The sequence below is a fragment of the Calonectris borealis genome, chromosome 2, assembly GCF_964195595.1.
Source record: "Calonectris borealis chromosome 2, bCalBor7.hap1.2, whole genome shotgun sequence".
Lineage (NCBI taxonomy): Eukaryota > Metazoa > Chordata > Aves > Procellariiformes > Procellariidae > Calonectris > Calonectris borealis.
Window position 1 is genome coordinate 45,393,204 of NC_134313.1, and position 204,615 is coordinate 45,597,818.

At 37.6% G+C, this 204,615-nt stretch overlaps 1 protein-coding gene across 2 annotated transcripts; it reads left to right on the forward strand.

The window, feature by feature from the left end:
• Positions 1–28,101: 28,101 nt before the first annotated feature.
• On the forward strand, positions 28,102–195,480 carry ST18 (ST18 C2H2C-type zinc finger transcription factor). Of its 2 annotated transcripts, XM_075141873.1 has the most exons (23): positions 28,102–28,258; positions 28,416–28,551; positions 119,590–119,696; positions 126,352–126,406; positions 128,328–128,358; positions 144,456–144,646; positions 148,921–149,715; positions 152,482–152,616; positions 154,126–154,216; positions 155,708–155,812; positions 157,216–157,421; positions 160,573–160,784; positions 169,351–169,596; positions 175,645–175,760; positions 178,616–178,678; positions 179,387–179,455; positions 184,536–184,598; positions 184,694–184,774; positions 185,825–186,046; positions 188,109–188,197; positions 189,680–189,783; positions 192,009–192,152; positions 192,943–195,480. In XM_075141873.1, the coding sequence occupies exons 4-23, from the start codon at positions 126,352–126,354 to the stop codon at positions 193,081–193,083; spliced, it is 3,159 nt and encodes a 1,052-aa protein (XP_074997974.1). In that variant the 5' UTR covers positions 28,102–28,258; positions 28,416–28,551; positions 119,590–119,696; the 3' UTR covers positions 193,084–195,480. The 2 variants fall into 2 exon arrangements, with proteins under 2 accessions (XP_074997974.1, XP_074997975.1); XM_075141874.1 differs by lacking the exons at positions 28,102–28,258; positions 28,416–28,551 and having other exon boundaries at positions 119,564–119,696.
• Positions 195,481–204,615: the final 9,135 nt, after the last annotated feature.

Below are 204,615 nucleotides of genomic sequence, written 5' to 3' on the forward strand. Positions count from 1 at the left end.
ATTGTGCTCATTACACAGTGAAGCCTGTTACTCTTGTTCCTATTTATGACTTCAGGACAGTCTCTATTGCATGTGATATAGGGTAATCACAGTGATATATGCCAACACTAATACTCGAACTATAAATCTGCAGAGAGATGGGAATTTTCATTGGTGAAGGTTAGAAGAGATATTATCAGACTAGTTCCCTTCTGCCAATAATATGTATATGTCTTATTCTGCCAGTCATTCCCAGTAATGTTACTCAGAAGGTTGAGTTTTTCCCCCCACAATTATTTCCACTGAGTGTTATGTCAGTGAACATTTGGTCATAGCCGGCACTACACCAGGACTTTAATCATGCTACACAGCATGATTTTTGAACAAGCTTCGTGGAAGCAAACACTGAGCACATAATCACCATTAATGCAAAACTCTTCATGCAAATGTTCTAGAAAGCAGATGGATGCTTTGGCTGTTATATGAAGGAGTATTTCCTAATTCCTGATTGCCATTTATTTTAGTGTATTTCAAGTCTATTTTCCAAACTTCCCAAGCGCATGGCTCTCAGTAAATTCATTATACACTGGCCCACTCTGGTCCTGGTGTCCAGACTTCCAAAACGTTCCTCTCATTACCTTAGAGGTTCATCTTCCATTTAAAGAGCCTCAGTGCTGAAGACTGGGAAGTTTGTTTGACGAGTTTTCTCCTCCCAGTTGCCTTCAAGAGCGTGTGTTTGACAGGACAGAAATGTACAGCATAACTCTTCCTCAGACTAATTTGGCCCCCACATTTTTTACTAGCCCGCCATTACTGTAGACATTAAATCCCTTTTAATACTTTACTGTGCGGGAGGAAATTAGATGACTATAGATTAAAAGCCTTTTTTAGGCTTTGATATTTCGCAGTAGCTGAAACATTTGTTACATTTTTCTGTTAATTAATAGAGTGATTGTGGTACAATGGCACATATTTCTGCTAAGTTTTTCTTGTGGGATGGTCTGGTTTTGTCGAGAAAACTGTGAAAAGCCTCTAACCTGACCCTTAATTTATGACATCTTTTATTTGTGTTTGAGATAAGCAAACACATAGATGTTTGCCTGAGATAAGCACCAAACTCCAAGTTGCTGGCAGCCTAGAGCTTTTACCAAAACAGGGGGAGCTATAAGATGATTTTTTTTTCATGTGTATTGTTTACTTCACATTTCATTAAAAAATATGCTCAGAACACCTGATGGGGGGTATGTTTGGTCCCGCAGGTTCACCTAAATGTTTAGTTTTAGAGATTAAACATTACTTCCTATATTTTATCTGTAAGGAAACACTATAAATGAAAGCCTTTGAGGCTGGGGGACAAGGGAGGGTGCAAAACCTTTTAAATTTACTGTATTTGTTTGAGATTTGTTCCAACATTCCCCTCAATAAAAACTAGTAACTTTATTAGTTAGTATTGCTCTTTTTATGTGTAAAATACATTCAGAGTCTGTGTCCAATATGACTAATAAGACACTAAATATAATCAGAACGCTGGAGTGAGGAGGAAGTAATACAGAATTTCGTATGTTACTCTTCAAATCCTAGTCACTTTCAGGAAAACAAGTGTTATCATTTTAATTTTTCTATGACAATTTACATTATTTGTATAAGCAGGGTGCCTAAGATACACGAAGTCAAAGTGCTAAAACTTGTTCCTGTGCACTTTTCAACACAGAAGTGAATTTTTCTGGAAAGGGAAACTCTTCATATGGAGCCTATTCCAGTGTTGTCAATGGAGAAATTCCTACCTATATAGATTTTATATCAAACTATAACAGATAAGTAACTTTTAAATCATTCTCAGCATTTGTAGATATTGTAGAAAATTTTTTTCACTAAATTGTTAAATGTAATGTTGTGTTAGACTATGACTAGTTTTAGCCGTGGCTTAATAAGAAAATCTGATGGAGGCAGTTCTAGTTAGTCATATATAAATAAGGATGTATGAATGTATATATTTTTTCCCCTCTAGTTATGTTACTGTATACTCATATGATGTGCTCTGCTGATGTTCAAATTCTGGTGTAGACCAGCTTGGACATAAGAAGAATTTCCTGAAATAGGATACATCGTTACAGTCTATGTGTGAGACAGGAATTTTGTTCTAATTGCTGTAGAAAGACATGGACACTGAAACCAGCCAGGTGAAGTCAAACCTTCTACAATTTAAAAAAATGCACTCAACATATGCATAATAGCATTAGAAATTCACAGTTCATTAACCTTTTTCAGCCTCATGTTTGTCTGAAGAGTATAAAATAATCAAGATGGGTTTGACAAGAAAAAGATAGTGGGAGGAAGTTCTGAAGAACGTAAAAACAAGAGGATTTTTTGAGGGAAGATTTATATCTCGCATAAACCAACTATAAAATCAAGTATTCACTGAACTATTAAAATGATAATTTCTAAAACATATTCAATATTGAATCTAAGATAATATCAAGGAGACATTTACATTTGACTTTCAGATTTCAAAGTCCACTTTTAAGGCAGTTTACAAGGATATTATCCCAAAAAGATGTCATGGATTTTATCTTCTATTTTGCCTGGAATATTTTAATAAAATCATAGAATCATAAAATCATAGAATCATTTCGATTGGGAAAGACCTTTAAGATCATTGAGTCCAATGGAAAATAAATTTTTAATTAAGTAATAAATGTTTAATGGTGTTGCTTCTGCTTTCCTAAGATGTGATCCTCAAAAGGCTACAGTTATTTGGGAGAAAATTCTTAGGTAAGTAATGTACTGCATTCATGTATATAAGTATTGGCAGGGCTGGAGGACTAGAAGTAAACAATAAAAATCACAAGGAGGAAGTAAATGCAAAGTAACCTGCATGCAGTAAGTAAATCTGTGTACATTGGAGTGGAAGTTTTGAATATGAGTACACGAGAAAAGGAGAAGCTGCTGCTGAGGATAAACTTGGTCACATGAGTTCAAAGTTTGTGGAAACTTTTGTGTGTGTATGTGTGTGTGTGTCTGTCTGTGTCTGTGTAAGGGTCAGGTTTTAAGATCAGAGTTCTTCAAAAGTTTGTCACTATAAACTTCCCTTCCGCATAATATCACCGTGCCCTTGGAGCTGTTTTTCTAACTTCTAACAAGTAAGAGTTTTTTTTTCTTTATAAAGGAAAAGAAATTTCGCGTGAAATGGTGTTATTACAGGTGTTTAAAAGAAGAAGGTGGGGGCCAGGGGAAAATGCTAAAGAAAGAAGGGGAAAAGTTAATGCGAAACATAACAACATGGTGATTTTATAATTACAGAACAGAAACTTTAACACTGTTTTTGGTATTTGTAGGCAATTGTGTTAGGTAGATCCAGACAGGAAATTTTATGTATTCAAAATGAATGCGATCTGTTTTTTCTTAGGTAATAAAACATGAACATATGACCTGTGGTGCTGGAGTGGTAACTTCTCCCTTGGATATCAGAGAAGGAAAGTTGTACTTATTTTAATTTTTAAGTTTGATGGGTGACAGCAGAAACTTTTCTCTTGGAATTAAGGCAGTGGTTCAGACTGTGTGTGCAGCCTGTTGTCACAGAATTGAAATACAAAAGTAGGATTTTCAAAAGTGAAATGAATGGCCCTCCTTTTGTGAAGTTGCTTTTGTCACTATGCTGCAGTCCCACATAAAAACCTGTCAATATGTGAGGAGGGTGAGTTGTCCTCCACTCTCCATTTCTTTCAATTAGTTTGAGAAATTAAAAAGTCTTTTTCTCACACTTAGAGTGCAAGTTTTATTTGTGGATATCTTCAGAAAAACGTCCAGAATATCTGTCAGAGAAAACTATCCATTGTCAAATCCTTCATGATAAAGAGTATTTGCAGATTATGCTCCCCTAGAACTTTAATCAGCTTTCAGTGGAATTATCAACAATATTTTTTTTTTAATATATGATAAGAGATGAATGATTGGAGCTATTGTGGAGGTTCATTCGTATTATCACATGTACACACTATAAATGGTGAATTTTCTTAGGAATGACTAGATGGTTGTCTTAAAAATAATTCTTTTAAATTTTTCTTCTACAAGAATGTGTCCTAAACATTTGTAATTTCATGACTGGTTGGAGATGTCACTCCTAGCAATTCTTGGATCAAGTGACTATGAGGATGATAAAGAAGCAGGCATGGTTTTTATTCAGTTTTCTCCAATTTTGTGCAGAGGACAGTTTAGTTGCACAGGAGACTCCAAAACTTCAAGTCCAAATAAAATGAGATCAGAGATTATCTGGTCTGGGTTTTGCATGGCAGCAATATCTTGCAAAACAAAATAGCTCTCTTTTTTTTTTTTTTTTTTTTTTAATCAAGTCTGAGTTATTGACTCTCTTAGCTGCACAATAACCAGAGATGAAACAATGTTCACTGCTTTGGCAAGGACAGCTTTACAGATTTTACGTCATTATAAAAAATCCCAGCTGCAGCACTGTTAAATATGTGTTCACTATGCTTCCTTCTCTGTTGTTCAAGCTGCTTTTGCAGAAATAGGCTAAGTGCAAGTCTTTCAATCTACATTAGTAGTGCCCAGAGAGGTAGTATTGGGGCTGAATAAAGGGGCTAAGGAGAAACTACCAGTCCTATGAAGATGGAAACATTACCATGCTCCGTCACCTGCACCTATTAACATTTTGCCTTGGAAAATCTTCCTCATCATACCGTGCAGAATCTCAAAAATGTTAATTTTACTTGTGGATTGATAATTCTTTAGGACCCTTGAAGTGGAATGGTAGATGCTGTTTTATGATTTGTAAAATAATGATAATAATGATTTTAATGTGAAGCACGTCCTTCTGCCCCCTCCAGCTACATCCCTGATATACTCTTTTTATCACTTTACCTTTGGTAGAGAATAAAATGGGAAAGCGCCTGAAATAAAAGCACCTTCCCTATATGATCTGACTGTGTTTGAGAAGTGGGGGAGTTACCATCTTTGTAATTATACTCTTATAAAAAATTTTCAACTCTGTTATGATCTCTCTCATGACATGACCCCACTCACACACCAATCATTTATGTGCAGTCTTCTCTCTGCTTCACATTTTGTTATTGCTTGTGCTCTCTTGATGACTGTGCCAACAAAATGTTAATGGGCAGAATTTATGCTAAATACTAGCACACTTACTAATATCAGAGTTCAAAATCCACACTCTTAGAAAGTTTAGCTTTTCTAAATAATCCCATAAAACACCAAAATTAGCAGAAATAGTACATGCAGAATTTCATCCTATTTGCAGAGCTATTAATAAAGACTTTCTTGTAGATGGTCTCTTTCGGAACTCCCACTCTGCTGGGAGTACTGTCCTCTCCCATCTGTTAAGGGGGAGACGAGTCAGCTGGAATCAGTGTCTTCCTACAAGATTTCACCACGATGTTCTGGGATATAGGGTTTTGAGACAGCAACCTGCCACATTATGAGTGGATCCACCTCTTGCATCTAAGGCTGATTCCCAAAACAGCTTCATTAAAATCACTCATCTTTTGTCAGGGAGCAATCAGTATCTGTCCTGCCTCTATGTGAAATTGTAGGTTTCAACAACTTCCATCTGTTGGCGTGGGCAGCTAAGTGGTGATGTTAAGTGCCATTTTTCTTAGTGAGTTTTTGAAAGGAGCAGTCAGGAAATTCCGTTTCCTCTGACATCAGACAGCAGCAGGATGAAGTATTACAATTTGCGAGCCAGGTCAGAAATGTGAATGATTCAAATTTGTATTCCAGTAGTAGCTCCCTCAGCTCAAGGTCACCACAATGAGTAATATTTTGGCACCGCCTGCCTTCTAAGCCTGGGCCTTGCTTTTCTACTCACACATGTATTTGTATCCATAATGTCTGCTGTTGCGGTATTTAATTACTGAGGTTGTCTCTTTCCTTTCTGATTTGCCACCTGTCTTCACTGTAAGAACAAGCATTTCAAACACCTCCCAGTCCTAACATCAGCTTTTTTAAAATTCTCCCTCCAGAGTTTAGTTCCTCTAAACTACCCTATTCCTGTAAAATTCAAATTCTTTTTTTTTAGATATCTCACTGTGACTGTTGCAACTCTTTTGGCTTCTGCATATTTTTTTATATTACCTGACCTTCACCTTGTGTTACTGTCTTTTAGGCCTGGATGCTAAGTGTTCAAAAGGAAACACATAACTGCTTTTTAACCTGGCTTCACAGTGTTCGTTATATGGTATTTGACCTCTTCATTAGCAGTTCTGGTAGGCCTTGGTCCTGCTTAAAAAGCAAAACAAAAAAAACCTCTGCCTTTGACAGCTTCCCTTCTTGAGAACCCATATGAATTTGATTGAGATTCCATGTAGAAGCAAGCTCCTTGAGTGCATCGTTGTGCCTCATATCAAAACTCTGTTGGTCTCCTCAGAATCGCCCTTTCAGAGGTAATGCTGATTGTCTTGAGGAGTTCCTTTGAAAAAGGAGTCAAATGCTGAGATGGGGAAATAAATGTCAAGACCTGGTTGTCTATACTTTGCACAGACTAATGCACACTGCAGTACCAAATGTGTATTCACTTACTTCTGAATGCGTTGAAGTATATTCCAAATAACTCATTGCTACTACCTCCATCAGTTTTTTAAGCCAGTAAATCCTGACACAGCAGAGAATTGCTGTTTTACTTTGGTATTTGTATAGTAAATGTCCCTCGGTACCTTTGTCAGGTCCTAACTATTGGCACCCCTTGTACAATGCCTATGCATATGCATGGCTTTGGTGGCGTGAACTGCACCATTACGTGGGTTTCCATTCTTATCTCCCAGGTGTTACGTAGGAGACAATGCAATGAACTCGAATGATATAGACTTCTGCAGAGGTCAGAGGATGTAAAAGTTGAGTTCTGCCTCAGTGTTCAGTATTTTATTGTTCTGTATCCCTCAAAGGTAACAAGATAACAAGATTAATGACAGGATATGTAATGGACTGTTTTTGTTTTGACAAATGATTCATGTTCTTCCTGTAAAGCAACTTTCATGGTTAATTTTTCATCTTGCCATTGCTTATAGCTCTGCAACTTCCCCTTTATGGACAGAAGATAGTCAGTGCTTTATTTAGGATCAATATATTGCAAATAATTACTTTTACCTTATTCCTGGGAGAAACATTTGTCTTTATATGGCATCTAAATAAAGCTGAGGAACTGTTCACCTATTTAACTGCTGAGATAATAAAGGTGGTATAACTGACAAGGCAAACACAACAGATTATTTTTCATGGTGTGTAGAGGAATTCTGAATAGGTCCTGTCATCTAACAAAGAGGCTCTGAAGCCATGAAAGAGCGAGACAACCACAGCTTAGTGTTATAGAGAAGAGTAGGAACAGTGTTGGGCCACCTCTACCACTGGTTTTCTTCTGTGCCTTAGACATGCACGATGACTGCACAGAAGGCAAAGGTAAGCAAGGCCCATCCTTGCTGTCTTATTGAACCAAGAGACCCTATGCATTGTTCTAGAGAGCGGTCATGAATATATTGGTTCGTCTCCTCTAGGGATAAAAGCTTCTGTAGCTTCTGTTGGTGATGAATGATGTTATATATTTATTATTTTTATTTCACTGTTTCTTAGTCTTAGGTGTCCTGTTTAATCTGGGTTTTGATCTGTGTGCATTTAAAGAGCTGGATAGATTTTTGTCATAAATTCATTACGGAACCAGCAGAGTCCATTTGTAAACATTTCTTCCCCAAAAGCACACTACTGAGAAGTGTGATGGCTGTATATCCTGACTCGGGCAGGTATCTAACATGGTTTGACAAGGTGGAAGAGACACTGTGACGCCACTAGCTGCTTCAGTGGCTTCTCCCTGGGCTGTTGGATGCCAAAGTTGGAGACGTGGCACCGTGTGTTTGCCTGCTGCAAGTAGAGACATCCCTCCTTGTTTACAGCTAGGTTCTGTTGCATCTGGAAAATGTGGTGAATACAGAATTGCTTATGTCCTCTGTCCAGGGCAGATTTTGGAGGTGTTATCTCACTGTGATTGCTCGGTCTTCTGGGCCATCTTTTTGGTCAACACAATGGGCAATCATTGCTGTCTGATCCTGTGGGAAGGGGATACCTTATCTGTTGCCTCTTGCAGTATCACAGCTGAAGAGAAAAACCAGACTTTTGTAATCTGTGCCTTTGCTGAATTCCTTCATGACCTGTTTGAGTGACTGCAGTGTTTGTATCAGAGTGTGTTTGAGTTGCTGTAGCAGATGCTTGGAAGGGGAAGGGACCATTTCTTCCTGAGAGGCAAACAGGTGGGAGATGCAAACTTTACTTAGTTACAGCTGTGGTAATGGAGGTAAGCATGGCAGACACTCCATGTCTCTCAGCATTGAGAGGACCTGGCCATAAATACCTTAGAGCTGTCTGTCTGAGCCAGGTTTTCCTCTATTCCAATGTACCTTTCTGTAAGCAAGTTGGGCCAGTCTTATCCTCTCTCTTAAAAGACTTTTTATTTATTGTCTCAGTTAAGGTGGGCTGGAATCAAAAAACTTTTGGTTTACATCTTGCAGTGAAAATAACTTTCTCACAAATACATTCTTCTGTAAAAAAAAAAAATATTAAAAATTGTCCTCTATAGTTAAATTTCTCTGGAGACTCCCAGTGTGAAAGAGGTTACAGGGATCATTTGTTTTGGAGAAGTGCTTTTAAGGTTTCTTCTTTTTGCAAGATGGCGCAATAGCGGAGATTCTGGTTTTCATATCAGACAAACATGTACTTTGCTATTCACAGATATCGATGTCACCCCCACCTTCTGATTTGGAGCCATGCTTCCAGTTATCGCTTTCACTGTATAGTTTATTGGGGATGACTTGTATAAGACTGTAGCTCAGAATTTTGCTAAGACCTCTGAAGGTCATGTCTTTAATTCTGGCTTTGCAAATTGTTTTAAAAGTACTGATCTTAGAGAAGTTATGGCAAACTTAACTTGTCAAGACCAAATTCTGCTTGCTTAATAGATACCTTTTGTTCACAGCATAACTTTAATTAAAACTTAACTTTAAACCATATAATGAATTCTGATATGTGTAATGCTCCATAAATCTTCAGTGGTACAAAATGAATATTACTGAAGTTGTAGTGTAGTCAGGTGCAAACCTGATACACAAACCTTTAAACAACAGAAGTGTCATAAACCAGAGATATTCCTGCCCCCTTGTATTTCGAATTAGTTTTCTTTCCTTGAAATACACTTCATACAGTGTGGGGAAAAAAACCCACACACCAATGTATATTTGTTGATAGGAATTATTCTATACAAACTCATTATTACAATATACATTGAACCATTAGATTACTCAGATATCATTTAGGTAAATGTTTTATCATATTTGTTAAAGCAGTACTTGATCTTGGACAGAAAGAACACATTTTTTCTAATTGCTGCTGTGAACTGTGGTTGTGAACTATAATTAGTAAAATTTATACCCTTCAGGGTTTATCTCTTTTACTAATGTTTGGTGTCAGTAATTTTTTTAACGGTGGAAAAGAGTTGAGTGCCACAAAACTTTAAAAAAAAATCTTGTGACTTTTTAAAGTTAATGGTGGTGTATTTGCTTTTTATAGCAGGGTGGTATTTCTGGTTTTCTCAGTACTGGATCTTAAGCATTACAATGACAAAAGCCAAGGTAGCTTTTTCATGAAGACAGCTGCATTTTATGTTGCATCCATAAACAACTGAGAACAAAAAGCACACAATGTTTGGTTTTTATTCTTTCTTTTCTTCTGGCGTGTGATATTGCTAAACAGATTCTGGAATTCTTTATTTTATACTGGAAACTTTTATTTTCACAACCAACCCTCAAACCTAGTAAGAAATATTTTATATGAGTATTGTTTTTAAAAGCAGATGAAGTTTTATACAAATAGAGAGATTACATTGAAAAATGTTTTGCACTGAATTTTCTTCCAGATTTCTTAGGAATCTTGCAGGGAGCAATGGTATGAAAACCAGCATAATGAAGAAGTCCTTTTCTCTCATTAGAAACAAATGGCATAAGGTGATCACATCAGTTATTACATCCTGTAACATCAGGGATGAAACGAAAACACTTTTCAAGTTATAATGCATTCCAAAGTGCCAGATGTGATATTCCCAGGGAATATAATATTGTTAGATGCGGAAAGCAAATGTAGTGAGGTAATTGTAATCTCCTAGCTGTTAAGATACAATACCAAATAAATGTCCTTGCAAAACTCAGGAATGTTTAAAATGTGAACAAGTAAATTAGGGTGTCTGGGTTAAAATGGTTGTTCAGCATTAACTAGGTTGCATAACCTCTGGAAGGGAACATTCAACTGTGCCATTAAAAGAGAATCGTTTGCCACTTTCCTTGCTGCTCTCTTCCTGATCCTTCCAAATGCTCTATGTTCCTCTGCTGGTTCTCTGAGTAGTGTTAGCAAAGGCAAAGAAACAGCAAAGGATTTTCTGGGGAAAAAAAACCAAACCAAACCAAACCAAAACCAAACCCAACAAAAAAAAACAACAAAAAAGACTTTTATATTTACATTCCAAGACTTCTGTGCTTGTTGTTCTTCCTTCATGACAACTAAGAGAGATGATCCGAAGGACAGGAAGGAGTAAAGCAGAATCACATGAAATGTAAATCTCTAGCTTATCTTGGCAGAGCATAAGTATCTATATAGTCTTCTGAATATAACCAAGTTTTCTGTATTCTGTATGCCATCAGCTGAAATTTGGCAAAGTCCCTTTTTTTCTGGATCCTTACAGGATCTGCATTTTGTTCTCTAGAGACATTTCTTGTTCACTTAGTTGTAAATGCTGTCTGAGAACATGCAAGGTTGGTTTTGAGTGTTTTAGTGTGAGCATAAGTAATTACAGTCTTACTGCATTTTCCAGACAATATCTAGTATCACTACTCTTAGGTATGCCGTTAGCCTTATCATTACTTCTTGCTCAGTAAATTTAGTGAGATTTAAACAAAAACTTTTTTTTAATATTCCCTTGATACTTGGCTTTAATATATACCATGTATGTTTATATATAATACATCATTCTAGCAGGAACCATCTATAATAATAATTTTGAGATAGCTAGCTAAAGAACAGTAAAAGTCTAAAAGCTTGTGTATGTGAAGGGCGATACATATGCATATTTATACGTGCTTTTGGTACTAGACTGAACCAAAGCCTCTCATCACGGGAGTCAGTTGCTCAAGGTGATTGTGACACAAACCGTAAACTATGGCATAAAGTCAACGTTCTTTGGGGACTGAGCATTACTTTTAAAGGAAATCTGTTACCTCATGCACTGATTGTCCATGGTTTTGGATTATTTGACTGTGTGCTTTCAAAAATCATTTGCGCACACACAGAAGGTCTAACACATGACACAGTGAACTCAATACTGACCGGTCTCATGTACCTGCTGCCTTCAACAAACCTGCTTAGGTGTATAAGAAAGTACAAGATTTGTGATCTCAGCTGACAAAAAAAAAATATTCACTGGTATTTTGCTTTAAGCAATAGAACTTGACCTACAAAATAGTGACTAAAGTGCTGTCATGTAGAAATGCATATAAGGTTTCTGCCGAAGGCCCAGTCTCTTTACTCTTTAAGTAAGTGACAGGAGTAGTTCTGTTTGTGTGAGTAATCTATAATTTTCACAGAAAAATTAAAGTTCACAAAGGCAGGAAAAAATAAGAAAACTAGTACATGAGGACTTAGTGTTGTGTGGTCACTTGTGTATATACGTGTCTCTGTGTATAAATATGCCAAAGAAAAAATCCTACATATTTATGAAAGCACTGAACATGATTGTGTATTAAACTAACAATCTCCAGTGTGTTTTCCATATTTCTTAATGTATTCTCACTGGTAGAAGTGCCTGTATTACCTGCCCATATTAATGTAAAAGGTCTTTGTAGTGTCTCAACTTCAGAGAAGTTCATCATAAGAAGAGAAATTAATAACTACTGTCATGAAGCTCAGAAATCACTACAAGCTCCTTTGAAGGTGAAATTTAAAGTGGCCACATTTGGCACCAGGTGTTGTATTAAAGGGTGTCATTTGTCTTGGGTTGTAATTGGGGTCATGATTAAAAAGATGCTAATTCCCTGCCTCAGCTATTATTCTTAGGTTCATCCCTAACTCCTTTCATCAAAGTCTGGCTCTATTACTCTCACTGCCAGTAGTTTGTTTACTGGGACTGATTAGTAAGGCTCTAGTCACTGTCACAGCCTGTTAGCTCAAAATTACACTGACTCAGAGCTCCTGCATTAGCAGGGCTTGCAGCAGACACATGTGGTGGATCCACGAGTCAATTCTGAAATTGTGAGAATAGATTTATTAATACCTATTAATAGATTGGCTCACTGTGCTCGGTAATAAAGGGATAAGACCTCTCTTCTCCCTCTACCCCCAAAGGGCACTTGAATCTCGCACTTCTATTTTGCTGCTGACAGTGTAAGTCTGAAGTCTTTCACTTCTCTGCTGCAGAGTAGGGAGGTATATGAATTCAGTTGAGTCTTTGGAGTACTTCTTCAGACTTAAACGTACTGCTAGTCATCACATGGGAGGGAGGAGTACCCATAGCAGTTATGGGAGTCTGCTCCGCCCTACAGCCGCCTTCTACCTCAAGTGGATTTTCTATATATGTATATAGAGTATGTATTCATATTAGATTTTAAATGTGTATACAAATGCACTGGCCCCGAGTATCTGCAAGCTGATTTCTCAAGCATTTGCTGTATCTCATGGCTTTTATTAGTAGACAATAATTTTCTCTAGAAATAACTTTTTTTTCCTTCCCTCCCCACTCTGTTGTTCTGTCATTGGGTTTTGCTTTTGTTTTTGACACTCGTTTTCTTTGTTCAAACATTTTGGGGGCTACGAGAGCAAAGGCTTGAGAATTTTGCTGGGTGTCCTGAAGATGGCAAACTTCTGCTGAGTGAGTGTTCAGAGCTGACAGTCTTCTGGTAAGAAGTTAAAACAGAGAGAGAGATCTGCAGCCAAGGTCAAGTTTTATGTTTGATCTTTGCAAATAATGCAACTCTTTCTGTCTTCAGGTCACAAGGCCAGACTGTGCCACAGAGAACCAAGACAAAAGGTGGCCAAGGAGCCTGAAATTTCTAGGCAAGGCTGCTCAAGGTCTAACATTTTGCCCTAACCACAGAAATAAAGACAAATGTTGCAGCATTTCCTTTTCTAGTGTTTTGACTCAGCCTGGCATCATCCATCCCACAGTGCCAAGTCCTTTAACATTGTTATCTTTTAACTAAATCAGTTTAGATATGCACATGGAGCAGTTGAATCACCTGTGAATCATTTAATATATGGAGCTTGTCCAGCAATTCTGCTCAGGTTCTTCTCCTCATATGGGAAGTTATCACAGGAAAATTATCAATTCATGTGGTTTAAATCAAATCAGGAATGAAACATTTTCTGATTAATTAATGACATATAGTTAGCTGCAAATCAACACCAGGATCAATGCCAGCAGTACTGCAGATATGCCTCACTTGATACTTACAAAATGTTAACGAATGCTTACAAGGTTCTAAATACCCTTTTTAAAAGTATTGACAAAAATTTGTAACTTCCACACATTTCTTCCCCCCCTGTATCCACACCTTATACAAATGTTTACTTGCATGCCCACTCTCACTGGAAGTGTGGGTTTCCCTGCTTGCTTACCCTGCTGGAGATAGGTTTGCTCTTGCTTTGTGCAGCTCCCTACAATCTGCTAATCTGTGCGCCGGTGGGATGACACCCCATGAGTTCCGGGGTGCACCCTGAGCTGTGGGTCCTTCTGCCACTGCACCCCATACTGTCAGCCCACCAGCTGGAGCTCAGCCTGCTCTTTGCATGGGGCCAGGACGATGCTGTGTCAGGCCTAGACAGAGTCACAATGGCAGCAAGGTGACTTCTGCCAGTGTCAGACACAGTTTGACTTCTGCTCTGAGTGCTTTCCCTCTCCCAGGTCTCTCCCTGCAATCACAAATTTTCACGCCTCTTATACATCTTGTCAAGCTGACTCCTTTTCTTAAAAGCCCAGATGGCCTCCTGGTTACTGTTTCGTCCATCTGATAGTTGTCTTATGAAGCTTGATCATTGTTCATTTCCTCTTTAAAGTTACCAGGGTTTGGGCAAACACCCTCTCAGGCAGCTCTGTTTGGGTATTCCCTTTTGGATATTCCATTCACATGTGCCTCTCGCACTCACATCCCTACATATCGTCTGGTGCCACACAGGCTATGTTACCAAGGAGCAGCTGTGTGAATTCCCCCCAAAGGAAGAAATAATATTTCAGTATAATGCTAATTAATGTAATAAATCCTGGTTTTTTTTTTACTTTTTGTTATAAATATGATAATAGGCCACAATGTATGGGCAGGTAAGAGTGCCTAAGAAGCTATATGGGGTTTTGACATGTCAGTGAAGATGTGCGTTCCCCCAGTTATTAGATTTATCAAACTTTTGAGCAAAGTTTTACTCAAATAATTTGTTATCTTTAGATAGTTACTCAGTTAATATTATCTTTCAAAATAACATTTCAGGAACTCTTTCTAAATAGATTGGTCCAAAAGCTGTAAGGTCTGTCCTGCACAAGATTTTGTTGTGGATGCCAGCACAGCCTGGGAATCTACTATTAGTTGCCATACTGTATTTTCTGGGGTACCACTGCATTGCTATGCATTTGTATATTGAGAGAAGAGAAGATATATTCATGGACACATGGAATCCTACTGCAGATGTGCTATGATTTTGACTGCTGCATTTTTCTTAAGTGAGACAGTGATTGTGGTGGGTTGACCTTGGCTGGCTGCCAGATGCCCATCCAGCTGCTCTCTCACTCCCCCTCCTCAACAGGACTGGGGCCAGGGGGGAAATAAGGTGAAAAACTTTTGGGCTGAGATAAAGACAGGGAGACCCCTTACCAATTACTGTCATGGGCAAAACAGACACAACTTGGAAAAAAATAATTTAATTTATTTAATTCATCAGTCTGGGATGAAAACAAGCATTATAAATCTTTCATTCTGCTTTGTGTTTTCTTAGACCCAGATTTTGAAGAGACACTTTTTGAAGAGTTCCTGAAAAACTTTCTTCAAGCTCGATGGAAGAGGAAAGAAACAAATGGCCAGCAGAAGCCTGGAACCCTCGTTCTAAAATACAGGTAGAGTTGGGCACCAACTGGCTTTATAAAACTTGTGATAAACCTGCTAGCACAGCATTCAAACCTGAAGTAATTAAAAGCAAATATTTTCAGCATTCAATATGCTTCTACTTTTCTAATCCATTTCTTGTGTTCAGCTGCACACATACTAGGTAGCTTCTTCGCAATAACTTGATGTTCAGTTCCACTTATGCTGATGGTGTGATAACAAAACCTTATGGGTCATCAGCTCCTAATTATAGCTTGAAGGTTGCCTACCTTTGTGCCTCTTCAGATGGTGGGGAAAGGTTCAGAGATTTTGCTAGGTGAGACATAAACCTGACATAAGTTGGAAAGAAAGTAGAAAGGAATATGAAGTATTTCTTTCTGGTGAAATGATCCATTTCTATTTCTGGTGAAATGGATCTATTGAAGGGTGATCCATGGGTCTGGAAAAACATTATGGAAACCAAGAAAAAGCCACCGTGGAAAACACAGTCAAAGGAAAGTAATTTGGGTTCTTCATAAACAAATAAAGGGGATTTCTAGGGTCAGAAGGGGATTGATGTTATACATAGGGAATGTTCTCTCTTTTATGAGACTTCTCTTTCCAGAAAAATGCTGCCTTTTGGTCTATTCATGGTTCCTCACTTCTTTCTGTCACATCTTGGGGAGGTTGTGGTTAAGATTTGCAGTCAGTGTGAATGCTCCTTGGTAGTAAACTAGGAAAAAAAAAATGGAGGGAGCAGTCATTAGGGATTACAGATATAATTAGAGATTAGAGATATAATTAGAGACCTAGTTAGAGATCTCAAAACCACATCTAAATTCATGGCTTTTCTCAGATTATAATGATCTAAAATAAAAAAAAAATGTTTTTTTTTGCTTTTTTAGAGGCAGAGTATATTTATGAAACTGACACTCAAGTTTGGGTTGTGAAGACCTGGGGCTTTTGGTCATAATCCATCTATCCTCTCTCTTTCTTAGTCTAATATTCATTTTGGATTCTTTATAGTTGCCATTGAATTATATACCTTTGTAGTGTTTCTACTACACTAAACACTACTAGTAGTCTCTACTGTAGTGTTTAGAAAGGGAACTTTCATAAACATCATCTTATTGTTTGCGTCATAGGACACTACCTTATTTGTCAGGTTCTCTGAACACAGCAACATAATAAATGTATGCTTGAAAAAGCAGTGTACAGCTTGTCTGAAAAAAATTTTCTCATCACATCAGTATTTCAAGTTTGTAAAGAAAAAATCTTCATTACATATGAGATCTTGAAAACTTAAATTAACCAAAGCAATTTCCTCTGCACTGTTTTACCATCACTGGCTTCAATTCCAAAATTAAAAGTGTTTCAAGTGGTTTCAAAACCAACGATTTCCATTAACAAAAAGTTGGTCCTGATGGAGCTGCTTTGCTTGTCTTCTTTCTCCCCTTCCTCTTAACGTGTTTCTGTCAAGACAAAACATATATTTTCATTCAGTCCTCTGAGCAACTTAGTTTCAGCTTTCAATAGTTATTGGACTCTTTGAAATGCATTGCAGTAATACAACAAATCCCGATGTGGAAATATCTCAAAAATCTGCAAAGATTTCCTGCAAGAGGTTAATTTAATTCAGTTTTAACAAATGCTTTTGAAGGAATAGCAACTTATGTTAAGGACCTTTGAGAACAAGTTGAATAACACCAGAGTTTATGTCCCTTGTAAAAGAAACATGGGTCTATTGCATTCGACCTATAAAAGGAAGGGGGGTTTCTGTCTTGAAATTCTATACAAGACAAACTGCTTTTGTTATGTGTTCGAACACAAAATTGTTGAACATTGTCCAGTGTTAGCTCTGTACTGATTTTTATAGAGACCATCATTCTCTTGAAGAACAGGGGAATATAAAATAATTTTAAGATTGTTAAGCTCAATGGGACGACTGCAGGGAAAGGGCTGCCTCTGTTTCTCAATAACTCACATTAGCAGTGCTTCTTTTGCTTTCTACCTCTTCTGCTGTCTGTCTTACATTCTTGTTTCTTTCCTGTTTTGTTCTTTAATCAGTTTAGATTGTTAGAAATTACACAGATATGAGTTTCAACAGCTGCCAGATCAAGCATGTTCTCTAGTTCACCCTTGTCAGGTACCAGTGCTGAATTAAATGTTTGAATTCATGTGTTGCTGTCAACACAGCTGTCCAATACCCCAGTGTTTCCTTATCTCAGTTTATATCACTATCAATACTAGTTTGCAAATGCTTCAAGATATGTAGTGCATCTTATAATCTGTTTTGTTAAGTATTTAACAAAACTGAGATATAATGCAATGTTGGAGAATAAATAATGCTAAAATTCATTTGACTGGCAGCTTGGAGCAGCACAGCTACAAAAGTGATGGAGAAATGTATTTCAAGGCATTGTATTGAGGCAAAGCCGCCTTAGAGATATCCACATGCTGAGTGGTTTTGTATTCTTGAAGACTGTGAGCTGTTCCATTAAAAGAAGTTTATGTACAAATGACTAATTATGAAATTTGATACTTATATTAACAGCATCACACATCTAGCTGAACTTTTTTTCTCTTACATTTATAGAGGCATTCTTTCTTATCATGGCATTTTAAAATACTTTCCCTTATGGCTAAAATAAAATACTGGTCTCATAACTAATTTAGTTTATACAATAGCAAGATCAATTTAATGGGAATTAACTCATATTTTCTTCATCTAAATTCCTAGGACAAACTCTTCTTCTCAGAGAAAATCTTAGAAGTTCAGCTTTTGTATTATTTCCTTGGAATGTTACTTAGAATTTTCTTGCATATTTCCTTCCTTGTACTTCAGTAGAAGTCTAATACCACTGAATTTTAATTCTGTTTTCTATAATTTGCTGGTGTGGAGTAGAAACTCCTCTATGCCAGCCTCTTCTGTTCCAGAGCTGGTATTGTGTTCATGGGACAGCAAATGGGCGAGACAAATTTCCTGGTAAATGTCATTTACAGGATGTTAAGGCTTTTGCTTCATTTTTAATGAAGAAAGTATGTGCCTGTGCCTCCCTCTTGTGGCATGAAAATATTTTGACCAGAAGTTGTTAATCATAACAGAACCTTTGGAAAAAAACACAGCCTTTCCTGGTTTCAGATTTGCCCCTTGTTATTCATTTTTTAATGCTCAGTTTGTGTATTGTTTTAATTAACTATTAAGGATTCTCCTAGAGGTGCAGTGAAAGCTTCAAGTTAAAATTTTGGCCAAAATAAAACTCCATGGGTTTGTACTATACTGTTCCTCAAAAACAAATTTAGTGTTAACAAGGTCAACTTTGAACTTTTTGTTTTCTTGTAATGTATTCAGTCTCAGCTTTCAAGGTCCAGTTAATACTGGAGAAGATCTCCAGTAGAAGAGTTTATGGGCTCTGTGTCATACCTGACAAACCCTGCTGTCCTGTTTTTGAACCCAGGTGGTTTGATACAGCCTACTCAAATGTCCCTGCAACATCCCTCCCAGGACTTCTCTTTCCAAGATTGCTGTAACAAATACCAAGTCAGGTGTCTCTGATCTGCACCTGCAGCAGAGATGTGTTTAAGCTTCAAAAACCCAAGCCATCTCAGAAATCTAAGAAAAACCCTTCAAAATCTGCTTTTGTTTTGTTCTTAAACATTTTGTTTTGGTTTGGTTTAATTTTAGTTTCTGGTTTTGAAATCCTGGGGACTTAATGGTCTATTGACTCATCAAGACCCATCAGTTTTGGCTTGAATCTCTGTCAGTTTTTACACATTGAGTAGTCCAAAGTGCTTGCCTATGTAAGTGGAGGAGTATAATCTTTCTCAGGAATGGCAGGCATCACCTCAGAGCTTAAGAAGCCTTCAGGAAAACTGAGGACCCTACCTCAGGGTATAGTGGTATATAGTGGCAACTTTTAGTGAAGATCCAGGAATGTAAAAAGCTAAGAAAGTAATATATAGTTGTTTCTGTCATTAAAGCCCTTGTTATACAGAATGTTGAATGTCTTCAATCCTGTACACATTCATTGTCTTGCAAAAGTGACTGATAAGGGATACATCCTAGCAGTAGTTTGGTAGCCCACATTCTTGAACATGGTTACCTAAATGGATTGTTCCCCAGGCAAACAGGACTGAGAGTTACTAAGTATGTATCACATCTCCTGAGAGGCTGGAGATGAATACAAAGCACAGCAAAGACCAAAAGCAATATAGATGTCTCTGTTCAAAGTGGGCTTCTTTAAGCGTAACCTGCCTTTGGAAAAACAAACCAGTCTTAAGAAATCACTGCTATGTAGCTGAATACAAAGAGTGCCCAAAATGTTTGCAAGTGCCAAGTCTGTTGAAGCTGTTGTGCAACCAGGAAGTATAGTTCAGAAGGAAGTGAAGGCACAGACTTGTCCTTCAAACATGAGGTTGATCAGCATGCAGAATTCATCAGCAGCAAACTCTTAGACCCCTCAATAACATCTGTCCTTGCAGGTCAGTGATTAGGACAGAATAACCACACATCCAGAGTGGCCAGTGCAGTCACAAAGTTTTAGTCTCCCGTTTCAAAATAGCAAAGAAGGTCTTTAAGGTGCTATTTTGTTCCAGACTTTAGAAACAACACAGCGAACAAGGGAAAATGTCCTTTGACTTTGGGTCAAAGAGTTTTCTATCTCTGTTTCTCTAGCTGCAGTCCTAAGGACTCAACCTGTTTTCTTATAGCCTGAGAAAAGATATGTCCTTATATTCTGTAACGTGACCCAGAAGGGATGCTCCTGGGAATCTTTTCTGACTTTGTGGTGGTGTGGTTTTTTTAACTACATGAGATAAGAAGCATCCCCTGAAAGAATGAGAGATGGGCTTCAAAACACTGTCTTATTACAACAGAAACAAGAGCCTGAAGTTTCTGTGTCCCAGGTGAATGCTTTAACCATACAGTTACAAAGTAGACAAATGTCATCTTGTCTGGTGAATAATTATCATAAGTAGAATAGCTCTTAACAGAATAGGCTGCTAATGAGCAAGTGCAGGATTCCTAGTGTGGTAGTTAAGGACATTTCAGAAATCTAAGCATCACTTGCTCTAAGTCAGATAAAGTGCAGATCTGAAAACAGGAGTAATGCCTGCAAGGGAAATGAACTTCTTTGCAGCCAGATGTAAAGGATTTGCACACCTGTCAGACAAAGAAGGGAAAAAAAAAATCCCAAGATACCAGAAGCATTCTGTAAAATCTTACATATCTGGTCTGAGAATTGGGATTTCCAGGATTGGGCACTGCAGGTGAGAGAGGCAGGATAATATCTAAATTAGCACAAGACCATGGACTAGGTGTGAGTTAAGCTGTGAGCAGTTTAGGTGGTTTAGGATCAGAACTCTCCTTTTTTGAGGGTATTATAGTTATCTCAGTGTTTATGTAACCCTGAATACTCAGCAGCTATTATAAGCATTCCTATGATAACATATTTCCCTTTTTTCCTATAAAATATGTGAGAAAAAACGTTTTGATTATGAGAAGACAAAATCTAAATTGAAGTAAGCATTTTTAAAATGTTTTGTGTGAAAAACTTCTCAATATAATCAGTTTGTCCCCATGCACAACTTGGTAAAAGACTAGTTCCTTTTATTTTGTCCCTGATAAGTTCCACTTTCTGGGTCTTGTACACAAGAAGGATGTTTGAAATACTATTTGAAATGCAGTAAAAGATGCCTAAAAAGACGACCAGTCAGGAAGTGGGCTTCTGCTAGTTCTTGGTGCAGGGCAGTACGCCAGATGGGAGTTACTAGAGAGAAAAATGATGTCGCACCTATATAAGTCAGTCTAGATGTTGAACTGTGCCTAATTTTTGTTTAATTTTCAATACATGGGGATTAACATTTCTTTCTCATCTGTCCTGGCAGTACTTTAACTCTGATATAGATGTTTTATAGGAATGTCCTCTGTTCTTGCTGTATATTTCCATAAGACAGTGCATTTTTTGGTAGTAAAATTACATTTCAAGTGATGCCATCTGTGTAAAGCCATGTATTTGGTCATAAATAGCAATAAGACTGCCAAAGAAAATGTAGAAGAAAAGTTATATTATGGCTGAAACCATAATATAATAAGTACCTTGACCTTATTTGCTTAGGGAGTGTATTCAACAATCAGTCTGATTTTGTCCTACAGAAACTATTACTACAGATATGCAAGGCAAAATTTCAGTCTGACTCTAAGCTCCTAGGTTAGCATTTAGAAAAGCCATGTTTGAACTTCTGGATGGAATATGTTGATCCAGAATAACCGGTGTGCAAGAAGCAATAACCATTAAGGTGTTCCTTTTTCTGCTATTACTTGGAGAGCTAGAGAGCCAGCTCTCCTCCTGTGACCGGGAAGCTAAATCAGTACAAAACTGGTACCTGCCTCCACTGGGTGGCAGCCCAAACTCTTCTCAAACCCAAAAGCGATGCCTTTCTCTTTAGCTGAAAAAAACAGTGCTTTGTAAAACTCACGAGACTTTTCTGTACAACTAGTGAGTCAGGCGTTGGCCCCTCCACCCTCAGGGACTCTCTGGTTACCCATAGCAAGATGGTGTCTCTTCTGCTAATGGCACTTCAAAACATAGTTCCTTTATTGTGTTTTAATTAGATTACGATTAGTTCAAACAAACTGTGTTTTAAAATGAGGATTTCTGAAACAAACACCTTCACCTTCACCTTCTGAAACAAACACCTGAACAAACACTCGCTACCCACAGAGTTCATTAGAGACATCTAATGGGTTTAAGTAGCCTATCTGGAAATTAAGGGGAAAATCATGTACTGTGTGTTGCACATAGCCTTGTATTTTAAAGCATGCTGAAGCACCACTGAAGAAGGTGGATCTTTACAGCGGTGAGAGATAGCACTTTTGATCCTCTCTTCTAGGAGGCTCATGCCTGTGGCTGCAGTCATTACTGTTGCCTGTTCAGCTGCAGTCTTTCTAAGTCTCATAAGCAGGGTCAGTGCTTGGATGGGGAGCGCGCCCCATCGGAGCAGGAGAGGGACCGGTGTGCCTCTCCTGCTCTGCTTCGCGTGACACTGGTGAGGGATGCACTGCTAGGATTCCTTCCTTCCAGCCAGTCACAACTGCTTCAGGTGTCAAGGATCCCATGGCCTTTTCAGGATAGTAAAGAGAAATTGCAGTGTCCTGGCCGTGCTGCATAAATAGTAGATTTCCTTTTAGGTACCTGAAGTTTTTTTGTACTTTCTGCTGGACACAATTTCTCTTCTCTTTCTGGTAAGGATAACAGATTTTTCAAAGAGTTGCTTGGTCTTGCTGCATATACCACATTTTAGTCACTGTTTCACCACAGATTAATGTCATAACACAGGACAGAAAATTTTACGGGACTGGTGTACAATAGAAGTCTGTTAGTTTAATCTAAGATATGTAACCTTGGGTTATTTCAGGCCTTTTCATAGATTCCATTAGGAAAGATTACACTGTTTGGCTCCAGAGGCTAAATATGGATCCTTTTTCTATGGAGAGGCCCAGTAAACTGTGTATCACTGAAATAAGATGCTGGCTTTGGAGTTTGCCCTGGTTTGATCTCAGAACGGTGAGTCAGTGTGCTAGCAGCTTCAGAGCTGTGTCATGCAGAAGGAGGCATTGTACACCACTTTTTTCAAAGTCTTTTCAACCTCATATACTCAAACTCAACACCTGAGAGATTTACAAAATGAAACCCAGGCAACAATAACCTGGTAGGGAAAAGGATAATCTCCGAAGAACCTATCTGCACGTTAATCTAGAGCATTTGTGCTAAGGTTAGTGACTCAGCTTGTGCACCTAAGAGTCCCTGAGATGTTTTCAGTAGATTTTATTTGGAGATTTCCACTGAAACAGATGTTTCATATAAAAAACATATAAATGAAAATGAAAGTTACCTTTACTTTCACAGGATGAAATTTCAGTTCTGAAATAGATGTGTTTCTTATACAGCTGTCCTCAACAGGTTTGGTTTTTTTTGTTGCAGCGAAGCTACAATGAAAAAATCCTCTTGCACTAGTTTATTTCTTGCCCTGGGATGGGAAGTATCAAAGGTTTCTGCATCACTTGAGTGATGTAGGCTGCCTCAGAGCCCAATGGCTCTCATAGTGCAAGGTGATGTAGCTGACTGTAGCCCACCAGGAAAGGTAGAGCTCTTCGCGCTTACTCCTTAACTGCACAGCAGACTTCTCATACCCAAAAGAGGGATACGTCTTTCCTAATTTCTAGGAGTGGTGCCATGAGCTGTGAAAAACTCCAACCAGAGCAAACTACAGACCATCTCTCTAGCAACAGAAGTCACCATGGACATACCACCAGTGGTGACTGCACTGGCTCCCTGCTGCGAGTGCAGAACCTCATTTGGTGGCTTTTATTCAACTTTGCACAAGTTACCTGGGAGTTTGTGATCACATTTGTGATGATGATGTCAAACAATAGGAGGAATGTGGAGGAGTTTTCCTAAGAGTGAGACCTAGACTCTAATATTTGCTTCTAAGAGAAAGGAGAGTGAACACGGACCTCAGCTTTATCTCCAGATATTTCAACTGCACGTGACATGTCTTCCACCCAGACAAGTCACTTGATACCTGCAATGGAATAACACAGCACACCAAGGGGAAGAATAACTTTCCTGTGCCTGTTGCTTTGTAACGTGGTGTGCTGTGAAAGAGTTTTCTGGTCTTCCGTGGAAACCAGCTGTACAACCTGGGCTCTGCCTGTGTGCGAGTGGATCTCTGTCCCTCACCTACCTCATGAAAGAGGGCTGCCAGAGTTAATTTTTGTGAAGTGCTTCACAATTACTACCTGACAGATGCCTAAATATGGAGAATGGTTAGTATAATAGAGTAACTAAAAGGACCTTAACAGAACCATTTTTGCTTTAAAAAATGTCTTCTCTCTCTCAGCGCTCTCTGTTTTAATGTTCCCATCTTCTTTCCATCTAATCCTCATCTCATACCTTTTGTTTCTTTTCATTGGCCCTTCTGGACAACTGTTTTTGGAAAAGCCTTTTTATATTTCTCTCTTTCCCTCGCTCTCTAATAGATACCATCATCTTTTAAAGAGCAGCCACTCCCTCCCTCAGCTAAGTACTATCTTGGCAGGCAACTGGGGAGGAGGAGTCTTCTTTAAAAGGCTTTGAAATTGTGTTGTTAAAAAATATATAAATAAAGCAACAAACCTTTTAATAGGGCTTTGAACAATCATCCCTTTCATTCCCTTATGGCCTATTGTGCTTCTGGGTTTTTTATTATTTAGTGTGCATCAAAAAAAAAAATCCAAATGTTTTATGTTAAGCCATTAAGAGTTTATTTGGGTTGAAAATAAATAAATAAATGTGGTGCTAGCAGTTGGGACTGTGAGAACATGCACAGTTGCCTGGCAGAGGCACCTATAGGAGGCACATCAGAAGGCCAGAATAAGCTTCAGTGAAAGACCAGAACAAAAGCATCAGCAGCATTTGTTTCTGGTTAAGTACTTTTGCATGAGCCTGACTACTGGAGTGGTTTACCCAGCTTTTATCTGTTTCAAATTCACCTCACTCCCCCCACCCCAACTGTAACTCATGGTAATTACATGGGAAAGGAGGAAGCATGGGATTTTTAAAATCTTCTTTTGTTTTATTTTTTTAAACCACCTGATGGGAGCATGTGATGGGCTGGTATCCAACATTGCTCCTGGAGTTATTAGACACCTAACTAAATGTTTTTTGCATGGCCTGCCTGTTTTTTTTTGTGCATTTAGACTTGGTTTTTTAAGTTCTGGGTATATTTTGTAAATAGCCAGAAAATGCATTTTTTTTCTTTCTTTCTTTCTACCCCCTTCCACTTTTGTTTGCCAACTCTGCCTGTCATCTGCAGAGAATTCTGCAGCAGGCTGGCGATTGCAGCTAGGGCTCCTCTGTGTGCATAATTAGTATCAATCTTGCTTGGTCTCATTTCCCTGGTGGGGTTGTTGGGAGAGAGAGAAGAGTCAGTGCCATTAAATGCATTATTAGGTTCACATCTTAGCTCCCATGTGACCTACATTTGGCGAATAAACCTCAAAACTTAAACTTTATAACCCTCTTTCTCCATGAGACTGAAGTATATGGTAATTTTTGGAAAGCACACATACAGACCACTGTTGGTGTTGTTAAAGATAACAGATTGCAAGAGGTAGATCGGAGGAACTTCTGAGAATCTGAGCTTGACTTTGCTGTCTCAGTTTTGAGCCTCATAAATAAAACAATCTGATATTCCTCGTTAAGTTGAATGGAGCCACTGACAGTCCAGACCTCAGAAAATCAAGGGAGAGGTGTCCATCTCCAATCAGGCTCCAAAGGAAGGACAGTGCCTAATGGGTGCCCTTCAATGAGAGCTATTTTATGTGTGGGACATGGAACGTACCCACAGCACAAAAAAAGAGAACATGAAACTGTCTCCATAACACAGTGACATTTTCACTTTTTGCTCTTTTTCAATGGTATTGTTGATTTTAACTAAAAAAATAGGCTTGTCTCTTTCTCTTACAATAGTATGGAAAAGGAGTATGATCTGAACACAATTCTAAAATGCTGGACTCCTTTAACTCATGTAGTTTGGTAGATTTCCCTGTAAAAGCAAGGCGTACCTTTCAAAATCTAGTTACAGGATCAGTAATAGAGAAGAGAAAATCACTCAGATATTTGGACTTAGGAGGCTTAATGTTCTGTGGGCCTTGCTCTTGCTTACAGCCTTCTGCATGCTGGTTTTGACCTATTAAAAAAAAAGTACTAGAGCTCAGAAAAGGCTTAAGAGGAAGACCTAACTGAGGCCTTACCAGTCCATAAAAGAGGGATTATAAACTTTCTGACTTCATGGTGATACTGTGAAAGTAACTAACCTACTGTATACTGCAGTATTTTAGTAGGCAGGGTATGTGTTCCTAAGATACAAATAATTAAGTGGAACAGTGAGGTTATTGGGAAAGGGGAAGAATATACGTATGCTATTCTATAATATATTACTAATTTTAATGAGATAAGAAGAGCTCATAATGTAAACTTGGAATAAAAATAAAACAAGTATACAAAGATCAGTGGACAACATCCTATTGGCTCCAGTGCTTTTTAAAGTCTACGTTAAAAAGCAAGAGCAACTGTTGTAGTATTATGGAGAAGTGAAGGTTCACTTGATCTCTTTAAGTGACTACTTTTGGAGAACAGTACTGCTTGACAAGGCACAACTGCAGACTCTGACAAAAGACTGGATGTTTGTTGGATACTGAAAAACAACCACATTTGTTTTAAAAATCCTGAGGGATACTTAGACAATTCTACTTGCAAGATCATTCACCATTCATATTTTAAAGGCATTATTTTCAAATATTGATAGAAGAAATATAGCTAGGTTGTTCAAAGTTTTTTGTATTTCTAGAAAACTTTTACATTTTTAAAAGCTATACTTTTGTCATCCAATTATTGGTCATGAATCATTCAGTTGTTAAAGTATATCAGCAGTTGAATGTCCTTTATGTCATACCTGGAATGATCTTTATTCCTGGAATAAAGATTTGGAACAACCTACATCACAAACAAAGCTTATAAAGGTATTTCACTTGGGTTGATATCAGAATACACATTTATGCTGCAGAACCAGACCCCACAAAAGGAAAAGCAGACTAGTGTTTATTTTACAACATAATGTCACCATGTCTCATGTTGTCCTCTCACAAACATATATGACAGGTGTTTTATAACACCTGTCTTTTAGACCTTTGAAAGCATAAGAAAAAATATTTACTAGGAAGTTGTAAAAAAAATGCGAGCATGGCAAGGGCTGCCATGTAGATAAGAAAGAAGGATGGTTTGGATTGGGGGCAAGAAGAAGGCTCCAATGCTGGTCAGGCAGTTAAAGAATGAAATTACAAAGAGATCAATGAGAACAATTTTTCATCTTTCCACATCTGGAAATAGTTGTTGTCTGTGATTCATTGTGAGTATAAAGAAAAGCACTGGAGTGGTTTGGTGTGAGCAGAGGCCAGTGGCAGTACTGGAAGCGCTGGGTCTATATGGGACTTCTCTTCCCATAGCAAACTGAAGAAATTTCTGCTTCTCTGCCAAAGTGTGGCTTTGTGACTAGTGGAGTAAGAGTTTTCAAAGAATAGATGGGTTTAAAATAATGAAAGTGGGTGGAGAGTATTTATGATTTTAGGAATATTTGAAATTACTGAACTGAAATGCAAAATCTAAAGTTCCTCTGATTTCTAGAGCAATCCCAAATTGCTTTAAGAATTCAGTTGTATAATGAGGCAAAGCCATAAAGTTGGGTCAGAATCCCCACTTTGAGTTTTGGGAATACTGAATACTTGAAACTTGGGTATGGCTTTTATAACTGAGGCCTATTTCTTTAACGAACCAAAGCAAAAGACTTGCCACAGGTGTTTTGAATTTTGCTGGGTGTGAAGTTGGGTAAGCCACTGAGTTTCTTTGCTTGTTTCTGTGGTGGGTCTGGAAGACTCTGAATCAGCTTAACCTGTCTCCAGGGTTCCTGCACTAATTCCAGATGTTCCTTTCAGATCCCTTCTGGAAGAAAACAAAGGTTACAGTGGGGAAAGTACCATACAAGTACTAGAGCAAATGCACCCAGCAGATTGAAGTTCTGAGATGATAAAGCAAATATAGCTTAATGTTAAGATGGAGAAAAAGTAGCACCCGCCTCCTCCTCCTCCTCTGCACCCACACAACTTGTTTACAAAAGTGCCTTGTAGTGACTGCTGGTGGTGTCACTCCGTCCCATGCCCCAGAGCTATCACCGGGCCTCATGGGAGATGTGACTACAGCATCGGACATGGGACCGTTTGTTCACTCACTTTCTGTGAAGAGAGTTTTGAACTGTGTTTTGAATAGACAGCATTTTCTTTGTGTGGTTGGTAAATAACACAGAGCAAAGTTAGTCAGCAAGTTGCATAGCTTCTGCATTCTGATTCTTTGGAGCCCTTTTGTACCAAGCTTGACAGGATGTTTTTAACAGAATGTGACCTCACTGGGATACCAGAGGTAAGGAAAAAAGTTATTGGGGCTGTTGTGGAATATTTTGCACAGAGCTGACCAAAAGTGCTGCTTTAAAATGCCTCTTGGAAAGAAGATGGTTTCACTGTGATCCAGTCAACACCTTGTTCAGTGAAAATCAATGTCTTTCACCCCTTCGTAAGTTATAGGAAGTCTTAATAAGATTTTCTATTTCCCACTGACGGAAAAAGACGCCGATTTGCAAATCTCAGAACGATTATGTACTTGCTCTAATGTGTTGAGCAAAGGCCCGGTTCTAGTGACAAAACATCAAAATGTTTTCTTTCTAACACAGAACAGAATAAGCAGATCAGATCCAGTTGTTCATCCAAGTCCTAGAAGCAGCAGTGCGAGAATCGAAGCGGTGGCAAACCCAGCAAGACCAGGAGACAGTGACCTTCTGGACACCCGTACTCAATCACTAGGTAAAGGTAAGAAGGAAAAAAAAAAAACAAACGGTATTGGTATGTTTTCTGGGTAAGATCATGTGTGGGTTTTCATCGCAGGCATTAAAACTGGGGCTGCCGCTTGTAGTTTTGCTTGGACGTAGAGCAAAGGGGGCTGTGGTACCCTGGGGAACGCGGGGCTGCGCGGGCACCCCCTCTCCTCCCTCTGCTGGTCAGCGCCGGGGAGAGGCAGCCGCCGCCGGTGGGGAGACCCGGCTCCTTTCTGCCGCCGTGGGGGAGACCCCTGCTTGCTAGTGGCTCTTCAGGGTTTCTTTAGTGTGTTGCTCGTGGTTCTAAGCACTGACAGCGTTAGGAGGTAGTGATGTAAGGTTCAGCGGCGGTAAAGGAAGAGAGAGAAATCTGAGTGTTCAAAAAGTCAGGGGGAGGTGATTTAAAAAAAAAAACAGCACGCAGACATAGTTCAGATATTTATTTCTAGTATTAAAATATTATAGATTGACGCTGAATGATCTGAGTGATTTATTTATATTCACGATCTACAGAGGTTTTTATGAAAAATGAAAGAAAATGTATTATTGCACAAAATAGCTTCATGAATAATAGGCATCTTGCTGTTCTGAAATTGAATTAACAATATGTGACTTGCTTTAGTATGTATACCAACAGAAAAACAAAGCTTCATTGTTTTTGTGGTCAACAATTGTTATTTTCCAGCCAGTACAGGTGACTTATCAAAAAAAAAAAAATTGTTTGGAGTCACTGATAGAACCGTGAGAGGAAATGAAGTTCTCACAATATGTAAAACTGTTATTCATACTTAAAGACTTGCATCACAAAGAATTCTAAAAATAGGCCTTTAAAATTGGAAAGTTTTGAGTGCTGCTGACAATGAAAGTGTTCTTTGGTAAATGAGGATGGAAAAGTTTGCTCATCAGTAACTAGAGTTACTCTTAACTGTAAGGCACATAAAGAACTAGAGATTTGTTTTTTCTTGTGATCAGTCAGAAAAGTGGATGGGTTGAACTTCATTTAGTAGTGTAAAAGATGCAATGAGCACGTCGCTGCTCCCAGTAAGACAGGGTAATAACTTTAATTTGGCAAAACATTTACAGTGATTCTTTTATAATGTCAAACTTACTGCTGTACTTTGATCCACTGGCATGTGGTAGATAAGCTGCCAGTTCTGTCCTAATCAGAGCAAATATTTCTTCTGAAGAAGCTTCTAGAGACAATTGTGTTCTCTGAAGCAAAAGTCTGTCAAATGGGGATGATTTAAGATCATGAACTTATATTCACAACTTTGGAATTTGTGTTGCAGTAATACTTCTGGTCCTCATCATGGGTCAGATGCTGGGTATTGTACAATACAAAACCAGATTTTATATACCAAACAGCTAATGATGCAGACATGAGGCAGCAGTTGAATAAAACAAATCTGATAAATTATTCAGTTACAAAAAATACACCCAAAGTGTTAAGACGGAGTTTTCTGATTTTAATACCTTTCTACAGCTGTATATGTACTGTTAGGGTGTTTTTAACTGATGATTTTTCATAGCGTCTCACCCACTATAGGTAAAATGCCACCAGTAGTTGGAAGCTTGATCTCTTTTAGACCTTGAGTCAGGGAGATGTTGGCAGGGTGGGATACAGTTTACTTTATCCCTGAATTTGAACAAGAGAGGGCAAAAGTTCAATAAAAGTAAGCTGTTTAATATTTATGAAAGCTACGATGGGTAAACCAGTAGAGGTCAGTACAGAGTGCCGAAATGGAAGTGGAGTGCCAAAGCTTTGTGTATTTATGCTCTACATTCGATCTTTAACTTTTCCTTTAAAATGTGGTAAAGGCTTACAGTGGCTTACAGTCAATATTCCTGTCCTCTTCAAAAGATAGATTAAAAATACTTGGGATAATATGATAATGACAGACTGCTTAAACAGATTAATTTAAGTAACAAAATGCATTTTGTAGCATGTTATAGCTTGCAGAGAGATGCTGGAAACCTTATTTTGTGGAATCATTACTGAAACCAATGTGTAATACTTATTACATATATTGCAGTGACAAATGCATCTAGCTGATGGTTATGTTGCAAAAAATTAGGAGAAAGAGGATAACTTTTAGGAACCAAGTTTTCACATACTTGAAGGCAAAGCAACAAAAGAATTTTTCTCATTTTAGGTAACACGTTTGGATAATTATCATTAAGTGGTGTTTTAAAGGTCTTTTCTTTGTGTATATATACACATATACAGAGAGAGAGAGAGAGGGGGAGAGAGGCAGACAGACTCTGTATATAAAGTTGAATTATCTTTTGTTTCACTTTTTAAAGCCATTGTTTGCTCGTGGTTTCCTTTTGTGATTTAAAGCAAGGAAAAGAATCACCGCGTATAGTCCGTGCGTGAAAAGATCCTTCAATATATATTAGCTGCAAAAGCTCATCTCTGAAAAGCTTCTGTTCAAGCTGCTTTCTATGGATCTAGAAAGAGCAACCTGCCTGTCCCCATTCTGTTTCCTTGCACTTTAACTAAGTACTTTGAAAACTACCTTGCTATTAAATTGTAATTATTGAATATTAAAGAATTACAAAAAAAAATCCTCAGATAAAGATGGTATGTTATATTTTGATTTCAATACCAACTTACATCTGCTGTTTATGAGCTTAGGGAGAAATTTCCCAGTATATTCAAAGAGAATAGAACTATACAAATGGGGAAAATTTTTGAAAATCCTCTTCACTTGTTCTGCTTACCTTTCATGCTCTTCTTTAAATTGATTATGGAGGCATTGGAATGTATGGAAGCCATACTTTCTTTTTATGTGCTTTATCATGCACTCAAAAGTGACAAGTACTAGACAGAGACTCCGCAACTCTTTCTAACGGGCGCTTGTGTTGTGTGCCATTACAGTCAGATGGCATAAGTGTGAACGCAGTTCAGAGGGCTGTGGGAGAGGATTACTGGAGGGGAGGGATTCCCTGATAACTGTAACAGCTATCAACAGTATAAACTGAGGTAAAAAGGAGACAGAGGTGTCATAAACTGCCGTTGCACATCTGACCCGTGATGTGTTTTTTCCATACTTTTGTCACTGTGATGTCACATTACAGATCTTGCAAAAGATGTCCCTTTACAGGTGTAGTGTAAGTGGCGAAGACAATGAAGTCTTTATGTTTGAATCAGTGGTGAGACCAGGAGCTCTACAGGCTTGTTCCAACTTTTTTCCCCTGAGGAAAAGGAAACTTAGAAATAATCTCATTTCTGTCATAACACAGGGTCCAGTCTAACAGTGTGGCATACGAGTGATGGCATGTTAAACGACCATTTCCATTTTGAGTCCCAATTTCTTACCAAAGGCTTGGATTCAATTCCATCCAATTCAACTTCATTTAAAGGGAAATGGAGAAAGAACTTCTAGTAATGATTTCATTCCTGGCTTTGATTGTATTTTGAGAAAATAGGCTTGAATCTGAAAGTCAAACACACCTTGTTTCTCCAGGTAAACTTCTGATGTCCATACAATTTTGGCATACAATATTTTCCTATTGCCTTTTTCACATCTCTCTCATTTTTTGTTGGGTAAAAAGGGTGTGAGAAGTTGTATTTTGCTGAACCACAGCGGAAGTGCTTATTTACAGTAACTGATACTCTTCACTAGTTGTTGTTGGGAGGGAGCCCTCCTGCTCAAAAGCTTTTCCTGAAAAGTAGTGCAAAGGTTGAAATGAAGGTGGTTCTTATAATACTAAATGCTCTGGTTTTAGTCAGTCAATGTTGAAGTCCAAAAGTCCAAGTATTTCTATTGCTTCAATTAAGTTTGTTTACATGTTAAATTTCATGAACATCTGGTCAGCTTTTTTTCTGTAACATATGGGATACAAACCCCCAAAATTCAGGGACCAAAATAATGTTGCTGGAAATGTGTAGTTCAATCAAGTATAATGTTATACTAGAAGTTTGCTGTTCTTATCTGTATGCAGACCAAAGATAGAAAATTACAAGCGGAGCTGTTCATGCTTAAGGAACAGAAAGTCTATCTTATCACTGAAGTTCTCAGTGTCTTGGTATATTAATGTTTGATATTTTCTTGATTGTGGTATTACATTCATACATTCTTACAGGTATAGTAACATTATATTCTCATTTTGTCCCTCTTTTCTGATGTCTTTGATTTATTCGTTTGCTGGGTTTTAAAAATTTTTCCCTGCAAAGTAGCTATGCATAAGTAAATTATCCTACCCCTATATAGCTAGGTTTTACCTTTGTTTAAGTCAGGGATAAATTTCTCCATTCTTAGTGTATGTGTGTACAGGGGTGACTTCCAACATTTTTGCATTACCTGATACGGAGGTATCTGTCATTTAACTATAAAGCTGTGTGTTCTGTTTAAGCATGTATCAAAAAATTGTGGGCTTGTGTCCAGATGGGGATAGTACTAATTCAGTCAGTGGTGATCAGTAATCAAGATAGCAGCACTTGTGAAAATCTCTTCGTATAAACAAGGAATCTGAGGCATTTGCACCAGCAATTGAATAAATTAAGGTTCCTTACCTGTAATTATGTTATCAATCTGCAGATTGCAAAATAACCTAAAATACATTACAGCCAATAAATTAGAATGATAAATGTAGGCAAATAAATTGTAATTTCAAACATTCCACAGGGAGAAAAAAGATAGATTTTTCACCCATTTCAGGAATAAAAGGACAGGCTAAGGAATTGGTGTAATTCTGGGAAATGTACTCTATATTACAAGAAAACATCAATATAACAGTTTCATTTTGGCGGTTCTACCATTTTAGTGAAGCATATCTACGGAGGCAACTTTGCTTCTAAGGTGCTTAAGGGATCAGAAATGGTGCTTTTCCCTGACTATGTTAGATTGGATGGTATAACGGGGTTTGTTTTTTTTTTTTTTCATTTTATCCTGGAGTTCTGTTGGGAATTTGTTACCTGTCCTATTCACTGTGTAGCTCAAGTCAATACTAGGCTTTTCTTTTTCATTTCCTCACTTTCTCATATGTCAAGAATAAACTTTAGACTCCAGACTCCCCTTGATATTCTTTACCTCCCACTGAAATCAATAGGATGCTGAACCCAAGTCTTGAGTGTCTTACGTATCCCGGTAACAGAAAAAAAACCTGGTTGTATGGGTGGCCTGAAGCTGAGGACCTGTAGCCTTTATAATGTCAACATTAAACCTGAGGTATAGGTGGAGTTAAGGCTTTCTAGAAACTCTGAAAATCACTTCCTTTTCATAGAAAATTTCTCAATCATTTCTCTTATACCTATGTATTTCTAAGAGGTCAATATTCACACCTTAACTGTAAACCAAATAAATGTGAATTCCGTTTTTGTGGTACATACTCATTATATTTACAAGCAAAGTTGTTTCTGAAGACCTTTATGTGTTTAACAAGTCTCTCCTAAAAGCGAATCTTATGTTTGGGTCTCTTCTACAGAATAACTCTTTTATGAACAAATTGTAATACATCACAAAGATCTTCTGTAGTATATGTTTGTGATTACTAAATATACTGCAAGGGGATATTAAGAATAGGCTTCACAGAATAGAAAATATTTAACAAGTACATAGTCTTACTTTTTCCTTTTGTACTTTAAGGGCAGATCTCAATTTCAATTGTATGCACTAGTTTTTCCCAACACTGTAAAAATACAATGAATAGCAATGTTATTTGACGACTTTATTTGACTATTCTTTGGGGGTTCTATGTTGGTCCAGAAAAAGAAATGTGCCTTTCTGAAAACTTTTTATTTATGTTTATATATTTTTATCAATATGTATTTTTATCAATACACGCATATTTTATATCTGTATCTATATATGCATATGAATATATAGAGAACATTATGAAATTTCTGCAGGAAAATACTACTTGGGAGCTCATTAATATTTTTTATGACCTCAAGAAGTTCATATTGACATTAATTTTGTTCCAGAAATTAAGATGTTAAACTTAAGAAAATGTTTAATTAAAATTAGATGGAATATGGATAAAAGTCGTAAAAAATGCTAACTGCGGCTTTAAAAAGCACGAAGCAGAAACACATGTAATTTCCCATGAACCTGACTCACAGAAATATTTTATCTATTTTTCTCAGTAATAATTTTATTAGTAGTACTCCTATAGAAGTGTTAATCATGTGATTGCATGTGTCAAAAATATTCCATTTTGCTAGCAGATTTATATTACTTCAGAGAAAATGTATGAGTAAAGATTTTCTGGTAGCTTAATGGTGGTGGTAAAGATGACCACAGACAATGTGAGTGCTTATATCTGGTATGCTTATACCAAGCTCTCTTGCAAAAATGTGATTTGGAGTAACATGGATTTTAATTCCTGACCAACCTGATTGCATTCTATGATGAGATCACTGGATTGACTGGATTCGTGGTTAAGGGGAGCAGGGGATGTCATCTGCTTTGACTTTAGCAAGGTTTTCAGCACAATCTCCCACAACATCCTCATTTTCAAGCAGGGTTGTTATGAAGTAGATGGGTGGACTACTAGATGAGTAGAAAACTGGATGGATCATCTGACTCAAAGGCTAGTGGCTAACGGTTCATAAGAAATCTGGTGCATTTTTGTTTGGAAGTGGAAATAGTAGTTAGGGAGCGATTAGCAGATTTTTGTAAGCCTATCTTTTCCTTGTGCCAAATCAACATGACTAACAGTGAGGACAGGGGGCTAAAAGGAAAAGGAAAGGGTTAGTGAGCTCTCTTGGGTCACTGGTAGAAAATACTCTACTTGGGAATGTGGAATACATTGTAATCAATCTTGTACTGTATGGATTTATACTGCGGAAGATACTAGGAAGTGGTTGGGAAGATACCAATGTGATCAGCCCTGAAATGCACACCAACAGAGTGGTACCAGAATGTTCAATCTGTCTCATCCAGATGTTCTCCTGTTAGGCCAGGGAAAGCACTTCTCCCTGACTCGCTTCCTCCTGATTGCAGAAGCAAGTCTGGTATATGCATTGTATGTTTAGAAGTTTGGTTTGTTGTCCTGACTCAGGCTGTGCTGATCAAATGCAGTACTACCCAGCAGGCAGCACTGCTCACAGGACTTGCATAACTTTTAATTGCTTTTTCTATTCTTACCTTTTTCCTTTTCTACTTTTTGATGTTTCTTTTCACCTCTCTGGTTAAGTCTTTCCTCCTTCAGTCTCCTCCCAAAAAACAGCCTGCCCCAATTTCTTTCTCCCCGCTGGTCCCAGCTTTGCTATATCTCTTTGCCAGTTCAATATTTCTGATACCGTTGCTGATGTACTCGTGGCCTTGCATGGAATTTCTGCTACGGTTGCTTGGGCACTGTTGGCCTTGCATGACTGTACTCACCAAAAGGTCCCCAGGGCTCCCTTTCAACTATCTGTGAAGTTTGGCCATTGATCACATAACTCTCTCTCAACTGCCTGTGAAATCCAGCCATTCTTCACTGCACTATCTATAAAGTTTGTTAGCTTCTCACTTTGTTGTCTCTCAATAGTTTCTCATTTTCTGTTCATGTTTGCATGGGTAGTGTTAGCACGTCCTGTTCAGTTAGCTTTAACTCCAGGCAGGGCCCAGGCAGCAGCCTCGCTGCTTTCCTGAGCCCTAACGCCAATAGCATCATCCTTAGTTGATGCTACTGGTGTACAGTAGCAGAAAAGGTAGGTAGTAAACCAATGAATTTAACTATGTAGCATCTTCACTTTCAGAAAAATAGTAACACATTTATATGACTTTTCTGTTTTAAACAATGAATTTAAAAATTAACCATGCAGTGGCACAGCCACACTTCAGGACGCTACATATGTGATTTCCATGACTATGTGATCACCAGTCAGCATCCCATCTAGGACAGGATGCAACCTGGAAATGAATAGAAGTGAGTGCACTTCCCTCTGACGTGTTTAGTCATTCCTGATCCTCCCTGCTTCAGATTACAAGGCAGCAGTGATACCATGATGCGGATCTGCAGAGGGAATGAGGACCCAATACAACAGCTTTGGAGGAGTTCAGAGCAGTCAGGACAACGGGTGTTGTCACTATTATGGTGAAGGGAACAGGAGATAAGGGCATAGGTAATGACAGCTAGTGATGGATGGTTGAAACCTCTTTAGGTTCCTTCTGTACATCCTGGCACAGGAACCTGCCTGTCAGGGCTACTCGGGAGTTACAGTGCATGAATGGAAATGGGAGCAAACTCTGCCTAAGTTCCAAGCTAATAGGAAATGTGTACTCCAACATCATGTGAGCAGGTATCACCGCAGTGACCGTGATAAGTAAGCCTTGCTGCAAGGCCGGGTATGGTGTCACATTTATTTATTCCGCTGGTGATTGTATGAGAGTTGGGTGGCTTGATGTATGGCAGAGCAAAGTCTCATCTGCTCACAGTTGCACACGCAGGCTTAGTCAATGAGAGAGGAAGCTTTCTTCTCGTTGTTCCTGGTCACTGAGGACAGCGGGAAGCAGAGCAAGTAGGAGCAGCTGAAGTCACAGCTATTGATGCAGCATCAGGGTGGGAATAAACACTTGGAAACGGGATGCTGGAAAAGTCCCTTGTTCTAATCCATGGCTAACCCAGATGACTTCAGATAGTCATCTGTTAATTAATGGGAACATGCTCTGGTTACGAGAGACTGGACCCCACCACAGCTGGAAGGCAAAAATCACAACTGGAATACTATAATCCTCTGGTATTAGGTACAGAAATAGGTCTTTGAAATTACTGTTTACACTTTTTGATCTTTAAAAAAAAAAAAAACGAAACCACTTTCCTAAATGGTTTTAATTTGAGACTTTAGGAAAATGAGATTGATGCTGCCTATTTTTATCTCTTGTAGAGATCATGCTCAAACCCTTGCTTGGTGGGTATGTACCTCTTAAAAATTAAAAACTGTGGAACGTGGGGTTTTTGAATGATTCTTTAATATTTTGCAAATAACATTCAGTTGACTCATTTCTGTATTATTAAATCTTTACAGTACTTGGCTGCAAGTACAATAAAGAAATAGCGTGCATAATAATTTTTGTGATTATAGCGTCTGCTGTCCAGTTACAAAAAATCTGTCCAGAAGAAAAAGAAAATGCAGTATATCCTATTCACCTGTTTATATAATCTTATGGCTAGTGCTATCACAAAGGCATCAGGTTTATTCAGTGATTTCTGAAGGTCAGATTACATGAGTGAAGTGAATGCTGACTAAAGATGAAAAGATAATGCTTGTTCTTGTAGTGAAAAAAGTTCTAGAGATTTTTGTATGAATAAAACAACTTCTGTTTCTGAAACACTAGGATTGCCAAGATTTCCAATGGAATTATACAGTTGGAATATGATTATATTTGTTTCTTTGTTAATCCAGGGATCTAACACTATCCAACACTCTATCAAAGATGTTTTGCATTTGGTTATAGTTTTAAAACTCTCTTGTCAGTGCTGCTAAAGAATTGACATCCCTCATTTAATCAGCTGACAACTTGAGAAGTGCTTGTACAAGTTCTACAACTGCATCAAATAATGACTGAAAAAGGACAAAATTGAAATTCTGATTTCCACAGGTTTGAGATACAGCTGATTTGGTAACTAAAGATAAAATCTTGGAGTGCCAGTGTTTTATCTGGGGACTCATTTCACTTGGATGGACAGTTCTTAGAGCCCTTTTTTGGTGGTCTGCTCCTATTCAGCCCTGGATATTTGGTTACTAGCCTGTGGTGATTGTGAAAGAAGAAAACTATGGCAGATTAAACCCTTCTATAAGGTGTTTCCTGTGGTGCGTAGCCATCATTATGTACATAATCTACAGAGATATAGTAAACATGTTAAAGATACTTCAGTATGAAAATTCAGTGTCATGTACAAGTATTATGTAAAATTACTAAAGAGCAGAAATTCTTTGCTTCTTTTTGGAACTTAACAGGATGCAACTTTCCTTTCTGTGTACCTGGACTATGACAGAGAGAAGCACATTCTCCTCCTTTTTATTAAGCTTTTTAGTATGGGAACATTCCTCAAACAAGATATACCTGGAGCCTAATAGATTCCATCTCTAAAGGGAAAACACACCCTATTCTCAACACACTAGAATGAAGGACTGAATCTTACTTTAAATTATTTGTCTTTTTGCCCAAATATCAAGTAGATTTATTTAACTGAATAAAAAATGGTCCTGAATGCTCCAAGTACTTTTGTGAAATAAAATGTATGTTACGCTTGTACAATGACAGAGGGAAAGGAAGAAGCAGAGATTGCCAAGGACATTCTGAGAACATTTATTGATTGGAAACAAATCACTGGATTTTTTTTGTTTTGTTTTGTTTTGCTTGGGTTTTTTTTCTTCTCCATATTACATGAAGTGGTCTCTGTCTGGGTGTAATTTTTACTTTTTAGTGCCATCTGCACCTGTGGCCTTTGGACTTAATGTTTATGACAGATGGACTGGACTGTGTTTGCACCATTTAGTGTATAATCCTTCTGTATGTATCTATGCCATGCTAGGCAGTGGCACTGGCCCAATGGGCATATTTATTAGTGCAGACTTCCTGTCTGCTTCCATTGTTCTGTTGCAGTGTCCTTTGAGCCTAATGGACCTTGCTTTGTGCTGGGCCCACCTACAAAATATTGTTCTTGATTCATGCCAGATTATCTGTTGCAGACTCTAATTTTTTTTTTCTTTTTTCTCTAATGCGTTTGCCAACTAGAACGCTTAAAATGGATCAATTCCATATTGTAAATGCTCTTCCTTTCCTCTCAGCCTGCGAGCTTCATTTTGGAACAAGCTTGCTAGCTTTGTTTACTAGTATCAAGATGCTTGATAAAAAGGAGAACCATTTCCTCTGAAAAATGTTGCATCTCATGCTACCTGAGCTCCCGCTCTACTGGAAGCAGAAGTTGTTCCCAGCAAAGCAATGCCTCTTGTAAAACAGGATGTAATAAATGCAGCCCTGGCTGCAGGAGCCTGCTGGCCCACGGCTGGCAGCCTGGAGCTGTGCGGCACATCCCATTCCTGCTGACTTCATCGGTGCTGTGTGGCGGGTGTGGGAAAAAGGACAGGCTACTATTGCACAAGAAATGTTGCCTTCTGCATCAGTAGAACAGCAAAACAAATGCCAGGCAAATGGAAAAGTATGCAGCACTTAGGCACTTGCAATTTTTAAGTTTTTTTAAGGTTTGTGAACCTAAAAATTGACAGACGTGATATCTCGACAACAAAGAACAATTTACTATTGTTCATTTATCTCATGAAATCATGAGGTTGCCTCTCTTAAATTATTGTACCTATTACAGAAATGTATGAAATGAACCTCGCAGTTTAGCTGTAGTCACATCAAATTAGTGGCAAATTTCAAACAGACATTTGAGAATCAAAAGCACCCTTTTCTAACCTTCAACATATATAATCCTAACAATTAAAGAGGATTTAAAAATATTTCTATAGAAAATAATCATGCTCTTGTAAACTTTCTATGGAAAGATAGATCACCTATATAACTTCTCACATTACATAGCAAGACTATGTATTCTGTGCTCATATTAACATGATCATGAGGAAAGGAAGCATATTCTGTATCATACAGCTGGATTCTAGCAGGGATAGTTTTTGGGGTGGGTATACCTGCCAATCAGATTTCTGCAGGATGAGAATAAAGACCTGCGAGGCAGAATTTATAATTTCATAAATAAAAAAAGCAATTATCAACAACGTTTGCATATCTAGAAAAGGCTTCTTTATAATATTGAAATAAAGCTGTATAGTAAAAAGAAAAGAGATTATGATGGTGTACTCATGACTGAGAAATAGAAATGGCAAAAATTATTTTTTTCTTTTCAGCCATTTTAGATTTGGTATTTCTGGTTTGCAGTTAAAAACTTCTACTATAAAACATCCATCCAAAATGTGTAACTGAGTGAGCTTGGGCTTGAGAAGAAAGTATGTTGAAGTCCATATACAAATACTTATGTATGGTTTGAATATTTTCCTTTTTCATTCACCTTTAATGCTGTTGAATACTTAACACTTTTGAAGATCAGGTACCCAAATTTCAATGGTGAAACTCCATATAGGCATTTTTGTGAAGGAATGTGCATATTTTCAACCCTGAATTTAGTATTAAAACATATGATTGAAATTTGAAAATCTCATGGCAGCATGTTTGGCAATCATCTTTCACACCCCATGCAATTTTTTTTCTTTCCTTTTGTGATATCTGAAAAAGTTTCATCAATTTAGCCTTGTAGTTGCACATCTTGAAGGAATATTTTTAAGAGTTCAGTGTAGAAAATGTGCAAGCTGGTTGTGGGCAAATCCTGTTTAATACCCTTCAATTTGAATTAGCTGTGTGACGGTTCTGAAATTTTTTTCCTGCATGTGCTGTGGCAGTATCATAATTTGTTCCTCATAGATTATTGCTCACCTACTCCATGAAAAAGCAGTTTTCTAAGTTGCTTTTCCCTGCTGCCAGTCAGTGTGATGATGAAGTATCTCTCAAAACTACCATAAAAGCTTCAGTATCTCTTTTTTGTAAAAGACATTCTATAAATTTTAACGTGAAAGCAGAGGCTGGTACAGAGGAGACAGGATATTATCGACTGCTTATTTTTTATTTGCTTTTCTTTCTTTTGCTTTATAGAGTTCATAGACACAGTTCAGTATGACAATAAAGATATTATCCAAGTTTGCCAGGACACAGAAGTAATCTGCCACAGAAGTCTGTTTGTTACATGATAAGATTAGCTTTAAGGTTATTGTAATGTTTGAGTTTCTGATTGGAGCCCTCTGCAAATAACGACCTGAGGGGTTGTGTCATCATGTAGACAAGCTACATGACCATTCAGCTGTGATTATCGTAACTTCAGTGCCAGTAATGTACAGTGCTCCAGAACTGTGGAGCTAGGTATCATGTCCTGCAAATAGAATTAATCACGGAAGAGCCCACGGACTGAGCTGATGGAAGCAAATAATTGCAAGGTTATGCCTATCAAGGATATGCAGCCTAAATCTCCCAACTGCGAGGCATGGTAGAGACAAGTGTAATGTGACGGCCCTCCCTTGTGGATCATCATCATATCCCTTCCCTAGATGTTACCTGATTACTAGCCAAGACAATATACCATACTACCATCCTCTGCAGGGTTGCACCAGAAATGCAGACAACCAAGGGGATTTTTCATTACCCTGAATTGCACGTATCTGTGAACACTGGAGAGTCAGCCTTATTTGGTCTTGACTGAATTCACACTTCTGTTAGAGGAACTGTAAGTCTAAAGAGCTTTGCAGAACATCCAAACTGGCCAATAACTAACAACATGTCCTTGGGGACATGAGACAGGACAGTGCGGTCATCTGCAAACGCTAGCTCAGGAATAGTTGTTTTCTGTACATAAGTCTCCTGTCCCTGCATGTGTTTACTGAAGATTCAGGACTCCACTGTTCAAATATTATTATGTGTAGATGCATAGACTAGCTAGAATCCTCAGTCATTTTCTGTCACTGAAGCCATTCTTGCCTCTTAGGCCTCTGGTACAGTGGAACTCTTTGTGCCAGGCTTTCCACCTACTACTTTTTCCTATTACTTCATAGCTGCTGCCTTTTTCTTATTTGTCTGATCTACAGCAACGATCCTTCAGTTTTCTGGTGGAAGAGAAATCCACATTTATGGTCCCACAGAAGGCTCTTCGAAAGACTTATTCAATGCCAGTGGCTACTGAGCTCTGCATCAGTTTTCTGTCTAGCTTTACGATCATCTGCATTTGCAAAGAAATAGGACAGCGCCCTTGGGATTTTCACCAGTTCTCTTCTAGACAGAATTTCTGTACTGGAAGCAGATAAACCGGCTTTCCCTATCCATGACTTTCCAGGGTCCAACCAATGGATTTAGCCACTAACTTCCTAATGTCTCTAGGCTGAAGTCCTAAATTAAAATACAACTTGTGTTACTTGATTTTAGTGACAACATAGGATATTGCTCATGAAGAGGGTGTCCTGTGGTATTGAGGTGTTTTCTGGGTACTAAGCAAGAAAAGCACTTTGAGGAAATTTGTGGTTACAGTATTGAATAATGTGGAAGGGGAGATTGTGAACTAGTTGGAATCAGTTGTTCTTCTGTATAAGAACTAGTATAGACAGAGCTTGATTAGTCTCTTTAGCCAAACCCACTAAGCAAGCGGATAACTGATTTTAAAATCTGTCCTTGTGGTAGTCTTCAGTGGTAGGAAAAATAGTTTTTCATGTAGTTGACAGCCTCACGTGTGAACCTCACAGCACAACTTCTGCATGTGACTGAGATCGATTTGGCCAGCAATGGGCTCTGTGTGGGATTATTTCATTTGTCCCCCTCACTGCTCTGAATCCTTTTCTTCTGTCTGTTAGTTGTATTTCCATTCCACCAGTTAATACTGCGATCAGTGAGGATGAGAGAGTAATCCATCCTTTGTACAGGTCTTATGTCTTTCTTCCATCTACCTACATGTTTTCCCTAAATCCTGTGATTGCTCGGTAACTGGCAACAGAGACAGATGGAGGATGTCACACCTACATACAAATGATGAAGAAATGATGGCTGTTGGCCATTGACTTGCCGTGACAGAGGCATCTTTAACTTGTACATCAAAGGAGCCCTTTTTAAGGATAGTGTCACTATCACTGGTTGCTGAAAATGGAAAAACAGATCCTCAGCTGTCATGTACTCTATCATTGATTCACTGTGCTACAAGAAGTCAGTTACACAGCAAAACTATCACATAAAACAAGCTAAGCCAAAAAAATGTGAGAGACTAGGGAGGTGTGGAGTATATAGTGAAAGTGTCTTGCAAAATGTAATTTTAATATAGAAATCTGAAATGAAACATATCTTTCAGATAAGATAAATTTTAAGGCAGTCATTTCTGTATATATGTATTACCAGAAATCTGATTTTGAGAATAAGTGACTGCTTAATATTTCCTTAACTGAAGCTGATATCAAAGTTAGATTCTTTGTAATATTACTGACAGATTTTATGAGGATCTAGATAATTCAGTGAAGGTGTCTCCACAAAATCATAGGCTAAACTTGTAGGTAAAGACTTACCCATGTTTGTGTAACATAGGAAAATACAGCTGATCAGATTGCTGCGGGAAAGAACAGCTCGAAGCATGACTATAGAAGCTGCAGTGTTGACTGCTCATAGATATATTAAGTAGTATCTTCCAGATTAATAGTTTCTTCCATTCAAAATAGTTGCTGCATTATGATTTCCAATTCATTAATGGAAAAAAGAGGTGTATTTGGAGGGAATAGAAGGGAAGGTCTAAGAATTAGAATTTCCTTAATCAATCACCTTCATTATAGAAAAATAATGCGTGAAATAGCATGAAAAATAAGATTTGTGTGTGTGTGTGAAATAAATACAAACGTACTAAAAGACTGATTAATGCTAGATTCCCAGTGGTTAAAACAATGCCCTCTTTTGGTACTCTGATATTTGAGTTTATAGAATATATATTCTCTTCTTTCTGACTACTCTGTAGTCATTTCTGTTAATTATAATCTGAAAGACTATATAGTCCACTTCTTATTGACATAAAAATGCAGTAACTCTCAGAAATTGTCCCACTGATGCCTATGAAGCTATTTGCAAGAGAAACTGCTGGCCAGAGTAAGCAAGGGCTCCATTAAAGGGTTTAAATGGAAGAGAAAGTTAAATTTATGTTTACTTGATATATTCCTATTCTCTAACATTCCTCTTGTTTAAAACCTTATTTCTTCTTCTACTTATATTTCTAACTCCTTCTAACTCTTTCTCTGTTTCTTCCTCTTTTTTTTTTTTTAATTTTTCTCTTTCCTCCTCCTAATATTCCAGTTTAACAAGATTTTGAGTCACACTGATTCCAGGTAAACAAGCTGGTGTACTGTAAAATAAATAGCCTTGAAATCCTACAAAGTAAATCACTTGCCTTCAAGATTAAGCTAAAATGTTTGCTTCAGCTTCATGTCTGAACATCCTTCCACTTAACCAGATGATAGCACTTTTTGCCAACAAAACATATCTTTACTAAACCAGGGCCATCTTTCAATAAGAACAGAGCAGTATGATGCCCTCTGCCATCAAAACATGCCTCTAGCCCTATTTATTTATGAGGAGCTTTGTACTGGATACAAACTGATCATGAATGTTATCCAGCTTTATATAAGACATCACATGGTATTGGTAATCTGATACAGGGTTTTAAATGGATAGCTACACTGCTGGTTTTAAGTGCCAGCATTTTTTTTCCTTTTGCTATCAAGTGGTATAGCCTGTACTGCTAAGAAATACTCTAGCCTTCACTGAGTTTATGCTTCCTGCTGAAGAATTGCTGTCTTTATTTTGCCTTTTATCTTTATTCTTCTGAACAAAATAAACTATTTAGTGTTCTCTGATGCAGAATCCTGGAAATAGATTGTTGTTGGAAGAATAATCTACATTTTTACTCCTTACTCCCAAATATATTTTTTCACAAGCTTGTGTTTCATTATCTTTTTGCTGTATGTTTATTAAAATAGTTATGCTTTACTGTTATAAGTCTGGAGAGTCTTAAGAAACAGATATGGTTTCAGACAAGAAATATTGACTTTTCTTGGTGTTTATTCTTACAGAATTCTATTTGATCACCTATACTTGTATTTGTAAACCTAGAAAATCAGCTTTATTTGTGGATTACTTACATAATTGACATTCACTCCATGCAGGCATGGAAAAATCTAACCTGGTGTGAGAAAGCTGAAGTGTGACTAACATCCTGAATTTTTGCTTTGCAACATAATCTAGAGGATGGATGAGCATTAACATGGAAAATCTAGCCTCTTTTTCCCAGAGGGCACCTTTGCATTATTGTAGCTGAAATGCTTCATGTACTGTATCACTTTCATCTGAAAGCAAAAATCTGATGAACACTTGTTTGAGTATTTTAAAGGTAAAGATAGTAGCTTTGATCAATCCCTTGAATCCCTAGTTTCTTAAATCATTTTAGGACAAGTTAAACTAAGATTCTGGGGCTGGTCTGTGCATGCTTAAGGGAAGGAAAATTGGCTAATTTGTGCTTGACTTACTAGAAAGCAGGTATGGGAAAAAATATGTCAGAGGGACCATTTAAAAAAGTGAAGAGAACTTACCTGAAAATTTTGTAAACAATTAGATGGTAGTACAGATAGAGGCATCTCAAACTGGCATTTCAGTATCCAATTATTTATCAAACACTCATTTGCAATTGAAATAACTTAAGCAGACATGTGCCTTGGAGGGGGGATGGAACTGGTAAGGAGAATTATACACTGAATATTTGTTTATATGTTTCTTCTACCATGAGAGAGAGATCTGTGGTTTTGTATGCTTCCCTAACTTTGTGCATTAAAGAAATTGAACAGCATGACTGGGTTTAAAAGGGGTGACATTAATGTGAAGTCTAAGGATTCTTTATGTGCATAAAACCATGATGGTTCATTCCATGAACAGCTGCTAGCCAATAAGCCTTTTAAAAAGCCTTTTGGAGATGACACTGAAAATCCAGAGCTCAAACTCTTACTGCAGGATTTGTACACTGAATTTTCAAAAATAGGGCACCTCCAAATACATGTTAAAGGGTAATCTAAATGTCTCTTAGGGACCCAATATTATATTATTCTATATCCAACATAACATTGAACTTATTAGAACTTTACATAGTGCCTAATAGAGAATTTGTACAATATTAAGCTAATTAAAGGTTTTTAAACATAATTAAGTGTCATGGTTTTGAAAATTGTTTCAGTTGGTAACTTGATTGTCCACATATACATCTGAGTGAATCTGGCTATTGGGTATTTTTACTCTAGACTTTGTGCAGAATGCAAAACTATCACAGTTCGTATGAGCACAGAATGACCTATGTGGTAACTGAAGCCCTCTAGTGAAGCTATGCTAAAGTTTCTACCAACACCCTTCCACTGAGCTATTTATCTTGAGGTTATGTTGTAAGTTTTTTTGGGAGACTCTTCATTTATACTCCACCTGCACAGCAGTTCTGATTACTGATTAGTGTTATGTTACAAGAAATAAATAATAAAATCAATGGATTTGCTTGTGCTTTGGACAATTGCTGAAGATTCCATAGTAGCACTTCTCATTTTCTGGCAGATGGTAAAATGGTTACCTCTGCAATTAGAAGAACAAATGTGTCTTCTTTTCTGCACTGAGAGGATCTTAACAATTAAAAATGTGGCTATGATAAGGCAGAGGAAAACAGAAACAACCTGTTTGTAATGTGTGTAACTGAAGAAATATATTCAGAATGAAAATAAAATGTTAAAAAGCCTCCTCCTCTCTTTCTCTGATGCAAAATTTTCTAGGAGCTTAAGGATGGGAGTGCCAGTTCCAAGCCACCACAAGTGTTGAGCTGTGGTAGAACTGGCCAAGAAAGGAGCACAACATTTGAGAGTTTCTATCTTTGTACATTCAACTCTAAGGGGTAAGGAACTAGAGCTTAATTACAGAGACATGAGTGTGAGTTGGTAAAGGTACTACAGCCACCTGACCATCATACAAATATAAACACAGTCAACGTTTTTTTCTATATCTAAGCAAGATATTAAAAAATGCATTTCATTTTTAATTAAGTTAAAGCTATTTAAATTGTAAGGATTTCTGGGACTGGTGTCCTACATGTTCTGACCAATGCATAGGAAGAAAAATTATATTCCACTTTAATGAAATTACAAAACATTTCCTCGAGATTTGATCCTGTTGCTTAATAGCATTGTCTCATCTCATGGACAACTTAGCTAATGCTGGTGTAATCAGAGATGGCTCGTGTTGTAGCACGAGTTGGAAATACGTCAGTTAAGAATGTAACAGCTGCACCTTCCACTTAAATTTTCTCATTATATCTTGAAGTATAAATGTTCAAAATACAGTTTAAAAGAGAATAGAAACTTCAGCTAAGTGACTTACACCACTGAAATGGAATTAACAATAAAAATAATGATGGATATATAACTTCAATGGAACTGACAGATTAGTTATAACAACTTTATGTTGCTCATTAGAAATTTGTCTTGTGTCTGATGACTATAGTTATCAGGGCAGGAGAGAAGAGCTTTAATCACAGTCTTAAAACATATTTTGTGGTTCCTTTTGCATACTTGATTTGCCTCTTGTATGCAAATATTATTTTTACTCCATATTTGAAAAATGTCTCCTATTAATCCACATTGATTTTATTTTATTTTGCAGATTGACTAACTTGCTTTGTGTAAGTTACGCTGTAAGGACAGCTTTAATGGTTGAATTAGGTGGTTTGACCATTTTTTACAGTACATTTTATTAGTCTAAATATATGGTAACCAATACCTACAGGTACCTTTTCAGCACAGTGCTCAGGAAATTAACCATGGAGCTCTCATTAGCATTAATGGGTGCTTAGTGGATAATTTACTGTGCACCACGCTTAAAACATACCCCCCAGGGTGCTCACCAGGCTGTGTGGGAGATTCCTCCATGCTGATGGTATTGTAATTGTATTTTATTAGATCAAGCTACAAATGAAAGATTTTGATTTCTATGACATCTATGCCTAACTCTGATTCAAAGAGAAAACGTACACACCTGTGTGTGATACAGTAGAAAAAAGATGTACTATCAATGCTTTTAATTTCTCATAAAGCCAGAAGATGACACAGAATATCTTATTTTTATGCTAAATATTAAACCATAAAAGCACAAACTTTCGATATAACTATTCAGAAATTTGGAACTGCTGTTGCAATTTTAGCTTAGCCTTATCATGCATGTGTTTTCAATTACAAAGGGAAAACTTTAAGAAATTAAGATAAACCAACAGGAATCAAGAGCTCAGGAACGTAAGAAGCTGTAAGAAGCTAAAGTTTTCCCAGTCAAAGGTGCAAAAATTCCCTGGAATTCACACTCCGGTCAAAGAAGAAAGGCTGTTGGGAATGATTCCAAATTCTATTCTGAATAATGAATTTAAAAAGAACATTAACTTTAAGCAGAAAACCTATAAGGAAAGGGGGAAAGACAAAACAACAAAGAATCCTGTGCTTTGTTGAATAGAAAACACGGGGATAAGGCAAGACTTAAAATCACTCTGAAGTTTGCTTTAGAAAGAAGGTTCTTCATTCCTTAACAGAGGACAAAGAAGGAAGAGGTTTGCCATGTGCTTAAAATTATCTTTTACCTAGAACAAATGCAAAATTGATATGTATTTCAGTTTTTAATGGGACCAATGCTAAGCACAAAAGCAAAGGCAGGCTTGCCAAAACAAAGTTTACTGTGTTTAATGTGTGTGTGTGTACAGGAGACAGGGAGAGAAGAAGATTACATCATTCCCAAAATATTGGAATATAAAATCACAATCAGACAGAATGTGATAACAAATCTGAGTGGCACCATAAAATTGCAGAGTAATATAAATAGTAACTACATTTAAGACAAGAAAGAAAATAGGTAACTTAGCCTAATATTAGCAGTGTGATTCAATCAGGCAAAAACTTAGAAAATATTGAACATATAGTAAAGATGAAAGTAGACAGCATAAAACAAAGGGCTGATAGATCATTTCAGATCAATCTATTATCTATCTCAGGTAAGATAACTAATTTTTTGGATAAGAGAAATGCAAGTTAGTCTAATTTGTCTGGGCTTCAGAGAAGGATGGGAAATTATTGGTTATTGGATTAATAGGGACCTCTAGAGTGAGTAAGGAACTGGCTAGAAGAGAGACAAGTAGATTTTATGTAACAAGGGATCGTCATCACCAAAAGCCTTTGTTAGCAGTACATTGCTTGTGCATTGCTGCTTGTCCAATAGTATAGATCCTAAAATATTATTTGTCACACAACTTCTTGGCCACTGTTTTTTTTTAAACAGCTTTTTCTTCACCATTGTCTATAATGCCGTACTAAAGAGCACCTGCTACAGAATCTGTCACTTAAACTCATGTCATGAGTGTCACAGGTTCTCAGAATTCACAATGGTGGTATCATTCTTGTACATTACACTCTGTAGCATCACTGGTCTGTGATACCCGACTATTTTTTTTTTTTTACACTAACCCTCTTCCCCCTTACTGCACAGATACATGCTGAAACATCTGCTACTGTAAAGTGACCTGCTTATAGTGTGGGTCAGCATCACATCAGAAAGGTACATCAAAAAAGTTTAGGACAGTGCTTTGCATCCTAATACCTTCTAGGAAAGGTATGAATAAGACTGCACTTGGGTAGCCTTTTTTAAGACAAAGAATGTGATTGCCTGCAGAAAAAGGTCTTTTATTTGTTCCAGATATGTTTACAGAATATCTTTGTAGAATCTGGCAGCATATTTACATGGATATCTGCCCAAGGATAACTAATAGATATATTACAATCTCCAATCATGGATGAACTGTAACAGATGTAATGAAGTGAGTGGTGCAGGAAAAGCACAGGATAAAATATGTATATCACAGTTGGAAAGATAGTGTCTTTCTTTGCACAGATATACAGATTGACTATATGTAGTAGTTCGTAGCAAGAAAAGAAAGGTAGATGTGGTTTCTCTTGGAGCAGGTGATTCCAAAACAGCTTTGCTGGGCTGGGAATAAAGCACCTCTAGTGATACAGACAGAGGAAAACTGCAGGTCTTGCCTACCCTTCCTTCCCCTAGCGTAACATTTGTTGCTGTGGTCTAGCTGATCACGGTCATCTGTTTCAAAATTCTTCAAAAGAAAAGAGTGACTACAGTGTAGCTGTAGGTGTCCACTATATTTTATCTGTTTGCTATAAAAATACTGAGAAAGAAAATTCCACTATTCATTTTCAGAAATGTTTGTTATTTAAACACTGTCAACCTATCAATCAATATTCCTTTGCAAAACTGAACCAACCTTTTGCACTAGGAAAAATGATGACAAAATATATTAACTCTTTCAGAAGGTTTGTGCTGGTGCTCCTCAGTCAAGAATGTAATTTCCACCCTTGTATACTTCATTCAGTATTAGAGTTTCATTAATGTATTTCTTCTTAGCTTGACGGAAGACTGAAAATGCTTGTTGAGTGAGTGAGGCTTTGAGCAAATAGCACTTGTAGGAAAGGGTAGCAGGCAACAGCTTGTTCTTAAACAGCACAAGAGGAAATAAAAAGTGCTACACCCATCACTATTATGAAGAAACCTGGAAAGAACAGACTATCAGGGGAGGGTCCTAAAATTGCAAAATAGTTTCTTTACATCTGAAAAGATATATGTATGGCAAGATGACTAAAACTGTTTTCCAGAAGGGTGGTGATTCTGGAGTAGGTTGTGCATGAAGGGGCACCTGTAGCTCCTGGAATATGCTCACCCTCATCCTCACTAGATGAACATGTCCTGCCCTCTACCAGATGTAAAAATCAAGTTCTACCAATGCCCACAGGAAGGCTTCGATGCTTCTGGAAAAAGTAATAATTTCAAAAGTTCAAAGAGAAAAATCCTGACCCCACTGGAGAGGTCTGGAAACTGAAGGAACTGGAAACCCTAAGCCACTGGCTGCTGTAGAGTCTGATTTTTCTCTCTTATTAGCAAAAGGTGAACTGAAAATATAGGTAAGACCTGATGTACTTAACAAAGATCAGGTCCATCTTCAGCTTTTAAAGAAAGTGAGGACTGAATACACTATTTGCAATAAACATCAATTTTTAGCTGTGTAAGGAGGTGGAAATGAGGTGGTACAATTAATGATAGACAGGAAGATGTAGCATGAGTCAGCGTAGTTTGTACATTCACTTTGACACTGAAGAAACTTCAGGATCCAAAAACATTTAATGAACCTAGCATTGTTGTACTTACTAATTGCAAATACAACTCTCTGTGATATACTTTCATATTTAACCAATATAAAATAGTTTTGATGAGTTGATCTATTAGAAAAAAAAGTTCAAATGTTTGTCCATCAGCAGCTGCTCATCTAATGAAACTGAAGCATGTCAGGGGATGGACAAATACATGCCAGGTAAATTTACCTAAATCAAGACATTGATCTGTACATACACAGTATTTTTTTTCCAAATTACAAGATACTACTTCACAAAAATAAAGCCAAAATAATTTCACTGTCATGAAAAAGAATACTTTAATATCTTTGACATTTCCCAGATTATTGTCTCTTCTTTCTCTTTTATTTTCTCATAAACGGATTTCTGTTGCTCCTTGAAGCGTGGGCTTAAAAGGAAACTACAAGTTTTCTGAGAAATCAGATTCTGGGTTTTAAGAGTGATCAGAGTCTCACTTAGAATATTGTATTGAACCTACTTTCTGTGGATGCAGGATGTAGATGTATCTTTGTTTTTCTTCATGGACCTTCAGGTAGAACATGAGATTGGGTAACCTAACTATGTGTTGTTGACACAGGGTGTGCACCCATTCTACTGCAACTGCTACAAATTGTTAGTTGCCTAACAATTGCACTTTTTATCTTTAGTGATAACATAAAAAAAAATCTTATCTTGTCTCATCAGTGCCTGGAATGTAGAACACAGAGGTGGCTGTTTTGGAAAAATGCATGTTAATGGGCTGGCTTCTGTACTGGAAACACTGATAAATGTTTAGTGGGTCTCTTAATTCTTTTTTAAACTATATCTACAGGACATGCTGCTATGGAGCTGCCAAAACTTTCTAGTACGGGAATCTGAACTGAATATGAGCTGCCCTATGTTAGTATGGTTGATGTACTGGCTGATAGTGTTTTCATGTTGTTTCATGTACCTGCTGGTCACATCCTCATTTACAATTTCCATATCTAACTCAGGCACATCAGTGCACTGTGTGATATGCATATGTCTTTAGATTGGTGCACATAGCCAGCACACAGGTGCCTACATCTTGAATGCTGCACCTTGCACCTTGGCTCAGGTGATACTTTTCAGATATTCCAGAAAAGTCTTTGTAACTTAGAGATTATTACATGCAGAAAACGTAAACCTATATACAATTTTCACATTCTTTTCTTCTTGCTCCCCTTTAGCCCTCTCCCCACTCTAAAATGAATAGTAAGTACTATCCTGTAGCACTAAAAAAAAATGCCAGGCAATCTCATATGTCCATAAAGCATATATATACTATATTGGGCTATAGTCTCTTACAAATTTTTTTCTCTCATACTACATAAACCTGTGTATCTTTTACACATAACCACAGATTTGTAGTGTTCTTTCCAATGAACAAGTGAACAGTGTTTTTCTGCTTATATAAACTAAGTGATGCCGTAGCTGTGTGGTATGACACAAATGTATATCTTGTATATTTACAGGGAGCAGAATACAGTCTAGTTTAATTATGCAAAAATATTTATCTCTCCCTTATTACCATATCTGAAAAGTGTATTTCCCACTCCCACAGCTAAATGTATCCTCATATCAATTTCTCATATGTAGTGCGCAGCACAGTGCTTTACATTTTCAAAGTGCTTTAGAAATATTAACTAATTAACTAATGCATGTCATTATAGGCCTGTGAATCTTGGATGTTAAAAGGCAAAAGACAAGGCAACCACATGATTAAATAAAACACAGATTAAATTGCCAGCATAGCAACCCCAACATAGCAAATTTCTCTACCCCGTGCAAAACTACTCTCTGACCTGCACTACTGTTTCTTGCTTCTTTCTTCTGGTGTGAGATAACACCACTCGGTGATAATCCTTCCCTTCAGTTTAGGTCCCATAATTCATAAGGCCAGCCCCAACCACATGCCATGTGTCTGTTCCTGCTTTAATACATACGAGCATAAGATTGTACTGCCCTTGAGATGTGGTTAGGATAGCGTTTATGCCAAGATGTACTCACTGCACAGTCTTAGAATAGGAATGAATATAAATGCAGTAATCTTGACTCCTGATTCATAAAAAATCCTATTTGTCAATTTAGATCAGAATCATCCTCTGAAAGTTAAAAGCTAAATATGAGACTTAATGGTAGGAGATATTTATGCCCTTTGATACAGTTCTGCATTCTAAAGGATTATCTGTATAAAGGTGTCTGATCCATTTCCTGGGAGAATTTCCTTGACATACTGGATGCAGGCCACTAGAAAAAAAAGTCATTTGACTCACTGCTTGTTCATCATCATTCTCTTTCCTTGGATCTCTTCTGATAGGGGCAGAGAGTGAATTGTTGTCTAGATGAATTTTTATGGCTGTTTGCTCCTGGCCTCCTTTTTCCAAAGTTCTTCATGCCTACCTTTACACATGAATATAAGGTATGTTCCTCATGTCACCCAGCTACATGCTTTTCGTTCAAAGAAGAGTTCCTGATATGTAATGGTGCTGTTGTGTCCTCTCATGGCTGGAGCCATGTTCTTTCATATGCAACTGAATGCAACCTGTCACTTGACCAAAATACAAACCCTTTTTACAGTGTGACTGGATATGTTCTCTTCCAGTAACACTGAATACCAGCCTTTTATGCACAGGACTGATGAATTCATATTCGTGTGACAGGTGAGAAATGTGAGCATCCAGTGCCTTCACAAGAGATGGTGAAGCCATTCTGCTTCAGGAGGTAGGTGGATTGTTCGGCACAATTCCACAACGTTGTATTCCTCCTTTGCAAGAAGCGAAAAGCATCAGGTCTTACATGGCAGTTTACAGATTCATTGAGAAAATCAGGTTGTATATTGCTCATTAGATTCCACTCACCAGAATAAAAAACCTAACAGCTTCACTAAAGGAGAAAGCTGCAAAGGTAGAAGGGAGAATAGCAGAACAGGCAGATTTCTAGGTGTGGCCATTAGGACAATCACAGCAGGCCATTCTGCCTTTTGTAATGACTAGACGGGCAGGTTTGCTGAACTGATGTTAGTTTGTAATACAAAAAGGTTGAAAACGACTTCTTAAATTTTCTGAAACCTTAGAATTTACTTCAGTGTTTTTATTATCTTCCATTCTATATCCACAAGCCCAACTCTTCAGTATTCTTAGGGGGTAGATTAAAGTTGTAGGTAAAAGACGTCTTAATAACTGCTGGATAATAACAAAAGTTCTGACAATTTAAATTGATTTTGTACCTCAGTATTAATAACTGCACAGCTATTATACAGCTATTAATGATGATACAGCTATTATAATTACAGCTATTGTAATAAATGAGGAAATTATTTCACTGGCTTAAGCAGAAACATTATAGTATCATCTATATGAAATGGCAGTTTTCCCCCTCCTGCAGATACTTCATTAGCACAATCATACTTGTCTAGTAGTAGCACCTAAGAGTCCCTTCTTGGTATGAAAGCATTCCTGACAGCAGTGCCAAGTCGCCTTGCAGTTAATGTGAAGAGGCCTGAACTATAAATATTTTCATGACCTTTATGAATGCAACCAGATTGCTAATTTTAAATTATAAGTATTTAAACACGTTGGAAAAGCTGGACTGTACCACTGAAAATTTGCTATTAACATTTTCTTCCCCAGAAATGTATGTTCAAGTGATGAATTGCTTTATGTTACACTTGTCATAAATCTCCCTGGTGCAGAGTGCTCCCCCATCTGTCTGTCTTATCATCAGCATCACTCATCTTGCTCTAGGTGTAAGAATAGTTCCTTCCTCTCCAGATATGTGGCTAGATAGGCACCCAGAAGGACTTCTTTATAGAAAACGGGTGCAAAGCTCCATCAGAGTACAATGTGCTGTGGATTGGATTGTTACACAACAAGCTTTTAGAGACAGGGATTGTCTTATAATGGTATGCATAGTGCCTCATTAAATGGGCTTCTCCACCACCCACAGCTGAGGTCCCTAGCCTCTACTACAATACAAAAATAACTGTATTCAGTTCAGACATGTTCCTGGTTTTAATCTATCTTTAACAAAAGTCGACAGATCAAATCTGTCCTTTACATTATGACTAATAAATAGTGCCCTAGTGCAGAGGTTCTAAATAAGTTATTTTGGCTGCTAAGATGGAGACACTTTTTCCAGAGCTAATGAAACTTTTATAAAGCTGGATTGGTCCCTGTCTATCAGATCTTGGGGCAGAATTTTATAATCAAGGCTTAACGATTTAAATGTCTATGGTTGGTACATTCAAGGACATCTTTCGCAGCTTTGTGAATAAAAGATATTATCACCTCATATAAAGTAGGAAGGAGAGATTAGGTGCATGAACCTGAACTGTGCATCTGGGGCTAGTTTAAGGCACAGTGCTTTGTAAAATCTGATAGTAAAACTAGACTTCCCTGAAGCTTTATCTGGCAGTTTAAAAAAAGCTTGTTTTACTTCTTCATGTAATATATCCACATCTAATATGTATCCCTAGACCAGTGCTAGATGGAGGGGTTTAATTCATTGAAAACAGTTTGAGATTCTTACAACAACTTTTATCTTAGAAGCACATGGGTAGATGTACAATTAGCCACATACCTACTTATTCAAAAACAACAACCATCTTTTACTCCTGCTGTATATAACTTGTGCCTTCTCATTGGCTTAACCTTTTAAATTATTAATCATAATAAACCAGTGATTTTGCTTTTTTGGTTTGTACAGATCAGCAAAACTGGATCTTCCATTTAAACTAGTATGTGCTTGTGTATACAAATACTTCCTTAGCATACTGCTTGAGAACCAGGGATTTTTCCTGTGGTTCATATTTCGGGTAGAATCCTTTGGTACCCACCATTTCACTCTTTCTCTCTCCTAAAAAAAATCCAAACAAACAAACAAAAGAGAAGAAAAACATCTGTGGTACAGTCTGAAGAAGGAAGTCATTCACAATCATGACAACACACCCACAGAGACCCCCCCACCATATTTCTACTTTATTCAGTTGAAGTGAGCATGCAAACATATATTTTTTTTCCATTTTCTCCCTAGAAATGTTCATTCTTATTTAACTATACAGTATGTATTGAAAAGGGGTACATGTAAATAAGTTTTAATGACAGCTCTGTTCATAAAAAGATTAAAATGGGTTACCAAATGTTTAGTCAATTGTTAGGCTCTTTGATTAGATTCAACAGATCGATAGCTTGTTATTTTCATGAATTACTATAATTCTGGCAGTTTCCTGTTTGCTTATAGCATATGTTGCTTGCATTTATATTGTAATTTGCCCCTGCATTTTGCAATATAATCTTAAGGAAACATTGAATGTTTCCTTGATGTATAGGGTCCCCTACAGTTAGGTTTTCAACAGTCAAGCTCAAATAAACCGTTTGGATTTAAGCAGGAGAAAGGAAATTAATAATAAGATATTAATTACAACTTTTTCAAGGAGTTTCAGAACTTTGAGAAGAAACTGTTTGAAATGTGTCTGTGTTGAATACACCCACAGCTCAATATGACATCCCTAATAATTATGCTCTCGGAGGCTGACTATGTAGCATTTAAAACAGAAGGAATTCTGTCATCGACTACATTGGGGCAGTAATGACAACTGACTACACTGGGTCTTCATGTGAGCCACAGTGTCTCACTACAAAGTTCATTGAGCATGAGCAGGACCATACCTAGTGACCATCAGGACTTCTCAAGAACCATTAATTGGAAAACAGGGATTTAGTTGTAACCAATGTTTCTGCTGGGAGTAAAATTCAGACAATACTTTGTCAGGAGTGAACTTTCTGATGAACGTGGAGGTGCAGCAGACCCTCAACCTCAAATACCTAACATCCCCAAAACTGGGGAGTTCCTCATGGGTGTGTAGTACCAGGTTTAGGTCTCCCTTCTGGCTGATTTTGACTGGGGACTGGAACCTGGGTAGTTCTGTGTTTCAAGCATGTCATTAACAGGGAATTACAGTATATCTATGTGAAAAGGTATAAACAGGTGAAAGCTCCTCTGCCTGTTTGCTAATGTATGAGGGAAGATATATACATTCTACATCTATAGAGTACTATGGTAACAGCGAAACTCCTAAGCCAGAAATTTGTCTGCATATATTAATGTAGAAATACCCTGTCTGCCTTTTTCAGAAACATCTACTGTGCCCCCCTCCCATCCACCACCACCAAACTAGAATTATAAACGTGGTATAAATAGTTAAATACTCAGTCACTTAAAGAGAAGCTGTCTAGGAAGTGTGTTTAGTGCCTGGCTTGTAAAAAACATAGTTTCAAATTGTTGGCCTGATTCAGATACCAGCTTCAGGTTTCCTGAAGTATTTTCCTGTTCTGTCTGTCTCTCTATTCTCAAAATCTTTTTTTTTTTTCTTTCATTCTTTCTCTGGCTGAAAATAATCCTGTAACATCATTTGATATCTTTGATATCAAAGTTAATTTTGATTTTCCGGGTAGACGATACCAAGATAGTCTTCATACTACATCATGCGAAGCATCTGAAGGGCTCCAAGTCACCTTCTGGAGACTGGCCACTACTGGCCAACTACTCTCCAGTAGTTGCCTGGGGAAGGGTAACTCTTCCTTGAAGTTCAGAGCACTTAACTAATCTAGCTTAAAAGTGAACACCTTCCTATCACAAAGCATAAAAGATGAACTGTGAGGTTCTGTAGGATAATAGGGTGGCCTGTAATATATACTGAGCTAAAGGAGGAACATAAAAGCACAACAAAGGAAGGTAGCACTATAGTTGGAGCACAGTGATTTACAGAGGCTCGAATAAAACCCAGGTAGCATACAATCATATTACAGGAATTGCAAAAGGAAAAATCAGTAGCTGGAACTCTTCGGATATGTCCATATACATTTACTGTTTGAGGAGTTTTGCTTTCAGAATTTTAAAAATTATTAAATGCATTAGCTTTACTTTATGATTTCCATTGTAAGAGCATGTGTTGGATATCTGCCTACTTGTAGCTCTTTTCAGACAGTCCTATTTACCGGCTCTGTATCATTTTAATTACATGATAAATAGTACAGATTACAGATTTTTCCTGATTAATGTTGCTACTGAGGCATTCACTCTTGGAATACAATTACAAGAAAATATGTATTTACTCCATCTTTAGGATTGCATAAATAATAAAAAAAACTTGTCACTTTGTAAATCTCTTAGAAAAACATTTTTGTTTTGCCAGCTCTTATGTTTCATACAGACGGCATGCACCATGCTAACAGTCAAAATACAGTACCCTTGTAATATCAATATTTTATACACAACCATTTCATAAGATATAACCTTGCAACTTAAAACAATGATTCTCTGTCATAATAAAGATAATTAGGGATGAGCATCCCCATTCTGTTCATTTTTGATCTCCTCCTAATCTGTGTAAGTAAGAATATTAAACTCCAATAATCCATAGATAATATGTTGGGGGTTACTCACTGCAGTTGTGATCAAATTAGTTACCTCAGAGGCATTTCTTTTCCTACAAATGAGAAAAAAAATCCAGAAAAGGAAAATGACATAACTGGTTTGCTTTTTTTTTTTTCCCCTCACAGTTTATCTGAAAAAAGTCTATTTATAACAACAAATCTAAGTGTAATTCGGAATGCGATTTGGGGATTTAATTAATTCTATCACAAAGGAGAAATTAATAGATTATAAAATTTTGACAAGTCAAAAGCAAAACTGAAAAATATTTGGGCACTTTTATTTTAATGTATTGATCATGTAAGTGGGATTTTTGTAGGGGACTTCACACATATGAAATATATAGAGAAGAGTTTTGAAGTTGTGGCATGTATCCTTGTAGCTGTGAACCTACACAGCAATGACCTGTACTGAAGTTCTGAGGATATTGTTTCACATAAAGCCTGTAAAACTCCACCAAATAACCTGCATTCTCTGAAATTTCTCCCTTGTCCAGATTAAGCAAACCCAGTTCCTTCAATCTTTATTTCTAAATCATGTTTTCTAAACCTAATTCTTTGCTGTTGCTTTCCTCTGGACTCTTTCCAGTTGATCCACATCTTTCTGCCAAAAACTCCATGTGATACAGCCAGAACCAAGTAGAGTGGAAGGATGACTTCATGAATCTAACATGACACTCCTATTTGTACACTGACTCTCCATCATTGTATTTATGTATAACAGTGTGTTTGGTTTTTTCTTCACACTGCTGAGGTGCTTTTAAAAAATGTTCATCTCTTATCCTCCAAATACTTACTCACATGCTTAAATTGACTTGAGTTTAAAGGGACAATTCACATGTGTAAAACAATGCACATACTTAAGCATTTCAAGGGTCAAGGCCAAATATTCCTGTTAAGGAGTTATAATCCACACTGAAGAGGCAACCTGAGTCAAACGCACAGTAAGCCAATAGCAGAGTTCTCTAATGTAATTAAATCTTTTCTGATCTGCACTTCAGATGTGGGATCCGAATGCATGAAGAACTAAAAACTGTAACATTAATGTTCTGTATCACTGGTCTGCTGTTACCTCATGGAGAGAGGGGGGAAATGATTTTATTTCTAATCCAGTTTTGTTTTACTTTTTCAATAACTGGAATATATTTTCATTTGCTGACTTGCAATGTTTTATTAAGATACACAGCAACATTTCCGTAGTCAGAGTGAAAGCAGACTACCAATTAAAAATGTTAAAGAAATGCTTCTCATATTCTGGTAATAGATTAAGCAACAATAGATTGCTCAAATAAAATGTGTTTATTTCAAATATGCTTCAGGAAAAAAAAATCAAAATAATATCTGGTATTCAGTTTCCTTTGATTTTGTCAAAACACAATTCAGTTGTTAATAGAGACTTTAATACTAATTGTTCGTTTCTTGGTTCATGCTATCTCAGGTGTGTAAATTTGGTGTGTTTTTTCTTTTCTTCTTTGTAAATATCTTGTTACCATTCTTATAGACACTCTCAAGAAGCTTTTCTTTTCAACATTGATTTTCTGAATAATTAATTCAAAATGTCTTTTAAAAAGGCATTGCTTTTTTTTTTTATTTAGACATTTTTACCTATGTGATTATGTAAATAAACATTTAGTTAAAGGTACCATTATTGAACTGCTTTTAAGGATGTTTGGTACACAACAGCTGACCCATCATGATGTGATTACTCATGTTGCCTTCATTTTCATTTCAACCAGAATGCAGGGTTTTCTTGGTCCTATTGTAAGAGCAGAAAAACAATTATTTTATGCATGACTGATGATAGTGATGGAGACTCTATATGGGACACAGCAGGAAGCTGAGAACTGCTTGATGCTTCAAAATACTGTGTACTTACAGCACATTCAAATGTTGTAAACCCTAAGTATTCAGCTTAATTTTATTTGTAACTTTAGAATTTCTAATCTGCTGTATATATTTTTTTAATTCTAATGGCACACTGGAAAAATAATACTTTTCAAAAAATGTACGATGCGTCAGTTTTAAAGCACAAATGAATTCTGACTAAGTGGATGCTTTACTAGGCAAACTGGTGTTAGAAGTTAATTGGGTTTGACTAGCTAGTCCAGTTATTGGCACAATTTATAAGCTTTTGCAGAATTGTGACCATTCTGCTATCATACAGTAATATGCACAATGTGAGGCCTGACAGTAAGTGCTTGCTATCTGACAGTAAGTAATGAATCCTAGTAAAAAATATCCTTATAAAATAGACCCCTTTTTGAAATGAAATGTAGTACAAGACTATTTTTCAGGATGCCTGAGCATTTATTACATCAGCATATAATTAACTTTTCATTGTCTTTGCGTGCTGTGCCAAATCTGTTTCGGGAATGGTCAGTTGTTTCTTCGTGGAGAAAAAAGCTTCCTAGTGGAGAAAAAATTTGTAGAAAATATTATTATAATTATAATAATTACTCTGTAATTTGGGAGACTTCCTCGTTCTTTCTGACACACAATGCTATAACTTTAAATCCTAAAGTAGCATTTCATAAATCCTACTGGTCTCTTGCATTATAATATTTTTTTTCTTCATGTGCTTGAAGAGTTTCTGCAAATGTTTAGACATGCAACTGGTTTAATCACTTCAGTAGTTCCTCCAGTGTCTAGCATAAATTTGAAATCACTGAAGAAAATCATGCATATGCAAAGTGCTGTGTGATGCATTTTGGTTTTATTTAGTATTAAGTGAGTTAATCTGAAGAAACATTTAACCACTCTAGGTGTAATTATTACTGTGAAGTGCATAAAGTTTTGCAACTAAATGCAGTTTCTTCTGGGAGAAAAATCACTTAATTTGCCACTACCTTGTTGTGACAACAATGTTTCTAATTCTATGTGGGCATTGTGAGCATTAGAAGTTGGTAATACATCTATCCCCCACTATTTTTTCTTTAATTATCAGAAGCCTGGAAAAACCTACCTCCTTTGAGAGCTTAACTATTGCTAAAATCCCTGTTTTCCTGCAGGATAACCAACTCCTGGCAATTGCCCTGGAGCCCAGAGTTTGCCTTTGCAGGCTCATGCGTGCACATCACACCACCCGTCTCTTCCCCTGACTGCCAATTCCATCCCAATGAGCTGGCAGGGTGCTCAAATTCACATCAATTCTGTTCCGTGATATTTTCATCAAATTGCCAAGTCTTAATTGCATAAGTGGGCTACATGTTTTTTTTGTGCTTGCACACCATTGTAAATAGGACTAGCTACATGATGCTGTCTGTAGGATATTTTACATTTCAATGTTCTCATTTCTTTCTGGGGGGATCACTTTCTATTCATCCCTTCATAAGTTGCTTTTCTAGGTTTCTCCCTCATATTTCGACCAAAGAGTTTAGTTTGTCCTTGACTTTTACATCTCAGACAAAGCTGATTTTGTTACTTTATCAGGGAATTCAGATGATTCTCAGAAAATCTGCAGAAGGCCAAGTCCTTTATTGTCTGGTTTCATTGGCACTGGGTGGATCACGTGAGTCGACCAAATGCTCTTATAAAGAGAGACTGATTCGCCATCCGCAGCTGTACCTGGAATCATGGTCCGACTTCTCCTCTGCTATGCGTGCTCAAGCCTGAAAGCAGCTGCCAAGGTGATGCCAACAGCAGTTTTGGTACCACTTCAATGCAGAGGGTTTGGGAGGGGGAAGGAGGCGGCGGAGCTAACTGCTGAATGGGAGAGACTTGATGACTAGGTTTAGGAGAAATGCAATAGGGCTTATGTTCTCTGCTGCTTTTTCTGGTTGGCAGCTTAATTCCAACACTGATGTTGCAAAGTGTGTTACCGTGATTTTTCTCTGGCACAACATTTCTAAAGCAGTAAGGAGAGTAACCATATTGCAGTTACAGTTTAGGTGAGGAAAAAAGTAGACCTGCAGATTCTGATATTGATGTTGAAGCTGAAATCAAAGACAGTGTTTGCAATTTGCTTTTAATGCATATAATAAGCACTTAATAGATCCTCAGTGTAAAGTTCTGAAGTAGAATTATTTCCAGCCATCTTTAGAAAAGTAGTCATCGGTCACAGTTTTCATGTTACAAAAAACTGTAATAAAATGGGAGGTGGGGAATTTGTTTGGGTGCTGATCTAATAGCAAAACTTCAGGAAACTAGCTTATGTAAAACTTAAATACAAGGCTTGTTTATTCAAAAGTTTTCTGATTCCATTACCCTGAAAATACATCACTAAAATATGAAGGGTTTATATCCTGGCATAATGAGTCTAATTCTTGCTGAAAAATTATAAGTATTCCTAAGGAAACTTTTTATTTTGCATCAGAAACAATCAGTCATATTTTGAATCTGGATTTCTGAATAGCCAAAGTTCTAGATATGCTCCACTGGCTGCGGGTGAAGAAGCTACCGCTGCCGTGTTACCTCTGGTTGCCTATCCCTAGCCTTGCAAGTGAATATAGTTACACCACCTCGAATGAAATCTTTGCTTACTTTCAACAGGGAGTTGAATGGAATGAAATGTTGAGCTGAAACACATGCTCTTATGCTGAGTATTGATTTTTAACTGCAAGAAATTGTTAATTATTCTGTTTCCATGGCAATGCGCAATAGCAACCCACAACTTTTCAGTGTTTAGTAGCTGTTTTTCTTTGTATTTCTACATTTCCCTGAAGATTTAACTGCTGACCACAGTTCAGTGTTTCCAGATCTGTCATCACTTGGTAGTTTAGTAGTCCAAAGAAACACCCCATCAACTGGCTTGTTTAGATGGTGGTATTAGACACCTCATGAGAAGACCATCTCTCCCAAGACAGTCCAGAACTGTAAAGAAGGACTCAGTGACTTCAACAAGCAATTCAGTCTTATAAAGTTACATTCATCTCATTTTCTGCTTTCATTCACTGCTTAAAGAATACTTTATGGACCACATTCCCAGGTAGTACTGTCCTAAAAAAAAAAATATCCCAAATACTGATCTCATAACCGTATAGGCAGATTGTTTTCTTCTTATAATTCCCACCTGTGCTCTTGGAGAAGTATCTTGAAATTTTCCTATATGGAAATTTTTAGCATTTTATTCCGAGTCCTGCATGGAAAACTCAGTGCCTCTGGATACCTGAATGTTTTCGGAAAAGTGAGTATGTTAAAAGGACGAGACAAAGAAATTAGACTGAAGAATCCGACTAGACAGAGATATTCTTTGCTCCTTTGCAGCTGCTGAGCAAACAAGGTGTTATGCAAACCAGGAAGTGCTCTCTTCAGTCAGTCATGTTTTAAAACAATTATTGACTTTTCTCCTTGCTGCTGTTTATGGCACTGTATTTCTATGGTGCATAAATTGTTTTCATGAAAAATCACTGTGAACGTCTTCAGTGCTGTGAGGATAGAAGCACGACCTACCAGTGGCATCAGCTTTGAATAAATTGCTCATTCATTTGGATGGAATATCAAAATGTACAGTAACCTATACATCCACCTGCATCAAAGGAATACATTTCACATGCCCATTGGGTACACCACACAGCACTGAAGTGATCAGAGTGACAACCACTGACTATATCACTTGTCCTACTGTCACATAAATGTACTCAGATTATTCAATAATTTGGTCTGGGGGTTCAAGTAACATATAACAGTATATACTCATGTTATAGAAGGTGTGTACTAGAACGTATTATTATGCCCTTTTGAGGCAGTATTCTTGTTAGTGTAATGAAGTATAGCTCTGAGTCAAGTAAAGATACACGTCTTAATACCAGCTCACAGTTTAAACCTTTAAGTAAACTCTATGTCCTTTCTCTCAATGGTTTACCATGAATATCATGGGTGCCAGCAGTACCTAAGGTTTGAACGCGTCCTGCATAACTAGTCAGAGAGCAGCATTTGGGGTTTTTGCAGGAGTGAAGTCCTGGCTGGCTGCCCAGCCTTCCTTCTCTTTTCCTGGGGGTTGGAACTGTCAGGGGATTCCCCAATAACAATCAATGACCTGCTGGCTCTTCTGGCAGCGTGCCACCAAGTTGTGAAACTGCTGAGAATTACATGTCCTGATTCACCCTCACATATGCCAGGGAGCTTCCAGCCAGGAGAATATTCTAACCTGTTAAACAAAGATAATGCACATATTCTACCTCCAGTCAACCATTTTTTCCCCCCTTTTTAACATGCGGCAAAATATGTGCTTTGGCTGGCTGTTGGACCCTTATGCAAGCACATGCTGAGGTCTTTTTTCGTGTTACGTTTTACTGATTCAGTAGGGATTTTGTGTAATATCTTTCACACCATTTTTTTTTGTTTCATTTTCATGTGAATACCACCAAAATCTTAATTCAGGCTCCAGTTTTTTGTGTTTGTGTTAATGCTAAACTGTTCTTGGCAGATTTTAATCAAAGGTGATGATAATGATAGCATCTATTTTACCTCAGCCTTCATTTCTCATTTTAACTATTACTTTCAACTGTCTTCAGGCTACAGATGTCAACTTTGCTCCACTCTGTATGCAGCTCTTCTTTGTACTTAATTTTTTATGCTACTTTTTGCAGTGGAATTTTGGGTCAAATAATTACTATATCTTGTATGTATGTAGACCTTTCCTGCAGAAATTTAATTTAGATAAGCGTTGCAGGATTAGCCTTTATGTAACTGACAGTGTTATGAAATATTTTGCTGGGACCAGGACTAAGATTCCTATAAAACCTGGTCTGAAACCCTCCTATGGCATACATTCTCTGAAAGCATTCTAGCAGAAGGCTGAGCTATGTTCATGGAGATTCAATAAGACTTTCTGCTGTGGAAGTTAATATAGTGGCTTGGAGTTAATCGTGTCTCATCCTTCAGGGCCTAGTTAGGTACTTTATCAGGGTTCCAAAAGGTTTTCCTTGATGAAATATTTTACAGTGTCTGAACAAAATTATAGAAATCTTTGAGCCCTTTTAGCTGTAGTAGGTCATAGGTAAAACAGGATATCATATATAGGTGGATCAATACTGTAGTCTCATACAGTCAGTCACACATATCTAGGGCTATTTTCAACTTTTTAGAACAAATGATGCTGCAAACAATTGTATTTAGACCTGCCAAATAATTCCTTGTAAAATCCCTTAGAATGCAAATTCTCCAAAGATTTCTAACACGTATTTTATTATGGGTTCATTTCTGGTGCAATTTTGAATTTTAATGCACAGGTTAACATTTTTATTGTTTTTTTTAATTAATGCCAAATGCAAAAAAAACTTTTTGAGAGACTCTTCAGTAACTGTAATCCTGCAGATTCATGCATTATCTAATAATCCCTTTTAATATGTCAAACAAACATTTCTGCATTTGTTGTAAATGGAACATCATGATAACTCTCCATTTTTAGTCTCATCATCGATACAAGAAGAGACATAATAACTGATTTAACAATATATGTGCAGTAACAAGCCCTCATTATCTAACTTATAGATGTGGTCTTTGAACTTATGTGATCATAACAGTGTTTTTTGGACCAAATCTCCCTGATGCCAATTGGAGTTCTGAACATTGGATCAGTTACTGAACATGATTCAGTGGATGGTGGTAAAGGATGAGATTCTTCCCAGTGTGTTCATTAAATGGCTGATTTACATGTCCCAGAGATTGCCAAATATTTGCTTCTAAAATCACATCTAAAGCAGTTCCTGTCTGTTTAAAAATCATTTTACCACATTTTACAACAAATGTTTTAAAACTGATCTAACAACAAGCAGCAGGTGATCTTACACTTTTGGTGTATAAAAGATGGTTCACTGAAGTTAGTTTGTGCCTCTCCAATAAAGAAGCTACCTACAGGTGGATGAACAAGACGTGTGTGTAATCACATCTTTTCTCCTTCTGAACCAGCAGAATGACTAATTTCCCCTTTAAAGAAGGATGATAACTTGGATGAAACCTTTTTGAAAAGACTGAGTAGCATAAAACTAACCCATTAAGTTTAGTTAAAACCATGTTCTCAGATTAAAGGAAGTATTTGTCCAAAATTGTTCAAAAGCTTTCAAAAACTTAGGTGATTTCACTCATCTTTCAGGCTTTTTGCAAATATGCCTGTCTGTGTATTTTGCCTTTTTTATAAATGAGTGAAGCAAACACTTTATTTCATACTTTTTAAGAAACTAAGGTGGAATTAATCAAAGTAAACACTCCACTACTTTTATTATTCTATTTTATTCCCACATCCTGATTAAAAATCTATGAAACACACAAATTAAAATATAAAAAACACACAAGCTGTGTTTCTAACTGGTGATAAAAATGTGGATGTGGACTCCACAAGGAGTTTTGTTCAAACCTTTCCAGCGTCATTGAGCTAGATTATGGCTAACCATCTAGTGAAAAACTAGGTTTGTAAAACCCAAAGCTCTTCTAACATCCTGATTCATGTTGCAGATGCCAGACTCTGTCCTGAACGCAGGAGGAAGAGAAAATAGTGTACTCTGTACCATACATTTTCCCACTGGCCTCTTATCTTGTTCCACCCAGAGGCGTTTACCTGTGAGTGCATAGGTCTGTGACTACATTCTCCTCCATAGGGCAGAGTTGATCAGACGTATATGGCAACAGGCCTTTACAAGTTGCCAGCCTTTTTTCTCCCCATATATGCATGGCTGGCCAGGGAACTGTGACTCCTTTGAGTCATATTTCCTTCCCGGTACTGTTTCTCACATCCAAATCTGCCCCAGTTGATCTCACATTGGAAGATCCACTGAGGAAAAGTTCTTAAAGACACCTATTAGTTAATGCAGTAAAGTGAGTGGTAGCTACCTTTTTTTTCACTTATTATTCTGGCAAACACTCACGCAAATGAAATTCACATTTGAATTGAGATTTCATGTATCTGCTTTGAGACCAAAGCAAATGATTAAGATCACCTTGCAACATACTGAAAAGAGAAACCTTAATGAAAATCCTGAACTACTTTAACGTACTGTGACACACACTACATTGTAATAATTGGGTGTGTGAACAAACTGAATGCAACTGTATCGCTGTTTTGCTGTCACTAACGGAGATGGCATTAAATACCTCAGCAGCTTTACACATTGTATCTCTCTTACTAATACTAATGATATCTACACGGCAACCCAGAAGCATAATTACTTTGCCATCACCACTCCCATTATACTATATGAAAGAAAAATGAGACCCTAGCTTTTCTATATTCCAAGCATCACAATACCATGAACATGAAGCATAACTGTGGAACTGAGAAAACATATTGAATAGAATACAAATCAAGAGCTCAATGACAAGCACAACTCCTTCATGTGCCGACAGAGGATGTCCTCTGCGATGACTTGCACATGATCTGAGCAAAATGCACTTTTATTTTCAAATGCACTTTGCCCAGCAACACAGATGTGAACAAGCCTGACTGGTGATTATCTGAAGGTATGTGGTATTTAGTGATGTATCATGGATATTGCTCTTCTAGCTTGGACAAATTTTTAACCCTTTTAAAACACCTACCCTAGTATCATATACTAACTGCATGTCAGGTTATTCTGAAAATATGCTATTACCTATTCCAAAAGCACATGCATGCCTAGTAACTAACATCCCAAGTCACACAGCAAGGCTGCCTTACAGTTATAATGCTAGGGTATGCACTTAGTTGTTTATGATCAGATGTGTAATTTCTCTTGGCCTCATTGAGCATTCTGTATGCGTGACACGATGTAAATTTTCCTACAATGGTAAAAGACCATATTTTTTGCTGAGTAACGATACCTTTGCACTGTGTGTTTGTGTATGTGCGTGTGACACATATTCTGCCTCAAAAATTCAACTGAGAATTTCCTTGTCTGCACAGGAGATAGTATAGGTGCAACATAACATAATATAGCATATAGCATAGTATGATATTCATAGTAGAATTTACCATCAGCCACATTAGAGGTCAATGCTAATTAAGCAAATTGATCATATCTGTAGTTAACTACTGTAAAGGCTCAAAAAAAAACACCAAGAAACTATTTTATTCCCCCCCCCCCCCCACTTTTTTTTTAAGGAAAGAATAAATGATATTTCTGGTACAGCTAATGCAGTGACTGTTGAGCTGCATTTCTTCAGTTATCATGAGCCCAGGTGTTAAACATGGCACATGACACCGGTGCGCACCATGCAGTGAGGCAGGGGCACTGTGTGCTGACAGAGAATCAATAATGAAGTGGAAAAGACAATGACACTCTATGGCATTGTCTCTCTTCCTGACAGATCTGTTCAGCCCCAGAAGTATTAATTCAATTGCTTCAGTAGCACCAGACTCTGATTTCATTCAGAAGTCAGCACTCATGGGGAGATTGAGACCAGCATCTATGATGCATAAATATGTTTCACGGTCCTTTCTTTGTAAATACTTAGTTATCTAAATTGCTGTTACAACTGATGAAGTCATATTGGGTTCCAATCTTTTCTTCTCAAAGATAACCGTTTCTGCAGCAGAAATCTGATTTTAGTTAGAGATCCCCCTTGGCTTGACTCCATACTTGAGCATTTTAGGGAGAATCTAGTGACAAATTTAGCAAAAAATTAATGAATTCAGTTTAGACAAATGAGATAAAGGGTGGTGTACAACAGAAAAAATGGAACTATGTTACTAGTAACTGTATAGTAACAAAGAAAGTTGCATTTACTCATTTTTCTCTCTTCTCTCTCTATTCATTGTAATGACCAATGTAAACATACGGTGCTTTCTACTCTTTGTTCACCACTGCAAATACAGTTACACTGAATATTAATCTCCTTCCATGTCCCTGTTTCCCCCAAAATGACAGCATCCATGTACTGAGAAGTCTCAACCATGATATCCAAACAAGGAAAGACTTGAGTATATGCTGGTAAAACACATTTGAAGCATGTAGGTTGGAAGAGCTTAGGCAGCTTCTGAAATCAACGTTTACTTGTTCTACAGATAAATAGAGAACTTCAGTGTATTCTTTTTTAGCTCTCTCAACTTTCAGAAGCAAAAGTTAATTTCTTAAGTTTTAGATCAAAGTACCTAAACTGCATTTAATTTTCATTCATTGAATTGTCATTAGTTGTAATGGGCATTGCATGCTTTCAGCATTTTTTTTAAATTAAGCTATTTACACAGGTTATTAAATCTTTATTTGTGTGTCTGGCATTTAAGGATCATTTTCTGAATACTTAGGCCTCTATTTTTATTTGGACAGAGAAATGAGAATGGTGAATGTAGGCTGCTTCCATATCATCAGACCCAGTAGTGCTTGTGAACTGCCAGGTCCAGAATGAAATCACAGTGGGTTTCAGCTCTCCCATCCATCCTCATGGTCCAGTTTCTAAGGAGGAAAACTTGGGCACATGGCACAGGTTACTTTTATGCCATACCGGAGTCAGACAGTGTTGTTCCAATATTAGAAATTAAAAAAATACCAGTACTGGAATTGTATCTTAGGAGGTGTACTCACAGAGAAACTTTTAGAAATAATCTGAGATGTAAATGTAATTTGCAACAATTAATCATACAGGACGTTCATATTCTTCACTTGAAGTATTGTTTTACATTTACCTAAATTCTGAAGTCTAAAGCTGAATAAAATTTTTATTAAAACAGTGTACAGCTATCAGTACAAAATAAATCTGAAAAATGTGCTTGAATGAACTTCTGCTGAAAAATCTAGGGAGGGAATGTGTGTTTCAGCCAGTCATAGAAACTTTATTTAAAGTTAAAAGGACACACTGCAGCAAATTAAGATCCTTTCTCATTGCTGGTTTAATTTTAGTTGAGTATACTTATTTTCTATATTGAAAATATATTCTAATGTGGAAAGAGAATGTCCACAGAGGGACCAGGCTGGAAATAGTATTTCCATTAAAGCCATTCTTGGATGTTTCTCTGAGCAAAACTGCCTTAATGAAGCCTTGTTCTGTAAGAATTCAGAGCGCTTAAAACCTATATTTCTCTTTCTCATGCTAAATCAGGAACCATGCAAGGCATGCCAAAATAAGATGCCATTCTGAAACATTAGTGAGTATGAGAAGTGGACATTTGCACAATTTTGTGAATGTAACTCTATTTAATGGTGGAAAACAAGATCACTTTTCACATCAGTAACTTCTTTTTTTAAAAAATCATTTTGCCTTTATTTACTTTTAAAGGAGTCTCAAAAAATGCCTGCAGCATGACCCAGTGAGAAGAAGGCTTAAGACCACACTGGAGACAGGGAACGAGATAGAAAGGAAACTGGGAAGAAGTGTGACTTGCTATCATTTTCCTCTTGAATAGATAGTTCATCTTTTCAATCTGTATTCGTATCTTTAATGAATAAACTATTGAAAATTTGAAGCCACCTTATGAGCAACCACGTACAATCTTAATTCTTGTAATAGAGAAACAAATATTGTTTACAGCATCCGAAGGCTGGGTGTACTGTGTATAGCTTCATGTTACTCTGACAAGGGTTTCATGTCAAACTGGGGAAATTACATTGTCCCAAATTTTCTCCAACAAGATATCACAGTAGATTATCTGGCTGCCACCGCTCATCAGGCTGCAGCTGCTACCCTGCTCTGTTTGTCTGAACCAGCTCCCTATCTCTCTGCTGAAGTCAGACGGGATGCAGACCGTGCTGGGAAGCAGGCTGGATTAGTAATAATAAGGAGGCCGATCGAGCAGCCAGTAAAGAGTCAAACATGACTGGTGGTGCAAATCCAGGCTCACCCAGGCTTTTGTTTGCAGCTTCGGTACAAGGGCTGCTGGGGTTTATCCATCACAGCATTAAAAAAAAAGAGTACATTGATGGTTTTGACCTCAACATTATCCCTTTGGTTTAACTTTGACCTCCTAATTTTGCACCAAAGGGATGTGGTCCTGCTTAAGCATGCCAAGAATTGAGAATGTAGGGAGCACTAACAAGAATTTTGTGGCAATGTGTAGAAGCAGTGTATTGCTGGTAAAATGCTATAGACTCTCTCTACTTCAAAAGGTTTCATAATTCTGCAGCTTTATACAAATGATCCATTTTGTTAATCTGAATTCCTAGGGTCATTAAAATTTTTTTCTCTCCTCTCCGAAGTAGTTTATTACTTTGAGAGAAAAAAAATCAGTTTAAAGCCAGGTAAGGGAGGAAAGCTGACAAAAACATAAATTAGAGGAAGAACTTAATTTAAAAAGTGTCAAAAAGGATAGATAGTCTTAGTTCAATAATAAAGCCTGGTTCAAGAGCCTTCTATCTTTAAATAAAGCATTCGAGCACTCTATTACCTGTATACAACCAATCTTTGATTTCCAATCTGAGCCTGTTTTTGCTTCTTATGTGATTAGCATACAAATGCAACAAAAAAAATGTGGCTACCCTGGTGACATCTAGGACATGTTTTTGACTTTCATGTCAGCATCAGTGAGAGATTCTGTATGATTTTGAAGGTGAGTCTTGCATAAAAACCTCCTGTTTTGCTTGAATCAAAATATCACCACCACTGAGTCAGGTTATATCTACACTTCGTGGAATATTTCATGCTGTGCCTTGTGCTGCTTTACAGAGACATCAAAGAATTTTTAAGGATTTGACCTTTTCTGGGCTACCACACCGTGGGCTGAGCATGAATATCTACGGAAGTCACATGTGTGCAAACAAGGCAACTGTACTTTGGAAAGTAGAAACATTATCCACAATCACATAACCAGCTCTTGTTTTCCATAGGATTTAATGCTTCCTGGACTTCTCTCTGATAGACTATCCCTCAGGGTAGTACCTGTAAGTTACAGTCCATTATGGGACTCTTATTTCAAGATAGTGTATTTAAGTGTAATATAAGTATCCCACTACGAAGTTGAGGAGAGAGTTGTACTTTGCGTTATTTTCTGATAAATATTTTGCTTTTTCTGATAGCAACAAGCATAGATTTGCCTCCCAAGCCAAAGATCAGCAGCATCCTGTAGAGCCAGTGATCACAACTACTATGCCAAGACAAATCTGGGGTAACCCTATTGGAGTCAGTTGATTTTCTTTGAATATATATTGATTTGCAGTGACAGCAGAATGTGACTCGGAACATTCATCATAATCAAAATAAGAAATCCCTTTTCAGAATTCCAGAATTTGGTGTAGAGGGACGATGGCAGCTTGAGAGTCAGATGTGTTGTCCACTCCTAACAAACAAGCAAAACAAGTCAGTATAGATAGTGAGAACTGTGAATTCCTTCTTCCTGATCCATGCCATCAGTTTGCTTTTCACATAGTGGGACCAATTGTAAGGAGGAGAGGTGCATAATTACGTCTCTGTGGTTTCTTTCGGCTTTCTGCTGAGATTGAAAACAAAGATGCTTGTTATGATGGTGAGATTTGTGGAGTCTGTCACACTTTGTTTGGAATTGCACTAAGACAGCAAATGTATTTCACATAGATCATGCACTGAAATTGTTCCTTTTTCAGTACTGAGAGCAGTGGGGTCTGAGGACTTTGCAAATAACTCTAATCCTCAAATCTCACAAAAATAAACCCAAAATTAAAGTTGTTGGCTATTTAGTTATTTAATTATCTTTATAACAACAGCTGCATCATTTGCAAATACTCAAATCTGATTAAAATTAAAGATACTGAATTTACTAGCCAAATATTTCAGACTAGTGATCACTGAAATGGCAGTTAGCCAAAATATTTAACAATTTAATTTCTGGTAGTGTATACTGTTTGGGTTCTCTAAGATCCACTGCCTCATTAATATTTCATTTGTGATGAGTTTTTTAAGTTCTCTGTAGCTAAGTTACCACATCATCAAGTTGGTTACTCTCTATTTTTTCTCATGAAGGAAAATGCCTCTTGAGGGATGATAATTGACTACTTGGGCTGGTCTCTGAGGATGTTCAAAGTCTTCTATGCTCTTTATAAACCATCATTTGTGGCTCTCTGTCATTTTTGTTGCTCTAAGACAAGCTGAGTATCCAAATGGACTTGTGCTCTTAAGTTGCTCAGCTGCAGTGAGGTGACAGCTCTCTTGAGGGAATGCTGAAACCCACTCTTCAGAAATATGTCCCTTGGTATGGGGGTACTTGCTCACTTTGTGGCTAGTCCATCTCGTTAAGAAATGTAACTGAGAAAGTGATTGCCTTCTACAAACACCTAGGTCATAACAGCCTACATATGTTCTACCTAAGTTTTATTTAAGTGGCTGTATTATTGTTGCTGTCTTTACTGTGCTGCATCACTTTCTTTGCCACAGTTTTGTTCTTTCTTTTGCTTTGATTATCTTTTAGTTCCTTAGATCAGGAAATTGTGTGTATTTGTGTGTGTGTACACAGACTTACTGGTACAATAAGATGCTCTCAGAAAGAGACAAATAGGTACTATTAATAGAGAATTCTAAATAATGAATAATGGTCCATCTAACTTCTCCCTTCGATCTTTTACTTTTTCCTTGTTTCATACATCATTTCACTTCTCACATACTTCTGTTTTCAGATAATGTAATTTTTAATGTTGTTACTTTCTTTCATTGGTCCTGTAGAGCACCATGATAATTTTGGTTGAAGGAACTGATGCTGACTGATGCACAGTCATAAGAAAATGTTCTGTGTTAACATTGGCAGTCTATCAAACATGTATGTGGTTTTCAATAGACCGAGATATGTTTGTACCTTGAAAGCACTTTATTGCATACACTGAAAGTAAGATCTTGTGGGATTATCAGATTCTGACATGATATTTATTGTCTGGTTGCAGGGTGTTTACCCAATTCTGTTTTTCTTGTCCTTATACTTTAATAGTCTTTGTAACCTTTCTGTGTGAGAAGGAAGGAAGAGAAATGGAGAGAGAAGAAGAAGAAGAAGAAAAAGCACATATAATACCAGGATGAGGAATCTGGTCATAGCTTCTTCAGTGTGTTCTTTCCTGTCCATTGTTTCTTTGGTTTTATTTTTTCCCCAAAATTTTGGTTATGGTGGCAGAGTAAAATGCTACCATCTACCCGGTAACTTGTACGAAATGGATGGAAAATAGTTCATCTATGGTGTACTTGGATGGAGACAATACTTTTGCTCTGTTCTTACCCAGTTTACAGTGGGCTTTGTGCTTACTCTTTGCCATTGCACTAGTTGTTGTTTGGGGTTGGGAAGAAGTGTTTTCCTCAGCACTGAACTGGTAGATGTAGATGAGTTTCCTCTTTTCTACAGGGCCTAGATGTGTGAACGGTAAAGTTAAGTTCAGATTAGTATGTGACAATGTCTAGCAGAGATGCTTGTTCCTCTCTCTAGTATGCCAGAAAAAAAAAAAGCTGGGAAAAAACACCAAGGGTTTGTGATGTTCATACTGTCAAGAGACAATCATAAGCAAACTTGCTGCAGTGGGACTTAGCTGACTTTTGTCTTTCCCTGCAGCACCAGCTCATGAGGCATTACCTGATACCCAGCTGTGTAATTCATGCCTCCCACCTAGTCATACCAACCTGTATCTAACTTGGAAATTTTCCTCTCACCAATATCTTATTAACCAAGTCCATAAGTCAAATGGACTCTGAGAGGACTGGTTAAGGAAACAGTGCCTTGGGGGAAACGGATGACACATCTGGGTGGCCTTCCCAGATGCATTACTAAATTTATGGCTTCAATAAGTCACATTTGTGGCATCAAAAGGTCTTGCACGGTCAGGTTTCCAGTTGCTAGTATCTTGTAGCATCCTGCATTGTTTGTGGAGACACCACCACTTTTCACAGCACAATAGCAAGAGCTTCATCTCTCTATTAAATAAAAAATGAAAAGAAATGTGTCCAGGTTCTTGGTAGTGGAATGTTTTAAGCAGAACAAGGGCCTACTTTCAGTCTGAATAGCTAAGTTTTGTACTGAATGCATAGTTAATAATAGTAATTTCTACATTTACAGTAAATAAAGCAAGTTTGTAAATATAATAACCTACTGCATGAATACAATACCACCATGAATAGAATGTAGAACAGAAGAGAGGGTTAATAAGGCAGACATTATAATAAGTATAGTTTTATGTGTAAATCAAAAGATCTAAAACATAAAAAATTACCATGCACAAGAATCAGCAGTAGAAACAACAGAGCTTTAATCTAAAGTACACTAATGCAGCTCAAGTATAATCAGGGTTGAATAAATATTCATCACCTGTACTTTATTATACTGTACTCTGAAGAGGAAGATACAGAAAAAAGTACAGGGCTATATTAAAATTCAGTTTTTGGCTTTGCGAGCTAGTTCAAGTCATTCATTTATATGCAGCTTTATAGCTAAGGGCTGACCAGTATTGGTGCTCAGAGAAAGTGCAGTTCTGTCAAAGTCAAAATGCTTCACTAAAGTGGCCAGTTTTGTATGAATTCTATTTGAAAGGGAAAGGTGTGGGAGGAAATTCTGTTTCTGTCAGAACAAAAAAGGTTAAAACATTAACTTCAAGCTAATTTTTCATGTTGACATTTGGTATTGTGCCTTAATACAAAATAACAAAATTGCAACTGAATTCTGAGTAATCAGAAATTATCATTTGAGTTTTTGGTTGTGTTAGCCTTTGCTTTGGTTTGGAAAAGAGCTATACTTACAATCTTAAACTTGTTTACATACTTTTAGCGACCTCTTCAGATTTAAATAAACAGCCATCTGACCTTACGAGAATAAAATTGGACTCTTTCTCAAGGCCTGAGAAACAATTTCTTTTATTTTTATTATTTTACAAGAACGTGGCCCTTTTCTTAATTCTGATTTCCTGCTGTGGTTCCAGTATCCTCTTTCTGCTGAGTAATAGCAAATACCTTGCACCTTTTAAGTCTGCTTTCTGCTCAGGAACAGAGAACGTGGACAATAGAACTGAGGTTGCTGAAGAGAATCGGGCAGGAATCCTTTACAAAATTCACCCACTACCGTGCCCTGGAAAGCCTTTCTTATTCACAAGCTGGCTAATAATAATTAGAGATGAAGTGCAGAGAGAAGAGCTGAATGTTGCTCATCCAGAGTAAAGTTGTTCACCGCTTTCCAAGCCCCTGCAGACGATGTTTATAATGAAAGCATGCTGCATCTTCCAAAGACTGGTGTTTGCTCATAGGTAAGGACATTGGGAAGTTAGCATTTTTGATAAACTGAAATTCCTGAAGGAAGGGATTTATTCCCTGCTGCTTCATCACCTTCAATCCTGCACTGGCTAAGTGAACTTGAAGACTGCATAAAACACCAGCTGAGGATGGTTTTCATGGCTTTACATTTGTGCTCCCAACTACTTTGGTTTCATGTGTTTCAGGCTGATTATTTTTGTAAAGCGTCAAGTAACATCATCAACCGCTAAAGTTATTCACACTTAATCATTGATTTCACTCACTGGTGAAAGTTCCCCTCACAGGGACTCTTGAGGAGCTGAAATGAGATACCTTGTAAGAATATTGTTTCTTTCAAGCATTCTATTCTTCTGAGCCTCAGTTAATTATACCCGTGTTACTACAGTTGCCCAACTCAAAGGTAGTTAAGGGTACTCAGTTATTCACTGGACTGTGAATAAAGATCATAGCTTTTCCTAAGGTGAAAGTAATTAGCTCAGAAACAAGTAATTTCCAGGTAGGGAGGTGAAAACCCTGTGAAAATAGTTGATGATAGGGCTACAAATAGAAACCAGGTCATCTAGTTCTTGTTTCTCTACCTAAAATACAAGATTATTCTTCTTTCTGTGCTTTGAAATGTTATCCCATTCATCAAGTTAAATATACAGTGGATTAATGATATGAGTGCATTCTAACCAAATTATTTCCCTTTTGAGGTTCTGTCATTGTAAATGACAATATATTTCAGTAAGCTTTCTAATTCTTTGTGACAATAACAAAAATTTTGGACAATATTACAGATATTCATCAGATCCTTTCAATGGAGGTCTAATTTACAAATTGTTTGTTTCCTTTCTTCTGTAGATAGATGAATGTATTATTGGTGAATAAATGTTTCCATTATTCAATTAGTTGTATAGATAGTCAAATAATGTTTAATTATGTGACCTATTCACATTTTTCCATCAATTGATACTAAAATGCTCATGAGTAATTATTTTCATTATTCAACCAGCTCTTTAAATGATCAAATAATATTATTAAGTTCAATTCAGTTGTTATCAGCAAATGAAGCAATCATTATTAGAGTATTGTTTTTCATTATTTTCTTCAATACATTTACCTATGCCATGAACCTGCTTTGAGATGTTTTCTGTAAAAGTAAAATCTTTTGTACGTTCACACCATGTTTCATCTTCAATTTAATACTAAGATAAACTCAGACTGACAATAAAGCTAATGGGCTGGAGGAGAAGAGAAGTACTGCAGTCCTCACTTTTCCACTGTTGGTATGGAGGTTGACAATTTTCTCTGAACCGTGATTCTGCCAGTGGTTTAGCACATACTCTTTTTTCTTCAATATGAAGAACTGTAGACAACCATTTCAAAAAATAGACTCCCAATATTTGTATTTTAGTGATGTTAATGTTACTAGTTGAAATTCATTGTTCAGCCTAAAGGCAGATTCATTTGCAAGTTGCAGTCTTTTTCTTTTTTCCAAGCCAGTTTCCTGCATTTTTCTACCTCTATTTTTATTTGATATATTTTGTTTTCAGTCTGACATGGTGTTCAAAAACCACTGCTATAAATATGAAAGAATATTAGTATAGGCACAAGAACGCTGCAGTGCACTTGACAGATGGAAAAGGTTTACGGTGAATCTATCATTGCCCTATGGTGGAGAACAATACTGTTCATAGATTAATGTTCATTTTATCACAGCCATATCTTACCCTCAATCTGTGTGTAGGACTCTCTCTGAAGTCATTTGATCTGTGTGCATCAATCAAGGGGAGTATATGACACTTAGGGCCACATTTTCAAATGTCGGCACTTGACATCTGGAAATCCTGTATCTTGCATGCCCAAAATATTTATTTATATGTTGAAATATGGGTGGTTACAGGATGTTTTAGTGAGTGAGATAGTTAAGCTGGTAGGTTTGAAAAATTCACTGGTTAACTATTTGAGTTAAGTTCAGGCACAGGCTTAAACCAGGTGTGCCTGATTTAAACCAGTTCCGCAATCTTTCCATTCACAACTGCATTGATAGCCATTTCTACCTGGCTGTATCATCTTGCTAGGATAGAACAATCCTCTAGCTGTGTAGTTCAGGATAATATCTATTGCACAGCAGTTATATATGTGTGTGGTTATGTATAAATGCAGTTCTGAACAAATTCTTTGGGCCCTGTGAAGGCTTATGTTAACAAATATTTCTGAAGAGTTTTGTAAAATTTGAGAACCTGACAATTTGCATTGTTTAGAAGCAAGTAACTGCTGTTTATCACCATCGCTGGTAACCCAGACCTAAGATAATATCGGTAGAAAAGGGGTCCTTGAAACAAGACTGTGACAATCTCATACTTTATAGAATACAGCCAAGAGAAATAATAGTTTGGCCCACACTTGCTCAGTACAACCTCTATGCTTTGTGAAATCAGCAATGACATAGGACTGTATTCTTCTAAATTGATGTTATTAGAAAAGTCCTCTAACTGTCGAGATTTGAGAGAAATAATTTACCGTCAGTATAATTTCCTGTATCTTCCTTTGTGATGCTGTAATGAAGAAGTTATTATAGTTCGGCCCTTCAGCCTATGACAGATTGAATTCTCCATGACTTGATGATGTGACAAAGTCATTGCTCAAAGGCAACTATACTTTGTAACTGATAAACTAATGCAAATTAATTTATACTTCAAGTGAACTTTATAAAAAGGCATGTTATTTTATTTTTTTAACTCAAATTAAAAGCCAGGCAATATCATAATTTAGTGGTCTCAAAAAAGCAATAAGTACAATCTGTGATGTGAAAAGAAGTATTACTGCAGGATTAGGGAAGTTTCAGAACTTTAATCTTTTCTTTTCTGTACTGTTGGACTATGATGATGACCAATGTCCTTTTAAGAAACTTGAGCTGTATCATAGGCCGATTTAGGACAGAAAGAAGAACTGGATGCAAAAGTAATTTTCTCTTGTCATGTTCATACAAAGAATATGTGAATTATTACTCTCAACAACAAAAGCTTCACCCAGATCGTCAATTCACTTATTCCATTGCCTTTAGGCCAGAACTCTGGACAAGGGTTTGGTGCTGTCACATATCCTTTTCCATCTCATTTAAGTGATCTGGCCTCTGTTTTGGGAATGCATTTTTATTGTGCTGTTAAGCCTTGTGTCCCCTACATGAATATTTCATATACCTACTAAGTGCTTTCACTGAATATATTAGCCCCTCGTTTTCTCTTCTTTCTTTTTTTTTTTTTTTTTTTATCATGCCTGTTGCCACAAATAAAATGGTAATCGTGTCCTAAGTATACATGAATAGTCCTTTATGGGATGGGAATTTTCAGATGCCAATAATAGCTACTTTGTCAGGTTTTGGCTAGGTTATCAAAAATGTTTAAACAAAATCTGCCCATCATATTACGTAAGCATTTTTCTATTTATATCTGCCTTTACCAGTTCACAACAAACATAATGAGCAATAAACGAAGCAGTGGCCAAAAGACACGTTTATGACTCATGCAGATGCCAAGGGACCATCCTAATATGGGCACTGCTTGGCATTTCTGCTAGCAACAGACCAGAGCGTAACTCTTATTTGACAGTATTTTATAAGTTTACAGTTAAAGCCCATAGACTTTACTCATCTCAATGTAAAGTAATGTTCAAGCTTCAACTGACTTATTCCACTTAATATGACAGATATCAAGGGGCAGGCAACCCTTGCAGTTCAAACTAATATTTTACATCCAAAGCACAATATAAACAAGAACAGACTTTGTGCTGTACTGTGGTCAAAAGAAAACATGTAAGTGTGCCCATTTGCTACTATAGACTTCACCCTTTCCGTTGGACCTAAACTAAATTAACATTGGACTTGAGCCACACCTATTTTCTAAGAAATAAGCTTGGCTATGGTAATGGTAAAGATTCATAACATTTCACCCATTCTTGTGAAGGCTAGAATATTTCCCAACAGTGAATCTGCTGATGGTTTACACAGATTTCAGCTATTGAGCTCAAAATATATGTGCTCCTCCCAAAACAGATTTTGAGGTAAGGATGGAACAAAGAAGGAGTTCCTAAAAGGGCAACAAGGATGCCTTATATCATGTTAGATAGGAGATGGTGCATGTTTTTCTGCCTGTGTAGAAACCTCCTTCCCAGGTATGTTAACCAAAGGTTTAAAAAGAATGTGCTAGGGGACTTTCAACTTTTCTTTTTCCATTCACACATTGGAATAAGGAGCCAAATGTACAGGTGCTCCAAGGGATGTTCTTGGACTATCTGGATGTGGGGCGCCTGACAGATGAGCAGATTTACATAATATTTCTTATTTCCTAAGCATAGTTACCTGTCCTTTTACAGTTGGAAACAGTGCCAGTCTCCATCTTCAGAAGGTGTTGCAGGAACCACTTCACCATTATTTAAAATCATGGTAGTCTTCTCCGTAAAATGAAAGCTGTATGCACAAGGCTTAGAAGTAATACAATGAGCTTACTAATGTGCAGCTCTGAAATAACCTATTTCTTGGTTACACAGAAGAAAGCTATGCTAACCTTCTGAGTCCTCCTCCATCGGTACAGAACAACTTCAGACGAAGTCAGTTACATGATAATACTTCTGTCTGACAGATAAAGTGCTTTGTGTGAAGTCCACTTATGCTGATACAAACTGCTTAGGTGTTTCCCTGTACTTCCAATGAGACTAGCCTCCTTTATTCCACACGCAGAACCCCTTCAGCAAGAAGTTTACGTGAAACTGTTATGATCTTTTGTTAGACAGGGAGTCAACTAAGTGGGGTTGTTTGCCAGAAAAGAGCCCATATGTTTACCACCATGCATGTCTGGAATTTTTTGACATCTCTACTTCAGACTGGAGTTTTCCAGCCAGTTTACACTAAAAGCTTGAAGTGTGCTGAGTTCAATGGAAGCTTTCTTCATTAAAACCTGAGCACTGTGTCTCAAGCCCTAGGTGTTTATTTGTTCACTTTTCAGAAATAAACATGATAAAAACTGGTTTTAAGGATAAGCAGAGGCTCCAAATCACCAAATGACATTTTTATCTATATGTTTTATTTTGTATTTATTTTTCAGTCATCTGCATATTAACATTTGATTAGCAACCGCTTGTTTAAGAGAGCATATCAGGTTATCTGGCTGGAGATAACAAAGCATGTTTTCCACAGAGGCTTCCAGACTAGAGGCTACACAGATGTGCCTGAGTTAAAAGGATCTCACTGTCTACTTTGAGAAGTGTAGATGGCTTCTGTATTTAGAGAAAACTCATCTGAAGCATCATAAAATAAAATGTACGGAAAATATAATATTCCATAATTAAGATTTCTAATGAATTGCCTTGTTAATCCATACAGTGTATGCATGTTGCAAAATTTTCCTGACTTAATTAGTGCACTTGCTGATTATGTTTATTTCCTGATGTACACACTGATTAAGCATTGTCCATACACTGAGGCTTGAAGCGGGATCAGTCTACAAAATAGTACCTAGTCGTTTAACTGGAGAGTCAGAATGCAAATAGATCAACTTATGTAAAATTAAATTAGTTCTAATAGAACCCATTTTGACTGAGCAGCTGGTGACACATTATAAACAGAATTCTCTTGTTATGTGAAATAAAGGGCTTCTGCTAACAGATGCCTATATACTTTTAAGCCACAAAAAATGTCCTATTATATTTAAGTCTAAAGTTAATGAAAGAAAATAAATTCTGAGCTTGTTAAGTAACACTTCTGCATTGGGTCTCAGCATTGCTATTTGAATAGTGTGTAAGGTCGGCTAGCCCTTTGCAATGCTCCATGTGGGAACTTAAAAGTGAATAACTGCTAAATCATTAGTCTCACAGCTAGCACATTAAACTTGTTCTTTTTAACAAGGAGTGGCTATCAGATGATTTTTGAAAAAACTATTAAGATGTTGGTACTGTCCCCTAAACCCTTAATTATTTTGTTCTTTTAGTAGAAAGTGACTACTTTGTCTTTATTATTCTTTGGGAACATCATTTCAGACTGGTTATAACACTCAAACTAGCCATTAAGGGTTAGCGGTGTGGTGTTCCTGGTCAATATTTGACAATGAACTGCACTTTTTTCCTTGGAATGTTGTCAGTCATACTGAAATGTGTTCAAGTCCCAGTGACAGGCCTTTTCTTAGTGACAGAAGGTCTAGTGGACTGTATGAGTGAGGTAGGAGTGTTTTAAACTCCTGGATGTACCATTTATTTGTGGAAAGTTTAAGCCTCCAAGACAAAGAACAGAATAATTTAACAGGCCTAGATGTGCATTTTCTGGTTTTAATGGATTTAACCTTGATTATGGATTTACTAGAAGATGACTTTGTGTGAAGAAGACATTACACTGGAACTTACGGGCTCTTTGGTTCTTGTTCTGTGTTTGACAGTGCTTACCCCACCAGAATTTGTGTCCTTAACTGACTACCTAAATACAGCAGCGGGCAAATTAATGCATATGGATGCTTTAAAACATTATAAAATTAGTTATATCTTTAGTAAGTTAATTGGGAAAACAATTAATCAAATGCTCCATTTTTACTCCATTCCTGGTGTGTTTGTGATTTTATTTTGTTTTTCTGTCAATGGCACCTACTAAGCAGAATTAAAAATATCAGTTGATCCATCGCAGTCTGGCAGTTTTTTCTGGCCTTACTCAGTATTAATTTAATATCAGTGGACTCTATGGAGTTAGAGGTCAACAGAGCTTAAATCATAATATTTTAGGCAATTCTTGCAGAACCTAGATGAGTATAGATAGATGCAAATCATAGTGATTTAAATCTCTAATTCTTACTATCATTTGAATAAATGAGCAGTAAATCTTGATTCAAAATATTGCATTTGTACTTATTTTCTTAATGCAAGGTTGAATTAATATTTTCAACTGGCGTGTGTCTTATACTACATTTGCTACTTGTTTTTGACAACCTGGAAGATACACTAGCTTCACATTTAAATAATATCATCTGAATGTACATTTCTTCAATTACCTCTTTTGTGCATTTTGTGTGAAAAGGGAAAATGACATTTATTTTTTATTTAAGGGACTTAATTTTTTACCCCCATAATTTGGGTCATGCTATTTTTGTATGGAAATGGGAATTCAATGTGGAACATATATAATCAGACATTGCTTTTACATTTACTACATAAAATTATGTTTTACATACATTATAAAAAGTGTTGAAACATTCTGCACTTCTGCACATAGAACTGATTTATAAAAAAAATGTATAATGTGGTCAATCTGTGTTTTAATGTTTTATGACCAGTAAATGGTCTTTCACATGATTATTCACACATAGATTTGAAGAGAAAAACAAGTTTTACTGCTTCTTCCAGACCTGATATTTTTTTTTTCCACTTTGAATGCCTAAAATAGAACAGAAATATTCTTCCTGGATACGCAAAAAGGCATGATTCTAGTTTTCTTCGCTAGTAATGTAAAAGCACCCTTTTCAAGTGTGAAATGTCATACTCTTGTTTTCTGAACAATATATTGAACAACAATATTACTGTTTTCAGTAATATTTGGAAAGGATAAGTTTAGCATGAAAGACAATACTCATGAATACACGGCAACAAAATACATGTGTTATATATTTAGGCAGTAATGTTAGGAGACACTGTTGAATCAGGTGTCAAAATGCAGTGTGGATTATCTTTCAGATGTTTTAGATGCTAAAATATTTTTTAAGTAAATTTTGTCTTCAGATACAGTTCTTTATTCCATCATTTCAATTAATATGTATGTGTGAGAATTAAATTTTTAAACTAATTTCCTCCATAGTCACTTAAGATTTTAACACTGCAGAAATGAATTAAAATGTATGAGTCTTTTAGCAATAGTCATTGATATATTATAGTTCTGCTCCAAAGAGTTTTCAATCTATGAGAAAAAAAACCCTCTACTGTACAAGTGAAGCTTTTTGCCTAGTGTCCCTAAAAATGTGGGGGCCTTTATACTCCGTAGGTGTGCTTGCAAGTATGGTAGGCCCTTAAATTTAATGCGTTAATGCAAGGCTCTTAAATTTGGAAGGGTGCTCTGACCTACCAGTATAAAGAAAGCATTTAAAAGTATTAAGTTCACTAATCATAGACATAACACAAATGTTATCTTGATGGGGTATTGCAGATATTAATAGCAATGGAATAATAGATAAGAATGGACTTGAACCTACCTCAAAGTTTTCGAGACCAGGACATAGGTCTGGATTTATATGCACTTCAATATTTGCTCCATGGATGTTCATTTCATCAAATTTTATCTCTTTTATACTCTCTTGAAGACACTGGAAAAAATCAATTGGATTTTTAATTATTTAAAAACAATCTAAATTTATGCTTACATAATCTCATTCTTTTACATAATTTCATTCTTTTACTTGCTGTTGGTCATTTTTCAGCAGCCTTTAATGGTGGTGAAGCATCCAGCCAACTAAAAAACATTTAATGCTAGTTAAACCTTTGTGCAATAGAAACTGAGGCTAATAATCTCATACGTGGGCACTGGTTATGATCACAGTTTACATTCCTGACACTGTCTCTGTGGTCTCCCCCATTTTATGCCCAGAAAAAGGAAAAACAGCCAGCACTCATTTCAGACTGAAATTTAAACAGCAAAAAATCATTCTACCGTTAAGCAAGAAGACAATACAAAGCAAGCAAACTAAATCCAAATATGTTTAAATTGCTGCTTTAGCCTGCATGGCCTTTTCATATGATTCATGCAAAAAGAAAAAGAAAAAACAAACTAAATTAGGATCACAGCTCTGACAAAGTGCAAAGCTTCATATTTTTTCCCCATTTCTAAAATGTATCAACTGCAAAATGTTGGTGTGCTAGATCAAAATTAAAACCACATGAAGTGAAATATCAAACTTCATGCTCAAAAGAACTAAGAAAGTTCCCGAGACACAACCTTAATTTAAAGAAGCAAAATTACAAGAATTCACGCAGAGCAGTATTCTCCTCCTCTCCTCAGAAATGCGCAGCTCTTTATTATGGAAAGGCGGTAGCCCCTCTATAGTTAGGGTTGCAATCAGCTTCCATTATGAAGCCCTATTTTAGCCCCCTGTAACTTTGGCTTGAAAAATTGGAATACAAATTGCCATATTTTCTCCAAAAGAAAAGAAGAATAGGTGAGGATTTTTTTGGTGAGGTGGGAGGATTAGGTTTTATTTTAACTTTTTTTGTGTGAAATTGAGGAAAAATTGCTTAACAGTTACAAAGTTTAAGTCACTAAGAAAAAATTAACCTGATTCAAAATTTTCATTTTTTTTGTTGCTACCATATCTGCCCATATCTGCTCTTATTTGTTGAAATTATTTGGAAATAATTTAGCAAAACAGTCCCATTGTCTTTTCTCTATTCGGAGAAATGGGCCTAATTTTTCTCCTGGTGATGACAGTAAGAATATTTTGCTGGTGACTTGTACGGACATTGGATTAGGCAGTCTGATCAACATTTTCAAAAGCAATTCATGTATGGTAGTGTGGTATACACCTCAAAGCGAAGTATAAAGCACATGTTGATCTACCCGGAGTTTTTGAAAAAATGTTTAGTTTCTGGAGCTCTCCACATATTCTTTGTTGAAATTTCCAACACAGAGGGAATGACTGAGTGTTAAACTAAAAGACTGCTTTTAGAAAGGCCAGAAGAAAACATATACTTAGTTACTGAGGGCTACTAAATCTAAAGATTGCCTAATGACACTGTGGTGAACACTAGCCACTCCCAGCATTCAGCCTTATTTATCATGCTTGGCTCATTTCCTAGGATTAGGTCCAGAATAGCCTCTGGCCATGTAGGCTGTTCAACAAACTGAGTAAGAAAAGAAAGCAAGCATAGTCTATGGAAACATACTTCCCCCTTTTTTCAGATAGTTGTTATCCCATTCTGGATCTAAGCATTTTAAATTCTTTATCATTAAAGACCTGGCATTCTTGCAGATCTCTTTGATTACTGAGAAAAAAAAATTCTTATGGCTCTCCCTTACTTTTGTGTAGACCATTTAGAAAAGGTTCATAGTGGTATTCTATTCCATTCTATTCAAATGATCTCTTCAGTGTTAGTAAGAATAAGGTTTTTCTTCCCTGCCGCATACATGTGTTTATGTATATATATAAAATACACATTTGTGTATGGATATGTAAAACCTGAGATTATTTTGCATATACCTATTTATAGTGGTTTGGACAGCCCAAAGTTAGTTGTATACTAAGTTATAATATTAAGAATTATAATTATTTAGTGTATTAGTACAGTATTTTAAATGCTGACAAGATGCATCAGAATGTAAATTTAGATCCAATTGTGATTATATACACACAATATTACATACACAGTTGAATCTGACTTGGGGTTCTCTTCCTGCAATGCTTAAGATGTCCATGTGAGATCACTGTGTGTCTTATGATATAATTTGACTCTTTGAACATACGATAGTACAGTTATTCAAAGTTTAGCAAGACAATTGCAATATTATTAAAAAAAAATTACACTATAAATTTAGAGATTTTAACAAACAATGAAATCTGACAAGGTTTTAAAAATATAATACAAAAATCTCTACTAGGAAGACGGTTCTCCTGAACAAATCAGACCATTTTCAATGGGATATATCTATAAAATAAATCCTAAAAATGTAGGAGCAGCAGGAAAAGTATTAATCCTGTGCCAAAATAATTGAGAGTGAAAGAAGGAAAAAGATGCCAATATTTTCTCTATTTATATCCACACGAGATATTTTAAAAAATTCTTTTTTTAACTGGCTGTTTTCATCGTGATAATTAATGTTCAGATCTATTTGAATTTTTCTTCGCCATTCAGACTTCTTAAAACCCAGGAACACTAAGATCACTGTTTCTACAATGCCATTAGGCTTTTCTTTGGATAATAAGTATGTGCTGCACATAAGGAAAGAGGAGAACAGAAAATGATGCGCAGGATTTCCCTGAAGGAAGCGGCTGTCAGGGATCAGGTAAGACATTGCTGGCAACTCCAAGCTGTTGGAGTTTTGTGTGTGTTGCTGAGCGAGAAGCAGAAGAGGTTGCCTAGGTCCTTCCCAAGACATGACTATCAGAATAAAAAAAATCTGAAGAACCATGGCTGGAAGCCTAGGGAGATCTGAGGACAAGAACTTAGGCTGAAAGGCAGGTGTTCGGCAAATGAGTGTTTACCTGTTGACTTCTCTAATCTGGAAAACGGTGATATGTGAGCAACAGAAACAAAGGCAGGACCTTGCCTGCAGACAAGTACAAATCAGAGAAGGGATGTTTCCTGAGGGGAACCTGGAATGGTCCTACTCGGAGGGCCACAGGTGGGCTTCAGTGAAAAGGCTGTAAGGAAAGATATGAAGGGAACTGAGGGAAAGACACAATTGTCACAGCTCAGGACATTTATACAACTATGTTGAGTTTTTTACTTCTCAGGACTACATGGACAGTGAGAGAGCTTTGTGTCAAGGTTTCCAGGGCTCATTTGCTCTGTTGGAAAGAATGATTTTCCCAAACAAGATTTAGTCTGATGCTACAGATACACGTGATGAAGTTTTCAGAGGTTAACACTGGAGGTGTTAGAGGTGTCACCCCTACTTCTAACAACATTTGTGATGGTGTGTGAAAGGTAGGAATGACATATACAGACACAAATACATAAAATAGGTTGCAATCAGATCAATAATTTAAAATTCAAAAGTTCTCTAAGGTAAGGTTGACCTAAACAGAATCGTTTTTCTTTTTGAGTCAAGATGTACAATAACTTGAAAACTACTAAATTATGACACGATCCGTCATTGTGACTCAAAAGAATTTTTCTGGCTGATCATCTATCTGAGTTGCAAATGAAAATCTGGTAGTATCCGTGATAGAAAGTTTCTTACCACAACAGCAATATGATTATTGGCTTTTTATTTATGCATTTAATAATACAATGATTAGGAGAAAGATGTGTTTGAGGGTTTTTTTTAATTAGCAGCAAGAGCTGAGAAAATTTGTTACTCTTAATATTTAGCCTTATTATGGGATTTTTTGAAAGGTTTAATCCATATTTGACATCACCTACACCTAATTTTCAGTGCTTATTAAATAACTGCTTTCAGTTACTTATTAAGGCTATATATTAAAGTAAATATGACTGCGAAGAGAAAAATATTTTCATTTCCCAGTTTTAGATCAGCCTGAATTTCATAAAACTATAACTCAAACCAGCAATATTCTAATCTCCCTTTCAGTAAGGTACAATCCCAACAACAAAACCCATTAAGGATGACTTTTTTACGTCCTTTAAATGGAGAATTGTCCACAGTTCCTTGAGTATTTTTATAGAAAGCCTAAGAGAATTGGGTGCATGCCTGCACTAAGAGGCTTTAAGAAAACTCACCCAAAATGTCTGTTTCCAGCTTTCTGTGGTAGAATCTATTGGCAGGAAAGAAGTACTCCGAAATTTGCTTGCTTTCTCCAGGGTGCTGTTAAGTAAACATTTAGGAAAGAAGGTGGCTAGAGAGAAGATGAAATCTTTCTGTTATTTCAGTGCATAGAGTATTTCATAGAGAACATGCTGAAAACCTTAACACTCCCATGAGCCAATATACAATTTTATTTGGATAATCATTCCCTTGTTAATATTAGGTCAGGTATCTTTTCTTCTTCATCCTTTTTATTCCTCTAAATTGACACTTTTGAAGTAATATGTTGTGCAAACATTTTCAAAATATCATTTCAAAGTTGAATGCTTAATGACTTGTAGTTTTTCTGCTATGTATATATCTGGCAGTTTTCCTCAGCACGAGCCTGCTAACGTAACTCACTCCAGGCTGATTTATTATTTTTATTCAACCAGGTGCTACATGGGTTTGGCAACTTTGGCAATGCTATTGTCTATAATGATTCTGCACTTGGTGCTTGACGATGCTAACGTGTGCAACGAATTTACTGGCACCGGCAGAGAATATTTCATTCCTTTATCTCTTTGTGAAGAATCAAGCTTCATCTCCCGTATTGCTTGTTATCCAGGACGTCTCATGTAATCTTTTTGATTTCTTTGATACCTTTCCATTTCCAGAATGTTCAGTTATGGTTCTGTTGAGCTAATAGTTGTTCTTAGAAGTAGAAATACACCTGTTACGTTGAAGTTTCTTTATAATTATTTTCAGTGTCTATTTTTCCTCTCTTGAGGTCTCTTAGGCATCTCTATTTTGTTCAGGAGGCTGTATCATAAGCAAGTTTTGTCTTTTTAAAATAGATCTGGAATATCAGTTAGCAAGATGTAGGAATACAGAGAGTACATTTATTTCTGCAAAGAACTGAAAACTTTCTTCTTTTACTGTAGCAGTCTCTTCTTCCTAACTGTGAAGATAAGCTAAATTCAGGTGAAAACATTGAAAATTTTAGTACTATTTAGTACAATATTCATAGTACTAATTTAAAGTTCTGTGCTGGTTTTGAAGTTTCCCCTGAACTTGAATAGCAGCCAAATAACTGCTCTACAGTCTACAACGAAACTTTCTCTGGCAGTCTTTGCTGTGGTCTATCTATCTGGTGTATTACAACCAGCAATTTACAATTTTCTTTATGCTCTTTGAAGAGCATTTTATTTTTCAATAGAAGACTGTAAAGTCTTGTACCTGAGCATTCATATTAAACCCGCACAATTTCTTACCACTACAAGTCTGAATGGTAGCTCCTGCATATTGCAATGCACATTTATTTAATTTGTGTTTCTGCAACAAGACATCACTCTCCTATTAGATTTCATTTTTTCCTAAGTGAGCAGTTTGAGGGATAATTTAACCCTTTCTTTATTCTTTTCTTGTTATTCTTTTAAACTTTGAACCTCCTATTGTTTAGAGGGTCAAAATAGGGTGACTGTTGCAACCTGAAGTTTTGCTAATGTGGTGATGCATTCATACCCCCCCTTTCTTCCCTGGGCCGCTTGTTGATCTCAGAAGAAGAACTCTGAAGCACTTACTTACATCCTAAGTACATATTTTGTTTTTTAAATGAATTCTCAACACAAACAATCCAATCTTTGCCAATTTGTCATTACTTACTGGATTGTAAACCATGCAAAAAGCAAAGTTGTGTTAAATCTGAATTTACGTAGGATTGATTTAATGATAAAGATTTTTTTTCTTACTTATGTGTCTCAGTGGAATGTAAGAAATACCTTCCAAACCCTTTTTTCCGCAAGCAATTTTTGATATGTATGGCACTACAATCAAATAGATAAGAATCAGGAAGAGATAATCTGTATCTACAAATTTTACTCATCCCCTCATCCCATGTTCTTCCCATGTGAGAGGATCTGAATAGCTTCGTTAAACGAGCTGTACCTTTAAGATAAATGAGACTGTTCACAACCCAGGACTATACTTAACACTGGAAAATATAAAGACAGTGACCTAAATGCCAATCTCACTCCATGATCAATTAGGGCCATGCACAGCAGATCACAAAGGAAAAAAAAAAAAAAAAAAGACTAGGAAAAAAGCTCCATCTGGTTCAGAAGACACTGGCCAGTCCCATAAATAACACAAGCTGTCAGGAAAACATCATTCCTATAGTACTCTGTGTATTGGCTTTCTGTCCAACTACTGATCCACTACAAGGAGCTTCAGAGCTTTGCATAGGCTTGGACCACACTTATTCCTTCAGCTCACCATAACAGCCACATTCATTAGTTATTCCCAAATTAGCAGAGTGGAGAATGAAATGTACAGAAGTAAAGAACATGGACATATACAATTCTAGAATCCTATTGCACACGCACGCACACACAGACACACACAACAACAACCAAAAAAAAACCAAATATAAATGTCCAGGTTTTCATTTCGGCTGAGATTTTCTGAAACAGGAAAATAAAACCCATCAGTAACACTATATTTGGAAAATGTAATTGCATACTCCACACCACACTATGAGGTAAAGATGAACAAAAAGTTTTACTTTACACTTGTTTGTATTTTAAATACTTCTGTTGGTAGCTAGTAAGTAGTTGGCAATACTAAAGACAGAAAAGAAACACTTCTGGTTTTTACTTGGTTAAAACAGCCATACATAATTTTCATATTCAGAAGATTTTTTTCATAGTGGAAAAGGAAAGATCATTCATTACTGACCATTCGTATTCTGGTAGCATCTGTTACTGGTCAGAAAGTGAGAGTGCTGAGTGCTGTACAGGCGTTTGATAAATAAATAATAGTTCTGAAAGGTTACAATATTGGTGCACAACAGAAACGTGCCTGCATTTTTTTTAGATGGAAGCTTTACCTTCATAAAAATTGACCACTGGAAATGCTAATACAGAACACGAGCAATGCCGAGGTGGTGTTGAGCCCTGCCAAAACAGGAGGAGGATCCACAGGCCCAGCACTGCCTCTGGAGTTTCCTACCACTTGCTTCAAGTGTCTCACCATCCCCATTTTCCTCCGGCAGATGTCATGCCACTTGATGTCTCCTCTCTGGCTTCAAATTTACATGCCACTTGTGCTCAAGGTGTGTGGGCTCCAAGGAGAGGAATGAAAATTACTTTCAACAATCCCACCAATTTCGAGGAATTCTCTTCTGTGAGGGGTAGCAAGCTTCCTTGGTCCAGTTCTGAGCTAAATCTCTAGCACTCAATGGAGCCACCACTTCCCAGAGGGTTTTTTCAGTTTTACTTAAACATCCTTCCCTCTACCGCAGAGGGAGACAAAGGATTCTCCATTTTTCTAAGGTCTCCCCTGGGGAAAAGAACAAAAGACACACACAGTTTCTGTACTTACAGTTTCTTAGTTAAACATACAGTTCATAGCTGAACTTTATTTCTGAGGAATCAAATGGTTACTCACATGTTTAAAATATTAAAGGATGTGAAAGTTGTGGCACGAAGAGGGTGAAGAGAGGCTATTTTGTTTGCTCAGAGGTAAAATGGTGATCCCCACTCCTTCCTGTTAATCTGTTGAAGATAAATAGCAAATTGCTGCATTTATTTCTTCTCCCTGGTTTGCATTTAGGAGACGACACACAGAAAATTCACTTTGAAACATTTCCTTAAAGGCACATGATAAATCCCTAGGGAGAAATTCACAGCCTGAAGAGAGCCTTGTGCTTGGGTTTGATAGTGACAGATAGCAATGGAAATACAGTACGTGGTGCTCTGAACTAAGAGACCATTATGTGTGCAACTCACAGTGAGACCACGGCAGAATAAAGCTTCCCCCAGCCCCACCCAGAAGTGTGGCTGCCTTTGTAATTTTAATTGGTCTGTGTTTGTGGAGTGGGGCCTCTATTTACTTATGGCTTGGGGCTTGTGTTTACCAAGCCTGGTGGAGGCCAAGTGTCATATCACTGAAGCTTAGTTCCTGCAAGCTCTCCTGCTATATCTTGAGGCACTTTTCTTTTCAGTATCTGTGCCTGTCTAATTCGCGAGCTTCTGTGAAACAAGCACAGGAGGGTACAAGGCCTACAGGGAGGAATTACACCTAATTACTCAAATAATTGCTAGGCTGTTGCCTTCTTAGTCACTGAAAATAATTTCCAGGTCCCTGGCTTTTATAGATAGTCTTCTAGAGGCAGGAGGACACAGCCCCCTTTTTAACTCAGCCCATTCACTCACAAAATCAGAACACTCGAGCCTGCAAAATTAATAAGCACCACTTCCATTACATATATTTTAGGTTGTTGTTGCCGTGGCGATAAAGTCAGGGACATTGAATCTCCTCTGTTGAGCCATTGTTATCATCCCTGGCCATCTGCTGCAGAGGAGTGATATTCCATCTCATTTGCATGATGACTGATATATGGGAGGTTTGGAAGGACATATGCCACAGCAATCATGTGATGAAAATTAAAGTGAAAGTTTTGGGCCCAGAGCCGAAAAAAATCTGTGTATGCGCATGAGGCTGTTGATGTGCAAATGTGAATCATATTGAGAAGGTTTGAATAGGGAGGTGTGACGTAAAGAGGGGACACAAACGCAGGTGCTTATCTCTAGGCAGTCAAAGGCACTGGATGTCATATCATGGGAACTACCTTTCAAAGACACAGCTTTAGTGCACAGTTCAGCACACAAGGGAGGAGAAACATATAAGTTTTGGAAACAAAAATAAAGTAAGTTTAACAACTTTTTCACACTATTCTGAACCCATTGATGTTTAAGCAACTTGTACTATTAGTAACTTTCTGTCTTTTCTATTGCTTGTGCTCTTATTTTGCAAAAAGCAAAAAATCCTGTCCATATATCAATGTTGAAAGCTTGAAAGATTTGTATTAAGAAGTTTGAGGGGTTTTAATCTATGTTTAAAATGCTCTCTGCAAACTTTTCTTTTTGTTTAAATGACACTAATGCTGTTTCTTCCACAATGTATGCTTGGTCATTATCTTAAATGCTATTTTGGGCCTCAATTAAAAAATAGCTACTTGTAACTGCTTTGAGAAAGCTTTCTGAATGAAATGTCATGGTGTAATTGCATTTATACTGCCTCAGTAAAGCCTTTGTTCATATACATTTTAGAATTGTGCAAATTTGCAGCTCTAGCTATTTGATTTGAGGAAATGATCACAAGGACACTTTTCCTCTCATTTTGAAAAGTTACCGAACTTAAATACTACAATTGAAAAAAAGACAGGGGGAAAAAACAAGACGGGAGAGGGAGAGAGTGAGACCAGTGTATTTGTAGGAACTGTTCGATAGATGCAGGTTCACTTGCAGTTATGTATTACACACCAAAGAGCTTTTTCATGATGTTTTAGAATGCTTTATAATCACGCATAATGTTTTTAAAATGAAGATTGTTGATCAATATATTTAATAGCATTACTCTAAGTGAAAAAGGGTCTTTCAAAGCATGACATTTCAGCCCTTTAAATTATTTGGGATTCAGAGAGTGAATGGAGAGCTTCTGATTAAAAAAGCAAATACTGTACTTTAGAATGAATGTCTGTGTCAGGAAAATCTTTAGAAAGTTAAATGACAGTAATATCAGGCAAGGTTGAAGAATGAAATGGACCTTCTGGGACCACATTTTGCAGGAGGATGATTTTTATGAAATAGCATTTGATGTTAGAGAAAGTCTGTTTAACACTCTGATCAGCAATAGCTCTCTCTCTCTCTGACTTTCTTTTGTCTTTAACAAAGCACTTAGTTCAGATGTTTGTCTTCCTTCATATGTAAATAGCAAGACAATCTTCTGCAAGGTGCTGTGAATTTTTCATTTTCAATAGATTATAAAAGCGCAAATCCCAGATTCTATCCTTAAACTCTATGGAGTGAACTTTGTCAGTTAAGGATCTTTTTAGGATTCAAAATGACCGTTTATTATCTCTTTTGTCAATTAAATTAGTTAAGTTAATTGTGTAGATGTGTCTTCTTTGGTTTGGCTGTGCAATGGTTTTGTAATTCTTGGGGAAAATTACAGCATTTGTGATGAAAGCTTTCTCTGCGACAATAATATATTTCTGTTATAAGGTGGCTAACAGATAATCCAGATTCGGAATGAGGAATTTCTAAATATAGGCTTTGCCTCCTAACTTCCCAGTTTGGAGCATTTTATTTTTACTTGTAAATATCATCTGCATATTATAGTACTTTCATGCCTGCAGGCTAAGATTACCAGTCTTCTTTTTTTCCTCCTCCTTCTAAATATTCAATTACTCAATGGTAATTATTATTATGTGGCCTTCTTGGCTTACTGCATTATTAGATTAATATAGATTTCTTGTGCCAAATTAGCGGAAATCACTGTTATACACAACAACGAATCACTTTTTTTTTAGTTTTATTTACTTTGTTGAATAACAGGAAGACTTTGACATCATGAGGTTTTATTCTTGAGACTTAATACAATATGCTTTTGAAAGCTGAGCGGGAGGGGGCGTATTTTTGTTTTGCTTTTTCTTTTGTCAGTTTTTAATAAGTAGAAACTTTGGTTAAATTATAATTTAATTCATTCAAAGATCTAGAAATAGGGACCTTTGTGAACGAAATTATAGTTAGTGTCTCTGGTTATTGTTTCAGAGGTGTGTAGCAGAGGTAAGAACCCGAAAATGAAAGAAAAGGAGCTGTCCAGGGTACTGCAGCTGATTAATATTTCCTGTTACTGTACAGAAAAAAATTGTTTACTGAAGTAAACATTTGCTACTTTTTTTTTTTTTTTCCTTCTCAAAACTAGATAAACCTTATATTGAAGTTAACTATAAAAAAAATATGTGTATGAAAAACTTATTTCAGGAGCATGTCATGTTTCTGTGAATAGCAAATACACCCTCAGATCACAATAACTTTCACAAATTGCTTATTAAAACTAAATTTTTATGTGAAGGTTTTTGTCAAAGTTACAGCCAATAAAACTTTCCACTCTAAATTAATCTTTGAGTATAACACAAATGGTTTCTATGGTAGTGCTGCAATGTAAACAAAACAAACACACAAAAAACCCACCCAGATCCCAATCTTGCATTACTTGATTGCTTTTGAAATGAATTCTTGTCCTTATGTGACCTGAAATGTGTGGTTACAAAGCTATAGAAATCCAAACGATCATATTTGTTTGATATGAAATGAAAAAAATAGTTAAATTGAAAGTTTAACATCATGAAATTCAAAATCCCAAGCGGTATATAAACATTAAAAGAAACTTTGGACTGCTAATCCTAGGAAATGAGTTTTATGGATTGAATTCAACAAGGCTTCAGAAATGGTTCCATCTGCTGCCTAGCAGCTGGTGAAAGGATAAATTTAATTCATTAATTCATTTGGAAAAAAGGATCCAAGTAGTAAAGACTTCATTGCTCATAATGCACATAGGTGGAAATCAAAACTGAAATTAGGTCCAGTTGATCATCTTTGATAATGAGGAACATTTTCTTTGTTATTGTTATAATGATCTTGATCAGGCAGTTGACAATATATTGACTATATGCTGTTAACTGATATTTTTATGGCTCAAAAACTTGAGAACAGTTCTGAAAGCATAGCTCCTCTTCTGGGAGGAACATCCCTACTTTGGGAGTTACAGATTATGTAGGTTTAAAAAGCTGGAATGTTTCACTGAAAAAATATTGCTGTCTTTCTATGAATATTTGCAACTTCTTTCCTATTAAGTCAATTTAAGAATACAAAATCAAGTACCATTAAAATTAGAAAATATACTTATTCACTGTTAAGTCACCATAATAATCCAAAACCAGAATGTCAAAAGTAAAGAGTTTATTACTTTCCTTTACTTTTCTTTTGGAGTCATAAGCTTCATCTTTTCTTTCCTGTCTCCACCTATTTTCTTTTGATAATAAGTGTCAAAAACTTGCACAACAGTAAGAGGGAAAAATATAAGTTAAGGACTGAGAAAGGGCAATATTGAAATATCCGGAGTTTTAAAGACAAAATTAATTGGACAAATACTTCAATAATAACTTGACATTTACATTGTAGGTATAAAGTTATCCAAATTATCACAACCTCCAGATACAGATTTTTTTTAAAAGTGCTTACCTCTATTTCTTTTAATCTAAATCACAAGCAGTGAGTGCAAAGTTATTTAAGGCTTTTGAACCATGAGACGGTCAAGTGGCAAGGGTTCTTGTTCACCTTATACCAGGCATACAGGTAAACCTGTGCCTCATTACTTGCTGAGGGATACACAGGACAGATGAACCTGTTATCCTGAAAGTATCTGCCAGTTAAATATCTGCCAATGCCTATTTTCAACGTTTCTGCTTGAGATGGTGATTTCATGAATGATATTTGGCTTTTCCCGTTTCCTCTGTAGCCCATAGCTCACTGTGGTGGGTTTGTTGGATTTACTATAAAGGTTCTGTTCGCACCCTGTGGGTTGGGTTAAGAATTAGGATTTATGCATTTACTTCTACTGTTGCATTGTTTATACAGCTTTGGTTTAGTTTTGATCCCTTTTTTTTTGCCTTTGAGGCTCTTCCACAGTGTCAGCTGCTGACTGATAGTAGGAGAACGGCCTCGTGGTGTGAATGAAAGGGACCTAGCGGTTGGTAAACAGAGATAAGGAATAAATAGAGCACAGGCAAAAGGAGATAGTTCTGTGGGAGCCCAGATTGCCGCCAGTCTGTTCAAGTGAGATGCAGTGCCTGTCCTTTTCCCAGATTAAATTAGTGTGCGAAATCTCCAGTGACCTCCTCCCCTTCTCCCCATACTCTTTAGCCAAGCTGAACAGCCTCTGCTGTAAAGTATTCATTTTATCCAGGGACAAGTTGGACAATAGAACTCTCTCTGTTACTTATGGACAGCTGTCGTGATTCATAGGGCTTTTCAGCATTTCATTTTTCATAAGAGTTAAAAGGGTTTTACCTTGTAACTGACGAGAGGTTAGAAATGCAAAGACACCAGCCCGGAGGTTGCGTGTAGTAAGTAAGTTAATAAATAAATATCACCCCCCCACGCACATACATATCCCCTCCCCAATGTGCGAAAGGCTGTGTATTTTGTTAGTGCTGCTCTTCTTATTTAAAGGGGTTTAATTGTGATAACACGATTACACTGAAGCATGAACTGCATGGAGAAATTAACAAGCAGAGACACAGCGATACGCCGGGCCCCCAAGGTTCCCTAAATTAAAGGTGACCAGTGCAAACCCAGTGAGTGCCCTTTTCCCTTCTTTGCCCTTGTTTTTGCCTGTATCTCCTATCACTTTATTACCTGCAAATAACTCCCAGGAAAGAGTAAACCCTCATGAGATACCTCTCTGGTCCCGTATTTTTTTTTAGTGATTTACTGCAAATATATTCAGCATTTTGACTGATTAAATAGACCTTCGGCAACCTTGAGGGTCACTGTGTAGAGTATGTACATAGAAAATGCATCAGCCCATTGTACCCTGGCAGCTAATGAGATTGGTCGTTAAGTAAATGACACAAAGCCTACAAAAAAAGCTTAGCAGCTCACTAGAGTATCACAGAGTGTCCCTGCACACCACACAACGACACAAACAGTGGACTAACCTAGCCCACCCCTGCTTTATTCTACATCACTGCTTCCCTGATGTCAGCGTGAGAGGCAGAACAAAGGCTAAAAGGCACACGGTAAGTCAGTCTGACAATTATGCCCTAGGGAGAAAGTAGAGCAAATCTTAGCCTAACCATGGGGTTGAAAGTCCGTTTCTAGACAAGTAGGTCATAACGAAGGGATTTTTTTTCCCCCTGTCACTTCCCGAAGGGGAGAAAAATGTCTCTGGAATCAAGGTTGGGTTGGTTTCTTGTTTGTTTGTTTCTTTTTCTTTCTCTATCTGACGTGCCAGCTTACAAAAGTTTCTGGAATTCCAAAAGTAAGGTGAAACTGTGTTTTGTGAACTGGATATTGTAATTATAGTGTAATGAAAGAAATATTCTTTGTAAGAACTGCCACACAATAAGCCCTGCCTCAGGTGTACATTAATGTCTGATGAACTTTACAGACAGAAAGTTTCTTTTTACTTCTCTGTAAAAATCTGCTGAAAATGTGTTATATGTATGAATACACATTTCAATCCACTAGCCAGCTACTTACACCCCTAAATACCTGGTACAGTTTTTACAACTATGCAGATATAAATGAAGTTGTTACTATAATTTTTGTGGTGGTTTTTAAAACAGATTTTTACATGATGTCTCTCTCAGTGTTGGCTTTTTACGTGAGCTGAAATTAAAGAATTGAAGATTGCTGTTGAAGAGTTACACAGTTATTACCTATTTTCTTTGCACAGCAGCAAAATATGCAGCTGATATCTTAGAGTAGCAGGTGCCTGCCTGTGTATCCAATGATAAAATCTTTTCTAGCAGCGTTTCAGTTTAGTATCTCAGGACCCTTTATTTTGCTGAAAAATGGCAACAGGAAGTTGCCAGAAAGTCTTGTTTGCATTGCGAAAATGTTTCTGTCTGCTTTGCACTTTGGAGGCTCAGGGGATGTTAGGTTCAAAACAACATGATATTATTGCAAGATGCCTGTGTGAATTAAGTAATGCTTCTCCTCACCCTCCCCCAAAACCACTGAAAACCATATGTTTTAAGAATGCTTTCTCAAATACTGACAGTTAAAAAAGTGGGGTTTATATATCAGCCTGCAGTACAGGGGTTTTTTTGGTTGTTTTTTTTTTGTTTTGTTTTGGAAGAGTTATTTAATTTGGGAAAGCACTTGTCAATATATGTGTATTTAGACATGTCAGGATAACCTGTTCACTTAAAACTCTTCATAGGTCACAGAAGTCAGTTCACTATGATATGTCGCTTACACAGGGACATCTTTTTTACTGCATGGACAATAGAAGTATCATCACAGCTTATAGAAACTAAGAAAAAATGTGATATTTTAACACATGCGTTTGGTGATTCCTTGGAAAGGCGTGTGTGTGTGCATGCATATATACGAATCCATATGTGCATATTATATAAAAAGTGTACATATGCAAAAAACTATGTTCACCTATAGAGTAGCTCAGTTTATTGAAACTATAAGTAACAGTTATGTCTGCTTTTGCTTTTCCCAATATTTCCAACTTAGGAAATTTAACGAGGAAGTAAACAAAGTAAAATTTTGTATTTAGTTTTATTTTCCATATTTTTAAGGTGTGTGCATTTCAGCAACATGTTTTCCTTATGTTACCTCAGAAAATGAGATATGCAAGCATCAGAAAACAAGCTCGCTTTCTCAGCGAAGTCCTATAATTCATATCTAATTGCTAGATCAGCAGACGTTTAGTAAGCTACAGCGTTATGACACAGTTTTGTTTTGAACTTTGCTAATTGCTATTAAGTTTTCAGTTAATTTTAACAGGTAGGTTTTGAGGATATCTTATGTTCAGGTACATCACCACAGCTTTTAAAAATGAGCACATCCCTATCACAGAGTCATCATGCTTTTTACATACCTATGTGAATGAGAGTAAAGGGTATTTGGTATTTCAGCATTCACCAGATTAATGAATAAGTTCAGCTGTCCTTTATCCTATTAAAAGTAGAGAGTAATTTCATAGGGGTAATGCACATGCAGCAGTGCTACAAAAATCATACTGCTACTGTAATCTGACAGGTTGAGCCACAGTAAGTTTCAGTAGCTTTTCATAGCTTCATTATTTTTAATCTTATCTGTCATTTCTTTGGAACACCTAAGAGAAAAGGAAAAGAAAACTTGATTTCTGATAATTAATGTTGTTCATCTGATCTCCCTGATAAACTGTGTAACATACCAGATTTTTAGAAACCACTTTTCAAGACTTTTTAGACTTTACAATCCATAATGAAGCCTTTGCACATATCTTTGTACTCAGTTCCAGTGGACACAAGTATCAGTTGTGCATGTGGATCTGAAAAACTTTATGGCATTACACAGTTGATTTGAATAATCCTAATTCAGTTTTTTTGTATGCTTATAGATTTTCAAGCCAGTAATCTCCAAATATCTGATATTTCTGATAAGCAAGTATCTCCAAGGTCAGTCACAAACAATCCTCCCAAAGACCTGGCTCTGTCACTCCAAAATATAACATAACGAATAACATGCAGAGTAAACTTTAGATTCTAATACATCCAAATCTATTTGGAGCATTTAAACCAAAATCTATATGCTACTTAACTCATTAATTTTGGAAGTATACATATATAACTGGGACTGGGTCCAGTAGTTTATGTGTGCATAGTTGTGGATTATTAAAAACTGCATAAGCAGGATCAATGCTTCTGAATTTTAATTATCTTGAATCACTTCAGACTAAAGATACTGTTTAATTAGTGATAAAAAATGATTGTCTCCCTCTTAACTTTTTTTAGTACTTACATAAAATCTCTTTGGAGGAGAATTGCTCTCATTCATGTTCGTGGAAGACTTCTAATAATACTGGCAACTTTTGTCTTTCTAACTGACAGATTTCTGGTTCAAAAAAGAGGTGATAACCTAACAGTAAAAGTTACTTCATAATGAAAATGGGGCTTACCTTCTTGGGTAGGTGAACACTTACAAAAGCATTTATACACATGAGTGATTCCACTGAGGTGAGGTCGATGGCTCACTACAATACAGTAAAGCAGGTGTGTAAGTGTTTTGAAGATGAGGGGTTTATTGATTTGCTTAATAGATTCGGGTAATATTTGCTAGCTCACTTTTCAGGTTTGGCTTCATACGTGAACTTTTCCCTCCATTAAGGAACTTTGGTTAAAAGGAGCTTGCTTTTCATTTAAAGATCTGTATTTGAACTCTGCTCCATGAAGCATTAGATTAAAAAGTAAAAAAATGCTTTAGAACTTTTCCAAAATATCATTTAATGTGAGCATCGGAGATCTCCATTTTTTCTTAACAGTGTTTCTTCAGGTTTAGTAAGAGTCACTAGGTCAGTTTTCTCTAAACCTCATGAGAAAATTTGACAACTTCAGTGCCCCCCCCCAACTTAGAACACATGTACAGCAGCTGGATTGGCACAACAAAGTAGTAACGGCTCCAAAGGCACCGTTATGGACTATCAGGTCAATAATCCTTATGCTAAGAAGGATTTACATGATACAGAGTAATGGCTCTGTCATTTCTGAAGTAAAAATCCACTTTTTAATGAGCATTAAAACAGTGTTTTGCACTCTTCACATCAGAGATGTTATGGTAGTTAAAAAAAAAAACCCACACATAACTTCTTCAAATAAAAGTTCACATTTAACTGTTTGAATAAAATAAATGTTAAAATATTGTAAGTAGGCAGCTACAGTATCCCAAGTAGAGACTTTTAATAATGTACTTTTTACTGTTCTCAAATATTTTGTTCCTTGCTCTATCAGAAGAGTATAGCATATTTCCATCATGTCTTCAAATAACACTTTTATGATGCAGTCCAGAAATAGATTGGGTTTAGGGGGCCTTTTGTTTGTTTTGTTTAATTTTTCTACTGTGTGATTTTATCCTACTTCGGCCAGAAGTTTGACACAATCTAACATACACAATCTAGACCTTGTTACAAAAGTAAGTTTGAAAGCAAGGAGAGTGGTCATAGAAATCCAAGGCTGTGATTTTTGTATAAATTTCTTTTTTAGATATAGTTCAATTTCTTGTGATAAAAAACCCACAAAACATTTAATCAATTTCCCACAGTTTGGGAAAAAATATTTTCTTCGCTAACAATGTGGTTAACTCAGCCTCCATACAAGTAATGGAAAGTCACCAAATCCTAAAGAGAAAGAACTACCATAGCGATACAAATGAAAAGACTGAGTACACATGACATTTTCATTGTATCTCTAACATTTTATAAAACCAAACACCATTTTGAAGTATGGGTTTGATGGAAATCATCCTATATATAAGCATTAGACATTTAGTGAACACAGTGCAACTGAACACATAAATCACTCTAAGTAACATTGACACTTGGTCAAAAGAAACATATATTTAAAGCTCAAGTGTATGGTCAAGCTACTTTATGGAGAGCATTCCCATTATTTTTGTGAGAAAGAGTACTGTCTACAAAAAGGGTTAAAGAAAATGCATTCTGTTGCATCTGCTTACTAAATCCCTTACTTTAGTAGAAATTCAAATTTTGTAAAGATTATTCGTTTTATTGATGCATATAATTATAATCACAAGCCATCTGCTGATTTGGCAGGCATGGTTAAAATTCTCTAACTCTCATAACCTTTCAAGTACAGTGCCCTTGGGACTCTATTTCACTTTTATATTTTGGAAAACATGTAGGGACAAACAAGAGAGGTCATCTGCCGAAAGTCAGACCTGTAAAACATTAAAAGAATAAAGATCGTGATGACTGCTCTTGTTTGAATAGCAAAGAAAGTATTTTCTATTTTATTTCTGACTTCAGGAAGGATTATGCTAGTTTCCATCACGCACTTTGGGAATTTGAATTTTTTCTAGGGATTAAAGCTCTTTCCTAACACTCCTGGGATCTGGGTTCCAAGTCTAAACTAAAAGAACAAATATTGTTCAGTTTGGTTGTCACAGGTGAAGTAAACATATTTGACCTTGGCCTTAATTTTTCTTTTTACACAATTCCCACAACATTTCTACCTGAGATGTTTTAACTAACCCTCTTCTCTTTTTTTTTTTTTTTTTAACTTGGTCATACTGAGTTTCACGGAGAGACACCTATCACATATTTAGCTTTTTCCCATGAAGCTCAAAAGAACATTTTAATTTTGAGGGCTACATACAATAAGGCATAAAATGGCTAACACTTTGCCCTAGTCCTTTAGAAATGCATGCCTGTATTTATATAAGCCTACCATTGACTGGTGGTTAGCCACGGTTACAAACGTTTGGGCTTTTTGCGTATGAGAAGTCTTGTTCTCCATGTTCTTGTGTCCTTCACCATGGTTAGCCAAGCTATTTTATACTTGACATTTTTTCCTTTTGTTGTTGTTGTTGCGTTACATGTGGTGTTACTCTGCTTCGTCCTGTAGAAAACATCTACGGGGGCGGGGGGGGGGAAATCTAGGAGATGCTCTTTCTGTCATAATACAAAAATGATTGTATTTCACCAAGTTGTAGGATATTGTCAGTGCTCTGGGTTAGGAAAAAGGGCATTTTAGAGAGAAAATACATGAAGGTGGAAAAACTTAGTGCAGAATGGGATAGTCCAGTGACTTCCTGATATTAGCAGAAGGCAAAGACAACCACCCCTCGACAGAACTGTCTTGCTTAATGCTGTATTGATGTGTATCTCGCAGGAACAAAAGATGCAACTCTCACTTCTGTTTAATTAGTGTATCTGAAGGCCTGTATACAGCACGCATGCTGCTTTACTCCTTTTGGAGGTTTGATTCTCACCCCACACCCTCATTATGACAAGCAGGAGGGAAATGCACATGTTTGAAAGTGTCTTCACAGCTGAAACTAGGGAAACAGGCCGAGAGTAGCTCTGGTTTATTTCACAACCAATTAAGTATGACATCTGTTGAAACTCAGGAAATAAGTCTCCCTTCCCCCTGTTCATATACTTACTTAAGCTGCCAGTCTTTTGTTTGGATATGGTGAATTTTACTCACAAGACTTTTTTTTCTTTGGAGTAAATACACAAAATAAAGAAAACAAGACATAATTTTTTTTTTTTTTTTTTAACTAGATTTCACTGGGTGCATGTTAAAAAGCCCTGCTTGGCACTCACAAATCAAGCAAATGATTGTGTCAATAATTCTTTAACTAAACACTCACCTTACATGCTGAAAAAAGGACATGTTTGTGGCAGGCAATGGAGGCACAATAACATTTTCATTTTCGAAAATCTGGCTCTTGTTGTTGGCTCCCAAAGACCAGCAAAAGTTGCTAGAAGGAATTTGGATTTTAATTTCTTTAATTTTGTGGTTTAAAACTTGATACTGAACAGAAGACACCAGATAGAACAGGGAATGTGGCATTATGTATAGTTTAAAAAAAAAAACAAAAAAAGAATTAAATGCAGAGTCACTGTCATTGGTGACATCAGGTTTCTCAAATATATAATAGTTCATAATAAACAAAGGAAGAAACACAGATAAGCTTAATTAGCAAACTTAGACTTAAGAAAACAACTGTATTCAGTATAATAGTTCAAGCTGAGAGACACTTCCCGTTTATCAGACATCAATTCATGCGATACATTTACTTATCAGGAAAACTTTTATTTCTTCATAAAATATTGTCCAGTCCAAATATTAAAAAGATGGTATTTCAGTCCATACCAACTGTTAGAGTTCAGTTTCCCTCTGTTGTGCTTAGAACTTGATTGTCATCATTCTTCTATATCTAGATAAAGAAATGTTTGCCATATCATGCTGACCTTTTTCTCTCTCTGCCTCTTGACACTGGATTCTCCTGTCACTCTGAAGCCACAATGCTCATATCAAAGCTGTGGCTAACTCTCCTTTTCTTTAATTTACACCATCCACTAGTGCTCTCTTTTATTTGTTCATCAGCTTCGTTTTCTTTGCCAGTTCTTTCCTACAAGGACTGGCACTGCCTTCATTCCTGGAGGATGGCTCCCTACTTTATTTCTCTTGCTTTTTCATCCCTATTTTAAAATAGAGCTCAGAGGCACATAGCGTACGTGTTATTTAAGCTGTAAGATGCTTCTCAGCAATTGCCATAGGTTCCTTGGTTAGGAATCCTCTGGTGAAATCTCTGTGTGCGCAGTGAAAGTGTCTAGACCTGAGCCAGTCATCCAGATTCCCTTTAGAGTCAGTGGAAAGAAAGAGACATTTCTTGGATGCAATTCATCTCACCCTGAAGTAGATGTATGAAATAAGTAAGATGTATCAGACATCTACACAGTGGCAGAAATGCCTGCAGGTTGCCTAGAGGCTACCCAGAGACTATGGGAAGCCAGTGGTTACTACCTCAGAAATACATATCTGCATTTCAGGCACGTAAAGTTAGGGAGATGAATCCTGTCTTTCCTGTCCAGCCTAAAAACTGGACTCAATTTCTTCTTATATCTTGTCTCCACATAAACTTACTATTTCTCACAATTTCATACAAGACAGTGATATGAATAATATGGTATACCTTAGATCAAAAGTTTCCTTTTGCATATACACAGCATTGATGAAATTCGGTGTGTGCTCAGATATTAATGGAGAGCAGAATAGCAAAACTGAATATTGCTGTGCAAGTCAGAATTTTGTCCGAAATTTTGTCCCCGAAACATGATATTTACAAAGGGAAGGGGGTAATTCCCTGCGTTGTTCTTAGAAGTCATTGTATTTCCTTTCAGGAAAGGGTTTCTTTTCTCAAAACTAATTCTGAAAAAATAAAAAGAAATGAGCTGTAAAGATTTAACAATATCCATTCATTTAAAAATACAATAGAGGCTTCTGCATTAAACCAGTTGGATTTTTTAAACACTGCTGATAGAAGCATTTCCAGACTCAGCTCCACATTTATTTCTCCCATTGGTCACTACTCGGACTCTGTAGGCACTTTTAGGGGTGTCTCTGTGATTTCTCACTCTCCTCAGGCTTTCAAGACTCCGTTTCTCAAGCTTTGAGGTAATAGAAGGATAGATGAGATGACGGTTTTGCGCTGTTTCTGTGGGTGATTATAGTGATTCAATGTTTCTCATGCTATCATAAAAACTACAAGCAAGCTTTCAGTTCAAAATTTCAGTTACTGTGCATACTTTGCATAGATTTTTTTCCATGTTTAAAGAGATTTGATTACATAAATTTGATTTTTGGAGGATTATTTATCATACCCATAGCTTTAGCACATAGGTGTGGGGTTTTTTTAAAGAATTCTTCACCTTTTAAAGATGTAGGGACAGGTTCTCAAAGTTTCTGCAGATCGAGACAAAGTGCTTAAATTGTATTCCTGAGCGGGCAACTCAGAATTCCTTCGGGGACCAGAGCTGGATGGAGCTCCACTAAGCTGACTAACCCTTACATAGTGGATGGTCCCTATGGAACAGCATGTGGCTATACTCTACCCTAATCTACACCATGGGAGGCACAGGTTGGCCTTGGAAGCAGGAAGCCATAGCTAGGTCTCTGACAGTCCTTTGCCTTTTCATACTTTTTCCCCGAGGGGAGCATAGCCACAGTAGTAAACTCTGCTGTAAGATTACACTCAGCTTGATCTAATTTTGTAACAGTGAGTTTTACAAAGGGTTAGTAACTATGTGTCTCCAGTAGCACTTCCACAGATGAGACTCAAAATCAATGAAATTCATGCCCAGAATTGTGCACATGCAAAGTTCATTATGGTATAAATCGACACCAGTTCAATAAACATAACCCTTTAGACTGATTTAACATTTATCCTGAAAAGCTTAATCTGCTCACATATAATATTCTCAGTTTTCTTCCCCACAACAACATTTTAGTGGCTGTCATTAAAAAGTGTCTTCTCTAATATTCCTAAATTATTTTGAATAGTGTGAGAGAATAAATAGTTTTAGTCCTGAATGCATTGGGCCCAATGTTATTTATAGAAACAACATTTGTAATACACTTACTTTTTGTTGTTATCAATGTGAATAATGTGCTACTATTTTGTAGTAAATCTTTGTAGATCACAAAGAATAATACTGCAATATTGCAGAAGTGAAAGTTGCTTTCAATCAATGAGTGCCAGCCGCCAAAAAGCAAGTTCAGCATTGTGGATACCTTTCAGGAATACAGCTTGCTTCCCGATTTATTTGTGGGGTTTTGGTGTTTATTTGTAGTTGCATGATGATCCCTATCTTTTAAATTTAGAAATTGCATGGCTATTTTGATGATATTTTAAAAGTAAAGAAGTCAAGTTTTTAAGTGGGCACAGTCCAGAAGATATGATTTTTGGCCCTAAATTTTTCAAAGACGCCATTTGGTATGGCTGCTCCCTCCTGAACCTCCAAGAGGGATCCCCACAGTAGGACTATCATCAACCCAATAAGCTATTTGGAGATGCTGTCTTCAAGCATCCCAGCTGCTTCAGCGTACAGCGTGAAGTCTACTTCTAATAGAGAGCTAGTAAGCCCTGTTACTGACAGAGTTCAAATTAAGCAGACTGCATCCCAGGAAAGGGTGAAACTCCATCCAAGGGTTAGGTTTTCCTATTCACCAAGTGGAGAGGACGTGTTCCTGGTTTTCCTGCCTGCGGATGAAGAAAGCATCTTGAGAACTCAGGAAAAGACAAGTCAGTAACATGTGAAGACCTTTGAGTAGAAGGAGAATGCCCATGCTATCCCTGAGAATTAAGAGTGAGTGAGATACAGTGAGATACAGAAGGAATAATCTCTTGAACAGAGGGAGAATCTGAGACAAAATGGGCATTACATAATAACAGTTTTCCCTGGCCTGACCTGGGTGATCAGAGGTTTCTGTGAATCATTAAGCCCAGTTAATGCACCTTCAGGAAGTTCACTTTCACATAAAATTCCAAAACCAAGCAGGAAGATTGCTTCTAATAAAGCAATAAATAAATATCTGCCTTTTAAAAGACCATAACCACACAGCTCACATTTTCTCATTGCTCAGAGTGTCTGAGGTTGTCAATATAGCTTGCACAACTTCAGGTGCCTGAGAGAAAGAGGAGGTTCATTACAGTAATGTTCAAAGGAAATGTTCATTTTCCAGATGACTATTCAAGTGATTCCTTGAAATCCCATGGTGCTTTTGGCTCAATATTTTCAAAAGCAAACTTATCATATTTTGAGCTGCCAGTCCTGCAAGGTTAACCTGGAAAGCTTAAGTTTCTTCCTCTGTCATCATATTCGGAAGACCGTATTCATGCCTTAGATTTGTCAAGTACCATTATGTCATGTGACAGCTAGCAAGGAATTCAGCCTCAAATAATATCTTCATGAACAGGCCTGTTGCAGATACAAGTGCAAGTAGTTGAGCTTATTCTCACATAACATGTACTCTGTGGTGTCCCTTTGCTTTGTATGGTGAAAGTTTACTTTCTCTGCTAACACCTACAGATCTTACCCTGAGGAAATCTGCTCAGATCAGGGCAACCTCCATGTAGATAATTTTAGCATAGAATTATGTTTTGAAGACAGGGCCCGCTTAAAGTCCTGCCGTCAGTTATATGGAAAGCAAATATTTTCTGATTGTTTGCCCAAACAGGACTTGAACTTTGGAAGCTCTGTCACAATGCCCATCTTTAGCTGTAGTCTTCGTAGCCTCCCACGAGAAAGCTGGAATAACTACTAGTGACTAACTGTAGGTGCTCGCTGCTGCCATGGAGGAGCCCATGCCCTCACTTTCTTGACAATAAAAGGAAGCTAGGTGTGAGTCCCCTCCCTGGTATTAAAGTTAGGCTTTCTAAATACCCCCCAAGTTTTACACAGTCCTTAAAGAGGACGTATAAAAGGATGTATGAAGATCACTCTTGATCTTACACAGCTATAAAGAATACGTCCTGTTCACCCCAGCTAGAAAATGATGTGTACTATTTACTCGCTATTGAATTACCTTCTAGAATTATGTAAAAACATTAGTAGGTTACTGAAAGCCTTAAATCAGTGTCTCATTAGAGTTTGCCATAAAAATAATACAAACTCTTTCCTTAAGTGCATTAATTTTCACACTATTATTTTTCTACTGCTTAAAACAATATTTTATAAAGAAGTTTTCTAGTTCATAGACCAGCAAGCTATAAATAAACATTCTTACCCAATAATCAGCTAAGACAAGCTAGATGGGTACATGGATCTAATCTTCCTGATACAAACTATTACGCAGTATTACAAAAAATGAAGTTTTATTAGTTTTCATGTCCTTAAATTTCTAGTCTTGTTGATTAATTCAGTAACCTTGAGAACACGGTGTTGGCCTGAAAAATACATTTGTTTCCGTGAAAAGAGACATGGGAATGGAAGGAGTTTTATGTTTTTTTTTTTTAAACTGCTTTACAAATTCTTTGCACCACAAACCTCACCAATATGTAAACAGGGCTCTAGCTACTGTGTTTGTCCACAGCTAGAGCTACAGATGAACACAGTGTAGTTGTGTGATGACAGGAACAGCTGACTCATTAGTAGAGAGCAGTGAAAGGTAATTAACCCTGGGAAAAGTACAGCTGCCATGCGAGCTGTTCCTTTCTGTAGGATCTGATTAGAAATTAGTGTTAAACCACTGATTCTTTAAAAAAATGTCATTGATAATTCACTTTCTCTCTCAGGTGTGGCCCCTAAAAGGGGCCTAGGATAGAACTCATGTACAAAAGGTCTTCTGTCTAAAAAGGCCTTTTCTGAGAGAAGTACACACCTGTTTGGCTGCTTCTGGACTTTTCTTAACCATGAATATTGTCCCAGCTTTGAATGTTGTGAGGACACTCTCCAAGTCTATGGGCAGCGCAGAGAATGCATTGTCAAAATGATTTAAGGTAGAACATTGTTGGTTGCCATAACGGCGCCTTTAGTGAGGCTGATTATTTAAAAGTCACAGCTACTACTTCTCGTATCAGGACATAGTTCTGATGTGAAATGATGCAGACCTCTTCAAAAGAAAACAAAAATCTGTCTCCTGGGGTAGTTGAACACAGCATAGGAAAAAAAGGATTATGCCCTGAGCACAAAAGCCACCCCCGGCCCACCCCTTTTCCTGCACACATCTTGGCGTTTGAGGTGCCAACAGAAGAGGCAGAATCCATGATTTAATGTGACATCCAAACAACAAGCCAGCCTATTACATATATATTCAGACATCTGAAACAGGCCTGCTTATCAAGAATGACATAACTATCAACTAAAATAGCAAAATTTCATTAAGGTGCTATTGGAATTTCTAAACTGTTGTTTATTATTTACAGCTGTCATATCCAAAATAGTTTTTAATCATCTTACTTTGTAAGATCTTCTGGCCAGGACTGCATCTTTGTATACCTGTGTGATTAATACTGAGTGCATGTGACTGCTTCCACATGCAAATAACATGTATTATTGAGGTCCACGAGAGTGTTCTGGTTGTTTTCAACGGAGCCAGGCTTACGCTAGGGAGCCTGAAGGGAAACTGTGTTTAAAGTGATAAAGTTTCTAAGACATCTCTTCATAGGAAGATTTTTTTTATCTTGCTCAAGTGAAGTTTGCTGCGATAGGATGAATAATGGATTTCTATTATTTACCAATATAAAATAATATTACAAAGATATGTTTCTGTAGTGTTATTTTTAACTCATTATTGTTTAGTGGTACAATGGGCCATTTTCTTACCACACGTCTAATATCCTCACATTGAAAGAAACTTTTCTCTTTCAGTTTCTTTTAAATTAAATACAGTGCTTGCTGGGTACAATATTTGAACTTAATGTTACCACAAACATATATATATATGCACATAAATTTATATATATAGAGAGAGATACATATACACACCTTATTGACACCTTTTCAACATTGAGAGCAAAAACATTCAAAGCAAAATGGTTAAAGATATTTCCTAGGAGAATATTTCTCTTTATAGGAAAAGAAGTAAAACAGATTTTTAAGATAAAGACCTGACATGCCAAGAGTGCAGTTACCTCCGGTTTGCCTAGTATGTTAAGGGAGAAAAGAACAGAAATGGATTTAAAATTATTTTGCTATTCATCATGCATTAGTTAGTACCCATTCTTCTCAGAATTGTCCTCTTTCATTTGTCAATTTTTTTAGTAAAAAAGCTTGAAGAGAAAGAGGAAACACTTTTTTTCTTGGAAATCCCAAGTAATAGCATACTCTTGAAGTATCAGGTTGAGTTTCAGAGGAAGTGAAAGCATGAGCAGGCTATTAAATTAATGAGTGCATGAGGATGAAAATAATATTCACTACCTTAAAGCATGATTAGAGATGCACAAAATCACTTCACAGCACTCTACGTTGTTATCTTCATTTAGCTAAAAGGTGAAGAGACTTGCTGAAGGTCACAAAATAGATCAGTGGCAGAGGCAGGAAGAGAGTTCCAGAATCCCTTTTTTTCCAATTATTTGCTCAATCTCAGTGCCTTCTGTTTATGTCTATGTATATTTCTTTACTGAAAGAGTGGTCAGGCCTTGGAACAGGCTGCCCAGGGAAGTGGTTGAGTCACCGTCCCTGGAAGTATTTAAAAGATGTGTAGATGAGGCACTTAGGGACATGGTGTAGTGGGCATGGTGGTGTCGGGTTGACAGTTGGACTCGATGATCTTAGAGGTTTTTTCCAACCTTAATGATTCTATGATTCTATGATTCTGTGATTCTATGTCTATGACAGAAGACAGGTGCCATTTTAGGAAATAACCTTCACCCTACTCTAGAATCATAAAAGGCCCTGAAAAGAGAATTTAAACTGCCATCCCTGGTGCCACTGGCCTCTTAGCATAACTTTGAACAGACTGAATACCCTTTTCCTTGCTCCACACACCTGATCCAAACATTTGCAAAGCGAAACCTTTTCAGATAGGAATTCTTTCCCAGTGATCATTTTACACACATATTTTGGTATCTGACAAATATTAGTCAATATTTTTGTTACTTTGATTTTCAAGGTAGTATTTTTGTTCTTGGTTTGTTTTTTCCTGTGCTCTTCAGCATGTTCCCAGGATCTTCAGGGCAGTGCAGTAGTGCAAGCAAGCCCCATTATCTTTAGCAGTTAGTTAGGGTCATTACAAGTCTTTTAGATGGTGGCAGACTGTACTTCACATGGCACTCTTGAAGTTAATGAACATATGTGATTTGCATGTTGAGGGAAGGCACACTTCTTCCCTTTGTGTGACTTTCCCTTTCTTGGGACATGTCTGTCATGCTTAATGAAGAGAGCTTGTTGTTCAGCAAGAGGAGGATGAATGCATAGGATATCAGAATGGTAGTTATATTTCTTTTTATAAAAACAGTTCGTATTTTTAGGTTCATTGTTCCTTTTGACTCCATGTTGGAGACTGTTCAATGAGCTAATTAGCCATGGGTTTTGTCCAGCATAAGAATTGCAATGTCCTAATTCTGGCTATTAAATCTGTCCCAAAAAATTTGGCTGGAACAGTCAGAAATCACAGGGAAGGAGTATAGTAACCTAGATTAAGCCTGTAAGTATTTGAGAAGTGACCACCTTTACTGAATCTAATCAGCTCCAGCACTTCTGTAGAGGTTCAATGCAACCATAACAGCACCCCCATAAAATTGTCCTTCAAACCCATGGATTCCTAACTGGCTTGCTGGAAAGCATGTAACAGTACAAGGACTGTAAAAGCAGTGGCTAAACACCAGCCATGTAGTAATATCAGAGCAGGACCAGAATCTTCCTGATGTTGAAGGAGGCTATAACGGAGCAATTAAAACAACACCATTTCACTGCTCTTAGTTATACTGATCTGTGTGCTCAGGCGTCTCCCACTGGCCTCAATCCTGCAACTGCTAAGCACGCCTTCAATGAGCAGAGCATGGTCATCTTTTGCTGAAGTCAGTAGCAGTCCCCCCACACAGTACCTGACAACAGAGATGACTCCATGCAGGAAAAGTCATCCAGGATGAAAAAGAGTAAACATGTTTTAAAAGAAAACAAACCCTGTGTTCCAGAGTCAATGACGCATGCTCTTTGAACTTTCTTTTAAAATTGCTCTGAAATCATAAGGTTGTTATGGTGTGGTTTTACTCAAAATAATGCATATCATTGTAACACAAGCCTTGAAGTTAAGTGGCTACTTTAATGAAACATAGTTACCATAGTTACCACGGGAGAACAGAGAATAACTTTTAGTTCTTTTGAAGCTATGAATTAGTTTAAAAAGAGGAAAAGGAATAAACAAGCATGCAGAAGTTTATTATTCAGTGTTTCATGCCTGATCAACTCTAAAAAAGAAAAACTCTCCCTAGACTAGGGCATTAACATTTTCCAGCTGAAATCTATAATTGCCCATCAACAAACGCAAAATTACATTTCAACTCTTCAACTATGTCTGTTTCCATGTTTTTTTCCTGAGTCAGAGAAGAAACGGATTTTTCCAAAGTTCTGCTTTCAGCATTTTGTTAATAACTGACGTTTTACAGCATCTTGGTTGCTAAAAAAATAATGTCCTAAAGGCAATAATACATTGCTAAACACAACTCACGAAATCTATGGTCTAGCTCTATTATTCATTATAAAAACTATCTTAAGGCTGATGAGAGGGAAATGAGAATTTATCATAGTGAAGATGTCTTCTTGGACCAGCTTCATTGTTTTTCGGTTTAGCATTGAGATGTACTCCATCCCTGAAGTGTTAATGGAGGTCACTGCTGTTGCTCTCCTTTACTGTGTCAAAGCAAAGGAGTTCCTACATAGTTGACTATTGAGAAACAAAATGATGTTCTTTCCAGTATATCACCTTCAGCTTATGAGCCTCTAGAGCAGCAGTGATTAACAGGACTTTTGCAAAGTTTCTGTGTAGTTACAAGGACAGCTTCAATCTTCTGTCATTTTTTTGCATTAGCTATGATTATGCTTTTACCACCAAAATGCATTTATTTTAAAGGTAACAATACAGACTCAGAGAATAGCTTATGTTTCATCTATATTTATCAGCACTCACTGTACATTTGTGTCTTCATTACCAGGAAATATTAAGGGACATTGTGCCATCTATTCCTGTTTACAGTTTATTATGCAGAGATAGGAAACACTTAGCATGTAAAATGAATGTAGAAATTATTCCTGGATAGAAACACGGACATTTCCCACTCGTTGGCTCTTTCTCCTCCATCACCGGATCAGAGTGTAATTGTCAGTAATCAGGCCTGCTTGCTGCTGATAAAACCACTCTGAATGCTAGCAGCCTTCTTTGTGTGATGACTCAATTATTCCAGAAGTGCCTCATCAAATCTGCCCCATCAGCTGGGCTAATAAATAAGGAGAAGAAACTGGCCCCCCAAAGCAAATTATAAATCCATTTGCATTAACCATTTCGCTGGTCCATGATCTAGGCAGAAATAAGCATGGCAGATTGTGTTAAGCTTATTTGAATATGTTTATAATGTTTACAGCATGCAACCTTTTTTTTTTTTTTCCCACAAGGTGTTGGAGTTATCGGTCATGAATAGCATCTAAATGCAGTTATGTTAATTACAGGAAAGCCTCAGGCATCTTTGAGGGATAGTTTGTTGCTTAAATCAGGTGAAAGCTAAACCCTTCTGCTAGGCGAAATATGATCTTGGAATGGAATTGGAATTACTGCCGTGTTTAAAAGACAGGATGAGTGGAAGGGATGTGTTTTTACAGGTACTGCAAGAACAACTGCCTGGTTACCAGGCTGTCTTGCACTGGTAACGTGACCTCCTGTTCCTCTCAGGGTAGAACTAAATAAGATAAAGTTTAACCTTGTAGTTGGGAAAGAAAATGCAATAGCTAAAGTAGCAATAATTCTGTTTCATGTGTACTCTGCACTTAATAAAACAAGTGCAAAGAGGAGTACTCTGTCCCAAGGAAATTCCTTTCTGAAGCTGAAATTATATAAAAATGGTGTTTCCAAGTAGACTTCTTCAGATTTCCAAGATTGCCCAAGATTACCCTACTGCAGTGAGGGTGTTAAAGCGAAGCATCAAAAGGCCAAATGAAATTCATTTGTTTACTCATGTGCTGAACATTACACATGCCCTTAAGGGTCTCACTGACGTGACCCATAAGTTTGTGCAGAACTTAGTGTGTAAAGTTACGTACTTCAGTCTGTGCAGGATAAAGATCTGACGGCAGTCAAGAGCTCAATATATCTTCATTCATTTGTAATGGCATCTTTTGTTTTCACATATTTTTTCTCAAATACTAAATATGTTATGTTATTTTATCTTGAGAAAGAGAAATCACTGTCACTGTAGAAACATGAAAAATGTTCAGGAACCATAATGGTGAGCACATTGGATTTTGTTTCCTTATCCATTACTTCCATTCTGAGTTAACTAATCACAAACTGTTGTGCTTGTTCATTTTCATATTTGCAATATATCAACTAGTGATGTGGTAAATGAGAGAAAATCAAATTAATCTGTTGGAAATGATATCCATTATGCTCAAAAAAGTTGTTGGGGTCTTTTACAGATGTAGTACAGCTTTGTGTACTGCAATTCTGACAGAGAAAACAACTTCGGACTTCTGGTGAGATAATTTTTGACTGTATTATATGTCTTTTCTCATTATTAAATCCTCAGGAACTCTCTACTAATCTGACCTGAATGAGTGGACTTTTACCCATAGACAATGGGTCAACAAGAATGATTGCTTGAAGGGATTTGTCACACCCATCTGATGTTGAGGATCAGGGCCCAAACGGTGATTCACATCAGTATCCTGGTATGACTCATGGGTCTCAGTAGGATGGCACTTCAGAGTCAGTACAAAACTCTGTTGCACTGGAAATGGCTATAAACCAAAGAATGAATTGCAAACGTTCCAGGTGACTTCACTGAGCCATTACATTGACAAATCAAGCAACTTATTTATTTCATCTTTGTGGGTTTATAAAGTTTATTATTCTAGTTGAATTGAGGTGCTGGTTGAAAAGGGTGAAGGTTTTCTGTGTAGGTAGGCAAACTTCACCTTCAGGATTAAAAAATTCTGTTCAGACACATAAGGAGTTGAAGTATAGGCATAATTTGCCGTCTGTAAATCCTTTTGGATTCTTTACTAAAACAAACGAATGAGTTAATGCAAGCTATGAATAGATTGGGCCAAATGAAGGTATGTGTGGTCTTAAGGGGAGTGATCCCACCAAAGAACCTTGGTTGACAAGTAAGTAAGTTAGTTCTACCTGATTTCCATTAACAACAGTCTTATCAAAGTGGCCAATAACCTAGATAGATGTTCCTTATGGGCTCTGGAGGCTGAGATCTTAATTCTTCCAGTTGGCATTGCAGACGTTTATCTGCACTTCTTGCAATGCCTCAAAATTTGGCCCATGGTTAATTTTGTAATTCATAAAATAGTGTTTCTCAATAACTTATCGTATAAGATCTTGATCTTACTGTGAAATCAGCACTAACTCTCGTTTGCTACCTGAAGTATCAGATCCCAGCATTTATATGTGAAATGTAAGTTGCTTCTTGGAGTGTGGACAGGGGTGATGCATAGTTTATATTCCACTAGCGGTATGTCACATCCCATGACACAGCATAATCCTACACACCCTGTTTATAACATGACAGATGCATGACATTGTATTCGACTTTTTATGAAACACCGTATCTTCAAATGTGGGTACTCACCCACGAATCAGCTGTATGGCAGCCAGCACCCTGTTATGTGAAAGAAATAGAACATAGCACATTTAACTTACTAACCAGTAACTTCTGCTGTGATTAAACACAGAAGAGGGGTTCAGGTTTTGCACTTTATATAAAAGTCTTGCTTTTGTCCTACTATAGCACTCTCTGCTTTACAAATGTAGCTGATGATGTCTCATGCAAGGCAGATGGGAGTAAAATAGCAAATGGCACTGTTGCATGTAGTTTTCCAATACAATTTTAAAACCTGCCCCCCAGCCCCGACCCAGCCAAGACTCCTTTTCTTAAAAGGAGGATTTTCAGTGTATTAGCTTATTACGTAAAGTTAAATGTGAAAAGTTTTGTATATTTTCCTGTCCTTTGTGCACTTTTCCAAGTGGATCTCAGCTGTGCTGTCTTAACTCTCGGTCCCTTAGGATGAGAGAGACAGCAGATGGGGTTAGGGCAGAGGGCTGATGCTTCTGACAGCAAACGGCCTGGTTGTTGAGTGGAAGCTGTGAGCGTCAGGAAGCTCCTTTTCCCCAGAGAACCAACTAACCACTGAAGAAAGTTGAAAATGAGCCCTTTGAGAAACGCTATTAAAAGTAGTAAAAAATTGCAATTGTGCAGATGATGTGCTGCTGTGTGGTTATTCGGATGCTAATGAGTTTGACATTAGGGAACTCAAAGGGTTTACAGCTACTCCCTTATGTGATTTAGTTCTTTATTGGCAATCTTTGAGAAAATAAATGAAAAATATATTGCTAATAAATACATAACATGATAGGGTTTTAGACAAAAAGCTGCTAAGTTTTAGGCTTTAGAAAGAGCTCTGTTCACCATTGTAGCTATTGTCAGAGATCTTTTGTTTTAGGTTAGTGTGTTTTGAACAAAGAAGAAGAGGCAGGTAGAAAGCTTTAAGACTCCCCTTTTTTTTTTTTTTCATGGATGTTGAAATAGAATAATGTGGAAAGAGGCCTTTGAGGATAAACAACATTTTTTTCCAGCAACGTATTGGCTAGAAAACTGTTTAAAAAAATCTTTTCAGTATTGGGCTGTTTTGTTCTGGGTTTTCTCCCTTCTTTATCATCTTGCATCTGTTGTCTGTTTTGCTATTTCAGAAAAGCTTATTTATTTTAATTAAAAGTTATTGGCGGGATGCAACTAATATTCTATCTATTGGGACTCAAGCAGAAATTAGTGACTCAATAAACTCTAGCTTCCCTGAGAATCTGTTTAGAATGAGCCTTTCCAATTTCAGAAATGTAACATTACAAATTTTACTGACAAAACTTCATCAGGTATCATTAAATGAATCATTTAAGTTTCACCTTCAAGTTCCAAAAGTTTATCTGCAAACTTTGTCATAGTTGGAATACGTTGAATGAATAGATCTGTTTTAGGAAATACACTGGATAGTATTTGAAAAGGGCCTCTGAAGTTGCAAGTGATAGTAAAATTTTTGTATTTTGGTCACTAGTGACAGGAGTGATGCTAAAATGAAGCCTGCCCATAATAACTGCTCACGGCCAGATTTTCCCAGGTTGCAAGTGCTTACAACTTTAAGTGTTTGAAGGTTTGGGTATTCATTATTTCTGAATCTCAGCATTGTACACTCAGATATAAACTTCTGCAGCTCTTCTTCCCTGGCTGTTACTGCTGATTTAGCAGGAGTTTCCTCACAGAAAGGAATAAAAATTGAGCATGGAGAACTGTCAAGGATTTCCTTCGGTTTGCTTATGGTGAGAACACTATCAGTCTGCTAAACTTTAAACATGGATATTCAAAATCAGAAAAAAATAAAACTGAGGGGTTTTCTGTTATCATTAAAATATTTTAGAATGCTTCTCATTTATTTCACATCATGTACTGAACCGTCCTACTCAGTCAAAGGGTTCTAATGCAGTAAAAACATTTGACTAAGGATTTCTACATATAGAAACCGTGGATTTTTGTCTGTGCAAGAAGAAAAACTTTTCTTATCGCAGGTCTATTTCGTAAGCTGTCGGAAAGGGCATTAACAATATAAAGAGAGTACCATAACAAAAGAAAAATTGCTATTCTTTCTGCCTTTTAGAAGCATCACTGATGCCTCTATACCACATCTTTGAAAACTGCACGAGAAAACAATGCACCTGGATTATTTGCCCATTTGATTTAAAGTGTGTCCTGCTTCATCTACGTTTTATTTAGTATAGCTGGTTTTTTGTTTTCTTTTGTTGTTTTTTTTTTTCAGAGAATGAATTTCAGGATTATCTGTTAAATCAGGCAAGGTATCTTGGACTGAGTGACGAATTTGGTCCTTTGGAATCTGCACATATTTTCACCCGGAAACACACAAAGGTGGGATAATTTATTTACAAAAATGAATTTGAGTCAGAACAGATCTCTATATTAGTGCTAGAATACTATGTGATTTCATGTGTAGTTTCCTGTGCACTATAACTATTTTTCTCTCATATCATCTGCTGTTTTAAGAACAGCAGTCTTCAACAGTCAGGTATAATAATATTGAATGATTGAAAAAGATATAAATCTTTGTAACTACCTAGAATTTCTAGTTTTTAAGTTTCAGAACTACACTCTGTTAGCATTACATACTGACAGGAACACAACTATCTTTGAATCTATATGACTCCAGGAGTGAGAATGTATTTCATAATGCACTGCTTAAATTTAATCTGTGAGGGGTAGCTTATTTGTGAATTTCTTTTTTATAATGCTTATTGAGTTTTTTTTAACTATATATCAGCTGGGTGGGATAAAAACTTTGGTGTATTTGTAAAAGATCAAGGTGTCAAAGCATTTTTTTCTTTTTGAATATTGACACTTTCTTTCTTCTAAAAAATTATATTTTGCATATAGTAGCCCAGGAAAGAGTGACGAGACATTGAACTACATCACAAATAAAAATCCAGGAAAAAAAGCCTCCAGAAAGTAGGATCACACATCAGCTTGTGTTGAGCTGCATTTCAGCATCGTAGACTATATAATTTTTCTCTAAATTTGAAAAGCTAGCAGTTGCCCCTTAATTTCATAAAGCTGTGACTCTGCCCTCTAAAGCCTTGGTAAAGCAGACTAATAGAAATACTTGGCACACGTTGGTTACCTAAGGGAATAATAGAACTATTTGCTGTAGTCGTTTGGCAAAAGGACATAAACATATGGCTTTGGTTTATATTCAGCACTGCCAGTTGTGCAAAGTTGCATGGATGAAGTATACAACAGCAGTGACAACTCAGAAATCAGAAGTGAGAATCAAAATAAATCATCCTCATTACAAAGCTATTCAAGCTTGCCTCTGATTTAAGGTTTATTTTGTCGCTGTATATTTTCAAGTAGCGACTTCAATATAAAAAACACGTACTTCTCAAAAATATGTATACCATTCAACCACAATATAAAATGCTGAATTGTTTATGATTTATATGTGTTATAAACATGCTTTAAAGTTTGCATTCAGTACATATACTTACTTATTTTAATTCCTGAGAAAAGAATAAATCTGAACAAATTATTTCCATGCTATTCAACTTTCTCTTAGAGAAATCAGGAATAGCATTGTGTAAACGAAAGCAAAAGTTTCAAAAATAAAGATAAGATGACTACTTAGTTAAGAATAATCAAAAATCACAAAACAAGGCATATTTTCAATAACAGTCTTTAAGAACACCTATTTTGTAAGCATTTTTCTCCTTTCTGGCCATCGACATGTTATTAAAAAAAAAGAAGAACAAGAAACTTTAACCACAGTACAAGCAATGTTCCTAAAAATTTTGCCTTTGGATTTTGGATTTTTTACTGTCAGTAATCAGAATATACAAGCTTTATCTAAAAGTTGCTATATGTGTATTTTGCATTTCCTTCTCACACCATACTTCTCACTGTCAGTCTGTTATTAATACTTCATATTAAATAAAAGCTATCATAGAGTGACAGAAAGATGCAGTCAGCACACATATATACACAGACAGAAAAACAGTGCTCCGTACCTCTGGACAGTCTATAGGAAATCTTGCTTTCAGATTTATTTTAAAAAATCTTTTTCTTTGTGACATTATTCTCTTTTTATGCATTAGATTCTTAAATGAGTTATTGAAAAGAAACATTAAAATATGAGTAACCAAAGCACTGAAAAGCTTGCTCTGAGGGTATTATTTATTGTGGGGAGATGCACACACACTGTCATGTCACCTTGGGGCACAGAACAGCACAGACTTGTTTGCAGTGCTTAGCTTAGTCTGACTTCAACTTTGACATTTGTGGCTTGTGTTTGAGACTTGAGGATGGATTTGTGTGCCTTTAAAAATTATGAAGTTTTTGTTTTTTTTTTTTTGTCCTGGCTAAGTTCATTAGTCTAGTGACAGATGTAGCTGTTGCCTCTATATAAACTTAAGTAGTTTACAAATTAAAAATAGTAGAGAAAAGCTATTCTTTTTTCAGACCTCTCAAAATCAGTTAAAGTTTGTCCTAGAGAAGTTGTTTGCCAAATTTCATTTTGCAAATCAGACGTAGCTTTTAGTTGGAAAATCACAACAAAATGTCAACTTTTATACTCCTTACATCTAGATAAACTGGTGGTTTTTCCTCTAGCTAGTCATGCAAAAGGAAACAGACTGCCACTCCAGGAGTGTGAAACCCACTCAGGGAAAGCCATGCTTTTACAAAGATTACAATAGAAATTAGAAAGTGCACAGCTCTTACATTAGCTCTTTCCAGGAGGTGCATTTCACTTTTACCTATGTCAGCAGCACTGGCTTCCCCAAATCATAGTTTATTTCACAGTAATGTGCTGTGACGCTATCTTACCAAGATAGTAGTATCAATTTAGTTTCTGAAATTCAGTTCTAAAATGTGCAAGTAAACTGAAATAATAATTATTATTGTTATTGTTATAATTCATTGCACATGCCCTATTTTCAGCTGTTAGTCATATTCTTGGATCCCATTATAATATCAGTACATGCACATGTGCACGGATAGACTCCAGGCACACAAAAAAACCAAACTCACAGCCAAATCCTGATTCTCTCACTCAGGGAAGTATTTCCAGGTGCTGCTCTTGAGTCTGCTGACTGCAGTGGGATGGTACAAACAGAAGTAACATTTGGTTTCTGCAGCCAGGAACTGTGAAATAGTTTGCTCAGAAAGTATGATTGCTGCTATTCCACCCGTAAATTCATCTGGAGAAACATGAATACGCTGTAGCAGTCACACAGCAAGTTACTCCAGTTTCAGCCAAGCAGAATTTGTGGTATCGTCGGTGACTCCAGTCAGTTTTCTGGGATCTAGTTATTCACTTACCCTTAAGCCTCAACCAATACTGAAGGAAAGGTGGAGGGGGGATCATACTGAAATTCTTGAAGTCAGACAGAAAGCATTAAGAAACTTAGTGAGATTTGTTGAAACACGCTTTCAGAAAATAATTCCACATCAACATCCTCAGTAAATTTCCACATCACAGAAATAGGGCATAACTGAAGCAATTCTAAGGCAGTCATTTATTTCTTAGCCCGATTGCCTAATGATTTGGGACTGCATAGCTGCGACCCCTCTGTCGCTGTGTTTCTGACTGTATATCTCCCCCTAATTCCTTTTGAGTCCATTAGCTAGTTTCAAGTAATTTTGAAAAGAAAATGTTTAGATGGGTTTAAAACTCATCAAATCAGAGAATCTAGGTATAAGACACAAAGATAAAGTGAAATTAATTCCACTATTCACTTGTCGCTATTTTTGTGAAGTTTGCCCTTAAAAAATATGGGACTGCAACTCCCAATAAAATTTTCCTGGCAAGCACTTAGATATTATCCCGATGGTCCTGATGGCTAAAAACATTAGTAGTGAGACATCATGTGAGGATTTTGTGCAGACATGACCATTCTGTTTATCCCTTTTTGTCTCAAGACAACATATGTACTGGGAAGGAGGGCTGACCATCCCCAGCTTTGAGAATATGAAGCACCTTCCAGAATCCATCCAATCTTTACAGTACACAGCAGTAATAAGATATGTCTCTCAAATTAACACCTTGATAACAATTACCTCTAAAACTTTGGATGGAATTTCTCATTTAGAGTTTAATTTTTTTGTTGTTCCATGGGTGATTTAAAAGTTTGAATACTTCTTACTGACCATCTGTGGCTGTAATTTCATGTAAAATAATCACTATGTAGATAAAAATCAGAAGTGAGAAACTTTGTTCACTTTTTTCAGTGTCAGGCTCTGAAAGAATTATCAAAACCCAAAGATATTACATTTACATTTTGAGCAAGAGAGGTCTTTTTGCTGACACACTTAAAAGATTTCACAGTTTTATTCAGTTACTTTTGTATAATTTTCAAGTTAATGCATGGGACTTTTTGTAAGTTAAGGTGTTTTTTATGCAACACAGATATGATGTTTATTTTAATATGTGGTATGCACCAGGCTAAACAGTCCTATAAATTTTAGGTTTGAGTTGATTAAACATCTCTCATAGTTTCAAATTATTACAAGGAAAGAAAATCAATAGAAAAATCACCTGCATTGATTTTATTGTTGGTTTTCACTCATTGTGCAGTTTTTAAATATTCATCACAGTGCAACGTGCTATTTAGACCAAAGTAACTGCTGTTCACCAGAAGCAGTGGACACGTTTTGTTTCATAATTAAAAGAGCAGCACTGTGATTGGTGTGGTATTTATTATGAAATGATGACAAAGGAGTACCAGTGGTTTTAATAGTTTTAGCTTACAGGAGCTGTTGTTAATTTTGTCCATAGAGTTGCAGGTGAAATAATGCACAGTGGATAAATAGTCTATATTGGTTTAACTGAACATAATATATAGTGTGTTCTGGAGTTGTTTGTCTCAATAGACTATAGTAATCAAAAGTAATGAACCTATTATGTGCAGGACCTTGGAGAGCATAGAATGGCAGTAAAAGTGTGGCACATAAAAGGTTTATTAAAGGAAATTAAAGTCCATCATTGCCACACCTGCTCCCCTATTATAAGTCTATGGCAGGTCAGTGCCTTCAATCACAACTCAGCATCAGAGAACAGAGCCATGTTTCCCATTACCATTGCAGTCACATTGCAAAAACTCGTTCTCCAGGTTTTAAGGATAGTAACAAGTAAAGGCTGCCATCAACCCCACTACGTAAACACAAGCCACTTATGTTCCTTCCCTGCTAATAATCAACATCAGATGTAAATTTAAACAGAGAAAAGATATCATTGTCTGGCTTTGAGATGCATTTTGATCAATTTATACTTTCATTTCAGATATCACTAACCTGTGTTCTAGAATTACACTTCTTCAAGTACACGAATACCTTTTTCAAATGCTTGTGTTCTCTCCTGCAAATAGGTATTTTGATTCCACTAGCTGTATATAATGTGTAACCATATATAACAACAAACCGAAAAACCCCAGGAAATTAGAAAAATGCTTTTTCTTCCCTAGAAAGGCTGACTTTACTCTTTTTCTTTCTCAGGTCAACTTTGTCATATTCTGCAATGTCCTTTCAGATAAGACCTTCAAAACATCTCAGTTATCTGAGTCATATGAAGCTAAAAATAAAACATCCTCAGATCTTCAAACTCTATAAATGGAAATAGGCACAAACAGAGCTTCATGCATCTTCCCTCTGTGGGGCAAATCAGTTCTGCTGATCCTCAGAAAAGAAGAGTGGAATAATAGACATGATCTTCTGTTGACATTGTTTTTTATCTTGCGACCTTTTGCAGGGAAAGATGTCAGGCATAGGCAACTTCTGGTATCCACAGAATGCATCTACCTTTTGCCCAACACAGTTATATAAATCAGATGTTGGTGTCAGCATTTGTTCCCGCATATTGATGTGCAGAAGCACATGGGAGTTGCTTCATCTACAGTATGTTTGATCATCACCATTTTACAGAGAAACCAAGATCCAAAGCAAAGATAGATAGTAAGATACTACCATAGACTGAAGAAGAATTCCAGCGTTCCTGATATTTTGCCCAGACAAAAATTCCTCATGATAGAGTCTTCCTTACATAAAAATTAGGAGTTACTTTTAGAAAGAAGAGGAATTTGCTTCCCTGGACATGGTCAAAATTACACTGTGGTAAAATCTGCTGTATGTCACTGCAGCTCTCCACATCAGAACATGAAATCTTAATCCCTTTGAATTTCAGGGGTTTGTAATAAAATCCATGGATTGAAAACCTGCCCCTACAATTATGGGTCTGGGCCAGATCCAAGACCAGAAGGTGCATATTTCCAGTGCTGGTTTAGACGTAGCCAAAAGTGTCAGGAGAAGAGCGGATCTTGCAAGGTCTCTCTTATTTCAGTTAGAAATCTTATGGCAACAGCTGACTTCTTGGTGGGTTGGATTTTTTGATTGTTTGGGTTTTTTTTTTTATTTATGTGAAATACAAACCTTGACACTATATTCTCTCAAAAACTCATACAAATCTGTAACTGTCTCTTTGACCAAAACTTCTGTAAGAAGTAGTTGATTAAATAGTGAAGTATTTCAAAGCTGTACGTGTGCAATTATGCACATTCAAGCAAGAGGGTTTCACGTTTTAAGGATGAAGTTGTCAGAAATGCAGGTTCCAACGCAGCTATTAAGATATGCTTCAGTTACAACAATAATACAGAGTGCCTGTAGGCACTGTGGCTTTCTGGGACCTTTTCTTCCAGGAGGTGGATGCTGAAAGCAGCACTCATACAGCATTGCTGTGTCTAACCTTATGCCTTCAGCTAACACCTGTAGACGTTGTCATTAAACCTTACAGAGTCACTCATAACCATCACTTTATTAAACAAATCTGTATCATTAAAGGTTTCTCCTAGGTATTTAGTAGATATTCACAGATGGCTTTTTATCTCTTTGACAAGATTAATAAGGCATGATTATTCTTCTTTCTATTACTGTCTAGCCTTTGGAAATGTGAAAAAAAAGCATTGGAGACTTTTTTTCTCAATGGCAAAAAGAATGAATTAAAGACTTTGTGTTAATATTACAGATGGATGCAGATGGGGAAAATAAAAAGCTGCGCACACGCTCAAAAGGAACCAAGGGTGAGTTAGCAAGCACGTTCCACGACCCTGTGCCCAGCACACCATGAAATATGATAGTTCCTGTGCACAGTCCCTAATGTGCAGTAAGAGAGTGTGTAGCTTCCTTAGGGCTGCTTTTTTAATCAAGGCAGGACACAGACTACTGGCATTAAGAGGCACAATGTTATTAGCTATGGTTTAAAGAAAAGCAGAAAAAAAATCTATCGTATGCCATTTTCTTTGAGCTATTTCTCAAAGAAAATGAAGGCTATGCTTTTTATTATGCAAACAAAGATTTTCCATAGGGAGTAGAGCTAGACAATATTGAATGGATGCTTTCAAGATAATGTACAAAACTTTGTTTCAGCCAACTGAATGTTTTTCTGTCTGTTGGCATTAATTATCTGTAAATTAGCTGTGTAAATGGTCCAGAAGTAAATTTACTTTAATCAAAAGGTGCAGGTGTATGCAGCAGAGAAGAAGCCTGTGCTTTTTTTTTAAGTACTGGTGCTCGTGTTTTATTTTGTAAAGTTATGACATAGTTATATTTCCCAGCTATTCCTCTCTTTTTGTAAGGAACAGATGGAAATGCAGTACTGAGAGATAAACAGGCCCTTAATGATCTCAACATCTGGAAAACATGATTGACTAGCAATACAGCCCTTCCAGGAAAATAACTTTTTATTTTAATTCATAACATTTTTTGTGACTCTTGATAATGAGTGAAAAATGGAGATACGTAAAAATAAATGTCAAAGTCTTGCCTGTCCTGTGAGCATTTTTGCTTATGACTATTTTCAGAGGTGCAAAGCACCCATCCTTCACTCTGATTTTAATGTGAATTGTGCACTTTTACGATTGTGCAAAACAGACTAGTTCGATTCATTGTCAAAACTCAGTAGTTCTGGATTGTTAATATCGTGGTTCAGCTTCAAGTTGTGGTCAGAATTAAAAATTAAAGAAAGTGTGGTTTGGCTTAGTTCTCTAGTTTCAAATGGCCAAAGAGGGGAAAAGTGTTAGACTTCACTTAGGAAAAGACAGAGGAAGTGGGTGGGAGTGTCACAAACTGCCCGTAGACAAAAGGATAAATACAGACAAACCTTTCTAAAAAACATAAGCATTGTCATACCAAATCTTTGATGCATCCCTCAATAATGTTCTCTGAAATTAATGTAAAATTTGTACATACTTCAAAAGTACCAGAACAGAGGACTTGAACAAAGTTATTGAATAGGGAAGTTATTCACACCTCAGCACTAGAGCACTCACACTGAGCACTAGACCATATCTTCTCTGTTGGTCAGGATGGTGGGTAAAAACAGTCTGTCTGGCTTAGCAGACTTTAGTTGTATTTAATAGGGGATTCATACACTTTTCACTCAAAAAACTAACAACACATTTTTAAAACTTATGGATTTTCTTTCTCTTTATTTTTTATACACATGCACACGCATCTATAGGAATAGATCAGGAATATTTTTCCACAAGTGAAACAACAAAAGTTGCCTGTGCAATATGAGTAATTCTTAGAACCACCTGTTGGCTTTGTCAGTATGCTGTATATCCTTGTGTGGGCAGGTATTTGTAAACACCAGCCTTCGTCATTCCCAAATTGAATTAAAATTCAGAAAAAGCAGAGATTTGTCATTCTACATTCAATAAAAACAAGTGCCTTCTCTTTTACTTTTATTTTTTCTTATTATTTTTCTTATTGTTCCACTGAACATCATACTCCAGGTTTTATGCATCCTAAAAGAACAGTGAAAATTATATGTTTAGTTAAGGTTTGCCACTAGTAGCTACAATCCTGTGGTTAGCCTGAAATTATCACCTGTGTTTTGATAACTGCTTCTCTGTCATCACAGATAGGCAGGTGCAAGGTTGCAGAAAACACAAGTCTGGAAGTGTAAACTAATTCATTCTTTCCTGCTTTTATTAACAGTTCAAGTGGACTCGATAGCTCAAGAGCTCAGGTAAGAACTCACGTTGTTTATTTTTTCAGTTTTATTTTCTGATTATATTGATAAATTCATACCAATGGTATTGTTATAAAATAAAGAATCCAGCAAATAATGCATTATGTAGAGTTTTAGCATAGATCTGACACAGGGTACTTGATGCAGATTCACTTTTTGAATGTATCAAAAATAAAAGCAAGATGTTAGCATTAATTGTGCAAGTATAATCAAAAGTAATGCAAAGTGGGCAGGATTCTGGTATGCTGTCTTTATTTTCAGCCTGTGTCAGGGCACACAACAACAGAGTATAGTTTCTGATCAGTCTTCAGTCTTTTTCCTGTAATAAGTATTACAGTATTTTAACATCTGAACATTGTAAGAGTTATTAAGCTTTGGTTTTGTTAGATGGCTTTTATAAAACTGGTAGTCTCTGTACACTACTGTGAATTCTAAATGCACAAGTGGTTCATTCTTCCTCAAGTACTTCTGAGGTTCAATATTTTATTGAAGTAGCAGAGAGTACTTTTCAAGTTTGCATAAAGCATAGCAGTCCATTCAAAACCATAAATTTTGCAAGGATATTCCAGATCACCAATAATCTAGTAAAATTTTAACTTTACTAGTTTAATATTACTAATGTGTGCATCAACTCCTAATAACTGGTCCAAGAGCTTAGAACAAACCCTGGAAAGACTGCTATATTATTCAGTACCAAATCTTCAAAAAAGAACATGTACCATCAAGTCAAGTTTTTCCTGGGACAAGTTCACTCTTCATGTTCCCCGAAGAAAATATTTACAGGTAGATGCAAATTCCTAGAATTATTAATGAAAATTACAACGAACTACAGCTCCAATATAAACGCTGAAAACATTTTTGCAAAAACTCTTAAGAGTTTTGCTTAAATTAATTTATTTTGCCTACACCCACTTTTCATCACATGCTACTGAGCTGCTTTCTTAACCACAGCAGGCATCTGAAGTATGTGCTTGTGGGTTCATCCATCTAGAGAACAGAAACATCATCATGTGATTTATTTGATCAATCAAAATGCCACTCTCTCTTAAGATAGGACATGAAATATTTACAGGAAGTTATCTGCAGTGAAGACATACAATATTTTAAGTTTTGTTTTATAATAAAACAGGAAATTATAAGCTGCTTATAGATATTCCACGAACAGAAGTGGAGGCTAACTTTTTGGATAAATTATTCATGGTGAGTCACTCATTCAGCTCTACTCTGGACCTCATTTTTCTGTATGGCTTCAGTTTCCTGAGATTTAGTGCTTCTCCTTTTTCCTCTGTGCATCCCTAATTTATGCACCAGAAGGATGCATTAATCCGAAGAGGCAGTCATCCAAAAATGAGGATGGTCCATGTGTTCCTAAGAGAAAAATGTTTGAAAAACAGAGGATATGCAAGTTTCTGCAACATCAGGGAAGCCGTAATTTATGCATTATCAATTACTATAGCTTTTCCCAAGCAATTTTGCTTTTCCCTGTGAAATACATGCTATCTTAGGAACTACTGTGTAACAGATTACTCTCTCTGTTAGAGGTGTGGACTACTTCCATAAAGAAACATACTTTGGTTCAAAACAGTGAGCTAAAAAGCCAACAAAGCCGTTGCCCAGTCCTTATCTTGGTATTTGTAGCCTTTTGGAAATGTAGCCTACGAATGGCATTCCTATTACTCATACTGATATTATTGTGGAAAAACTATTGAACGTTCCTCAAGAATTAAAGACTGAAATAGTCCGCTGTGTTCCCTGGATACAGATATTGGAACTACTGTCTTTTCTGACCAAGGTTCTAAATGCTGTGTTGGCTGAGAAATTTAAATCCATGTTTAATTAATTTCCCCTTTTCCCCTGGCTTATCCTATCTGACAAAGCGCTTTTGCACTCCTTATTGAGTTTCTGTTACAAAGTGCCTTGGGATACTTCTACATGAAAGACACTACATAAGCTTACATGCTCATATTGTATTGTTATTAGTTTCGTAACATTGATTGGTTCTAGAGCATTTGTTAGCCTTTTCTTATTCTGCAAGTTGTGTTTCACAAAAGTAGAGAATGAAATAAATGAAAAGCAAAACAAAGAGTTGCAATCACCAATTAGAGTCAATAATGCATGAAAATTTCTCTATTTTAAATTTCAGGGATTACATTCTTGATTAATGGAATTCAATGCCAAAAAATCTATTGATTTCAAGAAAGCCAAGATTTCATCCAGAAATCTGGCTAATGGTTTTGCTATCATCCATCTTTTCCTGAGAAATAGAACCACCTATCTACCTAAAGAGTATATTTTCAGAAAAACATCACCTTAAGGACCAAGTTGGGTTTTAGTATTTTCTGTTTAATAAAATAACTAAAATTTCTCTTGCACTGCACTGGGTTTTCAGAGGACAGTACTTTTCTTCCAGATACTGACCACATATACACAACTCCTGTTGAAGTCTCAAACTTGCACTGATTTCATGTAATTATATTCCTTAAGGAATGCAAAATTTCAATATCATATAAATAATTTTCTTTATATGTGAATATTATTAATACTGTTGTGTTATTAGTTCAGGTTTATAAGACTTTTTTTTACTATATCTACTGTATATGCTGTAACATTGAAGCATAATATGCTAAACTTATTAAGTCCTTCAAAATAGAACAGTTTCTCCTTCCAGTCTTAATTTATGAACAACATGGTTTAATTTTTCATTTAGGAATGTAGTGCTGTGGTGATTTCATTGGTAGCTAAACTACCCACAGGAAGAGGTGAATCTTTTATCACAACCTAAACATAACAAAATACAATACGTGGTAAAAGTGAGTGCCGAAGCCAGGATATCTCTGTCCCATACATTCAAGTTTGAATGTGACGCCTTTCGGGCATAACATCTCTGCTGTATCCATCTTTTGCAAGAAGCAGAAAGAAGAGGTCTTCTTCTAGATGTTTAGTCATGCACCACTGAAAGGACCAGGACCTTCAGCTGTGTTCAGGATTAGAATGAAAACCAAAGGGAAGTGAGGAATATTGGTGTGATGTATTCTCATTACTGTGTTCTATTTAACAGATGGGATACAGTACGATGAACCATCTGTAGGTTATGGAGTGGCATCTGGGTCAGACCAAGGAAGAGCAAATTGGATCAATCCAAGCATGGGATTACAAAAGCATAGATCAGTGTGGCTAAGTCCATATCTGAATAGAAAGGGTACCTATTCTGGATTAGATACAGGTAAAAACAAGCCTTTCTGGCTTCTGTCACTAATAATTAATGAAGATTACACAAGGCACTGGTGTTTCAAGTCATGGAGAACAGTCCTGCTCTTTGGTGGGAATAGTTACACTTCTCCTTAATCTCTGTAGTGTGGATCATTTCTTCAAAAGGACCGTTTCTTCAAAAGTCGAATTGTTCAGTGTGAATGTATAGAGATATGAGTATCTTGGTTTTAGTGGAGAGAGAATAGAGCAGAGCTGTCTGGATGTTTCTTGATAGAAGGAGTAACTGGACACTTCAGCTTTTGCTGCTGTCTCTCGATTAAGAGGGTGAGAAACCAGCAAGGCAACCCTGCAATCAAAGGTACTGAAGTATTTCAGAAGGTTTATGTTACTAAAATGTATTCCTTTTAACTTTATCCAAAATGTTTAAGAGGTATGTCAATATAAATAACAGTATTGACAGCATACTAAAAAGCATTTTGCTAACTGAAGTAGTTATAACTTATACTACAATCCTGAATATTTTGCTGGTTTCCTCTAAGTACCGGTAGATGATTCCGATTATATCTGAACTATAGTTTCAGACAGTAATGGAATGATGATAGACAGCTTGATAGACAGAAGATGATTTGGCCACGCAGGAAAAGTTCATAGCACGAAAGAAAAGAACTGTGCATGCCTAGCTGCATTTAAAAAGGAATGATTCATTGGTAACTCTTTTTGTGAGCTCCACAGATGGTGGAAGAAGTGGACACATGAAACAAAATCACACAAAAAGCCTTAAAGATATTCCTCAGTAAGAACTGAAATTATGATTGATTTGTGTAGCTATCACCTTCACAGTACTCTTATCCCATACCACTGCTTAAAAATGAGACAGAGGCTGAGAAAGCTGTTTGTTCCTAGCCTGCATCTGGAAAAACTGTCAGGTTTGTCCTTTGGGCTTGGCTTCTGTTTCCGCGGGAGTTGGTCGTAGACTCAAGATTTTCTGGAAACTGCTGGGAAAAAGCACATTTTTCATAATCCTGAATAAGCACATTTGGAATAGAATGAGGTAGACTTGCGTTTGCTGGTGACTCATCTGTCTCCCACTGGCAGAGAGTGTGGGACTTCCGCAGTCCTTAATGTGCTCTGCTGAAGCAAAGTGTGCCCCCGAGTCCAAATAGACTTAGTAGTAAATGCTAAATGAAGATGGTCAATAGTTGTATCTACTGCCAGGATATTTACCCTGATTTTGTGCAGACATGTCTGAGCTTGACAAAAACTCTTTTTTTTGCAATTGAAGATTGGGTGTTGACAGTGTATGTGCCCAGCTCTCCTCCCAGTATTCCCTATGATGGTAACTGGCTGCGACAGACTTGCACCAACTTCTCATTCAAATATTTCTCCATGATACATCTAGATTAGGCATTTCACCTGAGAAAAAGATCTGTGTCACGCTGATGCTATTGATAACTGATCTTCAGTTAAAAAATGGGCATTAATCTTAAGAGTACCTATTCCCAAGGTCTGAGAACAGAATGATGAGTTAAGAGTATCTACTGCTTGCTCTCTAGCTTGGAAAAGGAACTTCCTCCCTGCCCTAGCCATTGTAGAAATGGAAATGGTTATGGGGCTTTGAAAATATTAACCTCTGCCTCTTACTCCATGATTTCTGATATAATCAAGGCTGTCATGTTGTCATCAATCATACTTTCCTAAATTCCCAATAAATCTTGTTCATTTCTTATTCTTTTCTGACAACACTGTTAGGTTCTTAAGGAATTTAGTCTGGCGTGCTAGTCAGTATTCTCCTCAAAGAATCTGTGAAAATCTATGTTTTATGTTAAGGAAAAAGGATTTTGTAATTGGCGTTTGATAGAAAACATTGAACAGTGAAGCATAAACAAACATTGAACAATCAGTACGTGGTGCAGTTTACTGTGAAGCAAAGGTAAGTATATGCTGGTCACAGAACGAATAAAATAATAGTGCTGGAATTCACCTATCCTCATTATTATATCCTGTATGTCAACCATTCTCATCATAACTAATAAAACAAGAATTAACGTAAATTGTAATGGCAATGAAATTTATAGGTCTGTCGTGTCTAAGTTCCTCCCTTGTTTCCTCCTTCATCTTCCAGTTCCCCTCTAATTAGCCATCAAATTGTAAAATCTACAGTGTTGTCATTCCTCCTCTCCCTTCACTCTTCTTCTCCCTCCTCTCCTCTTCTCCACTCCCTTTCCTAAAGCTCTGATGAATTGATAGACATCAGGCTTTTTGCCTTTTTTGTAGTCCCATATGCTTTCATACTTCAGAAACAGGTTTTTCTTTCATTACTCTTAAACCAGTAAACAAGAAACAGTAAACAGGAAAAAAATAAACACAGAAATAAATTCAAAAATTCAAACATTTTCCGCCTCAAGTTTTCTACTTTCAAATATTCATGTGAGTGGGTTAAGGCTTGCATAAAATGTTTGGAACGGGTGTATAAAGAACATCAAATAAATGATTTTTTTTCCATTAAAATGTCATTCTTTGAATGAGATTATAAAAAGTAATAAGAATCTCCACTCTTAAAAACATTGTCATTGTTTCTGTGAAGAGAAATAATACCATATAATTCTGAGTGACCACAAGTAATGACTTTAACATTTTGCAAGTAATCCTGAGATTGACAGTTATTTGACTTAACTATTTAGTGAACTCTTCTGGATAACCATTAAGATGGTTGAAATTGGAACTGTATCTCATCCTCCTTTTGAGACACCTGTGGCTGGAGTTGTTAATTACGATGAATCATTTGCCTAATTCCTGTAGATATTAAAACCTTTTTGATCTGTGCACTGTGACCTCTACCTTTTCCTCCTGGTTTTGTTTAGAACATTTAAAAGTTGTATTTCATGTTCAGATTTCCATTTTAGTTTGATTTAGTTGATACTTTATGTGCATTTGCTTTATAGGTGACTTTTACAGCTTTCTTCAATAACAAATGCGTTAGATGAGTTTCTAGCATATTATAGGCCTTTTTTAACATCTACTATGTTCATTTCTAGCCAACTTCTTCAGTCTCAATGTCTCTTTTCTCTTTGTTATTTTATTTGATTGTGGGTTTACTGTTTTTCCACTTAAAACCACCATTTAATATATATAAAAAAAGCAATGATTAATTAGTTTCAACATGTTTGTTGAAACTTTTACTTTCCTGTGATAGTTTTATAATATATGTCAAATCCATTTCACTTTAATTGTGGCTGCTAGACTGGCAGATAGTTATTTACAGTTTTTTTCTACCTGAGAGCTTGTTGCATCTTAGAATGTTCCTTGACTTGAACTAAAACTTGTACGTTATTTAACATATTACAGGAGTCGTTGTCTTCCCCATCACAACTTCTGTGTTCATCAGCACACACTAAATGTTATCCTCCCAACCCTATACAGGAATTTAGAGTTGCATATGCCTTAATGCCTTCTGCTGGGTGACAGAATGCATCAGAACATTATAGCCCCAAATGGTTGTTTCCTCTTATGGCAGATCTTTTCTCTGTAGATGACCGCAAGTCATATAGAGATTGAAATGCCAACCGGTGACTTCTGCCTCATATATATCAATCACAAGTTAAATATTATGGCTGGCTGAATTGCTCTGTCTGACTGATGTCAAGGATGGATTCAGCCAAGCAAAAGCAAGCCAAAACAGACTGTGGGCAGCCTGGAGATAGCAAGGAAAGGAAAAGAATGCAGCCTTGGGACCTCCTGCTACGTTAAAAGGAGGTACTGTCTCCTGACAATGAATTGCTTACAGTCCCATTGCCTGTTGTCAAAAAAAAAAAAAAAGCTTTTCTTCTTTACGTCTTCTCTAACCACACTGTAGTTACCAGTATACTTTTTATTTACGCATTTACTGGCATTAGCAGGCTGACTACTCACGTGCAAGGCTTTCTGGATGCAAAGGTTGTGTGGATGATCTGTAGATTTGCCTAGAAACTTAATCCATTCTAAGCCAAATTTTTGGCTTGGGTCCCACTGGAATTTATTGACCTACTGAACCTGGACAGATTGAGTGAGTAAATGAAAAAGAGGCTAGGGAGGCTGGATTTGGCCTTGGGCATTCATTCATATTACTGAGTTTAAGAACTTCTTGAGCTCCATGCAATAAAAATTAAGTTTCCTCCAAACTGACTTTTACTAAAAATAACTTACCTGTTAGAAAAGGATCCAAATATACAACTCTAGCCACATAGAGTTATTGATCTATGAGCTATAGAATGACACTGTGAAGAAGTCATCTATTTCATTAACATAGTATTTCAATTAGAGGGCTTATGTGTGTTATTTTTTATATGATCTGAATATCCTTATGATCCTACAAGCTTGTAAACAGAAAACAAGAAAACCAGAGAAGAGAACTTAAATCTGTGCTGTCCTTCTCTGAGTTACCTTTCCTGTGGGGAGAACCCTGCTAAAATAGTAAACTAGAGATTAAAAAAAAAAAAAAGAAAAAGAGTTTTTTTTTTTTTAAAAAAAAAGCCTTTTCATGAGCCTATTGCAGCCTGAAATCATCCTTTAGCCTCAGGCATCACAGTGAGCTTGAGGCATGGGTAGATTTCACCATAACTGCATGCCTTTTCCTATGTTATTGCTGACTTACCATTGCTGCACTCTTTTTACGTGCTTCTTTTTATTTGCTCAATCATTTCACAGTCCAGTTGTTCTTTTTGGTCAGGTGGCCTATAACATTTAGTTTACTGTCTGAAACATCTCCAAGCTCAGTACATAATGACTCAACACCATTACCCACTTCTCCCCAGCCTCTTCTTATGGGGGCTAATAAATCCTCTTTCACCAACAAGGTAATGACAGCTCCTTTGCGTTTCTTATATGTCTTTTTTAAATAAAATATATCTTTTAATATCATGCTCCAGCCAGCTTTCAGTCATGATACCATATTTTCTCCACATTATTATCTGTCCAGTTCTGTTTCTTTTTTCCTAGCTAAACCTTTCATTTGTGTATATAGACAGACACTTTAATACTCCCAAGTCACTGAGCTTATTTTGCTCTATATTAGTGTTCATAAATATGAATTTCCCTTTTATCTTTCTTCCCATCTATACCCCACGTGCATTCCTTTCATCTTGATTCAGCCCTGGACTGAACTTCTCACAACTCTGGCATTTTAGAAAAAGAGCATTTCCCGTGTATGGCAGTAAACTTTTCTGTTTGTAGAAACCCCTTTAACTCTGGAATGATTGCTACAGTGCACAGGAAAAGCCCCTGTCCCTTTCACCGATGCAACTTGTAAACCAAGTGTATGGGTTTGTTAGAAAGGGGTGAAATGCATTTTTTGTGTTGGGTGTGATATTAAAAAATGAGAAACAGTCAGATTTTCTTTAATTCTTACTGGAGTAAGTCGTGCTAGTTCCGAGCTTCTATTACAGCCAATTCACCAGGTCTAAATGACAAGCAATTTTTTTGGACACATTTTATTGGTTTAAATTCTTCCAATTTTAATGCTTAAAAATGTTGATGGGATGAGATTACTTTTACCTGATGAATTCTCTCCAAAATAATTTTTCAGGAATTCCCAGCTGGAGCTATTTTCCAGATTCACCTATGCTGAATCTGTGAAACATAACACACTCCGTCATGGAGTCCAAATGTTGTAGATTGTCTAAAAGTTACAAAATACAAGAAAACGTTAATGTCAATAACTCTGACTCCAGATTAGCAATCAGGGCAAATACACGTTTAGCTTCTTGTCAATGATGAGAACTCAGCGGTCCTTTCCAGGACTAGCCTGCAAAATTTCACATCAGAGTTCTGTTAACAAATGGTCTTTTTTAATATTTTCACATAGAGCCATACGTTTTCATTGGCATAATGTTTGAATATATTTGAATACTTATAAGAATTATTTAAAAGAATCAGAAAGAAACCCCTTTTTTTTTTTCTGGTTTAACTCAACCTTAGACTGTCAATGAACTGTAGCTCAATCCTTGATTACAATTTTCTCAGTTGCACAGTCTTACTCCTTGAAGTTCTTCAGCTCGTCAGTGTGTTGCCACCTATAACTTGTAAAGCAAGCAGTTGCTTCTGGACATGTGCAATTTCCCCACACCTAACAATTCACAGCCTTTCTCGCTTTTACTTTTTTAGATGGGTAGAATGGTCATTTCATTTCACCTGTGCTCCAGCATGTTCCACTATTCAGGGAGAAATTCATGGACATACGAAACATCTGTAGGCACAGTTTCATATCCCACTGAGTAGAAAAATGTTTGGAAATGAGAAGTATAATTCAGGATGGAGCATGAGAATACAGTGTTGTAGAAATCCTGAGAATGTATGCAGTCCATACAGCAGACAAGATAGAAAGTATTGTAAAACTTACAGATCTTTCTAAGAATGAGAGTTGAAGGGTGCAGAGATGGGGTGAAGTCATTAGAGCCTTCTCTTGAACTGCCATTCTCACTGATGAAAAGCATCTCATCAAATATCTTCCTAAAAAAAAAAAAAAGAAGAGATTAATCAAGAAGTCTATATTTAATACACAAGCCATTTTCTTTATGTCCTTTGAGAGACTTTGCTTAGCTTCATATCTAGCACCTATATGGATTTAAGAACAGAATGCAGTAAATGGAATTACTGTTCAGTTGTCATTTTTCCAAAGGCATAAACCTTGTAGATTTTATATTCCAATATCCATGGTCTGAAGTGATGCAATTTACTTTCTTCCTTTTAGAAAACATTCTTCTCTCTCTATGTATAAAATCTATGACTAATCCATGTCTTTTAAAAGTAGCTTCTATCTAGTTTTCTGAATCTAGGATTTGTCTTTGTATATAGTTAGAATATGTGAATTCTTTCATTTTCAGTAAGTAAGTTCATGGCATCAGAAACACCACCCTAGTCCTTGCAGACCTGACTGACTTTGTGGATTTCCAGTCTTTCTGTGGAGACTCCCAACTTCTGGCTATGAAACAGTGAATTAATACCTTTTTTCTGTCTGTTCCCACTTTTAGAGCAACTGAGCTGAGAACACTATCACTCTCGCTTCCACTGAGCTATAAAATTTACATGCACTCTTTGCAAACAACAAGGGTTAGGTAAGGAAAAGGAACATAAATCTGACTGTCTTAACCTGAAGACAAAGCAAACAATTGAGTCATAGTCGCTCTCCACCTTCCTCCCCAACCACTGTTATCCATCTGAAGTTGCTGTAATTAGCAGCATCATTTGGGTTTTCAGTTGCAATGATCAGACTACCAATACTCTCTTTCTTTGAACTCCAACATTCCAGCTCCTTTCATGAACCTCCGTCATTCATGGTTGATATAAACAATAACATCAATGTCATTTCAACTGACATGCGATCTGTCCTAGGAGCAGATCATCCCCTTTCTGTACCCAGAAATTATTCTGTTAATAATTTCTCCTGTCCATCATCGGCTTATGAGGAGCTCAGGATTTTTGTGTGATTTTGGGGGGATCAGATACTTTCAGCTATAGCCTAAACCTTTGAAAGCCATTGTGCTAGAGAGTTGGACAGAATCCAGCTCATCTGTTTCTTAGAGAACAAGCTGACATAGAAAAGGACTAAGGTGGGGAGACATTCTGAATTTATGTTCCTTTTAGGTACCTCTGATTCAGCACAGTCTTAAAATTCTTAGAAGCAAGCCCAACCATGACAGACATTTGTAAACTACTGGTTCATCTGTGAGTGGCAAGTGTCCCTGAACCTTCGAATACCAACTTTTCCCTCCTGTAAGGAAAATGTAGTATTTGACTTCTACAGTGTCCTAGGGCACCTGCAAGTTTGTGAACAAAACCTGATCAAGGCCTAAAGCATCTGGCAACATCTTTAATCACAATATGATTAAGGAGTAGTTAGGCTAACCTTCTCCTTGTAATTACTGGTGTGAAGTTAAATGGTTCTGTGTATCAGAAGAGGATGTCTCCTTTAATTGTAATTCAATAGTTTAACGCTTACTTTTGTAGTATAGTTAAGCAAACAGTCAAAAGGCAATTCAGGCTAAGAATTTAAAATCATTTGCTCCACAAACTAAAATGTTCCATTAATTGTTCTTGCACAAACTCACATGAGGAGTGGGCTCCTTAAATAGCATTAGACAATAAATGTAAGTGCCTTGATATTCAAAGACATTTATTTTCTCTCTTGAAGTTAAGGAGTGTACATGAGATGCAGTGTGTCCTGTTATTATTTTACATGGCGTCCATTACAGGCATTAGTAAACACCAGTTGTCAGGCTGAACGCACCCCTGGTTTTACCCACTATGGCAATTCTTCGCTCTGTTATCATGCTTTACCAATCTGCAGGCTGCTGTGAAAAAGAAAAAAATCCCCAGAGCTCTGGAAGTCTTGCCAACAGATTAAGAACAAAAAATCCTTGCTGGCTACAAAGTGGTTAAAGGTCAGGTTAAAGGCTTGACAAACATGTCACTTAGATGAACCAATTACAAAAAGATGAGCATGACAATTTTTAGCAGTAGGAAAAGCTGTTTAGGACTGCTTAAAACCTCTCTCTTTCTTCTGAGGCATTGCTTTGTGGTAGGGAGCCAATGCACTGTTCTGCCTGTATTCTACCTGTGTCTGCCCACACCATCGAAGATATACTCTGAGCAGAAATAAAGGAAAGAAAAGGACCCAGTAAATCCCCCCAAAAAAGTATTTAGGTATGAAATACATATGAAAGATTTATCATGGGCTTTTTTTCAACACAAGCAAGCAGGTCTTAGATTTTAACCTCTTGGCTCACGCTATGATAACTGACATAAGACTGGTTTTGGTAACCGAGTCATTGACTAAAAAAATAATAATAAAAAATCTGCTCATTATAGATAGTACTAAAATGATTTATTAGTCATAAAATTTAAGTACAGTTAAATTGGGGGAAAAAACATGTATTGGCTTTGGGCTCATAACAAAAAGAGCTTCTCCTGTTTTATGAGCCTCAGATTACCAAATAACCTTGACAGCTGAATCAGTGTTCCATGACAACAAGCAGGCCATTGATAAATAGCAACAAAACTATTAGATGTTGAATTTATGAGATGAGTAATAGAGAAGCTAAATTATAGGTTTACCATTTGACGAACTACAGCTTGACAAATCTGTTCTAACTTACGTATGTGTATGAGTGCATGTACATAAGCAAAAGAGAGAAATAGAAACTTTTTAAGACAAAGGTGAATTTGACATACCATGAATGTTGCAAAGGCATAAATATATTCTTTTCATAGTAGTTAAATTCCCAGTGTCCAAATAATTAACAAATCATGTGTAAGTGCTTTAAAAAGTTACCACTTGTGAAGTTGTTTTCTGGTTTTATTTTCATTTTTACGTTTAAGCACTGCAAGGTAGAAAAGAAGGGGAATTGCTGGCAAATGGTAGATCTTTAACCTGGCTCTTGTAAACTAATAAATTCCAGTTAAAACTCAAAACCAGCGGTTTAAAAAGTCACCAGCAAAAGCAAGAGTATATTCTGCTGGAGTTGAAAAATGCCTTCCCAGCTTACGGAGAGCAATTTGCACTTCCTAGGAAAGAAGCAATAACTGCATTTTGTCATCTTCCTGTAATCAGAGTGGAAGGCGTCAGGAAAGATTTTACTTAAAGTTGAATCTCATGTATTCACTTATTTTAAAATGATGGGAACTATAGAGGAAATCTGGGTGAGAGGCTGCTTGTGTACAGAAAAAGATACAATAAGGACAAGCTAATGCATCAGTCTTTCATAGAGGAGAAACTTTCTAACATGAGCAATGTTCTTCCAGGCAGATTTGTGGGCCTCCTGTCCTGACATTGATGCAGCAGCTTTTGATTTACTGCTGGAAACTGTGGTAGTTACAGTCCAGTGGGATTCTTGTGCTCTCATTTCCCAGAGCAGATCTGCAGGTGGCAGGTGGCAGCAGTACCACCGCATGGTCCTGACTGTGGTCTGCTAGCATCTGAGTTGGGCTGTCTTTCACAGTTGTGGTGAAAAAACAGTGTATTTAATAGCTGTTGTGCCAGGCCACAGCGGTGGGCTTATAACATCACGTTACTAGAAAAAGATTGTACTTAGTGAGCAAGAATACAGCAATCAACTTAGCGTCTTACCATGTTTTCCCTTAACTTGACTGGAAGATACACAGTAATCAGATAAATTACAGGATTAAAGCTGAAGAGCTAGATGAAGTTCTGTGACCTGTGTTGCACAGGAAGGCATACTAGATGATCTGACTGGATCTTCTGTTCTAAAAATCTATTAATTATGCTTGTGTAAGAAACATCTGTAGCTTCGTCTAAGGGGAATTAAACACTGGAAATTCATCTTGTCCTAAACACCCTCACAGTAGCTACTGGAGGCAAACCTGAAGCTTGACAAATAAATGAGAAAGATCAAAAGCAAACCTAGTGAAGCTTTTGGTTGATAAAAACAATTGTGTGTGAACGGTTTTCAAACATTTGTCATTTATTCAATTTTCCCGAAACAACATGAATGGTATGAACTGCCCTTCACAAATATGAATTAAGAAACTCTTGATTATATTTTCTTAGAGATAAATTATGCATATTTGTCCACACCACATCCATCCCTGATGTCTGTTATATGGGCTTCATTTCCAAGGGGATGCTTATACCATTGTGATTCTGACCTTTAATATGATATTCATGTTATCTTCTAGTCATAAACAGAGAAATAACATAGAAACCATAATATATTCCACTACAGCAGGTGCTTAGCATCCAGTATTCCTGATGTCCATAGCATTTTAGCTTTCAGAAGATCAAGAATATCCACTGTGTTTAGGATGCATATGGTAGAATTTTAACATTCCCCCTAAAATGCAGATCCTCCTATTTCTGTGTCCTTCATGTTTGCAAGGATGGATTGCCAAAAATGGGTATTTTTTTTTAACAAAAAGCTCAAGTTAGTCATATGCTTTCATCCAAAACAATCAGAACCTGAGCCAATTTAGTGCACATAAGATACCTTGGAAGGATTAATTTATGCTGTTGAGCTTGTAATATGTGTAACCAATAGGAGTTCTCTGCATACATAGATTTTTTGCAAATCTCGTAGCTAAGTCAGTGAGCCAAATGCAAAATCCAACACCTAAGGGCATCGTGTAGATTTGTAATGCACCCTGGGGGTGCCTAAGGTCGAGAAACCATTGAGTGGATTACACAGATTCATATATGTAGTTTTTTCATCTCTGACAGATATAATATGAGCACTATTATTCGTACTACATAAATTTCTTAGAACACTGTGTGTGAGAGAACAATGAAATCATGGCAAACCACTTACACAAAAAGAGGGTTGAAGGTTCAGGCCTCCCCCTTGTGAGGTGTCGTATGATGTAACATCTATGCGACATACAAATCAGCTGCATGGCAGCAAAGGCTTTGCTAAATATCTGTAGAAGCAAACTAATATGCAGATCAATATGTGGATCTTATAGGAGCTGAAAGAAGTATCTGCTAAAATGCTTCCTCTTTAAAATATTGCCCTCTCTTCTGAGGTCGATCATCTGAAAGTTATGCATCTAGACTGGGCAAGGCCTTTCCCAGGGGATGGCTTACCCTGTTTATCAGATAGATCTGGTTTTAAGTGGGATGAATTCGCAGCCCAGAAGGCCAACTGTATCCTGGGCTGCATCAAAAGAAGCGTGGCCAGCAGGTCGAGGGAGGTGATTCTGCCCCTCCACTCTGCTCTAGTGAGACCCCACCTGGAGTACTGCGTCCAGCTCTGAAACGCTCAGCACAAGAAAGACATGGACCTGTTGGAGCGGGTCCAGAGGAGGGCCATGAAAATGATCAGGGGGATGGAACACCTCTCCTATGAAGAAAGGCTGACAGAGTTGGGGTTGTTCAGCCTGGAGAAGAGAAGGCTTCAGGGAGACCTTATTGCAGCCTTTCAGTGCTTAAAGGGGGCTTATAAGAAAGATGGGGACAAACTTTTTAACAGGGCCTGTTGCCATAGGACACAGGGTAATGGTTTTAAACTAAAAGAGGGTAGATTTAAACTAGATACAAGGAAGAAATTTTTCACAATGAGGGTCGCGAAACAAGTTGCCCAGAGAGATGGTAGATGCCCCATCCCTGGAAACATTTAAGGTCAGGTTGGACGGGGCTCTGATCTCATTGAAGGTGTCCCTGCAAGGAGGTTGGACTAGATGACCTTTAAAGGTCCCTTCCAATCCAGTTCTATGAATTGCCCTCTGGAGGAGTCTTTTTCCAGAGTCTATATAGAGACCTGAGAAGAGCTTAAACTAGGCATTTATGGCTGAGTTAATGAAATGAAACCAACCCTTGGGATTGGTATTGAAAGGGGGACCCATATTGCAAAATTTTCTGAAGGTACAGTGTGTTTCACACAGGTTTTATGCTGTTGAACTCAAGGTGTGCGATTGGATATCCATACTGATGTAAAGATAATGGAGCCAAAGGCTCAGGATATTGTAGTATAACTTGTGGTATATCTTTTCCTCTTAGCTGTTTCTCTGGATTATCAACCCAGACTACAATTTTATTCATCCTTTCCTGGGTGTATTTATTTTACTGCAGAGCAGGGCTTAGATTAGCATATGCTTATTTAGGGTTAAGGATGTTGGGTTATGGCTTTTTTGGTTTTGTCTTCCTCCTCATTCTGCTTCCCCTAAACAGATTTTGGCAGCAGTGAAAAGAAATGGGACTTGCCTGTGCCCTGAACTTCGAGTACATGAGCTAAAATTAAATATCCACTAAACACAACTTGCTGAAACTGCAAGTGAATTAATATTTTGTCAGTCCTCACTTTTATACTTAGAATTAAACTAGAGGATGGTGCTATTTTTTAAACAATTTACCCCTCACTTCTCCCACTTTTTTCTCTGTCATTGCCGATTGATCATTGCAGTGCCTACAAATGCTCCATGGCTAAGAAGAGAAAAACTGAAGAACAGATATCAGGTGTTCCCGTCAACAAAAGGAAGTCCCTGTTAATGAAACCCCGCCACTACAGCCCGAGCTTGGAATGCAAAGAAGAAAATGAAGACAGGACGGATTTACAGGAAGAGATCAGTGTCCTTGAACGCAGCTCAACGCCAGGTAGTCGTGCAGTGTGGCTCCGCTTGAACCTGAGTTCCACAGGAAGGGAGATATGAAAGAGTGTTTTCAAAAAGGATGCAGAATGTGTTTGACTTCTAGCAGAGTTGGAATGGTTCATTTCTGCTTAGGTTTAACCATCGTACTTCCAATTATTTTGTACAATAACACCTCCTGGGGTCTAGTAAATGCTTTTTAGGTCACACAGAGAGACAACTACTGCAGCAGGTCAGATATGGAGCAGCGTCTGCTTCTCCACTAGCTCTGTCAAAGAACAAGGTTAAGCCCACCACTGAGAAAAACACATTTATGAAGAGCAGATTTTCACTGGAATATATAGAGCTCTTAGGAAGAAAAAAAAACGCTTAGCAAAACATTGTTGACTTTAACATTTAGCAAAGCAATTTCATGCATGTGACTGCTACGTGTGTTCTGTTTAACACGATTATTAGACTCAGCACTTTTATACTTGTTATTCCAACTCTGCTAAGCCAAACATGTCCAACAATTTATAGAAACTTCTACAACGTGTATGCTGGAAAATATGGAAGAGGATGAGGATACAGAAACATATAGCTACAGTATGTCTTTATTGCTCTTTTTTTCTAATATATGTTTATATATATTCAAAATGAACAAAAAATATCAAACTGAATTGGCTGTGACATATTTGTTTAGGAAGTCCTGCACAAATCGTTAATCGGGCAAGTGAGAAAATGTCAGTGGAATACCTTCTGCAGTTGTTTTAAAGGGAGGAGTCATCAGTATTTAACAAATGTCAAGATAAAAGCAATGTGATCTGGCACTGGGAAATTAGTAATCGTAGATAATATGAAAACAGAATGAACTTATATTCTACTCAGTTGCTGGTTGCTATGGGATTTTAAAGGTAATTTATTTTCCACTCAGTTTCTTTGTATCAAATATTTTGGAAGGACAGGGTGCTAGATAATCCCATCTATGCTCCCTTTCCCACAAAAGGTTGGACCAGATGATCTTTGGAGGTCCCTTCCAACCTGGGTTGTTCTATGATTCTATGATAAACTAAGATTAGGAATTTATATCTTTATCCACTCTAAATAGAATTTCCTTAAAAACAAAACAAAACCCCCAAATTTTATACACATGAATACCATAAAACACATAGAAGAAGAAGAAGGGTGGCTTTCAGATTAAAGTCATATCCTGCTTCTACTGAAATCAGTGGAGATCTTTGTGTCATTTCTATACGGCAAAAATTTCAGCCAGTTGTGACTTCTAAGTCTTCTAGGAGGAATCTCTCCCAGGGCTCTGATCCCATCAGCGTGAAAGCCTAGAAGGGAGCTCGCTCTTCAAACAGAACATTAATTAACAAGGTGATACCCAACGTCTCTGTCTTTTGGGTGACATTGCTAAGCTAAATTCATCACGAAAAAAGCTCCATGGTTCTCAGTGCCTGTTCAGCCTGCAAGGAGTGTTTCTATCTCCTAACACCAGAAGGGAAGCTGTTTGAGTAAGAGTTCCTGTGTGGTTTTTTTTGTTTGGGGTTTTTTTTTTTTGAGATAATAGATTTTAGCTAATTTTTCTTGTACTGATTCAGCCTGGTTCCTGGCCATCCAGAGCTGCCCTCAGTAATGTGTTTTTCCTTCCCTTTTGTCTGTTCACTGCACAAATTGAAGAACTCACTGAAGGGAAAGTACTATGATGGATGTAAAGGTAGAACTTGTGCCACATACAGATGAACTTAAGTGATTTAACTGGTTCTTTTTTTTAAAAAGGGCAAGTATTGGGCCAGGTCCACTGATATAAATGTAGGGGAACCCTATTTGCATCCAGGCCTTCAGTCAAAAGAAAAAAACCACTTGATTTCAAAAAGATTTATTTGACATCAGTGAGATTTCTCCCAAACTGCTTGTGTCAATGATAATACAACCTATCCCTTTTGCATTAATTTTGCCAGCTACAAAACAAATTTCAGCTAAAGCATACAGCTGGTCTGGGTATGTAGGTTTACTTGTAATTTCCTAGTGTAATATTGCTCATTTTATTATGAACTCATGATTCTTGTCCGTTGATCAGTTAATGCTTCAGTTCATGGATTGATGCAACTGTAAACTAAGCTGAGTTTTGATTATTTTTAAGTAAATTTACAGTCTGTAGAACTGAAAAGCAAAGCTGGGACAGCTGAACCATTAAGGCTGGTTCAACAACAAATTTTTAAATATTGCATTTAAAAATTGCTGATTATTTAAGGAGCAAAAATCTGTTATCATACATTTATATTATTTTTCATCTTTCACCCAGAAAAATAACTGTTACTATAATCAAGTTTTGTTTGTTTTGCTTTGTTTTGCAGGGACATTTCTTTTAAAACTAGAACTTCTTACTTTTTGAAATGACCCACTGATGAGATTCTGTTATTTTCCAAATGGCAGAAGAGCAAATAATAAAAATACATTTGACTAAAGTTGGTTATAAAGCCACATCATCATTCTTGCTTGCTGAGATGTGAAAAGACAGCAGACTTCTTTATTCAGAATACTGCAATGTGTGTGGTACTAGACCAGCTGCTAAAAAGTTACACTAAGGTTTACAGACATTTTTTTTAAACACAACTTTATGCACACAGTGCACAAGGCCACCTCTCCCTGCATGAGTCCAATTTTCTGAAGAAGAATAAGAATTAATCAATATTTTCTTTTAACATATAACAAACAGTTGAACCAAACAATTATGTAAACTGGAAATGACCCAAAATGCTAACAGTTTGGCAGCAGTAAAGTGAAATGCATTGTGGTGCACATGTGCATTTTTGTCCCCCTTTTCCCCTCCACAATAATCTGCACTTAATAGGAATATTTTAAACTATGTAGCTAAGCAACAGAGGTAATTGTTGCTTTCTAGAGCTTTTGTTAGGCACTCTAACACAGCCCAAATATGCATAATTAGGTATAATGTCTATAAATCATTATTGTACACATGTGGGTAGTTAAGTGGATTGAGAGAATAGTTCAATGAATTGGATATATTCACTGAAAATGCTTTTTATTTGTTTTCTGTAGTTCATAATACTTTAAAATTATCATAACCCTTTACACTTTCTCTTAATAGCTCACTGTGTTATTGAGAGAAACTTCATTTGCATTTTAGACTATGCTTAATTTATTATTTAAACCTAGAGTTCTTCTGATTCAGGAGAGGACAGACACGTCTTATGAAATAGTCTGTGCTTCTTTATTCATCCTCCTTTCTAGGAAGTAAAATGTTAAATTTTTCAGTTTATGTTGAATAGATCCCAACAAAAGAATGTACCCTATAATCAGCATTATTGAAGGGGCTAGTGTTGTGACTAAATTCTTCCCTTCATCCAAAAATGCTTTTAGTTACTATGGCAATATTTACTTGATCCTGGCAAACCAGTGTTGATTTTAGAGAGATAATTACCAGAAAGGAAGATGATGGAGATGTATTTTTGAGTGTCCTTGTCAGAGGAAATGTTTATAAAAAATTAAATGAGATACAAAAGGCATATTGTCTTCCACACTGACAACCTCTCCTACATGCAGCCTTTATTACCTGCCGGCTGCTGCTTTTCTTCTGAAGAAAGATGTTTATAAAGATAGGATGCACTTCAGTGGTGTCTTTAACAAGTCCTTTATGAGTCTGTACATTACAAGCATTTCTGTTTGCCTGTGCATGACCTGATCTACCACTTAATGTGGCAGTTGCAATAGTGACCAGGAGCTTGCCCTTTGTGAAGTATTGAGGTTTTTTCCACCAAGGTCTCTCATAGCATCCGGGGTGACTGGCAAAGTAATCAGGGTCTATTTTGAGAAAATATTTGGGAATCTTAGATGACAGAAAAGTGAAAATAGATCAGAGGAATTTTAAAATGTGTGTGTGTGTGCTTGTATATATATATTTATGCATATATTATGTAGATTGTGTGTATATATGTAGTATCTATCTGTATATGACACATTATATTTATTTGAATGTATATGAATGTGTGTGTGTTCTAAGATAATATATGTCTTCACCATCAGTGAAAAATAGCAACATATTTATTTCTCATATAGCTTGGGAGCTATAATATAAAGTAGATATAGTCTTGGAAGAGCTTTTCTTGATGCTACAAGCCGTCATTTCAAACATAGCCTTGGTGTGAATTCAATCATTTCAGAGTATCTTTGAGTAAAGAAATGCCGATTGGTAAATAAATATCTTCATATCACTTCTACAAGATACAAAAAGCAGTTATTCTTAGATATTTTTCTCTTGCTTTTTTTCTCATGCAGAGGAAAGTACTCCGAAATCAGCTGAGGAAACCCCTCATTCAGGTGGGCAAGAAAATTCCAGTCAAAGAAAAGATTACTCCAGCTACCAAGATGCCGTGGCCAAATCTTTGATGAACATGGGAAAATTAGCAAAAGATGCACCCAGTCAAACAGTGGCAGAAAATCTAAATGATAGCGGCATTCAATCCTTAAAAACAGAAGGTGATGACACTGATGAATGTTACATGATTAACTCAGCTGAAAGAAAGGAAAAGACTGTTATTTCTGACCCCAAATACTGTTCTTCTGAGGAAAATGAAAGTAACTCTGAAATTATGGACAACGAGTGGGACAGCTCCTCAAATTTCTCAGAAGAAACTAGTGTAAAGCCCCATGTAACTCAGAAGTATATCGTAGAGTGTAATCAACCCAGCGTACTGGAAGTCCCAGAAATTAAGAAGGAAGAGGTAGAATTTGGCCCTTGCGAAACACTTTGTGACTCAGAAACAGAGCTAAGAGCACCCCAGGAGTCTCACCCAGATCCTTTCGAGAAGAGAATTCAGAATCCCTTCCCTGAAAGTGAAGAAGATGACAACGAGTGCCTGTCAGAAACCACAGAAGTGTCAGTTGAGCTGGACAAATCAAAAGGGAACTTGAGTTTGCTAGAACAAGCAATTGCTCTGCAGGCAGAGCAGGGGCATGTGTTTCACAGCACCTACAAGGAACTGGATAGGTTTCTTCTGGAGCATCTAGCAGGGGAAAGGAGACAAACCAAAGTTATTGACATTGGTGGGAGACAGATATTTAGCAACAAACGTAAGGAAGAGTTTTTGGCTGTTCTTACTGGCTTAGGCATTTATCCTGTGACTGATAGAGGATTCTGAGCTGGGTTTTATAGCAACAGTAAAGAATCTGGAATTTAGCTGGTAATTTTGTCAATTATGTACCTTCACACTAGTGCCTTACATCTAACCAGGTTAAATGCTAGGTACTTGGCTTCCTGCCAAACCGCTATGTGAAGTGATCAGTAATGGGTACTAAAAGGGCTGTGTAGCTGGCACGGACACTCCTTCTCCTCCTTTTCCTCCTCCTCTACCTCCTCCTCCATAGGACACTAATACATACCTCCTAAATTTCAGCAGCCAAAAGAGAAGGCATTAAAACGGTGCTTAAGGAAAGGCTAGGGTGAAAAATTGGCCTCTTCCAAACATACCACCTAATTCCTAAGCCATGTGTTTTCTGAGTTCAGTCTACTTCATGTATCAACATTACATTTTGCTACAGCCAGCACTTCTGAGCCAGGAAAGCACAAGCCGTGCTCTTCTGTCTCATTCCCCATCAGCAGAATTACCAGTAAGTTCCAAAATCTTTATTGTTTCTGATGGTTTGTGGCATCCTACAAAGCTGTAGGAACATTGCTCCATTTTTGGTACTTAATCAGGCTTCCAGAAGTGGAGATTTAAAAGATTTGGGTTTGATTTGTAAACTGGGCTGTCTCATATGAAACTCCTCAATTGAGGATAATTACAGAACATCAAGAGATGTCATTTTATAAGCACACTCCCTGCTGTAGTAATTAACAATACATTCATATGTCCTTTGACTTTTCCTTTTGGGCTTCCAAATATACTGAGGTCACCCCAGCATTGCTGCAATTTCTGCTTTTGATAAATGATTTACTTTGGTATTTCTAGTGTTACTTTAGAGTAGTCCCTGTGGACATTGCAAATATTATGGTAGTTTAGTTGTCTAAAGCATTTAGTGTATAAGATAACTGTCAAGTTTTTTTAGGAGTTGCAACTATGAAATATTTCCTGTAATATTTGGGAAGAATATGCATGCATCACATTTTTCTGTCTCAAGCAGTCTTTTCATTAGAATGTCCTAAGCTCTCCATGCATGGTATTAGTCTACCTCCTTGCTAAACTACATGAACCTTTATTTGCTCAAATGACTATGGCATATGCAGGAATTTTACAGATACCTTTTCTTATCCTGAGACCAGCTGTGTTCACCACCAGTTGGTGTCAGTGTGACTTTCTCACAGCACACATAAGAAGGAGCAGTGATGGTAAGCATGGCAGAATCTGGCCCTTCCTGATTTGCCTCATATTATTATTAGCTGTAATTTGCAGGTGAGTTCAGAGGTAACACTCATGTAGGAACAAACTAGGCTTTGTTCAGGTTGTATAAACACCATATGATTTTAGTCAAGGTAGTATCAGGCACATAATTTTTTCACTTTACATAATTAACAGGGTTTTATTTCTAAAAAATCCACCATCAAATCCATCAGCTCTTAATTTTATTTCTTGGATTCTACATCAGAAAAACATGGCTTAAATTTATATTTTTCCATCTTTTTAATGATAAACCTTTCCAATTAATGGGGGAAAAACTAAATCATATTTCAGGGTCCCTCTTTATTTTCTGTCCACTATTGCAGCACTTTCCATTTGCAGTGATTCTAAAAAGCTTGTGGTCTCCTGTTGATGCTCAGTCTATTTTCTTTCCTCCGTATTTCTTTTTTTTTTTACCTAAAGTCTTGCCAGGGAGTTTAACCCTCATCTGTCTCTGGCGATCCTCTCCCTAAGCACGTCCTACCTCGCGGTCCAACAAAAGGAGCTTGAAGGAGGCTGCTCCCTGTGCTGGCTGCAGCTGTTTTCTCCCCCAGCGCCGAATGCTGTTGGCAGCCAATCACAGATGGAGCTAAAACCATCCTCAGCAATTTATGCGGCCACTTCCTCCAGATTTCTCACAAGAGGATTTCTGGACCAGAATTCATTCCTTTCTCGCCCAGACTTTTGATCCTGCATTGGAAATCAAATAAAGGCTTTCTGACCAGTGCTTCTTGCACAATTCTAGGTGCTTGAAACAAAAATTGGGAATGCGCTGCGGCCATTACAGAGTGGTAGCTGTGGGGCTGGGCTGAGACCTCGCCTTTGAAAGGGTATCGGCTGCTCCATGTTTTCACTGTCGTTGTGGGCTGCTCCACAAAGCGGCATTGCCATGTGTACCAGAGGGAGCTGCTTGCCTTGCCTCTCAAATGTAAAGTGGCATGTATTCAGTTTCCTAACAAAGAACCTACAGCCTAGAGATCTGCGATATTTAAGGAATGGCTTCTGGTTGAAATGCTTTTTGTTTGTTTGTTTGTTTGTTTCACACCTCAGCTTTTATTTGGTCGTCCCAGCTTCCTGGAGTCTGACATTAACAGAGTAAAAGATTGTTTCTGCTTTTTTATTTATTCCTTTATAGATCTTGCTGTTGGCTGATGCTGCCAGTTTTCTGGCTTATTGGATTGTGGCTTCTGTCCTGTTTAAGGTTCTGAATGGAATAATGACACTGCAATCCTAAAGCTATACAGTTTAGCACATAAATGGCATATTGGGAGGAGGGAGCCGTTGTTTAAAGGACACAGTGTGAAAACATAAAGTGATGCTTAAATCACATACATCTCTGTTAAAACTTTGTGTAGGAATTACATCTGAAGTACAAAATAGAGAGTATCACGCTGCTAGGATCACTCTGCTGAGTGCAGACAGGGGCTAAAGCCAAACAAAATCCTATCTGATTTCTCTGCAGATTCACCCAGGCCTGAAAAGAGAGAAACCAAATGTCCCATCCCAGGATGTGATGGCACAGGGCACGTGACTGGGCTGTACCCTCACCACCGCAGTCTCTCAGGCTGTCCACATAAAGTTAGAGTGCCACTAGAAAGTGAGTATCATCACCCTGCAGTCCAGAATAACAGTTGGATCTGGCCCGGTATTGTGGGTAGCGTGTGCTCATGCTGGAAAAGAAACCCACTTTTTCTGGGTGAGATTGCAGAATAAGGTTGAGAGAGGAGCCATTGCACCTTCTTTGCCTGCCAGCTCTTAGTCGCAGTTATACTTCCCACACTTGTGAAGCTCAAGTACTCCTTAGCAGTAGCATTACAAACAGCAGTAGGCTCCTCAGGTGGACTGGGAAGAGTAAGATCAGAGCCAAACTATCCCCACCCTGCCAGCAGACCTGCATGTCGTAGTCTTATGAATCTTCAAGATCTTGCTTCCCCATCCTTTTGCTAAGGCATGCAGCACAGAAATCACCTGCTTGTTTCAGAGCTGCGACCTGATTTGCAGTAATCACACACCGAGGCTGCTGATTTTCATTGCCAATAACTGAGCGGCCTGGGCGTGCTTATTCAGAGATGTTTCCAGTGTCCCCCTTACCACTGAGCTCAAAAAGGTTACTTCCATCAGTACATCCCAGCATTGGTCCACAGCACGTCCCTCTCGTATGACTGTATTGTGCTAACTCTTTTATGCCCAGTCTAGCCTGAATTTCCCTGCTTATTTCCAGCTGTGCTGGTCTGATTACCTTGGTTTGTGTGTGTGTGTAATCCTGCAATGTGATGCAATGAAATGCTGCATAATAAGCCATAACCTAATGTGAAACTATTCGTTTAAACAACCTAGTTAGTCAGATTGTTTTCTGTGGTGGCATGCAAAACAAGAAATTAAAATTGCACTTGCCGATGTCCTGTTCCTATCTGTAGCTCTCCTTTTTTTAAAATCTGGTACTAAACTGTATTTATGGAAACATCTGCTGAGTTAAGCAGGCTGCTGCATTTGGAAGACCTTAGCAACATTAACTTTCTAAAAAGTTAAAATTAACAAGTCCTTGTTAATTATCACACTTCCAATCAGATGTATTCTGTCCTGCTGGCAAAAAAAAAATTACAATTTGGTTCCTGACAGAACAAACCAGTTGACTGAACAGTCAGCTTTTTTGAAGCATTGTGCACCCAAAGGGGTAATGCAGTACTGAAGCCATGAGGGCAGACATACAAAGACATACTCTGTTTTACACAGATGTACATCGCAGTCTTAATAAAAATGATCCACGTCAAAGGGCATAAGAAATGTACATGTACTGTGTTAATGGTGTATGAACCAGAGGGCAAAGGGCTTCATGATGTAACATCCTTCTGTCTTTGTTCTTTTGAAGTCCATAGAACCAATGATGTGGGAAGCCACACTACAGCAATGTAGGGATAAACTGGCATATGCTGGAGGCACCAGCCTTGCTGTGTTGTAGGTCCTTTGCTTCTCCTTTTCTTTTGTGGTCAAAATGTGACAGAACTGAGAATCTGAGTCTGAATAAAAATGTTCTTTTTTTTTAATATATGTATTTTTAATTGATGTATGTTATTACACCTTTTTTTTTTTTCTTATTCCTTTTTAGTTCTTGCCATGCATGAAAATGTTTTAAAGTGCCCCACCCCAGGATGCACTGGAAGAGGACATGTCAACAGCAATCGCAACACACACAGAAGGTAGTTCAGAAAAGTCCCTGTCCACTTAAAATCTAATGTACTCAGGAGTAAATTGATGGGCAAGTCTTGGAATTAAATGTTATGTACTACACTGCAGAATGCCTATGAACTGCAAGGGTAGCCCATATTATATATAACCAAATAATTGTGTTTAATTTCATTATATCAAAAATGGCTGCAGCACTGAGGATGGCAAATTCCGCTAGTATTTTTCAGAGATGAGATTTCAAACTACAATTTCATTAGTCTTCACAGTGAAACACCATCATGTAAAAGGGATAGGAATGAACAAATACATTATTATTGCTACAAGTGGAAAACCCAGCAGAAACCACCACATATATGGTAGACCTTGGCAGAAACTTCCCATCAAGGCACATTTCCTTTTAGCAAAACAGGAAATTTTAAGTGGAACACTTTAGAATCCCTGGAAAAACTAACTCCATTTATTGCCCTCAGGAATGTCATCTTCCTGCTTGGAACGTTTTTGTCTGTTTAACTTGTTGCCTGAAGGGAGAAAGTAAAATTGAGAAAAGCCTTCCAGACAGGCAGCTGGGGAATCACAGCTGGGCTGCAGGTGAGGCAGAGAGTTCTCTGTCTCCAGCAAGCCACTGCTGTCGGCATGGCTCTTGTCAGTACTGTTTTCTGCTGGAAGCCAGCAAGCCAAAATATTCTATTATAGTGCTTCTGGAAAAATATAATGTCAATCTTGCAATCAAACTTGGGACAGAAAATTTTCAAAACCAACTTTCTCTGTTGAACCGAATTTTTGTGGGATTTTCTTTTTTGTTGGTGATTGATTGGTTAATTGGTTATTGTATGAGGGCACCAAAATCAGGGATTATGATACTGTGTTATTATCTGTAGTCTTTGCCAGAGAGATCACAAGCTCATCTACAAGAATATATAAGGAACCGGTAAACACTTTTTCATTGCATTTCCTGTTTTAAATCCCCAGTCATCTTTGCAGCACATCAGCTGCACCATAAGCGACCCATGAATAGGATAAGAAAACATGTTCTAATCTAATAAAGCAGATAGGGGAAAAAAAAAAAAAAGCACAACTTGAAATGACAAAATGTGTTCTTTGGTAACAGTCGTTCACATACCCCTGTTTTTTCCCCAAATTCACTTTCTTTTTACTCAGTAGGAGGCTTATATGCATGGTTTAGCTGATAAAGTTAATGGCATTTGTCAAAAAATTTACTAGTGACTTGCCAGCCAGAAAACAGCAAAGCAGAACTGTGGAAAACTCCTACATGATTCAGTTTCCAGATATATCACCTCAAATAAACAGATTTCACAGTTTTGCATTAAGGGTTGAAAAACAGATGAATCTGGGCTATAATAGCAGCAACTCCCGTAGATGCACTAGGCACCAGAGAAGTTTGAAGTCATTGGGTTCCACAGCACACATTTCCTTTACTTAAGATTTCATTTTAACATTTTTTTTTCCTTCTTGTTTCTTTTCTTCACCTTGCTTTTAAACAGCCTTTCTGGTTGTCCAATTGCTGCAGCTGAAAAGTTGGCAATGTCCCAGGAAAAGAGCCAGCTCGAGTCTCCAAAAGCTGGGCAGTGCCATGATCAGACTCACAGGTAGGAGCCCTCACAAACTAGTCTCTCCAAAGTATTTCTGCACAAACTCTGTGCCCCGTCCTCAGCTCTTTCCCCCATTTCCGATGTTAGCTACAGGGGTAACTCGGTTTTCCAGGATGAACCTCTGCAGAGCTAAATAACTTGACTGTATCTCAAAATGAACAAGCAGCTTTCTGCTAGTTCTTGTGCATCTGGCTGACATTAAAGACGAGACGTATCTTTTGAAAAGCAATCAAATATACTCTACTAAATCTTACTTCAACACAAATAACCTAATCAATGGTTCTTAAATGTCTTTCTTCTGTAAACCAAATCTCCTATCTTGCTGAAATTTAAAAAATTTTCAAGAACTGTTCCTTTGTTACAATATTTTGGCCACTGAAACTTGATTAAAGATCTCTTTGACCTTATTGCACTTTTAGCAGCTCAGTCCTCATTTATTTTGTGATTCTTTTCAGAGGAATCTTCCCGGTCATCCAGTAAGTACCATGTTATCTGAAAGGGTTGAGAACTCTGCTCATTCTGTTTCCCACCATTGAATAATTCATAGTTTGAGTTTCTTTATTTTAAGTTTATTGGTTTAATTAGTTTAATTTATTTTTTATACAATGGCATCAAAAAGGGAAAGCATTTTTTATTGCAATTGTATTTTGTTTGAGAGTTATATGGACCCTACAGACATACATAATTTGCACATCATTGGCACCACGACCATTACAACCTATTATATTCAGGTCTATTTGGGGACACTTTAATTTGTTGATTATTGACATGATCAGCTCTAATGGTTCCTTCAGAGCCATTACAGAATATTATGTCCATGTGTCTGCCAACTGCACGTGCCTTAACTCCACATATGAAAAGTCCTTAGGAAATTACTAAAGACAAGTAGTTACTGAACAGTAACTAAATGGAATAACACACCATAAATAATTTGTTCCTCCCAAATAACAGAAGCAATTATTTTAGATCATCTTATATTATATTTATACCATACTCATTCACAGCAAAGTGAGAACAACAGTGATCCGTAAAACTACGAGTCCTTTGACTAGCAAAAATCCAGACAATTTTTAGAAATAAAGGAAGCACCATGCTACAATGGTAATCCAGAAGTCAGTCAGTATCTTTCTTGTAAATAGCCCACACCATTATTAGAGAATACTAGATTTTTTTATGTCCTCAGCTTTGAACTTGTATGAAGTCAAAGTCCTCTTTGACTACTAGGTCAGCCACCATATTTATGATGTCATTTATTTCTTGTATAAACCTACCAGTAAGTTTTACATGTGATAACAACACACTTCCTGGTACTGAGATGCAACTGTATCCTATTTTTCCAGAAAAAGATTATTTAAAGATATTCTTGTCTTTCTCATTCATTCTTTCCCTCCTCTCTGCAGAACAAATTTAGCGAAGCAGCCTGAGGTATCTCAGTACAATTACAGAACTTCACAGCCAGTCACCTCCTCCAGAGCCACCCTGGCGAAAGAACAGGAGAAGTTTGGGAAAGTACCATTTGATTATGCCAGCTTTGATGCACAAGTCTTTGGCAAACGCACAACAGCACCTGTGGCACAAGGACGAAAAACACCCCAGTTCCTTGAATGTAAGCTTGAAATTCCATTATCTCTTGGAAAATGGACAAAATGTCAATGACTTTTTCTTTCTTTTAGCTTGTTTTGCTTTCAAACGTCTAGAATTCAAAAAATGTCTGTAGGAAGCATCTTTAACCATGCATTCTGTGGCCAGAATGCTAAACATAATCACTGGTTTGCTAAATACAGAATCCTAGAATGCTAAATATCATCACTATAAGCTTTACTTTTTTGACTTTTTTTTTAAAAGTAATTATCAGGGGAAAAGAGGAGTAAAAAGGAGTGGTTTACGTCTTATCTGTTACCTTCTTCCTTGGCTAAATTATATCTTTATGTGATAGGATGCTGCCATGAGAAGTCCCGTGGAATGTGTCTACACAAGACATAATGAATTGTAATATAGAGAAAACCAAGTTAGGTTTTAGAAGGCATTTCAAATACCTTTTAGCGGTATCCATGCAGGTATTATTCCTCCTAGATGACCACGTGCCTCAGCTGCATTACTTCCAGGCCTGGGTTGAATTTGTTTTGATATCTCATATTTCTGTACTACATCATATTTGTAGTACAGACATATCCAATGCATCAAACTGTTATCAAGATTCCTCTGCTTGCATCATTTACAGATTTGCTGTACAAATGAGATACCACAGTCTGAACACTGGTTATTTATTGCAGATGCTTTTCACAATCTGCATGGGAAACTTCAGGAAGATTCTGCCATTGTATTGACCATTATAAAATACTCTTCAGTTCAAAGAAATAAATGATTCTGTTGCCATGAGGAAAATGGAAAAAAAGGGTTTCATTGCATCATATTTGGGTTCAGAAGAAAATAGATCCAAAACAATGTGACAAAAGACTCCTTAGTTGTTTTTTCTTTTGTTCATGGCAAAAAAAATAGTAAAGAAAAACAAAAAAGGAAAACAAATTGCATCCCACTTATCCCAACAAAGGAGAACATTCATAGTAAGGTGAACAGAAAAGCAGAAAATTTTATATATATATTTACACATATATAATATAATATAATAGACTTCTAATACTATATAACATTATATATGTTTTATATATTTATAAAATTTGTATATTTATATATTTATTTGTGTATGTGTCTGAGTACACATACACATATATATATGTTTGTAGGTATCTATGTGTTTATATATATATATAAATACCCTATTTAAAATTGCAAATGAAAAGTAGATATTTATCTGGCCTGGAAAATAGGCCTGTTCAAATGAAAGAAAATATGTGCATTGCCAGCTTCTTGGGAGGCAGATTTTCTAATTTTGTTTGTAAAATTGAATATTCCCTATTAGCTGTCTCTTTGCATAGATGTATGTCTATTTCACAGGTTCATTTCAAGGAAAAAATGATTTAAATGTTTTTATACAAACGCAAATCCATACATATGCAATTTATGCATAATGTATATCAGGGCTGAAGTTTACAGACTATGTTCTTGCAAAGATTGCAGTGTGCAGCTATTATTTCAATGGAAAGGTGAAAGTAAAAGAGCAGGTGAGTGCTTTACCTATGCAGATATACAAAAGTTGGCAATAAGAAGCTGATGATGTAGTGACTGGTTCAGCGTCCTATGTAAATATGTAGCTAGCCAAAAGCCCATCATTAGCCCTCTGTGGATTCTGGACTTATAAACTTGATTTGTTAACAAAACATGCACCCTTCATAGCCTGCTTTTTTTTTTTTTTATCTTTTAGGGTGAGTAATGGAAAATGCACTTTTTTGCTCTTTAATAACCTGAAGTTAGCTGTAGTAACTGCTAAAAATGTAGGCCCTCTTGCTTGTGCTATAGTTTTACAGCAGGGTAGATAAATCCTTTTTCATTTGCACCGGAGAAAGGGAGAACGGAATCATGAGGCTTTTATGTATTGCTCTACTGAGATGCCTCCAGTACTTAGAAAACTGAATATGGCATTCAGCTACAGTCAGTGCACACAGACAAGCATTTCTTTTAGAGCATCCCAGGTTTGAGGAAAGATGAGTTCTTCAATGTCTTGTGTAGGTCTTAGCATTAAAATGCACTCAGCCAAAGCTCTACATCCAAAGGGATCCAGTGCCTTGGGGCTCAGATCTTTATGGAGCAAGCAGATGACCATATGCAGAAATGTTCTTGGTGTATCTGGGTGTAGGCTGAGAAATTGGATTTTGCTTAGTTTATCTTTGTAGGACACTGTGAAATCTACAGACAAAAGAAGCGATTGTTGCTTACTAAGAGCTGAGATCATGGTACTGTGTTTTCCCTGCAACAGTTAATGACATCTCAAGCTCCAAAATCCAGAACAGGGAGCAGAGTTCTCTCTACCTGTTTTAGAGTAAGTTCTACTGATGGAGCAGAAGTCAAAGAACCACACACACCACTTTTGTCTGTGAAAGTGCTTTTCTGTTCACCTGTTAGTTTGTCATTCTCAACTGACCTCTTTGTACCTAGTAAATCTGTGTAGTATTCCAAAAGATAGCCAACATAAGACAGTGAGCTAAGATCAGTTTTATTCTGAAGGCTCATTGTCATTATTTTTTTTATTGATTAAAGGGTAGACTTAAATTTCTAAAAATTTCCACAAAATCAGTACTGAATATTCCTAACAGGTAGTGTTCTTATCCGATTGCTCCAGTTCATTCAAGAGTCTGGTCTTGTTCTCCTTACTCACATAAGCAAAGCTATTTAAATAAAAGACTTATTCATTTAAGTAGGGTAAGCAGTGTTGTTTTAGCTAAGACTGGACAAGTCACTGTTGTTTTTTTACACAATAGAGCTCCAAGAGGAAGCCTTCATAAGGGTATATTTACAATTGCATTTGCCCACCAGTGTCGTCAGGTCACGATGGATAACACACTAACGCTTGTTCAGTCTTTCCTTGGATATCATTGCTTTTAATGCCTGAGTAAGGAATGAGTGAAATCTGAGTAAAAGTCTCAGATGCTTTGTTGAAAGATGTGTATTTTCGGGTAAATATTAAATTATCATGTTTCTGAAGCCATTTTTACAGCAAACCCCTACTGCCAATAGGAAATGGATTGTTTAAAATGTATTCTTTGAATATTTTAATGTATGAAATTGTAGTCTGAGAAACAAAACTATTTAATGGGAAAAATCTCATACGTGCAATTGCTAATCAAATCTCTCTTCAACAGCAAAGCATTTTTCAAATCCAGTGAAATTTTCTAATCGACTGCCTAGTGCTAGCGCCCACACACAGAGCCCTTGCCATGCCAACTCTTATAGCTACGGTCAATGTAGTGAAGACACCCACATAGCAGCAGCTGCTGCTATCCTGAACCTTTCCACCCGCTGCAGGGAAGCAGCAGAGATCCTCTCCAACAAACCACAGAGTCTGTCTGCCAAGGTAGGGTAGTCCAAGAACCTGGAGGGTGTGCTAGCTACTGAACTGTGCGAATAAACTGTCTTTCATGTTAGTGACTGCATTAAATCCCCAAAAAGGAGGCTTCTGTTTGCATGAGAGACAGAGAAAAAATCAGTAATGTAGTGACCAGTTCTGATAAAAATAAATAAATAGCAGGATTATGTTGCTACTCTTTTCATAATTGAGCCCTAAATACAAGGGGGGAGTCTTGTGGGAGGAAAAAAGAAGGGTATTTGAAATCCAGCAACAATCTGTGATGGATAACGAGTTAGGTCTGTTTAAAGAGGGAATTTTCCTCCCTCTGAAACCTGCCATAAGCGATCATTTTGGAGGCTGATTAAAAAAAAAAAAAAACATGTGATTAATCAAGGTGATAATTTGCTAGCAATGGAACAGAACTACACCTATTGAGTCTGTTGTCTTTGGAGCTCATGACAGTTTGACAAGGTGTAGGGAGGGAAATAACAACTGATTTTGGTAAAATTCTCCTTTCTGCTGGCAAGAGAGGAGAATCAGGCCCACAGCGGTTGGAGACAGATAATTTGTGCAAGTCTGTCATAATGGAAAGCTGCCTAATATCGTAGATGTTTGTGTGGCTTTCATGTTTTGGTTTCTGCTTTGCATTTCCTCACAGATCTTTATGATTTACAAATGGTACTGTGTGAGCTATGAGCCTTATTTTCTGTGCCATTATATAGTATTATACTGCTGATGAAAACAGACAAGATTTTCTTCTGATGACCGTAGTTGTGGGAGCACTGTTGTTTATTATTTGTATTAAAGTCAGACATGCTCCGCTGCAATGAAACTTTTGAGAGCTCTGTGTAGATGAGAGGGTGCCATTAGAAGAACTTGAGAAGAAATCATTGGGGAGTGAAAAGAGGTAGATTTATCAAAACACAAAGTAGCAGGTGTGTTTCTGCTGTGGGACTCTCAGTCATGATGTGTGCTCCAAAAGGCAGATGACCTATTTCTCTGCAAGTCAGTGTCGCTCTACCTTGTCTATTGTAGCATCAGGCTCAGTCTGGGTAGAGGTGGCTTCCACAGATGTTGCTTTACAATTTGGTTGGGCCTTCATTCACCATTGCTAAGAGGTTAGCTGTTATTCTTTGAGGGGAACTACTTATTTTACCATCAGCATAACACCTTGTTAGGTATTCCAAGCCTTGCTCCTTTGCAGAGTGGTAACCCTTACTTTGCTGCCATTGATTTCCACTTGTGAAGTCTTGGATCTTGAAGCCAATGTTGTGAGATGCCCCAGAGTCTGGGGGTGTGTAGAGTGTGTCCACATGCATCCCTCATAACACAGACATTATCTGTCCCAAAGATTGCTCACGGAACCTTTTCCAGATGACAGATCCATCCCTGATATATGCTGTAGAAAGCTCCTTCCACTGGTCTTCAATAGAGACTTCTTATAGCAGGGAAATGGAAACTGATGCCAATGGCTGGATTAAATTGCTGCGGCAGCCTTTGGCTGACCTCAGCAATAGACCTTCTTGCCAGAGAAGAGCAGTAAAGGGACCAGGCATAACCCAAAGATTTTCTCCTCCGTACCTGCTTCACAGTTGCCAAATCATGGGGAAGGTTTGAATGGAAGTGAACATAATAGTAACGATATGGAGGGACACTTGGGGCACATAGCTTCCTCCTTTTTCACAGCCAGGAATCCAGCCTAAAAGAAAATCACCTGCATACCTAGCTATCTGCCTGCCTCCACTTTTGCCAGACTTTCTGGAGGGCATACTGCTACAAAACATCTGACACAAGAATCAGAATTAGCTTCTGGCCAGAACACAGGCAAGTAAGCCCCAAACAGATTTGGTTGCCAAAACCACACAAAACCCATTTTTATTTGGTTTTAGCTATTTATTACTTTTATCATACAGGACTCAAACAAAAAATTGTGGAAATAAATCTCTAGACTCTCTTCAGTGAAGACGCTTTCTTATTTTAAAATATGAAGCAAAAAATAAGGCTAGTTTCTGTCTAGCTATCAATGTTTCTGAATTGTTTTGTAGCTGGTATTGGCCGCAAAGGTAAATGTTTAACTGTTAGAATATCTTAGATATTTTTTGATCATAAAAAACATCTCTTGAGGCTTTACCAGTGTTTGGACTCAAATAATGCAGCATCAACAGATGACTACAGAATTAATGATTTCCTTTCACTACTCGTGATAGCACACGCATTCACCAGGTCTGAAAATACCTGTGTGGGGTGGCTGTGTTCCAAGCCCCATAGTATCAGACCTCTCAGCCCTGCCCCTTGCCACATTCCTTTGTTCCTTTGCCTAAGAAAACCTGATTAGCATCGTCCATACTTTAGCAGATGAAAGCTCCTGACTTGTAAAGGTGTTTGCTCTCATGTGAGCATCAGGCAGCCTCCCAGCAATCCAAGCCACGACGCTTTGCAAGTGGGAGCCAGTGTGGTGGTAGAGCCAGGGCCAGTGGGGTTACAGAGGATTTCCTGGACTTGCAGGAAATCCTTTGAAAGTTACACAATTGTCAGAGCTGTAAAAACATTGTGTTTCTAAGTTTTAAAAGCAGAACTTGTACTTCAAACATTTCAAGCAAGTGTCATTTTCTTGTATTCGCTCAAGGCATGCATATGTTGCCTTGCTTAAACAGGTGGGGAGAACACCAAAACGTTGTTTAGCACAAGTGTATTCCTGAAGTAATTTTTTTTCCTTCTGTCTCTCAAATTTTTTTTCTTGACCTTCAGAGTGTTGTCCATTTTTTAGTAAGAGTTGGATGTTTTACCTTGAATGTTCACCACTTTTCTGTAAATATAGATAACACTTAAATGAAAAGTGAGTATTTTTTACAGCACAGTTCCAAATTTCATGAATTCAATGGATTTTCAGATATGTATCTCACATTCTCTACATATTAGTTCAAAAGGGAGAGTCTAAACCAAAAAAAGGGAGAGAAGGTAGCGAGAGTAGAGAAATCAGATTACACATTAGCAGTGCCGTTGGTAAGAGAAACTTTACAAAAAGATCTAATGTACAAAGGTGATCCGCCAAATACTTCTAGATTAAAATTCTGAATTTATAAATTAAGAAATTTAAAGAATAAATTTATTCCGAAATGGGCAGTGAAAAGGATCCTAAGCTTTCTTCATGAATTACTTATCAGCTGCATACAAAATACTAAGATCATCAGATACCTTGGTGATACTTTTTTAAAAAATAATTAATACCACATTAATGTTACATTGTCTAAGCCATTCAATCCCACAGGTGGAGACACCTGGGACTGTAGTAAACTGTTCCCCTGAATATAATCCTGATCAGCCAATTCTCATGTGGTCTGTACCCCAAACCAGTCTCCTGGTCTCTGTTTGATGGGCAGCTTACATAGCTTCATTCAACTCCCACTAAGTAAACAGAAGGACTCCCCTAGAAGGCTTAGCCTGCAGTTTCTAGCACAGTGCAAGGTCTACATCATCATAACATCCAGGGATCTTCCCTGTTTACAGCCCTCACCACATTCACGTCTCAGAGAGGTAGCTGCAAGCAATACAATTTATCTGTATCCTCATCACTGCTGCTTGCCAAATATTTTGTTGACTGTTTTGGTGTTTTTCCCACCTGTTTAGACAAAATGGCATATGCGCATTATGCCTTGAAAGAAAACAAAAAATGACACTTGCTAAAAATGTTTAAAGTTCAAATTCTGTTTTTGAACAAAATTATGTCATCTCTCCATTCTTGGATATTGATGATGGTGATAATTACATCAATTATTTCAACAATGTAGTTAGTACTCAGCATGTTTGTCAGGCAGTCCTTTACTCCAAATACCTTAAAGCCTAAATACAGGATGAAAAATCAGCCAAGAATATCACTAGGTACCATCCTGTTATACTGCTGTGCATACTGCTCCTTGAGTACATTCTTGGCTGCCTTTTTTTGATTTGAAAATTGCTCTGGGCTGAAATTGTGACCTCATTTGTGTCTCAGATGTTGCTGGGCAGTTACAAATTTTCTTATTTTGAACCCAAATTAGTATTTTGGTTTGCTGCAGAAGAACTCAATTGCTTAAATTTAAGTCTGCAGCATTGAGGACCATGTACATGTGTTTTTATTGGTTGGGAATAGAAAAGATTGTACTCTCTTGGATGGAGTTGCATTAAGAATTGTATTCATACATATGGCAACATACTAGTTCCAGAGACACTCCCAATACCAGAACTGAAGAGCCCTTTTGAGCTTTCCAAACCAGACTGAACTGCTAGTGGGAATGCAAAATCATTGATAATGTTTCTTTGGACTTACCTAGTATTAAGTTGTACGGCTGATGCCAACAAAAGAATACATAAAACCCCTTTGTATGTAATGATACAATCTCCCTAAGGTCACAGGTTTGAAATAAGACTCATGCAGACACAATAATTCACTCTTTCTGATCCAGCTATGAAATAAAGCTTAACTTGTAATCGTTACTGGAGAAACACTGCAGAGTATTAAATGTTGTGAGTGATCAGATGGACCAAAACTGTATGAAAAAAAGCAGGAGTAATTTATCATAAAAAACAACATCCTTTATTGTCCTAGCTGATGTAATTCAGTTCTAAGGACAAGACTTAATAATGTACTAGAAAATATTCTGTAATATCTATGTCATAAGATAAAGGAGGCTGAAAAAGCTTGACTTTAAAGTACAAAGCACTTGAAGAGGATAGATTCTTTTTTTACATATTTATTTTACATTTTTTTTTTACATATTTATACTAGTCTTCATTTTAGATATTCATAGCAGAGTACTACTTGTACCTTATGTTTTCACTGAATAGATCCTGGAGTAAAGAAAATATGCTTCAGTCATTTTTCTCTCATTTTTTATTCTGGAATCCTTTTTCCAGCTGCTTGTAAAACCTGTCATTGATGTGGGTGTAGATAAGGACTAACCTGGTTTAATTACCGTGTGTATCCTCTCACCCTCGTTGATTTTTCTTCATTGTTTCAGTGGATTTTTTCCTGGTTTACACCACTGTAAATGTAAATGTAAATGTAAATGTAAATGTAAATGTAAATGTAAATAAGATCAAAATCAGGCTCCAAAGATTTACAAAGCTGCAAACTAATATAAGTTAGGAAATAATAAGATACATTTACATCTATATTTTGCTTACATTTTTAAAGAAGGATCAGCACAGTTTACATTGTTTTTGCAGCTATCTTTTAAATATGTCATGATAAATGGATAAATATAGGCCTGCTCACACACACACTAGAGTTGACAGTAATAAGATCTTGCCTTCACTGAGGAGAACACAGCCTTTACAAGTCTGAGCTAAGCATAGTAAGTGCCATTTTCTGTCAGCGTGTCATAGCACTGCTCTAGCATTTTTTGCCATTTGCCATTTTTGTCTTTTTAGTTCCATTTTAAAATTAATGTAAAAATAAACATGGTAAAACAAGCAAAGGAGACATATTGAGAGGAGGGTGGGATGAGAGTAGGAATGAAAACTGGAGCAGTATCTCTGACTATCCTCTCTTTTTGCTCTGCCATTTGGAGTTTGCTATGAAGGCAGCAAAGTGATAGCTCTTTTATAACATTCTGAATAAAAAGCTATGCTGTAAACGTGTAATCCATCCTGCGATGGGCAAAAGGGGATATTTTTTCCATGACTATATTTAATTGTTGCGTGCATCTGTGAGCTCACTTAAACCCCATCTGTACGCTACTTCACAAACACACAACCCAGCCTTCCCTGAGCAGAATTAGGTGCATGTTGGACAACCCAACTTCTACGTGAATTTCAGGAAAGTGCTGAGGAAGCTTTAAATATCCATGTTAGTAAATGCTCTAAATCCACGTTAGTAAATCAGCCAGAGCTCCTTGCTGTGGCTAATGGTATCTGTTTCTCAGAGACAATATGTTTCCTGATATTTTTCTACGTACACTTTCACCGAGGTGATTGATTTTGGTCCTTTTTGTTGTCACTGTTGCCTTCTGAGTAGTTGATATTTTGTTAGTGACAGAGAATCTGCACTATTTATGGGTTTTGCACTATAAAACTACTGCAGCCCAGTCACATGGCTTCCTTTCCTAAGCCATCTGTCACAGAGGTCTGGAATTTTATGTGAATGTTGGTTGTGCAGACTTAACCCAAGTTTTTTTATTATGAAAAATGTCAGCAACTACAATATTTAGCATTTTACTTTACATTGGTCATTAAACTTGATTACTGTAGCTCTGTTTCATTGCTATAGTTACATATCAATTATGAAGCCAAAAAACACTGGGGCAATCATGGCAGAGCTATATTGTTAGATCCTGGAGTGTGCGCTTGGCACTGATATAGTTAATATCTTGGATTTTTGTAACTAAGGTTTATTAATGCTGGTATAAAAATGTATTTGATATTATACAGATGGCATAAGATGTTGTGGTTACTAAGTTATTATCCAGGATAAGCTGCACTGTCAAATTCAGGGCTTAAAACTATCACAGGAGATTAAACTGTTTACTAAAAAGGGGCAGAAAGATATAACCAAAGCATCTTAGTATGAACATATTAGAAGTGTATTTACTTCCCATAAATATAATAAAACATTTCTCTCTGTAAGCTGTATGATTGAAAATGTGAACTTTGCTATGCAGGAGAACCAAACATAAGAGGTGCCTGAGTTTCCGAACTGGGGGCAAGCAGATGGCTTGGTAGTGCTTCAGTCTAGGTGGGCATCTGTCTGAGGCCCATGGGTACAAAATGGAGTCAGGATGCCTGAGTGAGAAGAGATCGCTGGGCCCTAAAATTTCAACTCTTACCAACATTTTCCTTCTGATTAAAAAGATTTCGCCAGATGCATTTTACCTTTAAATGAGTCACCGCTGGCGGTGGTAGAAGACATGCACGAAGGAAGCTTGTGCCTTCATTCCAACCGGGGTGGCCATGTCACACTTTCACTACAGGGGAAGAATTACCTGTTTCGCTACAACTGTTTTTAAGATCCTCAAGCAAGGATAAGTTTCACTGTCCTATCTTTAACCATTAAATGGTTGACTAATCATCAACTCCAGCAACAGTTAATGGGAAGAAAGAGAAAGGGACTCTTTCTGCCAGTGTCTCACCTCTTTCTAAGGAAGAGGTCTAAGGAAGATGGAAAAACTTGCCCCCTGGACATACCTGCCTCTTTTCCATTTACAACAGAGTGTCTAGGTGATTTACTTATGCTACGGGTTTACTTTTATGTTACTTGAGGTAGGAAGTCTCAATCTGGGTTTATACGACTGTCTCCTATAGCATCTAACACATCTAGTCCCAAATTCCCAAGTGGTATCTGAGCTTTGTGGTGATGACAATAACAGGAAGACACAGAGCAATGTTAATTGCAGCATTCTACATGTGCAAATCTATGGCGTTGTTATTTATCTCTATAGTCTTTGAATGTTTTCCACCTTATTCAGGGCAACACACAGAACTAGACTACCAAGAGCTCCTCCAGAAGTCACCTCTTTCACCTCTTCCCCTACTTGACTTTAGTAATTGCTGGTAATAGCAAGGACTAGTCTTATACTCATTGTTATATAGACAATATGTCAGTATGCAGTGCTGCATATGGAACATGAGGGGAAATTTTTTGTTGCTTCCACTAGTAAGTTGCACTTTCGGGAGCTTCTCATCATTCCAAGATGAGGAGTTTGTACTCTTTTTCTGTGGTCAGACAGGGTAAGGCAGGACGGTGAGCTTTCCTTCTTTTGTTCTTCTTGTACAGCTGAGCAGCACTTGCCCCTTCTTGTGAGCAGGAGCTGCTCTGAGAGCTTCTCCCAGCCTGGAAAGAGAAGTTGGGTCTCTCCCCAAACTGCACACACCCCTGCAATCAGAGGCTGCCCTTTGCTGTACTTCCCAGGTAGCAAAGGCTTTTGGTGTCTCCAAAAGCTGAAGGTCTCCATCAGGGAGAACCTCCTAAAAATCCTCCTGTGGCTCCCAGTTTAGTGGTCTCAGTGCAGACCTGTGCCTTAGTGGCCTAGTCAAGCTATTGTTAAGGCAATATGTTATTTTGAGTGATGTACAAAACCCTAGTGAAATTTTTTCCTGCTGTGCTACTTTTAGGCATACTTCTTCCCCCCTCCTTCTCTCCCCCATGATGCAGATGTTGTAATATTTCCGGGATGTGGGGGGAAGGGAGGATATGTAATAGTAATGCTGTTGATGACTTAAACAATGCATTAATGCTTTTAACTGTGAATTGGGGTCATAGTTCTCTGTAAGACTGAAGAGATCAAGAAGATTTAAAGCTAAACTTTTTTTAAATAAAACTAGATTTAGGGTGTATAGGTTATGGTTTAGAGGCATCTTATTTAAATTCTGCTTACTATGTTTAAGCTGAGATGCAGGGATACCATTACTGAAGCTACTTTTAAGTCTGCCTAAGAGTTGGACATTAACTGATATAAATCGAAAAGCTGGTTTTACGTTCAGATAAATTTAAATAAAAGCATGCATTTATATTTATCCGTTAAAAGCACCACATGGTTATGTTGCAGCCTCACCATGTCCATAGCTAAACATGTCTCTGTTTCCTGTTGCATGTCAGGGAGCTGAGATAGAAGTGGATGAAAATGGCACTCTGGATTTGAGCATGAAAAAGAACCGAAGCCAAGACAAAGTTATGCCTCTCACTTCTTCCAGTACAGCAATTCCCACTCCTTCCTCTTCTCCTTTCAAAACAAGCAGCATCCTGGTAAATGCAGCCTTCTACCAGGCTCTTTGTGAACAGGAAGGCTGGGATACACCAATCAACTACAGCAAGACCCATGGCAGGAAAGAAGAAGAAAAAGAGGTATTTTTTCAGTTTCTGAGTGACAGTTTCCCTTGGATGAGTGGCAATATGATGACCAATCTAGTGCAGTTTAAAGGGAATCAATTTGCACAGGTAGAGATCTGTGAACATTGAGTTGGCTTTAATGCCTTCTCAGATGTGGCATAAAAAATCACTACTCGCTTTGAAAAATCTTGTTCTCAGACCCTACTTTCAGAGGTTGAAAACAACAACTGTTGATTTCAGTATGGGTTGTGAATGCCTGTAAGTCTCTAAGATAAGGAAATCAAAGTTATCCACAATTAGAGACTTTTTTTTAAATTTTCTTCCTAATAGCTCAGTCCTGTAGCACATACACCCAAATGACTTAGGGATGACTCAAAAAAAAGAAAGAAAATAAAAGAAAGAAAAGAAAAGAAGACAGGTTTTTTGTGCTGAAACTTAAAGTAATTTTTCCACACCAACTCTTTATAATTCTAGATAACTCATTATCTACGTATTTAAACATATACTTAGACCCTTGCCTGCAATATTCTTTCAATAGAAAACTTTTTCTTTTACGTTTAACATACTTCAAGAAATCTCTGCCAGTGAGTCTTTGATCTCACAAGTGAGTCTGGTGGTCCAGAAGTTAGTCTGCAAGCACAAATTCAGGAATAAAAAATTTTTAGGAATTCATTCCTGAAGGTTTTGGTTACAAGTAGCACAAGAGGATATGTACATAATTTCCACCAATTGTGATATTTTTTATCCCATAATGAAACAGCATAGAAAAACTAGATGAGTATATACAAGTGATTTCCCTTTTCAACCTGTCCTAGGAAATGTAAAAGCCTAAACCTGAAACGGCAGTTGCAGGAACAAAGATGAGCAACTAAAATTTCAGCAAATATTTTTATTTAGTAACTTTCCAACTTTTATACCTAATCTTCTAGACTGCCACTTCCAAGCTGATAATTGTCTTGATTTTGGTTTTGTTTCTGTTTTGCTTTTTCATGTCTTTTTATCCTACCTTGGCAACATGGCAGCATAGTCTCCTTTCTTTGTCTGTCTTTCTTATTCTTTTATTTTGCTGGCAAGTTTGGTTTTATTTTTTTCTCTTGAGCCTGGCTGTCAGAATATGGATTGCTTGCATTTTTCTTAGATCAGGAAGGGACCAACAGCACCTTTAAAGGCTAATTAGGTAAAATCTTGGTAATTAACATAGACAAGCCTGAGTGATAGCTTTCTGAAACAGAAAAATCTCCCAATTAGGAGTTTTTATTCAAATACATTTCCTCCCCATTTGGTTTTATATATCAAATAATAGCATTTGAACATCATATTTATTACAAAACTATCTTTTGTTCAAATATCAAAACTGGCACTTCAGGAAGACATAGACAGGGGTAAATCTATTTAGGGTTGAAGTTAGGGGATCCAGGCCTCCAGTTCCAAAAGTACCTGGAAGTAAAAAATGGTTCAGTTGTGTGAAGAAAAAAATCTGTCAGCACTGGGTAGAGACCTGTCATAAAGACACCTCTGAGACAGTTTGCACCACGCTGGATCATTTCTTGGAGGCTGGGTTGTCTTGAAGAGCACATTGTGGTCACCTCTGCGGGGCTGATGATGCTCCTTACCTCAGCAATGAGAGCACGATCCCTGTATCAGGGTTTTGGAGTGGGTTTCACACGAGGCGGTAGGCTGAGGGCTCAGGCTCTTCCCCATTCATGCCGCATAATGTGCAAGCACATCCAGCTTTGAGAGAACCGCCTTGCTGCAGGGGATCAATCGGTGTCGCAGACTTGGCAAGGGGCCTGTCCTGCTGCTCCTCCTCCCTGCTGCCACCGCAGATCAGCGAAAAAGCCATGGCAGGAGCACCTCTGCAGCCCCCCAATGCCTGCTCAACTTTCGGAAGGCCTCAATGGGTGGCTGGCTGCTTCCCTCTCCCTTACAGGGAGCTGGAGGCATCAGCCGACTACCCGACAGGACATAAAGATCCGCATTCAGGCACTCTTGCCCCTTGCACTCGGTGCTTTGACACTGTGCAGTTTGTCCTTAATCAAGGATCTGGCCCCAGACCTCTGCTGTGAGCTTTTGCCATCCCAGGGAGCGTTGACATGTCCAGTGATCCCAGGGCCAGAGGCTCTGTTTTGCACATCAAAGACTGGCAGTTATTCTCACGCAAAAAAAATGACTGATTATATCTATTTCTAATTCATTGTTATCTGGTTCATATGCACAACAGTTGCTTAATTTTGGTGGTAATTTCCAGAAAATATTGTCTCTCTCTCTCTCAGTGAAATAGCCTGTCCAGATGCCCCCTTAAAAAAAAAATTCTGAATTTGGAAAAAGCTCAAAATCTCTCCAAAAGGAAAGCACCGAGAAATAACTAGAGCTGTCAGTTAGTTCAACTGTCAGTTCTCCAAAGATTTCAGGGCTTAAAAATGTTAAAAGTGCCAGATGCTATTATCTGTTATTCATGTTACCATTTTGTTCTGGTCTTTGCTGAAATCAATATAAACTTCCATCTGTACATTAATAGAGTTTTATTGCTTGCTTGCTTTTTGTAGTGTGCATGCGTGAATACACACATGCTCTTTGCAGAAAATAGTAGTGTTTGGACTGATTGGGCTGGTTCTGATTTTCCTTTTAGTCTGGAATTCTTCAGACTTTTAATAGCATTTAGTTATAAATCTGTTCACATGGGAAAGGAAAAATTATACATAAGTTTGGACTTGACTAGCTGTGATGATCATCGCCTAACAGACCAAAAAGTGGGAAGTGCTAAAGGTGTTTTCCCAAAGGATTATCTCTGGCTCTAAAGCTAAATCACTGGAGAAACACACAAGCCAAAGCATGGTGCTCTGTGCTCAGTCCTAAGTGCAGAGGACCAAAAAATATTTGGTCTTTAGGTCTGACCTACTCGTTTCAGACAGATGCAGTCCTTTTTGGGCCACATATACTGATGTAGGGTCCTAGAAAGACAGAGTTTCAGTATTCTTCTGCCTGCATTCCCTTTGCACTGTCTTCCTTTTGCAGCTTCTACACATCTGAAGATTTTATGCTGCTTAAATAATACCAAGTGTTCCACAAGGTGCTAAGACAATGCTGGAGAAATCACCTGTTTAAATGTCTATATGTTTCCCTCATTCCTGGGAAATATACTAATGGATGTTAACAAGCTGTATTCCCACTTTGGTCCTTATTACAATTTTTCTTTTTCAAAAGAGCAGTTACTATGAAATTGTAGTTTTTTATGTATGTATGTATGTATGTATGTGTATAGCTATTGGTTTAAAAAAATTACAAATCTTAATAAATCAATTTAGGAAATTCACAATTAAGATTTGAAAAAAATGGATTATTTCAGAGATAGAAAATGAAAATACTGCAATTCTAAACTGCTGGTATCAGTTATGCTGGTGGTTGTAGATGTACTCATGTCAAACTTCATCTTGCAATCTTATTTTTGTTAAATGATTCAGTGAAACATCATTAAATGAAGTTGTGAACTGCAATGCTGTAGTATTTTGTCAAACCTTGGTATACATAATTCTCAATCAGTCCTCTCTGTGCAGCAGGTATCAGACAGTGACATGATGAATAACTCACACAAGTTACTGGTCCATCACCAGCAAAAGATCAAGAGATATCTTCCATTTTTGATAAAGAACACAAGCTATATATAGGAAAATATTAATAAACCCTGCAGCACGAACAGTTACAGCCACTCTTGTTTGCTGCAGGTCATCCTGAGGTACATCACACAGCTCAGGACCCCAGTGGAGTGCCAGAGTGGTCTTTCCACCCCCCTCTACTCCAGGCTCATCTCAGTTGGACCTTTGACAAGAAGTGGAGGAGGCTGATGTGTGCCTGGTCTTGATACAGTTAGGATCCAGCCAAGGCATGCACTAAATTTTTAGAAACACAGCATTGGTCCTCAGTTCAGTGCTACAGATGTAGCCTATCGGAGTTAGCTGATAGAGAGAAAACTGATAAGCCAGCCTTCTTTAACCTCCACTACATTAAATGGAAACCACGCTACCTGTGTTTTTTGAAGTTATTTTGACATCTGACTCCTTGCAGCTGGCAACAGAGGGTCCACCATTTTGTTGCTTCTTTTGGGAGCTTTTGATTTTACAGTGACTTACACTGGCGATTATCCCTGTAGGAGCTTGCATTTATGTATATATAAGAAAAGCAGGTAAGAACTTGTGGACAGAGAGAGTCAGGAATTAGAATCCTCATTCTGCAGATTGCAGTGGCAAAAACACCCCCATATGCCGTTAGAACCAGGGTTTAACTCAATGTTGGAAAACAGTCTTTGAGGTTTCCTGAATCTTAAACAAAGCCGGCATTCATTTTTCCACTTTTGGTTTTTAGCATTTACGTTTCCATGTTTGGAGGACTTTCAACTATTTATTATTTCTGTATTAACATTTTAACATTGTTTTTAATTTTCTCTATTACTCCTTATCTGAAGCTTTCCTTTAGAAATAAAATTCTAAAAACCTGAAATATATCTTTTTTTTTATTTAAAATAATTACTCGATAATTACTATGAAAGAGTGTTTAGAAAAGCTGAATATATGTATTTTTGTTTTCTATATTTGTAGCAGATGAGATTATTCTGAGACAAACTAACCCCACAAATGTGGTTGCAAAAATCAGTAGTAATTGATATAGCAATAATATGGCATGGTTTCTATATGTATGTGTAGTGGGAGTTTCAGCAGGCAGTAGGTAGCCAGTACCAGAAAGCAGAAGGAAGTCATATTGAGGATCCAGTCTCCAAACAGGCAAAGATGAGCTGCCAGAATTGAGGACCATATGGAAGCTTTATCAGAAGAAACACCCCCGCAGAGCTTACAAGTCCCATTAGGCAGAATCTCCATTTTCAGTCCAGCTTCTCCTCAGCCCTCCGCTCTGTGTTAACAGCTCTGCAGACATCCCTGCCCCTCCGTCCTGGCACGTTCGTCAGCTGCACAAGCCCAGAGCATCTATGGCACCAGCCCCGTGAGTTTAGCAAGAGCTGGGAGCTTCTCCCCTCAACCACAGGCAGCAGTTTCTGCTCCTACAGATGATAATCTCTGGGCGATACCTACCTGAATATTGGAATGGAGTCACAAAACCAACATGAAGTCCCAGAAGGGATTAATACAAATTTGATAATTGATGCTATGGGCTTTGGAGGATTCTTGAATGATAGAATATCCACAGAGCACCCTTCCAGAAATGAAATACTTATCCTTCATAAAAATAATAATAATTGAAGGCATTAATTCTCAAAACAGTATAAACCAAGCTATTTTGAAGTGATCAAAGAAAACTTTTCAGAAAACAAAAAAGGAATTTCCTTTCAGGACTCCAGATTTCCAAAATGCCTTCCCATGGGAGTGAATACTCATGGTCCATACCACCCATCAAACAGCACTGTAGCAGTGATGATTTTAATCTACAAATAGTAGAAATCAAGAACTACCCTTAGCAGCCTGCTACTAAGAAAATTTCAAAGCTGTTTTGTTTTTATGATTCTTATTTTAGCAAGAATGTGCTCCTTAACTAAGATGTCATTCAGTTCTAAAAAGCTTTGCATTTACATATGTTTATGTATAATAGGTTTTTTTTAATTTATGATTGTAATTTTGTAATTCACAGTACAATGGTACTCACTTCAACTGTATACAAAACTGTACTTGCACAGAAAAAACACGGACATACTTGCTGAAGTCTTGTTTGGCTCTATATATTCAACAACTGCTTTTATTTTCTCTGTGTATTTTTCTTTGGTCTTTATCACCATTTTATAAATCTAAACCAAATTTTCCCTCTGTGCAGCTTAAAACAGCATCCACCTTCAGAAATACTTTCACAATTATACAGTTCAACATTTTAAAAAGTCTACCTATGAGATCCTGAATTTATGATGTACTAAACTTTCTTCATCTCTCTCCATTATTTCTTAAGACTTTTTTTTTAATGTTTCCAAGAGATTCTCTTCTTGCCAGAGCAAGTTATTTGTTGTATATGTGGGAGACCTTGAAGAGAGAAACCTTCCTTCTGTCACATTCTCATCTAATATTTCAGAAAGATCCAGTGAGCTCTCCAGAAAACATGGAGGAAAAGAAGTATCCAGGAGATGTCTCCATACCAAGTCCTAAACCCAAGCTCCATTCAAGAGATCTCAAAAAGGAACTCATCACGTGAGTCACAAAAGATGCCATGTTTTCCTCTGCCCTGCTAACGACTGACTACGACGTTGTTCTGAGTGCTGGTTTGGAGCAGATTTGCAGGAGCTGAGCAGGGAGACTCGCATGACAGTTCACTGCGGGTAGTTCCCTGTTGCATCTATGCAACTGGGTAGACGTGAGGTTTGGAGAGGAGACAAGGCCGGGTAGGCCTGGGGGTCTGGGCAGATTCATGACTAACGTTATACTGGGTATCACTCCTTATCCCTCAGATAGATAGGTAACAAATGGGCAACAGCTCCTTCTGGTGTGCTACAGATCGGCTGTGCTAATGCTTACATAATTAAATAAACTTTATTTGGACAATCGTCATCATAGATCCACTGTTGAGAGATTGCGGAGAAGTGCTGGGGACTTCTCATATAGGAAACATGCAAAGTTCATAAAAAGATAAAACACAGGACAGGAGCTGCCCCAGGGTTTTCCAACCTGAACAAAAAATCTATGTTTAAGTCCTTCATCTGCTTCATTCAAAGCAGAGATAGTTATTCTGTCCTGCTGAAAATCCAGTGGATGCACAAATTCACACTGTGGGAGAATAGGCTGATTCTCTTTTCCCAAGTACAGAGACTCGCTCTGTCTTAAGCTCCAAAACTTTACTGTCGAAAACTGCAAAGAAAACAGGATAATTCCGTTAAATCTTTCTGCGTGCAACAGCTTGTTTCAGTTTAGAATCCTTTCAGTAAAATTGCCCCAACAAGCTCATAACACCAGTCACTTTTTAAAATCTTATCTAGGCTCTTCACAAAACCCCTTTGGATTCATGTCAACACCATTTTGATATCAAGAGGGTGTTTTCACTGTAATAGTCTACTAGGACTTAGCAATCATTTATACCACTTTTCTTTCTGTCCCAAGCCAAAGTAGGTCTCTCTAGACAAGTGCACTCCGTATCGCTTCATGATGATAGCCCATAATGTATCACCTCAGGCTCACCCAGAAATAAATGAGTCGCATCCTGTCACCTTGTGTCCTGCTCCCCAGATTCAGTGGCACTGAATCAGTTAGATCCGCCTCTGTCTTTAGAAATTACATTTCCCTGGGGCAAGCTGCTGTGAAGAGTGATTCTTTCCCCTCATGCGGTGCAGTCTGCATGTTGTCTACTCTCCACATTGTATCTACGGTTGTAGTTCATGACCTAAATTGCTACAGGTCAGGTTTGTTTTGCCTCTTCTAAAACAAATGCATACAAAATTCACTGAGAGTTTGTTTGCTGAAGACTAATGGCTTTTCTTTTGTAATATTTATTCCTTTGTGATATTGACCTGTTTTGAGATGTCTGTAAAATACTTTTCTACTATCCTAAATAATTCCCAAAGTATTTATAAGGGTGATGATCAGCTTACAGTGGTTTTACTGTGTTATTTTCAAACAGCTAGTAGAAACAGGTATCTAAAATGTAGCTGTCCAGAAAATTAAATAAGAAATAATTTTAATTTATCAGAAGAATCTATAGGTAATACAGGGAACAGACTGCATTTCTATGATCCCATTGAGCTCAGAACTTGTACAGAACAATTCAATACAGGTGGCTCCATCATGAGGAAGTTTTTAATATGACATAAGCACTTGCAGAAAAAAAAATTCTGACATGGTTAGCTCAGTTGCAGTGAACTAATTTAAAAATACCATCTCCTAGCATATGCTTTCTATTTTTCCATATTAATTCTCTTGCCCATAATTGCATTGCTCAGGTTGAACTGGGCTGTGAAAATGAGGCTGATGTCTTCCTAAGGCTTCTTTACAGGTTTGAAAAAGTTCCTAGCACTCTGCCAGCTCAGACAAAATAGCCGGGTGAGGATCTTAGGTACCCCTTACTCATTACTATGGAGCACCAGCTAAAAGTTTTTGTAGTTTCTGCTTGCCCTTCTTATCCACGGGCCCAGTGAAAGATGGCACAGCCCTTTTTAAGGTGACTCTGAAGGGTTGGTGTTAGTGTTGTAAAATACTGTAGAAAGGTATACTTAATTCACCTACCCCTCCCCCTCCATGCATAAATTGCATTTCTTGATGTCTTCGCCCTCTTGCAGAGGACTGTATCCCAATTTGATAAATGAGCTCAGTGCTATGACTGAAGAAGGGCTGAGTAAAAACAGAAGCTATAACATCTTCTCCAGGTCAAACATATCTCCATCTCTTGGCATAAAGGGACATATTTGTTGTGCTAAATGTACACCATCTTTGTATCACTTCTCAGTTCAGCTGAGAAACATCTTGGGAAACTTTTGTGCTTAATTCTGAACTTCAGCTATGTGAGCTTGATGCGCTTTCTGTTCCGGAAGCAACCATCACACCTAATTTTTCACTTATGTCAGCAAATAAAGATTGGATGTGTTTCTAAAGAAGGTGCCTTATTTTAGTGAGAAATCGAGGTAATTATTTTGAAAATTACTGTTCTCTGGCCTGTGTTACACAGGAGATCAGATCAGAAACTTCATCGCTAATGATTATGGATTGCTGTCAAAATTTGGTACCAGTAATGAAACTGTCCTTTTAAGAACTCAAGTCTCAACCAAAAAATCTACGCAAAGCATGGTGGTTTCAGATGATATAGATTAAAAAAATAAGGTTTTGACTCGTTTGCATGGTGGAAATAGGAAAACTTTTTTCCATCTATGCTTCAAGTAATAATTGAAAACTAGAAGTGTTGTGTAAGTTTTGCTAGTTTTCTGTATTGTCATGATAGTGTTGACATGCGTAATGATGAATGTGATTGCCCTAAGGATCATTACGTAATACACTGTAGGGTAGGGTGAGCTATGTGTGGTATTATACATACTCTAATTTCTCTTTGCATCTTCTTTGCCTAGCTGTCCAACTCCAGGATGTGATGGTAGCGGTCATGTAACAGGAAACTATGCCTCACACCGCAGGTAAGAAACAACAGGAAGTCTAAAGCAGGAAATAGAGCTACTTTTAGCTATTGTCATCTTTGAACATTTTTATACTAACCATGGATAAGTATTCAAAACTGGTTTGCAGAAAATAATCCATACAGAAATGTGGCTGGTTTTCCTGGGTTTTATATTTTGTGAAGGTTTGGGCTCAATAGACTGATGGAGTTAAGCAGCATGTGCTTACTGCTGTAGCTGCATGTCTTAGCTGAGACCTGTAGATAAGTCATTTAGTAAGGTTTTCATTTCCCTAAGTATACAAGCACTCTGTACAGATGCTGGTGTACAAGATTTTAATGAGGTTTCTGCAGGTATCTCTATGAATGGCTTTGAAATTCCTAGATCTCTTAACATAATCTGAGGATGCTAAATATTTTCCTCAGAGTAGCCTACTGTCAACCTAGGGGTTGAAACTGCCCTTCATGTAGGCAACATAAAGGAAGGACTCTCTGTATCACTGCCTCCCCATGCAAAGCTTTACAGGGGTTAGAAACCTTTGGTCCTGATTGTATATGTTTCCAGTAATTTAAGAACTACAGCCTGATATTGGCTGCTCCTCCTTTGCCAAGAGCAAATATTTGAGGATCTCTTTTCTCTCATTCTAAGTCATAGATTGTCTGGAGGTTGATGTTTTAAGAAAAAAAATGTTCTGTTTTAGTAAAACATTTCACATCATTCTTTTTTCAGCGTTTCTGGGTGCCCGTTAGCTGACAAGACATTAAAATCTCTTATGGCTGCTAACTCTCAGGAGCTTAAGTAAGTATTGATAATAGCACAAATGTTATTGTTATTTATCTTCAATCCACATGTTCCCTACGTTAATGCAGTTGGCCATTTGAATTGCTCTGAGTTATGTCAAACCTTTTTCCAAAATTTGAAGTGAATTGGTTTGAAAGCTTTTGAGTGAAATAGAGTTTACTTTTCTCCATTTGCCTTTCTTCATTTTTGCACCCCTCCATTTTCATGAATTAACCAGGACCTGGGGGGAAAAATTGTAAACACTAGGAGAGATACTGTTCTCACAGTATTTCTGAATCAGAGAGAAATAGAAAATATCTAACATGTAAGACAGATCTGGGAAATAACTCAGTCTGATACAGTTAGAACAAATTAGAATTATGTAGTTAGAAATAAATCTAGTTAGAATAAATCTAAAAATGAGACCAGAACTCTTGCAAATCATTTTTTATCATTCACTACCATAAACTATGAGTTTAATGTCACTGAAGCAGACATTAAGTCATATGATTTTGTGCTGGCATAATTCTCACCATGAAATGTCACTTACAAAAGGACTGTGCAGGCTCTGCTATATAGACAGATGTATAGGGACATATGAATATTTCAAAAATCTGTAGTCAAGAGAGGCACTGGCAACCAGTCATCTAGTTATTGAATTGGCTTTGTCAATAAGGATGTAGGGAAGAGGAAAGGATAATTAGAGTTCTTTCATAGCTTTCCCTCTGCAACTTGTAAATTGGATCCCATAATAGATGGCTTGGAAAAACTCGTGAATGCGTGTGAAAAGGGGAGAATCCTGTGACTATCCTTTCTGTCCTTTAGGTTCATCCCTAGTCCAGATCGAAGAAAATAAAGTCTGATCATGGTACTATTACGCTGTTCTAATGGTATTAATAGTAGGAATGATATTTAGGCTTGACTCAGTGGTTTAGTCAGAAGCTAGCTTCTTCAGATCAAATGTTAGTGGTCTCATCTTCTAGTCCGACAACTTGAATTATAAACAAAATACTGAACTGATGGTAGCTATGGAGTTTAACCTGCTGGAGATGCAGCAAAATAGCAGGCAAAAAGAAAAGGCCATTTATACGGGCAACAGTTCAAAGCAGTTCCCAAAGCCGTAGGTAAACTGACACACTGGCACAATTCTTCAGTTTTTCCATCTCGGAGTCTTAAAGGTATAAAATTTAGGTTTAGTTTGTTTTAAAGAGAACAGCACAAGAAGCAATGAACTGACGTGCGAAAATGCTGACAAATTTGAAATCATTTGCTGAGTCATATATATTTGTCCCTGCTTTTGTTGGCTTTCTGCCATACGTAGACACTCACACAAATATTTTGAATAGTTGCTCCTCATGCAGCGCCCCCCCCCCATATTCATGTGTGAATAAGGAAATTTGCATACCAATATGGTTATTTTTCCACTAAAGCTTCTAGAGTTTTGGTCATGCCATAAGGAAAGAGGAGCAACAGCATATGACTTAAATGACAAACCGCACACTGTACGCCATGTATAATAAGTGAGTTGTGAAAGACAAAGTCAAAGTTCATGAACATTTCACAGACAAAAATATGTTGCATAACGCACTTAGCATTTAATTTCAATTAACTAGAAAAAGAGCAAAAATCCAAATCTGTTCACAGACAATTTGCAATAGCAAAAAGGGCTAAATAAAAGTATTTTCCACAAACGTACCACCTTATTTTAGCTTCCCGCAAACCTTGTTCAGGTGAAATTTTAAACAAACCTCTGCTTTTGATAAGCGTTTGCTAAATGAAATCATACATTGAAAACTGCAATCGAGTCTGCTCTGGTATAGTACAGTGATATCAATAGTTAATTTTACTATTGCTATGTGAGCAGAGGGCATAAATGCTCATAGAATCAGGCCATGCAAGTACCCTTATGTAGTTAGGAATGAATATGAAAAAGCTGTGTATTTTTCCCAAATGTTATTCACGTCTAATTTGCCAGAATCAAGATACGATTTTGGCTTTAATTATGAAACTCTAAGCCAGCGAAGATACAAGGCCTCCATGTGATCTACAGTTTGGAAATAAGGAAGATATGTTCAGAAAGTGAGCCATTGAGTCAGTTTCAAGAAATGTTAATCTGAGGATTCTTGCTTGCACACAGCAATCTAAGGTGGTCGAATTAAAACATACTAAAGTTGATGATGACTCATTTTAAAGCTATAAGGGAGAATTATGACTGATTGACCTATTTCACCAAAGAGCTGCTTATTAAGCCTTAAAGAATTTTAAAAGTCTACCTCAGAAAGATATTTACTTACAGTTCAGAAACTTTAAGGAATAAGTAGTCAGTCCTATCCTTAGACAAGTTGATTCAGTGGTTATATGTCAATTTTAGGAGAGATTCTAGCAGTTCTTCTAGACAGGTTTCACACAACACACATTGATACTGATACATATTCCGTAGGCAGCATGACATATTTCAGTCAATAGTTTTCTCAGTTGACCTCTGTGGGTTTGCCTTAACTAAAGTTCATATCCAACCATCTCTGTGAGCTTTCCAGGGAGTAAAAGTACCAGAAATGCTCCTAGATCTGCAGCTCAGTGTATCAATTCTATGTGTAGCTGTAGTTCATTTACCTAAAGATAAAGCAACCCTCTTGGAGAAGGGAACAAAATAACAGGTACTCAATGCACAGTTATAAGAATTTCTGTGTTAATTCACTGAGAGATATGTTCTTGGAAAACAAACTTGATGAATTGTAAAATAATCTGTGACCTACAACCACTTGAGTGTTGACATCTTTTAGCTTGAGCTCCTGAGGCCTCTGGCCCTCCAATGTAAGTTTGATTTTCTTGGCTCTGCACGGGAATCAAAAACAGAGGATGACTCCCTAAGTTGGGGCACTAGGCCAAACTCATCAGCCAGTTAAAAGCTGATGAAGATCCACAGTTTTACTGACTGTAAGGCAATACATTGTTGGTGTATCTTGTATTGTGGATTTTCACAATCTGTACAAAGATATAACCAATATTCGGAAAACCCAACCCAGTGGTCAAGCTTAGGAGTTTTGCTAGTAAAGCTTCTTACTAATTTGTCAGTAGTCCACCTGAAATATCATCTTATAATTTCATCAGTATTGATAATATCTCAGTCTCAAATCTTGAACGACCTCAAGGATACTTTGGACTCTAACCTGATTGTGAAATCTAACTGCTGCCTGAATCTAACAGAAGTGGTAAATAAAGATGGGGAGATTTCAATTTGGTTCAGTGCCTTTTTTAAGTCCATAACTCTCAGACTCATGATCTGAATGTCTCCCACAAAGAGCTCTTACTGAATTAAAATCCACGTCCAGTGTATGTGGACAGCTCTTCCATCTGTGATCATCTGATAGAACAAGTAACCAAAATTAATACCGATAGTATTTGGCAGGTGTTCTGGATTTACTTGTGAGCATTCACTCTCTCCAGACATCTGCCCTTGCTGCCTGCTCCACATGACATTGTGCCCAGTCCTTGTCCCACACTCAGACAGGTCAACATTTATCTCTACACTGTTGAGCATATCTGGCACTCTGCAACCCACACCTCTACCTTCGCTGTCAGTGTGAGGCATGTCGTTCTGCCAAAATATTTTGTTCAGAAAATGTCATCATGAAATGTTTTGACATTATCTTTAAAAAAAAAAAGTCTCCCCTTTCTTCAGTTGAAATTATTTGCTGAATTCTACTTGAATCAGTGAATAAATTTGTTCATGTCCAAAAGAAATCACATTTTTGACAAATTAATTGTTCACAGAAAAATAGTTTTAAATATTCTGTGAAGAGATACACCTGCACACTCAGATGTGATATTACAATTATATTTGTAGGTGTTTTCCATGTCAGCCTACCAACGACTAGATTAAATCACCCACCTTCTCACCTCAGGAAAGATTCAGTACCAACTGAGACCCTTAAGAGAGTGTTGAACAATGCAAGTTTCCTTAATGGTTCATTACAAGATTACTTGGCACAATTCTTTCTGTAATTCTGATTCTCTGTAAAAATCATAGCATTCAAAAGGCCCTTAGGGATGCTTAGCACAAGAACTGTGTGCTGTATGATACAGAAATAGCTGGCACAACTTCTAAAGGTAAATATTTCTTTTGTGCTGCTTTGTGTGCTGAGCTGTGTTTCTCTTCTCTTAAAAAAAACCCAACCCAAACCAAACCAAAAACCCACACAAGAGATACAATAGCCTTAAATGAAAAAAACCCAAAATACATCTGAACTTCTGAGATGGAAGGTGCTACCAGTAAGGTCCTGCTCCAAACCCCATAGAAGTCAGCGGAAAGACCTACTGACTCCAGGAGGCTTTTGGAGTGCATTCTTCATGCACGACCAGCAAGTAAGAAGCCCACCCCCCCAGACCACTTGCAAAAACACAGTAACGGGCAGGTTTGTTTCTTTGCATTTTATGGATGTTTTAGTATTAAACAGTCGTACTTGAAAGGGCTTGTTTGTTGCACACACACAGAGAAACCCCTTAACTATGAGACATAAGCATAACCCAATGGCTAAGCTGAATACCCAATTGAATCTAGCACTAGAAAGATATGGTCCTGTTATATGCTTACAGTGCTAGAATTTAGAATTATTAAATTCAAATTCCAGGTATCATCTACTGATACCCAAAAGTAAAACTGCTTCTCTGCTTCCATTTTCCCTTCTGTAAATACCGGCAAAGTGCTTATTTATATCTGTACCTGAAAACATCAGAAGAATAAACAACAAACACATAACAGTAAATTTACAAATAGATCTATATCAAGTTGCCTTTTTTTTTTGTAAGGTTGATCCTGTACAAGGAAAAATGTTTGGTGCAAACAGTGTTATAAACTAATTAAATCTGCACATCATATGCAATATATTTCACGTTCCTTACTAAAACTCTGTTATGAAAGAAAAAAAAAAAAAAGGAGTCTGCTCATTTAAAAAAAAAATCAATAAGAACTAGTTTTAATTATTCAACAAAAGCTCTGCTGTTCTTTCTTCCACCCTAGACAACATGTAGAATGTACGTGTTATTTACTGTGTACCTTTGAAGCCGTATTTTGTAAGCTCCCTGTATTATTCCATAGGTGCCCGACACCTGGCTGTGACGGCTCTGGCCACGTGACAGGGAACTATGCATCCCACAGAAGGTAAAAGCCGTTCCATCACACAGGGCTGCAGCGCTTGGGGTTCTCAGCAAGCAGCAGCAGAAAGAGGTGGCTTTTATTCTGTGTGCTTCTTTCAGCTTATCTGGTTGTCCTCGTGCCAGGAAAGGAGGTATCAAAGTGACTCCTACCAAGGAAGAAAAAGAAGACCCTGAACTTAAGTGAGTACAAAAGCAGAAGTCTACCAGCAGTGAAGGGGGAAAAAAACCTGTAAGAGCTCAGGACTTGAGGCATCATAGGAGATGCCCCAGTTAATCTGAGCCACATGATGATATGGCCTAGAGCTGGAGCCGAATCAAGTGTTTCTGCTTCTAGCGAAGCTGGTGGAGTCCCTCACCTTGGAGCTTGAACAGTGAGGAAGGATTGCTATATCTGCTTGCATTGGTCCAATTATTTTAAACAGTGCTATGAAAGTGCCACTTGGTTGGAAAATTTGGCAAAATGAAGGAAAACAAATTATTTCTGCCTGTAGTGAAATCTTGACATATCAGCTAATTAAATCAGAGTGACACCTTAAAAATATGTCCCAGAGAACTTAAATGTATGTCTCATGTCTTTCCTCTATAAATAAATTACAATTTCACTTAAGGTGAAAACTGGAAACTCAGCAGAGACTCACTACATTCCTGACTTGGACGCACATTCCATTAAAATCAGTAAATGATAATTGCCAGAATATAATATGAAGATTTAGTTGCACACCCAATGTTGTTGTTAATACTTGCTAATGATGTATGAGAGGCTGCATAACACTGACAGAGCAGTGCAAAAAAATCCCAAACCTTTCTTTGCAAGTATTTGCATGAGATGATACAAGTTTTCCAGGTACAGGAACCCAGCCTCTGTTTCATGCCAGAAACCTAGAGAGAGAGGAGAGAATGTTCACTTTCCATACACTTGTAGAAGCGTGATTTCTTGCCTGTGATAGAATTTCAATTTTCTTTTCTGGTAAAATACTATCTAAATGAATGTTTTAGTTTCTTAGGCTCTATGACTGTATTTTAAATTGCCTAATCTTAAGATCAGCTGAACCCCCATAACTCAGCTTGACATGAATTGGATGCTCAGCTAGTGTGCCTCCGGGGACCGAGTCTTAATCCATTAATGCAAAGTGGCACAGGCAGCTGGAATGATTTTCTCAGACTTTCTTGAGACTGTCTTTGCCTGCTCTCTCCAGCGAAAACAGGGGTTCTTTTGCTGTGTTTCTGTAGATGTCCAGTGATAGGCTGTGACGGCCAAGGTCACATATCAGGTAAATACACTTCTCATCGCACTGCTTCTGGTTGTCCTTTGGCTGCCAAGAGACAGAAGGAGAGTCCCGTCAATGGGTCTTCACTATCCTGGAAACTGAACAAACAAGAGCTGCCACACTGTCCTTTGCCAGGCTGCAACGGGCTGGGTCATGTTAATAATGTTTTTGTCACCCACAGAAGGTATAACTTTGTGTTTTCTCTTTTATTTTTCCTTAACATTCCACTGTTGAATTGGCAACATGTGAGGTTACAGTCTGAATAAATTGTGCTGAAGTCTTTTAAGTAACAACATAGTTTACATTGCAGCTGAAGTAATATGGATCAAAATAACTTTCAGAGAGTTGGGATCAACTTTTTACTCTTTTTCTATGTTCCCATTGCAGTGTGACTTTCCAGGGTCTTTTCTTCAGATTAGCACAGTTTCTATATGGTTTAAAATTTAATAGAGTTCTTTCCTAGGCAAATATGGAGCTGTATCTGTATAGCTTTTATGGAAAATGCAAATATCACTGAAATGCCACCAGAAAAGATTTAGCAACAGCAATGGCTGCATTCGTTTCATCCTTCTACCAGTGGAAGAGCTGTTTTCATAAACTTTATATTTAAATAGCTAGAACCACACAAAAAAGCAAACATGTAGGACTCATACGGATTACATAAGTTTGAAGTTATAACAATCTGACAAAGAAAACTATCCTTACAAAGCAGGAATCACACATATAACCAGTAGCAATAAACGCTATGATTTTACATATCACTGTGAAAACACTAGTATGATTTGACCATGTTCAATCAATATTACTCAAAGAATCTGGCTATAGAATCTGAATTAATACCTGGTAAAGTTTGGTCTTCTGTCTGTTATAGGAATTAAGTCTATATTCTGTACTTTCTTTCCTTTCTTTCTAACACTCTGAACCAACTTCTCCAATACAAGAATGTCCAAGGTGACTTGAACAAATTCAGTCAGAGTCCAGTGTTACCCTAACTTTACGATCTACATCCCATGTTAAAGTCTTTACATTAGGACACTACTGTAAATTGGGGCTAATTAAGTGAATAACATAAATAGTATGTTAGCTGGTTGCAGCTCATACTACAGATGATTTCTGTCCTGCATAAGGCTGGATCACACTCAAGGTCATGTTAGTTAAAATGAGGTAGTAAATATAGCTTTGTGATATGATATCCTTTCCTAGGACATTTGAAACCTAACAAGTAATTCATGGCTTTGACACATTCTTCCAGTTAGTTACCTGCTCTGGGCAGAGATACTAAGAAGCATTTTAGAACTGGAGAACTAGCATCTTTCCCTTTTAGCTAAGCCAGTGTGAAGATAACTTACCCGCAAAAGTTGTTTTTTTTTTTTCTTTCCGTGTGGAAGCACCATGTCTGCTAGGATTTTTGGTTTTAATTTTCACACACACAAAAATCAACCATTTTTCTGTGGAACAAAATTTTCCTTCACTCCTTACTTGGCTACATCGGAATACAAATCCTTCTGCCAGTTCTTCAGCATATGGGTATTTCTTCTTTGTTATTTATAAAGATAGTATTAAGACAGTGCAATTCATCTTAGCCCTTTAGTGGGCTATAAAAATTGCCTCAGATAATTACCAGCTGATGAAATTGTAAGCTTTGAAATAGCAAAACGTAATTTAATGTGAACAGTGGTTAAAAAGCAAACTGACTATATAATAGAACCATTCAAAAAAGCTATTACAGTCTATAGGATATATCCAGAGTTATTATTGTATTGATCATTATTATGTATCAACAAAATGATACAATAGTTGTGCACCGTGGAAATCATTCCATTAACTAATTTTTTTTTAGGATAGTAAACTTACCATTTTAAAGGACCATACTGCCACTCTCCTCTGGAGCACAAGCCCTCAATAAAAACAATAGAGAATTTTTATTTATAAGTGTTGGAACGTTAAGAATTCTGTAAATGCATCTTCACATAACTTAACAGTAGCTGCCACTGCTATTTTGATTATTCTGAAATATGCTTAAGAGTTGTTTACTTATAGGTTGAGATTTCTGTGTCAATTTTCAAGCTGGAATATACAGTTAAATGGCTCTTTACGAGTTATGTCATTCCCCGAAGCTATGCTATAATGGAGATACTGATGTGACCTTAGGTACAGAGGTCTGTCCAAGTGCATGACAATATTGCCTGAAAGGATTGTTGCCATTTTCAAGTGGGTGCTAATGTTTTTTTTCCTATCCGTTTCAGCCTGTCTGGTTGTCCTCTGAATGCACAAGCCATAAAAAAGGGCAAAATTTCGGAAGAATTAATGACTATCAAGCTTAAAGCAAGTGGTGGTAAGGAGATTTGTAAAAGATGATGACATTTACTTAGATAGAAGGGCCCTGACTCCCATTTATACTTATGCCCTATTATGCCATTCTGGCATTAATTCTCACTCCTTTCAGTTGTCTCTAGCAATAACAAATCTTGAATAACAAAAATCTTTGCATGAGAGATTATAAAATTATTCTCATTTACATCATGATAACTCAACATTGAGGGTATGCTCTCATCTTGTCTCAGAACATTATTTTTTGATTTGGAGATGCTTTCAATATTGTTATTACTAATACATTATTAGTTACAGATCAAGAGGACTTAGCTAGCTGATGACTAAGGTAAGAAGGGATAAATATTGTGTGCAGAAATTGACTCCTCTCCCTAACTTGAATACTACATGGTTTGGTATCTGTGCAGACAATTTTACTAACCCAAGTGTAAAGGAACAATTACCAAATAGTTATAGGGACAATATGTAGGAGTCTCCTTTCTTATACTCTATGCTTTAGAAAGTTGGGCATTGAGCCAGGATTCAGCGAACTCAGTCTTTATACCTCCGGCTGCTGAGCAAAACGGTTGTGTTATGCTGGGCAAATGAGTTTGCTTCCATGTGTCCATGTTTTCACCGGGGCAGGGACTGCTGCTTACAGATTTCCCAAGCTGGCTCCCCACTAGACTCAGTTCAGGGCTCTAGGTTTTAAAGCAGTAACGACAACAGTGGCACAAATCTCTAGGCAGAGTTGGTCTCAGAGTGATACTAAGCAGAAAGAGGGACGTGTATTGCCAGCAGCTGTAGCTGCTCAGTATTTTTCAGGACAAGGCTTTCGTTAAGGACCTGAAGATTTTTTTTCTTTGCCATCTAACTTGCGGGGATGTAAAAGTCTTCCTTCCTTTTTTTTTTCTGTAATGCTGCTTAGATTCCTGACAATTTCCCTTTTGCTGTTATTTAAATTTCACTATTTATCACATGTAACTAAGGCTGTGCTTCTTGAAGTTATTCTGTACAGAGATTTGCCCCCACAGAACTTCTTGCAAGATCAGAAGGAGGTACAGATGAGCTTACTAAAGTCAGCGATTATACTAGTGGAGATGTTACCCTGGGGTGTTCCCTGCAAAGCGAAGGCTTGCTGTTACGTTTCTTTTAAAATGAAAAAACCCATTGTAAATACCTTCTCATGTTTTATAATAAACTTTCCACTTTCTGGGCAATTTTTCCTTTCTGTACCCTCCAGCTTGTAGTTGCATGTTGCACTGGAAAAAAAGAATTGTGAAACACAAAGGCTCAGAAAGCCCCTACTATGTTTCAGCTCATATAGATGTTTTACAGCTAGGAAACAATTTTGACAGTAAAAGCGAAGCAATTTAAGGATCAATCATTTGATCAAAAGCTTGTTATCTTCCTCTTGTTCAGTAACTGGTAACTCAGCTTGTTACTCATACATCCATTTACATGTGGGCACTTTAAATCTGATATTGGTATTTTCAACTATTTGCAGGTATTGAGAGTGATGAAGAAATCAGACACTTGGATGAAGAAATAAAAGAACTGAATGAATCCAATCTTAAAATTGAAGCTGACATGATGAAACTTCAAACCCAGGTATGACATTGACGTGAAAGTTTTACCTTTTCTTATGCTATGTTTAAGTACAATAAATAAATTAAATGCTATGTAAATGCTATGTTTAAACACAGTAAGTCTCCTGTGCACTTGTTTTCCCATCACTCTGTGGCACTTGAAAGTACCAAAATCCTACATGTTTTTTTGTCAAGTTTTTGTTTGGGTTTGGTTTTTTTTTTTTCTGTAACTAAGCAGCAGGTTCCTGGGTATTGTCTTAAAGATCTGGTGAATGACAAATTCAGGGCACTTTGGACCTAATCTTGGCAAACTATATTTACCAAACAAAACATTCATTTTCCTTTGTTGACCAAACCTCTGTTGACCAAACCGTGCAGAATCCCATGACTGTGTTTTTTAGGGAGGGTATTACCTCTTGCCAGCACACTCTAACTCTTAATGCGAGTTGCCTTTGTTCTTATGTGTACCTAAGAAAATCTCTCTAGTTCAGTCCACCCACTGTCAAATAGTTGAATTTTGCTTCCAGGCAACACCTGGTAAAGAACAGATGCCTTTTGCTAATTTGTGTAGCAGACGAGTTTGACGGGAACTATGGAAAAGAGTAATTTTCTTTCATTCTTTTGTATACTGGAGAGATTAAATTGGCTTTAAGATGCTGATTGTGGTTCTGTGGAGTGAGCTGAATACGTTCATCCCTACAGGGATTCCTATATGCACCTGGGAGTTCACCTGGGCAGACTAGGTAAAAGCAAGAGCAGAAGCTTGCTCAATATTTTAGGAATAAGAGTTCAAGAAAAAAGTTCCTAAATGAGATCTGGGAACTGAATATAGGTCTAAACTGATATAAAACAGAGTGCACTGTAGTTGTACCAGAGTGGAATGTACAGTGTTGATTCATGCTGCTTTTGTAATAACCACTGCGTGTATGGTCTAAATAAGGGCGAAGTTTATGCCACCTATGCTGGATCTAAATGATCTGGCTTCACCCTGCAAAGGTTGTGGGGATACCCATTCCAAATTGCACTGCAGTGAGGGGGGAGTGGTGGTGGCATTCAGTGTCTCGGGACACTTACTCCAGTCCTCTCTGGCGATCACTGTGCCTGATCTGAGGCAACACGTCCCCTACACGGCTTGCTCTCTCTCCTTTTATTCTAGCCCGCCCAGGTGTTAGGCTGCTGCAAGCACCCTCCAGAGGAGAGGTTGTAGTGAGTCGCAGGCAGGCAAAAAGGGGTTCCTCCACCTGGGGACAGTTTTGATGTGTGACATTGTGTGAGGAAGGGAAGTAAAGTGGTCACAGCAAGAAACATTTAAGTAGTGCAGAGATGTGCATCCTAAGGAGGAGAGGGTGGGCATAACAGCCGTGGACGTGACTCCATCGCTCTGTGCCTTGCAGAGCCCTGGCCAGGCACAGGGGTGGCAGCCCTTGGTTCTGCCCTGCCCCGCTGCCCCACTGCCCGCTGCGGGGTGAGGAGCTGAACAGCGGGGAATCGGGCCCTGCCATTGCTGCCTTCGGTTTTTCAGGACTGCTTTTGACATATAAGCCTTCAGAGCTGAGTATATTCCCAGTGCTCTCATGCTGAAAAGATATCATTTTGCTACCTTGGATGCTTTTTCCTGCTCTTTCCAAGCCCCCCGTTTCCATCCTGTTGGTCGAACGTTATCTTTGCGATGATCGTTGTGTGCTCAACTTCGCAGTTTCCTTTCCACTCTATTTTTCTCTTGCTGTTTCCAGCGCCAGCCCTGTTGCTAATCCCAGCCAACCCACAGCTCTACCCTCCACCCAGGAGCGGGGCAGGAAAGTAGCACAACAGCTAATACCCGTGCCCTTGCTATTGTGGTCGATCAGCAGGGATGCTGTAAGAGCAGGACAGCAATGTAAACATCAGCCTCCTCTCTCTTTCCCTCCACTAGCCCTGCGGCCACACTCTCCATCCCAGCTCCACGCTGACCTTCCCCCCGAGCTCAATTCCCTCCTCCCGCGGTGGGGCACCCTCCAGCGCCTCGCTGCCACAAGGTTTCTCCATGAACCAGCAGCAAAGTCCATCAGTTCAGAGTGAATACAACCTCTCCCTTGCTCTGAATATTGCATGGAGAAGTTATGTCTATCCTAAAAAAACATACCTGAGTTTCAGCTCCATCGTGGCCCCTCTCATAATCACGTGACTGCCATTTTGGGTTCAAATTGCAGTTACAATGCTGCCAAGGGTCTGTCTGTTTGTGTGTTTGTGCCTGCCTGTGTCTTTTAGATCACATCTATGGAGAGCAATTTGAAAACAATAGAAGAAGAGAACAAACTCATAGAGCAGAACAACGAGAGCCTGTTGAAGGAGTTGGCTGGCTTAAGCCAAGCCCTCATCTCCAGCCTTGCTGACATTCAGCTTCCACAGATGGTAAGACCACAGCCAGCAGCTTCGCACCTTCTTTGAGACTGTTTTGCCAGCACTTGAAGCAGATGAGCAAGCTCAGGGACCAGCAGGAGCTGCATTAGCAGAGAGCTCTTTTAGCCTCATTTACTTTGCAGAGATGCTGGATGATGAAATCTGTGTGATAGCAGACGCAGTTGCTTCCAGGACTGAGCCAGCCCTGGTATCTCTGCCCTGTATTGCCCTGTGCAGGACAGGCTTTTCCCTACCTGAATATCCACCCTGCACAAAGAGTGAAAACTTCACACCGAGAATCCTTGTTTGCTCTGCTCCTAGATCAGAACTTTAACCTGTTTCATACAGGTGATTTTTCTGGAGCCAACAAAGCTCTACCTTCTCAAAAAGTCCGCCTCCTTGATGTCTTCCTTGCAAACGCAGGCCAAATCCACAAAGGTTCTCGGGTCTCCAGAGTTACAGTCCCCTTTGCCAACCTCAAGAGTGCCGCTGGGAGGTTAGGTGAGGACAGTTACAGGGACGTCAGCCACAATCCCAGAGCCAAACAGGACACAATAAAAAAGCAAGTTACACTGACAGTATCGCCAACCCCTTTTCTTGCTTGGAGAGTGTGTGGTTCCCCCAGCACATGCAACTCCCTTCATTTCTACAACCCCTCCATTAATTTGGATGGCTGCCCTGTTTACGACTTCTCCCCAGTTGCCATATTGCTGCTTTTCCATGCTTTGGGGTTGGGTGTTTGGGGTTTTTTTTGGTCTTTATTTCCTCTCCTACAATTATAATCTGTTTTGTCTTCATTTAGGGGCCAATCAGTGAGCAGAATTTCGAAGCATATGTAAATACACTCACAGACATGTACAGCAATCTGGAACGGGACTATTCCCCCGAATGCAAAGCTCTGCTGGAAAGTATCAAACAGGCAGTGAAGGGCATCCATGTGTAGGATGTGAAAGCTGCTGGGCAACAGAAATTACTTAACAGCAGTAAACTCCAGATGGATCTGTTAGGAGTTCATGTACTGCTAAGGGGTGTAGGTTGCCATGCTGCATTTACAATTGCAACATTGCACTAATTTTTTCCCAGCTGACATAAAAAAAAGAATAAAACCACAACAGACTATTTGTATTAACAGCAATGCACTCTGTTAGTATATTGTATTTATTTCAGTACAACTTCTTTTTTTTTCTTCTTTTGCACTCAGTTTTTGTAAAGTGAATGTAAAAAGTGTGTGCGACTATTTTTTATATTTTTTATTTATTTCTAATCAAAGAGTTGTTTTTTTTATCTTTTAACAGCATTTTTGCGGCCTGCCATATTTTTACAAATGTGTTTATTAATTTATTTTCCAACGGGATTTTAAATGGACTGAAAAGTTATACTGTAAATTAAATAACTTGCTGGGTTTGTACAGGAAGAAAAAAAAACCTATGAAAGTAACAAATGACTGAACCGTGGTTCTAGTTTTATTTTCCTCACATCCTGCTTTTTTATAATGGCTTTTTATCAGAGATGGGTTTGCGGTAACATGAGATGTGAAGATGCATGGAATGAGAAGATAAATGGTGCCCACTAGTGGGGAACTCGGGCTCTTAAAAGCACAGTATGCTGGAAAACAGTGTGTTAAAGAATACGTTAGCAATAATGAAATATAGCAATCAGCAAAGCACTTGACTTGGCTGTGTGATTTAGCCTATGCGAATGATTATTTAAAATGTTTCAAGAGAACTTCAGATTTATTTTACCACTGCAGTTTTTTTCAGAGTTAGCTCATGGCGGGAAATGACAATTATCTCTAAACAAGAAGGGTAATTTGATAGGACTGGTACTTTTTTAGTACGAGACGCTGAGGTTTTAACCAAGTGACCAGTATTGCTATGGATTTGGATTTGAAAAACGCAAACGCATCCCAAGCCGAAGGCTTTGTACATAATGAGTCGAACACATCTCCCCTGAAATGGCATTTAATACTGGTTTGAACTTAGCGGCAGCTGAGAAGGCAGCGGTCTGGAGAGGAATAATACCACTCCAGCGCAACGGTGGTTGCTTTTCTCTTTGAACGAACGGTAGCAACACCGTGACTGGTTTCTCCCATCCTTATTCACTAAGACTAGGCTGATACTGAACTTGTTACCAGTCTTTCGGTAGGGTACCAAGTGCTATAGAGCATACAGACAGACGGAGGTGCGGAAAGACAAGCACTTGCATGGAGGTGCTGGCGTGCGCCTCGGTATCTGGTTAGCCTGGGTGTGGAACTTCTGAATCTGTCAGAAAGTAGCGGTTGCTATAACAGAGGCAATGTCTATTTCAGGGATTGTAAGTAATTAAGCATTGTTTCAAAAGTTTTTTTTATATTTATTTTTTTTAAGAAAAAGGTATAAACAACCAGCTAAACTGCCTTTTTTGTATGCACACACACCTCACGTGCATATGTGCCTCAGTGTAAATGTATACATGGATCTAGCGTGTGTTTCATTTTTCCGTGCTATAATGAAAGTGTTTATTTTTATTAGCCTCATTTATATTTAGATTGAATATGATGGCATTCACAGGCTTGACATATACAATTATATTATTACTGTTCCTGCACAAAAGTACTATTCAAAAGTGATTCAACTCTCATGCACTGTGGTCACTGTTCTGCATTAGGTGGGGCTTGCTTTTTGTTTGAGGGTTGATTCAACTCTCCGATCTTAGTTTAGACAGGGGAAAATGTATGTTCTTAGGAGCTGTGTTTATTTTTAAATCAATTTTTCAAAAGCTACCATATGTGCTGTCTAATATAAATAGGAGGACACCAAACAAAAATTTGCTATTAAAGTTATTGTCCTTGCTAAAAAAACAAAAAGCGAACATTTGTTATACTTGTTAAATGCATACAAAATGAGTTCACTCATTACAAAGACTAAAATTTAATTTACTAAATATTTTAACAAATTTGTTATATATTTTATTTAAGTAAAAAAAAATCTCTTACTGACCTATGTATTTATTATTATGATTTACTATGGCTTCAGGTTAATTTATCTGTGTTTGGTTGTTTGCTCAGGATGTTCTGTGAAGTATGTTTGTATTTATTTGCCTCCCTTGTACTTGATGTGTTTTGTAATGTGCACTGATTTTTTTTTCTTTTTGTTTTTCTTTTTTTGTGTTTAAATGCATTGATGAGCTATACTGTAAATTAGACCTTTTGTAAAGAGCAATGATGTATGCATTTTTTAATTTGAAGTAGTTTGTATACTGTTTCTTCATACAATTAATATTTCTTACATCAAAACAACAAAATTGTGTTCTGTGCTGTACATTTGGTGTATGGTAGGAAATAAAATTGATAATGAAACATTGCAGCAAGTTTGTTGGGTTTTTTAGCCTCTAGATGCCGACTTTTATTACACTTTCTTAACTGCACCTGGCACTATACAATGTATCAGATGTTTTACTCGCTTTGTGTACAAAATGTGTCATCCCTGTAAGTAAATTTCTGGTATAAATAATTTAATTAGTGTTTTACTTTGTCAATTTGAAATAAGGAGGAGAAAAATGGAACTGCTGAAAAGGTCCTTTTCACTTCTGAAGGGGAAAAAAAATCAAGAAAATAATCACCGCATTATTTAATGCATTCTTTTCTTGGCAGTTTTAGACTTCATTTATACTGATAAAGTACAGGATTTGTGCTGACCTTTAACAGCTGCTAAATGATGTTTAAACATAAAAGCCATTGTAAAGTTTCCAGCAGTTCGGAACCGCCCACTGTTTCAGTGCAATATTCTGCTGAGATTTGCAGTGCTTAGACGTTGCACAGATAAAAATCTGCTGGTTTTAGAAAGACAATATTTCCAGTATCTAATGGACTTTCTTTTTTCACTGCTCATCGTGGCGAAAACAGGCCAGTTTTATTTAGGATGCACGCTAATGGCTTCAGGAGCATTTCTTGTCTCAGATTCCAACTTCCCATGGATAGACCAAGAATAAATTTCATTTAGAAAATAAGGTAAATTTAAAGCCCATAAAGCAGCTGGTAATTATTTATTTAAATAGACATAGTTAGATAACCAAAATGGACTCTGACACTAGAAAAACTGACATGTCCTGCATTTAAATAGAGCAGAGGTTCAAAATTCGGATCATGACATGAATCCTGGATACTCACAAATCTTGCTGAGTTTGGAGCTGTAGAGTCAGCAAAGAACTGGGATGGAGACAGACCTGTCCTGGCAAGCTCTGCTCCACTGAAGTTCAGGGTTTTCTTTGCTCTAGGACACTTATCCAAGGACAGCATGAACTGGTTCTTAAGCAATTAATAATTACTTAAGTAATAATCTTAATGAATATAAAATAATATTTTTTCAGGGTCCTTACTGTTTCACTTTAGCTGTAGACCTCCAGGTCAGCAGGTGCTAATGGGATAGTCTCTTCTCACACATCACAGATGAAGCAGAAACAAGTCTCCCTTAGCAAGGTGCCTTAATGTTAAACAGATAAAGACTGAGGCCAACATTTTGATTTTGGCTGAGCGCCTAAATTCAACTTACAAATTTAGAAGGCCTTATCGTCAGACGGGCAGCTCCCCACAGCTCATTCTTTAAAGATCTATACTAATTCTGATTATCTGCTGTTTGCAAGATTGGGGGAGGACAGTGGTATGAGGATGTTAGGCTCTACATACACCTAAGAAAACAATGCTTTATTCTCAAATGTTTCCAGAAATCTGAGACAGGGACTGTGAGCAAAGAAACAGTTTTTCTACTGGTTTTGGATAGGAAATATGATATCCACAGTTAATTGATTAAATTATTATTACCTAAAGACTGTTACTGCATTTATCTTTAAACAACTTGCTCTGATAATGTTTATTTCAGTGCTGAAATGATGGTCTTTCTCCATTAAAAAAGAATAATGTAAACAGTTAAGCCGTATTCATTAGTAAACTAACATAAGCCATGAGGAGGGGGAAAAAACCAAAACAACAAAAAACGTTGTGCTTGAAATAACCTTTCAAACCATTTTCATCTTCTGAAGTTTCCATTTTTAACAACTGTTCTGTATCTATGCCTTTAGAAGAGGGGAAAGTGCTTAATGCAGTAAAAATATATAAATTCCATTGATTGAATTAACTTGAACGGAATTGAAGCTTTAAATGTCAAAGAGAGGAAGGGAAGAAAGAACAGTCAACATTTGCTGTCCTATCAGATCAGGAAGCCTATCCTGTCTCTTAACTAATCATGATGAAGGCTTTTGAGTCTACGGTGTAGAAAACAGGTTCTGTTTTCTACTGCAATCTTATTTCTATTTATTAATTAAGCACCTCTTCTTTCCTGCTGGCTTAGTGTATCTATCGAATTATGTCATGGCTTTTCCACTCTTAGCCCCTTCATCCTACTCATATTGTACTTTTTTTTTCTTTTCTTTTTTTTTTATAAATCACAGGATTTCTTGATGGGAATTAGTTATCATGCAATGATGCAGAGTTATGACAGAAGTCATCCCCTTTGTTTCCTCCCGTGTTCCTTCAGTGCTATATATTCTACCTGTCTTGGCATTTCTGCTATGCTTACAGATTCTTTATGATTTATGCAGCTGTATAACTTGGATGCTGCTAGAAGATTTGCACCAAAGTCCTTTGCGCATCTCGCTCAGGATACTGTGGGATGGTAGAACTCCATTTAGCTTTTCTGTAATGTAGGACAGTGACCTAGTTTCAGTACCTTTCAATATCTCATTCTGGCTTGGTTTTCTTCTGTCTCTTTTGCTCTAGTAAGTCTTAGACAGCCAAGCTTACACATAATTTCATCAAGGATTAGTCTGATTTCCTGTCTGACTTCATGATACAAATTGCTTCAACTGCATTTCATTCTTAACGAATGTTCCCAGGGACATTGTCCGAGTAAATCTCAGGACTTTTCAGTTATGTGATAATACTTACTGTTTAGGTTGCTGCTATCTGCTCCTAAAACTGTTACTGCACATAATTTTTCCAAACCAGCTTTTGATGCCTAGCACCAGATTTTGGTGCCCAGCTTTACATCCCTTGAAGGGGCCTCATTTTTAGAAGCTAAATGCACAGCTATTTTTGCTAAGCAGGGCGTTTTCAAAATTCCCTTCTCTGGCCAATCCAAATGACTAGCTACTAAGTTTTCATATTATTATTTCTTAGAATTTTTATATATATATCTTGTTAACACCTATTTGCATGTACAGTGCACCATACAATTCCAGGTGGGTACTTTACCCATCCCAGGTATTGAAGAATAAAACATCATTGATGTTACCCCAAGTCTAATTCTGACCCTTACCAAACTCCTCGTTTACTGTCTGTACACACTGTTTTTACGGTTCTGATGGAAAATAAAACAAGAAAAAAGCACAAAGGACCGAGCCTCATTCTTTGTTTAACTGAAGCTATCATCTGTCCAAACAGTTCCCTATCATTGCTGCTGAAGCTAGAGCTGGGGCTTAAAGTATCTGGCCTGCAATCTTCTTTAATTACAGTCATATGTACCACCTCATGTGCACCCCCTGCTTACTTGTGACACAATAAGCAAAATCTGGATTATGAGCCAGGTTCTATGCTGATTTCAAATTTATTGGGATGAAATTCATTTGATCCTTTAGAAGCAGGATGAGCTTAGTTCCCTTAGGAGGGAATTGCCCAGAACTGGGAGACAGAGTCAGTTTCTTTAATCCTGATGTCTGGTCAAAAAGGTTTTAGGGAAGGAATGAAGGTTTTAAAAATCTCATAAAAATCTACCGGGAAAACATGTGTAAATAGAATTCCTTCAGAGAAAAATGCAGTGCTGTCTCCATAGACTGAAGAGCTGAGCTCTTTGCACAGATGCGTGTGGCAGAGGCATGGCATGTACAGCATCGGTGCTGAAGGCTGTGAGGGGACGTCTTGCGTTTCCCAGCTGGCAGGAGACAAAATGGCACCTCAGAAAACCCAGCTGTAGGCTCTACTCAGCCTTTTGGGTAACTCTGGGCAAGACACTTGATTCTAGCTCTGTTTTCACACCTGTGAAACAAGAAGACTGAAGACTTAGGAATGAGCAACACCATAGGAGCATGCAGTACATGCATGAACATACAGTGAGGGAAAAAGAGCCAGAGCACATGTGTAAGAGCATATAGAATCATAGAATAGTTGGTTTGGAAGGGACCTTTAAAGGTCATCCAGTCCAACCCCCCTGCCGTGGGCAGGGACATCTTCAACTAGATCAGGTTGCTCAGAGCCCCGTCCAACCTGACCTTGAATGTTTCCAGGGATGGGGCATCTACCACCTCTCTGGGCAACCTGTTCCACCACCCAATATAGTAGCTATTATATGACTGGCAGTACGCTATCAATTTCACGGTAGTAATTGTTGTGTTTGATGAGAGATATCTGCAACACCGCATCATATATTAAACACCGTGATGGCAGTCATTATAACTCTGATGCAATCACTTCATCCCCTGCGTTTTAGAGGCACTGCAGGTACCAGCTAAGGCATTCGATCTGCTGCCCCCTCTTGAGTTCCTCTGCCTGCCTGAACTGGCTCCGCTCTGTACACCACAGGTTCACTAGAAATCCCCACATTCGCTATTTCAAACGCTATCAGTTCTTACGTACAGCCCATCATCTCAGTTTAGCTCTTTTTTTTTTTCCCCTCCTAAGGCATTATTACAGTCCTCATTTTATTCCTATGCTTCTTACATTGTTTCCCTTGAAGATATCTTCCAGTTAGTGCTGCTGGTCAGTCTGAAACTAAATTTTCAAAATGCAGAAGCTAAATTTCAAAACAACAGAAGCAAAGGCTATAAAAGCCGAAGCATTTTTATTGAGATAATGGAGCTCCTACAGATTTTGTGAAAAATCAGCTGATTGCTATGAGAGCAAAATTATGATTCACCGTAAGAGGGAAGAGGAGGGAGGCTCAGCTGCTGCAGATTCTGTTTGGCAAGGGCCGGCTCCTGATCAGCACGATGTACAACCCAGACTAGCAGCAAGAGTCAGTGCAAGGCTGGCCAGACAACTGCACTCTTGCGCCTGGTGCGGTGTCAAAGGATGTAAACGGTGCCAGTCTTACGCGTGAGCATAAATGCTTGAGCAAGAAAGCAGGTAGGCAAGCAGTGACTATAGCTCCTGTGTTTATAGTGAGAGTGACGGGGTCAGGGGCACAGGGCAGAAGCCCACAGGAGTCCGTCGGGTGCCAGGCTACATCAGCTCCACCCAGTGCAGAACTGGGCCGTTTTCCAAATGTGGGTCTTTTCCCATTTTGCCAAACTAAATACCCTCTCCAGCTTGCTACGGTATCATCATGAGCAGCGTTACTAACCCTGCTTCCTGGGGAAACGCACCCTACCCCTGGGCTCTGACTCACCCCGAGGCGGGTTTAGGTCTGGGAGAATGAAGACGAATATTTCTCACAGCCCCTGCTGGGCAGGCAAAGCCTCGCTGCGGAAACTCCCCGGCAGAGCACAACGCCAACCGCCAGCGCGTCTGCTCTCGCAGGCTGACATTTCCTGGTGCTGGCTGCTGGCGGGGGAGGAACCGAGGTGCTTGCTGCCCGCCTTTTCTCCTCGGCCTCCCAGCACCTCCCCGGGTGCTGCAGTCCCCAGCCAGGTAGCGGCCGCCCAGCTGCGCTTCCCCGCTTTCCCCCCCTCCCTACCCAGGCCAGGCTGGAGGCAACCCCTTTTTTTTTTCTCTGCAAGAGGCTTAAATCTCCTTTCACCATCTTGGGAGCGTAGCGTGACTGCAGCCATCGCTGGCTGGGCCTGGCTGCCACCGTTCATGATGCCCTTTTTATTACCAGATTAGAGGACATTGTCGCGATGCGTATGAGGCCTTTCAGATAAGGCGCTGTACAAGTTCCAGCAGGTTCCAAATACAACAGCGCGGCTTTCGCATCCAGCCTACGGGATCAGAGTTTATTTCCCCAATGCAGACAGCTTTGCACTGCCTTCCTGTTAATTAAAGTATTGATTACAATACCGCACTGTTTACATGCAAGATTTTGCATGGTCTTGGCCATTCACATGCAAATGAACTTGTAAGCCTTTCTGTGCCCTAAAATCTGCTGATGTCAGTCTTCCAATTCTAACTCCACGTTGTAGGACATGTGGCTTTCTATAGCTTGGCTTTGATGCCCCCAAGTCATATTATCTCAATTCTGAGGTTCATTATGATGAATCTTTCACTGGTTTTAAATCAAAAACTTTAATTGTACCATACTTATTCAGCTTAGGTTTTGGCTCCTGAAGGCAGCAGTTTTTAATTGCATCATTTGTATAGTGGCCCAATATGTTTTGGTGTGAAAAGTGCATTATCACGTTTAATTTTGCATTATTTTTCCCATATGTTTTAGTTACACTAAAACTTCAGATGGGAAGTGATGAGGCTTTCCCACTGCTCTCTCATTCTCTCTTCAGGGTTTTTTAATGAGCTAAGACCACACTATTTTCTTTTGTTCTCATCAGTTGAGGTTTTAGGGAGCTGTTTATTTGTAGGGTAATTCTTGTATTTATGTAGAGCAAGGCATTAGACATTTTTATCCTCTACTTATTAACAAGCCAGATGGTACCGGCTGCTACCCACACAATTCCAATTATCAGATGGCAAACTGAAATATACGTGGGGCAAATGAGAAGATGTATATTAAAGAAGCATCACGGAGAATTGGCTTCTTGGAGATGTTGATTCACAAAGGGGTACTAGCAATTAGGGTGTGACAGCCTGCTGCTGAACGTACAGCACTGGCCTGGGGGCACAAGCGTTCAGCCTCCAAAATTTTAATACTCTCTCTCTCTTTCCCCTATGGAATGAATACTTATCTTTGAAATCTGATTCAGGTCTTTCATCCTTTAGATTTCTTGTCCACTTCAGAGTAAGATGCAATATCAAAGCCAGTCAGTAAGTTACCGTATCCCAGAAAGATGCAGAAGACCTGAAAATTAACATGAAGTTTGTGCATCACCTCTCCTAATATACCCTCACGCACTTCTGTGCATGCACCCCAGTAACACGGGAACGGCTCTAACACTGAAATACAGGATCCAGCAAAGTATTGCTATTCCAGGTCTCAGACTGACCTAGAAATTACAACTCGCACATGGATTTTTGCTTAAGGGCAGCTTTCAACTTCAGGTTTAAATATAAGGAGGTCTGGTTACGCTTATTATGGTTGGCTTCATGGTCTTTTAAAAACAACTTCTGTAAATTAAGAACCTAGACCCAGTCCTTACTTAGGGTGAATCCCTACATCAATGACACATGCTAATAATAAAGAATGAGTGTTTTAATGGAAGGTTTTATAACGCTTTTGGTTTTTTCTGCCCAGAAGACACAACCTCTATAGGAAATGTTTTTGGGTGAAAACTGTACTCTCATGCTTCCTTTGTTTTGACCTAGAAATTGTGTACACAAGTTGGCCGGGAAGATGGTGGATTATGCAGGAAACTTTTTGTGTGACATTTCTGTTCCTTTTCCCTTCTGGCTCAAGATGAAAGCACTAACCCAAATCAAACAGTGGAGAAATTGATGTCCTCAGGTCAGATCAGCTAAAGTAAAAAGTTATTTAAGCTAAAGTAATGGCTTTCTGAAGTCTTTCAGTTGTTCATATGGGCTACTAGGAGGTTAATCATCTATGTGAGTGGATTTTGCAAAAGTTGGAATGTGAAGCATTTCAGATTGTCTCTAGTTTCTGTTTATAGTATCCAATCAAGAGAACATCTTCTCTTTCAACAGCTGCTCTCATGATGCCAGGGAAAAGGTACTCTCCTGGCAGCTGCTCCTGGCTCTAACACTTATAACCTACAGATCTTAGGGAAGTCTCTTAACAGGATGAGTCTGAAAAACAAATCTGCATGGTTTAAATACCATTTATACTTCAAACAATTTACTATGTGCAAATGGTGCATGTGCAAATTCTCACCTCTATTTATGGAGAAGCGAAAGATTTGTGCAGGCATTTGTCTGCCATTTGTTTATAGAAGTGCATGAATCTGCAACTGTGAAGCTGGTGCTTCTTCTCTCTCACCTTCCATCCGTGAAATGGGGGGACTAATAATCCTTTCATCTTGCTGTTAACAGCAGACTTAAGCAAGATCTCTAGGTCTCTAGGATGCTCTCAGTGAGATCCTAAGTGTAAATCAGTGATACAACCATTCACAAAGTCTTGGGGAGCTCAGACAGAGCTTTTGTACCTGGCTTACCAGCTATAAAAAAAAACAAAAACAAAACAAAAAAAAACCCCAAACATTGTCCAGTGCTTGTTCAATAAATGCTCATTCCAGTGAAAGTGGCCCATTGCCTACTTTGTGTTACTGATGTTCCTCAAAAAGCTTAGGCCAAGCAGAGAGATTCAAAATAAGCATCTCCTTGAAGCTTCAGGGTGCAACTGCCAATCTCTCCCAGTCTACACAATTGTCATGGAGGTTCATTTTTTTGCTTCAGTTCTTTAAAATCCACAAGGCCAAAGTTTGATTTGACTTCTCAAAATAAGAAAGCTAACACTGGATCAGATGCTTGAAGATCACTGACATCCAAATAATTGTCAGGCCTGGGTTGCAAAGAAGTGATTCAATAGCTGAACATCTGTGTACTCGCTCACGTAGAGTTGCAGTTTCACCCACAAACAGCTGTGGAGTAGACAGGCAAAATTCTCTACATGGTGATAATTACAGTGTGCATTACAAAGGAGGGATAGTCAGAAGAGCATGCAATCAGTTTGGGTTTTTTTAACTTTGGAACAGGGCAACCCTGCTAGATCCAAGACTAATATAGATAACATAGGTTTCTCAGCCAAAATAGAGGAACATTTAGTCAGATCTGAACAAGATTAGGAAATCCACTTACTGAGCAGGAAACTTTTTCTAAGGTCAATTTTTCCAGTCTCAGTTTTGCTTCTACAGAAGCAATGGTTAAGAACTACCCCGGGCACCCAAACTCTTCCAGAGACTGAAATGTGACTGATTCTCTATGGATTTGCAATTTGCTTTAATACGCTTTTATTGCTCATTACATGTGCCTGCCTGCTCTATCTTAGGCAGTGGCATTAGCCATTATACTATCATTACTTACCACCAGGTTAGTGGTGACAGTTGAGTGTCCTTATCAGAGCTCATGATCTTTTCATCTTTTATCTTATGCTCTTTCAGCCTCTTGGTCACATCTTTATATGAACACTATTGCAGCCAGGAGAAAAAAAAAAAAAAAAGAAAAAAAAAAGAAAAAAAGAAAAAAAGAAAAGAAGGAAGCTTACAATGATCTTTCTCTCACCCAAGGCAAGCAGCTATGCACCACAGAAAGCCTATGAAGTAGAGCTTAAATGAGATAAAATGGGATTTAATTAATGCATAAGCCTTGTGTGCTTGTACAGGACTGCCTTTTCCCTACATTCTGGATCTATGAGCGCAACTTTCTTCTTCATTGCTAGGAGCTGAAAGGCATTCAGCTATGAAACAGTGCCTTCCTTGGGTTAATTCTGACACTTTGCATTTGTTG

What these genes read in the sequence shown, in the direction of transcription:
- ST18 (XM_075141873.1), top strand. Translation starts at nt 126,352, where the DNA reads ATGGATGCAGATGGGGAAAATAAAAAGCTGCGCACACGCTCAAAAGGA. An exon ending in TGAACGCAGCTCAACGCCAG is followed by an intron (nt 144,647 to 148,920) that starts GTAGTCGTGCAG and finishes TTTCTCATGCAG; the next exon opens with AGGAAAGTACTCCGAAATCA. An exon ending in ACAGATATTTAGCAACAAAC is followed by an intron (nt 149,716 to 152,481) that starts GTAAGGAAGAGT and finishes ATTTCTCTGCAG; the next exon opens with ATTCACCCAGGCCTGAAAAG.